Source organism: Gopherus evgoodei, chromosome 2, assembly GCF_007399415.2.
Source record: "Gopherus evgoodei ecotype Sinaloan lineage chromosome 2, rGopEvg1_v1.p, whole genome shotgun sequence".
Classification (NCBI taxonomy): domain Eukaryota; kingdom Metazoa; phylum Chordata; order Testudines; family Testudinidae; genus Gopherus; species Gopherus evgoodei.
Genome location: NC_044323.1, coordinates 125,985,852 through 126,245,667, shown reverse-complemented (window position 1 = coordinate 126,245,667; position 259,816 = coordinate 125,985,852). Strand labels below are relative to the sequence as shown.

General features: G+C 43.6%; 1 protein-coding gene across 1 annotated transcript; it reads left to right on the top strand.

Moving 5' to 3' along the window:
* The first annotated feature begins 17,958 nt into the window (after positions 1-17,958).
* Positions 17,959-203,575, top strand: NFX1 (nuclear transcription factor, X-box binding 1). The gene is made up of 24 exons (XM_030551651.1): positions 17,959-17,982; positions 28,158-29,201; positions 36,236-36,397; positions 49,316-49,393; positions 50,332-50,437; positions 59,244-59,315; positions 65,994-66,133; positions 70,127-70,226; positions 70,329-70,546; positions 79,710-79,807; positions 110,035-110,065; positions 113,983-114,065; positions 117,112-117,220; positions 135,209-135,328; positions 135,700-135,779; positions 136,255-136,485; positions 143,584-143,657; positions 161,943-162,044; positions 167,380-167,421; positions 168,655-168,753; positions 173,939-174,005; positions 187,866-188,011; positions 197,602-197,703; positions 200,207-203,575. The coding sequence occupies exons 2-24, from the start codon at positions 28,523-28,525 to the stop codon at positions 200,280-200,282; spliced, it is 3,015 nt and encodes a 1,004-aa protein (XP_030407511.1). The 5' UTR covers positions 17,959-17,982; positions 28,158-28,522; the 3' UTR covers positions 200,283-203,575.
* Positions 203,576-259,816: the final 56,241 nt, after the last annotated feature.

Here is a 259,816-nt window from a genome sequence, read left to right as displayed (position 1 = left end):
TGGTAACCACTGAGCCAGGGCATTAGGACTGTGCTTCATTGACAAACCTGGCCAAGTGCTTTCTTTCCTGAAATGGTTCTGTGGTCTTTTGGGCAATTTTATCAAGGTCTGCTGTGTCAGCTATCTCCATCCTTAGAGGTTTTTAAGGCCTGGCTTGACAAAGCCCTGGTTGGGATGATTTATTTGGGGTTGGTCCTGCTTTGAGCAGGGTGTTGGACTAGATGACCTCTTGAGGTCTGTTCCAACCCTAATCTTCTATGATTCTACTGTAATGTTGCTCTTAGTAGACTTCCCAGAGACATCTAATGTAAGACAAGGTCCAACAAGTGGACTGCATTTCCCTCATTCTCCCTAGGAGTTGCTAGTGAAAAAACAAACTTTTTTTCAACATACGTATGGGGAATATGATCTTCCTTTCTTTTTTCTATTTTTTTCCCAGTTGCTGCTGCTGTTATAGGATGGCTAGGCTAAAGTAGTGAGTCTTATATTTTATTCTGAAGGTGGAGGGGTCTTGTGATCATTCTCACTTTCAGAATATGGTTTCTTGGTCTTGGATCAGTTGCTGAGAAAACTCTAGCCCCTGCTTTCATGAGTCTTAGCCTTAATGTTGGCAGATTTATTGTTCCTGTGTAACTCATTTGTTGAAGAAGGTCTTGGGGAAAGATACTTTCTTTACTTGGTCCAGTTCCTTGGAGGACTTTAAAAGTGAAGAGGCTGGTTCTGTTATGTGCTAGTGAATGAGCAGGGGGTGATGTGCTGCTGGCAGCTGGTGCTGCTCCGGAGATGGCCTGCTGAGTTTTAGACTGGATAGAGTTTTCTTTAAGGTCAGACATTTACAGTTTAGAACTCACTGTATCACTGTCATGAGGTCATCATACAACAGTAGGTGCACCATCTTCTTGCTAACTGCAGGTGAAAGAAGGTGATTTTGGAAGTTGTGGATGTGAGTGGCCAGAATTAATGAGATATTCAGAAGAAGCCCCAGTTTATGGCCTGACTTCATTATTGAGTGTAGACTCCCTCAGAGATGTGATGGTGGCAGCTAGGTCTTCCTACCTTCAGTTTTTGTCCCCATGCTAATCTGTCAGATATTGAGGTAACTGAAGGATAGCATTATTAGCATCAGAAGTGAGGAACATGTTGTTCATTACCTGTATGCTATTGACATTGTAGACCATGCGTTGTGATTTTTCTAAGTGGCTCCATATAGTTGTCAAATGGAATGAGCAATAGTGGCATCCACAGAAGAGTGCTCTGGTAGAAGAGGAGCAATTGCCCATCACTGCTTTGCATGCTGTGGTCAGCTGTTCGGCTGTGCATAGGGGTTCTTTCTGCCCAGATAGACCATGCAGCAGGCTCCGATCGAACTGCCCAATAAGACCACAAGACTTAGTTTATTAGTGAAGGCACCCGACCAGGTACACTAACACATGTATGCCCATGACAATGGACCGGCTGAGGGTATGGCTACACTTGCAGCTGTACAGCGCTGCTGCGGGAGTGCTCCCATGGCAGTGCTTTGAAATGCGAGTGTGGTCACGGTGCCAGCGCTGGGGGAGAGAGCTCTCCTAACGCTGCAGGTACTCCACCTCCCCATGGGGATTAGTTTACAGTGCTGGGAGCTGTGCTCCCAGCACTGGGGCACTATTTACACTGGTGCTTTACAGCGCTGTAACTTGCTGCCTCAGTGGGTGTTTTTTCACACCCCTGAGCGAGAAAGTTGCAGCGCTGTAAAGCGCCAGTGTAGTCAAGGCCTCAGTCACTGATGGGACTTTCCACTGCACTCTAGGCCAGATGAAGGGTTAAAGTGAGGTATCCCAGCACTTGTAGACTGAGGCAATCAATCTGGGATAAACAACTTGTGTATCACCTTACGTGTTTCATGACATGTTTGTTACCCCCCTTGTACTTTTTCTCCTGATGTTTCAGACAAAACATCCCTATTCACCACCTGTCTTTGTATTTTTACTCCTGATGTTTCAGATAAAATATCACAATTCATCTGTTTTATCAAATGATTTTATCATATGCTAGGTTGGAGTGTTCTTGAGCTGGCCCGCTTGAATGTGTTTACATATTCAGTGTTGTGACCAGGGTCCTTGGGAGCCGCACTGAAGTTACTCAGGGTAAACTGCAAAGAATGGGGCAGACAATTCTCATAGCCTGTGGGTATTCCAATACTTAGATTTTACTAAGCCAGCACAAAACAGCTTCTGTAATATCCTTCTGGTAGCCAAGAAGCTAACAACACAGTTCCTTTAAAGCAGGATTGGAGAACCTTTTTTCTATTAGGGCCCACTGACCCATGAAAAAGTCAGTTGTAGATGACAACACAGAGCTCCCCCCGCCATCTAAAATGATAGTACCCTAGTAACAAGTATATTTTTTGCTCAAACATGAGAATTCAAGAATAGTCCAGAAGGAAGACAGGCAGTCCTTAAGAAAGAAGTATGAAATAAAAAAGTTTACCAATCTGAAGATTCTGCATGTTCAGACATGTTCCTTTCATCATCTTCAACACAGCTTCCTCCTGAGAAGGAACACTTCTCATGATGTTGTTTCATTCGGACAACCAGGCCTTGCATTTCTTTGTTGCACTGTTTGCATTTTGCATGCATGCCTATCTTTCCTACAGGTAGAGGAACTTCATTAAAATATTCCCAAACTGGGTCTCTTTATGGCCTGCTGCCATTATAGCTTTTCCCTTCTAGTGAGAGAATGGTATGGTAGATCTCAAATCAATGAAAGCTACACTCAGAAAGACCTCAAGACTTCTGGAATATGCTGTTCAAACAGTTTCACTTTTGTTTCTACTGCCTGTCCCTCCCTTCTCACATTTATCTCCAGACTTCTCCTTGTTCAGATCTATTCCGCCCCAACAATCTTCTATTCATTGAACTTTTTTTAAACTTTGCACTTTTAGAGAGAGGTAAGGGATTGACTCTGTGTACACAAATTTGCAGAGGGACAATAGGGTTGAGGTCTGTAGAGCTCAGTGGTTTGAGCATGCTAAACCCAGGGTTGTGACTTCAATCCTTGGGGGGGCCATTTAGGGAACTGGGGTAAAAATCTGTCTGGGGATTGGTCCTGGTTTGAGCAGGAGGTTGGACTAGATGACTTCCTGAAGTCCCTTCCGACCTTGATATTCTATGGTTTCTCTCCTCTATATATTATTTATTTATTTAAAAACATTTTTGCTGTTAACAAGCATGTTATCTCTGGAGACACAAATCCACAGTTTGAGACCTGCAAAACTAAGCATCTCTGATAGTATCTTTGAGCACTGAGTCCTATTGGGTAGATAGAAAGATTAACCTAAATAATCTATATAGAAGCCCCGGAACCCCATAAGATTGAGTCCCTAATCCATAAACCATTGGAACTCATTTACAAAACTTTTCTTAAACATTACATGAATATATTGTTTCATATTATAGAATTAGAATTTATAATCCCTATTCCATATTGAGACATCTTTGAGCTATAATGTATCATGATTAAGACTATCTTTAGATAGGGTTTTTCCTCAAAAATCCGATTTAAATTACTGCCCCCCCCTTTTTTTTTACCATTGATCTTTATCCATCCACCCTGGTGAATGTTTGTTTGTGTTTTTGTGTATTTATCTCCCCACATGTCTTCTGAGGGTTATTTATTTTGCAGGATGTTTAACCCTTTCCAGCCATGTGTCACATTAGTCTGTAGAACCAGTTCCCACGCACACACAGGGAAGGACTTCCATGCCAAGTACTTCTTGATACCAAAAAGAACAGTGTTTGGAGATCTATTGTGGATCTAAGATCACTCAAGAGATCTGTAATGACACAAAGCTTCAAGATGGTTACTCTTGCAGCAATAATCCCATCTCTGGACCAAGGGAACTGGTTCTTGGCCCTCGACATACAAGATACTTATGCATATCGCGATCCGTCCAACCCATAGAAGGTTACTACAGCTTGATCTGGTGCAGGACCACTTTCAATACGGATGCTCCCATTTGGTCTATCATCCACACCAAGAGTGTTCTCAAAGGTCCTTTCTGTGGCAGTGGCGCACCTTCACACAAAAGGAATTATGATATTCCCATATGTAGACAATTGGCTTCTCAAAGCACACTCCTTCAATGATTTGAGGGCCACACAAAAGATGATGGACTTATTCCTTCAGCTGGGACTATAGGTAAATATCCACAAGCCCGCAGTAGTGCCAGTACAACATCTGGAATTCATAGGAGCCTACCTGGAAGTGGTAGCGGCCAAAGCATGCCTTTCGTCACAAAGGTTCAACATCTTAACCATCTTAATCTCAATAATCCGGGCCAGCCCTAAGACCTCTGCCAGAAACTGTCTTCATCTCCTGGGACATATGGCAGCAGGCACCTTTGTAATAAATCATGCAAGACTTCACATGAGGTGCTTTCAAGGATGGCTCAGAATGGTAAATGTACCGAGCAAATACAGCTGAAACAAATTTCTGTTGATGCCTTCAGCTGTTAAAAACTCCCTTGACTGGTGGAAAGACCCTCACAATATCTGTTTAGAGGTTCCCTTCATTCAACCACCCCCAACATTAATACTGACAACAAATGCATTCCTATTTGGATGGGAGGCCAGCATGGACATCCACACTATTCAAGGCAAATGCTCTCCTCTCAAATTCACACTACATGTCAACTTTCTAGAACTCTGAGCAGTTAGAAATGTCTGCTCATATTTCTTGCCACTCATCAGGGGCAAGCATATAGAGATCAACAGACAAAAATCTCATGCATGTTTTACATAAACCATGAGGGAGGAGCAAGGTCACCTTCCCTGTGTGGTGGGGCAGTGAAACTCTGGAACTGGTGCATGTGCCACCACATCAACATCTCAGCAGCTTACCTCCCAGGCATATAAAACACTGCAGTGGACACTCTCCGAGGGAATTTTTCTCAGGCTTACAAATGGGAAATAGACCCTCCATTCTCCACAGCATATTTCTACATTGAGGAGTCCCAAAGATAAGTTGATTCACCACAACCAAGAAAAAGGAGTGCTTCCTGTTCTGCTCCAGGGCCAGCCTGGGTCATCACTCTCTCAGAGATGCCTTTCTTCTACATTGGAACACAAGTCTCTTCTATGACTTTCTGCCAGTTCCTCTAATATCCAAGGTCCTGCTCAAGATAAGAAGAGAGAGCACTTGAGTTATATTTATAGCTCTCATCTGGGCAAGACAAACATGATTTCATACCTTACTCAACTGGTGATTTGTCCACCAATCACTTTCCAGCCTGTTCCTCATCTCCTGTTTCAGGATGCTGGCCAGATCCATCCAATATACAGGTTCTTTGACGCAAGGCATGGCTCCAGTGGTTTCAAATCTTGGAAATGACCTGCTCTGAGGATTGTGCCGTTACATAGCGGGAAACTACTCATAACACACAGATTCCAAAGAGAGAGAGATTCCAGCTCTGGTGTGACTTGAGGCACATTACTCCTATATCCTCTCTACTACCACTTGTGCTACATTACATTCTACAACTAAAAATATCAGAATTATCTCTAAGCTCCTTAAAAGTGTATCTCGCAACCATCACTGCCTTTCATCATAAGATAGATGGTTATTCTGTATTTGCTTATCCGACAATAAGATTTCTGAAGGGTATGCGTAACCTCTTTCCACAAATCAGATGTCCTACAGTGGCATAGGATCTCAGACTTGTGCTTAGGTACCTTACAAGGCCTCCCTTTGAACCCATGGCTGCAGGCTTTCTTGTACATCTCTCTATGAAAACTGCATTCCGAGTGACCATTACGTCTGCTTGGAGAGCAGGAGGGAGAGGAGCTCTAGTGGCGTACCCCTGTTTGCAATTTTTTTCAAATATAAGATTACATTACAGCCACGCCCCAAGTTCCTACTGAAAATATCTTTAGACTTCCATATAAACCAGTCTATCCACCTCCCAGCTTTCTTTCCAACACTGCACCAGAACAAAAGGGAAGTGACACTGGATGTCAGGAGAGCCACAGCTTTCTATTTGGATAGAACTAAGAGTTTTCCTGAAGGGCTTAGACTATTTCTCTCCATTCCAGACAGATCTAAGGGATCCTCAGTCTCTAAACAAAGATTCTCTAGGTGGATATCAGATTGCATTACCTATTGCTACCTCGCTCACAACCTTCATTCTCCTTCTGGAGTTCAGATTCACTCCACAAGATCTCTTCACTTCCATAGCCTTCATCAAGAACATTCTGGTCACAGAAATATGCAGAGCGGTGACTTGGACATCTGCTCATACATTTGCTGAACATTATGCTATCACCCATGACTCAGCATCCAGTGTCATATTTGGCTTTACTTTCTTATCCTCAATATTAGACTCGACTGAAGCTCCACCACAGAGTCACCTAGAGTGGAGCGACCATAGGGACTTTACTTGAAGAGAGGGTTACTTACCTTGTCAGTAACTCTGGTTCTTAGATATGTGCCCCTATGTGTGCTCCACTACCCGCCCTCCTCCCCTCTGCTTTGTAGTTCTTACAATGAGCTCTGCAGTAAAGAAGGAACTGAGGATGGTTAACCTATATGGTGTTACATAGCCCTGTTGCAGGGTACAAGACTGGGAGAGTGCATCTGCAGATCGAACAAACATTGCTACCTAAAATCTTTGATCTGAGGTGTAGGGCATGAATATACCTAGAGTGGCGCACTCTAAGACACACACATGTAGAAGAACCACAGTTACTACACACGATGAGTAACGCTCTCTTTTGTGAACTGTAGGTACTGCAATGCAGTGACCTACAAAATGATTCTAATAATAAAATATACTTTGCAGATAAAGGAATATGTGTGTGTGTTCTATTTGAATAACACTTTTTTTTTCCTACTTAAAAATTAAGAAAATTCAGAAACAAAACATTGTTTGAGTTGTGGTTTATCACCATCAAACTTTTAAGATTCAGGAAACACAAAATTAGGGATTGAACTTCAACTACAATTTTTTTCTTGTATTATATTGTCACAAAGATCACACCATAGCCTTAATGTCAACCAGAATATGGAATAACTTTTGTCTTCTGTATAATATGTATATATTGAACAAATCCTTACTACGCTTGTGTTTTAACTTACAAAATGAAGTAGTAGTCTTCTCTCCAAACAGTATCAAAAGAAGTATCAGCAAAAAATAAAAATCCCAAAACAACATAATTCTATGGGGAGAATGTACTTTCTGCAAGGAAGTTGATGCAAATAGAGAAAGTATAACACATAACTGAATGTTTCTTCATACTTGGGATACTTGGCAGGCAGTACAGACATCCATGAAATCAGGGAAGATAAACCTTTTCTAGGGACGCTTATATACAAAAATATTTATCTAATCATTTAAAATCTACAAGCTGAAAACAATTTCCCATTAGGAATTTTGCATAATGAACAACTAAGATAAAGCATAACGCTGTGCTGTGGGGAAGGAGCTCTTCATTTTCATACCTGACCTGATGACTTTGTCTCAATTACTTTGATTAGTATCACAATTAAATTAAAAATGGCACTTTTTATTTTCCTTTTAATTATATGTAACTTTTTTATTATAAAAGGTTCTTTAACTTTTAATAATATAAGCAATTAAGAATAGAGTATGATATGTTGTAAACATTACATATTAAAATTTTAAATTAAACCTTGAAGTTAATTCAAAATTTTCAATTTGTAGTTTGTAATTGGGGATAGGGTTTGATTTTTTTTTGTAAAGATACAAAATGAGATTTTTCTTGTTTTATGAATTGTAGTTGAAGGTTAATTCTCACCTTTGTCCCTTAAGTTTTTTTACGGTTTGATGGGGAGAAACTGCAGCTCGCATTAAAAAATGTTTGTTTCTGATTACCTTATGAAAAAGCCAGCTGCTGAAAACTTTTATTTTTATGTCCTAGAATAATAGATTCAAGGTCAAAAGGGACTATTATCATCATCTAATCTGAAAAATCAGTAAAAAGCATACTGGTTTGGAAGCTTTTTGTACTAGTTTCTAAACCTGTGAAGTCATGAGCTATTGAACATTAAAACATGGTTGTTGGTGTATTAAGTTTGGTCATGTTGATTATAAAAATTGGGAGTTGTTTCACATCTCAAAAAAAGTTACTGTCTGATGTTTCTTCTGCAGAGCTTGAAAGTTCTATTGTCCATTGCAAATAGTAAGCTATGTAAGAAGTATTCATTTTAAAATAAATTGAATTTCCATCCCTTAAAGTTGGAAAGATAACATTACAAATGTAATTCAAGTGTGAACTAATCTACTGCTATATTCCTAAATTTGCATGCAAACAGCTCCAGACCCTTTGGTGCTTTGCTTAGTTTTCTGAAGTTTCCACACTGGTGGTAACTGACCGTTGTGTTGTCTGATCTCACTGCCTGCTATTCAGAAACCTGTGCCTATCAGTGAAACTGACAATTCGGATAGCTTTTCCCCTGCTGCTGCTGAGGTAAACTTTGAACAGCACAAGCACTTAAGCTATTCACTGGAGAGTAGGACTTGAAAACGGAGGCTGGGCTGAATGCATTCTTTTGCAGTACTGGAAATCTGAGAGGTGAAACAGCAGAGCACTCCCAATCCAACTATGTAGCAGCCAGTAGGCTCTGGGATGGGAGAGAATATTCCTTTTACTTTCTAGAAGCCAAAACTTGTGACGAGAGGCGAAGGGAGGCTTCAGATTTAGTCATCTTCTAGCCAGAGTCTGATGGAAAGATGGAGCCTGGTGAGGGTCCAGGGACATTACCCTGGCAGAAGTCCCAGTAGTTTAATTTTTTCCCGGCAGCTTGGGAGTAGGGTGTCTGGCTTATCTCCTGTGCATTGCCTGTAAATCTTTCCTTCCATCTTTTGTGTCATATGTTGAGTAGTAGGTTTAATGATGCATCTATATTAGTATCTAAACTTGTCACTGTGGAATCGTTACAGAACTTTTGCATTCACTGTTGGTGAATTAAGTCTGAATATTGCTAGTGCACACGTAGATCTAGGTGACGGCTTGAAAATCTCACCAGTCTAGGAATGGATGTTCATGAAGTGGGAAAATGAGTGATTTGCAGGATGAGATGTTCATAAGAATGGTGGAAAGAGATTCTGGAAAGGAAGGAAGAATGGCAGGATATATAAGGGAGGAGGTAGAGGACACAATGTAGGGAAAGATGAGGGTGGGAAGAGAAGAAAAATGATAGTGGAAACTGCTCAGGAAAAGAAAAATCATGATCTAAAATAGGAAAAAGTGGAGTGAAGCCAGGAAGGGAAGTTGTAAAAGAAGCAGAAAAGATGTAGTAAGTTACATTTAAAAATAAATAAAATATATAAAGTTATTTGACAATATTCTATTTAACTGTGGTACTCAAACATGCACAACTGTTTTGCTTGGAGTTGTGATACAGCATGGCCAGAGGGCAGCAGGAGAGTGTTAGCAGGGAGCCTTATTCCCTGCAAGGGGAGGAAGGTTTTTTATAGATTAATTAGAGCACCTGAAGCCAGTTAGAGCACCAGCAGTCAGTCATGTGATAAAAATCCCTGCTTCAGTCAGACAGTGTGGGAGTTGGAGCAGGAAAGTTTGGTTGGAGCAGAGAGCAGTTTAAAGGAGTTGGAGAAGAGAACAGTACTGAAGAGAGACAAAAGGAAAGTTTGGAGGAGTGCTGCGGTGGGCTGAGAAATCCTTAAGAAACCCTAGGTAAGGGGCACCTGGCTTGTGTAAAAGGAGGGCAAGAAGCCCCTTCCCAAGCTGAGGGCAGGAGAGGGAAGTAGCCCAGGGGAAGGAACCGCTAGTTCAAGTGGTTCACCACAAACCTCAGGGCCCAGGTCCCTCCCTCTCCACTCCCCTCCTCAAGTACACTAGTGGGGTAATTAAAATACCGGTTCAGAGGAAGCAATGGCACCCTGAACCTTCCCCAAAGAAGAGAGAGCGCGAGACCCAGCATAACAGTACCGGCAATTTGCCACACGTGGTGTTAGAAGTGGGATTTGTGCGCTGGGGACTTAGACCAGGGTTAGGCAAAACCCTCCCATCCTTAAGATGGATGATGTGGTCAAGGCCCTTCTACAAGCCGCTGCAGCCCAGCAAGAGGCTACCCGGGGCCAAGCAACTGCCCAACAGGAGGCGACTAGAATGCAGCGGGAGACCAATCATCTGTTGATGAGTCAGGCTGCTCAGGACCGAGCCCTGCTGAAAGACCTGGTGAACCAGATGAAGGCCCTTATGGAGCAGAATCGCAACTGTGAAGGGACCCGGACCATACGGGCTAGCCATTGCCTACAGAAAATGACACGGGAGGATGATGTGGAGGCATACCTCCTGGCTTTTGAAAGAGCAGCCCTGCGGGAGGCCTGGCCCCGAGATCAGTGGTCTAGTATCCTTGCCCCATTCCTGTGTGGGGAAGCCCAGAAGGTCTGTTACAATATGGCTGCAGAGGCTGCAGCAGATTATTCCCAGCTAAAGGCAGAGATCCTGGCCAGGTTCAGAGTAACGACGGCACTGTGAGCCCAGAGGTTCCATGAGTGGAAATATACGGAGGGCAAGACACCCCGATCGTAATTGTTTGACCTGATCCACCTGACCTGGAAATGATTGCGCCCTGAGGCCCTTAGCTCTGAGAAGATGATGGAGGTACTGATATTGGACCGGTATATGAGGGAGCTGCCACCAGGTCTCAGGTCTTGGGTTGGCCAGAATGATCCCTCTACTTATGATGAGTTGGTCTCCCTCGTGGAAAGACAGCTGGCAGCCTGCGAACTGTTCCAGACCCCAGCCGGGGAGACACGGCAATCCAGGAAGCCAACCCCAAACCCAAGGCCCCAGGCTGTCGAGAACTATAGGAGAACTGTAACCGGGAGGAAAGACACTGAGGAAAGGCTCGAGGCCAGGAAGGGACCTGGGGGTTTGGGAAGAGAGGTGGGGGGCTGGCCAAATAGCCCCAGGCAGAGGGTGACAACCGGAATAAGGGGGCGGTGTTATGAGTGTGGGGAATTGGGGCATATAGCAGCCCAATGCCCCAACAAGGAAGAACCTATGCAGTGTAATCTGGGGGATTACGGGGAGCAATGTGGCCTAGTCGGCCTAGTAGGGGTCACAATGACCTGACATGGATATACCAGACCAGTAAAAATGAATAAGTAAAAATATAAGACCATAGCATTAATAGATTCCAGGAGTGCTGTCACGCTGGTCTCGGGGAAGTTGGTAGGAACAGACCAACTAACCTGGGCCAAAAACACAGGGGTAGCGTGCGTACGTGGCACCGTGAATTTTTACCCTACAGTTCCAGTACGGATTGAGATCCAGGGAAATACTACCAGGGTTTCTGCAGGGGTGGTCTCCAAGCTCCCCTACCCTGTTTTGATTGGGAGAGACTTCCCCGGGTTTGAAGGCTTACTTACCCCAGTAGAGCCAGGGGAGGGTAGCAACCCCCAGGCTGAGATGGAGGCAACTACATTTAGCCTCACCCCAGTGTTTGCCGAATTTGCTCCAGAGTTATTCTCATCCCCTGGAAAACCCCGAAGATCTAGGCGAGAACGAAGGGCAGATAAAAGGTTAGGGACCAGGATTCTAGCAGCTAATCAAAAAAACTTCCCTTGTGGGTAAGCGATCCCGCTCAGGAGACCAGGAGATAATTCAGGCCAAGGAAGACTTGGAGGCGGTCCCTAGCCCAAGTGGGAGCACCCCAAGGGGAAGAGTAGAAATAGGCCTCCTAGAATTAGGTCAGTTCGGTACTGCACGTGAAACTTTTGAGCAGGACCAGGCCGAAGATCCATTATATGCGAACATGAGGGAGGAGGTAGTGGAAGTAAATGGTGTGCCTGTGGAAGGAAAAATCAAAGGCCCAAGCTCATATTATGTGCTCAAACGCGATCTTTTGTACAGGATAGAGCAAATACGAGGGGAAGAAGTAGAGCAACTCTTAGTCCCACGGAAACACATAAGGGCAGTACTAGAATTAGCTCACAGTCATCTATTTGGGGGACATCTAGGGGTAGACAAGTCACTGGATAGAATCCTAAGAAGGTTTTATTGGCCAGGGATACGCGCAGAAGTCCAGCGTTATTGTGCCTCCTGCCCTGAATGCCAGTTGCATGGCCCCCGACCTCACTTGCCGGCCCCATTAGTACCTTTGCCAATTATTATTGATGTCCCTTTCGAGAGGATAGCCATGGACATAGTGGGCCCATTAGAAAAATCAGCACGAGGCCACTGAAACATACTTGTCATCCTTGACTATGCCACGCGGTATCCAGAGGCCATTCCTTTAAGAAACCCCACATCCAAGGCAATAGCAAAAGAACTACTACAGGTTTTCGCCAGAGTGGGCATCCCTAAGGAGATCCTGACAGACCAGGGAACCTCGTTCATGTCAAAACTAATGAAAGACTTTTATGTGCCTTGCTCTGCATCCAGGCTATACGGACCTCAGTCTACCATCCACAAACGGATGGACTGGTCGAGCGATTTAATTGTACCCTTAAAAGTATGATCTGGAAGGTGGTAACACAGGATGGAAAAGACTGGGATATCCTTCTGCCATATCTAATGTTTGCTATACGGGAAGTCCCCCAGGTGTCCACGGGTTTTTCTCCCTTTAAATTATTATATGGACGCCACCCACGCGGGATATTAGATATCACCAAGGAAGGTTGGGAGGAACAATTCAACCCAGGAAAGAATGTCATTGAGCACGTGACACAGATGAGAGAGTGAATAACTCGAGTAACTCCGATAGTACGGGAACATTTGGAAAAAGCACAAGAGGCCCAGCAGACATATTACAACTGTCGGGCGAAAGTACGGAGATTTCAGCCGGGGGAACGGGTGATGGTGTTAATACCGACAGCAGAAAGCAAACTTCTAGCCAGCTGACACGGACCATATGAGATAGTGGAAGCCATTGGGGAAGTGAACTATAAGGTTAGACAACCAGACCGCCGAAAGCCAGAGCAAATCTACCACATCAACTTACTGAAGCCCTGGCATGACAGAGAGACGTGTCTGGTCATTCGAGGACACCTCAGACAGATGACCCACAGGGACAGGTAAAGATATCTCCTGAATTAACCCCAGAACAACGAACAGAGGTCATTGAAATGATCCACCGGAACCAGGACGTATTCTATACACAACCGGGCTGAACAACACTAGTCCAACATCATATTGTCACCAGCCCCGGAGTAAGGGTGATGATAAAACCATACCGGAAGCTAAAAGGGAAGAAATTAGGATGGAAGTGAAGAAGATGCTGGAACCCAGGGTCATTGAAGAATCCCACAGCCAGTGGTCCAGTCCGATCCTCCTAGTCCCCAAGCCTGATGGCACCCTGAGGTTTAGTAATGACTTCCAGAAATTGAATGAAGTGTCCCACTTTGATGCCTACCCGATACCACGCATTGACGAGCTAGTTGATCAGTTAGGCAAGGCCCGATACTGAACCACTCTGGATTTAACCAAAGGATATTGGCAAATTCCCCTGGCCAAGGATGCCAAAGAAAAAACTGCCTTCTCTACACCCGATGGCCTGTTTCAATACACTGTCCTCCCTTTCGGACTCCATGGGGCCCCTGCAACATTCCAAAGACTTATGGATAAGTTATTACGACACCATGCCACGTATGCCGCCACCTATTTAGACAACATAGTCATACATAGCCCTGACTGGGAAACGCACCTAGAAAAAGTAGAAGCAGTGTTGGACGCCCTGCGAAAGGCCAGTCTCACTGCCAACCCTCTCAAGTGCGCGATAGGACTAGCTGAGGCCAGATGCCTTGGGCATGTAGTAGGGAGAGGTTTGGTAAAACCCCAGTGGAACAAAGTGGAGGCAATACAAGGTTGGCCTCGACCAATCCGCAAAAAGCAGGTCAGAGCATTTTTAGGAATAGTAGGATACTATCGGAGATTCATCCCTCATTTCGCCACAAGAACAGGGCCATTGACGGATCTGATAAAAGCTCGGGGCCCCAAGATAGTGAAGTGGACTGCTGCGACAGAAGAAGCATTTGCAGATTTACGGACAGTCCTATGCTGCCATCCAGTACTCATAGCCCCAGACTTTGAGAAGGAATTCATCCTACAAATGGACGCCTCGGAGGTGGGGCTCGGTGCCATCCTTTCCCAGATGGTAGGGGAGGAGGAGCACCCCATCTTGTACCTCAGCCAGAAGCTCCTCCCCAGGGAACAAAAGTACGCGATTGTTGAAAAGGAATGTCTGGCGATAAAATGGGCTATGGAGACTCTCTGCTACTATCTCCTAGGGCGGCGGTTTACCCTCATGACAGACCACGCCCCGCTCCAGTGGATGCACAGGAACAAGGAGAAGAACGCCAGAGTGACGAGGTGGTTCCTCTCTCTGCAGCCTTTCCATTTTCGGGTCCAACATAGAGCAGGAAGCCAACATGGCAACGCTGATGGCCTATCCCGATGGCACTGCCTCTCGTCCCAAGTAGCCCAACCCCTTGGTGTTGAGCGGGACGGGGGGATATGTGATACAGCATGGCCAGAGGGCAGCAGGAGAGTGTTAGCAGGGAGCCTTATTCCCTGCAAGGGGAGGAGCGTTTGTTATAGATTAACTAGAGCACCTGCAGCCAATTAGAGCACCAGCAGTCAGTCGTGATAAAAACCCCTGCTTCAGTCAGACAGTGTGGGAGTTGGAGCAGGGACGTTTGGTTGGAGCAGAGAGCAGTTTGAAGGAGTTGGAGAAGAGAACAGTATTGAAGAGAGACAAAAGGAAAGTTTGGAGGAGTGCTGTGGTGGGCTGAGAAATCCTTAAGAAACCCTAGGTAAGGGGAACTTGGCTTGTGTTAAAAGGAGGGCAAGAAGCCCCTTCCCAAGCTAAAGGGGGGCAGGAGAGGAAAGTAGCCCAGGGGAAGGAACTGCTAGTCCAAGAGGTTCACCACAAACCTCAGGGCCCCTGGGTTGGGACCTGGAGAAGAAGGCGGGCCCAGGTCCCTCCCTCTCCACTCCCCTCCTCAAGTACACTAGTGGGGTAATTAAAATACCGGTTCAGAGGCAAGCAATGGCGCCCTGAACCTTCCCTAAAGAAGAGAGAGCGCGAGACCCAACATAACAGTACCGGTAATTTGCCACAGAGTGTTGGGCCATGTGATGTGGCAGTACATTTCCTTTTCACATAGGTAACTAGAATTTGTCCTTGAACTGAAACATATTGTTTTTCCTCCCTTCCTCCATTCCCCCCCTCCTCCCAAAAAAATTCTGTATTACAGTTTCCTCTTACAGCTATACTAGAGGTTTTGTCTACACTAGACATACTTGATGATGTAACTAGAATTTGGACTCCCAGTACATCTATAACACATTTTGCTTCCAACACTGCCTAGGTGTTATACCACTGCTTTCTGAACTCCTCTGCACAAGGATTTAGTAGGCCAGAAGACATGTACCTTTCTCTTCAACTTTATTCTCCTACTATCTGTAGTACTACTCAGAGGAAACCATCATACTAGTGTATGGCCAGCTAGCCCAAAGTCAATGTTAGGTTGTTGGTGGCCATCTGAAGAGATAGGGAGGATCAGGACCAGATGAATTGTCACTCACAAGACTTTAGTATATAAAAATGATTAGCTGAGAGGGGTATAACTTTGAGCAGTGCAGAGAAACGCTTAAGGGACTTAAGGTCTATGACAATGGCAGCTCTGGCTTGAGGCTGAAAATCTATCTATTCTGTGGTGATCTGTACGGAATCCTTAGTTCTTGCTCTTCCAAACTGCCCTAAATGCTAATAGATAAGACAGACAACTTATGCGGTCTGATGAAATAGAAACATAACTGCTCTGTTAAATTGGTGGATCAGAGGGATGAAGAGCTGCACTGCAGTGTGTCAGTGGTGTTGAGATCTTCATGGGATCCCAGCATCCAGACATGGCAGTGGAGATGGCAGCTGAGACTTTATCTGGAAGAAGAAGAATACTGGCAAAGAACTTTCTATACTAGATATGCAGTTTTGGTAATACTATATACAATTGGAGCTGTTTTTTCAAGATTTGAGGCTAGAGAGAGTTTTCTGAGTTTTTACGAATATTGCCATTTAGTGTTTTGGTAAATGAGCGGAGTGGAAGTATCGTCTTTTGTCCTTGCTTTGCCACTTCCCACCCTGCTCTGCCTTCAGAGTTTTCCCTACCTCCCTGACATTATCAACAGCTGCCATGCTCAGCACTTCTAATCTGGTTCCTCTGTAATTTCCAAACTTTCATAGTTTCTAAGACGAGGAGGGACCACTGTGATCATCTAATCTGACCTCCTGTATGAGGCAGGCCATAGAAGTTCCCCAAAATAATTCCTAAAGCATATCTTTTTTTAAATCCATCTTGGCTTCCAAATCTTGACTCTTCCCTTTACTCTTTTCTCCCTTTTGATGCATGAGCTGCTGTTCCTAGGTAAGATGCAAGTTCCTGGGTCAGTCTACATGTTATTTGGCTGAGCCATATGTCATGCACAGACTCAAAATGGTGGATAAACAGGGAAGGTCATTGTAATAATACAGTAACCACAATTTACATTCTTCCAGTTTAATGTCTGAAAAACAGTTCTAGGCATATAATGGTAACAAAGGAATGACACATGAAAGTAAGGGAGAGGTAACTACGTTGCCTATCCTGATAGTTGCCAAACCCAAAGTAAAGTTTTGGAAATCTAGCAGAGATACCAATTTTAAGACATACTTTCCCCAATCCTCAGTTGGTATGTCTGAAACGTTTCAGAAAGCATTGTTTCAAACCTTGCAATCACATTATGGGGGAAATACATGATTTCTCTCCACAGAAACATAGGGGTTCACACTGCCTTGCCGTTCATGGAACTGGTCCTCATATCCATGTGAATAACTCTAGTGCTGATTTATCAGTCTTTGCCCTCACTTTCAAATTGCCTTTTTTTCTTGCTGTGCTTTGCCCTTCACAAAGAAGTTTGTGTCCTCCTATCTGTGTATAGTAAGTGACCGTTAGTCCAGTTACAGTGACTACCCTTTTCCTCTCCACCTTTTACCCACAATAGGATTATTGAAGGGGATGTCTTTTTTAAACTTGGATATGATTTTCTACAGAGCCTCATGGTTGACAGAGCTGAAGCCTTTGGTCAGATGGATTAAAGGCCATAATACAGCTCCTTGTGGTGTTGACATTTTTCCTGGATCTGCCCTTGCTGCTAAAATCATATTGGTGGTTCCTTGTGATGGTCTGAAGCCACACTGGGACTCTGGGAGTACTTCCTCTGCAAGAGGGTGCAGGTGATTCAATAAGATTCTAACAAGAATCCTTCCCAGCAGTGGAGAGGAGAGCAATGCCTCAATAGTAGCCACAGACAGCCCTATCTCTCATTTTGAAAATGATTACTATGTTAGCATTACATAAGTCAGTGGGGATTTCTTCGGTGCACCAGATTTTGAGCAGCAGCAAATTAAGCTTGTTAGTCAGTGTTTCTCCCCTCACTTTCAGTACTTCAGCTGGTATGCCATCAGGACCTGATGCTTTATTGTTCTTCATTTGCTTAACTGCTTTGCAGACCTCCTCAGGTGTTGGTGGATTGGCAAGAGTTTCCCAGATTGGGTGCTGAATGATGGAGTTGATGGTGTTATCAGTCACAGTCTATTCTCGATTTTAGAGGCTTTTGATAGTGTTCCTTCTAGTGCTTTTTGATGAGTTCATTACTTTAAGAAGGATACTGCTACCTTCGGATCTTGGTGGTGCGAGGCCATATGAGCTTGGTCTGTAAAGGTCTTTGTCTCACAAAAAAAGCTCTGCATATCATGTCTATCAACGAATGCTTGGATTTCTTTTGCTTTGTCCTTCCAGCAGTTGTTTCTGGTTTCTCAGATCCTCCTTTGAACTTCATCTTTGAGCTGATGGAAAGAGCTTTACTTCTGACTGGATGATGGATGGTTTTGCCAGACCCAGAAACTTTTCTCTTCCTGCCCAAAAGGGCTGTGATCTCAATGTTGTTGCCTCCATCAGGACTATTTTGAAGACAGGTAACAAGGCCGATGGATTCCTCATAAGCCTCATGGATGGTCTGTTTTAGAGCTTCCCAATCTTCTTTGACACTTGTGTTGTCATTTCCAGGGGTGCATATGATCCGTTTTTCATCGAGGAGTGCTTGGAAGTTCTCTTGGTGCACTGTGGATTGAAGTGTTTGGATGTTGTATTGCCGTCTGTGTGGTTTGGATTGCTTTCTATGTTTTGATGCAGTCTTATTGAACAAGACTGACCTCACCAGGTGGTGGTCAGTCCAGCAGTTGGTGGCTCCTCTCATAGTGTGGGTTATTTGGACATCTGTTAGATCCTGTGTTCTTACAATGACATAGTCTAAAAGGTGCCATTTTTTGAGCGGGGGTGTTGCCAAGTTGTTTTGTACTTGTTGCTTTGTCTGAAGATTGTGATCACAAGGTTGTGCTCTGTGCATTTGCTGAGTAGAAGGATGTCATTGGAATTGGTCTTGCCCACTCCTTTCTCATAGAGCTATTCCATACATTAGAATCTCAGCCAACTCTTGTGTTAAAGTCCCCTAAGAGGATTGTCTTATCTGTTTTTGGAATAGATGACAGAAATTTATCAAGGTCAGCGTAGGAGGATTCTTTCCGTTCTTCAGTGTCAAATGTTAGTGCATATGCACTGATGATGGTGGCAAATGACTTATTGACCAGTCGGATACAGAGGGTCCTAAGGTGCTCGTTGATGCCAAAGGGGAACTCAATCAGGCAGTTGACTAGAAGGTTCTTGATTGCAAAGCCGACACTGTATTTGCCTGTTGCTTGCTGGTTTTCCTTTCCAGAAGAAAGTGTAACCACTAACCTCTTCCCTCAAGTGGCCTTCATCTGCACATCTTGTCTCACTGAGAGCAGCAGTGTCGATGTTGTACCTTGAGAGTTCCTGGGCGAAGATTGCTGTTTTTGTCTTTCACTTTTTGAGCCATCTAGTTAGGATACAGACATTTCAAGTTGCAAGAAACATTTTTGTTTTTCGACCGCATTGGGAGTGATCTTTCTGAATGCGGTTATCCAGTCGGGTATGGTAGGATAGTTTGTTTGGGGCACCTTTTCTAGCCCCTTCCCCATATTACATGAGCAGAGGGTTTCCTAAAAAAGCTGCTCAGTCGTGACTGCTGTGCCTAGTCCGGAGGCACACAATGACCATCTTGCTGTCACTGCCTGCATGTGGGTCTGTGACTAGGGACTCCTTGTGATCACTTCATCTGTCCCCATCGCCACTCACCCATCGCTGCAGGACTTTTATGCGTGGTATAGGGAGAAAGTTCTTCCTGTGAAAGAAGCTTGTGTGTGAGTACTGTAATGTGAGGGAGCTGTTGCACACCAGCAGCCACACAAATCTTGGCAGAAGAGATACCTGTGTCTGGTGGCAAGGAGGTCCACAACAACCATGGGTTTCTTCTCCATTGCAGCCTTCATGTGCCTTTGCAGCCATTGAGAGGTAATCCTGCCATTGAGGTCTTATACTCGGTTGTGTTGGGCTGTGCTTTGTCTGGTACCTTGCCTTTGACCTTATCGCCTTGGGTGACCCTACCAGGAGTGCAGGACTCCTGATGGCATTGTTCCTAGGGTCTTAAGTATGCTCAAGCTTCTTCACCATGTCAGGGTGGCAGCCCAAGAAGACACTGCAGTGTGTACATAGCCACAATAAAAAAAAGTTCTAAGATAAAAGGGTACAGACAATCCATAAAATCACACTGAATTCATAAACTGTACATAGACAGATTCCCCAAATCATTGCAATAACCTTGACACTAAATTTGGTAGTACTTACTAACCAGGAGGAGATGAGACATTGTATTTATACATGTTTATTTAAGCAATTGAATAGCATAACGTTTTTATTCAGCTTCTTAATTTTTACAGTTGTTAGAAAATAGCGTGACACAACTTTTATTTATTAGATAACTTCTTACCTGGAATTTGTGTCATGCTGCATTTGGATCAAAATTGGAATTCAATTACATGTACAAAACAAGCATTTTAAAATAGATTATTAGTTAAATAAAAGTACCTGAAATGTTTTGTCATGCTTTCAGGCAGCTGCACCTATATTCCCAGTCTGTGGTCCAACAAGGGTACCCAGTTTAGGGTGCTAGCTCCCAGGTGTCAACTCTCCTGGGTGAAGACCCACATCTCACTCCTTCTTGACCAGGGACTTTAAGACTGCACAGCTTCCTGTTGTATCCTGTGATATCCATAGCAAGCCAGACTGCCTAAACAGGCCAGCCCCCATGCTTTGCTTTCTTTTCAATGTATTGCCCATAGTTATGAGTTATCATACAGCTTCTTCTAAGCAAACACATTCAAGCTGAGTCTACACCTTAAAACTTAGGTCAACCAAGCTACATTGCTCAAGGCTCTGGAAAAAATTCATGCCCTGTGCAATGTATTGAGGTCAACCTAACCCCCACAGTGTACACTGCTACCACCTCTCAAAGAAGTGTATTTACTACAGCGATGTGGGGGGAACACAACCCTTTCCATCACATAAGTCTACACTGTAGCACTACAGCTTATTCTTAAAGTACAAGAATTACACTGAAAACATATTAAAGAATAAAAGAACCTACATGCATGCCAAAAATCTTACCAGAGATAATCCCAACTCCAACCTAGGACTCTGGTAGATTTTAGTCCTTCAAAACCCATCATAGGTTTTCTCCATGGTTACGAGTTCATCTCTATTATAGATGCAGAAGCAGAACCCAGACTGGGTACGTGAGCTGTTTCTCCTTGTAGAGCTCAGGCCTTTGCTGATTACCTGTTAAAGAAAGGCCAAGATCAGACAATGAATGACCCTGGGGTAGCATCTAAATGCTGGGTTTTTGGATAAGCAGAGTTAGAGAATTTGCATTAAGCTGTCCCCAGGGATTTCCCAGGAAATCCACTTAACAGGTATTGTCCCAAAAGTCCATAGTTGTTTGGCAGAGTTTCAGTATAGTTTTTTGAACTCTTGGGTCTCACATCACCACCCCCACCACCTCACGTGGTTATGTACAATCCCGTCTCATAAAATGCATAAACTTAATACGATAAAGTCCTTTAAGAATATTGCAGGAAATAGCCCTATCTGTCACATGCTGAGTACGTTTAAAAAAAGCAAACACAAAATATGTTTTATATTTTAAGCTGATAGGAACTCTAATTAGTGAATTAACAGATTGTTTGTGGTCATCACGGGCCAGATTTTTCAAAGGTGTTTAGGCACCTAAATATGCAGATTAGATGCCATGTGGGATTTTCAGAAGTGCCTAAAAGCAGGTTAACTTGCCCTATGTGCTTCACATTTTTAGAGTTAATAGATCCCATCCTCTAGTACCTGGGTTTTGTTCATAGATTGGAAGGGGAAAACAAGCTTTCTTGGTTTTTCAATTCCAAACTGGTTTCTTAACTTTTTCTTCTTGGACTGGTTGATTCATTCTCTCTGCACCCGCTAGCTAATATGAAATCAAAAATAATTTAAGATAAAAGCTTTTCTGCACAACAAAATTGAAAGTAGTTATATTTGGAAAATGTAAATACCAGCACTTGCTCCACTGTAAAGAGTGAAAATAATATAGTTAATGTGGTACATAATACTGACATTTATGAAATTGGGTTGTCCTTAAAGTTTGATGTTTTCTCCTGATTCTGAATATAATTAAACAGCAGCACCCTGTATTTCCTTTAAATTGTGAGGAGGACTCGGTGGTGCAGCACATATTTCGTTTATGTGCATTATTTTAATAGATTATAATAAATTTAAGCTTTAATTTAAATTGTCATAATTTCAGATGTAAAGAAAAGGAAAACATCTAATTTAAATAACAAATTTTATTAATTTTTTAAATCCGTCCTGGCTTAAGGAACTGCATGCTGTTACTGTTGGCAGGCTCCTAAAAGAAAACTCTTGCAGGTGCCAAACCTGTTGGACTTGCTAAATGTCATGGTTGGCAACCAGAGATCAAGTCAGAGAGTGGTTGGATCACATTGTCCTGCCTCAGAAGTGAAGGCACAGGCTTGTCACCTTTAAGGGGTGTTACATGGGGGACTGGAAAAGGGTCTCAGGAGGGGCAGCCTACAGAAAGGTTAACTTTTTCGCAATCTGACTGTTGTGAGTGCTTATGCAGGACTTTATCTCATCAGCTTAAGTTTGCAGGAATAGTGCTGGGCTGAGGTTTTGTTCTGTTGTTGTGAGATGTCTTTTGTAATAGCTGCCAATGTTACAATCTGCTGCAGTTGAAGTTTTCACTTTGGATTGCTGCAGCTTTCAGAGAAGCTTCTCTCCCTTTGACTAATTTGACGGTTATAGGATTTGCCCAAATAACAAATTTTAAGCATGGACCACCCCTGCTACCATTGGTTGATTTGTTTTAAATTTTTTTTTTTTAATTTAAGCTTCAAAGGGTTTTAATCCAATCTTAGAGAGTTTCATTTTAAGTGTACACTTTGTAGAAATTTAGCTGAATTCATATATTGGGTCAATGGGATGGTTTTAGTGCTTTTAGCTAATGTGTCTATATAATCAGTTCATGCAGTAGAATCATGAATTTTGTTGGATTTCGTGGCTCGACTCTTGCTGCTTACAAGGATGTGTCTACATCAGCAGTTCTCAATCAATGGTTGGGAGCTCCCTGGGAGGCCATGAGCAGATATTAGGGTCTCCCCCAAAATAAACCAGAGAGCAGGGCTGGCACTAGACTCGCTGAGACCCAGGGCAGAGAGCTGAAGCTGAAGCCCAAGCCCTGCTGCCCCGGGGCTGGGGCTGAAGCCAAAGCCCAAGCAACTTCTTGGGGACCTGGGCAACTGCCCTGCTTGCTGTCCCCTACCACCAGCCCTGTCTTTTAATCTACTGGATATGCAGAAAAACAGTTGTGGCACAGGTGGGCTGTGGAATTTTTATAGCATGTTGCAGTAGCCTCAGAAAGAAAAAGGTTGAGAACCCCTGTTCTAGGTCACTATAAAAAGTATTACTTTTTAATGATCTTTTTGTTTTTCTGAGCATGCCATTTATGTAATATATCTGGTTTGAATAAGCACCAAGGAGTCCTGTGGCATCTTATAGACTAACAGACATACAAGAGCATGAGTTTTCATGGGTTAATACCCACTTAGTCGGATACATCCTTCGAAGTGGGTATTCACCCACGAAAGCTCATGCTCCCATATGTCTGTTAGTCTATAAGGTGCCACAGGACTCTGCTGCTTTTACAGATCCAGACTAACATGGCTACCTCTCTGATATTGGTTGGAATAGCTGATTACTGCTTAAAAAATGAGCATGTTTAAAAATTATCTTTCTATTTATGCATACAAAGTGTATTATCGTTTACATAAACATATTAAGAATATAAGAATGGCCATACTAGGTCAGACCTAAGGTCTGTCCAGCCCAGCAGCCTGTCCTCCGACAGTGGCCAATGCCAGGTGCACCAGAGGGAATGAACAGAATAGGCAATAGTCAAGTGATCTGTTCCCTGTCGCTCATTCCAAGCCTCTGGCTAAAAGGAATGAAAGTAAGGAATGCTTTTTAAAAATGAAAGGCTTGCAGTTTGTTTAGTTTAAAAATATACAAGCTTATTTCATCCTAAATCATAAGAAGCTGATGTTTTCATTTTTGAGTAAAGCATGACTTAGCAACTCTAACAACTCTAACAACTCCTACAAATGTTACCTAATGTTAAATATTCTTAAACTTGTGTGTTTAAAAACAAACCGGTAGATTTACCTCTTTCACAAGGCAGGTGCAGAAGTAAGTTAGTGTACTTCATTAGCTGAAAACTATAGTAAGGAACTTTTGTGCCCTCTTTTCTTTCAGGTCTTTCATAAAATAAAGTAGATTAGGCAGAGTTTGTGTATCTGAAATGTTTAAACTGTAAATTTCTGGGACACTGGCCTTTTTGATCACATGCCTCTGTGTCATAGTATGTATGTGTTTGTTTTTTTTTTGCGCTGGAGGGTGGGTTAAAGGAAATTTAAAAATCATCCTTACATGACCCTTGCTTCAACCTCAGCTGTGTAGAGGTTATCTTTCTATAACAAAATGCACACACCTGCAGACATGGAATTAGAAGACAGGACCCACAGCTTTAGAATACACCCTTTTTCTGCCACTTGTCTTTACTACTTATCTGTTTAGCAATGGAAGGACTTTTTTAACGTTCTAATCTGCAGTGTGCTTGTGCTTATATTTTACACACTCTTGCTCCAGTGAATTCAATGACAAAAAATTCCATGGATTGGAAATCAGTATTTTGCCTATTACACCCCAAACCACTCACAACAAAAATATTTAATAACCTTATTTAATCACAACCCAATTTCTTCAATGAATAAAGCAGCTGCATGAGTTTTCAAGGAGATACATATATGTAAATCTGGAGGGGTAAAAAAGTCAAATGACACCCAGATTTGAATTTTTTTACTTTAGGCTAAGTTCTTAATGACCTGTAACATTATCAAACAATTTGAGTTTTCTTTGTACTTCTTAAAAACATTCCCTTTTGCCTTCAGAATAAATTTAGCAATTTTCTGACTAAACTAGTCTTCTAAGCAAGAGTTAGTGTGACTGAAATATGTCTCTGATTGGGGCAGTCAGTTAGTCACAGTCAACTCACGCAATTAACTCAGAAAAATTAATTGCACTGTTTAATTTCAATTGGTACTCTATTTAATATTTTGGATGTTTTCTACATTTTCAAATATATTGATTTCAATTATAGCGCAGAATACAAAGTGTATAGTACTCACTTTATATTATTTTTATTACAGATATTTGCACTGTAAAAATGATAAACAAAAGAAATAGTATTTTTCAGTTCACCTCATACAAGTACCGTAATGCAGTCTCTTTATCATGAAAGCGCAATTTACAAATGTGGATTTTTTTTTGTTACATAACTGCACTCAAAAACAAAACCATGTAAAACTTCAGAGCCTACAGGTTCACTTAGTCCTACTTCTTGTTCAGCCAGTCACTAAGAGAAACAAGTTTGTTTGCGTTTACAGGAGATAATGCAGCTCGCTTCTTGTTTATAGTGTCACCTGAAAGTGAGAACTGAGGTTTGCATGGCACTTTTGTAGCCAGCTTTGCAAGGTATTTATGTCCCAGTTATGTTGAACATTCATGTGCCCCTTCATGCTTTGGCCACCATTCCAGAAGACGTGCTTCCATGCTGATGACGCTCGTTAATTAAATTTGTGACCGAAATCCTTGGGGGGAGAATTGTATGTCTCCTGCTCTATTTTACACCTGCCATATATTTCATGGTCTAACAGTCTTGGATGATGACCCAGCATTCTGTTTGTTTTAAGAACACTTTCACCACAGGTTGGACAAAACACAAAGAAAGTACCAATGTGAGATTTCTAAAGATAGCTACAGCAGTCAACCCAAGATTTAAGAATCTGAAGTCCTTTCCAAAAGCTGATCAGGATGGGGTGTGAAGCATGCTTTCAGAAGTCTTAAAAGAGCAGCACTCCAATGCGGAAAATACAGAACCCAAACACCAAAAAAGAAAATCAACCTTCCGCTGGTGGCATCAGACTGAAATGATGAAAATGAACATGCATTAGTCTGCACTGCTTTGGGTCGTTATCGAGCAGAACCCGTCATCAGTATGGACACGTCCTCTGGGATGGTGGGTGAAGCATGAAGGGACATACGAATCTTTAGCACATCTGGCACGTAAATATTTTCCAGCGCTGGCTACAACAGTGCCATGCGAATGCCTGTTCTCACTTTCAGGTGACATTGTAAACAAGAAGCGGACAGCATTATTTCCTGCAAATGTAAACAAACTTGTTTGAGCGATTGGCTAAACAAGAAGTAGGACTGAGTGCATTTGTAGGCTCTAAAGTTTTACATTATTTTGTTTGAGTGCATTTATATAACGAAAACAATTACATTTGGAAGTTGCGCTTTCACGGTAAAGAGATTGTATTTCGGTATTTGTTTGAGGTGAATTGAAAAATACTATTTTTTATCATTTTTACAGTGCAAATATTTTTAATGAAAATAATAGAAAGTGAGTGGTATGCACTTAGTATTCTGTGTTGTAACTGAAATCAATATATTTGAAAATGTTAAAAACATCCAAAAATATTTTATATAAATGGTATTCTATTATTGTTTCACTGCACGATTAATCATGATTAATTTTTTTATTGCAATTTTTTAATCACTTGGCAGCCCTATCTCTGATAGAAAATGGATGCAACTTTAACTGTAGAGAAGCTACTATCTCTTCATCATATAAGACAGGAGTGGCAAACATATTGCCTGCCCAAAGGACCCACAGCTCCTGCGGAAATTAACAAAGGAATCTGCCTTTAGCTCTGCCACAGTATAAAAGGGTTGGGAGGTAGCTAAAGTAAAAGTGGGTGGAGTGGAAGAGGGAGTGTCAGGGTCTCTTTCCCACTTTGAACTTTAGCATCCAGAAAGTGGGACCTGCATGTATTCCTCTAAACTTAATTCCTAGCTTAGATCTGATTAATGCTGCCACCACCAGAGATTTCAGTGTCTGGTGCGCTCCTCGTCCCCCCCAAACCTTCCCTGGGGAGACCAAGACCCAAACCCCTTGGGTCTTAAAACAAGGGGAAATAAACCATTCCCCTACCTTTCCCGTCCCAGACTTTCCCCTCCCTGGGTTACTCCTTGAATCTTAAAACAGAGAGAAATTCACCTTCCCCCCCTTCTCTTTTTCCCCACCAATCCCTGGTGAGTTCAGACACAGTCCCCTTAGGTCTTACACAATGACAAAATCAATCAGGTTCTTAAAAAGAAAAGCTTTTAATTAAAGAAAGAAAAAGTAAAAATTATCTCTGTAAAATCAAGATGGAAAAATGTTTACAGGGTATCAGCTTTACATAGACCAGAGAGACTCCCTCCCTCCTAGCCTAAGTATAAGTTACAGCAAACAGAGGTAAAATATCCTTCCAGCAAAATACACATTTGCAAATAAAGAAAACAAACATAAATTTAATCCACCTTTTTTCTAGCTAATACTTACTATTTTGAACATGGAAGACTGTTTCAGAAAGATTGGAGGAACCTGGTTGCATGTCTGACCTCTCTTAGCCCCAAGAGAGAACAAAGAACAACCCAAAAAGCACAAAACAAAGGCTTCCCTCCACCAAGATTTGAAAGTATCTTGTCCCCCGATTGGTACTTTGGTCAGGTGTCAGCCAGGTTCACTGAGCTTGTTAACCCTTTACAGGTAAAAGAGACATTAACCCTTAACTATCTGTTTCTAACAGGGAGATAATGTCTTAGCCCCTACCCTACCTCCTTTAGCAATAGTGCCACAAATGCTCCTCAGCTTTGGCTTAGGAGAAGGTCCTTCCCAGTGCTCCCCGCCCACATGAGTCACCTTTTGTCTCTTTCTTCACCCCACTCCATTCCTGCCGCCACCAGTCTCCCAGCACTGGGATCAGAAGAACCTTCTTTCCAGATTTCTCCCTCATTGCCACTGCTGTTGTGCCTCATACTACTAAGGAAAAGGACATTTTTTATTACTACGCTCCCACCTTAGTCCAGGAACCAGGACCTGGCAGGCAGGAAGAGTAGGGAGAAGAATCAGCAAATGGGGTAGAGAGGAGGAACAAGAGAGGGTAGGAAAAAGGGGTATGGGGGGAAGGAAGTTGATGAGAAGAGGAGGACGTGGGGGGGGGAATGCCAAAGTGAGATTGGGTGGGAGTGGAGAGGGTATGTGTGAGGAGGTGTTGTGTCTAAAATGAACAATGGATAGAGAAAAGAGGGGACAGTCACATAAAGAATGGAGGTTATGGGGGTGAAGGAAGGAGATTTCAGGAATGCAAAGGCTTTCTTGTGATAAGTCTTTAAATGTGATATTTTACTTAGCTAGCTAAAGGACACTACACTCAAAAGACCGCAGAATTTTCTTCCTAGTGAAATTTTTACTCTCAGTACATAACCAAGAAGGTACAGAACAAATTTATCATGCTTGATATAAGGCAAATAAAAAATAACTATTTTCATATTCCCTGAAAAAATTGAACTCCTGGATGTTGGTCCTTATTCTGCAATTTAATGTCTGGAGCAGCTGCACTATTCGGCCCATTGTGTATGCAGTAGATTTTGCTGTGGTACATCATTAGAGGAATTTTAAAACTTATGCAGTTCTGAACTTCAGCAACTTTTCTGTTTTACTTTTTAGGTGTATTAAACTTCAATCCGGATGCAGCTGATTTCATTCCCAGAGAGAGAGAGACTCCTGATGTAAATTGGAGAAGTCTGGGTAGATTAGAATCCAATAGGAATCAGAACAGAAATGATACTCTACCACTTCCTAGTCAGTCGACTGATAAAGGCACAGACTATGAAAATTCTTCCACAAAGCAACACAGCTTTTATAGTCCAGAAAGCCAGTACTGTAGCCAGCAAGATTTTCTCCAGCTTGGTGGTACCAGTAAATCTCATAAGAATCCTAGTTTTCAAAGTCAGCGATGGCAGAGATCTAGAAGTGATAGGACATATACTCGAAACCGGATAAGGCAATCATCTACTGATGGTACAAAAGACATGACAATTTTAGATACCACATTAGTACCAAGGTGGAGAGTCAATGACTTTTGCTCTTCAGAGAGTGACAAGGAGGTATCTAGTGCAGATAATAGAGGGGCAAAGCCAAAGAAAACACACTTGATGCCTGCACCTGGAAGAGGCCTCAAAGAGAAGGGGAAGCAGTTACATGAGCGGGATAAGAGAGTGACATCTAAACAGAAGGATGATATGTTTAAAAACATACAATCTCTGGATCTGACTCAATCTGACTCTTCAGAAGCATCTGTTGCCAAAGCATTGTTTGATGGATATGCTGGCAACAGTGATGAACAAAAAAGACATTCATTTGCGAACAAAAAATACCCCAGGAAGTCCATGTGGAGTAAACCCCAATTTGGTAAAGAAATCCAGAAAAAACAAGATACTCACCGCAGTAAAAATACAAAAGAAGTTAAAAAGCCTCCTCTTATTTACGCTCCAAAAGATAAAATTAGAGAGAGGAGTAAAGAATCAGGCATTCACAACAATGATCAAAACTTGACCAGCATAACACAAGCTCACCAATTAAGGGAATCAGTCAAATATGGGGGAAGACAGCTTCACCTACAGGTGGGACACACAACCTCCCTTCGCTTCAATTGGACTCAGTATTGGAAAAAGCAGAGTGATGTACCAAGGAACAAGGAAACTCATACAGGTAAGTTTCCTGGACTGGTTTAGACCTCCAAATTAAAGGTCTGGTCCTGTGAGATGAACAATTTCAACTGCTGTTTAAGTTAGTTGAAGATGGTTGGCATTTCACAGGAGTTGCTCAACACCTCACAGGGTCTGTTTCAAAGGATGCAAAGGATACTTAACATACTTGGATTATAGTTAAATGCATCTGTTTGCTATGTCTGGTGATTTTCCATAATTCCCACTTCATTATAGAAAGGTGGCAGCCTTTCCACATGTGTTGTTTAAAGCTGAATTTTGCATCTTTTGTAAATCAAAATGGAAGTCATATCAGGGACAAGAGTAGAATTGTGAGGAAAATGTAAAGTGATTTGAACATGTATTCTAAAGCTGGAGTATCCTTAAATGAAATTGTTGTCAAAGTTGCAAAAGTTTTCTAATGTTTTGTTGCACACAGAGAGGAGCTAATTAAGGGATGGGTAAAATGAAACTCCTATTGCTGGACCCCCCTTGCTGAGATCAAGCATATGGTAGCAAAAATATGTAATATTGGAAATACAAAAAAGGCTGTTAGGCCTTAGTTTTGGAACAGTGGAGTGGAAAGGTGTGGCACTGACCATCAGTGAGAAGATCACCAGCAGTGTGCAGGCTCTGTAGTGGAGCTTGTGAAAAGTCTTCGGTTCCAGGCTTTAGAACTCAATCAGATGTGGAGGGAACAAACCACTCTCCAAAACCACAGCACTGATTTCTATTTTTCATCTAAAGAAATAGCTCCTTCACTCAGGCCTGGCCTACACTACAAAGATAGGTTGGGTGTTACCTTGCATCGACTTACATGTGTGTATGTCTACACTCATATTTGATTGCTGCCTCTGTAAGCGCCCCTGTTAGGGCGACATGGTAACACCCCTGCCCAAATGGCATTGAGCCGTGTTTGACATACTGTGGTTGATGCAGAGAGAGTGTAAATGCTGTGTGACCTATCTCGACCCTAACAGTCCTTCAGTAGCGGTCCCACAATGATCACTCTGGTCACAACTGTGAACTCCATTGCCCAGGGGTCACAGAGACCAGAAGCCATGTCTCCCCACCTTTTAAACCCTAATCAGTTTTTTACAATGCCTTTTTTTTCCTGATTTCCCATTTGGCAGCTTTCCCTCATTGTGTACAGCTGCTTAACCAACTATGCCGGCTCCATGTGTGTCTGCTTGTAGTAGACATGAGGTATTGAATCTTCTAGATGTATGGGGAGAAGAGGCTGTGTAGGCAGAACTATGGACTAGTCATAGAAACATGAATGAAAATATTGCATAGGGGATGCAGGTAGCAGCAGCAGTGTCGCATGAAAGCAAAGATGCTGCAGCAGGTATTCTACAAGGCCATGGAGGCCGACAATTGAGCTGATGCCAAGCTGCACACCTATCGCTTTTACCACGCTTTGCATGCAATACTTGGCAGAGAACCCACCAGCATCTGCAGACCACTGTGGATATCTTGGAGGAGCCTGAGACAGAGACCCATGTGATCAACAGTGAGGTGGAGGTGGGCGATGTTATAGGGAAATCCAGCTATGCTGCGAGCCATATACTTTCAATACTTTACTGTGGACTAGCAAGTTCTGCCAGCTGAGCACAGAGGAACCTGATGAAGTTAACCAGACACAGGTATTGCCTTTAATTGTTTTACTTGTATGAGACAAGGTAGCAATATAACAACCAGATAGATGTCTGCTTCTTAATTCCCTGTATGGTTAGATGGGCGGGGGGGGCGGAGCATGCAGAGCAGTTCGTAGGAGTGTTCTTAGGAAGATACAAAGAAATCTTCATAGATGTACTCTGCAATCCTCTCCTGAAGGTTTCTAGGCGTGGCTGCCTTATTTACTCCTCAATGTAGGTCACTTTCCCATGCCACTCTGTGATGACTTCGCCTGGCACCATTGCAGTTCACAGGCTAGTGGCATATGGGTCTGGACAGCTTTGGGACATCAGTAGCAGCTATGCTTTCTGTGCCTTTCTTACCCTCAGGAGTGAGACATCAACTAAAATAACTACTGCCTGTGGAAAATTAGTGCCATGGTATTATTGCCCTATGTTCATACCCATGGACATAAAGGCTGATATTTCATATAATGGAAAAATTCCTTCCTCGTTTCTCCCCACCCCTTTCCCCAGCTTCTGTGCGCTTGGTGAGCTATATTCCTGATGCCTGGGACTGGAGAGCTAGACTGTGCAGAGGCACTTCAAAGCTGACGTGTCAACAAGCATGATTTTATTAGAAATATTTATGGGATTAAGAGAATGGAGTTCTGAAATTTATCTTTCACTTTCCATTGTGACTGTAAATCCAATGATACATTGTCTGTTTTATCTGTAGTTACTGCTGTTGAGGCCCTGTGGGGTACCCCTTCCACACCCATGGAATGCCTGACCCAGATGAGAACGAGAAAGAAGAGGGCTGTGGAGGATATGTTCATTGAGGTCCTCCAAGCTAGTGCTGCATTGGACTGTGAATGGGGAGCCTGCTACGTGAATGTGGCAGAAAAGCCCAGAGGTCCCAGTGGGAAAAAAGAGATCGAGATGCACTGGGATATGTCTTTTTAGTCAAGAAACACAAATGCTGCAGATTCTTGTTGACCTATAGGTCCAACAATCGTGATCTCACTTCCCTTTGCAGTCAGTGGAGATCTCCATTTTAGCACCTCCCTGTAGTGAGGTGGAGTGGCCTCCCACTGAGCCAGAGGCCACTCCACCTCACTCTCTGAGCCCAGGTGGGTGGAGCCAAGCTGTGCCCAATGCTCCCACCGGAAGTCAGGAGGAAAGACAGGAAGTATAAAGGGCAGGTCCTGGAGCTCAGTTGTGCTGCAGCTACCGGAGGATATGGACACCACCTACCCCACCCTTTCCTGATGCTGGAAATCATACAGGAGCCTCACTGAGCTGAGGACTGGCCAGAGCTGCTAGCTGACCGAGGCACTGAGGAGTCAGCTAGTGGCAATCCCAGCATCTACCCTGAAGAAATGGAGTACCCCCACGAATCCAGATACGCCCCAAGGGGAGGAAGTTGCCCAAGAACAGCTGACCCAGTCTGTCTGCATTGCTGCCAGAAACTTGGTCAGCGTGTTGTGGCTGGATTCCCCGCTTACCTACTGATGGAACACTCTGTAGGGCCCTGGGCTGGGACCCGGTGGAGTTGGCTGAGCCCGGATCCTCCTGCCCCCCCTATCACGGGGTGGCAGCCTCCCCACCTTAGGCCACGAGGCGTGCATTTGTCTGCCATCTACCTGAGCCAAGATGTCAGGCAGTAGACTGCTTACTGCTCTGCCCTATCTCAGAGGTCAGAGAAACTCCTCTTGAGGCCCGAGACTGTTTTGGTACCCCGTCCTGAGACTAATTGCGGCTCTGCCCCTGCCTAAGTGCCAGAGATCACACACTGCTCATTGCCCTGCCTTGCTTGAGGGCTGGAAGCATCACCAGTGAAATATGCTGGTTGGAAAAGCATGACCCTGCCTGCAGCTTCCTGTGAACAGTCCTGTTGTTGTGCGCATCCCATACCTTCCTTGACCAGCCCATGTTGATAGCCGTGAAGTATTCCCCATGATCCACCAACATTTGCAGAACCACAGAAAAGGAGCCATTTCTGTTGATGTACTCTGTCAAGGTGGACTGGTGTCAAATTAGGGATGTGTACACAATCTATCCCCCCAACACAGTTTTGGAACTCCATTGCTGCAAATCCATCCATGATGCCCTGCATATTGTGTAGAATTGCTGTCCTGTGTAACAGGCTATGCTATCTCACGGTATACACTGGTGTGATAACAGCCTCTGCTGTGGATTTTCCAACTCCAAAAGATTTCTCATTGACCAGTAGCAATCCAGCTTTGCAAGATTCCACTGCGTGATTGCCACTTACTTCTTAACTGTCAATGCAGCTCTTATTCTTGTGTTCATCCACTGGAGGGAGAGGACCAGAAAAAAGTGCTGTGTGGCTGTGGCACACTTTACCTCCAAGCAGCACCCTGGAACCCCCATATTCACACATTGTATAATTATGATCTATTTCATACAAAGCATGTCATGTAAGATACCTTATGAAAGGTCATGATCTGCTGAAACCCATTCTGTCAAAATACGTATATTGTTAGTGTGCATCAAGTTATAAGACCTTGCTGTATCGTTGTTTCTGAAATGTGCTGTAAATTTGCTAGTGGCATACAAAGGATGTGATCCCTGCCCAGGAAGGTGTTCAATGACCATTAATTAGCAGGGGAGTTGTAATAGTTTTTACAATTAATGACAGTTGCACAAGACCACACCAGGGGAAGCTAGTATTTTCCAGGCAGGTGGACTGAGGGTATAAAATAAGGGACAGCAGCATCATGCCTTTGCCTTTCTCCTCCCCGACCTATGCTGCAAACAAGAATGTTGAGAAGACAAAGACTTCAACTGAGGAGACTGGTCCCAGGTTTGAGAGCCAGAAGTCTGTGTGTTAAGAACTGTAACATCCAGTGGGGTGAGAAAAATGCTTGATCTAAATACCGCCTTATGTAATAAGGTTTGAGATATACATTGTGTGCTTACCTTTTTTTTTTTTTTTGGTAACTTTTTCTGATCAGTTATACCTACCACTTATTATCACTTACAATCTTTCTGTAGTTAATAAATCTGTTTTATATTTTACCTAAAACTGTATTTTGGTTGAGGTGCTTGGGGAAATCTCAGCTCAGGTTACAAAGGCTGGTGTATGTCCTCCCCATTGAGGGAGGGGCAGACTGGGTAATAAACTTACACTGACCAGGGCAAGACGGTACAGCTCTGGGGTGCAAGGCTAGGGTGATGGGGGAAATTGGCTGGTGCCTCTTTCTGTGTGGTTCGTGAATGGCTTTGGGAGCGTTCACGAAGTCTAGCTGAATGTGATGCTCGACATGCTGTTGTGCTGAGTGATGGCAGCACCTGGAGGGGTTGGCTGCTTGTCACTAGCAAAGCATTGTGAGAGACAGCCCAGGCTGGAGAGTTAAGGGGGCACAGTGGTACCCCAGTTCCTGATTGTGCCCCAGGGATCCTGTCACAGTGGGTTTGTGGTATTTTTAAAAAGCTTACAAACAATGGAATAGGGATGGTATTATGGAATGGAGAAAGTTACATGATGTCAACTTGACTCTTGCCCTCAGCCACCCCAACCCCTGTGCAGCTTGTGTGTACCCCACAACATGTTGCAACAATTTATCAAAAGGTATTTCACTGGAGGGTGATGCAGTACACTGAGGTTTGTGTTTGGACAGGCACTGCTGGTGAGGATGTGTAGAACCAACCCAAGCAGCCATACTCTAATTGCAGCTGACATAACTTAAGTTGACCAAAGTTTGTAGTGTAAATATGGCCTTGCAGCAGCAGGCTGTCCTCCTCTAAAGCAGACCAACTATTAGACGGTACCCCAACATACACGAGCTAGTGTTCTATACAACCACATAAAAATAATTAAGAAGGAAGGAAATCTTAATAAGATTGAAGCCATTGTGGTGTTTGATGGCCCTTTTGAAAGGGATATCTCTTTCACTGTTCCCAGTGCAACTTAGCATCTTGATTCCACCATCATCCCCAAGGGCAGGGAATGGATAGCTCAGTGGTTTGAGCATTGGCTTGCTAAACCCAGGGTTATGAGTTCAGTCCTTGGGGGGGCATTTAGGGATCTGGGGCAAAAATCTGTCTGGGGATTGGTCCTACTTTGAGCAGGGGGTTGGACTAGATGACCTCCTGAGGTTCCTTCCAACCCTGATATTCTGTGATTCTATGTGGCATCAGTCCCTTTGAAGACTGTGGGAAATGGTCATTTTGGAAGGGAAATTTTTTTTGTGCCAGGTAACTTGACAAATAAAAGTAAAAAATGGCCATTAATCCTAAATGTCTTCAAAAACCACCTTTGCACTGGATCCCGTCATGAGGCCAGAGGGGAACGTGAAAGTAGCATGTATGTGCTAGGGAACCCAAATTACACTAATGATTGCCCTGTCACCAACTTTTCAAACTTTCCATATTAAAATTCTGTGCATTGGCAGTATTGTAATATTTCTTTTAGGCTTAATGGTCATTTTTTCATAACTTAAAAATATTAAATTTTCGTTCAGGAGAAACCTTAAATGCACCCGGTAGCGACACAGTGCAAAAGCAGTCAACCATGATTAAGGTATTTTAGGTTTTGTGGACTTGGATTAGATTAAACTGACATAAAGATGCACTTGATTTTTTTTTTTCTTCTCTTCTCCTCCCCTACTCTGATAGTATAGCTGTAGGGCAGAGTTAAGTTTGTTTGGCTGCCCTAACTATATTTGCACACCTTAATGTATTTTCAGACTTTTTCCACCATCTGTTTTTAGTTTCTTCCGCCTTGTGTTTAAGGTGCACTTCCCTCTTTGTTTTCAGAATAAACTTTGATGCAACTTTGCATACTAAAAGGGTCCTATGTTATGGCAACCATCCCTTTGGCCTAGAGTAGTTGAGTGTGGTTCTGTCTGGAGCCCACAACTCTGCTCCTAAAACAGCCAGTTAGAAAGTGCTTCCTCTTATGGGTGGAGTGTGAAGTCTTCTGCATGTTCACAGTACTTCATTATTTAACTAGTCTGTAAATAATGCACAGGTACAAGATTTTAACTTTGTTTAGTTTGAGATTTGTATAGTGATGTACATTTTGCGGTATTCTTTGTAAAAAGCAGAAAAAAGCTAAATTCTCCCACTTAAGGTAGCTGGAACAAAAGACTAATAAAATTTTCTCTTCTGTCAGATAAGAATCACTAATAGGTTTAAAGGAAACACCTGAACAATTTATTATTGCTTTTGCCCAAATTTAAGAGGCTGACACACAAGAAAGCAGAACATTTGTACCAAATTTTTGGATTGGAATCTTTCAGCTTTTCTAACAGAAGAAAAAGCTTTGCATTACATTTATATGAAGAAATACATTCTAAAATTGCATTTAAAGTGTATCATATTTTGGTGCTATTTTTAGTATGTATATTGTCTTGATTAATTTAGGTGTGTACATATTGAATTTTCTTTTCAGGTTCTCTGATAGAGCAGCTGACCACAGAGAAATATGAGTGTATGGTGTGCTGTGAGGTGATCCGAACAATAGCCCCGGTATGGAGCTGTCAGAATTGTTATCATGTGTTTCATCTGAACTGCATTAAGAAGTGGGCAAGATCACCAGCATCACAAGCCGAAGGTAAGTATTTTCTTATCAGATGTACAGAGAAGTTCAAATTTTTCATGGTATGTGGAAGAAGAGAAATTCTAGTCCTAAATTACCTATTCATTTAAGTTAAGTACAACTGCCTCCGAGTAAAGCAAGCTGTAAATCAGAAATGGGCAAATGTTATGGTTCTTCACATTACAACTCTCATGTTATTTTCTATACTTTTGGCTGAATGAACGTCCAGGATCTAGAGGGGGAGAGTGTGTGTGTGAATGATAGTGGCATGCCAGTACTGCTATAGTTACAGTTGCATTAAGACATCTCTTTGACGGTTGCCTTATTCTAAGTTCTCTAGAATTGATGTGCTTAGTTGAATTTATTTGAAATTTGATGTGTGCCGGGGGGTGCAGGGTAGAGTTAGTCACACATATTGGAGTCATGTGTATGTACTGGTCTGGCATTATGAGCACTGAAAAAAATAGCCATTTTTAAATAAACTTATGGATGGGATTTTTTTCTGCTTAGCAGTTGAGATCAAACTGTTGTTTGACTCCATTTTCATCCACTAATAATCTGCCAAGATTTACCCAACATAGTGATGGCAGCCTGAGAAAAATTAAAATGTGCATTTTCTGCACAGCACACACACCAGTACAGAAAAATAGCTAGACGGTTTCTATTTTTATCATTTTATATGATTTAAAGCTCCAAGCTTATAAGCTGTCTAAAATCTGAATGTTTAATTGGATTGCTTTAATATTTGGGGTGCCTCACGGGGTGCAGGGTAGTGTTTTTGTTAGTGATCCAAATTTGAGGTCATTTGATTCTGGGATTCCTGAGTTATGGAGCTTCCCCCCAAACCCCACTTCCCACCTTCCTTCTGCTTTCTTGTGCTGTTAAATGAAGAAGTACTAATCACTGATAAAATCACATGCCTTGTTGAATTTGATGATTGAAATCACCATTGATGGCTTTGAATTCAATTAACTAAACTAAGATAAAATTAATCACAAGCCCTCACCTAAGAGAAAAGGAGTTTTGAACTGCGTGGCTGCACATTACTACGATTTGTGCGTCATGGGTGGCAGTTTTATTTGGGGGAATGTAATCATACTATTTTATTGGGGGGTTGGGGGCGAATTAGACACGTGAATGCTTCCTGGGAGGGAAGGAGTACTAGAGGGTGGAGGAGTGAGGGAATGGTAGGAGAGTTTAGGGAGGAGGATAAATGTGAATGGATGTTAGGGGGAGGTGAGAGATGTTTGGAGCTTAGGTGAGGGAGGCATCGCACCCCGCAACTCTGCCAGTGCACTTCAACCCCCCTGTATCTCCCAGGTATGCCAGTGGACTACAAACATCCTGCACGCACAGCTGTGCCAGCTACCATGTACCCCAACTCCCTGCATCCCCCAACTCTGCCAGTACACCTCAACAATTGTGCACCCCAACTCTGCCAGTGCACCCCCACTACCCCAGTTGTGCCAAACATCATGCACTCTAACCCCACCCCCCTGCATCTTCCAGCCCTGCCTGTGGACCCCAACCACCCTGCATCCACAGAAGTCTTTGGAGAGAAGAAATTAGACATGTGAATTCTTTCTTGAAGAGGGAGGTGTTATGGAGTTTGGGGTGCAATCCACACCAGTGACTGTAACCTGGGGTGCCTCTCAATGCTTTGCTGCTGTATTTCCCAGCCTGTGATGCTCACAACCAACCTGTTAGCATCCAGGTAACAGCCTAAGCGTCTGTGGGCTGAACAGCTTTGGTTTAGCAGCTCTTGCACCAGCAGCAAACCAAATATGCTCTCCCTGGTCTCCACCAGCCTTGGGTACTACTTGCAGGGTGACCCCAACACACTCCCAATCATGAATTTTTCCAAAAACCTCGTGCTTTGTAATGTCCATCCCTCTCTTGGACAGTTCAGAGAAATAATAGGGTTTGTTTAAAGGCACACAACCTGGCAGCTTTCCACATTCACTTTAATTCAAATACTGTACTGGTGGTTTAGATTAAAAGTAAAACAAATTTATTAACAAAAGATAGGATTTTAAATGAGTTCAGGTATAAGAGAGAAAGTTAGAAAGGGTAACAAGCAAATAAAAGTGAAAATACACATCTGAGTCTAAAACTTAATTTAGCAGGGTTCAGGGTTTGTTCAAGACGATTTCTTTCACCAATCATCATTGCTCTACCATGACAGACTTTCCCTCAGTTAGAACTGTGATCAATCATTGACTGTGTGTGTGTGTGATCTTTCTGTGTGCTGTCTCAACACAGCAGACCTTGATAAAATTGCCCAAAAGACCATAGACCTATTTCAGGAGAGGAAGCACTTGGCCAGGTTTGTCAACAAAGCACAATCCTAATGCCCTGGCTCACTGGTTACCGGTACACTAACATATGTATGCCCATTGCAACAGTCTCAGCTGAAGTGAATGGCGGAACTTTCCATTCCCCACCTTGGTTAGCCAAAAAACTCCCTCTGAAACCCCTCTTTATACACTGATACAAACAAGTTATGTATCATAGACAATTGGGGTTGGTAGAGACCTCAGGAGATGATCTAGTCCAGCCTCCTGCTCAAAGCAAGACCAACCCCAACTAAATCATCCCAGCCAGGGCTTTGTCAAGCCAGTCCTTAAAAACCTCTAAGGATGGAGATTCAGGTAACCCATTCCAGTGCTTCACCACCATCCTAGTGAAATAGCTTTTCCTAATATCCAAGCTAAACCTCCCCCACTGCAACTTGAGACCATTGCTCCCAGTTCTGTCATCTGCCACCACTGAGAACAGCCTAGCATCATTCTCTTTGGAACCCCCCCTTCAGGTACTTGAAGACTGCTATCAAATCCTTCCTCACTCTTCTCTTCTTTAAACTAAATAAGCTCAGTTCTCTCATCCTCTCATAAGTCATGTGCCCCAGACCCCTGATAATTTTTGTTGCCCTCCGTTGGACACTCTCTAATTTGTCCACATCCTTTCTGTAGCGCGAGGCCCAAAAGTGGGTGTAATACTCCAGATGTGGCCTCACCAGTGCCGAATAATCACTTCCCTCAATCTGCTGGCAAGGCTCCTGCTAATGAAGCCCAATATGCCGTTTGCCTTCCTGGCAACAAGGACACACTATTGACTCCTATCCAGCTTCTAGTCCACTGTAGTCCCCAGGTCCTGCGCAATTGCTGCTTAGCCAGTTGATCTCCAGCATGTAGCAGTGTATGGGATTCTTCTGTCCTAAGTGTCCTTGTTGAACCTCATCAGATTTCTTTTGGTCCAATCCGTCAATTTGTGTAGGTTACTTTGGACCCTGTCTCTATTCTCCAGTGTATCTACCTCTCCCCCTAGCTTAGTGTCATCTGCGAACTTGCTGAGGGTACAATCCATCCTGTCATCCAGATGATACTTTTTGATACTGGTTGCCAAATAGACATCGAGCCGTTGATCACTACCCATTGAGCCTGGCGATGTAGCCAGCTTTCTATCCACCTTATAGTCCATTCATCCAAGCCATACTTCTTTAACTTGCTGGCAAGAATACCGTGGGACACTGTATCAAAAGCTTTGCTAAAGTCAAGGTATATCACGTGCACAGCTTTCCCCATAGCCACAGAGCCAGTTATCTCATCATAGAAGGCAATCATGTTGGTCAGGCATGACTTGCCCTTGGAGAATCCATATCGACTGTTCCTGATCACCTTCCTTTCCTCTAAGTGCTTCAAAGTGGATTCCTTGAAGATCTGCTCTATGATTTTTCCAGGAACTGAGATGAGGCTGTAGTTCCCTGGATTCTCCTTCTTCCCTTTTTTTAAAAAAGGGCACTATGTTTGCCTTTTTCCAATCGTCTGGGACCCCTCCCAGTCACCACAAGTTTTCAGAGATAATGGCCAATGGCTCTGCAATCACATCAGCCAATTCCCTGAGCACCCTCGGATGCATTGCATCTGACCCCATGGACTTGTGGATGTCCAGCTTTTCTCAATAGTCCTTCACCTGTTCTTTCACCACTGAGAGCTCACCTCCTCTCCATACTGTATGTCCCAGTGCAGCAGTCTAGGTGCTAAGTTCGTCTGTCAAGACTGAGGCAGAAAAAAGCATTGAATATTTAGCTTTTTTCACATCATCTGTCACTGGGTTGCCTCCCCCATTCAGTAAGGGTCCCACACTTTCCCTGACCACCTTCTTGTTGCTAACATACCTATAGAAACCCTTCTTGTTACCCTTCATATGCCTTGCTAGCTGGAACTCCAGTTGTGCTTTGGCCTTCCTAATTACACCCCTGCATGCTTGAGCAATATTTTTATACTCCTCCCTAGTCATCTGTCCAATTTCTCACTTCTGATAAGCCTCCTTTCTGTGTTTAAGCTCACCGAAGATTTATCTGTTAAGCCAAGCTGATCTCCTGCAATATTTGCTATTCTTTCTGCATATTGGGATGGTTTCTTCCTGTGCCCTCAATAAGGCTTCTTTAAAACACAGCCAGCTCTCCTGGACTCCTTTCCCCCTCATATTAGCCTCCCAGGGGATCTTGCCCATCAGTTCCCTGAGGGAGTCAGAGTCTGTTTTTCAGAAGTCCAGGGTCTGTATTCTGCTGCTCTCCTTTCTTTCTTTTGTCAGGATCCTGAATTCGGCAATCTTATGGTCACTGCTACCCAGGTTGCCACCCACTTGTATTTCCCCTACGAATTCTGCCCTGTTTGTGAGCAGCAGGTCAAGAGGAGCACGGCCTCTAACAAAGCAGCCTTTGGCAGGATATTACTGAACGTATCAGTTCAGAGCAAATTGCTTAGAGCAGGGCAGTCACAACCCAAAGCTGGGGATTCTTCACTTCCAAGGCACACCAAACCAGCCAAGCAGAGAGGACTTCGGTTTTACCCCACTGGCTAACTAGAAGTCATACAAGCAATTCCCTCAGACACTCCAGTTTCCCAGTATCACCACCAACGCCACTCCTTATTGGGATGAACGGTTATGAAAACCAACACCCCAGCAAAAGAGAAGGTTCTCCCAATCCCAAAGGACCAAGACCGAGACCCACGTCAATAAACCAGTCAGATCTTACCCACAAATCACGCTTTTGCCAGTTCTTTAGAATCTAAAATCTAAAGGTTTATTCATAAAAAGAAAGAAATATAGATGAGTTAAAACTGTTAAATGAATCAAATACATAACACAATTGCAAAGTTCTTAGTTCAGGCTTCTTTCAGGCTTGACGGGATTACTGCTAATTTAAACCAATCAAGTCTCTAGAGTACAAACATCCCGGTGTATATGTCATTCAGTCCTTTGTTCAGAGCTTCAGTTTCAAGCACAGTTCCTCCAGAGATGCGAAGCAGGATTGAAGAGAAAATGGAGGAGTTTCCACAGCCTTTTATATTCTCTGCACTGTGGAAGGACACCCCTTTGTTCTTACTGTGGAAAATCACAGCAGCAAGATGGAGTTTGGAATCACATGGGCAAGTCACATGTCCATGCATGACTCAGTTTGCAAGTGGCAGCCATTGCTCACATACTACTGTGAATGTCTCCAGGAAGGCTCCTCAGATGTGGATTGGGGTCTCCCAAGGTCCATTGTCAGTTAAGTGTTTCTTGATTGGGCACTTAATGTGAAGAATTATTTCTCAAGAAGCTGACCAAATGCTTCATTAATGCTACTTAGAATCAAACACATTGAGATACAGGTACATAGGCCATATTCATAACTTCACATACAAAAATGATACATACTTACAGATAGCATAATCCTAACCAGCAAATTACAACCTTTTCATAGACACCTTACTTGACCTCCTTGGTACAAGATTTGGTGCAACTATATGACCTTGGTTGCAACAATGATTTATATGGTCACAGTTCATGTCATTAACATCACACGATCCCTAATTGGTTCCTCCAGCATTTGCACCAGGAAGTTGTCGCCAACACTTTCCAAAAATTTCCTGGATTGTCTGGGCACTGCTGTATTGCTCTCCCAGCAGATATCAGGGTGATTTGAAGTTCCCCATGAGAACCAGGGCCTGTGATCTGGAAACTTCTGTTACTTGTCCAAAGAAAGCTTCGTCTACCTCATCCTCCTGGTTTGGTGATCTATAGCAGACACCCACCATGACGTAACACTTGTTGCTCTCACCTCTAAGATTAATACAAAGACTGTCAACAGGCTTTTCTCTGGAGCTCTGCAATCATACTGTTCTCTTATATACAGTGCGACTTTTCCACCTTTCTCCCCCACTTGTCCTTCCTGAACAGTTTATGCCCAACCATAACAGTGCTCCAGTCTGCCCGTCTGACATAGTTAGTTACCATCTGTTACGTTATACATGTTGAGTCGATCAAAACATCTCTATTCATCACACTGTCATCACAACATTATCTTTGGGAGGGGCCAGTGTGCTCCTGTTATCTTTGGGAAGTGTGTTTGTACCACACTTGGTATTGGGATGATCTGTTGCCACTCTTATGGAATGTGTTTGCGTAAGTGTCCTGCGCCTATCGCTTCTTAGGACTGTGTGTGTTTTTGCAATACCAGCCCTGTTTTTGCCAAGTTCTGTGAACTTGAAAGCAGGCATATTTTATAACAGGGCCTGACTTCTGCTTACAACCTGACTTTTGATAACTTTGCTTCATAAGAGCTGGGCCAAACTGCTACTTTAATTCAGGCCTCATGTTTCACGCTCTCTCTTTCTAGTACAAGGACCTTCCCCAGAAGCACAGGGGTTGGCTTCCCTTGTCTTGGGTGAAAGATCTTAGTCTAAGATGGTTTCTCATCCTTATTCAATTTCTAGATATTTCAATCCCCCCTTTAACTGAAGGGCCCATCTTTTGCCGTTGTTCCTCTCTATCTAAGCAGTAAAGAGTCCTGTGGCACCTTATAGACTAACAGAAGTATTGGAGCATGAGCTTTTGTGAGTGAATACCCACTTCGTCGGATGCATCCGACAAAGTGGGTATTCACTCACGAAAGCTCATGCTCCAATACTTCTGTTAGTCTATAAGGTGCTACAGGACTCTTTACTGCTTTTACAGATCCAGACTAACACAGCTATCCCTCTGATTCCTTTCTGTCTAGTTAGGGATGCGAAAAATGGCTTCTCTCCTTGCTTCAGTCTTCCAAAGTTTTTAATGAGTTTGTTTCAAGAGGCAAGATAGCCGCCGCTTGTTTTTCCCTTCCCGTGGACTCCCAATCCCCTTGCTGATATCTGTGTAAATGGGGCTTCTATTGTTTTTGTTCACACTTTGCTTATTAGTACTGGAGCCAAGTAAATAGGTTCCTTCTTTCCTGTTTTAACGGCAGCCTGTTTCTCCCTGTTTGGCCACAGACTTTAAAGCCTAATATCATTAAGTTTCTGTGTCTCCTCAGATAGTGCTAATATATAAGTTTCAGAAGGACATAAATCACCAGTGTGTCATTAGCTTTCAGAAAAGATCTCACTCCTTACACTTTTATAATATATTGTATACAATCAGCTGATTCAATTGCTGATCACTTATGGTTCAGCCCCGCATATTTATAGACCAGTATGATTTTTTTAACTGAATTGGGCCCACTGTGGATGCCAGCCTACTCAAGGAGCAAGCTGGTTTTTGACCAATAAGAAGTTGCTGTGATCAAGTTCTGGCTCTTGCTACAAACATTGAGGCTGGATTCCGATGAAAACTCAAGATCAGTACTGCTTTGCGTCTTAGGCTGCTGACAGATTGATAAGTTTGGAACAATGGTCTCAGGCTGCAGAATGCCATGCTTAGCAGCCAAAGTTTGTGCATGTACTTGGAAGTCAAACCATCAGGCCACGCACTTTAAATAATGGGCTACCGCAAGGCTCTGTATTTGCTCTGACGAAGTGGTATACTCTTCAATGAGTACACCAGTAATACGCTTGAAGTGATAATGCAGAAGTTTGTGTATGCTGATGATTTGGCACTTGCAACTCAGGCCCATAGCTTTAAAAAACTTGAAGTGAACCTTACATCTGACCGTAAGATCATGGAGAAGTACTTCCAGAAATGGAAGCAGAGACCAAATCTGAGCAAATCAGTAGTCGCTACTTTCCACCTTGAGAATGGAATTGCACAAATGTTCTAACTGTGGAATTGTGTGGCAAAACTGTGCGTTATGACCCAAAGCTAACATATCTTGGTGTCATCTTTGACCGTAAACTGACCTTTCATGATCACCTCAAGAAAGTAGCCTCTAACACGAAGACTTGCTTCAACGTTATTCAAAAGTTAGTGGGACCAAGCTGTGGATCAACTGACTCGGTGTTACAAACATCAGTCTTGGCCCGAGTGTACTATTTGCAGAGTACCCAACTTGTGGCTGGGCAGCTGTATCAGAACATGCGAGTCATCACGGGAACTTTTAAAATCAACGTCTCTACCATGACTTTCTGTATTAACTTGAGGTTTGATGTTTGCTATCTGCTGAGATATAGCCACAGGACAAGAACTTAAATGTGCCAAAGAGTAGCCAGAACTTCCCATCCAGTAGCTTATGAATAACATACCCCAATGATACCTGAAATTGCAAAATTTAATGACCATATGTGACCACCTCATGTCTTTGGATCCGGCCAGGGAATGGCAAAGTTTTGGACTTTGTCTACCTTCCAAACAAGTACATCCTTACTGACCCAAGAAGCTGCCCTCTTGGTTTTAACATGCCACACAGACTTTGTGCTACATTGACCTACATCTGAACAAACCATAGAAGATGCAGCTACTTGATGCACAAGTGGAAAATCAGACTCTTCTTTGTATGACTGAGGTGACAACATTCAGATCATCAAACATCCCACATCTTTACTTTGCCAACCCCACAGTTTACATCCTTTTACAGCCCTTTCACACTCACCCACAGGATTTCCTTTGTTAAATGAGAAAAAGAGGGAAGGGATAGCTCAGTGGTTTGAGCATTGGCCTGCTAAACCCAGAGTTGTGAGTTCAATTCTTGAGGGGGCCATTTAGGGATCTGGGGCAAAAATCTATCTGGGAATTGGTCCTACTTTAAGCAGGGGGTTGGACTTGGTGACCACCTAAGGTCCCTTCCAACCCTGATTATTCTTATGATTCTATGTAAAGGTTGTTTTTGCCATTTTCTGTTCCCCTGGAGGTGGCAACAGCCAGTAGTAACTCATTTATGTACATTCCAGGTGTAGTCAGTATGTCAGGTGTACCTATCTGCAATGGTGGAGGCAGTAGTAGTAGGCTCTGCTTGGTAAAGTTGTGTTGGTGATATGAGGACCTGTGGTTAACTTTGAGTTGTGTGACTGATTTGTGGTTATATGTGTTGCAACTTCTGTGTGTGAGTAAGGGGAAGAGCTGCATGTGAGTCTTCAGGATCTACTGTTCATCAATTTAATGTATAGTTGTGTATATTATGTAATTAGCAGGGCACAGATCTTTTAATAGAAAGAGTGCTTTCATATCCAGCTTGCTACTGACAGTTATCTATGCATCTATTATCTGCATATATTCCAGGTAAAGTGAGTGTGGTCGATGTCAGGTGTAGCTTATTGGTAAATTGTATAGTAAACTGCTTAACCACATTTTGGTTCCTTATGAAATGTATTCGAGAGATGAAATAACCAATGTTAGTCAGGTTTACTGGTATAAGCCAATAATCATAGAATATCAGGGTTGGAAGGGACCTCGGGAGGTCATCTAGTCCAACCCCTGCTCAAAGCAGGACCAGTTCCCAACTAAATCATCCCAGCCAGGGCTTTGTCAAGCCTGACCTTAAAAACCTCTAAGCAAGGAGATTCCACCACCTCCCTAGGTAACCCATTCCACTGCTTCACCACCCTCCTAGTGAAAAAGTTTTTCCTAATATCCAAGCTAAACCTCCCCCACTGCCACTTGAGACCATTACTCCTTGTTCTGTAATCAGGTGCCACTGAGAACATTCTAGGTCCATCTTCTTTGGAACCCCCTTCCAGGTTGTTGAAAGCAACTATCAAATCCCCCCTCATTCTTCTCTTCTGAAGACTAAACAATCCCAGTTCCCTCAGCCTCTCCTCATAAGTCATGTGATATAGTACAGGAAAAGGGTTCTTTACAATATCAGATTCCAGGAAGTCGTCTCAGGTAGTATTGATGCATTCACTTTATGCAGAAGATGTATGTGATGGGACCCCTGAGTACAACCTGGAACTGTGGGACTGCTATGCATCCATAACTCTCCAGCCTGAGTTTTCTCACAGTGCTTTGCTAGTGACAAGCAGCAAACCCCTCCAGATGCTGTTATTACTCAGCCATCACCATGCAGAGGCACACACAGCTAAGTTGCATGAATGTTGTCCAAGCCACTCATAAACTATGCACAGGGAAGCATCAGCAAATCTCCCCAGCCACTAACCTTGCACCCAGGGGTGCTGGAACAATTTGCATAGTGGGGTTACTGAGATCCATTGAACCAAACTGTAAACCCTGTGGTGTCCAGCGTTAGACCGATTCCCTCTGAATCGAGCTCTGCGCCCGTGCCTAAGAAGGCCCTGTGCCCTAAAGAAGAGTGCCTAACTTAGGCGCCTTTTTAATTTTTACTCACCTGGTGGCGGTCTGGGTCTTTGGTGGCACTTCGGTGGCGGGTCCTTCACTCATTCCAGGTCTTCAGCGGCGGGTCCTTCGGTGCCACGGAAGACCTGGAGCAAATGAAGGTCGCCGAAGTTCCACTGAAGACCCGGATGGCCGCTGGGTTATCGAATCAGGCCCTGCACTTCCTAAAGCTAGCCCTGAAACCCTATATATGATGGAAACCACTTCAAGTCGGGATTCAGCCAGCGCACCTAGTTCCAGCACCTATGAAATTTACCATCTTACGCTGCTCAATACCTTTTCTTTAACAGTGCAAGCTCATTGATTAGTTCGCCACTTCGTTAAAGGAAAGTGGATGTTCACTAGCCTTTGTAAACTGAGCAGATTCCCCAAGCACTTTATACAAACTCACTGGTAAGGATAAAATATTAAAATAAGTTTATTAACTACAGAAAGATAGATTTCAAGTGATTATGAAGTGGTAGGCATAAAGGTCAGAGATGGTTACCTTTTAGAAAAGAAAAAGTAAACATGCATTCTAAATCCTAAACTTTTAGACTAAGCGAGAGTTGAATCAAACAGTTTTCCTCATCCCACTGAATGTAGCAGGTAGGTTATATGTTTATACACAGTGTGAATTTCCTTCTCAGTCTGGGACCGGTCTTCTCAGTTCAGTCTTTGTCTTCACAGTGTTCTTGTTGTCTTCAGCGTAAATGGAGGGAGGTGGTCTCATGATGCCACTATCTCTTATTTTATACGCTCAGTCCATGTACCTGGAAAAATACTGGCTCAGACATGTACTGGTGGGCCTTGCTGAGTCACAGAGTTGAGCAATCCTCCTTGTGTGCTGCTTGCACAACTGAGTCATAGAGTTTAGGATTATATGGGGAATATAAGAAAGGGCACTAAGCACCCATATCCACTATTTCTAGGCAGATATCGTCAAGAATCTTTACAGGACTACAAAGTGTCCATAAAAGATCCCCCTTCTGTGAGGTCTCACTCAGACAAACCTTTGGCTAGTTGCTGGCTAGAACAGCACAGAGCTTAATTCAAGGAATTTTCTGTGTGTCTTTCTGCCTTTCAGTGCTCATCTTTATCAAGCACTATAAAACAGATGTGGTGTTTGTCCAATGTGGCTTTTGGGTGAAAGGTTTTGAAGTCTTTCTCTTGGTTTTCCTTTATTCACACCCGTCATGTTATCATGGAAGCACTCAGTCTCATACAGGGACTGAATCCTTGGGGTATTTCTTCTGCTCTGTGACCTACTACAATTGGGCCCTATGTTCTGTGATATTGCTTACCACTCAGGGAGTTGCCCATATTACAGTCACATGACAGTCAGTCATACACCGAGCTATTGGAGATGACTGAGTTCAGAAGACCATATTGCTGCTTGTTTCCCCACAAAAGTATCATTGTTCATGCATCTTTCTCAGACCAGCTGAATCTAGTTACGCTTTAGCTGCTAAGGAGCCCTTTACAATTAAGCGGTTTATCTCTGTAGGTGCTTATAAAATGTTTCCAAGTAATCTGCTAACCTTTACTTCAATAAACTGATGTATTGAACTCCATTGGTAATTATAATGTATTTTTTCACGCCACATATCCATACTTATGGCTCTTTTCTGAACCCTCTCCAGTTTTTCAACATCTTTTTTTGAAGTGTGGACACCAGAACTGGATGCAGTTTTTTCCATAATAGTCTCACCAGTACCAGGTACTGGGATTACTACCTTCCTTATATACTATCCTATTTATGTGTCCAGTGATCATGTTAGCTTATTTTGACACATTGCTGTATTAGGAATTCATGTTCAATTGATTACTCTGACCTCAAGTCGTCTTCAGTACTGCTTTCCAGAATACAGGCTCTCATCCTGCAAGCATGGCCTGTAATCTGTGTCCCTAAATGTATGACTTTGATTGTATTTAAAATATAGTTTGATTGCATCCATCATAATGGTGATCCAAATCACTTGGTAGTATGTTGTCCCCATTGGTATTTTCCAACCCACCAATCTTTGTTTTATCTGCAAGCTTTACTGGCAATGAGTTTATATTTTCTTCCAGGGTAATTGATAAAAATAGAGTAACATTGGGCTGAGGACCAATCCCTGTGGGACCCCCGTAAGAACACTGCCACTCATTCATGATCTTCAATTAGCGATTCTGTTCATTTTTATTTTATTTTATTTTATTTTATTTAAAATGAGTCACTGATTTTTCTATAGCACTAATTATTAAACTGAATGTGACACATTACAAAATCAGATTTCTATAAGGTGGTATAGTATAATATTACTTGAAATGGTGAAATTAGTAAAATGTGAAAGAAGTTTGCTGTCTTGTGCCACTATTCTAAATTTGTTTTTCATCTGTCTTAAACATATTTTAAGTTCTTGTATATTAATTTCTTTACAGATAGCAATAGTGGCTGGAGATGTCCTGCTTGTCAAAATGCTTCAACACAAGTTCCTACTACTTACACCTGTTTTTGTGGTGAGTGTATTTCATATTTACAGTTGGTATTCCTTAATTAATAAGTTCTAATACTGTTGAAGAATCTTTCCTTACATCTCCAAAAGCTCTCTTTCGTGGCTACTTTGTTAATGATATTGAAAGATAACCGCCTGACTTGTGTGATGTTTGGTTCCTATATAAAGATTATATATAACAAATATTTAGATAAATGTTAAAATAAAACCTTTATTAGGAATGTTTTGAAATCAGTATTGATATGAATGCATTTAGTAGGAAAAAAAAATCTAGAAATACCTTGTTCTAAGGTACAGGTAATTACAACTATTATAGGCCTTTCCCTACATATGTTATGTTAGTGCACTTTTCTAACGTGAATTTAACCAATGTAGTTAAACCAATTCAGACTCCTGTTTGGACACACTTATTTGGTATAAGAGTGGCTTTATTGTCTTAGATTAAGTTGATTGGAAATGGGATTAAATTAAACTAAAATAACTGTTCACACAGGAACTTGCACTAGTTTTAATTAAATCAGTTTAAGAAAAGATTCAAGTTTAACAGGTGCAACTTTCCTGTGTAGATCCAGAGCCTAGATCTCTACTTTACCATATGTAGTCTGATGCACAAAACATTGAAGAATCATGAGATAAATGAATTAACTGCATACCTTTAGATATCTCACCAGTATTCTGACCACTGATTCATATTTTTGAAACTTGCACTAAATTTCCAAAATTCTGAGCAGCTTCAGTCAGCTTCCACTTCTTAAAATCAGCCTGTCTTGGAAAAGTTGCCTCCTATTTTCTAAAAAACTTGGAATATCACCTCACTGAAGGTGACATCTCAGAATCCAAGATGGTCCCTCCCTCATCATCCCAGTATGTTTACTTTAAAGTTCATTATTGTATTGAAGCTGTTCCTGCATCTAATTTTTTGTTTTTGTTTTACCTTTTTAGGTAAGGTAAACAACCCTGAATGGAATAGAAATGAAATTCCACATAGCTGTGGAGAGCTTTGTAGAAAAAGAAGACCAGGTCAGGACTGTCCCCACTCTTGTAATATGTAAGTGTGTTTCAGACTGTTTTGTAGTCATCTACAAGCATTTGTGAAAGCCGTGGAAACAGATATTAGTATTTTTCTTTCAATTTGTTGGTTACTTAATTCTTAAAACCCCTGTTTTGATGGCTGTTTCGTGGATGAACAAAAGATTTGTATGAAATTGATTATTATGGAATGTGGTTTTCTTTACCAGTATGAAAAAGTTTCAGGCTTTCAGTGACTAATGCCAAGTACTATTTGTTAGACATTTTTCAGGTTCCTTTAGGAAAGTGTAAAAATCTAAACTTTTTTTCAGTGTCTTTAATTCTGAGCATAAAATATATTACTTCACTGGATCAAGTATATTTTTCAGCAGAAGCGTGGAAATTAGTACAATGGCACTTCTTCCTCTTCACTCTGTTTTATAGAGAGGGGAAATAATAAATGCATTTTCAGTTTTGATCTCATTGTAAAAGAAATAAAATTACAGTGTAACCAGATAGAACAAATGTAGAATTTTTTAGGAATTTTAATCTTTGTTTAAAGGCTTGTGCTTATGGCTGAAAATTTTGGATTTTAAGTATAACAGCCCATCTTTCTTAGAACTGATATGTTTTTTGTATTGGGAATGAAAAATAAAATCAATTTTTTAGGATTGGTTGGTTTTTGGGCCAGTCTGCTGAAATAATATCTTTTAAATTTGGGTATTGCCACCAAGATCAGATTGTGCACCCTATTTTATTTAAAAAAAAAACAAAACACTTAAAAATGTTGACCATTGTGTATCCCTTTACTGTTGTACAGATAAATGTAGTGGATGAATCTATAATTTCCCCACTTTCTAAATCTGCTTCGAAAAAGGCATTTTCTAGCTTAGTAATACAATGATCAGTAGTAGCTGCAGGTTTGTTTCCCCTTAAAGAGAGGAAAGATGGTCAGTGGGTCAGATGCTGGACTGGACATCCAGAGACCTAGGTTCAAGTCTCACCTTGGCCACTGATTTGCTGTGTGGCTTCTCAAACAGAAGTTTTGGGCTTCATGCAGAATTTACTGGGTGGAGTTCTATGGCCTTTTGTTCAGGAGGTCAAACTAGATCATAATGCTTCGTTCTTGCCTTAAAAAGGTATGAAAGTAACTGTCTCTTGCAAGTTAGTGTGCTATAGGGATATTGTCAAGTTGAATTGAATCTTTTTTTATATTGACTGACTTCAAAATGTCCTCCCAGAACAACCTTTAAATAGTATTTCCTAAAACTTTTTTTAAAAGGTAAGGATATTTAAAAGAATCATTTGGGCAGGCGCAGAATGCCTGCTGCTTTTTTAGTTTCAGCTTTGCTGCTGCTGCTACTAGCTGAGTAGTAGCTGCTACTTTGCTGCTGCTCTGGCTGAGCCCAAGGAAAGGCATGTGCCATGATCAAAACAGTTATATTGATGTTCCATTTAGCAGTACCTTAATACGTTGATTAAATACATTTTTCTTTAGTCTGTCTCGGGTGTGATAATCTTAAGGTTACTTATAACAATAGTTAGTGCAAAACATCATATGGAAATGTGATTTTCCAAATGCATGATATCCCTTTAAGTGATCTTGCAAGTAAAACTAAAATAAATCTCAAATAACATCAAGAACTAAAAATACATTAAATATTTCTGTTATATATAACATTGTTATGTTCATAGTTTGCTTGTATTTCTTTGAGAACACATGGCTAAAACTCCTCCCCACCCTCCAATATCCATATATGTCAATACAGATGTAATATGAGTTTTTTTTCTCAGAAGATGGAAAGGAAACCTGTTAAAAGCATTGTGGTATTTCTGTATAATGAAAACTGATCCAGCCTGAACACATTAGTTTAAAAAACTTTCAGAGAAACACGTAATGGAGAAGAAGAAAATAAAACCAAATGTTCACCCAGTGTCACCTCAAATATTTGAAACTTGTTAGTGGTTGTCTGTCTAATATTGTTTGTTTATCTTGCCTTTTTAGATTGTAAATTCCTGGGTCAAGGATTTTTCTTTCTACGTATTTGTATGGCACCTGACATAATGGATCCCTAATCCTTATTCAGGCATTTAAAGTAGAAGTAATAAAGAATAATAATAAAAACAAGGAAAATTAATATATAGAAATGCAAACTAAGTAGCTTTGTTTAGTTTTCCATTATTAAATCAAATATCTTCCCCACCTTTTTAGCAGTGTATACATAGTTTTGTACAAATTCATACATTTGTAAGATCAGAAGGGACAATTATGATCACCTAGCCTGACTTCCTGCATAGTACAGGTCATATGAATTACTGGGTGGAATTCTGCATCAAAGCTCATATCTTGTAGTTGAGCTAGAACATGTTTTTTGGGAAGATGGTCTTAATTTAAAGATTTCAAGTGATGGAGAATCCACCAAGTCCCTAGGTAAATTGTTTCAGTAGTTAATTATCCTTGTTGTTAAAATGTTGTTACCTTGTTCCTAACCTGAAAGTAGATAAATTCTGCTTCCACACATCAGCACTTATTATGTCTTTGTCTGCTGTATTAAAGAGCCTGCTGCTATACTTATGGAGGTACTTATGACACATGATCAAGTAATCTTTTAACCTTGTCTTTGATATACTAAATAGATACAGTAGAAGACATAAAAAGCTCTAAGGCAGGATTTGCAGACCTCAGATCATTCTTGTAGCTCTCTTATAACCCTTTCCAAATTTTCAATGTTTATGTAGTGTGGACACCAGGACTGGACATACCATTCCAGTAATGGTCTCACCACAGTTGTGTGTACAGAGGTAGTATCCTCGCCCTACTTCTTGATATTTCCCCTTCTTTCAATTCAATTTCTGCAGTTTCAGGGACTGTATTTAACTTTCTTTAGCATTGCAGTGGGGAGTGCATGTTCAGTGGGTTATTTACCATGACCCTTAAATCACTTTTGAGTCCCTGCTTTCCAGGATACAGGTTCCAATCTAATAAGTGTGACTTGCACTCTTTGTTCTTAGTTGTACAGGGGCTTGTATTTTGGTGTATTAAAATACATGTTGCTTAAATGAACCTAATTTACCAAATAATTCAGGCTGCTTTAAGCCTTTTCTGCATATTTTTTGACAACTTTTTTTTGAACTATCTCACCTAGTACTGAACTTCTGTCATCTCTAGGATTTCTTTTATGCTTGATTTTTATATACAGTAACACCTCACTTAATGTCATCCCAGTTAACGTTGTTTCTTTGTTATGTCGCTGATCTGTTAGAGAACATGCTCATTTAAAGTTGCTCAGTGCTCCCTTATAACATTGTTTGACAGCTGCCTGCTTTGTCCACTGCTTGCAGGAAGAGCAGCCCGTTGGCGCCAGCTGTGGGAGGGTAGAACCAGCGTGGACTGGCAGCCCCCCATCAGCTCCCCTAAGTTCTCTGTGCAGCAGCCACCCAGCAGGCTATCAATAGCTGGGCAGTTCAGATGTCCCTCCCTCCACTGCCATGTGCTGCTCCTGCCTTCTGCCTTGGAGCTGCTCCCAGGAGCCTCCTGCTTGCTGTACAGCGGGTGGAGGGGTACTGATGTCAGAGTGTCCCCCTCCCCTCCCATACCCCAACGCCACAGAGCGGGTGGGAGGAGGACATGACAGGGCTCAGGATGGAGGGAGCTTGTGGACAGCCGCTGCTGTCTCAGTTGCTGATCTGCTTAAAAAGGCAATGTACTTAGACTGGTGTCAGCATGCTTAAAGGGGCAATGCGCGTGTGTGTGTCTTTCACTCTCTCACACACACACGTGTGTGTGTGTGTCTCTCTCTCTCTCACACACGTGTACTCCCTGGCATTGGGCCTGGTGACATATTGCTTTTTAAATTATCTGTTTGTTTGAGCATCTTTTCTTCTAATGTCGTCTCTGATAGCACCTTTTCTTTATGACCAGAAAAGAGCGTGTCTGAGATATGTATCTGCCCAACCTGCTCTCCAGTGAAGAATGGTGCAAAAAAAATCATTTAGGTTCTCAGCAATGACCTTCTCTTTACCTGAGAATCTCAGCTTTCATTTTTAAAAGTAAATTTCTAACCCTAATATTTGTAGAGAAGAGCTCCTCCCAATGGAGCTATCTTGCAGGAACTAGGTTCCCCAGGGCTGGGTTCTTCCAACCCTAGAATCAGACAGACACACGCACACACATATATTAACAGAACATGTCTGCGAGGACCTGATTAATCAGCGCTCCCAAGCTGACACCTTTTATGTCCCTGGACTCAATAGGCTGGGTTGAGCAGCACTTCCAAGCTGTCATTCTCATAGGCCTTGGGACTCACCAGTCTGGGTCAAACGGCACGTCAAAGCTATCACCCTCATATGCCATGGGCCCCGCACCAGAATAGAGCATGCCTGAACAGGCTGGGTCGAGCAGCACCTTCAGTCTGCCACCCTCATATGTCCCTGGACTCAGCAGACTGGGTTGAGCAGCACTTCTAAAATGCCACCCTCATATGTCCCAGGTTCAGCACGTCTCTAGCCCCACTTTCATGTTACCACTGTTCTGGTAGTAACCCATTTGATGAAGAAACCCCACAGGATTTTGGGGGGCTGCAGGGATCTTTTAGCTTAGGTACGAGGAGAGTTGGTGCAGAGCAAATGAGGAAACCAAAAAATACCCACGAAGGGGGGAGAGTGAGAGAAGCAACCAGCTTAATCATGAAAGTTATTTATTGCCAGATAATAACCATATGGGAGCCAAACAAACAAAACAGTTATCAAATTTAAGTTAGATTTAATATTATTATAAAAGTCAGGTATACAAAACTGTAACTGATCACACAAGTCAGGGTCAGAAGGCTATACCGAGAGAGAGAGAGAGCTGGGTTCTTACCACTCTGTGAAGCTTGAATCGATGAGGGGTCCCAGGTGGTGGTGGTAGCTGAGGGTCCGGAGTGTGGAGTCAGGCAGAGCCCGCAGCACAATCAGTCAGGAGAAGATGAAGTCCCAATGGAACTGATGTAGATTTTGGATCCAGGCGTCAGAACACTTATTTGAGCTTAGGTAGAGGTTTTTGTAGAGAAACAACAATGGTTCAAAGGAGAATACTAGATTTGTTTATGTGTAAACAAGGGAGTATACCAAAAGTTGTTTTGTTCAGGCTATACCGTGGGAGCTGATCCTTCCTGGTTTTGAGCAGTGTTCCTTGGAGGGAGCTCACAATGTGTTTAGGGAGCTTCACTGTTTTGGATACCAATGAAGGATTTATTACTAGATTTGGTCTGATAACTACTGAGCTGTGTATGTGTCGGCATGGATTGATTAACATCTGGAGCGGAGATTCCCCATCATGAAGTGCTTCCCTGCTTTTCTGGTCCCAGAGTTCCATGCGGTTCTTGCCTTGGAATCTCTGTTCTCCATGCTATATGCTAATGGAGATGCCTCCTTGTCCTATCTTTGATGCAAATGAGGTTCTGGGAGTTTCCTTAATCCTGTCATCCTTATCCCAGGGGGTTAGGTGCGTCTCCCACTGTCTTTTCTTTGCCTTTTGTAAGTCTTTCTTCTGATGCAGATTTGATTCAAGCAGAGGCGGGGTAGGGGGTGTCTTCAATGAGTCAGACATGCTGGATACTGTCTAGGGAATCCTTTAGATATTGCTCCCTCATCTACTTGGCCTACTCTGTCTCTTACTGTGTTGCAACCAGGTATTACGGTATCCCACTGATTTGTTCATTCCAGTGTATTTCCACAATGCCAGCTATCATTTGCCAGTAAGATAGTCTTGTTCTTTTAATTTTTGCTTTAGAGTCTCATGTTTGTGAACAGAAATTTGTCTGTCGTTGTTTTATTTTTTACCAAGCACCTGTTTTAACTGCCTAATCTGACAGCTTGATTTTTTTTTCTGGAATTTCATGGGTTCTGGTCTTGTTCTTATCCTTTAGTTCAATTGTAATTTTGCTTCCTATTCTCTACTGGTTATACAGATGCAGTTGTCCATCGATGTGCTCCTTAACTCCCGTCAGCTTTCCCCCACCTCTTAATTTAAACAGTCCTCCAATATCTTATTTTATGTGCTCGCAGTCTGGTTTCATTTTAATTAAAGTGGAGGCCCCGTCCCTTCTGTACAGGCTTCCCCTTCCACAAAATATTCTCAAGTTCCTAGTAAACTTAAACTTGTCCTCTTTACACTGTCTTGTCAACCATGCATTGAGACACTAAAGTTCTCTGTGCCTAGTTAGAACCAGGCATGGACTTGAAAGCATTTCAGAGAAGGTTTCTACAGAGGCTTTGGATGTAAACCTTCTTCCTAGTAGTCTAAATTTAACTTCCAGGATCTCTCTCCTGCATGGTTGGTACTAGTGTGTAACATGACCATAGACTTCTGATGATTGCTGTGGAGAAGTCTATGTAGGTTTCTTGTGATGTCCACAGCCATCTCACAGACAGGCAAGTTTTCAGACTGTTTTCTCGGTCACCTTATACCCAATATGTTCCTATATCCCCTATTACCGTGGCCTTTCTTAGTCTCCCAAGAGTTTCTCTTCCTCTGGCGAGCAGTGATCTTGGTGCATGAGGTCAGTCTAAGTGGGTTCCAGTTAAGGATGAGTGTTTGAATCTAATTGCTAATCAAAAACATATATGTGCATTGGAGATCAGTTAATATCACTGAGATGTCGAGCTTTTGCATTTCCTTACCTTTGTGATTTTAATTTCTAGTTCTAACATTGCAATGTTATAAAACAAACAAAAAGGTTAGTTATGACTGTTTTTAAAATATACCGTGTGACTGAATTTTTCTTACTATCTACTGTTTTAAGTTGTTACGCTTTCCTCTGAATACATTAGAAAAATGCCTGCTAAAGATTGCAACGTGTTTTTAAACTTTAAATGTAAAAGTTATCTTGCATGTTGATATTGACATAGTGTTACTATTCAAGGTTGTCATTGTTACTGATGACATACAATGGTTAGCATGGGAGTTAATGTTGACACAGTGTTGCTGAGGGGACAAGCTATAATTATAGCATTAGCATTATCTCTAAGATGGCAGAGGGATTAGGAGGACATGGTGCACCAGATATACTAGAGAACTTTAGAAGACCATGTGGTAACCCACCCTAACAGAGTATAGTTTTTAGTGAGTTTTAGGGATTAGACCACAATTAGTAGCTTGAGTCGGCACATGGTTCTGTAACTCAAGCACTAGAGAGTCATGCTTTTAGATTCAGAGATCCCTGCTTCAGTCCCCACAGATACAGGTAGGCTTGGCTGAATTTGATGATTTATTTTTATTGACTTTAAATTGTTATGGTTGTGCAGAATTATGAGTTTTGAAGAATTCTATTTTGTATTTTTAATTTATTTAAATTTTCACCATTGCAGGAAATTATGGGAGGGTCAGACAATGGGGCGGGGGGTGGATCAGCAATAATTATTTAATGACAGTAGGTGTTGAAATTCAAACACAAATGGTCACAATCACATGTCAACATATATACAATAAATATTAAACCAAAGTTCTCAAGCAGCATTTTTTACTGTAAATGTCAGTAAATTTCAATTATTATAATGGAAATATTTTTTCAGCACTTTGTGTGAGTTCAGTGAAGTCAATATTTACTGAAATTTACAGATAAAAATCTAATTCTTTCAAGCCTGCTTATAGGATTTAAAGTTCTATGGACATCTGGAGTTCAGAACGAGAGAGGTTTCCTGTCAAAGCGAATGTACAATCTGCAATGACAGCATGGCTTCTTCTCCTCCTCTAGGAACTTGGTATTGTGTAATGATGCCCCTAGTCAGGACATCTGTTCAAAAAGAATCCTGGTATTCTGGATTTAAAAGAATCAGCTACTACTCTTTGAGCTAAATGATAGAGTCTTTAAGTTAAAGACAGATTTCGCAGAGGGTATGCCTACACTCCAGTCAAGGATGTGGTTGCAGCTTGTGTAGGCATACCCACACAAGCTTTAATCTAGCTAGCACTGCTAAAACTAGAAATGATGCCATGATGGCAAGAGCTTAATTGCATGCTAGGAACGTGAGAATATACGCAGGGTCCCAGGTGGGCTTGTACAGCCTGTGCTGAAGCTTGTGCTGCCATGGTTTCACTGCTATTTTTATCCATGCTATGAGTGAGTTAGATTAAAGATAGACTAGGTATTTTACACAGTCTGACATCACCTCTCCCCTTCAATTCCAGCGTACGCGTTATCCATGCCTGCTTGGGTGTGGCACTCTGTCCCTTCTGGTGGCACCTAGCCCAGCTAGAGATTGTTGAGTCAGCTACAGCCTTAGCTAATAGCCATGTGGCTTTTAGCTCATGCAGTAGAGACTCATACACTAAGCTTCAGAGATTCCAGGTTCAATCCTGCCTGCCGACGGTCTGTTGGCATTATACACATACCCAAAGCTAAATGTTAGTGAAAGTTAAAAACTGTGGCGTTTGAAAGAAAATGTTATTAATATGTATGCCAAATGCCTAAAAAGTGTCACAGAAGAGCAGATTTGAAAGGTAGGCACATCTTTTGCTAGAGTCCAGGAGTGTATCATCATCAACGTTCTAATTGATGTGAAGGTGGCAAAGAATACTGGAAACCTTGCCCTTAACTTATTTCCATGCTGTCAAGGATTTGCGTGAGTGGTGTAGATCCTGAATTGTCACTAAGTTTTTGTTAGTGTAAATATAACTTTGTAAAACACTTCAGGAAAAAATATTAATATACAAATGTTGTGATAATGAACTGTTGTATTTTAAATTTACAAGCCTTTTATATTGCTTCAGGCTATAGAAACTTTCACTCTGACTTGTTAAACAAGTTTAAAAATAAAGATACCATATTTTTTTTGTGACTTATTAAAATGTTTTCATTTTTAAGCCTCTGCCATCCAGGTCCTTGCCCGTCGTGCCCTGCCTTTATGACAAAAACATGTGAATGTGGGCGAACAAGGTGAGATTATTTTGATTTTTTTTTTTTTTTACAAACAAAAATAGGAAATTTTATAAATATAGGTTGTAATAAATTTCCATTCTTTTGAGGTATACTTCCAGTCTGTGTATTGGGATTGTCCAAAGCTATTTCTGCCAACTTTGCTGAAAACTAGACACAATATATTTGAAATCTACTCTGTTCTTAAAAAAATCTAAATACGGACAGATGTAATATCTGAAATAGTGTCATCCTGGTAACTTGTCATTTTTACAATTACATTTTTATATATTTTTAAATTCTCTTTGCTTTTTTTGTGTGAGAGATCCACAGAAACGGAATGGAAACTGAAACTGATAAAATTCTAATTGTTATAGTACTCTTAAATGTTGTTTGTAATAGGTAAATTATTGAGATAACTTTTAGTTGATGTAAACATGTTGCTCTATATCAGGCGTTGTCAAACTTCATTGCAGCGCGACTCCCTTCTGACAACAAAAATTACTACATGACCCCTAGGAGGGGGGACTGAAGCCTGAGCCCACCTGAGTCCTGCTGCACCGAATGGGTTGGGCGGGGAGCCAAAGCCTGAGCCCCACTACCCTCAGGCTTTGGCCCCAGGTGGTGGGGTTTGAACTTGGGCTTCTGCCCTGGTCCCTGACCCTAAGCCAGCCCAGGCAACCCCATTCAAACGGGGTTGCAACCCACTTTGGGGTTCTGACCCACAGTTTGAGAACCACTGCTCTAAACACTGTAAACAAGTCTTTAAAATTCCAGTAAAGCAAAAAATGTATTGCTAATTTTAAAAAATTCAATTAGTGCCGTATTTTAACAAAATTGCATTACTAAGATCTTGTCTCTGGGTGAGAAACAAAATTTATACAGGTTTTTAGGATTTTTTTGAAAGTTTGTGTTTGCGAAATAATAATTAGACAGATGTTAATATATACTCTGGCATTTCAGTAGTAGTTTAAAAATAATAATGAAGCCCAAATCTTGGTTCTGTAGTTAGACCATGACTGAAAGTCCTGTAGCTTTAGAATTCCAGTGGGCACTATATATCTTCAGAGCAAGTACAACAACCTTCTATTGTGTGTAACATTTTTCACCACTAATGTTAGGTGAATGCCCTTTCACAGCTGCTGCCACTGTGGAAAAGTGGATCTGTTGGTTCAGCCATACCTCTTCTAACCTTGATTTTTACTGTTGACTTTTCAAAGACTCTAGTTCTGACAGTGTTTACTAATATAGACCTCTGAATGTCAGCCTCAGCTTCATCTCATGCAATCTGGTGACTATCACCTCACAACTTTGTCTGTATTGGTGACACAGACACTCCATCTCTAGCTGGTCAAATCACTGTCCTGGCACAAAGCCTGTCTCCTATGCTTCAAATATGTGTGGTACCTCATGCTCCAAAGCTGTCAGGAGCTGGTGCTGACAATTTCAGTGCAACCAAATGGACATCTATTCAAATTCTGTCACACATCTGCTATCAGTCTCAATTTAATCTACTACATGAAATTATACAGGTGTTTCAACAGGGTGTTTTGTTAATTTGATGACCCAGATCAGCTGGAGGATTATTGTGACACAACTCATACCTCCATACAGACTAAAGAGAACAAAGCCCTGTCCTCAGTGAGGTTGCTCAACAAAGAGAACGTTAAGTGTTGACTTGATAATACAATCTGTAAGTACCTACTTGGGGAACAAATATGTAATAATGGACCTTTCAGTCTAACAGGGAAGGGTATAACGTGATCCAATTGAAGTTAGACAAATTCGGACTGAAAATGGGGCATACGTTTTTAACAGTGAAGATAGTTAATCACTGGAGCAATTTAGCAAGGGTTGTGGTAGATTCTAAATCACTGACCATTTTAAAATCTGTTTCAGTTGCTTTTCTAAAAGATATGCCCTGGGAGTTATTTTGGAGAATCTATAGCCTGATTATCACAGTGGTCCCTTTTGGCCTTGGAATCTATGAACATGATTTTTTTTCCCATTGTGAATGGACTAGATATGCTAGGATAATCCTATTTACATTTGAAGCCACTAAGGACTCAAGGTAAAAATTATGGAATATCTTGACCTATCTTTTTGTGGCTGGGGTGATAGTATTCATCTCATTCCACCATACCATCAACTGGATGAAGGATGTGTAAAAACATCCTCATTACTATTCTGACAGTACCTAAAGTAACTTATACCCAAAGAAACATCTCCTCACATCTTCCACATGGACGTTTAGTAGATGTCAGAGACAGAAAGGACCACTGTGACCATTTACTTCCTGAAGCATTTAAAAATGCTTCCTATGCTTCCTTATTGTTAACCACGAAACTCTAACCGAAATGGCCATAAGTACTTCACTGGTAGCATTTAAAATCCCCTTATTAATTGCCTAAATTTCTTAAATTCAAACATGTTATTGCCATGAGCCTCCCCCTTTGTATTAGCATTTTTCCATGGCAGATTTATGGCTTTGGGACATTTAATAAGGTGTTCTGAAAGAATTCCAAACTTTTATTCATATGTCTGTTAATATTTTTGTGTTCCCAATTAATTTTGTTCATAATTATTATTTAGCTTTTAGCTTTCAAACCCTTTGAAGCACTCTCCTTGTTTGTAGGTATAATATCATTATTATTCTGTGGGACTGCATTGTGTTTTCACAAAGCAGATGTAATAAGGTCCTGATCACTTGTGTCACCCTGCCTGGAGGGGCTCATGACTGTGAGTGCCTGCCTCAGTGCAGACTGTTAAAAAAGGGCCAAACTGATGGTGTTCTAGAATTAGATTTCACCAAACCAGTAACATATGTGAACTGGATCATTATAACAGTCTTAACATGGAGTCACAGATAGTCCTCTTAAATTCTCCAGTCTATCTTGCCACTCAGACAAACTGGACTTAGTGATAAATGGTCACTTACAACAAAAATCACACCACATTCAGGTTGCTTCCCATCCTAAGAGACTTATTCCAGATCAACTGGTACCCTAAATCTTGCACCAAAGACAACACCTGTAGCCAATCCAGTAATAAACTATCTAAAGGTTTATTAACTAGGAAAAAAGAAATAAGAATTATTTACAAGTTAAAGCAAGCCAACATACACACAGACAAATGAGTTATTATCCAGCTCCTCAGAGTGACAGAGTTGTAGTGATCTGTTAATTCAAAGTGTCTTTCAGAGCAGACCCAGGAGGCTCTTGGGGATCTCTGGCTTCAGTTAAGAGTCCGTCGTCCTCTTTCTCCCTCCCTCCCCTCCCCCCAAGTTCAAATAGACAAAAAGATGCAGTTTCTTCTTGTCAGGGATTTTTATTCCCTTCACCCAGAGTTCAAGATGATGCGACCAGTTCACATGCATGTCTCCTCTTTATGGGTGTAGGGGGAGTAATCGAAAAAGTATTTGTCCTCTCATGTTCCACAATGGTTTGTCTAGGGTCTATGGGCCTCTTTTGTGGGGCAATAGATAACACCTCTTGTGGCAAACTAGTATTTCACACTTGATAATGTTTCTCACCTGACTGGTGGGGGGAGGAGGTGGGGTTTACAGTTACAGCGCAAACATTTCAATATTACCGTATAACATGGGATATAGATATTATAAGATTTCTATATGTAGCAACATACAAGCATTTCATAGAGTCTAAACACTAAATACATTCTTAGAAGACTAATACCTATTTTGAACAAAATTAACATATAAGGTGACCTGATCTGCTCTCCAGCTACGAGGTCGTCAGTTCTTAGCTAATGTGTGCAGCCTGGGCAAGAGCTGTTATCTGGCCTGAAAGCATCACAACTTGCACTAGACAGCCACCAAATTTTAGTTCAGTGACCATTTCTCTCCGTCAGAATGAGGTCTGGTATTGAATTACCCCCTGTTGAGAAGAATATTTTTTTCTTGAATTATCTATGATTTGTAGAAACTCCAGGTTGAAGTCCCCACGTTTTTCTTTGTCTGGTGGTGGTGGTGCCATGTCAAAGGGCACCATCCGTAGACTGTTCTTCCAAGTCCTGAGTGGGTAGGTAGATACATAAGTCCTTGAAGCAAACTACCTGTAATAGAAATGAATGAGTTCTGTATAATAAAATACCTGTTCATGTGCTTTATATAAAACAAAAAAACCTTTCCCATCCTAGAAGAAACATGCAGATTTTTGAAAAACCCATCTGTGAAAGTTTGGAGCTAGTTCAGCACTAAGTGCAAATACACTTTTTAAAGAACGTGATGCTCCAGCAAACACAATTGTCTCCATGGTAGATGCTGCAGATAAGACAGTGCCTGATCTTTGGAAAAAGCATGAGAACCTAATATATAAAGATGGGAAGCTTTTGGGGGAGATGGTACCTGATCTTATTAAGGAAAACAATGTCACATTTCAATCGTTTCTTGACCTTTTTCTCTCATAGAGGGAAGACGAAGACAACAGGCAACAAACCAGCTAGTATTTATAGACATAAGTTCTTGAGTGCTCAGTATCTCCCCATTGGCCTATAATAATCTTGGTTCGACATTGTTGAGCAAATAAGAATTCCTGTTATAAGTTGGGGGGCTCATCAGTTGGAAACAACAGATTAAGAGACAGACCTGGGTATATTAGTTTGATTGCAGAATGGCTGAGCCGTCAGCATGATGCAGCCATAAAAATGGAAAATGCAATCCTAGGGTGTATCAGATGAGGTATTTCTAAAGAATTATTACCTCATCTGGAATCTGTGTGTAATTCTGGCTCCCCAAGTTCAAGAAAGATGAGTTCAAACTGCAACAGGTACAAAGAAGGGGAATGGAGAGCCTATCTTATTAGAGGAGGCTAAAAGAGCTTGGCTTGTTTAGCCTAGCAAAATATGTGTGTGGTGGGGGGAAGCGCATGATTACACCCTGATGTATTTATAGACCATAAACACCAAGGCGGGAGAAGAGCTGTTTAAGCCAGTGGCCAATTTGGTACAAGAAATAATGGGTATATGCTGGTCATGAGTAAATTTAGGCTGAAATTAGGAATTTCTGAATTTCTAACCATCAGAGGAGTGTGATTCTGGAACAGCCTTTCAAAAGGAGTAGTGGGGGGCAAAGCACTTAATTAGTTTTAAGGAGGAGCTTGATAATCCCATTCATAAATTTACATGAAGGGGTTACCTCTGATCGTGGGGTACTGGACTAGTCCTACATTACTGTGTCCAAAGCTACAAAATTCATTTTGAAAGTCTTATCAAATTGTCCGGTGAAGTTGTCCCGCTTGAGACAGCTCTTGAATACTGTAGAATTTGGAGGTCGGGGGGAACTGCAGGAACTCTACTTCCTTCTCACAAAATGCTATTGAACCTATTCCACAGGGTGAAATATGGAAGGAATTTTATTCCAGTTTGGTACTAAAGGTTAGGAAGGATATGCTCAGTCCTGGATTTCATGATACCAGATCACTGTTTTTTGCACTGTTTGTGTCAGCATATATAGTCACGTAAAGTTAAGCATTCTCAGACTATCATCTCAGCATCCAGAACAGGGGGTGCATATGCTAACATGATTTAAAAGTGGTTATTTTTGAGATGTAAAAAAAAGATTAAAAACAGCTGCCATTCCATGGATACAGTTATAGTCATGGTTTGAAACCAGCTTGTTAGCAGGCTGACCTGGAAGAGGATGTGTAATTCACTCACATTTCCTATAGTGACATTAATTTCACTCAGAATTCCAGATCCATTTTGGTTTTCAAGTTGTCCAGCCTGCAACTTGTTCCTGTGGTACTATACCTAGCCATTTAAAAAAAAAAATTTATACACATGACCATTCATCTGGACATAGGATATGGATTCAAGATGAGTGAAAGAGTAAAGCCAGTTACCAAATTGTGCAAAAGCAGTGCATCTAGAATTCTGTAATCAGTGGATTTTACAACTAGGACACTATAATATTAGCATTACTAACCTTTGTATATATCCCAGACAAAAAGTTAAATCTTAGAGAATGTATCTAATTTAAGAGTAAAATAAAATTACAGATGTTGCCTGATAGATTGTGTATTATATTGATTACTTAAGAATTTCTAGTTAATGCTCTGAAGTTTGATAGGTTCTTATCCCAAAATCAGGCCTAGTATTAAAATTACACACCTTTCCCAGTTCCCTCAAAACTCAGAGTAACTGTCTGGTAACTTGCTCTTGCCTAGGCCATGCCTCAAAGCCTTATACTAACTGCTCAAGCTAATGTCTTACAGGATGTAGACATGAAGGCTCATTGTTTTACTGCCTTAACTTATGCCTGTTCTTTACCTAACAAATACTTAGTTACAACATCCCTGTGTAGCCTATCCCAAAACCAAGCATTATAAACTCAGCAAATTCAGAGTAAGACTACACTTAAAAAGAAATTCAAATATCTTAAGACACTGTTTCCCCCCAGAATATCAAATCAAGTGCAAAATCATATTCTGCATTTTAAATACTACACTACACCCAGTTAGTGTGACGTCAAACACTTTTCTTTATGCTGCGATGTAAGAAGGGTCTAAAGCCACAGCATTATTTCTGAACAGAATTATGTATCTGTCATTAACAAATAGAACTTGTTTACTTTGAATGTTGCAGCATATATTGGAAAGGGGTTATTTGTATATGTAAATATGTGAAATACTTAAATCCAGCTAAAAGATATTATACTAATTACAGTATCATATTTATCTACAGTCATTCAGTTCGCTGCAGCCAATCCACCACAATTCATTGTTCTAATGTATGTGGGAATACTTTAAATTGTGGTAGGCATAACTGTGCTCAGGTGTGCCATGTGGGAAAATGTCATCCTTGCCAGCTTACAGTACAGCAAGGTAGGTATCAGACATGTGGAAATGTACTTAGATTTGTATGTTCAGTAGAGCTGTTTTTCAATTTCTATGTTAGCTAGCTGCTAGTAAACAAATAAATTAGAGTACAATAGTGAACAAAATAATAGGTAATCTTTAATGCCAAGATTTAAAAAAAAATGACTGCTGAAGTTGCATTTAATTTACAATGGGTCACTAGCCCTTATTCTTAATATATGCAAGTACATATACATGCAACGTTTTTATTTAGTGATTATTTCCTGAACACTGAAACAACTTAAAATTCATTGTAATATTTTCCAGGAACATGTCTCAGGTTTGTCCTTTTGCTGATGCAGCTATATAAGGAACTTATTCGTGCCAGTAAAACCCAGAATTACGGACTTCACCTGCAGGGTTTTAATCTAAAATTTAAATAATGCATAAAATCTCTTCCAGTATAATGGGAGTGGTGACTGCCATAGCTTTGTAACTGCTTTCAGTTGCTTTTAACATCTTGAATTTCACCTTGTGGGATTAAATTTTTCAAGCTCAATCTTTGCCTGAAGGTAAATATTTTATGGAAAGTTTAAGCAAAAAATGATTCAGCCAATTTGAGAGTGGAAAAACAAAACAAAAACACTGGAATAATATTTTGATTACTTTCAACAGTAAAAATGATAGGAAGTTGAATTGTAGTATGGAAATAGCTCACATTAAAGAGAAACGCAGTTGTTACACTGAAATTTGGTTTTGTGTTAATTAAGTTACAAGCCTTTTAAAAATCAGTCTTGAAGATATGCAGCACATTTTAAAGACTGGTTTTCCACTAAATTTGTAAAAAATGCATAGCTAAGGAAAGCAATTAGCACATGCACAGACTAGTTTTCTGTACAGCGAAAAGTGTATTGATGATGTCAAAAGGTGGAAACAACAGCTGTTTTCATCCTCTTTAATACTGGCAGTAGAGAACTTTGCTTCAGTGCATCTTCAGAACTCTACAGCTGGGGAAGTTCAGCCAGCCTGCCTTCTCCTTTCGTGGATCTCCAAAAGTATATGGACAAGAGTGGAGCAGGTAGAGCAGCCAGTGAGTGGCCAACAGCCAGTCTCCATTCAGCTCCTGCTTACATCATGGCAACTCCTGTTCCTTCTTAATATTGAGTGAAGACGAAGGTGTGATGATGAGTTTGGCCAGTTTTTCTTGCTGGCCCAAAATTTAGGGATGAGCACAAATAAACAAGGGGAAGGAGACAAAAGAAGGCAGCTTCCCCTGAAGATGTGGAAGGTATAGAATTTCAGGGTTGGAAAAGACCTCAGGAGGTCATCTAGTCCAACCCCCTGCTCAAAGCAGAATCCTCAACTAAATCATCCCAGCCACGGCTTTGTCAAGCCTGATCTTAAAAACCTCTAAGGAAAGAGATTCCACCACCTCCCTAGGTAACCCATTCCACTGCTTCACCACCCTCCTAGTGAAAAAGTTTTTCCCAATATCCAACCTAAACCTCCCCAACTGCAACTTGAGACCATTACTCCTTGTTCTGTCATCTGGTATCACTAAGAACAGTCTAGATCCATCCTCTTTGGGAACCCCCTTTCAGGTAGTTGAAAGCAGCTATCAAATCCCCCCTCATTCTTCTCTTCTGCAGACTAAACAGTCCCAGTTCCTTCAGCCTTTCCTCATAAATTATGTGCTCCAGGCCCCTAATCATTTTTGTTGCCCTCTGCTGGACTCTTTCCAATTTTCCCACATCCTTCTTGTAGTGTGGGGCCCAAAACTGGACACAGTACTCCAGATGAGGTCTCACCAATGCTGAATAGAGGGGAATGATCTTGTACCTTGATCTGTTGGCAGTGCCCGAACTTATACAGCCCAAAATGCCGTTAGCCTTCTTGGCAACAAGGGCACATTGTCGTCTCATATCCAGCTTCTCATCCACTGTAACCCCTAGGTCCTTTTCTCCAGAACTGCTTCCTAGCCATTCGGTCCCTAGTCTGTAGCAGTGCATGGGATTCTTCCATCCTAAGTGTAGGACTCTGTACTTGTCAAACCTCATCAGATTGCTTTTGGTCCAATCCTCTAATTTGTCTCGGTCCCTCTGTATGCTATTCCTACCCTCCAGGGTATCTACTACACCTCCCAGTTTAGTGTAATCTGCAAAGTTGCTGAGGGTGCAATTCATGCCATCCTCCAGATCATTAATGAAGATATTGAACAAAACCGGCCCCAAGACTGACCTTTGGGGCACTCTCCTTGATACCAGCTGCCAACTAGACATGGAGCCATTGATCACTATCCATTGAGCCTGACGATCTAGCCAGCTTTCTATCCACCTTATTGTCCATTCCCAGCCCTTACTTGTTTAACTTGCCAGCAAGAATACTGTGGGAGACCATATCTAAAGCTTTACTGAAGTCAAGGAATAATATGTCCACTGCTTTCCCCTCATCCACAGAGCCAGTTATCTCATCATAGAAGGCAATTAAGTTAGTAAGACATGACTTGCCCTTGGTGAATCCATGCTGACGGTTCCTGGTCACTTTCTTCTCCCCTAAGTGCATCAGAATTGATTCCTTGAGGACCTGCTCCATGATTTTTCCAGGGACTGAGGTGAGACTGACTGGCCTGTAGTTCCCTGGATCCTCCTCCTTCCCTTTTTTAAAGAGGAGCACTACATTAGCCTTTTTCAAGTCATCCGATGAAAAGGTTTTTAAATGATACTGTATAATAAAACATGCATCCAACTTTTTAGGGAAAATTATGTATTTGCTTAAAAGAGAGATCTTCTTTTTCCCAAGAGTATACTAATCCTCCACTGACAAGCATTTTAACTCATGAGACAGGAGTTTTCTTTTTATAAATCTCAGCTCCAGTCAACTGTTCTCTAACCCATTTTGTTGTTACCTGATTAGCTTTGTCATTTAAGTTTTCTTTACTGTAGTTGCTCAAGTGTCCTTACTTTATTACATTGGAACCTAAAAGACTTTAATAAAAGTCAGGCACAGCCTGCCTAAAGACTATCCCCTTGCCAAATTTTAATGCCCTATGGGAGATTGAGCGGTTACAAAAAAGGCAGAAGAATTTTAATTATAGGGGTTGGTGCTTTGCTTCTTTTAATTAATATTGCAATGGATTTGCTATCATGGCAAGTTATATAAATTAATAATTCTATAAATTTTATGTATGATGAGTACCGCTAACAGCTTTCCATCTAAAGGCTGAATACGTGCTTATCTTTTATCAGAGAGTTTACTTCAAATTTGACAGAAGTCTTGCTTTAGACAGGCACTTAATTTTAATTTTTTTACTTTTAAAAAATGCATCTGCAAGGGTTCTATAAATCAAAACAGGTGATATACCATTGTTACAGGATATTTTAAATACTAATTTACTCTTGACTTTAAAAATCTTACTTATGTGTGACCCCTATGACTTTTTAAATCAGTAGTTTGAAAAGTAACAGAAAAGCTGTATAAAAGTACATTTGAAGAAGTATACTTCAACACCCGCACTTTTCAAATGGCTAAAACTATTTTACCTCTGGTCTGATATCCCATGTGGCTTCTATGACGTCCAGATGTCTAGTACAATATAATAATATTGGTACATTTCTTTGTGATATTTACAAAGAAAATGCTTGCATTTATTTTTTATGTAAATTTTTTGAAGTTTAGTTTAAGATAAAAGTTCCCATTCAAGATGAATTTGCATTATTTTTTGAATGTCAAGTATTGCTGTGCTGATTAAACCCTCTTTTGCAAGTAGTTTGTCCTTTTTATTGTTCCTCTCTTTTATTAGTATCTTTTGCTAATAAAAGTAATATAGAAACTCAGTCTGTATACAACTAAGTCAAGTCTAAATAGAGCAACTAAGGTACACTTTTTTTAAAGGTTGTTTTTAATACATTTTGAATTTTTGTGTTCAATTTTTCAAATTTAGTATTGTCCTGCATATACAGAGTTTAGTGTTCCTTGTTTGTGGTAATACTGTTTTTTTTCTTGTTGTTTGTTCTCCCTTAGTCTGCTACTGTGGGAGTACCTTTCGAGATGTATTGTGTGGAACAAATGAAGAGTTTTCTGATGGATTTGGAAAGTTCTCCTGCCAGAAGACATGTGACAAGTAAGGGCCTCTTTCTCCCCAAAAAACCTAAAGCAAAAATTACATTTTATTCAACACTCAGTGACTGATACCCTTGTAATTCCTTACATATTTCTTTTTTAGAAAATTAAATTGTGGAAGGCACAGCTGTATGCAGATATGTCATCCTGAGCCCTGCCAACTTTGTCCACGGCTTCCCCAAGTAGTGCACTGCTGTCCTTGTGGGCAGACTCTTCTTAGCAGATTACTAAAACTAGGATGTATTGAGCGTAAACTGTGCACGGATCCCATCCCATCGTGTGGAAAAACATGTGGCAAACCTCTACCTTGTGGTAGCCGTGGTAACTAGAACTTTCTACTTGAAACACTTACAAACACATTCCATTACTAAAGAGGCAGATAGTCTAGATTCATATTTTATTTTTAAATAGATTCAGAAAGAACAGAAATCCAGTATGCGTAGAAAGTGTTCATGATTGGGTGGTTGTAGTCAAGTTGAATTTATAAAAGCCTCCGTAGAATTTGCAACCCAAATCTTGAATAATTGTTATTGGACTTGAGAATCAGAAAGTGCAGCTGTCTAGAAACAAATGAAACTGACCAGCTTTTTTAGCATTGCCTGTATGGATCCCCCACTGTAGGTGGTACACATGTTGTGGGAGGCAAGTGCAAAAATTTCTAGAAAACAAGTGTCCAGTGGGACTGCATATGAACCCTGCCTGTGTCTCCATGTCTTTAGTTTCTCCAGATCTTTCTGGCCAGCCAGCTGAGTTCTATAGCATGTCATTTCCCTGTCAGTTCCCTTTATCCCTTACAGAAAAGTTAATTTCTGTAAAGGCACCAGAGCAAATGAAACTTTTAAATGGCATTTGCTCTGGTGCTCTTGTGGGCCTGCCCATGAGGGCCTTGCACTTTTTGCTTCACTGCTCCCAGGGATAGGATCCAAGGTCCACTCTGAGATCACTTACTGAGACTCCTTCTGTTCACCATGGATCAAGTGAGGCAGCTTCTACTACTTGAATGACTCCTTGGCCGGGGGGGCTCTGGCTCTTTTGCCGCCCCAAGCACGGCAGTCAGGCAACCAGCCTTCGGCGGCTTGCCTGCGAGAGGTCCCCGGTCCTGTAGATTCAGCATGCCCGCCGCCGAATTGCCACCGGAGGACCTCCTGCAGGCAAGCCGCCGAAGGCTACCTAACTGCCGCCCTTGCAGGGACCGGCAGGGCGCCCCTCGTGGCTTGCTGCCTCAGGCACGCGCTTTGAGTGCTGGTGCCTGGAGCCCCCGCTGCTCCTTGCTGATGGGTCCCTGCAGAGAAAAGTCCACCATATCCATATGGAATAAAGATATGTTAAACCTGTTGAGCTACATGGGTGCAGGTGCCCATATCGCAGAAGACCGAAGGACGATTGTGTAGAAGAGGAGAGTGAAAAAAAGGCTTATATTAGCAGGATCTCCTTTGCCTAAGAGCCTTCTTACCAGCAATTCTCTCCTCCAGCCCTCTTTATCATCAGTGTAATGGGAAGGTGAAGATGCTACTGACAACAGTACTTACTTTTTTGCCAAACAGTTGTCAGCGTTGGCACGCTCTTCCTCCCTGTTCTGTTCAAGGGTTTTTAAGAGTGTCTCCATTAGTCTCCCAATAAACCTTGAACTTTTGAAGGCCAACTTAAAATGACATACTCTCCACAGATCTGTTATACTAAGTCATCAGCCTATTTGTCATTTTGAAGGCAGAACCAGTCCTGCCAGTCTCTGTCAGGAAGGTGTATGGCCTGGCCCAGCCCATGAGTAGCCAACCAATTTTTTTTCATTCTTCCTGTACCTCTGCAGGCAGTTCCAGACACACACTGCTGCTGAGGAGAAAATGAAAGGAAGAAAAATCTTTAAATTTCGCTGCAGAATCATTAGAACTGTACTGTCGGTTTGCCCTCTGACAGAGGGAAAGCCCTCCTTTGTGTTTGCCTGAGACGTCAGCAGCTTGACCCCCTGCTTATCTTTATGGAACAGTATCTGATGGACAAACCCAGGAAGAAGACAGAATATACATTACAAACCCTTTGCAAGCAGCCAGTCTGAGCAGGAGACGCTTTGGCCCCCTTACCACACTAAATCTCAGATGTCCTTACATGGGCAAAAAGCATGGTAGATAAACTGCAGTGTCTGGTATTCCTGCTCATCCTCATGGTGGGTAACACAAAGAAGATTGAACTATGAGCTGCATCAGTTTCTCTGTATCCTTCAGTGGATTGACGGAGATTTTTTTTTCTTTTGAAGGCACAAGTCCCTCTGGGGCATGTTGCCTTAGACCTGCTCCTTGGTACATTGTACAGTACAGTACAGTCTCCTCCTTTAATCCTCTCTATCTTGCCACGTGGATGGGGCAAAAGGCCTAAACTACCTAAGAAGAGCCAGAGCAATTTCAGCTTTGTGCAGTATTGGCTTGGGAGAAGAGAGGTAGCATGCATCGTAGGAGTGGTGATAGCATGCATTGTAGGAGCGGTCATCAGGTCATTCTCTTACCTATTTAAAGTTCAAATTGAATGTCTAGTCCTTAGCTGACCCTTGGGGTGGAAGAGGTGCTTCAGTCTGTAATAGGTTAATAGGAGGCATCGGACTCCTCGCTAAGCTTGGATGACCAGGTAGCATCAGTTTCCAAAAATGACTTTACACCTCCAACTTCTTAGGAAGCTATGTCCTTTCCTCTGGGATGAGTGGTCACAGTGATCCCTGCATTTGTCACCTCCAAGGTAGAACCATTAAAGATTAGGGTTGGAAGAGACCTTAGGAGGTCTTCTAGTCCAACCCCCTGCTCAAAGCAGGACCAACCCCAACTAAATCTTCCCAGCCAGGGTTTTGTCAAGATACAAAAGCAGCACTTAAAGACGATAAAGTCATTGCAGAGAAACTAAATGAATTCTTTGCTTCAGTGTTCGCGGCTGAGGCTGTTAGGGAGATTCCCAAACCTGAGCTGGCTTTTGTAGGTGACAAATCTGAGGAATTGTCACTGATTGAGGTGTCACTAGAAGAGGTTTTGGAATTAATTGATAAACTTAACAGTAACAAGTCACCAGGACCGGATGGCATTCACCCAAGCGTTCTGAAAGAACTCAAATGTGAAATTGCAGAGCTACTAACTATGGTTTGTAACCTGTCCTTTAAATCCGCTTCTGTACTCAATGACTGAAAGATAGCTAATGTAACGCCAATCTTTAAAAACGGCTCTAGAGGTGATCCTGGCAATTAGAGACCAGTAAGTCTAACATCAGTAATGGGCAAATTAGTTGAAATAATCATAAAGAATAAAATTGTCAGACACATAGAAGAACATAAATTGTTGGGCAAAAGTCAGCATGGTTTCTGTAAAGAGAATTTTTTTTTTTTTAAATAAAAAAAGAGAAATCATGTCTTACTAATCTATTCTAGTTCTTTGAAGGGGTCAACAGACATGTGGACAAGGGGGATCCTGTGCACATAGTGCACAGGCGAGTCTCATCTTACGCGTATTTAACATGCTCAAATTCAACTTTGCGCGGTCGGCAAAAACAAAATGAAAAAAGGAGGAAAAATAACAATTTAAATACTGTACCTGTAGTGCGGGCAATTTCGCCCGCCATTGCACTCAGTATAATTTGACTATATGCAATTTTCACTTTACATGCTGACAGCGGAATGTAACCCCAGCGTAAGATGAGACTCGCTTGTACTTCGATTTCCAGAAAACCTTTGACAAGGTCCCTCACCAAAGGCTGTTACCTAAATTAAGTTGTCATGGTATAAAAGGGAAGATCCTTCCATGGATTGAGAACTGGTTAAAAGACAGGGAACAGAGGGTAGGAATAAATGGTAAATTTTCAGAATGGACAAGGGTAAACTAGTGGTGTTCCCCAAGAGTCAGTCCTAGGACCAATCCTACCAGTTTATTCATAAATGATCTGGAGAAAGGGGTAAACAGTGAGGTGGCAATGTTTGCAGATGATAGTAAACTGCTCAAGGGAGTTAAGACCAAAGCAGACTGTGAAGAACTTCAAAAAGATCTCACAAAACTAAGTGATTGGGCAACAAAATGGCAAATGAAATTTCATGTGGATAAATGTAAAGTAATGCATATTGGGAGAAAAAACTCCAGCTATACATACAATATAATTGGGGCTAATTTAGCTACAACTAACCAGGAAAAAGATTTTGGAGTCACGTCCATGCAGTGTGCGGCGGCAGTCAAAAAAGCAAACAGTGTGTTTTGGAATCATTAAAAAGGGGATAGAGAATAAGATGGAGAATATATTATTGCCCTTATATAAATCCGTGGAACGCCCACATCTTGAATACTGCGTACAGATGTGGTCTCCTCATCTCAGAAAAGATATAGTGGCATTAGAAAAGGTTCAGAGAAGGGCAACTAAAATGCTTAGGTGTTTGGAACGGGTCCCATATGAGGAGAGATTAAAGAGGCTAGGACTTTTCAGCTTGGAAAAGAGGAGACTAAGCGGGGATATAAACTCATGAGTGGTGTGGAGAAAGTGAATAAAGAAAAGTTATTTATTTGTTCCCATAATATAAGAACTAGGGGCCACCAAATGAAATTAATGGGCAGCAGGTTTAAAACAAATAAAAGGAAGTTCTTCACACAGTGCACAGTCAGCTTGTGGAACTCCTTACCTGAGGAGGTTGTGAAGGCTAGGACTATAACAGGGTTTAAAAGAGAACTGGATAAATTCATGAAGGTTAAGTTAATTAATGGCTGTTAGCCAGGATGGCTAAGGAATGTGTCTAGCCAGCCTCTGTTTGTCAGAGGGTGGTGATGGATGGCAGGAGAGAGATCGCTTGATCATTACCTGTTAGGTTCTCTCCCTCTGGGGCACCTGGCATTGGCCACTGTTGGTAAACAGGATACTGGGCTGGATGGACCTTTGGTCTGACCCAGTACGGCCATTCTTATGTCAAGCCGGACCATAAAATCCTCTAAGGATGGAGATTCTATCACCTTTCTACGTAACCCATTCCAGTGCTTCACCACCCTACTAGTGAAATAGTTTTTCGTAATATCCAACCTAGATCTCCCGCACTGCAACTTGAGACCATTGCTCCTTGTTCTGTCATCTGTCAACTCTCCTTCAGGTAACTGAAGGCTGCCATCAAATCCCCTCTCACTCTTCTGCAGACTACATAAACCCAATTCCCTCAGCTTCTCCTCATAAATCATGTGCCCCACCCCCCTAATCATTTTCGTTGTCCTCCGCTGGACTCTCTCCAGTTTGTCCACATCCTTTCTGTAGTTGAGGGCCCAAAATTGGACGCATTAGTTCAGATGTGGCCTCATCAGTGCCAAATAGAGGGGAATAATCACTTCCCTCTATCTGCTGGCAACGCTCCTACTAATGCAGCCCAATATGCTGTTAGCCTTCTTGGCAACAAAGGCACAAGGTTAACTCTCATCCAGCTTCTCGTCCACTGTAATCCCCAAGTTGTTTTCTGAAGAACTGCTGCTTAGCCAGTTAGTCCTCATTCTGTAGCAGTGCATGGGATTCTTCTGTCCTAAGTGCAGGACTCTGCACTTGTCCTTGTTGAACCTCATCAGATTTTTTTTTGGCCCAATCCTCCAATTTTTCTAGGTCATTCTGGACCCTATTCCTACCTTCCAGCATATCTACCTCTTCCCCAGGCTTAATGTGATCCACAGACTTGCTGAGGGTGCAGAGCACTGTAGTTAACTGTGTGTGAAGCTGAATGTGAAGATGATGCATAGGTTCCAGCTGGGACAGAAGGGTCTACCTGCTTATTCCATGGCCAAGGCTGTTGTGAGGAACCAAGTCCATCCCCTGGCTCCCGGTCAGCTTTCAATGCCAATTTAAGGCATTGGTCCTAATATTCAAAGTAATTAATGGATTGAGCCTCAGCTATGTCAAAGACTTAAATTCCATCTGTGAACTACTCGGTGCTGATGTTCTGTTGCAGACTGGGATTCACTATATCTTTTAAAAAGAACAGGAGTAGCTGTGGCACCTTAGAGACTAACAAATTTATTTGAGCATAAGCTTTCATGCGCTACAGCCACTTCATCGGATGCATAGACTAGAACATGCAGCAAGAAGATATTTATACACACAGAGAACATGAAAAGGTGGAAGTAGCCATACCAAGTGTAAGAGACCAATCAACTGAGATGAGCTGTTATCAGCAGGAGAAAAACAACTTTTGAAGTGATAATCGAGATGACCAGTCCACACAAGCCGTCCATTTCCTAGACACTACTGTGCTAATAAGCGAAGGTCACAAATACCACTCTATACCGGAAACCTACTGACCGCTATACTTACCTACATGCCTCCAGCTTCCATCCAGGACACACCACATGATCCATTGTCTACAACCAAGCTCTAAGATACAACCGCATTTGCTCCAATCCCTCAGACAGAGACAAACACATACAAGAACTCTATCAAGCATTCTTAAAACTACAATACTCACCTGTCATAACCTAGTCCCAGATTTGGACCTTAGCATCCAAAATATGGTGGTTAGCATGAAAACCTCCAAGCTTAGTTACCAGCTTGGACCTGGTAAAGCTGCCACCACCCAAAAAATTAGAGTGTTTTGGGGCACTCTGGTCCCCCCAGCAACCTTCCCTGGGGACCCCAAGACCCAAATTCCTTGAGTCTTATAACAAAGGGAAATAAACCTTTTCCCTTCCCCCCTCCAGGTGTTCCTGGAGAGATACACAGAAGCAAGCTCCGTGAATCTAAACAGAGGGACTCCACCCTCCCCGTTCCCAGTCCTGGAAAACAGAATTACTTCCCTCTTCACCCAGAGTGTATGCAAAGTCAGGCTAGTAAATCTAAAACACACAGATTTCCCCCTGACTTCTTCCTCCCACCAATTCCCTGGTGAGCACAGACTCAATTCCCTGGAGTTCCCCACTAAAGAAAAACTCCAACAGGTCTTAAAGAGAAAGCTTTATGTAAAAAGAAAAGAAAATACATAAAAATGGTCTCTCTGTATTAAGGTGACAAATACAGGGTCAATTGCTTAAAAGAAATATGAATAAACAGACTTATTCAAAAAGAATACAATTCAAAACACTCCAGCAACTACACACATGTAAAATACAAAAAAACATATAAATCACTATCTGATCTTTTGTACTTACAACTGGGAAACAGAAGATTAGAAAGCAAGAGACAGAAATCCTCCCATAGCCGAGAGAGAGAGAGGCAGAAGACAAAGAACTCGGACACAAACTTCCCTCCACCCAGACCTGAAAAAGTCTGGTTTCCTGATTAGTCCTCTGGTCAAGTGCTTCAGGATACCTCTTTCCAGGTGTAAGAGACATTAACCCTTAGCTATCTGTTTATGACACCACCTTCTGAAGTGAAAAAACAGATTGACAGAGGCAGAAGAGTACCAGGAGTCACCTACTACAGGACAGGTCCAACAAAGAAAATAAGAGTACGCCACTAGCCGTCACCTTCAGCCCCCAACTAAAACCTCTCCAGCGCATCATCAAAGATCTACAACCTATCCTGAAAGATGATCCCTTACTCTCACAGATCTTGGGAGACAGACCAGTCCTCGCTTACAGACCCTAACCTGAAGCAAATACTCACCAGCAACCGCGTACCATACAACATAAACACTAACCCAGGAACCTATCCTTGCAACAAAGCCCGATGCCAACTCTGTCCACATATTTATTCAAGTAACACCATCACAGGACCTAATCACATCAGTCACGCCATCAGGGGCTCGTTCACCTGCATATTTAGCAACGTGATATATGCCATCATGTGCCAGCAATGCCCCTCTGCCATATACATTGGCCAAACCAGACAGTCTCTATGCAAAAAAAAAAAAAAAAAAAAAAGAATGAACACAAATCTGACATCAGGAATCATAACATTCAAAAACCAGTGAGAGAACACTTCAGCCTCTCTAGCCACTCAGCAACAGACTTGAAGATGGCAATTTTACAACAAAAAACTTCAAAAACAGACTCCAGAGAGAGACTGCTGAACTTGAATTAATATGCAAATTAGATACAATTAACTTAGGTTTGAACAGAGGCTGGGAATGGTTGGGCCATTACACTAATTGAATCTATTTCCCCATGTTAAGTATCCTCACGCCTTCTATGGGTTGTCTCGATTATCACTTCAAAAGTTGTTTTTCTCATGCTGATAACAGCTCATCTCAGTTGATTGGTCTCTTACAGTTGGTATGGCTACTTCCACTTTTTCATGTTCTCTGTATGTATAAATATCTTCTTGCTGTATGTTCCAGTCTATGCATCCGATGAAGTGGGCTGTAGCCCACGAAAGCTTATGCTCAAATAAATTTGTTAGTCTCTAAGGTGCTACAAGTACTCCTGTTCTTTTTGCGGATACAGACTTGCACGACTGCTACTCTGAAAACTATATCTTTTGATTCAGATGAGAAATTTTGAAGTTTTTGCTTAAGCTGCATAAGGTGCATAAATAGTTATTCTTGAAATGAATTCCGTATTAGTCAGTGGATCTTATCTCAAACTGGCATGCTATTTAGGGGTGGGATCATTTCCTTCCAGGAACTGACAGGTCTGGTTTGGTCTTCAAACTGAAAATTAGGCTGGAGTCCCACTGTAATGGATCTGTGGACCTTATTATTTGGAGAGAAGAAATTTTCAGATACATTTTTGCTCTTTAGAGCTGGGCAAACTTTTTCTCCAATTGCTGTTTCTGTCTAAAGAATGCCAAGTTCACGCACACAAGGCACTATAAAAGCAGCAAAGAGTCCTGTGGCGCCTTATAGACTAACAGACGTATTGGAGCATGAGCTTTCGTGGGTGAATACAGTTCGTCGGATACTTGACAAGTCACTATTCCTCTCACACAATTTGGATCCATGAAGGCAATCATTTTGAAGAACCATAGATGATATAGGAAGTGGGTAATTTTTATTTTCCTTTTCCAAGCTACAGAAGGTCAGTATAGATAGTGAAAAATTAATGTTTAATTTTTCAACATTTAAAAAAAAAAATCAGATTATACATATAGGGAAATTTTGTGTTCAGAATGGTTTTTAACATAGTGCTCCTCTGTTCATCTGGTTATACAGCACCACATTAAATCACAAGTTTATTGATGCTATATATTTATATGAAAAGTGTTTAGCAAAGTGTTTATTTTTAATACTACTAGTATAAAAATTGTGGAACTGAAACTCTAGAGGCCATAGCCTTACTAAAATGAACAAGTACAATTTTGAGCTTTTAAAAAAATATTTCCAAGCAATACACAACTTTAAGTTGCAAATCTTATAATGCACCAAATTCTTACACTTTTTTTGACATAAAATCTGTAACATATACATGAGAAATACTAAGGGATTTGAAGGCGGTGTCTTGTGCCTGCAGCTCCCAACTCATGCAGAAGCCTCAATGTGACCACGGATGTTCATATGACATAGATATAAAGTACTAATGTTAAATTAAAAGGTTTAATTTACAAATCATTCTTGCATTTTAATTTTTGGTAGATTTCATTCATACATGTGAAAATCTTTGCCATGAAGGAGAATGTGGACCGTGCTCTCGTACATCAAATATTTACTGTAGGTGTGCCTTCAAATCAAAGGTAAAAGTTTAAACACTAATCTCTAGTAACAAGCTCTTGAGCACTCTTAAAAATTATCCGGGGGAAGGGAGCACTATACACTGTAATAGCAAGTAGTACTGCCAGGTTGTAAAACCAGTAGAAAAATAGCTAGCTCAACATGTGGGCCATTTACTTATATGTTTCATCAAGTTCAGGAGTGTGCTTTTCAGTTTATATGTACATGATTTTATTCATTAATTTAGCTGTGGAAAACCCATCTTCTACCACAAAACTACTAAAATTCAGTGAATGTTAATTCCACCAAAAGCATTGTTAGAAGGATGTCAAGTGCATAGTGATTTTATGTGGAGTTTTGGAGAGTGGTGTTCATGCTGTGGAATGTTGCTAGTGCTGCCGTATTAATGCTGCTAGGGCTGCTATTCTTGGAGCTTTGGTGTTAGCTGCACTAGAAGAAAATGCAACGTATTGATTCATTAGACCTCAGTCTTATTCCTAAAGAAAGACCGCATGCTCAGTTTGGTGGCAAAGGCACTCAGCCAGGTTTACTGTCAACAAAGCGCTGTCCTAGTGCCCCATGGGAGCTCAGGTACACTAACATGTATACCCTTGACTAGGTACCAGTTCAGTCAACAGACCAGGATGTTATCCCCTAAACTATTACAAAGATGCCCTGCATGATTTTCTTTTCATATATTGATACAAACAAGTTACATATTACATTCCATATGCTTTTTGTTATAATCCTGTATCTTGAATGGGCTAGTTTGAACAAAATAACTTCATCCATTATCCTATCCTTCCCTCTTTCTTATGAGGGATCTGTGGGTCCATGAGTGTGGCATTTCCTAGAAATGTTTTTATGCAGTTACTTGAGAACTCTGGGCATTTCTATACCATCCTCTCCTGTCAGGAATGTGCTTTCTAATACCGAATGTGTTGTCATTCTGCCAAGGCCTGGTGTATGCTGGTTCACAGCCTTTGATTCACACTGTTAGTTATGCCTAAGGCTCCCACAAGGCTTACGGGGGAGTCATTTGTTTACCAGTCTCCTTTTCTTCCTCACTCTATACATTTGTACAGTGATCCAGCAGATTGTCAGTTTGTACATTGTCAGTAACAGGCCAATTGTTTTCTTATTATTGTGCGGAACCAGATCTTTGAAGCAATATGATAGTTGTTGGAGCCTTAATAAATGTGACATTCATGTGTTCAACAGTATCTTCAGACATGTATGTCTAATGTTTCTGTGACTTTGCCACCAAGGTCCAATATGGTCCCTGCAAACTTGCTTTCCTCATAAAAGTTTGGGCAAAAGGCCTAGGATTATCTCTTATTGCTGTGAGTTCCACCATAGCATTTTTTAGCTTTTGTAGTTTCTCAGAGAACTCGAGATCCTGTCTTTGAAAAGTAAGAGTGAAGTCCATCAGGAAATACCACGTGTCCTGAAAATGGCATTTCTCAAGAACGTCCCAGTCATGGCGTTAACCTTGGCCATAGCGGCAGCTGATTGGTCAAACATCTTGGCATCTGGATTGCTTCCCTTATATGAATTTACAAAACGCATTACAGGTCCAGTCTTGCTGCCTCTTTGTCACAGGAACTTGCTCTTCTGTGAGTAGAGTCCCTATGGGTGTTCCTCTTCAGGTGTACATGTGCCCATGAGTCTTCAGTTGAAGATCTTCATTAACAGTGTCTGTTTGGTCCACATGTTTTGTACATCCTCATGCCATGCTGTGAGGCTAAATAGGTCTGCTTGGGCAGACCACCCTCAGTTGCTTTTCAACCACCTCGGCTTGAGATGGAGTTTTAGCAGGTCCACCTCAAGTGTGCCTTGGTGAAAAGAATTTTTTCCTAGCTGCTAGTTTAGTTCAGTCTAGTTTGTTAGATTAGTTTAGTAGTTGGGAGGATTATTTTTTCTTCTCCCCTCCTGAGGAGGCTTGTCTTCCTCAGGAGGGCATGCCTGGCTTGCCAGGGCTTAAACCAGAAGTGGGCAAACTACAGCCCAGCCCCTGAGCTCCTGGCCCAGAAGGCTAGCCCCCAGTCCCTCCCCTGTTGTCCTCCCTCTCCCGCAGCCTCAGCTCGCTCACTCAACCGCCGTTGCAATGCTCTGGGCAGTGGGGCTGTGAGATCCTGGGGTAGTGCAGCTACAGAGCCTTGCCTGACCCGATGCTCTGTGCTGCGTGGTGGCAGTGGCAGCATTGCCTAGCTCCAGCGCCACCAGACACTGGTGCTCCAGGCAGCACAGTAAAGGGGGCAGGGAGCAGGGGGAGGTTGGATAGAGGGCAAGGGATAGAGTAAAGGGGGCAGGGGGAGGTTGAGGTGGTGGTCAGGGGTGGGAGTGTGGATAGGGGTCAGGGTGGTCGGGTGGGGGAATGGATTAAAAGGGGGCAGAAGTTCCAAGGGGTGCAGTCAGGAAGGAGGGGAGTTGAATGGGGTCCAGGAGAGTCCATCAGGGGCAGGGGTTCCGGGGGCAGTCAGAGGAAAGGGAGAAGGGGTGGTTGGATGGGGCAGGGGTCATCAGGAATGAGAGGAGGGGTTGGATCGGATGGCGGGGGTCCAGGGGTAGTCAAGGGACAAGCAGCAGGAGGGTTGGATGGGGTAGGGATCCCCGGGGGGAGGGTTTCACGGGGCAAGAAGCGGGGGGGTTGGATGGGGCAGGGGTCCCAAGGGGAGATAGGAGGTCGGGGCCAGGCCATGACCCCATCCCCTAACCTGCCCTCCATACAATTTACGAAACCTGATGCGGCCCTTAGGCCAAACAGTTTGCCCACCCCTGGTTTAAATGTTGCCTTGCTTTCCAGGAGCCCAACCTGGTTAGCAGCAGCACTACAAATGTGTTCGCTGCCTAGAAGAGTCACACATCCCACATAAGTGTGGCTTTTGTCTGGTCCTTAATTCCAGGGTGAAGAAGAACCTGGAGATCAAGTTGAGGCTGCTTATGATGAAACATTCCCTTTGTCCTGCTTCAGAGCCAGGTCAGCAATCTCCAGGCAGATCCAGTGTCCCTTCAAACTTGGCTCAGCACTCCTCCAGAAAGGGAAAGACTCCATAGTGCTCCTCAAAAGGTCTCTGGAAGAAGAGCTCTGACTCTCCTTGTAAAGAGTCTGCTCTGAAAAGACTTTGGTCTCCCAGTAGGTCAACCATCTCAGAAAATTCAACCCTTTGAACTGGTACTGTAGAGACAAAGGGCTCCTCCAGTTCCAGTGGGACTGGAAAACCCTGAAGCTCTTCTAAGAGCAAACACTGTTCCGAGCAAGCTTTGTTTTCATCTGGACATGGTAGAGATAGCAAAGAGGGTTGTTCTTCCAGACTGATACAGTTGGACATAGCTCTACCTCTGGTACCTCCCCTGATGGGTTCCTTGCTATGGTATAAGGCTAAACCTCCATCGGCGCCTACCTCAGGGTGCTCTAAATCTTCAGTATTGTGCATTTCTAGAGATAGGTGGACAGTTATATTGGTTCACAGCTCCCTGACAGACAGGTTAAGCAGCTGCTTATGTGCAGACCAGAAATGGGAGATCCACAACACATTTCTAACCAATATATTTGCACAATGGGGTACTCCGCTGAGACCACTTTGTATCTCAGATGAACAAAAAGCTTCCCATGTATTGCTCCAGGGGAGCCATAAGCTGTGATTCCCAGGGCAATGCTCTCCTGCTTTCCTGGCTGGATGACCTCAGATACCCCTTTTCTTCCTTCCCCCTACTACCTCAAGATGTACAGAAGATCTGTCACAACAGAGCCACCATTATCTTCCTAGCACCCTACTGGCCCAGACAGTTCTGGTTCACAGAACTCCTAATGATGTCAGCACACCCACCTATCAGGATTTGACTATTTTAGGATCACCTAGTTCAGGACAGGGATAGGGGGGAGATCAAGCACCTTAACTTGGGCTCACTCCTTCTTATGGCCTGGTACTTGGATGGGTGTCAGAAATAAAACATTCATGCTCCATCCTTGTTCAAGAAATCCTTACCCAAACTAGAAAAGATTCTGCGAGAGCCTGCTACCTGGCTAAATGGCTGTACTTTTCAGCCTGGGTACGTCACCACCACCATATGCATTCCAGTTATCCTCTGCTTAAAGACTTTAGGTCTGGCTCTAGTTTGCTGCGAGTATACCTAGCATTGATTAGTGCCTTTCTCCTTCTGGCAAAGGGACGTTCTGTCTTCATGCACCTGGCTACTGTGTGATTTATGAAGGGCTTGATCAGAAGCTTCCCACTGGTCATTAAACCTACCTCTCAATGGGACTTTAACCTTGTCCTGTCAACATTCTCTTTTGAACCTACAGCAAAACTTCCCCCTCCTGGGGGTATTACAGCTCACTCCATGTGAGGACAAGTTGCTTCCATGGCATCCTTATTGGACATTCTGCTGCAGAGCAGCAATTTGGAGGTCTGTCCACATGTTCATGACACACCTATGCTCTAACTCAAGCTGCAACTGCATACCAGCTGCTTCCTTGCACTCTCCTCAAGTCTGAACATTGCTTGCCTGTCAACCACATGTAGAATACACACAGGGATAATCACTCAGAAAAGAAATAGAGGGTACTTATTGTAACTGGAGATTCTTCAGGAAGTGTGTTCCCTATCTCTATTCCCCTACTTGCCCTCCATCCATCAGGGCAGAGGGGGTAGGGGAGGGGGTTCAGGGGAGAAGGCTGGGGTAGGGGGGATCAGGGATCCGGGTAGAGGGCAGTGGGGGTGTAGGGCAGAAATCTGGGTGTAAGGGGGGTCAAGGCAGAGGGCTGGAGGTGCGGGGAGGTTTAGGGCAGAAGGCTGTGTGGGAGGGGGAGTTCAAGGGTCAGGGCAGAGGGCTGGGTGTGTGGGCAGGGTGCAGGGCAGAAGGCTGTGGGTGGTGTCAGAGCAGAGAGATGGGGCTGTGGGGGTGCAGGGCAGAGGGCTGTGTGTGTGTTGGGGTTGGGGGGTTCAGGGCTGAGTGTATGTGGGGGGTCAGGGCAGAGGGATGGGTGTGGGGGGTGCAGGGCAGAGGGATGGGGCTGTGGGGATGCAGGGTAGAAGGCTGGGTGTGTGGGGAGGGTTCAAGGGTCAGGGCAGAGGGCTGGGGAGTATGGGGGTGCAGAGCAGAATGCTGAGTGTGTGGAGGGGGTCAGGGCAGAGGGCTGGAGGGCATGGGGGGGTGCAGGGTAGAGAGATGGGGCTGTGGGGGTACAGGGCAGAAGGCTGGGTGTGTGGGGGATTCAAGGGTCAGAGCAGAGGGATGGGTGCGTGGGGGGTGTAGGGCAGAAGGCTGTGTGTGTTGGGGGTCAGGGCAGAGGGCTGGGGTGCTCGGCTCGTGGGGGTGCTCCCAGCCCCCTGTCCTGAGCGGCTCATGGCAGGGGGCTGGAAGGGATATACCCTGTTCCACCCCCTTCCCCAAGGCTCCGTCTCTATCTCTCTCTGCATCCTCTACGGAGCTGTGTGCATGCTGCTGCTTTTCCTCCTCCCACTCGCAAGGGCCATCAGCTGATTGGCGCAGGGAAGGAGAGGGGGCAGGGCAGGAAAGCACCATGCTAGGGGAAGGAGAGGGGGCGGGGGAAGCTTGGCTGCCGCAGAACCAAGTTTCTGCCTCCTGCCCCGGCAGGGGAGAGCGGTGGGCTGGGGGGCTGAGTTAGGCTGGGGGCCGGGACCACGGCAGGCAGCTGTGTGCCGCTAAAGATCGGCTTGCGTGCAGTGTTTGGCACGCGTGCTGTAAGTTGCCAGCCCCTGATCTAGACTGTTCTCAGTGGTACCAGATGACAGAATAAGGAATAATGGTCTCAAGTTGCAGTGGGGGATGTTGGATATTAGGAAAAACTTTTTCACTAGGAGGGTGGTGAAGCAGTGGAATGGGTTACCTAGGGAGGTGGTGGAATCTCCTTCCTTAGAGGTTTTTAAGGTCAGGCTTGAGGAAGCCCTGGCTGGGATGGTTTAGTTGGGAATTGGTCCTGCTTTGAGCAGGGGGTGGGACTAGATGACCTCCTGAGGTCCCTTCCAACCCTGATATTGTGTGATGATTTACTCACCCTTTGCAGTAACTGTGGTTCTTCGAGCTGTGTCCCCCTCTTGGTGATCATTACCCACCCTCCTTCCCCTCTGCTTCAGAGTTTCCTGTATAGAACATTGCGGTAGAGAAGGAGTTGAGGTGGTTTGCCTGCACAGACCTCTGTATCCTCTGTGTAGGGCACAGGAATATATGGGATGGATGCACAAACCGAGTGGAGGCTAATGAAAACGTCCAATTGAAGTTGCATGGGGCACACACACCTGAAGTGGAGTCCCTATAGCGGGGCACATCTCAGAAAAACAGTTTTTACTGCACAGGGTGAGTAACCTGTCCTTATGGTTGTCATCACTTATTGGCTGTGTGTGTGTTCTCTGTGTGCTGCTCTTGCTCTGGCCAGATAGCCTGTCCAGCAGGCTCCAGTCGACTTGTCCAAGAAGACCACAGGCTCCGTTCAGTAGCAAAGGAACTTGGCTAGGTTTATTGTCCATGAAGCACCGTCCTAATGCCCTGGCTCAATGGTTACAAGTACCCTAACACATGTATGCCCATCACAATGGACTCAGCTCAGTGAACAGCGGGACTTTCCATTCTCCCCTTAGCTAAACAACACCCTCTCTGTGACCTCTCTTTTATACATTGATACAAACAAATTCCCTATTGCCCCTCTGATGTGGTTAGTTACCACCCTTTACATTGTACTTCTTGGTTTAATCAAAACATCTCTATCCATCATCCTATGATCCTGACCTTCTCTTTAAGAGGGCTCAGTATGTCCCAGTATCATCTTCAGGGAGTGTGTTTACACCATAACCTTGTAGTGGGGTTTTCTGGCACTACTCTTCTAGACTGTGCTTACATGACTTAGTGCCTAAGCATATTTGTGTTTTTGCAACACCAGCCCTGTTCTTGCCAGGTTCATGTATTGGACGGTGAACTTGCAAGCAGGCATCTGCTTTGTAAGAGGGCAGGGCTTGACTTTAGTTTGAGCCTTAGGTCTTACACCAGGCTCTTATATCAGGCCTCATGTCTCAGGGTACGTCTACACTACAGGATAAATTCGAATGAGCTTAAACCGATTTTATAAAACATATTATAAAGTCGATTGTGCGCGTCCACACTAGGCACATTAATTCGGTGGTGTGCGTCCGTGGTCCGAGGCTAGCGTCGATTTCTGGAGTGGTGCACTGTGGGTAGCTACTATAAAAGAATGAGGCCAATAACATCGATTTGCGTCTACACTAACCCTAAATCGATATAGTAATATCGATTTTAGCGTTACTCCTCTCGTTTTGTAGGAGCCCTTTAAATCGATATAAAGAGCAGTGTAGTGTGGACGGGTGCAGTGTTAAATCGATTTAACGCTGTTAAAATCAGTTTAACAGCGTAGTGTGGACCAGGCCTCAGGCTCTCTCTTTCTACTACATTCCCCCACTTTTTGTCTTTTTATGCGGAGGATGTTTTAACCATCGTCCTGGAAAAGCATAATGCATGGACTGAAGATGTCCCAGCAGGCTAAACACTGTTTTATGGCCACCTTATTTTACCTTCTACATATTCATGCCCCATCTGTTCCTTGGTCTGCACCTTCCCTCGTATGACTGGTGAACAGATTTTATGTTCCAATTATGTCTTAGTCCCTTTTGGTGGGAATGTTAACTCAGGGACTTTGAGGAATGGAATTTTATGTTTGAGCTTTGTGCACACTCCTATATAATATGACACTGCCTCATATTTGAGCATCACAATCCTTTTCTAATCTGTTGTTGTAGTCTGGCCCTTTTACTTTGGTACTGCAGATAGCAACACACTCATATTAGGGCAATTACAGTTAGTACTGTATTAGTAGTAGGATGAGTGTTTTGCTGTGTATATAAGTAGTAAAACAGAAGTTTGGAGTAGAGACATCACAAATGAGGCCTTGTATATAATTTTTTGTAATTAGTTACTACACAGTACTGTCCTCCCATGTTATCATAGAATATCAGGATTAGAAGGGACCTCAGGAGGTCATCTAGTCCAACCCGCTGCTCAAAGCAGGACCAATCCCCAGACAGATATAAGTTACCCTTATTGCTAGTTGTCACTCTCTACTGAGGGAATTCTGCACCAAAAAGTTAAAAAATTCTGTCAACAATATTTTAAAATTCTCCATATTTTATTTGTCAAAATAATACGATATTGTCACACCAGATTCAATATTTTGGTAATTTATTTCAAAATACTTGTCAGCAAGTATGTCTGTAACAATACAGACAAAAGATTCAGGAAATGTGTGTTTGACAAATAGATTCCTTACTAGGCATGTGTAGAGGTGTGGACTCACCCCTCTGGCGCCTCCTGCTGGTGACTTCTGGGAATTAGCTCGGTTCCAGCTGTGGAGTGCCCTCTGCAGGCCCGTGATCTGCCTGTCCTCTGACCCCCGTGCCCCTCCCTGGATCCGATGCCTTTTTACCTGGGATGCTGTCCCCCGGCAGTAACCCCTCAGTCTTAGGGTCTCCCCTCTGCAGGGGAACTCCCTCCTACTGTTCCCACCTTGCCTCAATATCAGGCTACGGCCAGTCATTGTCTAGCCCCTGCGCCCTGGGGCAGATAGCAGTATCAGCCTACTTATCACTGGCAAGGAGGGTTTAGGCCTGCTGCCTTGGGCTGCCCTCTGCAACCCCCAGTACCTTTTAGCCCAATGCTAGGCCTTAGCCTGGGGCTTTTCAGGCTGGAGCTCCCCAGCCCCTCAGCCTTTCCCCAGCCCTGCTTTACTCAGGTACTTTGTCTCTCGCTCCCTGCAGCCAGGCCCTTCTCCCTCTACAGGCAGAGAGAGACTCCTGTCCCCCAGGCTTCCCTGGCTTTATAGGGCCAGCTGAGTCTGTTTGGGGCGTGGCCACAGCTGCAGCCACTTCCCCCAATTAGCCCAGCCTAAAAGCTGCTTTCTCCAGCCACAGCCCCCTCCCAGGGCAGTTTTTACCCCTTTAAGGCAGGAACGGGGGTCCACCCTGCTACAGCATGTTAATATAGAACTTTGAGTAATTCATTTAAACTACAATATAGAAACATATTTCCTGCACCCCTCAGAAGCAGTACAAAGGCTTGGGAAAGTATGAGGTAATAGAGGAACTGAGGGAGAAGGAAGGAGCCTGGCAGTGAACTTGGAGAGTTGTTGGGTAGGAAGGAGCCTGGCAGTGAACTTGGAGAGTTGTTGGGTATGGAATGGTTTCTTTTTGGGTGGGGGAGGAGGGATTGCTAGGTAGTTGGGAAGGCTCCCTTATGCAGACCCTAGCTGACCCCAAGCCCCTCCCATTCAGTCAGGCACATCTGTCCCTGTCCCCATGTGTCCTTGCACCCCCTGTTTCCATGTGGCCCTCCATTCAGCCCCTGGTTCAGTACTGTCACCCCACTAGCCCTTCTGAATCCCAGTCTGTGATCCTCCAGCAGCCCCGTGGGCCCTACTCTGCTTCCTACTTGGCTCCACAGGCACACTGCTGTGATGAGCTCAGTGACAAGCTGTTACTGCCAGTCAGCTGGCTGTTCTGGTGCCACAGTGGCCTCTGGTGCATGAAAGGTGGAACTGCAGTATTTCTTCAGCAGAATGTATTTTTGGGGTGGGGTGGGGGGCAATACTGTAGTAGACATGAATTCTGCATGTTTGCAGTGGCATAGAATTCCCCCAGGAGTAATCCTCTGATGACCTTCATTGGGCAGGAAACAGGATCAGCTAGCTTCTGTGTTCCACATAACCTACATGATTGCATACCTCTGATACACCAGTAGTTGACGTAGATCCAGTTATTTCTTACAGATGCTGTGTTCCACATAACCTACTGAATGGACAGTAACCAATTTACCAAACATTGCTTTATGATTTAATATTGTTAACCAGACACCGAACAAGATTGTTTTGAATAACCTGTTTCAATTAGGATGCAGTGTTATTGACTCCAAATTATCATAGACTATTAGGGTTGGCAGGGACCTCAGGAGGTCATCTAGTCCAACCCCCTGCTCAAAGCAGGACCAATCCCCAGATTTTTACCCCAGTTCCCCAAATGGCCCCCTCAAGTATTGAACTCACAAACCACTGAGCTATCCCTCTCCCCCAGTATGACTGGTACTAACAGGGAATTGTTTACACAATTTGACGTATTGCCAACTCATCACTGTTTTTGTTATACACCAACAATGCCAGTGCCAGCTAGCTGTTTATTACTGATAAGATTAGGTGATTAAAAAAAGAAAATGTTTCCTAATGAGTTGGTTATGGTAGTTACTATGTAACTTCCATAAACAGTAAAAATAACTTCTTTACTGGTTTGTTGTTTGTTTGCTGTCATTAATTAGTTAATTTTTACCTATGTGTTGGTTAAACAGTTTAGCAATGTTATTCTAAATGGTTTACAGCAATAGAATAATAATACAGTTGCTTTTACACAGTAGCTAAATTCATTCGTATTTTGTTGGTAAAGATTTAAAACCAGCGGCACACGAACTCACTTTACTTAATAATATACAGATTAAATGACAGTTAGACGTGGTCCAGCTAGTGGTATTTAGCTGATTGCCTACCTAGTTGTCCGTATATGGTAGACTGAGGTGTAGTTGGCAAGTCTGTTGTTTATAAAGCACTTCATTTTTCTTTTCTTGATGCCTGAGGGTTTCTTCACTATGTCCTGATACCTTCTGGAGTCTTCAGTCTGTGGGATGCAGCTATAAACAGCTTAAGTTGATTAATTGAATAAAGTTTTACATTTCCCTTGTTTTCAGTAACCCAAATTTAGTACACAGATTAATTTAGTGTGCATTATTAACTTTTTATATACTAAATATAGTGCTTAACTGCTGAAATAGATGTTCACGATGTTCTGTGAGAAGGGGTACTGCTCTCCCCTGTTGAGCACTCTGTTTTAGCAAAAGTGTTTAGTAACAGAATTGTTACCAAATTTTCTGGAATTAATTTGCTTGATATCAATTCCACTTCTGCTAATTGTTTAGAAGCACAGACTTTAACCACCACTACTTCCCTTTAACATAACATTAAAGAAAAAGAGTATAAACATTAAACCAAACTGAATTTTAAATGCTGGCCTATGAAAACACTTTGAGGGTATTAAACGTTTATAACACTTAAGCCTGGTCTACACTACGACTTTAGGTTGAATTTAGCAGCATTACCTCAATTTAAGCCTGGACCCATCCACACGACGAAGCCTTTTCTTTCAACTTAAAGGGCTCTTAAATCAATTTCTTTACTCCACCTCTGACGAGGGGATTAGCGCTGAAATCGGCCTTGCCGGGTCGAATTTGGGATAGTGTGGACACAATTCGACTGTATTGACCTCCGGGAGCTATCCCAGAGTGCTCCATTGTGACCGCTCTGGACAGCGCTCTCAACTTAGATGCACTGGCCAGGTAGACAGGAAAAGGCCTGTGAACTTTTGAATTTCATTTCCTGTTTGGCCAGCGTGTTTGCAGAGCTCATGCAGCATGATGTGCACATTGCTGAGGCACATTGCCTGGCCCGTGCTTTGTGAAAAGTCTATGACCGTGTTCCTCTCATCACCACACTGCTGTTGCCTCCTCGCCTGGTTTTGGGTGAAACAATTGTCTGCCGTTTCTCTGATGGAGGGAGGGGCAACTGACGACATGGCTTACAGGGAATTAAAATCAACAAAAGGGATGGCTTTGCATCAAGGAGAAACACAAACAGCTGTCACACAGAATGGCCCCCTCAAGGACTGAACTCAAAACCCTGGTTTTAGCAGACCGTTGATTTCACAAAACAAATCGAGTCAATTTCTTGTTTTGATCCATCTATGTTTTACATCTTAGGCTGGCAGCAGATGGTGCAGTACGACTGCAAGCCATCGTTATCTCCTGGGTGCTCAGCAGAAGATGGGCATGACCTGGCTGAGTCACTCCCATGTCTGCCCAGGCACCCCTGACCGATCTCATGAAGGTCAGCTAAAAGAGCACCCAGGAATATGGCGATGGCTACCAATCGTAATGCACCGTCTGCTGCCAAAAGGCAATGAGCTGCTGCTGGGTAGCAATGCAGTCCCATGTCTGCCAGCACCCAGGAGACGTACAGTGATGGTGACCTGAGCGGGCTCCATGCTTGCTATGGTATGGCGTCTGCTCAGGTAACCCAGGAAAAAAGGCCCGAAACAATTGTCTGCCGTTGCTTTCACGGAGGGAGGGAGAGGGAGGCCTGACGACATGTACCCAGAACCACTCATGACTCTGTTTTTGCTCTATCAGACACTGGGATCTCAACCCAGAATCCCAATGGGCAGCGGAGACTGTGGGAACTGTGGGATAGCTACTCACAGCTACCCATAGTGCAATGCTCCGGAAGTTGACACTAGCCTTGGTACTGTGGACGCAGTCCGCCAACTTAATGCACTTAGAGCATTTTGTGTGGGACACACACAATCGACTATATAAAAACGATTTCTAAAAAAAGTCTATAAATTTGACCTAATTTCATAGTGTAGACATATCCTTAGTTGTATTTGGGAGAAAAAGGTGTTAACGTGTTGAAATTATTTGGTTAGCTTTAACATTTTGGAACATAACCAGACAGTTTATATTGATATATTTTTTACTATTTGTTGCTATAACATTCCTATAGCTATAATTTAATACTTAATAAAGGTGCAAAAAAGTTTATAAAAATCCAAACAGGAAAGTGACATTTTGTTAATTGAATTACTGGTCTTGTTTCCCTTTGCATTTTTTCCTTTGAATAAAAAAACCCCACTGTGATTAATAAAATATAATTATTTTTGTTTGCAGAAATATAATTATTTTTGTTGAGGCAGAAATATATGTATATATTTATAACTGAGGCCTTTTTGAGCTTTTGCAAAAAAAATTAATTGGTTAATAATGTTATGATGGTTATACTCCAACCATAATATTAAAATGGTGTGGTACTATTTGTATTTTTAAAAAGTATAAAATTGACTTTTGTTGCAACAAAATAAAAAAGTGGTCCCGTGACACACACAACACAGGACGACATACAGGACAAAATTACAATTGAAAATGAATGGCACTAGAATTATATTTATAACTATACAAGATAAGGTATTAAGAACCTTAGGTATTAAAGCAACACGTTATAGAAAATAAACAGGTAAACGAAAGTTAAAGATCTAAATAAGCAAGTTATTATCTTTTTATTTTAAACTTTTAATAAGAATTGATAAAAAAAACATATTGTTATTTTCCCTCTTTGTTGTATTAGGTTAATATGTTAAGGCATTTTTAATTTCTTTATATTACTTTAAAAACTCTGCTATATGGAAATGTTTCAAATATTAGTCAGTGGTTAGAATTAGAAGCAGAGTCTGCATTTCTGTTGCCTGGCAACCATATCTTCAAGAAAGTTTAGGTGAAATTACAGCTGTTGATTCCTGAAGAGTAAAAATAATAATTTACTGGATTTATTTAAAGTAAAACTTTTATCTTATTTTCTCTTTATTTTGTTCTATTTTCAGTTGCTTTGTCTTTTTTAGCCATGGTGGTTTCTGGAATAACTATAACTTTTAAAGCAAAGAGAGAGAGCAGAATTGAGGAGAGGCAGGGAGTGCAGGGGAAGGGAAGAGGGAAGCACCACCTAGGAAAGGAGGGATACCTGAGCCAGGAAAGATTAACTCAATCAAATTATCTTAAAGTACAGGCAGCAGCTGTCAGTTTAGCAAACAGAGGATATAAGGGAAAATTTAACTACATGTAAAAATATTTGAGAAAGAAGGTTATATTATTGGCTCTGTGAATTAAACTAGTTGGGAACCTGCACCTCTGTTTTTTATCCTAGCTCCAAGATAAGAGTAGGGGTCATTAACTGCTCTTGCAAAATCTGAATTTGTTCCCCTAGTGTCTGTTGTTTTTGTCTGCATGCCAGATAGATTGCAAGAGTGCCCTTGCCTGCTACGTTTAACTGTTTTTGGGCAACTCCATGTATTAATGCATCAATTTTTGGTATTAAACTGCTCAGTCTCAGTATTTCACTTTGAAATTCTTTTTTATCCACTCCCTTGTGATCAAATCGCCGCGCTTGTCTCCTAGCATGCCCTGTGAACTGTTCCATTTTTTTCCTTCGTCTCATTTACCAATCCAGTGAAAGTATTGTTTGCTACTTCTCCCTCCTGTGCATTTACTCTTCTTGTTCTGACAGGCACCAGTCTAGGTCTCAGTTTAGGTTTTAGTGGAACCTGGCTTTTATCATACAGATAGTTGCAATGCAGTGGCCCCTGTGCCTGGTTTGTTAGGTGGCCAGTTTGGCTCATTCCCAGTGTCCCCATTGCAGCACCTATTTCAATCATTTCATGTTACATCATCTAATTTTTCTCAGGCCGTCTTTTTCCGTTTCTGTTTCCATTCTTCAAGCACTATATAGGTATCCGAAGCCTGTTGCTGACCAATATTTATACTAGGGTATGGCACTTCCATTTTTGACAGATTCTTTACAGCTATTTCCAACATTTTATTCTGTTCCTGTGCTTTCTGTAACGTCTAATGTCTCTGAACTGCTTGCCACCCTGCTAGGAGAGCAGAAGCATTTCAGAGCTTTGTTGCTTCTCTTGCTGCTTTTAACTTTTTCTTTGTTTCAGTTAGCTGCCCTACCAATTTTGTGGCCTGTTGTGTACATTTCTTACTCTTACTATTTTCTAGGACTACAATCTATGCTGAACCTTACAGATTCCATTCCTTGTTTCTTCCCCCATCTCTTTTTTAAATTTATATGCACCACCTTTACTGGCAATCCAGCATGTCCATACCTCATCAAATTCTGGGGGGATTTTCAGGGAGAAGATAAGGGGATTCCCTCGCTCAGAGTGTTCTGCCATGTTAGATTGTGATTCCTACACAGGACAGCTCGCCTACTTACTAGATCAGCGGTTGGGGTCACCATTGTTGTCAGTTGTTGGATGTTGTGTTCTCTCTGTGTGTAGCACCAGTTCTGCACAAAGAGCAGACCCAGCGGACCTCGACTGAACTGCCCAAGAAGATCACAGATTGGTTCAGTAGCGAAGGTGCTCTGCCAGGTTTATTGCCAACAAAGTAAGATACTAGCTCCCTAAATCTACGTCTACAGTTAGACTAGCACATATACGGCCATGACAATGGACTAGCTAAGTTAACAGCAGGACTTTCCATTCTCCCCTCGGCCAGACAAAGACATTACCTCTGTGACCTTTCTTACACATTGATACAAACAAGTTACCTATTGCCCTCTGACATGGTTAGTTATCCCCCCCCTTTACCTTATACCTATTGGTTTGACCATAACATCTCTATCCATCACCGTGTCATCCTGATGTTATCTTTAGGAGGGGTCCTTGTATCATCTTTGGGGTGGGGTGTTTATACCATAACTTTGTATTGGGGTATTCTGGTACTACCCTTCTGGAATGTGTTTACATGAATACTTAGTGCCTAGAAGTGCTTGTATTTTTGGAGTGTCAGCCCTGCTCTTGTCAAGTTCATGTATCAGACAGTGAACCTGAAAGCAGGCATCTGCTTGTAACAAGGCAACTAATTCTGCTTTATATTAGCAGGGCTTGACTCTGTTTGGGCATTAGACATTACGCTAGGCCTTTTATATCAGGCCTCATGTCTCAAACTCTCTCTTTCTACTACAACATTCACAGACATCATGCAAAGCACAGCACTCTGTGTGACAAAGTTCCTCCTCTGCCTTGGTGGGTCCTGCGCTTATTGGTGGATTTGCTCGTCTCAGAGATTCACGGCAGCCCTTAGTTTGACCACTGTTGCTAGTGGCTCAAACCTGCCATTTGCTCAGCTAACCTCATGACTGGCCAGCATGGGGAAAAGGAAGAAGAACAATACCGTCAGTCTCTGCTGGTCCACCTAGTGGATCGAGGGCAGGCCAGGGACCTTCCTCTCTGGTGGGACCCACAGTCCAGGTCAGCTCCTCCTGTATCCAATAGGGAGTTGGGGAATGGGGGGAACCTGGGCCTGCCCTCTGCTCCAGGTTCCAGCCCAGGGCCCTGTGGATCACAGCTGTTTACAGTGTTTCGTGTAACACCTGTGTGACAGCTACAACTCACTGGACTACTTCCCCATGGCCTCCTCCCAACAGCTTCTGTATCCTCATCACAGGTCCTTCTTAATTGGCTCCAAGTGTCCTAATTAGCCTGTCTGCCTTAATTGGTTCCAGTAAGTTCCTGATTGTTCTGGAACTGCCCCTGTTATCTTACCCAGGGAAAAGGGACCTACTTAACCTGAGGCTTTCCCTTCGATCACTCTCCTGTAGCCATCTGGCCCAACCCTGTCACAGCTGCTACAATCCAAACCACACTGGCCACATTGGCATCCAGCTGATACTGGAAACATCACCAATGTGCTTTCAGACACCCAAAGGCACAGTTCACCACCATTCTGCATCTACTCAGTTGGCAGTTGAATTCCCTTTTCCTTGGGTGAAGTATGCCTTCATTAGCCATGGTAGTAACGAATATGCGAGGCTGACGAAAATAAATGTTGACACAGAAACACTATACATAACATTTCTGGAGACTAAAGATCTCCCTTGCCCAAACTGTACAGTCCCAACATACTTAGCACCCTTGTGTCGTGAATCTTTCTTGTGTGGCTGACTGTGTTCATGAACCAATCCTATGGTCCACTAAGCCGTGGTGAACCCATGAATAGTAACCTTTTCAATTAACATATTCACGGGCCCTTTTTCATGGACAAAAAATAGGAATGTGTGTTCCATCAGTGGCGTCATACAGTTCAGAAACCCCATTCTCTGAAATCCCACTATAATTTCAGGGTCCTTGGTAGTGCCACCCACCAGTTGGTAGATCACAATAGTGATAGCCTTGCACACTTGAGCCATCACTGCCCCAACAGTTGACTTTCCCACCCCCAACTAGTTTGCAGCTGCCTGGTTATTGTCAGAGGTTGCCAACTTCCAAACAGTGATGACCTCCCATATTTGTACGAGTATCGGTTTTCAAAATCAAGTGGTCTGGCACTGGATCATTGATGCAAATTCAGTGTAACTCACAGAGGGTATGCTTTTTCATCCTGAGGTACTTCAGCTACTGGTCTAAGATTTCCAAGATGATGTGGTCCCACCCCTCAAAGCTGGTTTCCTGGGACCAGAAGTGGCAATCCACCCATGGCCATACCATTGCATTCTCAGCATTCAAGACATCTGTTCCATGGACTTTCATTCTCTCTCCAGGTTGGCCATCTTTGACATCTCAGAATTCTCTGGAGTGAAAGTCTAGTACTGGACCTCATGAACATTTGTCCTATGAGCAGGAGCAGAAGCAAATCCTCATGGACTTGCTCCATGTCTCCAAAGTAGTTTGGAAGAAGGGTGAGATGAGCGGGATCTGTCATTGCCAAAATGTGTGAAAGCAGCTTACAGTGCCAGCAACAACTAGAAAGGTGGTTCTTCTTAAGTGCTTGCTCATGTAGATTCCAACTAATAGTGTGCATGCCACAGGCACAGTTGTCGGAAGGTTTTTCCCCTAGCAGCACCTGTTGGGTCAGCTGTGGAGCCCCCAGAGTCACCCCCTCATGGAGGTTGTGACAAAGTGGGGGTTTATTCATCTTATTATGTTTCATATGAGTCTTACTGTCCTATACTAATACTAAGTGTACCTCAGTTTCCCAGTGTACTGCACCAGTACTTCAGTGGTGGGAATTGAGTGTGTGATTTTTGCGGAGGCTCTTGGGGCAGGAGAGGCTGCCCAGCTGTCTGCACCTGTGTTACCTGAGACCCAGGATGAGGGTGTGACCAGGTAACACCTTTTGCCTGGGAAGTGAGACAGAGACGGAGGAGGAGCAACGGGAGGGCTGTCAGAGGTTAGGTCTCTCTAAGCAGGCAGTTTGCGTGGGGTGGACTGGAAGAGGGGGAGTCCAGGGCATCTGGCCCAACACTCCCAAGAGGGACTTGCCTGAAAAGTGATTTCTGTGATAGCAAGCTCTGTTCTACGTTGTATTCCTGTTTACTAATAAACCTTCTGTTTTACCGGCTGGCTGAGAGTCACTTCTGACTGTGGAGTTGGGTTGCAGGGCTCTCTGGCTTCCCCAGGAGCCCCACCAAGGCGGACTTGCTACAGGAAGCGCACGGTGTGGAAGGGGATGCTGGACCCAGGAAAGTTGAAGCTCTGTAAGCTTCTTGCCATGGAGACAGTATGCTCAGAGAGAGGAGGCTTGCTCCCCTAGAGTCCTGACTGGCTTTATACTGGACCTTCTTCTTCCTGGCTTCATACAGCGTAGTTCCAGAAAATTGACTAGGTGACTATGTGACAGTGGTGAATATAGGTCCTTGCCAACCCACCGCCTATTCAGTTCTTTATTACCACCAGTGACAGTCGTTGGAGCTGAGTGTCTTGCTTGCCTCATCAAGTGATTCCCCGAGTAACTGAACTTTGAGTGTTTCTGTAAATAGTTTTATTTTTTTACTAGTAGTTAGCTAGTTGGCTAGAAGTTGGAGGTCTCTTCCTCCCCCCCCCCCACTCCAATTTGTCACCCTGACAGATCCCAGAAGGTATGCTACCTGCCAGGGGTCCATATCTGAGGTGTTACGGAGGGATTGTTGAGGATCACCAAGTGCTCTGACTTCTACCCCATGCTCCTCGTGCCATGTGGGCACTAATGATACTGCAAGGTATGATCCTCAGCAGATCAAAAGTGATATAAGACTCTGGGAGTAAGGGTGAAGAAGTTGGGAGTACAGGTAGTATTCTCTTTAATCTTTCTGGTCAAGAGTAGGGGCCCAGGCAGAGACGGATGCATCCTGGAGGTGAATGCCTGGCTGCGAAGATGGTGTTGCCAGGAGGGCTTCAGCTTCCTTGACCATGGGATGCTGTTCCAGGAAGAAGGACCGCTAAGCGGAGATGGGGTCCACCTATCAAGGAAGGGGAAGAGTATATTTGGACACAGACTGGCTAACCTAGTAAGGAGGGCTTTCAACTAGAGAAGGGTCATAATTTTTGGGGGTGGAAGCATGAGCTGTTATAGCAGGAATAAAGGAGAGATAAGACAGACCGAGGGAACAGGGCAGGGAGCAAATCGGTATCGTAGATGTCTGTATACTAATGCGAGAAGTATGGGGAATAAGCAGGAAGAATTCAAAATGCTAGTAAATAAACAGAACTGTGACATAGTTGGCATCACAGACACTTGGTGGAATAATATGCTTTACTGTAATATTGATATAGAAGGGTACAGCTTGCTCAGGAAGGACAGGCAGGGAAAAAAGGGAGTTGGTGTTGCCTTATATATTAAAAATGTATATATACTTGGACTGAGGTTGAGATGGAAATAGGAGACAAACTTGTTGAAAGTCTCTGGATAAGGATAAAAGGGGTAAAGAACAAGGGTAATGTCATGGGAGGGGTCTACTACAGACCACCTAACCAGGAAGAAGAGCTGGATGAGGCTTTTTTAAAATAACTAAAAAAAGCACCCAAAGCACAAGACTTGGCAGTGATGGGGAATTTCAGCTACTCAGACATCTGTTAGGAAAATAACGCAGCAGGGCACAGACTATCCAACAAGCTCTTGGAATGTATTGGAGACCTTTTTTTATTTCAGAAGGTGGAGAAAGTTACTAGGGGAGAGGCTGTCCTAGATTTGATTTTGACAAATAGGGAGGAACTGGTTGAGAATTTGAAAGTGGAAGGCAACTTGGATGAAAGTGATCATGAAATAATAGCGCTCATGATTCTGACAAATGGTAGGAGGGAGAAGAGCAAAATAAAGGTAATGAGTTTCAAGAAGACAGACTTTAGCAAACTCAGGGAGTTGGTAGGTAAGATCGCATGGGAAGCAAGTCTAAAGGAAAAAACAATTGAAGACTGTTGACAGTTTTTCAAGGAGACATTATTAAGGGCACAAGAGCAAACTATCCCACTGCGTAGGAAAGATAGGAAGTATGGCAAGAGACCACCCTGACTTAACCAGGAGATCTTCAGTGATCTAAAAATCAAAAGAATCCTACAAAAAGTGGAAATTAGGTCAGATTACAAAGGTTGAATATAAACAAATAGCACAAGTATGTAGAGATAAAATTAGAAAGGCCAAGGCACAAAACAAGATCAAACTTGCTAGAGACATAAAGGGTAACAAGAAAACATTCTACAAATATATTGGAAACAAGAGGAAGACCAAGAACAGGATGGGCAGTGGTGGGGTAGTGGGGAACAATAACAGAAAATGTGGAAATAGCAGAGGTGCTAAATGACTTCTTTGTTTCGATTTTCGCTAAGAAGGTTGGTGGTGATTGGACGTTTAACATGGTGAATACCAGTGAAAATGAGATAGGATCAGAGGCTAAAATAAGGAAAGAACAAGTTAAAAATTACTTACACAAATTAGATGTCTTCAAGTCACCAGGGTCTGATGAAATGCATCCTATAATACTCAAGGAGTAGACTGAGGAGATATCTGAGCCATTAACGATTACCTTTGAAAAGTCATAGAAGATGAGAAATTCCAGAAGACTGGAAAAGGACAAATATAGTGTCAATCTATAAAAAGGGAAATAAGGACAACCCCGGGAATTACAGACCAGTCAGCTTAAGTTCTGTACTCAGAAAGATAATGGAGCAAATAATTAAGCAACCAATTTGCAAACGTCTAGAAGATAATAAGGTGATAAGTAACAGCATGGATTTTTCAAGAACAAATCATGTTATACCAACCTGATAGTTTTTGACAGGGTAACAAAGCTTGTGGATGGGGGTGGGGGTAGCAGTAGACATGATATATCTTGACTTTAGTAAAGCTTTTGATACCGTCTCACATGACCATCTCATAAACAAACTGGGGAAATGCAACGAGATGAAGTTACTGGTTGAAAAACTGTTTACAGAGAGTAATCATCAGTGGTTCACAGTCATGTTGGAAGGGCATAATGAGTGGGGTCCCGCAGGGATCAGTTTGTGGTCGGGTTCACCAAGCTGGGAGAGAGTGCAAGTGCTTTGGAGGATAGGATTAAAATTCAAAATGATCTGGACAAACTGGATAATGGTTTGAAGTAAATAGGATGAAATTCAATAAGGACAAATGCAAAGTGCTCCACTTAGGAAGGAACAGTCAGTTGCACACATACAAAATGGGAAATGACTGCCTAAGAAGGAGTACTGCGGAAAGGGATCTGGGGTCATAGTGGACCACAAGCTAAATATGAGTCAACAGTGTAACGTGGTCCTCAGACTCCACCACCTCCTCAGTCTGAAGCCCCATGTTACTGGCCACCCTGCGCAACAGCTCCTGGTGCACTCTGCTGTGGATGGGGGGTAGCCCCAAGGATGAAAACCCTGTCACCGCTTCGTCCAGCAAGGATGACAATGAAGCCATAGGCTGCACTGGACCCTCCTGTTCCTCCAGATCACTGGACATGTCGTGCTCAGTGCTGTGCTGCTCACTGCCCACAGCAGCATCACTCAGTGATGGATCTGGGACCTGAACATAGCTCAGTGCTGTGGACCAAAGCCATCCCCGAGGCGTGAGACAGCCCCTGGGTGGTGGTGGGATACCACCTTCTGATACCATGGACTGGTAGCCTAGAGTGTGTGCCCTGAGCTTGGTGATACGCCCACAGAGTCCTGAATGGCCACTGCCTCCTGCCTATATCAGCGCTGCTCCAGTTGTGCCGATGGCACCTAGAATAGTAGTACTCTGCTTCTGAGTCTGATGACTGAAACCTAGAGCACGTTGATCACAGCGGTGATGAGCGGGTCAGTGCCGGAGAGCAGTGCCATGGAGAGGGCGAACAATGCTTTATCATCGTGGGCTTGCCCTTCGACGGTGCCACACCTCACGGTGCCAGAGTTCTGTCTCGAGGTGGGGCACTGCAGAGCTGTTATGGCATCAAGTCTCTGGCCACTTGAATGTGTCTGGGGTGAAAGGAAGCTCAAGTTCCTCCACCTGGCACTCTATAGCAGGAGAATCCAAAGGCACCAGACTCGCTGGATCCGTTTGTGGGCCTGAAGTCAACAGTGCAGGCTCCCGCGAGACCAGCACCAGGTGTTCTTGTGTAGACTCCTGGTGCCACTGTCAAATTTGGCCGTTCTAGTTGTGGGCAAGCGCACTCTGTCTGCCTTCTTGTGCTGCTTATGCTGCACCGGAGAGTGCGAGTGGCCCCATGTTGTCTCCATGGGCTTCAGCATCTGGGAGCGTCAGGGTCTCTGTGCCCAGAGTCCTTCCTACGTGCCGTTTCTCGAACAGACGCTGGAGCACTCCACACGGAGCCAGCTGGGGGTGGAGAGCCACTTCATAAGCAGTTGCTTCAGCCTGAAGTCCTTTTCCTTTTTTGTCCTCGGGTGGAACCTTTTGCCGATCTTGCAGCAATCTGTTTGATGTGCCTCCCCCAGCCACTTCAGGCAGGAGTTGTGGGGGTTGCCCATTGGCATGAGCTTGTGGCAGATTCTGCACGGTTTAAACACTTGGGCTCTGTCCCCCTCAGAAGAGAGTCACTGACCACCACTACCCTTTGTTTTCTCCTGTTAGTGGTGGCTCATTGCCAGGGCAGCATACCCGTTTTCCATCACCATGGTGGGTTTGGGAGTAGGGGTGGAGCATTTCCTGCTGCCAGAAGTAACCAGCAGCCAGTGTCCTCTCTGTGACAGAGCCATATCCTCCTGCCCTGGCGGTGTGACAGCAGTTCTCTATAGCTGGATACCTTCCTCAGCATTGGATGTCTCCATATGAATATTCTCGAGGAATTCCTCATGGGCACGGATGCTCCTCAGCCTAGCCACCTCCTCCTGTAGCTCTCTCGCCTGCTTCCTGAGAGATTTGACCAGCAGGGACCTTTCATACTGGTTGGTCCCCCCAGTCTGGCTTTCTGTGAATGGGAAATGCAGGCCACAGTCTCTGAAAATCCACATCAGGATCTGGGTAGAGGCATCCGTGGTTAGGTTGTCTGTCTGGATACAGGCATAGGTGGAGGAGACAGCAGCGTTGGCACTGGCAATGTGGCCATTCCTAATCGTAGTGGTTATATTACATATCCCTCCCACAGACTCCCTCTCAAATTCCCCAGTTTGCAGTCCCTGTTCTCTAGCTCCCTTTGGTCGCTTAGCCTGTGATTTTTAAGGCCTTCTCTCCTAGGCCACCCCTACCCACTTGTTAATCACACAGGGGGAGGGTGATCACAAGGCTGACTGAGGTTGATCAGGGATGATCCATGGAACAAGGCTCAAACAACAAAGGCTACACTCGTTGGACATTCGACAAACACTAGCTTTTTATATTGAACGCACAAAGTTGTTCCAGAAGTCGAATCAGTTCGTTGCAATTGTGGACAGGATGAAGGGCCTCCAGGTGTCATCACAGAAAATTTCATCATGGATCACGTCCTGTATCCGGGCATGCTATGATCTGGCAAAAATACCTGCCCCGAAGCTAACGGCACATTCCACAAGAGCGCAGATCTCCTTGGCAGCATTCTTGGCCCAGGTCCTGATCCAGGAGATCTGCCAGGCAGCGACGTGGTCTTCGGTCCAAGCTTTCACTTCTCACTGTGTCAATACCCAGCACTCCAGGGACAATGTGGTATTTGGCAAAGCAGTTCTTCAATCTGCAATTCCATGAACTCTAACCCCATGTTCTAGGTAAGGCTTGAGAGTCACCCACTTGGAATTGACATGAGTATTCAAAGAAGAAAAAACAGTTACTTACCTTCTCGTAACTATTGTTCAAGATAGGTTGCTCATGTCCATTCCAAGACCCACCCGCCTTCCCCTCTGTCAGAGTATCCATCAAGAAGGAACTGAATAGGCGGTGGGTCGGAGGGACCTATATTCACCGCCATGAAGGTGCGACTCCAGGGGGCTTCACAGCTGACTCAACAGGTGCTGGTAGGGGAAAAACCTTCTGACAACTGTGCATGTGGCACACATACACCTACTTGGAATGGACATGAGCAAGGGGAGAGATAGCTCAGTGGTTTGAGTGTTGGTCTGCTAAACCCCAGGTTGTGAGTTCAATCTTTGAGGGGGCCATTTAGGGACCTGGGGCAAAAATCTGTCTGGGGATTGGTCCTGCTTTGAGCCGGGTGTTGGACTAGATAACCTCCTGAGGTCCCTTTCAACCCTGATATTCTATATTCTAACACATCTCAAGAACAACAGTTACACAAAGGTAAGTAACCATTTTTTCCCAGTGTTACCTCTGATGCAAAGGACTTCGGGATAATATGCCTGAATTAGCAATGCAATGTTGCATGCCATAAAGGACCAGTGTGGACACGGGTAGATACCTGTGAACACCATATACCCATGCCAGTAATGGCATATGTGGATAGGCAAGTACGGGGTGCCCACACACTAGCAGTGCGTGCATATGTATCTGTGTCTGCTCGCAAGTGTAGACATACCCTAATAGAGAGAGTAAATGTACAGTAGGAGCAAGAGCTTTAGTTACTTGGGTAAACAGTACCTTTTTATTACCTTTGTTTTTGCATGCAACAAATCATTTCTTTCAGCGTCCCTGGAGTTGCAAAGGAAGATGAGCTTTGTTTCCCTAACTTCTAGTGACCAACTAAAGGTTGCTTGGGCTAGTGTACCTCTTTAAGTTTGAGGCAGTCACTGGGGGAACTGAGGGACTATCCCAGGCACTGGTCTCTTTTGCTGTCCTTGGGGAAGTTTGAAAGTTTTATGCTTTTTTCCTCCTGGTCTCGGTAGGCAAATTCATACAATTCAGGACTTTTCTAACTAGGTACCTGTTTGCCCTCATTACCTGCAAGTATGGATACCATACATGTATTGAAGAATTTGTTCTTATGGCACCCCTGGAGGTAGTTTTGTGATATGTATCTATTTTGCAGATGGAGATCTGGAGCTTGCCAGAGATCTCACAGAAAATCTGTGCTTGGAGCTGGGAGTTGGGCCCAGAAGTCCTGGGTTCCACTCCCAGTGCCTTGACTTTGAAACCAACCCAGCTGTTACTGGCTGAGCAAAGTGAGACCCAACAATCTCCTTAGTGGCATTTCTCCTGCATTCGATCAATTCTGAATTTCAGGAAGCATTCTAGACATCTATGGGAAGAAGTCTGTGGATTCTTGGTGACAATTAGAACATCAGAAAAGCCTCATTTCCATAGGGTGCCCATTTGATGCTTTAGGTACGGGAGTATTTTGACATCAATGTTAATTCAGTCCCTCCCTCCAGTTCACTTGCATCATTCAGTTCCCTTGTTTGAAATGAATGGAAATGAAACTGAATGGAAATGGAGTTACAGGTCAAGACTGAAGTGCTTTGACTGTTTTTGCGGGAGAGGAGGATTGAAGCCTGGAATGGCAGGGGCTGCTTCACATGGGGAGCTATGTTTGCTGAGTAGGGGTGAGGCTGGAGATTTGCAGTGTGGCTTCCTCCACACTATGACTGACTCAGACGAGATCACTGACTTTGCCTAGTCAACACTTCAACTAAACCGTACCCATTTGGTGCTGTGGGCCGAGAGATCCCACCACCTGCAGCACCAAACAGTCACTGTCAATAGGAAGCCAGGTAACAGGATTAGGGTTGCTGGAGAGGGAGTGAGCAACTGGCTTAGTTACCTCTGATGTAACTGCTCAGGTTCCCCTGCTTACAGCGGCAAATAGTCATTGTCATGAGATAATTGTTCATATGAATCTGATAAAGCAACAAAGAGAAGAGGAGGATCAGCTTAGACAATTTAATAATAACATATATAGGTTTAGTGGTAGTATCCTGTAAAATTACTGCAAGTTCAGGGATAGAGACTGTGTTCCCAACCGCCTCCCCTCCTTCAACCCCCAACACCTGCCAGTTTAGCTTGCATACGCAACGCAGTATACAATCCTCTACTTCAGTCACTGTTCTCTAACTGTAGTGGGTTGAAGATTTGTTTTTCCTCAGGGCAGGCCTGTAATATCTTAGGACCAAATGGTTTTATCCCTTCAATAGCAGGGATGCTGATCAAGTTGCTACTTTTCTCCCATTTAAGTCTCTATTTTCTCTCATTCCAAACATCTGTTTCTTGGGATAGCAAGAATTAGAGCATCTTCTGAGAAGAGATTCCCTCCCTCATAGACAACCCATGCCTGCTAACAGAGTGGGGACACTATCCTGGAACAGTTTGTCACCCGCTCCCCACCCTCTTGGCCACCTTCCCCCCTCCAGGAAAGCAGCAGCCCATCCAGGCAGCTCCCATTTGTTCCTCTGTTCCTGCCTCTGCCTCAACCTGCCTGGTGAAGCTCACCAGCTCAGCTTCTCTGCAGTAAGGGTCCCTGCTGCACCATCTTGGGGGAGGGGTATGTGACCCAGCATGCCTCCTCCCCACTCATTGCCTCTGCTTCCCCTCTATTCTTTTCTTGGTAGACTGCTTGGTATTGCATCTGGCATGGCTTTCTGACTTAAAGTATTTTATGTATATGAGAACAGACAATTTAAAGGTTATCACAACTTCTTTGAACATTTCTTGACTGGACTATGATGCTTTTGCTGAGTGCCTATTGGGGGTAGTTCAAGCACCAAAACTATGACAGTATTTATAGCCACTGTGGGCATATGGGTGTGGTTAACCCTTCAGTCATGAATTTCAGACTTGAGGATTTCTTGTTACGAGAAGGCATATTTCTGGTAAGATTTAAATTGACTATTAATGGAAACTTTTGTTCTGGGATACGTAATAGGATTTCCAACAGTACAGCAAAATGGTACTGAAGCAAAATAACCCCAAGAGATTACAGTAGAGTTTTTAAAAATTTGTGCATTATTATTATTAATAGATCTCAAGTGAAAGTGCAAAATATCTAGTGGCCAGTTAAAAGAATAATATAAAAAATCCTCAATTTTCTGCACCATTAATTTAAAAAAAATGGATTTGGATTTATCACATGAATCTTCGAAAATAATAGAAGGCAAAACCAGTCAGATGTGCTGTGGCTTTTTTTTAGAAGCAGGAAAATAAATAGGGATGCTCTGCTAGTGCTTGATTTGCAGTGTGTCTGTTCCCTTCAGAGAAGTTGTCACCATTTATATGGCTAACATTTCTTTGGGAATGAGGTGAGGAGGTAAAAAAAAAAAACAAAAAAAACTGCACTACTGTTCATGTTGAAGAACCTCTAAGAAAAAGAGCAGTTAAAAATTGGTGTGATATGTAAATATAAAATGGGTATTTTGAGGTTCTTCTTTGACTGCTATGTTCTATGTGTATTCCACACATGGGTATACATGCACTCTGCATGCCTGAAATTGGAGGTTTCTAGCAAGTAGTGTCCACTGGCTCACACCTGTGCAATTGTTCTCCCCATGCTCTGAACCAAGTGCATAAGGGCTGGGGCAGACTGACACCTCTCTAGGTCCTTCTTACTGCTGCATGGCTTGAGGCAGAATCTGCTGTGTCCACAGATTTCTCAGTGCTTCTTTTGTCTTCAAACCTGTAAATGTATTGTACATAGTTTTTTTCTTAATATTTTAGTGTTTGAGATTTTTAATCTTAGTATATCTTAGTGTCTCCCTACCAGTTCAGAGTACTTCTATTTGGGCTAGCAACAACACTTTCACAAAGGCCTTCTGAGTGGTGTAGCCCAAATGAGACATCACAGTTTACACAGTCTTCCATATCTGAATGACTGGCTCCTAATGGGTCGCTTCAGTCAGCAGATCCAGTCAGTAGCTCTGTTCTTGCTCCAACATCTAGCAGACTTGAGAATCTGTGTTAACTAAGAAAAGTCCACTTTGATTCCAATAAGGACAATAGACTTTATAGGAGCAACCCTAGATTTGATCTCAGCAAGAGCCTATTTCCCTTTGGAAAGATTCCAGACCATGAACAATTTGATAAGAACAAGATGAACAACACTTTCAGACCATAAACTACTCTTAAGGTCTGCCTTTCCTAATTAGGCACATGGCATCATGTACCTATGTAACACCATTTGTCAGGCTTCACCTGCATTGCCTACAAGCCTGGCTCCATTCTATTTACTCACCAGGCAGAGACCACACAAACATCAGAGTAACAATTTCCACCAAGGTTACAGCTTTTCTTGCTTGGTGCATAAACCCAGAACAAGTATTTGTGGGAGTTTCTTTAATTACATCCACACCTGATGCAACCATTGTCAAAGCTGCTACCCTGATTGGATGGGGAGCCCACCTGGACAACCACGCCGCATAAAGCACTTGGTCTACTCAGGAGCCAGTATCCATATCAGTCTACTAGAGCAGAGAGCAGTCTATCTCGCCTGCAATGTGTTCTTCCCACTTATTCAGTCTCACCATGTCCAAATACTGTCAGACATCATAATGACTGTCTTTTACATAAACAACCAGATGGAGCAAAAATCCCTTCCTTTCTGTCAACTATCAGAGGGGTAGCCGTGTTAGTCTGGATCTGTAAAAGCAGCGAAGAGTCCTGTGGCACCTTATAGACTAACAGACATATTGGAGCATGAGCTTTCGTGGGTGAATGCCCAATTCGTTGCATACGTGCATCCGACGAAGTGAGTATTCACTCACGGAAGCTCATGCTCCAGTAAGTCTGTTAGTCTATAAGGTGCCACAGGACTCTCTGCTGCTTCCTCTCTATGTGCACCAAAAATTACATAATTCTTTCTGCTATGTACCTACCAGGCACACAGAATTTTCTAGCAGTCAGTCTCAGCAAGCACTTTGCTCACAGACCATGAGGGGGAGATACCCAATTCCGTCCTGAACAAGATCTTTGCATAGTGGGGAACACTATCCTGGGATCTTTTCGCATCCCAAACAATCAAAAAGTTCACTCTTTACTGCTCCAGGACACCTCTGGGCCATGGTTCCAGGGGAGATATACTATTCCGTTATTCTGGACAATCCATCTCAGGGCTTTCTATTCGTTCCCTGTGGGTCCAGCAAGCAGCAATCATGCCTTCTGCCCTCCAGTAGAAGGATAGTCCATTCTTACTGACCCAACAACAATTAGATTCGTGAAAGGTCTCGGTAGGACCTTCTCATTAGTGGTGAAAACTGCACCATAATGGGACCTCAGCCTTGTACAATCAATACTTATCAAATCATCATTTGCGTCACTAGCAACATGTTTTATGTCCCACATTCCCACAAAGGTCACCTTTTTAATTGCTGTCACATTGGCCAGAAGCCAGAGCCAATTGGGAGCACTTGTGATTATGCTATTTTTCGTCAGAAGATTATTTCCCTTTGCCTGAAATCCATCCGTAAAGAAATTTCTGAGCTTTGCATCAATTGACCTACCTGCTTAATGGCAGTCTTCCCAAAATCTCATACTTCCAAAGAGACTTCACTCTTTGAACATCAGACAAGTTGTAATGTTCTACCTGCAAAGGACAAAATCAATTAATAAATCACTAAGACTGTTTGGCACTATAGTGGAACGGTTGTGAGGACAGGTATCTGCTCAAAGAATCTCTAACTGGATCTCTGGCTACATCATTCTGTGTGTCCAGTTGACACACACTTCTCCTCTGAATGGAGTAAGAGCCCATTCCACTAGAGCGCAAGCAATCTCAACAGCATCTCTTCGAGAGGTACCTATACTGGATATCTGTGGAGCGGCTACCTGGAGCTCTGTCCATACATTCACAAAATATTAGGCCTTAGTTCAAGCCTCCTCTATGGATGCAGCTACAGATGTAGCTTTCTAGAACATTAAGCTATTTGTTCTTTGTATTACAAGTATCTATACCAACTGCATCCTCACACCCCCTCCTGTTAAATATTGCTTATCGATCACCCACAGGTAGAATACACATAGGGTCTCATGTTCCAAGAAGAGATGCAAGTTACTGAAGGTTCTTCAAAATATCTAGTCCTTATCTGTATTCCACTACGCAGCCTCCTTCCTCTCTGGTTCAGATCCTTCTTGCTTTAGTGGTAAAAGAGGAACTGGACAGAGACATTGGTTTACACTGCCCCTTATACCATCAGTTTGGAGGATAAGGAGAAAAACTTTCCGGGACCAATGGATGCTACTTGCTAGAAATCTCTGAGCACAAGCACATGGAATGCACACCTACACTTGTGTGGAATACGGATAGAGACCAGAACATTCTGATATAGGTCAGTAACCTCCATTTCTTCCCCTCCATTTAAGATCAGATCTTTTTTCCCCACTTACTATGTATGCAAATATTTGTAGTAGCTAAAAACCAATTGCTTGCCTTTTTTTTTCATTTGATATACTGTATGTAGTTGTTAGCTTTCTAGAACAGTAAGCTATTGCTACATATAATTTGCTGTGATTTAATCTTTTCCTATCTGTTTCTTAGGAAGTCCCATGTGCCCTCCTCAAAAATAAAGGTAAATAGTTGTAATATACTAACAGTGTATTAGCACCTTTATGAAATAGAAGCTTTAAAAACTTTCTACTCAAACTGATGTATTTTTTGTGTTTGTTACTGCATATATTGAATGAAAGTATGTGGATGAAAAGATCAGATACCAGTGGAGGTTGTATGAAGTATAGTGTCAATTTCATCCAGTACACAATACTCTGATTTCATGTGCAAAGTTGGTGGTCTTGGATTTTATGTATTTTTGCTACTTTTGTGTACTATATTATTTGCTTTGATTGCTTTTTTTAAAGATTTATTTTAGATATTTAACACTCTTGTTCACTTAAATATGGTCTAAACCTTTGAATTCTTTGGAATCAAAGCATGGATGTGCATATATTTATATGCTTCTTCAAATCTGTAGCAGGATTCAAATAATAGTAAATACATCAGTATACCATTCTATGTGCTTTCAGTGTTAGAAATTTCCAATGCAAATAGTTGGTTTATTCTCCTTCTGACTAGATCTTTTATTAAATCTATACTTGTAACCTCATGGAGAGGAAGACCTTTAGAACTTTTCAGACAAAAAGTCTCCACCAATTATTTAACCTTATTTTCTAAAGTTTTTTTCCCCTTTTTCTAGTATTTTCACTGTTGTGTCAAATACACTTGTGCAATCTTAACCCTAAGTTTAGTGTTTTATATCAGAATAGTTGTTTAAAAAAGTTAACCAGAAAGTGTGCAGCATAAAATGTATCTAAGAATTTCAGGAGGAGAAAAACTCAATGTTTCAAGTTTTCATAAGCAAAATTTTCTAATTGGATTGTAATTCCAATCCGTATTAAGCCCAAAGACTTTATACAGTCCAAAACATTTCAGTCCCTCAGCAGCCTATACTGTGTGCCATAGGCATAGAACTGGAGAGCAACGGCAGAGGCCCTGCAATGGCAGGGAATCGATTAGGTGAGATAATCCCAGCAGGTGAACCCCATGCTGTAGGGGAAGGTGGAAAAATATAAACCAATCTGACCTGGAGAAAAATTTCCTTCCCAGCTCCAAATCTCATGATAAGTATAACACGGAGCATTATGAGCAAAACATACTAGTCAAGTTTCTAGAATAGATTCTATGTACCACCTCAGCCCACTGGTCCACCTCATCCCTAATGCTTCAGAGGAAGGCAAAAATAAACAAAAAACCCACAGAATACATCTAGCCAATTGCTCATTGGTAGTGGGTCTACCCTTTTATTTCTACTGAATAGTCGATTTTAGACAAATATAGCAATCTTTAACTTTTTAATCTTCTTCTCTTTGTTTTATTAGAGGAAATTTCCTGTGTTGGGGATGGTTTTAGTCACTGGTGTTTAACCATTAGGAATAGTGAAAGCTGTTCATCTTGTGGCTCAACATTTCACATTTCAGGCACTTGTAGTCAATGCTTGATATGCTTGGCATTTGCCAATTTAGTGCGGCTTTTTCTTGATATTCGCTGGTCAGAAGCATTGCATGTGCCAACTAGGATCCATGTGATAGAAGAAGCCACGAGAGTTTTGAGGACAGGTTCAGAATAAGAACTGATTCCAGGCCCTTCTGTACACTTTCAACCTTACGTGACCACAAAGTCCAGTGCTGAAAAATTCTTGGTTTTCAGGGAGTCTGGATTGTCCTGTAGGCCAGAGTTCTGCAATGTTCTTACTTAGTACCAAGGGATCATAAGAAGAAAAAAGAACAGCAGTACCACTGTTCTTCGCATGCGCACAAGACTGAAATCTTTTGACCTGCACTATCTTTTGGGGCTGTGCCTGTGCCCTGTATGTCTTTGTGTCCCTCAATTGAGAGGTAGAGTAGGGAACTGTAGTGCTGCTTTCCTTGCTGCTCAGGCTGATGAACTGGATTTGTGATTCTATTTCACAACCACTCTTCTATTGCTGGTTTTGATTTGATGATCCTATTAGTGATTAGTGCTTCCCAGTATCTATTTTTTCCAGGTCCTGTTTTACAATTGCCTTCATTTCAGTTTGGCTTCATTCAGCTTGAAGGGAGCCATTTCTCAGAGAGGCTTCTCCACTGTCTGGAGAGCAGCAGAATGTATGCTCTCTTGCTGTCAGAGCTAGAAATTCTTTGTGGCCTGATGTGGTACCAAGATATTTTGGATTTCCCTCTGTTGGTATTCAAGAAATGGTCTCAAAGACCAGTAATTCATCCTGTGATCCCTCAGTGGAACTTAATCCTCATCCATGTAGATTTTGATGCAACCAACTCTCATGAAAGGCCTTAGGACAAACTTCTTTCCTTTTAAGATGTTTTTTCTTTCCAGAGTGATTTCAGGTGAGTGAATGAGTTGAACTCTCATCTTTTCTCGTCCTTACTTCCCTTGTTTTCCAGAAAGATATTTTTTTGGTTTCATTCAGAATTTGTTCACATGATGAATACCACGTTCTATCTATTGTTCTTCTCCTCTCAGTCCTAATCTAGTATTCCCCACCCACGACTAGAAGCTGCATTTATTGGATGTTAAGCATGTTGTCGACTTTAATCCTATTCTAAATTTAGAAAGTCAAAGCAGGGTTACAAAGGTAATGCTATATCTACCATAGCTTTTGGTAGGTGGGTCTTATGCTATATTCTTAAAGCATATGACCAGACTGTCAGATAAACTTGTCAGATTCCATGTAGCTAGAGAAATCTTCATGAGCAGTGAACATGCTGAAGCTTTCGTGAACAAGGTAAGACAGCAGCATGGTCATCTCCTCACTCCTTTATAAATTGTCATCAGTTAGGTATCTCCACTTCTCAGGATACCTCCTTTTGGCTGCAAGGACCTGATAGTGGCATGTTAAGGTAGTCCCACCTCCTTGGTTACTGCTTGCTACATCTTCTTTTTGTGCCTTAATCCAGTGTTGTAGGATGGAAGAGAAAGACATACAACAAAGGGGGAAATTACCAGTAATTCTGTCTTTTCCTCTTCTGTACTATATCTCATCCACCTCCCCTTTGGGTGTTGTTTTGCTGCTTGTTTTATTTCTTTCTGTCTTTCATACTTTTTCCTTCTCTGTAGATCTGGAAGTTCTCTTCCTGATGGGATGCAGTTGTAACTGAGACTTACGGAATCAGGGGCAAGGTTTTAGAATTCTTTGCCTCCCTGCTTCCAGTAGGTGTCACCATAACACTGTCTTTGAATTCAGTGTTGTAGGATGGGAGTTGAGGAGACTACAGCAGTGTCACCGGTAACTAATATTCCCTACTTTATGTAGCAACATAAAGATGGTCAAATTTTCAGATTTTTAAAATCCATTAGCTGTTTCATGAACCACTTTCTTAATGTGTTTAAGTAGTTCTAAGTATGTTGTTATAAACTTCCAAATTATGCTTTTATCAGTACTTGTCACTATTCTGCAGGCATGCTTAGGTACTGCTGTAGGTATTTGAATGTAAACTGAAATGCAACAGCGTCAGCCCACATTGGAAGTACCTCACAAGTGACTCCACTTCTCTTGTAACCTGCCATTTACAGGGACTTTTTGCTCAGAGCATTTAATCAGTATATTGTCAGTTTACAATCTGTCACCAATTTGAATGGTCTAAAAATCAAATGTTGGTGGTATTTTCTTACCAGGATCATTCCCCTTAGTTAAAGACTAGTGGTGGTCATTTTAATATTGAGGCTATTAAGCAAGAAGCCAAAATACAACCACCAGGCTTATGCTTCAAAAGAATTATAAAAGACAGTTTGGTCCGGTGTCACATTATAAATCCTCATTATAATAGCCTCTCTATACAGTGATTTGTGCTGCACCTGTAAGAATGTACCCTATTTTCTTCATTTCATATGAATTTTAATGTGGTCTTGCTACACACATTTACTTATCGCAATCATATAATATGTAGTCAAAAGCTGAATATTTAAATAATAAACACATTTTTTCTATTTGAACAGCTGATATTACATTTATGTGTGACAAGCGATGTAACAAGAAACGGTCATGTGGACGACACAAGTGTAATGAAATTTGCTGTGTGGTAAGTTCATTTATACAGTGTAAGGTATGTCTGCACTATGAAATTAGGTCGATAGTATAGAAGTTGATTTTTAGAAATCGATTTTATACAGTCGATTGCGTATGTCCACACTAAGCGCATTAAGTCACCGAAGTTCATCCTCACTACCTTGGCAAGCATCGACCTACAGAGCAGTGCACTGTGGGTAGCTATACCACAATTCCCGCAGTCTCCGCTGCCCATTGGAATTCTGAGTTAAGCTCCCAATACCTGATGGGGCAAAAACATTGTCACAGGTTCGATAGTGGTGGGCCCCCACCTAGAATGCCATTCAGCTATTCATAGAAGTTGCACGTGTGGGGCTCTGACCTGGAGCGACCTTTTGCCTCCTTTGTCTTTTGGCAGGCATGCCTGAGCTCCTTAACGTTAACACGGCGCTGCTGTGTGTCCCTGGTGTAGCCTCTGTCCAACATGCCCTGTGAGATTTTGGCAAATATATTTGCATTTCTTCTTTTGGATCAGAGTTCTGCCTGCACAGATTCTTCTCCCCATACAGCAATCAGATCCAGTGTGTCCCTTTCGGTCCATGCTGGAGCTCGTTTGCGATTCTGGGATTGCATGGTCACCTGTGCTGCTGAGTGCAGCTGAGCTCGCCACACTGACCAAACAGGAAATGAAATTCAAAAGTTCCCAAGGCTTTTCCTGTGTACCTAGCTAGTGCATCAGAATTCAAAGCGCTGTCCAGAGCGGCCACAATGGAGCACTCTGGGATAGCTCCCAGAGGCTAATACTGTCAATTTGCATCAGCACTACCCCAGATCTGACCCAGCAAGGTCGATTTTAGCACTACTCCCCTCGCCAGGCAGGAGTTACAGAAGTCAATTTTAAGAGCCCTTTAAGTCAACGAAATGGGGTTGGTTGTGTGGATGCGGTCATTTTAAAATTGCGGCTAAATTCGACCTAACACCGTAGTGTAGACCAGGGCTAAGAAATGGTTCAGTATAAAATGCTACATCTGTACTTATTTTTTTTTTAAAAATAGTATGTGAAAATGCTCCCAAGATGTAGATTCTCTGTTTTGTAATGTAAAATATTCATCCTTACACTTTGTTCAAAAAGTCTTTAGGATTAATGCTGTGCACCCAAGTGTGATTGTGTAACTAAGACAGTTGTTTTCAACCCGTGGCACGCAGGTCACATGCAGCCCAATTAGCACACAGCTGTGGCCCAGCTGTGTGCTAAAGCCCCTAGGGCTGGGGTCCTAGCTGCCATGCTGCCCGGCCCCTGCAGGCCTGGCTGCACTGCTGCCTGACCACCACGGGGCCGGCTCCGGGGGCTCGGCTGCCTGGCCCTGCTTTCTGGAGGGTCTCTGAGTGGGGTTGCTGGGCATAAGGGTCTGTGAGGGAGTTTGGGGAGGTGCGCTGTGGTTCTCAACCTGCAGCCCAGATAACACATTGTGGACCACATATATGAAAATAGGTTGAGAACCACTGAACTAAGAGCTATCAACACACAAGCTGTACCACTTTAACTATACTAGTATACTTAAAGCAGTACAACCATTTAGTATGGATACAATTATACCAGTATAAATGTGCTTTATACCAGTATAGCGGAGTAAACTATAGTAGTATAACGCATCTGTATATCAATTTAACTGTGACCATGCTAGGGGCTGTATAAAATAACTTTGGTTAAAAAAAAAAATCACACCCCTTACCAAATACAAATCCTATACCAGCACACAACTTGGTGTATACTAGTCCTAAGTTGATAAAATTCCAGTTGAAGAATGAGATACTGTCATAGATCTACAGGATTGGTGCTGTGACCCCCAGCTTTGGAGTAGTCTCAGGAAGGATCCTTTCAGTGTGCCAGACCCCCTTGGGGTCTCACTCTTCCTCCAGGGTAAGCCATGTGGTTTTCTGCCTCCTTAGACTGGACCTCTGGGCTTTCACACCAAGAGCTCCTTTCATTGAGTCCCACTGAGACAGACCCCTAAGGGAGACTTGTACAATCTTAGAGAGCAATGCACCTCCACCAGCATCTGCAGTGACACTCAGCAAGTGTTGTCAAACTGTAGGGGTTTATTTGTCGACTAGAATGCAGCATAGGAAGACCTTGGTTAGCAGAGAAAAATGAATAAGGCCCTACCAAATTCATGGTCCATTCTGGTCAGTTTCACGTTTTCACATTTTTATATCTGAAATTTCACGGTGTTGTAACCATGAGGGTCCAGACCCAAAAGAGGGTTCTAGAGAGATTGCAAAGCTGTTGTAGGGGGGTCACGGAATTGCCATCCTCATTTCTGCACTGCATTCAGAGCTAGGCTCTGAAGGCAGCACCCATGGAGCTTCCTACAGCTGCAGGAGGTTCGTGGAGGTGGGTGGGTCTGATCTCCCCTGAGTGCTGCTCCCCTGTGCTGCTGATCTCCCCTGTGCTGCTGGGAGTGTCCAGCCACGCTAGGGAGGGACCGGACTTGCTCTTCCCCCTGCATGGCTGCATTTGCGGGGAGATCTTCGCCCTCTAGCCCTTAACTTCCATCTCACACTGCCACCATCCTTTGTTCCTGAACGGGGGAAATGCTTCTTGTCTTCCTGCAGAGAAGAGGGACAATCTGTGGTCATTGGTTGCCAGGTTTCAATATCCCAGTGATTTGCTTCGTGGTTTCTCCACTGACATGGGGGGGATTAAGGCCCAATTAGTCCCAGACAGCTATGCTGCTGACCAGCAGCCTAAAGCCAAAGGTGCTTCTCACACCTTTGTCTTTAGCCTGCCCTGAGAGTATACAGACCTTCCCATCACCACCACCACCCAAACTAGGTAATGCTACAGTATATGGGGAGACTGAGGTATACATAGTCTTCATAAAAATATTGCAGAAAATGCCAACTTTATCACAGATGCTCAGCATGTGATGTGAAAAGAATCTTAACGACTGTTAATTTGTTCTATCCTTGGGCCATGGCCAGTAGTGGATTTTAATCATGTTTTGCCATTTTTGGGGGCATTTTAGAGGGGGAAAAGCATTGATAATGTAGTAATTTTTCATAAATATTTTTTCCAGGACAAAGAACATAAGTGTCCCTTGGTTTGTGGACGCAAACTCAATTGTAGCCTTCATAGATGTGAAGAACCTTGTCACCGCGGCAACTGTCAAACATGCTGGCAGACAAGTGAGTATACTACAGTACATATATTCATCTTTAGAAGATTAGTGCACTGTAGACATTTTAAATGCTGATCCTTTAATAGGTTTATTCTCTGATTAGGTGTGTTATTGAAAGTGCGTTATTTTTCTATAATAAAAATTCAGATGCTCAATTATGAAGATGATCGTGATTGCCATATTTTGCCATGAGTAACGAAATTGTATAATTGAATTAGATGGACTTACTTTATTTGTTAGATTTAATAATTTCACTACAGGATTTATATTTAAAAAAAAATAATTTCAGTAAAATTTACATACAGTTTAAGGCCCTGATCCTGCAGTCACTTAGGAACAAGATTAACTTCACAGACACAAGCAGTTCTTCATAAGAATTAAGGTCCCAGTTGTGTTTCATCAGTTTTTTTTCACAAGCACTAAATTTATTTTAAAAGGTCTCAAATTGAAAATGTTGCAGACTGGCTTCGTTTAGCCGCGGAACCAGACTCTATATAAATTTTTCCATACTGGCCCAATTGTATTCTTTTAAGTCCAGCCTAGTGGGACCACCTACAGGAATGGAACTTATGTCATCTCCATGCCTTGGAGATTTTTGGGCTCTCTGCTCAGATGTTGAATTATGGAAACGTCTGTGGAGTCAACACCTGTCCACTGATGCTGCACTGAGACCAACACTCAGCCATCAAATAGTAACAATTTTTGGTGATTACTAAAATATACAGATTCAGACATGTTTTGTATGTGTTGCGGTTTGATGATTAGATCAACATAAATAAGTGTCAGTTGGGGGTGTGAAAAAACCCCACACCCATGACTGACATAGTTATGCTGACCTAACCCCCAGTGTAGATGCAGCTTCTTCCATCCATGTAGCTACTAACATCCAAGGAGGTGATGTTCCACATAGACAGAAGAACCTTTTCTGTCATTGTAGGCTGTCTCTGTTGCAAAGTAATGTATGAATAGCTATGCCAACATAGCTATCCTGGTGTAATCTCCATAGTGTAGCCATACACAGAGTTTTCATTTTATTCCTTGTCCCCGATTAACCCAGTCTCCATCTTTCTGTGTTTAAATGCATTTTGCTGCAGAAATGAATCTTTGGTTAGTTAGTTAGTACCCATTACGCCTCTGGCATTTAGGGCAAGGATGAAGCTCGTCTATTTCTGGCAAGTCTTTCAGTGGTTCTCAGCCGTGCCCCAGGTTTTTCAGCTCTGCTTCCACATTTCTTCGTCATGTTGTTTTTGGGGGACCACGTTTTCGTTTGCCTTCAAGGTTCCATCTTATTGCTGTTCTGGTGATGGAATCAGTTTCCATCCGAAGCACATGGCCAATTCATCTCCAACGCCTCCTGGTAATGGTGGTGCTCGTCTTCTCTTGGCTGCATTGTGTGAAATTGTTCTGGACCAAAAGATCTTTAACTTATCATTATTGCTTACAAATTGAAATTATAGACGTTAGGGTGGGAGGGGAAAGATCATGCGGGTCACATCCTTCAATTTGGCCATGTATCCTCTTAACTGTTCATCGGAGTATAATGTAATCTCTTTTAATCCTATGTCTTCATTGACGGTGCTTTAACTACTTACTGGCAGCTATTTTCTTTCTCACTTCATTTAAGTTTATCCTTAGATCTAAAAACAAAGGACAAATTTGAGATAAGCGCATTGCTTCTTTGTAAAGTGTGAATATGTTTTTCCTTTGCTAATAGTTTCCTCACAAATATTTGTTTAGCGCACAATCCTTCCTTTTCTTTCTTTTTGTTAAGGTTAAGAGTCTGTCACAGGTATTTTTAATAAGTCAGGACTGGTCACAGGCAATAAACAAAAATTGATGGAAGACCACAACCTGTGCTTGACTTTTACTAAAAATACTCTGGTGAGGGGAGGCAGGGGTGGGAGGAAAAAGACAAATAGTCAGAGCAGGGCTGGGAGCTTGCAGTTGCTCCAGCCCTTCTGTTGCTCCTGTGGCAGGGGCTGACCTAACCCCGGCCACTGCTTTGGCGGTCCCAGGGTGCTGACCCAGCCACTGCTTCAGCCCTGGGGCTGCTGCTCCACTAGACCCCGGGGCTCACCCCTGCTCCAGCCCTGTCCTAGAAGAAGTCATGGAGGTCCCAGAAACATGAAATCCATGACATCCATGACAGAATCGTATCCTTACTTATAATAGTCCTCCTCTTGTTTCCTTAAACTGTAATCTTTCCTGATGCATGATACCTTCCCACATTTGCCGCTGAGTGTCCTTTATATGACAGATTTGTGTGGTGTCCTCTTTGATGAAGCTTCCAAAGTATTGTGCACAAAGGAATTAATTTTAACTTTGCCTGTTTATATATAACGTTACGTATATGAAAAAAAACCCTACATTTAAAGAATATTAGGGTTGCAAAGTAAGGCACTCAAAGGTTAGGAAATTCCTGAGTAAAGGTTGCCCATGCAACCTTAATTTGGTCTCTTTATACATATCCATTATGATATATGGTTGGTCATTACCTGATAACCTACTATTTAGTCCACAGGATCCCTGCCTCATTCACTTTACAGAATGAATAGTGCTCACTGAATGGGTACTTACTCAGTATTTCTTTTTATATTACTCATTCATGTGGAAAAAATAAATTGTCATTTAAATAATGAGACGGGGATAGAATCCAAATCTCCAGGGCAGCATTATCATTTGTCTAAAACACAAGACCATTATTTCTCTTCCAGCAGTTCCCTCCCTTGTTCATATACACCTTTCAACTTCTGCAACAAATGATGCAGGTCAACAGCTTTATTCACTGAATAACCCCGATTCATTCCCTGAGCACTGTAAATCCTGTGCACTATGAGTAGGGATCCTGGGGAAAAAATAGCACCTGATCATGTAATTAAAAACTGTGTCATAATACATGCACATCAGTGGGACAAATTAATGTTGTGCAGGCAGTGTTAATTCTGGCATATCCTAACTTCTGAGTGCTTGACTTTGCAACCTTTATAATGTTCTTTTAGCGTAGGGCTTTTTTGTGTGTAACCTTCTTGATTTTTAAAAAAGAGTTTATTGATGTGGAGCCATACAACATGGGTTATCAGCAGAATCAGACCCTATACACCACAGGATAGACCTCTGTTACTGAGGCTATGTCTACACTAAAAACTTTGGTTGACCCAAGTCATGTTGGCATACAGCAGCAGAAGTTTTGCATATCCCTTGGGCACATGCATACTTGGTTGCTTGCATTGTCACTAGATGTACTTACCAGGAGTGCTTGTGTCGATGCAAAGTGCAGTGCAGCACAGGTAGGTATGCATTGTCTTCTTGCCTAATGCCTTTTGCAAAATTTTCGCAATGTGTTGTGGAGTAGAAATGAGTCGTGCCAGGATGTCTGGGACTTAGGGGTCAGGTTCCCAAAATGTAGCTTTCTCCATCCCATAATGCCATCCATGGCCCATAATTTTCATGCCTTTTTATTAAAATCCACAAACCTACGTGACATTTTTCAGTGTTCATCCTCTGACACACAGCTCTGCAGTATTCTTATGAACAGTGTTCTTATGAATGTTGCAAATACAAGACACACATTTCTGTATTTGAAGACCCTCAGGAAGTACCACAGCAATGGGGTATATGACGATTTGTTTGAGGACAGTTTAAGGGACATAGCAAAAAACAATTCAAATTGATGGTTGCTATTCATGGAGCAGCTGCACGTGGTGAAGTGCTGCTTCTGGGCCCGAGAAACAAATACTGACTGGTAGGGTCACATCATAATGCAGATTCACAATGACTAGCAGTAGCTGCAGAGCTTTTGGATGCGAAAGGCCAAATTCCTGGATCCGTATGTCAATCTTGCCCCAGCCCTCCACCATAGGGACACAAGAGTGAGAACCGCATTGACAGTGAGGAAGCTAATGAGGGGCAGATTACAACATTAGATCGCTAGTGGCCAGTGGTAAATCATTTTGGGGTTGGAAAATACACATAGGGGACATTGTCATGCAAGTGCTATGCAGGACTGTGACTCTCAGCAACATGCCTCCAAACCCAGTGGAGTGTCTACCCACCTTGCTCCAGATCTCAGCCCAAGGACCAACGGCCAATGTATATAAGGGTGCCACCACCATGCTAACTGTCTCTTCTGGAGTCCATAAGGCTTCCCCACATGCTCTACAACATCCCTACTCCCTTTCTGTCCTGCCACATTGAGTAGGCACCAGAAGCATCTACAGCATGGTCCCCATTTCCCCTTTGCTGGGACCTGTACCATGCAAGGGGAATTGCTTACTTAGGATTCTCCTATCCAATTCTTTTTAGATAAGGATCTTCTTCAACATCCATTGGTCTCTTTCTCTTCATCACCAGATGAGGCAGTACTTGAGGAGTCTACCTCGCCCCCTTCAGATGATTTCTGGGCTGACCAGGACTTAATAAAAAGGATGGTTGTGGCTCTGCATATCCAACCAGAGGAGGTGTAAGAAAAGTTGCACAGATTAGTGGACATTTTGACCTTTGTGGGGCCCTCTAAGGTAGTTCTCCCTATAAATGAAGCTCTCATAGAGTCCATCAAAATCTTATGGCATACCCCATTTTCCCTTCCTCTCACTGTTAAAAGGGCAGAAAGGAGATATGTCCCTTCTTAGAGATATGAATATTTTTACAACCACCTGGTTCCCTGATAGTGTCTGCTGCAAACAGGGAAAGAACCAGGAAAGCTGGACCTCTTTGGTTGGAATATTTTTCACAGGAGAGTTACAACTGAGACTCATGAACCAGTCAACCACCTATCCCACTTCCTAAGTGTTTGGTCCCATGTCACCAGTGGGTCCTAAGCACAGTGATACAGGGATACATCCTTTACATCTGTCTCCACTTCACACTCCTCTTCCCTGTTCCTCTTCAGAATCACACTCACAAGAGTGTGATATTCAGTCTTTCCTCCTTGTTGGGGTCGTAGAGGAAGTTCCCCTGCCTTTCCAAGGAAGAAGATTGTATTCCTGATGCTTCCAAATCCTGACAGCAAAGGAGGGTCTCAGACTTATTTTAGATCTAAAATAGCTGTTTTCAAACTATGGGGTGGACTCCCAGGGGAGGCGCAGGAATGTGTCAGGGCATGCATGACCTGTGTGCTTTTTTTTTTTTTCCCCTTTTCTTTCTCTCTTTCTTCCCCTGACATCAGCCCCAAGCTGGCAGCAACAGCGCAGAAGTAAGGGTGACAATGGAGCACTAAGTCTGCTATGAAAAGTGATGACAAATATCACTTTTCACATTCTCTCCTTTACTTCTAAGTCTGCTGTGAAAAGCGATATTGGCGCATATCCTTTTTCACATTGCCACCCTTCTGTACTGCTGCTGGCCAGTACTGCCTTCAGAACTGAGTGGTGCGGTATATGTACTTGGGGGAAGGGAGAGATGTTAACAACTACAGACACAAAGAAGAGAGGCCCAATCAATTAAGTTTGAGGACCACTGATCTAAAGCAACTAAACAAGTTTCTGAAGAAAAAATTCTTGATGATTACTCTTACTTCTGAAATCCTTTCCTTACAGACTGGGGACTGGTTCGCTGCTCTTGATATAGGGGGAGGGATAGCTCAGTGGTTTGAGCATTGGCCTGCTAAGCCCAGGGTTGTGAGTTCAGTCCTTGAGGGGGCCATTTAGGGATCCAGGGCAAAAATCTGTCTAGGGATTGGTCCTGCTTTGAGCAGGGGGTTGGACTAGATGACCTCTTGAGGTTCCTTCCAACCTTGATATTCTATGATCTCTTGACTTAAGGGACGCTTACTTTCATGGGGCAATTCATCACAGCAAAGAAATTTCCTCAGATTCATGGTCAATGAATCCTACCACCAGCTCACAGTTCTCCCATTTATCCTTGCTCAAGTAAGGAATCCATGTGTTGTCTTACTTGGATGACTAGCTATTGAGAGGCCAGTACAGGTCCCAAGTACTCTCCAGCAAGGCTGCTATCCAGTCAGCCTTCCCCACACTAGGACTCCTGATTAGCACAGAAAAGTCTATACTGACTCTACTCTCAACAAGAATTCATTGGGACAGTCCTGGACACCACACTGGTGAGTGCATTCCTGCCACAAAAGAGGTCCAAGTGTGACAAAGTGGTGATTTTTCTTTGTTATGTTGTATGTGAGTCTTACTCTTTTGCATCAATGCTGTGTGTTCCTCAGTTTCCCTGTGTATTGCATCAATGTTTAGGTGGTGGGAATAAGGGTGTGTGACTTTCGCGGGGGCTGCTCCAGCTGCCTGCACAGATGCTATGGCCACCCCTTTTAACCTGAGACCCAGGACGGGGATGCAACCAGGTGAGTCTTGGCCCGGGAAGCAAGACAAAGGCTGGAGGAGGAGCAGTGAGCCAGGCAATTGGCAGGGAGTCAGTCTCGGCTGGCTTGGGTGCAGGGGGAGGACTGGAGCCCTGGCCTTGGGGTCCCTCCCCTCAAATATGGACTTGGATGAAAATCACTGATTTCTGTGCCAACAAGTTTTGTTCTGCACTGTGTTCCTGTCAACTAATAAACCTTCTGTTTTACTGGATTGGCTGAGAGACATGTCTGTCATGGAGTTGGGGTGCAGGGCCACCTAGCTTCTCCAGGAGCTCCGCCCAGGTGGACTTGCTGCGGGAAGCGCACAGTGTGGAATGGGATACTGAATGCTCCAAGGTCAGACCCAGGAAAGTCTAAGCTGTGTAAGCTTCTTGCCCTGGAGACAGTAAGCTTAGAGAGAGGAGGCATGCTCCCCCAGAGTTCTGACTGACTTTGGAGTAGTTCCAGAGCATCACCCCTGTGACTCCGTGACACCAAGCAATGCAGCCAGGGCCAGCTCTAGGTTTTTTGCTGCCCCAAGCAAAAAAAGAAAAAAAAGAAAAAAATGGCCAGAATGCCACCCCCGGAATTGTGCTGCCCCAAGCATGTGCTTGCTTTGCTGGTGCCTAGAGCCGGTCCTGAATGCAGCTCATTGTACTAGTTCTAAATTGCTCATTCTCTCACTACAGTTTGAAAGTGCTCAAACTTCTAGGGCTCATGGTTCGGCACGCAGGACTGCACTTCAGGGAATTATGGGGTTAGCTCTCCTCAGTATACTCTCCAGCCCACCATCATATGGATAGGGTGGTTGAGATACCTGCTTGAGTCTTGTCCTCCATGGACTGAACGATAGACCCATCAAATGCTAGCACAGGAGTTCCCTTTGCTCCTCCTCAGCAGACACTCATTGGCTCTAGGTTGGGGATCTCACTTAGGTCCCTGTCTAACTCTGGAGCTTTTGTCTTCCTAAGTCTCCATATAAATATTAGAGAACTCAGGGTCAGTTGTTTGGCTTGCATGGCATTCTTCCCACATATCACAGAGCAGAGCTTTAATACCTACTGACAACACAGCAGCCATGTTTCATGTAAATGGACGAGGATCCTGGTCAATGAAGTTATGCTAAGAGGCAGTCTTGTTTGGAACTTTTGCATCAGCCTCAAAGTGGCTTATCATCCAGGGATTCAAAACACTCTGACAGACCATGCAAGCAGATTGTTTGTTTGCAGGCCACCAAATGGTCCCTTCATCCAGATGTGTCCAAGGCCATTTTCCAATAGTGGAGTACTCCCCTACTGGACCTGTTTGCAACAAATGAAAACAAAAAATATCTTGTTTTGTTTCTGGGTGGGATAATTTCCTCCTAAACTGGTCCAAAGCCCTGCTGTATCCCTCCCCTGCAGTTCAGCTACAAGGTCATGTCCAAGGTCAAGCAAGATGGTACTCACATCATACCAACAGCCCCAGCGTAGTCTTGCCAATATTGGTTTTCATCTCTACTAGCCCAATTGGTCAGACCCCCTCCGTCACTCCTGAGAGATGCATATGTCATCTCCCAGGACAACGGCTGCCTCCTCAGTCCCAATCTATAGGCCTGTTAGCGTGGATGCTTCATGCCTGATTTCCTCTGAGTGGTGTTGCTCTAAAAGAGTAGAAGAAATTCTCCTGAATGCTAGGAAGCCTTCAACCAGGTCTAGTTACCTTGCAAAATGGAAGAAATTGTCCATTTGGTCTATGCAAAGAGATGTCCACCCTGCCCAAGTTTCAATTCCACATATCCTGGAATATGTTCTGTTCCTGAAGCAACAAGGGCTGGCCTTTAATTCCGTCAGAGTCTACCTGGTGACTATCTCAGCTTTCCACCTTCAACCCTTTTCTCTTCAAACCCTATGTCTGTTGGATTTCTAAAGGGATTGGATGGACTATACCTGCAGACCTGTAGCCCAATTCTGCAGTTTAGTTCTGACAAAGTTTGATGGCTCCCCCCCTTTGAGCCACTAGCAACTTGCTCCCTGTTACACCTATCTATGAAAGTGGCTTTCTTGGTCATGATTACCTTGGCTTGGAGAGTAGGAGAGCTGTGTTGCCTGGTGTCAGAAACACGCTACACAGTATTCTTCAAAGATAAGGTTTTCCTTCAACCTTATCCAAAGTTCCTGACTAAAGTGGTTTCAAGAAATTTACTTACTACCCTTCTTTCCAAAGCCTCATTCAAGTAGGTGGGAAGAGAAACTCCATTCTCTAGATATTAGAAGTATTAGTCGGATCCAGGCTTTTTATCTGGATAGGACTAGCCCATTCAGATCATCCTCACAGCTATTTGTAGTAATTTCAGAAAGAGTAATGGGCCATCCAGTGTCCACCTAGATAATCTCCTCCGGGATTTCTGACTGTATATGTCTGTGCTACGATTCTGTGGATACAGAACCTCTATCTAAAGTGGTGACTCTCTCAACTAGATCAGAGGCAGCTTCCACGGCCTTTCTCGCTCAGGTGCCCATCCTGGACATTTGCAAGGTGGCATCCTGGTCTTCAATCCACACAGTTACCTCCCACTATGCCGTCACTCATTATTCTAGAGACAATACCAAATTTGAATGCCTGGTCCTGCAATCCCTGTTCAAATAGATTCTGAACCCATCTCCAGCTTGAACTGCTTGAGAGTCCCCCACGGTGGAATGGACATGTTGCAATCACTCAAAGAAAAAAATGGTTACCTACATTTCCGTAACTGTTGTTGTTCAAGATGTGTTGCATATGTCCATTCCACAACCCACCATCCTTAAGAACATAAGAAAGGCCAAATTCCCGGATCAGTGCTCCATCTAGCTCAGTATTCTCTCTTCCAACAGTGGCCAATGCCAGATGCTTCATTGGGAATGAACAGAACAGGGCAATTATCAAGTGATCCATCCCTGTCATCCAGTCACAGCATCTGGTAGTTAGAGGTTTAGGGACACCCAAAGCAATAGGTTGCATCACTGACCATCTTGGCTAATAGCCATTGATGGACTTATCCTCCATGAACTTATCTAATTATTTTTTGAAGCCAGTTATAGCTTTGAGCTTAACATCCCCTGGCAATGAGTTACACAGGTTGACTGTGCAGTGTGTGAAGAAGTACTTCCTTTTGTTTGTTTTAAACCTACCACATATTAATTTCATTAGATGAGCCCTGGTTCTTGTATTATGTGAAGGAGTAAATAACATTCCCTTATTCACTTTCCCCACACCGTTCATGATTTTATAGACCTCTATCATATCTCTCCTTAGTTGCTTTTTTTCCAAGATGAAAAATTCCTGTCTCTATAATCTCTCCTCATATGAAATCTGTTCCATACCTCCACATTTTTTTTTGCCCTTCTCTGTACTTTTTCCATTTCTAATGTATCTTTTTTGAGATGGAGCGACCAGAACTGCATGCAGTATTCAAGGTATATTCATACCATGGATTTATATAGTGCCATTATGATATTTACTGTCTTATTACCTATCCCTTTCCTAATGGTTCCTAACATTGTTAGCTTTTTTGGCTGCCATTGCACATTGAGCAGATGATTTCAGAGAACTATCCGTAATGACTCCCAAGACCTCTTTCTTGAGTGGTAACAGCTAATTTAGAACCTGTCATTTTGTGTGTATAATTGGGATTATGTTTTCCAATATGCATTACTTTGCATTTACCAACATTGAATTTCATCTGCCGTTTTGTTGCCCAGTCACCCAGTTTTGTGAGACCCCTTTTTTAACTCTTTGCAGTCTGCCTTGGACTTAACTATCTTGAGTAGTCTTGTGTCATCTGCAAACTTTGCACCTCACTGTTTACTCCTTTTTCCAGAACATGTGAATATGTAGAATAGCACTAGTCCCAGTACAGATCCCTGGGATACCCTGTTATTTACCTCTCTCCATTGTGAAATGACCATTTATTCCTACCCTTTGTTTCCTGTCATAGGTTCAATTATATGTACATAATTAAACACCTGTAATGCTTTCCCTGTTAACTTAGAGAGCAGGACAGCTATTCTCTGGCCCTCAGTGATGTTCTGTAGCCTAGTGATCCTTTCAAAGATGGTCAAATATTCCTCAGTGCAAACAGTTTCCTTATAACTAGGGCAGAATTTGTCCCAGTCATTTGATCCTTGAAGAGGAGTGCTTGCTGCCTGAGGGTTTTGTATCCATGCCTCCAGCATCCCATGTTCATGATTTCTTCTCCCATTTCCACTCCTCTAGTTCTGTGGCTCACTAATGTGCAGCTGTTTCTGCTGCCTGTTTCTGCTTCTCAGCTTCCAGGACTCTTTGGTGTGCTGCTTTCTCTGACTTCCACTTTTGCTTTTCTGCCTCCAGGGTTCTCTGGTGAGTTTCCTCTTGTGCTGGCTATTTCTCTTTGGATGCTTACATCTGGAATTCTCGTTCCTTTGCCATCTCTGACCTGGCCAACTGTAACTTCATGGCTGTTTCACTGAGGGCTGCCTTAAGCTGATTTTCTAAGCCATTGCACTCAGGCCATTTTATTAGATCAGTCTGATCTTTTAACCATTTATCTGTTGGCTCATTTTATACTTTTAGTTCTCTTTCCTTTACCTGAAATAAAAAACATGGAAAATAACGAACTTCAAACTTTTATTTGTTCCCCAACCATCTCGTTTGTGAACCTCTTAGAATCTAAATTACAAGTGCTTGGGGCCTGATACTTAGCTAACCAATAAACTGTGCTTAAATCCTGGCAACTACATCATTATGAAGGTTATTAGGATACCCAGGCCTCTAAGTCACCTTGTTAATCCCCTCTTTCCAGCATGCTTATCTGGATGCTACCTCTCTGATATCACCAGCTTGTTAGCAACCCAAACTCTCTCCTCTGAGCAATGTTAGCCCTTACTTTGCTTTGCAGGTTAACAATAGATGCACTTCAGTTACCCCTTATCCACTGAAAGTTCCCAGAAATACTAGGTCTGCCGTCTCTAAGGGATCAGTGTACATAGCAGCTTGCATGATTCATGCAAGCTTGGGGACATCCTCGCCCACCTTCAGTCCCTCTTACTGGCCCTAGTGCAGCCCATGGGACCCATAAGCATGATTCCACAGATCAGAGAAATCTAACGGAGTCACTCTCTTACCGCAAGAGAGTAATTAGAGCTTTGACTTGATCCCCATGAGCTGGATCCACTAGTTCTACCAGTACTGGCAGCGTTATCCTCCTCATCTCCCAATGAGGCAGTCATCCCAGCTTCACCATTCCCTCTGGGTTACAGTAAGCAATTTTGAGAGCTGCTATGGTAGGGTGTCAGAGGAGCTCCAGATGTTCCTGGAGAGGGACACACAACTCAAGCTCCTGGACATCCTGCGTCACACAGGGTCCAGCCAAATAGTACTGGTGAATGAAGCCAGATATGTCCAGCATATATTTGCAATGTGCACCTCTACCCCCAAGAGGCCTAAGAAGCACTACTTTGTCCCAGCTAAGGGAGCAGAGATTCCATCTGCCCACCTTGCACCAAACTCCCTGCTTGTTCAGATTGTCACAGAAAGATCTAGACACTCACTCTGAAATTAGGAGGCCAAGTGACTGGACCTGCTGGGAAGGAAGGTTTTTACATCATCTAGTTCAATATTCTGAATTGGAGGCTAAGTATGATTTTCTGAATTACTGAAAGTTCTTGGATTTTAAGGACAAATTTCCCCATCAAGACATGGTCAGTTTCAGGCCTTTATTGATGAAGGCAAGTTGGTGCCCAGAACTGCATTTGCGGAGAGACTATATCACAATCAAGCACTTGCCCTTTAAGACCAACCTTTTCAACAAAAAGACTGAGGAGTCTTTGCACGCACTATAGGACTTCAAGGCAGCCCTTCATTTTCTGTGTATATATACACCTGCCCTAAAGATCCACAAACATCCTGGCAAAACAAGAACTGTGCCTCAACCATTTTACCATCAGTGATTCTGTGAACCTCTTTGTGAAAGGCAGAGTGTGCAAAATCCACGATACCTACATCCTACACATCCTTCACATCAATCCAACCTTATTCCCCAGACATAAGATACTGTTGATACCATCTCCACTCAATCCTCACATATGCTTTGGTGGCTTGTTTTTCACAACTGGAGTGCAATAACGATGGACAAGCTTGGTGCTGAATATCATACATTCCGGCTATACCAATATGTTTTTTTCTTCCTGCCCCCTCCAAAACTCCCTTCCCATCCTTCTTTGAGACCATTCTCATGAGGAGATCCTTTGCCCAGAAGTAGAATCCCTCCTTAGAAATATTTCCTAGTTCCCAAGAAGAAGGGAGGGTGGAGACTCACTCTCCATCTGCACCAACTCAGGGTCTCTTTTTTTTATTTGCAAATTAAAATTCCATATGGTTACACTGGCATCCCTCAAAAGGAACACAGTTTTCAATATGAAAGGTGCATAATTTCATGTGAACATTGACCCCTTCCACACAAGATTTCTGTCAGGTTTGTGATTGATCCTGACCAGTACCAATACAGGGTAAGCCCATTTGGCCTAGCAGCCACACCCAGCATCTTCATCGAAGTGTTTCTAGTAGTAGCAGCATAGTTCAGATACAGCAGCTTCACCATTTTCCTATATTTAGACTATTGGCATCTTATTGAAAGGACACATGAGAAAGCCCTCACATCAACATCATCTCTGCTTCACCTTCTCTCATCCCTAGGAATCTGTGTGAACATGGAAAATCTACCCTTTTTCCAACTAAGACCAGGTAATGTGCACCTCTTGAACATAATTTCAGACTTTCCTTTCTCTCCCAGGATGCATCATGGACTTAATGTCACGCTGTTTACTAGACTCCACTTCTATTTCCTGAAGACGTAGTTCCAAACAGTATATAAACCAATCAGTCATAGCATGAACACCATAGTGACACTTTCTACCAGGGTGAGGACCTCACTAACTTGGTGGAAAAATCCTGAACAAGTGTGTGTACGTATTCCTTTCCTAGCCCCACACCTGACAAGATGTCATTACGGATGCCTCCATGATAAGCTGGGGAGCTCCTGTGTACAGTCAGATGGTGCAGGGACTTGGATGCCTTGAGAGCCCAGAATGCTCATCAGTCTTGTGGACTTCTGGGCAATCCAGGAAGTTTTTGAAGCCTTTCTACCAGTTAGCCAGTTTCACCAGGTACTCATAATGTTGAACAGCATAACTGTATTCTACATGAACAGGGGTGAGTGAGATCCATCCCCCTGGGTGTAGAAGCTGTTACCTTATGGAACTGGTAGATCAAAAATCATATTACCCTATTGGCAGTGTACTCTCCAGAAATGCAGAATTATTTGGCAGACAGCCTTAGTCAGTAGTGAATAGCATTTTCTCTCAGTGGGGAACTCCCATTTGGGGCAGGCAAACAGGAAATGCAACATGTGCTTCTCCAGGGGAGCTCAAGAAATGCACTCCAGAGGCAATATTCTCCTTCCGACCTGGTCAGATTACTTGAGCTATGCCTACCCCTCCCATCAAGATACCACCTCAAGTTCTATAGAAGATTTATCAAGACAAAGCATAAGTCATTGCTCCCAAACAGCCCAGACTGTTCTGGTTTCTAAGCCTCCTACAGATGTCATCCCATCCAGCGATCAGCGTGCAATCCTTTCCATATCTTCTGACTCAGGAGAATGATAGGGTCTACCATCCCAACCCCAAAGCACTTCATCTCATGGATTAGCATTTGGATGGCTGTCAAGCCTAGAAAGTACCTGCTGTGAAACCATGCAGCCATTCTTAATAACAGCAGAAAGGACTCCACCAGAAAATGCTACCTAGCTAAGTGGAAGCACGTCCCTATTTGGACCCAACAAAAGCATATATCTTCAGAGACAGCAGATAGTCTCGCTGTTTTAGACTTACTGTGAAGGCATCAGTTCTTTCCCTTAATTCACTGCAAGTTTCCCTTAATTCACTGGCAATCAGCATGTGTCATCTGTCATCAGAAAGTCACTTGATCTTTACCCAGCCAGTAACCAAATTCTTGAAAGGCCTGACGAGAACCTTTCCACCAATAAACAAACAAAACCTTCAGTGTGACCTTAACTTAGTACTTTTAGCACTCACTAAGTCACCCTTTGAACAACTAGCTATGTGTTCCGTATTTTAGCTCTTGATGAAGGTAGCATTCCTCATTGCTACACCTTGGCCAGAAGGGTAAGTGAACTCATAGCACTGACAACTGATCCTCTGTATGCAATGTTTCATAAGGACAAAGGTTTGCTATGACTACACTCAAAATTCAGTTTTGGAATTTCACCTAAATTGGCTAGTTCACCTACCTATGTGTTTTGGGGGTAGGGGAGTGATTTATTTGTTTTTTGTTTTCCTGAAGCCCTATGCCTCTGGCGAGGAGAGGATTCTTCATTTCCTTGATGTGCGATTTTTACCTGCTGAAAACAGAACCGATCAGAAAGCCTCCTAGGGTATGTCTATGCTGCAATTAAACACTTGTGGTTGGCTATTGTCAACTGACTCGGCTATAGGGTTGTTTAATTTGTGGTGTAGATGTTTGGGCTTGGGCTGGAGCCCTGGCTCTGGGACCCTGTGAAGCAGCAGAGTTCCAGGACTCAAGCTCAAGCCCAAACGTCTACACTGCAATTAGACAGTCCCATGGCCTGAGCCCAGTGAGCCGAAGTCAGTTGACGGGGCCAGCTGTCAGTGTTTAATTGCAATATAGGCCCTACTCCTAGACTGTTGGTTACCATAGTGGAACGAGTTCAAGGTCAAAATACATCCTCCCAGACAATCTCTAAGTGGGTCTCTATCACTGTATCGTACTCTATAGTTGACACAACTCTCTCCACCATATGGGCTTATTCTACAAGGGTGCATAAGGGGCATCAGTGGCATCACTTCAGGAGGTATCCCTGCTTGATATTTGCAGTTCAGTTACATGGAGTTCCATCTAGACATTCATGGGACATTATGCCTTGGTCCAAGACTGCTCCACTGACCCATGCTTTGTGGCAGTGGTTCTACATACATCCTTGCACCCTCCTCCTCTCTAGGTACTATTTTATCAGTCACCTACAGTAGAATATGCACTCGAAGAAGAAAGGGAAGTAACTGGAGTTATTCAAGGTATGTGGTCCCTATCTGTATTCCACTACCCACTCTCCTTCTCTACTTCAAATCATAACTGGCTTTGCCATAGACAATGGAACGGAAGAGTCAGTTGGTTTGGCCTGCCTCATTCTTTATGCCCTCAGTACAGAGCACAAGGATAGCAGGGGTTTGGGCATGGACCAACAGAGACTGCTTGCAAGAATTCTCTGGTCTCAGGCACATAGAGCACATTTATACCTACAGTGGAATACAGATAGGGACCATGCATCTCAAAGAACTCCAGTTATAAAGGTAAGTAACTTCCCTTTGTGCATTTCTCTGGATTCCCCTCAGTCTCTCTCCTGCATCCCCTTCATTCCCTTCTGGTCACAGCCACAATCCGTATATTGAATGTACTTGATGACCTTGCATCAACCAGAATTGTAGTCTTGTTTAAGATCTTGTCAAAGTAATTTGATATCAGTTTTCTAAGCAAGAGGAAAACCAGCAAGAGACTTTCTACAGAGTCAGAAGCAGGAGAGAATGTCTTTTAGCTTCTGTCTGTATAAAATCTTTCTTGCTTCTTTCTTTGCTTAACATCTTGCTGATGGTGTGGTTGATGTGGTTAGGTCCTATGATGGTGTCCCTTGAATAGATATGCGGACAGAGTTGTTGCAGGGGTTTTGTTTCAGGGTTTGGTTCCTTGGTTAGTATTTTTTCTTGTGTGGTGTGTAGTTGCTGGTGAGTATTTGCTTCAGATTGGTGGGCTGTCTGTAACCGGACACTGGTGTCTCCCAAGGTCTGACAGAGTGAGGGATCGTCCTTCAGGATAGGTTGTAGATCCTTGATGATGCGCTGGAGAGGTTTTAGTTGAGGGTTGTAGGTGATGGCTAGTGGCGTTCTGTTACTTTCTTTGTTGGGCCTGTCTTGTAGTAGGTGACTTCTACTTCTTCAACTCTGTCAGCATATCTATTCAAGGGACACCATCATAGGACCTAACCACATCAGCCACACCATCAGGGGCTCATTTACCTGCACATCTACCAGTGTGATATATGCCATCATGTGCTAGCATGCCATGTACATTGGCCACCCGGATAGTCTCTACACACAAGAATAAATGGACACAAATCTGACATCAGGAATTATAACATTCAAAAACCAGTAGGAGAGCACTTCAGTGTCCCTGGTCATTCAATAACAGACATAAAAGTGGCAAGTTTTCAACCAAAAAACTTCAAAAACAGACTCCAATGTGAAAGTGCAGAACTGGAATTAATTTGGAAACTGGACACCATCAAATTAGGCCTGAATAAACAGGGATTTGGAGCAATCAGATTTTTTAATTGCTCCACTCCAGCTCTGGGTAAAAACCTACTGCTCCACGCTCCAGCTCGGGGCTCTGCTACAAAGCCCTGTGAATAAAGACTGGGAGTGGATGGGTCATTACAAAACCTAATTTCCCCCTACTGTTACTCACATCTTCTTGTCAACTGTTCGAAATGGGCCACTCTCGTTACCACTATAACAGTGATTTTTTTTCCTCCCATGGTATTCTACTGTTAATTAAATTGTCTCATTAGACTGACCTCACACTTGGTAAGGCAACTCTCATAGTACACCGGGTTATTAGCTGCACACCAAGATGACAAATCTTTTTCTGTAATGCAGCCATCAACTTGAACTTTATGCACAGAGAGCCTCTTCTGTCGACAGGCAGGAAACAAAATGTGACCTGTAAGGGACGTGTCATAATAACTATTCCATCATTGGTCAGCATCGTTGCTTATGTAGAACTGTACTTGGAGAAAAAGCTCTTACACTCACTCAGACTCCCATTAGCATGTGTTGTTTCCTCACTCAGGAGTTTATTTTGCAACTAGTTTATATACCTAGTGTAGCAAGTCAGTGTGGCTCCTTGTTAACAGGGAAAGATTAACAGCTCAGACTTCAGTAACCTAGCCTGAACAAAAGGCCCAGATCCCCAGTTACATGGCACTGAGAGAGACAAACAGATCAAACATGCAGCTCACTAAGTCAAATCAAATTGGAGGTTCTGCAACTGCTACTCAAACTCCCCTTAGCCTCTCCTGTTTGCCTTAAATCTTAACATGAGTACGGTACTTAAAGTTCTGCTAATTTAAAGGACCTACCATTTTAAAAATCTTTAACTTTAGTAGCTGCTGTATTAACATGCTCTTTAGTTACTATTGGATTAAAAAGGATTTCATCATTATATAATATAAATACATTATCCAGTTTGACTCCAAATACAGAACAGAAATATTTATTGAACACGTTTGTATTGTGTACCTCCTTATTCAGTTTTATCTTCATCTAGTAATGAATCTATATCCTTTCTGAAATGTGTTTTGTTCCTGATTTTTTTTTGAAAACCTTTCTTACTGATTTTAATCATATTGGCCATACATCCCTTTAACTTCTAATGTCGGTTGCCTATATTTTTAAGTGATTTGTATTAATTACTATTTTTCTCTCTTTTTTTCCCATTTGTTAAATAATTTTATTGCTCCTTTAACTTTCTTAAGCTGGATTTTTTTAAACGAAAGTAATATTTTTTCAACTCTATTTATTAGTTGTTTGGTTTGTTTTGCTTTGTCAGGTTTTGATGAACTAACTTGTTACTGTGGTGAATCGGTAATTTATCCTCCTGTTCCTTGTGGTACTCAGCCACCAGAATGTAAAAACTCATGTACCAGACCACATGAATGTGATCATCCAGGTAAGTCATAGGTATGCCCCCATAACTTTTTTAAATTGTCTAGGGTCTAAATTTTTCTGTGTTCTAAGATTTATTGTTTGCTGTTCAAAAGATAAACCAGATTAGGTACATTTAAATCTTTCCTTTCCATGAATATAATGGTACTTTTTTCCCAGGAAAATTGTTGAGGTTTCATACACCATCCAAAGTTTTTGAAGAATTTTTTAGCCATATCTGTAGAAAATGCTATTGATACAATTCATAGTACAGAACAAATTGATCAAATCACTGACAAATTAGAATATAAAAGACTCTGTAATATACCTAAAATGTCTGAGTGAACAAAAGTATTTAAGAATTGTTTCCTGATTTTTGTATTCCTATACCTGCAGTGTACCATACCTGCCATAGTGAAGAGAAGTGCCCACCCTGTACATACCTCACTCAAAAATGGTGTATGGGCAAGCATGAAGTAAGTGTGGCTGCTATTGAGCGAATTACAAATGACATTTTTAATTACAAATGAGAGAGAGCTTTATGTGAGCTGTTCTTGCTAAACTACATGTTACTTTGTAACTTAGAGTAAGCACTTAATATTTGCTTTTCTAAGACTACTCCCCAAGTAGCACAAAATTGATACCCACAGAGACTATGCTGATAGTGTTTGTAAGTACACTGTTTCATGCAGTTTAAAATTATCAGATGCAGTTTTGCTTTCTTTAGACAACATGTATACAGACTTGATGCAGTATTTTCAAGTGTGACATGACATATATACTCAGGTTTGGGCTTAAAATAGATTGCAAAGTGCTTAGTGCAAAACCACAGATAATTTTCTTCTAAAAATCCATGCTATATTAAAATATAAACATGATTAAAAGTATCTGAAAGTACTCAGTTTACAATAACACATTCACTGTTAGTTATAACGTCTTTTTCCTTTTCAGCTGCGGAACAATATTCCCTGTCATCTCACTGACATCTCTTGTGGTCTTCGCTGCAATCAAATGTTAAAATGTGGAATGCACAAATGTAAAAGAATTTGTCACAAAGGGGTGTGTCTCATAGATGAAGAATGCAAACAACCATGTACTCGTCTGAGACTATACTGTAATCATCCCTGTATGGCTCCATGCCATCCATCTTTACCCTGTCCTACAACTTCTTGCAACACGAAGGTGATGGCTCTGGAACACAGAACATAGTGTACAATTTGTCTGTCTGTGAATTAAGAGGTTTCAGTCAATGAACGATTATAAAAAAAGTTAAAATACTGACATAGAAACTTTCAAGATAATGCATACTATCAGTATACAAGTTTTGATATATTAATATGTGATAAAGCATTATGTATTTAATGGTTTTGTTTTTCAAAATTTCATCTAGTAGAATGGCTAGTAGTTTGAGCAAAAGTACCTACCAGATTTCTGTCTGTTAAAATATTTGTCCCAGATCCTCAGATGTGATCCGTTCACTTTTTGCTCCTGCATAAGCTAGCTCTCTGTTGCTTGTGGGGATTTGGCATGGGTAAGGAGATGTGGCAGAGGAGAGTTGAATTTGTCCTCGATTGATACAAAATCATAGTGAACTTACACTAATGACATAACATAGAGCAGCCTGCTGGGGGCAACCACATAGAATAGACTGCACACACACACACACACACCCCTGATCTTTGCTCAGAAGCAGGGAAAATCAAAATATATATATTTCACTATAGTAGGTGTGAACAAAATAACCACCCAAATCTCCAAATGAAAATGGTGGTTCTTCGAGTGCTATTCCTTATGTGTATTCCACTGTGAGTACATGTGTTTGATGAGCCTGAGATTGGAAGATCTTGCCACTAGTGTCCATTGGTCCATAGCTGCACTCTTGTTCTCCTCATGCTCTGAACCTAGGTTAGAATCATAGAATATCAAGGTTGGAAGTGACCTCAGGAGGTCACCTAGTTCAATCCCCTGCTCAAAGCAGGACCAATCCCCAGCTAAATCATCCCAGCCAGGGCTTTGTCAAGCCTGATCTCAAAAACCTTCTAAGGAAGGAGATTCCACCACCTCCCTAGGTAACCCATTCCAGTGCTTCACCATCCTCCTAGTGAAAAAGTTTTTCCTAATATCTAACCCAAACCTCCCCCACTGCAACTTGAGACCATTACTCCTTGTTCTGTCATCTGGTACCACTGAGAACAGTCTGGATCCATCCTCTTTGGAACCCCCTTTCAAGTAGTTGAAAGCAGCTATCAAATCCCCCATCGTTCTTCTCTTCTGCAGACTAAGTAATCCCAGTTCCCTCAGCCTTTCCTCATAAGTCATGTGCTCCAGCCCCCTAATCATTTTTATTGCCCTCCTCTGGACTCTCCAATTTTTCTACATCCTTCTTTTACTGTGGGTTGTAAGAGACAATACAGCCAACCACCGTCTTCTTACAGCTGCGTGGTCTGAGATGGAACACTGTAGTGTCCTCAATGTTCTTCCTTCAACTTTATCTGTAAATAGTTTTAAAATATTTTTTCTTAGTGTATTATATTAGTATAATTAGCTAGGGACTGGGGAGGGTTTTTTCCCTTTTCGAGGCTTTTCCCCAACCCTGTCTCTCCACCATCTTCCCAGCATGAACGCTGAGCTATGTCAGGAGTACTGGGATTCAGAAACTGTCTCTCCTGCCCATGAGCCTTGCCACTCAGTAACAATCATCAGAGATGTCTGTGCTGCCTGGGAGAAGTACATCTCTTTACCAGGTGCAGTATCTGCTTCTCCTTTCCTAGCTGGACCTGCCAGGTGCAGGACTTTAGGCTTAGAATACATTTTATGGAGCAGGCAATGAAACCTCAGTCTGATGCAGGCCAGGCAGCCCTCCCATATATTGGTCAAAGGACTGAGACGCATGTCCCCAGTTACCATCATTTTTAATACCTGGGTGAATAGGAATACAGTTAAGGACTCCTCCACTCAAGAGAAGCAATCTCTGTGCTCGAGAGAAAACTCTTCTAAGTCCCCTCCCCAACTGTCATTTGAATCATCACACTCTGGTTCCAAATCCCCAAAGACCCATGGTACTTATTCTGAGGCTCAGAAGACTAACACTTCTCCAGCCACTACCACTTTGCCATCAGTGCTGAGCAAAGATAAATGCCATGAGTCTTGACCTCCACTACCAAATAAGTCTAAGAGCCACATGCACTGATGGTACTGTCATGTTTGCATTTGGAATCTAAGACTTCCAAAAGACTTCCTACATGAGCTCAAGTATGAGAAGACAAATACCATCATCTTCCATCTGGAGAGAAGATACCAAGGATATCACTATCTAGTCCAGTCCACATTCTCCCATCATTTCAGCACTGGTTCTCAACAGGGAGATGTTGACAACCCATGGTGGACCCATATCACTGTCCATAGTGGGGACCATGGAACCCATATACCCATTATTCAGAGTGAGTGCAGTCACACAGAGAATCACATCACCCCCTCTTTCACAAGATACCATCCCGAGCTCCTTCTGGAACTCATGGAAGGAGGGGGAGAAGAACTGGATCTTGTGGTACCACCCATCCCATCGGGTATATCATCTTTTCCCCCTAACAAAGTGTTGCTGTGTCATTGTCGTCTCCATCAGATGACCACAGACGGTTCCAGGAGTCTATTAAGGGTGGTTGAGATGATTCCCTCAGGAAGAGGTCCAGGAGTTATCCCACAAACTGCTGGATATTCTCCAAAGTGTTGGATGGAGCAAGGTGGTGCACCCAGTGAACAAGTCTATCCTAGAGACAGCCAGGGTGGTGAGGCATACTCCAACTATACGTGCACCTACATGTAAGAGGTCAGAGAAAAGATATTTGTCCCATCTTAGGGAGCAGAGGTTTTTTTTTTTTTTTTTCCCTACTCCATCATGCCTCGAACTACTTGTGGTGCAAGCTGCCACACAAAGGAGTAGACAACAGTAAAGCAGATCTGCCCTTCAGAAAAGGAGGTGAAATGTCTGGACCTTCTGTGAAGGAGGGAATTTATATCAACAAGCTTGCAGTTCCACAAAGCCAGTATCCAAGTGCTTCTGGAAAAGTGTCATTTTGCCGACTATTCCAAGTTTTAGTAGTTTAGAGACAAGTGCTCTGCCTTCCTTGGGGAGGGAATTCCAGGCACTTTATTGAATAAGGTAGATTGATGGCTCTATCATCCCTCCTGGCAGCGGTAGACAGACATGGCTGATACAGCTTCTATATCAATGGCTACCAACATTGTGGTGTGAGGAAAAAACTGGTTTCATGCCTTAGGATTCCCCAGAGAAGTCCTGGTCACTGTGGAGTACTTACAGTTGAAGGAGACAGCGTATTCAGCCAAAAGACTGATGAGTCATTACCCTCATTAAAAGACTTGAAGGTGACCCTCTGCTCCCTGGGTTTATATAGACCAGTTCTTAGAAGAAAATATAGCAAATAATCCTACAAACCTAGACCATCATCTCAGCCCTTCTACACTGGAAAGGGTACAAACTGCCACAAAAGAGGCAGTGTGTGCGAAGACCCAAGCAGATGCTGCTCCTTCCATACTCTTTCCATCCTCAACTATCAGCAAGAAATACTTTTGACAGGACCTCCAAGAGCAGCCAACTCACCCAGAGGCCATGTTCTCCCACCCCTGAAATTCGATTTGGTGGCTAGCTGGTCCAGTTTTTCCATATATACCAATCATAGCAGATGGAAGGGTCTTCTATGTCATCTGCTTTGATTGCACAATGGTTCCTTTCCCCTCCACCTCCAAAATCCCCTTCCTCGCCCTTTTCATTGACCACTCTTATGAAGGAGCACTCTTACAGGAAGTACACTCTTTACTTCATCAAGGGTCCATAGAGCAGGTGCCAGCTCAGCACCAGGGAAACAGTTTTTATTCCAAATATTTAATGATCCCCAAGAAAACAGGAGGATGGAGACCCACATTAAACCTCCATCACCTGTTTCTTTGTCTGAAAATTAAGATTCAGAATAGTCACTCTGGCATCAATAATCCTGTCTGAACAGAAAGAAATGATTCACAACTCTTGACATCAAGGTGCCTATTTCCACATAGATATCTTTCTGTCCCACAGGAAGTTCCTGAGTGGTAGGTACAAACCACTCTCAATACAAGATGCTTCCCTTTGAATTAGCAGCAACACCCTGAGTATTCATAAAAGTGCTTCCAGAAGTAGCAGCACACTTCCGTCTATATCCATGTTCAGTAGTAGCAGAACTCAATAGCCCATATCCGTATCTTTCTTATGGGAAAGTCTTGTCGGAAGGCACCCTCATCAACTTCATCCTTACTCACTATCTGAACATCTCTAAGAATCTGCATAAATGTAGAAAAGTCCACGTTAACTCCGACACAGACCATAGATTTCATCAGAGGAACTCTAGACTCACGCAGAGTCAGAATTTATCTCCCCATGGACAGGTTAATGAACATTCTGATTAATCAGCTCAGAAAGAATCCATTGACATCGGTTCAGATGTTCCTCATCCTCCTGGTTCACTTGGCATCTTGCACTTAGGACCCCATTTGTAAGATTGCAACTCTGCCGCCTGCAAGCCTGGCTTCAGATAGTTTACGTGTCAAGTAAGCACTGCCTGGACAAGTTTTGTTATGATCCCTCACAGTGTACATGACCTCTGTAGCTTGGTGGCAGGACAAAGAACAGCTGTGTTCCCTCACTCTCTGCTCCTCTGAAGACACTGGTGGCAGATGCCTATTTCAAAGGCTGGGGTACTCATCTGAACAAACACACAGTACAAGGAACATTGACCCATCCTGAGTCGAGGATGCATATAAATCTGTTTAATCTTTAATGTGTCACCGGACTCCTTGTTTTTGTGGATACAGACTAAGGCTACATCTACACTACCCACCGGATTGGTGGCCAGTGAGCAATCCAGCGGGGATCGATTTATCGTGTCTAGTCTAAACACGATAAATGGACCCCCAAGCCCTCTCCCATTCCGCAAGAGATGCAGGCAAAGTCGATGGGGGAGCTGCAGCAGTTCACCACGGTAAGTTGATCTAAGTACGTCGACTTCAGCTATGTAGCTGAAGTTGCATAACTTAGATCAATCTTCCCCACCTCCCTCCCCAGTGTAGATCAGGGCTAGCACAGCTTCTCCTCTGATATAAATCTTCTGGAACTAAAAGCAGTTCAGGAGGCCTGCATATGGTTCTTACCATTTATCCACTCCCAACATGTTCAGGTAATGTTGGGCAACATAACTGTATTCTGTATGAACAAGCAGAGGGTGGGGGAAGCAAGATCTGCACCCCTTTTATATAGAGATGGTCCACCAATAATTGGTGTATTCATCATCAAATTATGCTATCAGCAGTATACTTCTTTGTATTACACAGTACTCTAGTAGAAAGCCTTAGCTGTCACTTTTCGACAGAATGCAATTGGGAGATTCATGACTCAGTGGTAGGAGACATATTCCAACAATGGGGATCCCTGTTTCTAGACCTATTTGTGTTGCAGGACAACAAACAAAGTGCTGTGCAAGGGGGCAGAGGAACAGAATTCCAGAGATCATGCCCTTCTAATCCCATGGTCAGGCAGTCTGCTGTACGCATTTCCCTCCATCCCACTTCTACTTCAAATTCTCAGGAAGATCTGGGAGGATGTGGCAGTCATCCCCATCACTACCAGGTGGCCAAGCCAATTTTGGTTTCCCATTCTTCGGCTGTCATCCCATCCGCCAGTCAGAATTCAACACTTCCAAGATATCCTGATACAGGGCAAGAGCAGACTCCGACATCCAAATCCAGGACTGGCTTCACCTCACAGCGCAGTATTTGGATAGGCATCAAACCTAGAGGAGAAATGTTTGGCAGCTGTTAGTCATTCTTAACAACTGCTGGAAAGAGTCCACCAGCAAGTGTTTCTTCGCTGAGTGGAAAAGATTCTATGGTTGGATCCTACACCACCGTATGTCTGAGGGGAAGTTAATATTCCTACTATTTTGGACTGTCTACCAACCTTGAAATCCTCCAGCTTTCCATTAGCTTTCTGTGGATTTATTTGGCAGTGATCAGTGCCTGCCATCCTCTGATCAACAACTGTTCGATCTTCATGCATCCAGTTACTGGTTGCTTTTTTAAAGATTTACTCAAACTTTTCTGGTGGCCATCACTTCAGCTAGAAAGGTAAGCGAATTGGGGGCCCTAATAGCCAATCCACCTTAGACCATATTCCATAAAGATCAGGTTTCCATAAATTTGTCCCCAGAGTAGTCTCCAATTTTTACATGCATCAGTCCATACACTTACCCTAAGCCTCATACCACCAATGCGGAACAGAGACTCCATTCCCTGGATGTGTCTCAGGCATTGGTATTCTATCTTCAAACAACAAAATCCTTTTGGATGTCACCCAGACTCTTTGTTAGCATTGCAGAACACATGAGAAGGCAAGCAATCTCATTGTAAAGATGAAGTGGCTATTGAGGTTTACCTTCTCTGTTACCAGTTGTTGAAAACTCCTCCACTGCACAGAGTGAGGACCCTCTCCACCAGAGCAAATGCTGCTTCAGTAGCTTCACTGTTGACTTATGTAAAGCAGCCACGTGGAATTCTGTTCATACCATCAAAGGAGTCTGCTCCCTGGTGCACACCTCTTCAGCGGATGCATCCTCTGGGACCATGGTCCTTCAGTCCTCAGTACGATCTCACACACTCCTTGAATACTATTTGTCAGTCACCCCCAGGGAAATACACATAGCGACCAGCATTCAAAGAAGGAGGAATGGTTACCTATCGTCTATAACCAGAGTTCTTTGTGATATGTGTTCCCTCTCTGTGTTCCATTACCTATCCTCCTTCCCCTCTTCTTCAAGGCTATATGTAGTAGAGAAGGAAGTGGAGAGGCAGTTGGTCTGTACCACCTCTTCTGCCCTCGGGTCAGAGCATGAGGCAAGCAAGAGCGCAGGCACAGGCCAACATATGCCACTAGCAAGAATTTTCAGTCTTGGTCACATGGAGCACATGTGTACCCACAGTGAAATACACATAGGGACCAAACATCTTGAAGAAAAACTCAAGTTACAGAAGGTAAGTAATCTTTCTTTTCTTTCTTTAGCTCATGTCTACCCTAGAAACTATATACAAAAATCAATTGAATTTTTAGTAAAAAAAAAAAAAGATTTTTCAAGATCAGTGTTTTTTTTAGTCAGTATAATGTTTTGGAAGACTAGGTTTCTGATATATTTGTTACAAATAAAGAGGAAAAAATGATTTACTGCTTTCATGGCATAACAGGTTGATCTTCAGTGTGAATGTGGAAGAAGAAAGGAGAGTATGATTTGTTCAGAAGCATCTAGTACATATCAGAGGTTTGTACTGGTTATTTTATTCCTTGTCCTTTTCTCGACTTTCTTTCTTCTACAGTTTCTCAAAGTTAGGGTTTCTGCATTTGACTTTTATATGGTAACCTACTGGGTTCACCTGCCCTGTTATATACACTTTTCCCAAATTAAATGAGCTACCCTATAGTTCTTTTTTCCTCTCCCTATTCTTCTGAACTTATTTTCTCACCAATATGCACTGAAAGATATTCCTTCTCTCATTGCTGATTGGAGGTAGAGCACAACTTTGGTTGCATATCAGGGCTAGGATCTCCCGTCCCTGGAACGCTGCAGAGTTCTAGCCATCCAGAGCTATTTAGATGCAGACTATAACAGTGGCTCTAAACTACTTCTAAATTTCTTCATTCTGTTTATTTACATTTGGATTATATTGGAAACACCAGGAGGAGATTGGGGACTTTTTTAAATCCTAAAATACAGTTACTGCTTGGCAGCACTTTTGTCTCTTCCTTTCAAGACCATGACAAAGGCCTGAAAAGTAAAGGGGGTGCAAATGCTGTCTGTGTGGCTTCTTCCCTCACTGCCAGGTCTCAGAGTACAAAATACCTGAAATGCATGGGCAAGAGATCCCTAAAGTGTGTGGAAAAGCTAGATGCCTGTGCAGTCTTTAGAAAGAGGAGCATGTAGTTCCCAATCATCATGTAGGTCAATTATCAAGCTGTTGGAACAGGCTGCAGGGCCCTTCCCTGTACTTCATAATACAGTAGGTGTCACACAGACCACTAGAATGGTGCAAGTGTGTGCCAAACATTGTTTAGTCCCATTTAACTTCAGTGAAACTACTTATATGTTAACGATTATGTGTTGAATCAGGGCCCCAGTTTTTTATAATGGATCACTGTCCAGAATGGTGTCACATATGCCAGGGTCATCTGTGCTAGTGATCGCAGTTGCTTCCTTGAAGGATCATCTCCTGCACATTTTTAGTGGTGGCATTGGAATGGTAGTTGGAGAGAATATAATATACAAGGAATAGATTACACATTCCCTTTTCACACTGCAAAAACTGTCAACAACTGTTACCTTTGTCACCAATGCTTTATCAGACAAAATAACCCATACCAAAGCCAGAACTGTGACATCATAGCATGCATCACTTTAACATTAACTGATTATTAGGAGCAACGAGGAGAGGCTGAGAGAACTGGGGTTATTTAGTCTGCAGAACAGAGGAGTGAGGGGGGGATTTGATAGCCTTCAACTACCTGAAGGGGGGTTCCATGGAGGATGGAGCTAGGCTGTACTTCGAGTGATTGTTTATGTCTATTCCAAGCAGATGTGTGCGCGCCGCGTACACTAGCTGGAAGATTTTCCCTTAGCAGTGTCCATAGGGGCGGCCTTGGCGCCCCCTGGAGGGGTGTCTCCATGGCGCCCTATGTAGGGGCCCGCCAACCCTACACCCCCTCAGTTCCTTCTTACCGCCGGTGACAGCTAGCTGGAACTTTTGCTCGCTCTTACAGCAAGCATAGCAGTGTCCCGTTTAAGTGTATATAGTTGTTTCCTCTCTCATACTTTAGAGTTAGTGTTAGATAGTTTGGGGTTTTTTCCTCCAACTTACTCGTCGCCCTGCTAGGGCATGCCCAGGTCCCCAGGGTTTAAACTCCACAAGTACTGCAGGAAGTTTATGCCGAAGCGTGACCTGCACTCTTCCTGCTTAAGGTGCCTTGGAAAGAGCCACCAAAGAGATCAGTGCAGTATCTGCAGGGGATTCTGTCCCAGGACTCTTAAGGACAGAGAGCAGAGACTCAAAGTGCTCCTGATGGAGGCAGCCTTATGGCCACACTCAGACCCCGAGCTGCCCTGACCCGGTGCACAGCACTTCTTCCTTGGTGTGCAGCACCCCCGGCACCGCTAATAAGTCAGGAGGCCCAGTCTATGACTTCTAAGTCCTGGCACCGGGGAGAATTGGGACATAGAAAATCTGCCTCCTTGCAGCACTGATCACCATTTCCGGTTCCCACAAAGAAAAAGAGGCCGGTGAGGGACCAATCACCCCACCAGGATCTTAAAAGGCTGGCAGCATCCATGAGTGTGATGGGACAAGCTGTGCCACAACCGCATCTTTCGACGGTTCTGTCAACTCCCGCCCCACTGGGGGTGCGGTCAAGTCCGGACCAGTCGAGATCCCCGGACCTCAACGAGGATGTATGTCTTCCATCGACTCTGGAGGCGTTCAAGGCAGCCTCTGACTTATTAAGCCCCCTGGTGCCGGCCTCCCCGCACCAGTGGAAGGAGCTGCAGAAAATGGCCCTACCCCCCGGCCCAATCAAGGGGCAAGCCAGCCATGATGTTGCCCCGGTCCCCACCCTGCGACACCGGTGCAGAGAGAGCATCCCACGGCACCGCCCTCCCGCAGCAGTGGGTACTGCTCCCCCTCGATCCTCTTATTCAGAGACCTCGGACTCAGAGGCGGAATCCTACCAATCCAGTAGATCGAGGAGCAGGAAGTCGGCTTCGCAGGCGAGCCAACAACCTTACCCGGTACAATGGCAGAAGCAGTGGCAACAACCGCAGCAGTGGCAACAGCCCTCCCAGTGGCCATTCTAGACTCCCTGGACTTACCATCAGACAATGGGGCAGGTGCACGGCCGCGTTGGTCTCGAAGTTGGTGGCCCCGGCTCAACCACCAGCACCGCCGTCAGACAAGAGTGTGCCACTTCAAAGCCCGGTACCCCCCTAGCCAGAAACCGGCACCGACTGGAACCATGGTCCCGACACCGCAGGCCCTGCACAGTGCGCCTCATCGTTTGGTGTTGACCCTAGTACCGGCCACAGTGCTGCATCTCGCATCCACACCGGCCACGCAACCGAAGCACCATGTGCCACAGGCCCCTGCAGAGACTGAGGGTACAGACGAAGGCCCTTTGCAGGTGATCTCCTCCTCTTCCTCTCCGGATGAGGCGGTTGCGGGAATTTCAGCGGCGCCGGCCTTAGAGGACAACCGGGTGCTTCAGCAGCTCCTTAAGCGTGCAGCTCAGAGCCTGGCGATTCAAGCGGAGGAGATCAAGATGAAGTGGATCTGGTAGTGGACATCCTGGTCCCCTCGGGCCCATCTAGGGTTGCCCTACCGTTGATAAAAATGATAGCTGATATGTCCTACACCTTGTGCAGACGCCAGCTTCATTGGCCCCCCTGGCCAAAAAGGCAGAGAGGCATTACTGTGTGCCCTCCAAGGGCCATGGCACCTGTATGCCCGTCCTCCCCCGGACTCTCTGGTGGTGGATGTAGCCAACCAAAGGGAGTGTCAGGGGTTCCAAGGGTCTACACCGAAAAACAGGAAGGCCAAAAAGTTGGACTTATTTGGCAGAAAGGTGTACTCAGGGGGTCTGCAATCACTATAGCCAACCAACAGGCTATAGTGAGCCAGTATGGACACAACACATGCTCAGCATTGTCCAAGTTCACTGAACTCCTTTCCCAGGAATCGCAAACAGAGTTTTCGGCTATAGTGGAGGAGAGGAAGTTAATTTCCCGGGCATCCCTCCAAGCAGCCCTGGATGCGGTGGACGCAGCCTCCCGCACACTGGCAACTGGGCTGGTTATGTGACGGGGAGCCTGGCTTCAGGTCTCAGGCCTTCCACATGAGGTCCAGCAGACCATCCAGGACCTCCCTTTCGAGGGACCCATGCTCTTCTCCAAAAAGATGGACAAGAGGCTCCATAGCCTAAAGGACTCAAGGGCTAACCTACACTCACTGGGCTTACACACTCCAGCCACCCAACGCAGGTAATCCAGGCTGCAGCCGGCCCCGCAACCTTACCAGCCCCAAAACTGCATAGACTGCTCGCGGAGGAAGAGCAAAAACAGCAGAAGGAGGCAACAGCAGCCCTCCGGCCAGCAGCAGCCCCCGTCAGGGCCTAGACCCCAAATTTGATGGTGCGGTCGGGGACGACCTACCAGTCAGGACTCTGGATCCTACCAACCCTACCTTTTCGTCATGTCTGTCCCGCTTCTATCGCGCCTGGTCCCGAATCACATCGGACAGTTGAGTGCTCCACACGGTAGAGAGGGAATATTCTATCCAGTTCTCCCTCCCTCCCACTCCATCAGCCCCCCTCCCCATCCCTCTTCAAGGACCCCTCTCATGAGCAACTTCTAATTCAGGAAGTTCAGTTCCTCCTCGTAGTAGGGGCAGTGGAGGAAGTTCCGCAGGAAGTCAGGGGCAGAGGTTTCTACTCCCGATATTTCCTAATACCCAAGGTGAAAGGGGGCCTCAGACCCATTCTGGACTTGTGGCATCTGAATAAGTTTTTGTAAAGAAGCTCGAGTTCCGTATGGTCTCCCTGTCCTCCATCTTTCCCTCCATGGATGCAGGGGACTGGTATGCCGCCCTCAACTTGAAGGACTCATATTTTCATATCGCAATAGTTCCCCAGCATAGGCATTACCTCAGATTCGTCGTGGGCAACGCCTAACTCCATTTCACACCTGCCTTTCAGCCTGTCAATGGCTCCGAGGGTCTTCACAAAACGCATGGCAGTCGTGGCAGCTTACCTGCGCAAGCACGGGATTCAGGTGTTCCCATATCTGGATGATTGGCTCAACAAGGGTCACGCCAAGGCACAAGTGGAGGCTCAGGTGGTCTTCCTCGAGCTTAGCCTCCTGCTGAACGAGGCCAAGTCCACCCTGTCTCCCATCCAGAGAATAGAATTTATAGGGGCAATTCTGGACTTGATGCAAGCAAGAGCGTATCTACCAGAGGCCAGGTTCTGGGCCATGTGCGACATCATTCTTGGTCTCCAACGTTGCCCAATCACCACAGCATGAAACTGCCTCAAGTTGATGGGTCATATGACTGTGTGCACCTATGTGGTGAACCACGCCAGGCTCAGGCTGTGCCCTCTCCAGTCCTGGTTAGTGACTGTGTACCGCCCAGCCAGGAACGTGCTGGACTCGGTGGTGACACTTCCCAGAACGGTGCTTGATTCCCTCCAGTGGTGGCTCGACCCGCGGGAGCTCTGCATGGAAGTACCCTTTATCAGCCCCCAGCCATCCCTATCCTTGCTAAGAGATGCATTGGATTTGGGGTGGGAGGCGCATCTGGGAAACCTCAGGACTCAAGGCCTTTGGTCCCCAATGGACCTCTCCCAGCACATCAACGTCAGGGAGTTATGGGCGATGCATCTAGCCTGTCTGACCTTCCAATCTCACCTGGTGGGCAGGAGTGTTGCAGTCCTCATGGACAATACCTTGGCAATGTTCTATATCAACAGACGGGGGTGCACGCTCCTTTCCCCTGTGCCGGGAAGCCCTCGCGTTATGTGATTTCTGCATACAGAACACAGTTCACCTGACGGCATCCTACCTCCCAGGGGTGCAAAACGGACTGGTGGACACCCTCAGCCGCTCGTTCCATGGTCACGAGTGGTCCCTTCGCCGAGATGTAGCACGCTCAATCTTCCATCTCTGGGGCTATCCCTAGATAGACCTGTTTGCCTCGATGGACAACAGAAAGTATCGATGCTTCTGCTCCCTCATGGGGCATAGTCCAGGGTCTCTGATTGACACCTTCCTCATCTTGTGGGTAAGCGGCCTGCTCTACACCTTCCTTTCGATTCCCATAGTTCACATGGTACTCCTCAAGATCCGCAGGGATCACGCTCGTGTCATCCTGATAGCGCCAACGTGACCGCATCAACACTGATGCACGTCACTGCTGCAGATGTCACACAGGTGCCTCTCTCATTGTCCCTGCTCCCAGACTTGATCACACAGGATTGGGGCCATCACCACCCAAACCTGGAGTCACTCCACCTCACAGGCTGGATGCTCCATGGCTAAAACCCGTGGGGATGCAATGCTCTCAGCCGGTCAGGAAAGTCCTCCTTGGCAGAAGAAAACCCTCCACTAAGACCAAGTGGAAACTCTTCTCCATCTGGGCTGAACAGCAGGGTCAGGCTCCATTGCTCACCTCGATCCCTCTCATACTGGATTACCTGTTGCATTTGAGACAGCTAGGACTTTCCATCTCTTCGGTACAGGTCCACTTTGCGGCCATCTCAGCGTTCCACCCAGGAAGGTGGTTCAGTTTTCGCGAACCCATCGGTTTGTTGCTTCTTCAAGGACCCGGACAGACTGTTCTCGCATACTTGACAACCAGCTCCGGCTTGGGACCTCAATTTGGTCCTTTCCACCCTCACATGGCCTCCCTTCGAGCCCCTGGCTCCGTGCTCTCTGTTATATCTCTCATATAAGGTCACATTCCTAGTGGCTGTTATCTCGGCCAGGAGGGTGTCAGAACTGAGAGCAGTGACATCCGAGCCTCCATACACTGTCTTCCACAAGAACAAAGTCCAACTTAGGCCACAGCCGGCGTTCCTTCCGAAGGTGGTCTCCCAATTCCACAGGGATCAAGACATTTTTCTCCCTGTATTCTATCCTAAGCCACACTCCTCTGGCATGGAGCATAGGCTGCATTCCCTGGACGTTAGCAGGGCCCTGGCATTCTATATTGAAAGAACCAAACCGTTCAGGAAGTCAACCCAACTCGCTGTTGCTGTGGCTGACAGGATGAAGGGACTCCCCATCTCATCACAGCGTATCTGCTCATGGATCACGGCCTGCATCTGTGAATGCTACTGTCAGGCTAAGGTGCCTGCCTGCCTTTCACGACCCACTCCACAAGGGCACAGGCCTCCTCCGTGGCCTTCCTGGCTCAGGTGCCGACACAGGAAATATGCAGAGCGGCCACGTGGTCCTCAGTCCACACATTTACGTCAAACCTATGCCATCATGCACCAGCCCAGAGACGATGCAGCCTTTGGCCGTGCAGTGCTCCAGTCTATGGTGAACTCCAACCCCACCGCCTAAACTCAGGCTTGTGAGACACCTGTTTGGAATGGACATGAACAATCACTCAAAGAAAAAACGGTTACTTGCCTTTTTGTAACTGTTCTTTGAGATGTGGTGTTCATGTCCATTCCATTACGCACCCTCCTACCCCTCTGTCGGAGTGCCGGCAAGAAGGAACTGAGGGGGTGGAGAGTCAGTGGGCCCCTATATAGGGTGCCATGGAGGCACCACTCCAGGGGGCGCCAAGGCCGACCCTACAGACGCTGCTAAGGGAAAATCTCCTGGCTGGCGTGCATGCGGCATGCACACACCTGCTTGGAATGGACATGACCAACACATCTCGAAGAACAACAGTTACAAAAAGGTAAGTAACTGTTTTTCTCTCAGTGGTGGCAGATGACAGAACAAGAAGCAATGATTTCAAGTTGTAGTAGGGCAGATCTAAGTTGGATATTAGGAAACACTATTTCACTGGATGGGTGGTGAAGCACTGGAAAGGATACCTAGGGAGGTGGTGGAATCTCCATCCTTAGAGGTTTTTAAGGCCCGGCTTGATAAAGCTTTGGCTGGGGTGATTTAGTTGGTGTTGGTCCTGCTTTGAGCAGGGAATAGGATTAGATGACCTCCTGAGGTCTCTTCCAACCCTAATATTCTATGACAAGTAGATACTGCAGCTATTTGACTATCTAATGGTTTGTTACTGAGTGACTCCTACTCTATGAAACTGTTGAAGGAATACTTTGATAATATTCCACACACGCCTTTAACAGATAAGGAGACGTAATAATAATGCATTCTTCTCATCTGGAAAGAATATTAAAGAAAATTTATTGGTCCAAAGAGATTTATAGAACAATTTATATAAATTGGAAAGACGTTTTTTAGCATCCTGACAGGGTATGAAGGGACATGCCCTCACTCTAATAGAGAGGAGACTAACGAGCTGTTCTGGGCCTGTTAAGCGTTAATGAGACACACCTGTAAGGCTTGTTCTGCTTGGAAAGGAGGGAAGCTTAAAAACAGAAATCTGCCACAGGAAGAGGCAGTGAATAGGAGGGCTACTGCACCTCAGATGCTGCTGACAACATAGACAGGTCAGCCAAGCAGGAGACAGGCCTTACCTCTCCCAAAGCTACACAGACTAGCTACAAAGCAAGATGCCCCAAGAGGAGGGGCTAGAGGTAGACCACTCTACAAGACAACAGACTCGCTGATAGACCAAGTCCAAAGAGATGGATCCAGAAAGACTGCCTCAGACACAGGCCACTTTTGCCTTGCTATGTTTCCCTTTCCTTCGAGAGAGGACCATTCTTTTGTCTGTTTGTTATATTCAGAGAACCCGTCATATGCTATGAAAAATATTCTGTCAGGCTGTCTAAAATTCTTGTGGCCTGATTTTTAAGAACTAAGGATTTATAGCACTTTTTGTTCAGAGCACAGTTCTCATTGACTTAATTTTTCAGCGATGAGCCCTCTCAGCACTTCCGCTGAACTGGTCCTAGGATATTAAGTGGAGCACCAGAACATGAGGAGCACACAATTGGCCACCTGTAAACAGTCTGGTTTAAGTGACTTGCCCAGCTATTGAGTTCTTAACTTTGCGACATCAACAGACATTTAACATAGTTTTTTGTGTGTAATTTTACTAAGTTTTTATACAACCAAAGTGTATAAAAATGTAAATTCCATTATGTAGGGGAAATGTAAATTCCATTATGAAGAACCGTATTAACTCCCAGATGGTTCATCAGTAAAGTTAAAAGTGTTAGCTCCACAACACCAGACTTCTACCTCTTGAGCTAGAAAAATAACTAATAGTAGTAGTAGGTTGTCTTTCTCTGTGTGGACCAACAACTAGAGGGGTGAGACATACTTTGTCAGTAGATTTGACAGCTATTTGCTGACAGGAGAGGATTGTTGAGACTCAGGAATCTAGGAATTCCAGGTTTTGAGAGAAGTGTGCTCGAGTGCTTTGAGATCCTTCTGCCCCTGGTCACTCCAGCCTGTCCTCATCTGAATCCCAGTTTCCCCTTGGCTCCTCATCCCAGTCTCTCCCAATCCCCTGGCTTCTCATTCTGGTATGAGTCTTCCGTCATCCCCTTGCTCTCCCCAGGCCCAGCTCCTCACCTCTCTGCAATCCAGAAGGCTGCTTCTTCGGGTGCTTGCACATATCGATTCCATTCTAGATGTGTGCATGCCCATGTGCACCATTGTCAGAATTTTTTGTCTTAGCGGTATCCATAGGACCAGCTCTGGCACCCTCTGGAGTCCTGCGCTCATGCCCCAATATATGAGGTACCACCAGCCCTACACAGTCTCAGTTCCTTCTTACCAGCTGTGACGGTTGATTGGAGTGCCTTCCTATTGTATTTGCAAGTGTGATTGTGTTTTTTTTCATAATTTAATTAGTGTTAGTCTTTTGTATAGCGTTCTATGATTACAATCCCCATTAGGGATCTCGTCCCGGGAACGGGGCATGCCCTGGTTCCCGAGCTTCAAGCCGTGCTCAGTCTGCAACAAGCCTATGCCATTTAGCACCCCCACAGCAGCTGCCTAAAGTGCTTGGGGAGTCGCATGTGAAGAAGAGGTGCAGGATTTGTAAAAACTTTGGGCCAGGGACCTAAAAGGAATCAGATATTTGATTTAAAGCTCTCTTCAGGGAGGCTGCACTTTGCCCAGCATCAGAGCCATCTTGCTCTAGTACAGCGTTAGTGCAGAGTGCCCCGCCGGCACAGAATTCCTCTCGGCACTGCTCCCCCTCACAGGTGCCTAAGAAGCACCAGAAAAAGCAGCATGGTTCCCTAGCACCAAGTAAAGAGGGAAATGGGGTGTTGAGCAAAGAACCTGTTTGGGCTACCTGCCTACCCCGGAGCTCCAAGGGGGTACCTCTCCATCTGGACCCCTCAGCCCTCCCAGGGTTCCACCTCCGACTCCAAGTGGTAGGGGACCACAGCACTTATTAGTGCCTTTGGTGGCCAAGGTCTTCTAGGTGTCTAGGAACCTTATGACCCTCCTGGCACCGCCTATGCCATGTCCAGCAGTAGATACTGCTAAGGCTCCGCAGTCCAAGGGCAAGCCAGCCATGGGTCTGCCTCAAAGGGTAGTGGACCATTGCCGGTCTCTGGAACAGAGGCGTCATTCCCTGGCTCTGCGACCACAATCCCCAGGTCCGCAACCGCAGTCCCCAGCCAAATGACCCAGGTCACCAGCCCCGCACTCACAGTCCCCATCGATGCAGTGTAGCTCGCCTGCATCGAGACACTAGGTTCTGCATTCCCAGTTCCAACCCTCCCAGCAACTGATGCCCCAGTGCAGGTCTCTGTCCCCAGATAGCCTTTAGTGCATTGCTCTCCACCCTCGCAGCACTGATCCCCATCATCTCAGCACCGTTCCCCAGAGAGGTGTCAATCATCGCCCATTAGGCACTGGTCCCCTGCTTCTGGAGTCAACTGCCAAAAACAAGCCTCCACGGCCCACCCTTGGTTCCAAAGGGGAGCATCATCTGAGTTGGAGCTTGAGTTTAGCCCTTTGCCTCATAAGTAGTGATCTCCTTGGGTTCAGGAGACCAGCAGAGCACCTGCGGTGTCTGTGTGGCAGCAGAGCCACTGGCCAGCTCAGTAGCCCTACTGGAACCTGTGAGATCTGCCAATGATGATGGTGCCTTATTCGCACCAATCCTCTCTGGCCACCTTGGAAAAACGCCCTTCTGCACCACCAGCACTGAGCTCGGAACATGGCACAGACTCTGGGGCAGGGATGGAGGAAGAGGTGCAATCACCATAGGAGCCCTCCATACTGGGGGAGAGTGCCTCAACCCCCTATAGTGGTGCCATTGTCATCTTTGTCACTGGATGTGTGGTGATGGGGCCCTTAAACTAAGCTGGCACAGCAGACCTCAAGTGAACAACCCAATGACCACAAGATCTGTTAAGGGACGAAGGCAGCAAGCCAGGTTTATTGTTGATGAAGCACAATACTAGTATCCTGAAGACTGTACTGGATCACTAATATATGTATGCCTGTAACAATGGACCAGCTCAGTGGACAGCGGGACTTTCCGTTCCTCCCTGGGCTAGACAAAGATACTGCCTCTTTATACCGCAGTACAAACATGAGAGTACTGTCCCTCTGACATAGTTACAGTAGTTACTGCCTCCTGACTAGTTATCACTCATCATCTTGTACATGTTGGTTTGATCAGAACATCTCTATTATGTACGGTCATCCTTGACCTTATCTTTTAGGAGGGGTCAGTGTGTTCCTGTTATCCTTGGGGAAGGTTTTTATACCATCCTTGATATCAGGATGTTCTGGTACCACTTAATATCTGGAAGTGTTTGCATGAGTTCTCTGTGACTAGCACTTCTTAGGAATGTGTATTCCTGCAATATCAGCCCTGTTCTTCCCAGATTCTGTGAGCGGGTCCTGCCTCACACCAGGCCTCTGATACAAGGACTTACATCTTAGGCTCTCTTCCTGCTATAAGTCCGATCACTCTACCGCTGCTCCCAGACCTGAAAACCCAGGACCACAGCCGTCTTCGACATCCCAACCTCAAATCTCTCCACCTCGCAGCTTGGAAGCTCCATAGCTTGCTTGCTCTGATCCAATTAGGGAAGTCCTCCTTGGCAATAGGAAACTGTCTACTAGGGCCACCTACCTAACCAAATGGAAGAGATTCACAATTTGGTCATCACAGAGACACACATCTCCTATGCCCTCATCAGTACCTTGTATCTTGGATTACCTTCTGCACCTGAAGCAATAGGAGCTCTCTATGTCATAAATAAAAGTCCACTTGGCTGCCATTTCTGCCTTTCGCTCAGGCGTTTCTGGCCAATAGGCTTTCACCAACCTGATAGTTGGACACTTTCTTAAAGGACTTGACAGGTTGTACCCTCAAGTACGACAACCAATCCCAGCCTGGGACCTTAACCTTGTTCTTTCCAGACTAATGGGGCCCCCCTTTGAACCACTAGCGATGTGCTCATTGCTCTCTCTCTCTCTGTCTCATGGAAGGTAGCAATTCTGCTGGCAATAACCTATGCCAGCAAGGTTGCCGAGCTTAAGGTCCTAACATCTGAACCTACTTACACTGTCTTCTATAAGGACATGGGTCAGCTTTGGCCGCATCCAACGTTCCTCCTGAAGGTCATCTCCCAGTTTCACGTTAATCAGGACATTTTTCTTCCAGTTTTTATCCTAAGCCACACGCAAATAGCCAGGAGCAAAACTTCCACTCTTTGGATGTTCGGTGTGCATCAGCTTTCTATATCGAGCAGTTGAAGCTGTTTTGAAAATCTAAGCAACTACTTGTCACAGTAGAAGACAGAATGAAGGGGCTCCCAGTCTCATTCCAAAGAATTTCATCATGGATCACATCCTGTGTCTGGACATGCTATGATCTGGCTAAAGTACCTGCCCCAGTGTTGACTGCACTCCATGAGGGTGCAGGCATCTTCTGCAGTGTTCCTGGCACAAGTTCTGACCCAAGAAATTTTCAGGGCTGCAACATGGTCATCAATCCACACTTTTACCTCTCACTACGCCACTACCCAGCAGGCTAGGAACGATGCAGCTTTCAGCAGAGCGGTGCTTCAGTTAGCGAATCCATGAGCTCCAACCCCTCCTCCAAATTCCTGCTTGGGTCCTGATTGGAATCAACATGAGCAAGCACTCAAAAAAGAAAAAATGGTCACTTACCTTTCATAACTATTGTTCTTTGAGATGCATTGTTCATATCCGTTCCAAGACCCACCCCCCTACCCCTCTGTTGGAGCAATGCCGGCAAGAAGGAACTGAAGGACCCCACGACTCCAGGGAGCACCTGAACTGACCCAATAGGTACCACTAGGGGAAAAACCTTCTGGCTACTGTGCACATGGCACACACACACCTAATTGGAGTGAACATGAGCAACACCTCTTGAAGAACAATAGTTACGAAAGGTAGGTGACCATTTTTTACGAAAGGTAGGTAACTGTTTTTCTTCTTTGCTTCTAATTTGCCTGGAGTATTGAGAATACAGGAGTGACAGTCTCCCTGCTCTCAGTTCCTATGTCTAGAGGCACAGCAACACCTGGCATCTGGGAGGAGCAAGTTCATGGAAAGTCCTGCTCAGCTTTGTAGACTTGGGCTGGAGCATGCTCATGATAGATGTAATCTTTAGAAAATATAGCTGTCAAACTCTGAGAAGTCTCTACTGAGCATATGCAAAGTGCCATTTTCAAATGACTATAACTTGGTGAAATATGGGTGGATTTTCATGGTGAAAGCAAAAGGCACATCTTGGGCACCAAGGCAAAACTTTCTGCCAGATTTCAATTCCATGCTCCAATAGATGGAGGCATTATAATTGCTCAGCTAAACAGTTGTATGAGTTCTTGAACCTGAACAAAACATTTTTCCCTAACCTGATTCTGAGAAATAATTTAACAGTTTTTGCTGAAATTTAAAAAAAAAAATATGCAATGTGGAAAATTGCAGCCCAAACAATTAAAGTTTGACAAAGTTTATAAGCAATTGAATCCAAAGTCTTATAATGATAAGTGATAGGTAAGCCTTAACTATAGGTGTCAGTACCAGCTCACCGTAATAAATGTATGACCTCTTAAATTAATATTGTTATACTACTTTAACTTAACACTGTATATCTAGGTCTCTCAAATCTGGTATCCATTCTAATGACTAGCTTTTCCGGAGCTACCTGATGGTGGGTTCCAGAATAATAATAAGCAGGAATTCGCCAAGGGATACTACCATTGACTCTGGACTGGAGTCTTTATATACTGATTTGCTGCAGTTGCAGGCTGGAAGTGAAGCAAGATTTATGCAAAGTATCCATGCATGACATAACTAGCCCAGGAGTAAAAAATTTACCGTAGGAGAGGTGACAACTATATTCACTACTCTCCCTTCTGAATTAAAGATTTTGTCTTGGACAATGACCAGCGCATACTGTAGGTAATGGAGCTTTGTGAGGGCAGTACATTTGCTTGCTCTTTCTAGTTTGCTTAAGGTCATGTTCCTGAAATATTTAGCAGAGTTGCTAGACCATGCATAGTACTGACATGTGAATAGGACCTTAGAAGAAGGCCATCCAGACAAGGGTAATCACGTGTTCCTTTAAGTGAAAGGGAGGGATAACATATTTGTGAAATACTTGTACAAGAAGCTGAGTCTTTGATTGAAAAAGTTTCCTGCTGTAGCAGAAGCTGAAGACTCTCCTTGATCACATCTTCAGTAGATCTCCAGGAGGTTTATCTTCACATTCTGAAGTCCTGAGAAAGCAATGCAGTAATGATGGATTTCACTATTTCCATCTGGAATATTAATCCCTTTATATACTGCATGAGTTTTAGAATGGCCAGCATGTGATCTTTTCTCTTTGTTCCAGAAAGAATCTTATGCACTTTTCAGAATCTCACTCTCTACAGAACTGGCGCTTTTGTTGTGATGTGTAGGCGATAGACTATTTCATCCTTCATCTTCTGATGTGTCAAAGAATTTTGGTGCTTTGTTTTAGTTTTTTCTTTACCTAAAGTTAAAATAAACTTGTTCTGGGTTCAGTGAGTGAATTCTATAGAATATCCATATTCTGATCTTCTCAAATACCCATTTTCTTGAGGTGGCTGATTATCAAGGGAGGGCCCACTCTAAAACACTCATTAGAGAGAGTGGTGGTCGGGAAAATCTCCTCTGATTTGGGAAATGAAAACTCAAAGTCAAGAGAAGCTTTGGGAGTTGGATGGTTTTTCCAGAGAAACCCAGCCTTAATTTTCCAACTTTCAGAAATGGTTGCATGAGCCTCTTCCTAATGTGTAATTGCTACACTAGCTTCTGGAGGAGCAGCAGCAGCTTCAGAAGGAAAAACCTACTGAAGCAAGGTTGTCTGAAGATTCTCTGACTGGAAGGAGAAAGATTGTGAACAAGGGAAAAATTCCCTCAGTGACTGTTTTGTTTATATATTACCCAAAGATTTTACTCATAGAATATGTGGAAGGGTGTCAGCCTGCAAGTCCAGTTTCTGCAGGTGGAGCTGCAGTAGTCCCTGGACAACTACATTCAAATTTTGAACATGCAGTAAATCTTAAGAGTCAGGTGAAGCATAAATCCCAAAAGCAGCATCTAGAGAAATCCAGTTTCATGTAAGTATTATTTAAATTCTCTTTTTTTTTTCTGTATGCTCAATTGAGAATCATTCTACAAAAGAAGAAGTCACAACCAACACTCCCAGGGGTAAGGCCCCTGTATCCAACTTTTGTCTGGTTAATTCTTTTTTATGTGAGTTTAACAGGATGGTATGATTGTTTTCCTTTACAAAGGAGGTTGCATATTAGGCTCAACCGTAGGCTGGGTGATTAAGTCCTTTTGGTCCTTTGGGTGCAAGCAGGATTTCTGAATACTGCTCACATCCTCATAAAACCAGACAAGGAAGAAAGAATTAGACAGCTCTTCTGCAACTTAGCAAGTTTTGTGTTTTACAACACCCACAAAGTTAAGATTCCCATGTGCACTAAATTCTAGTAAGTTTAGTTGAGAGCCTGAAGTATCTTTCTCATTTAAACGTTTCTTCCTTTCTTTAGAAGATCTTTCAGGGAAGAACATCTTGTAAAAGGTTTTGAGACTTCAAGGAGAGTCCTACAGGCAAGAGGATAGCCTGATGGTATAGACATTTTGCGGTACCTTTAAGAACTACCTTCCTTGGCCAGGGGGATTTTTAAAGCTTGCCATGCTCTCATATTTGTCAAATATGATAGTTCTGTTACCTGGGGTTCTTTCAACCCAAAGCTCTTGATAACCTTTACTCTGTGCGAGGTGGTGTCAGGAAGTAAATCAGGGGAGACATGGCCATCCAACCGATAGATGGCTGGCACAAACAGGACAACACAAGAGTGCTTTCACATAAAGCTAAACTTTGCTTAGTCTCAAGCACTTACACACATCCACAGCAGTTTAGTAAAACACCCCCAACCCTTGATAATTACCAAAGCTGAGTGTGGCTCTCGAGTTGCACAGTGTCAGGCTTCCAGTGGCCAAATCTTCCATCTGCTGGTGGGGACTCCAAGATGGACTGTTTTGGACTCTTCCTCTGGATACAACTACCTCAGACTCTTTCCCCTTATTTATACATTAGTAATAGAATGACATGTCCCTTAAAGAAAACTTGTCAAGCAAGCAGTTTCAATGGTCAAGCAAGGGGTTCCTTCTGATTATTGATTAACCAGGTGTGGGTTTTTCCAGAATTTGGAGCCTTGAGGCCCTAATAGACATTCCTGGGGACACGTTCTGCTCTTCTAAAATGCATGTATCAGAAACTTCCACACAATTCTTTTCAGGAAGGATGTGGGGTTAAGCTGCCCTTTCTGTGGCACCCAAACCCCCCTCCCCTGCTGCCTTGGTCAAGTTGAGGCTGCAGCATGGCCAATTTACAGCCTGCTGACTTGGCTGCTTTTAGCAATAAGCCATATTGGTTTTAGGCACTTAACTGGTTTGCTGACATCTCCCCGTACTGTTCTTTGAACTGACCAAGATTTCGTTTCCAAGATCACCATCGTCTTCTTCCTATAATAGAAAGTAGTGTCACTCTGGTTTAATTAAAACATTCTAAGGCAAGGGTAGTCAATAGGTGAACTGCAGGCCAAATTCAGACCACCAGACACTTTTGAACAGACCCCAAAATCTTTTCATTACTTATCATTGTTCGGGGGAGTGGGTTGAGGAGGTAATTATTTTCTGTGGAGTCTGGACCTTGACCAAAAAATTTGGACATGGACAAAAAATAATTGACTACATCTGTTCTAAGGTAATGGAAGAGCATAAGTTGGATGGGAAAATACTGTCAGTGGAATAAAGGTGTTTGTGTATACACATGGCATTCAAAGCTCCTTTCAGTACTGCTTGTTCTGTGGAAGGAGCAACAATTTCATGGGTGAGAAGGTCTGTAAGGGCCATTATATGGTCTTCCATCCACACTTTCTCAAAATAGTATAATCAACATCCTTTCCTCTGCTGATGCATTTAGTAGAAGTCTGTTATGGAACATGGTGCCTCCCAGTGTCTTAATTGTTTACATAGTTGAGTTGTATCCTCCTCTCCGTCCCTAAGGATGATCAACTGCTTTCTGCATGCCTCTGTGAAGACTGACATATGAAGGAAATGAAGAAGGGAAAATTCTCTTGCCTGAGTATTTTCTTTCTAGGACCCTCTATCTTAGACAGTCTGACAGTGGTGCTCCACTGTGGGGACTGTCTGATGTGAAGAGGGGCAAGAGAGAAAATTCTCAAGTAAGACAGAATTCTTCCTTTTCAGATTTATTTCAAAATTGGCATGCCATATTAACTTCAAATTTTCTTCAGTAATTCACCTTTTATGATTCACTATAAACATGAGAAATTTCTGGAAGAAAATCAGCGTTGTTTTTTTTCTTCACAGAAAGTTAAATATGGGTGGTTGGGGTGATCAAGAGAAGGACTGGAATGTCTTCAAACTTTTTCCTATAGAGTTGCTACTGTTTCATTACAGTTTGTGTAATGCTTTTCTTCCTAAAATGTTTCCAAAGTGTGCTATAAACAGTATTTTCAGAGTTCGTTATCCACAATTAAAATACAGTTATGTGAGAGTTGAAATGTGACATTTGTTTTACTTTTTTTTTTTATTAACAGGGATATAAAGAATTTTTTTCACAAATGAAACTGTAGGGGTATTAGTTAGGCAGATACTGACATTTGCCCAGAAAAGTGGGTTAACTTCCTTACTCTTCTGAAAAGTGACATGAGTATTTTAGTGACTCTGGTAAGAGTCTTAGTTTTACATCACATTTTGAAGTTGACACCTCAAGTAGCATGTATTCAATAGCATGCCATCTGCACCATCCCACACCATTTTCTGAACACCTGGGTTTCCTTTGGTATCTTCATTCAGAGCATAAGCCAGGCTTCATCCAGCTTAGCTTTAGAATGTAATCATGCAATCTTGCGAATTGACACATTACATTTTTACCAAGATGCAACATCAATGTGTGTTGTGTAAAATCTACAAAAATGATAATTTCCCTGACATCTTTCATTCCTCAGCTTTTCTGCATGCGGCTTTGCATTCCTTCTTTCATCTGTCTCCCTTTGTAGAGAAAACACCAAGAGTAGTTAGGAGTGGAGTCCTGTTCTTGTGTAGCGTAGAGTCTTGCATGTCAACCAATACTTCCCGCTCCCACAAATGCCTCTAACTCTTATGCTGCTGTATGTCCCCTACTACCCCATCTGGCCACACAGTTTAAAAAGTCTTCCCTTTTCCACGCTCCATAACCTTAAAGTAGTGGTATGGAATGTAATGGCAAGCTCCTTGAACTTATTTATTTCTCTGGTGTCTCAAGTGGACTACTAGTCTGTAGTTCCATGCTGTTTGCCAAGTGATCTTTTTGCATATGAATTAAGTAAAATCTAATGGGTTTTTTCCTTCCAGAATAGCTGCTATATCCATAGCCACTAAACTAACAGACCTGCAACTTGGTGACTCAGTGGAAATCAGTAGGCTGATTACCAAAAAAGAAATGAAGCAAACAAGGTAATCATGAAGAATCAAGCATGGAAGAGGTTCTAGCAACTACAAATGTTGAACTGAAATGTGTATGTTGCTGAAAAAATGTGTGGCATTGTGGGTTAAGTCCAAAATAAAATCAGGAAAACTTTTAACAGCTTATCTGTATTTAACAATACTGATATTTTAGGATTCTCATTCAGTTTCCATAAGAATCTTTAAATCTTTGTTTGTGGGGTGGTTTTTATTATTATTATTATTTATTATTATATAGAATGATTTTCCTACTGTATTGAATGCAGGCATGCTGCTGTCCGAATTGTATTTCAGATATGGGACACGGATGTGTGCTTCTGCAGCCATGGCTTCAGAGAGCTCCTGAAAATTCCATATTTAACATTTCCTGTGGGTTGTTTTTTTTTTAACCCAGTCAGATAACTTCGTGGTCATCTCAAAATTGGGTTTGTCACTAACAGTCATTCAAAAACAAGCCTAAGGGGGGGGGGAGCATTTTTTTTGCAGCTTAGGGCTACTAAATGTCAGGCAATTTACACTTCTCACGTGCCCCCTCACCACAGCTTATTTATATTCTCACATATCTGGCCAGCATGCATAAATTGTTTCTCAGCTGTGGTGCCTGCTGAGTGGCAGGGAGGCAGCCTGTCTGCTGTTTCTGTGCACAGAGAGCAGATTTTTACTGCAGCTTTGTCTGGATTTTGACAGTCTCACTTCTGAGGCTCTCCTCTTCTGAGGAAGTCAGAGAGATAATAAAGGCTCCTTGTTATGATTCCAGGAAGGCTGGAACTGTAAATATCTTGGAAACACAAGGGGCCCCAGTGCAATAGAGCAAGTTGCTATTGCTGGCACGAAGACGCAAGCTGGTGCTCACATTGTTGCCTCTGGTTTTGCAACGAAAGGCCTTCCCCAGTATGGAAGTGTACTTTGGTGCATTTATTGAACTCTCTTGTGTTACAGGGTTTGCCTCAATCTCTTCCACAGCATACGTTCTCAGATCAGTTCCTTATCTGGAACCACCAGTCTTAGTTGATTAGTGATGATCCAAATGAGTCCTTCATTTCACAGGAGGAAATTTCAGTTCACTCAAGTCAAAGGCTTTCTGTCACTTCAAAACCAAAGCCTATAGTTTCATTCGTTCTGAAAATTCACACACAACACCGAATGTGCAGGTTCTACACACCCCTGACTCCTATTCCAAAACATCTCAACTTGGTTCCTCCCTCTGATTCCAGGTATTTGATATGATTTTCATCTCCTTACCCTTACTCACTTTAAGAGCTTTTCTCCCTGCCTTACCCTTATGGAGTTGGGCCTCTATGGGGTGCCTTGCCAGCATGGAGCCTCCTTCAGAGGAACCCCCAGACTAACAACCCTGTTATGGAGCCTCAACCAATGGCACTTCTGTGAACCCAAAATTTCTGAACAACAATCACTGAAAGAACCCTAGAGCAATTATACCCCCAGCACCTGCAGTTCATAAATAAACCATAGTAGGTTCAGCTCCTATGGTATCAAGAATAACATCAGTCATGGTTTCATCAGCACCTCAGGTAGAGGACACAGAATCTTCCTGTTTGGATAACATGCTGGGGCTGTGCCTGTAGGCCAGAATCCTTAGAATTCCTTCTCTTTTCCCAAGGACATCATGATAGAGTACTCCAGTTTCTCCCTTAGAAGATTTCAAATGGTTTCAAGATATTCTGACTCTAATAGCAGAAGCATAAGGTATCAAGTAATCTATAGTCCAAGAAAAACTCCTCATCAGGACCACATTCTCTCATGTTTTATCCTAAACTTTTTCATCTTCAAGAGATCAGATTGCAATATTTGAATGTTTAAAGAGCAATCAAATTGTACCTGGACAGGACTAAATCTTTTAGAAAATCAGATGTTTTATTTGTCTTCTCTCCTGGAAAGAACACACTCAAAGTACTGGGACATACTTTGTATAAACAAAGTACTTGTTTATACAAAAGGTAGAAAGTGTTTATTCTAAGAATATTTTACAAGATCTCTCTGCTTTTTGGACACAAACCAGCTGGTAATCTCTACATGCAAATCAATACAAAGTATATGTAATGGCTTCTTCAGATGCTGCACTTGGTCACAGCGTCCTCCAGTCTGCTATTCTCCCCTGAAATCTCATTTTCTTCTTTCTTTTCCCTCCCAACTTTTTTTCCTGCTTTTCTTGGAGGGACTGCTTGCTAATTCTCATCAGTCTCCAAAATAGAATTTTTTTCCGTATATGAGAACGAACAACTTGATCTTACTGCAGATATGTCCTCTCAGAACTGAAGAAACCTCTGGTTTGGGTTATTCCAACATTTGCATATAGATAACTTTTGTCTAGTTTATTGGAGCAGTGATTCTCAACCCGTAATCTGCAGACTATTGATGGTCTACGAATGAGCTTTGGGGAATGCCCTAATTGACTTTTTGGAAATTAACCATAGAAATCTTTGAAGCATAATGGCCTTTACTGAAAAAAATCTAGAAGTTAACCACCTCTTTCTTCTTTTATGTGGAAGAAAAGAAACGTTAGATATTGTAACAAGTCTTTTGCATGATAAGCCACTGAGCCTCTTTCTCCTGCTGAGAGGATTGAGGGAGTCTGCTTATTATAGAGATAGTGCCTTCTTTGGGCCAGACACTGCTCCTGAGGAAGCTTGCAGCACTGCTGCTTGTCTGTCAGAGAGCCATTGCGTGTTTTGATTCACTGCTGTTTTCTCCTGTTGCTGTTATCAGCATTGTTGGATACTGTAATCAGAAGACAGGTTTCATAGTAGCAGCCGTGTTAGTCTGTATCCGCAAAAAGAACAGGAGTACTTGTGGCACCTTAGAGACTAACAAATTTATTTGAGCATATTTTGATATATGCCATCATGTGCCAGCAATGCCCCTCTGCCATGTACATTGACCAAACCGAACAGTCTCTACGTAAAAGAATAAATGGACACAAATCAGACGTTAAGAATTATAACATTCAAAAACCAGTTGGAGAACACTTCTATCTCCCTGGCCACTCGATTACAGACCTAAAAGTCGCAATATTACAACAACAAATCTTCAAAAACAGGCTCCAATTAGAGACTGCTGAATTGGAATTAATTTGCAAACTGGGCGACACTAAATTAGGCTTGAATAAAGACTGGGAATGGATGGGCCATTACACAAAGTAAAACTATTTCCCCATGCTTATTTCTCCCCCTCCTCCACCCCAGTTCCTCACATCATCTTGTCAGTTGCTGGAAATGGGCCATTTTCATTACCACTACAAACAGTTCTTTTTCTCTCCTGCTGATAATAGCTCACCTTAACTGATCACTCTCCTTATAGTATGTATGGTAACATTCATTGTTTCATGTTCTCTGTGTATGTATATATCTTCCTACTGTATTTTCCACTGCATGCATCCGATGAAGTGAGCTGTAGCCCACAAAAGCTTATGCTCAAATAAATGTGTTAGTCTCTGAGGTGCCACAGGAACTCCTGTTCTATTTTTTTGTAATCAAAAGAGTAATTATCAGGAAGCTGCTGCTAAAGTTGGTATCTCTCAGATACTGCCAAGTAAACTGTTTGTGAAAAGGCAATGTATTGAAACATGGAACTGCAAATGTGTATGTGACTCAAAAACAAAATGGATAGAAAGAGTGAGGATGTCAAAGAAAGGTGCCTTCCATTGGTTTGTGCAAGTAAGACATGATGTGACGTTGTCAGTACCTTGAAGAACTCTGGAACTACATGGCTGCACAAGTAATAATCGTCAGTTAAATAATCAATTACCTCTCTCAACAAATTGATCACACTGAGCAGTGACCACTATTGTAAACCCCAATATATCAGGGTTGGTTTGGTTGGGAGTGATAAATAATGAAGAGGAAATGTCACTGATTCAGAGCAATCTGGATTTGTTTGATAAACTGAGTACAAGCAAACAATATGGATTTTCATATGAAGAGTGAATGGCATACTTACAGGATGGGGAACTCTATCCTGGGAAGCAGTGACTCTTGAAAAAGATTTGGGGGTTATGGTGGATAATCAGCTGAATGTGAACTCCCAGTGTGATGCTATGGCTAAAAAAATTAACGCAATCCTGGAATGAATAAACTGGGGAATCTTGAGTAGGAGTAGAGAGGTTATTTTACCTCTATATTTGACATTGGTGTGATTGCTGCTGGAGTACTGTGTCCAGTTCTGATGTCTACAGTTCAAGAACGATGATAAATTGAAGAGGGTTCAGAGACAAGCCAAGACATCTGCAACCAGGATTTATCTTCCTCTTACTGCTTCATCAGTCAAAGATCTTCTGTAAACCTTCAATGTGACCTATGAGGAAGAAGCCATTGATAGTGTGGTTTGGATCCATCAGTTTCAGAGGATGGATCATCAAAACAAAGTACCAGGCCTAAACCTTCGGAGGTAGTGATACAGGAATAGAATAGCTAATTTCCTTACCCATAGTACCAACCCAAATACTAGATTAAGGGCAACAACCATTTAAACCAGTAACCACCTGCCAGAGGCCATTGGTGGCTATCAAATCGTGAGCTGATTCATGAAGCTCATTTTCTTTGTGAATGTTGAAGCCACAAAACCTTGACAACTTCAGCAGAGCACTGAGAAACTTCGTCACCTCACATCTGGACTCTGCAGCTCATCAGGGCCATCTTTTCACCTATATTAGTCCTATTCTCACTTTATGTCTGCTCTTACATATGAGATTGACCAGTTTAGTTTTGCAGAGAGATACATACCGTTCTTTAGTCTGATCTCCTATATGTCATAGGCCGTAGAATTTCACAGTTACCCCTGAACTGAATCCAAGGGAATCTTTAGGTTGAATGTAGATAGCACAGACTGAGATGCACAATAGCTACACTTTATTCCTAGCTTGGTCACAGACTTCCTATGTGGTATTGGATAGGACTCTGTCGTAGGATTTGCAGAAGCATGTCCTTAATAAATACACACAAGGAGGCTGAATGAAGATTCCATAGTCAACTTTAATTCTAGCATTTCTTAGATTTTGAGCCCGCTAACTTTGCAACCTTAATCTTTTTAGCACAGAGGGAGAGAGTTTAAATGTAAAAGTTTGTTTAGATTAGAAGCCAGGAGCTAATTGTTTAGGACCTGATTCAATACACATTGAAGTCAAGGAAAACTTTTCCGTTGCTCTTAGTGGATATTGACTCAGACCCTTTGACAATTTGTAATTGTGTGAATGTAACCAAATAATCTTGCCATAAAAACATGATAGATTGTATTGGGTCATTATATTTGAAAGTTTGCGTAAAAGCATGCAGAGGTGTTTTAGTGTTGTTTTTTTTCTTTGATAATCCAGGTTGCAGTGTAATGAAGAGTGTTTCGCCTTTGAAAGGAACAGGTGGGTTGGTGTACTTTTTCACAAAAGTATTAACTTGATGTATCTAAGCTGTATGGAAAAGATCATTTTTCCATGTGAAGGAGAGAACTGATAAAATGTCAAGATCATCTCCTTAGCATTCTGTACTAGATGATCAATAAACTATTAATTTTAGAAACATGTTCAAAATCTTATGCCTTTCCCAACAAAAGTCTTCTCAGATTATTTCTAATGTACTGAAATAGCTCCAAATACAGTAACTCCTCACTTAGTCATCCCGGTTAACATTGTTTTGTTGTTACGTTGCTGATCAATTAGGGAACATGCTTGTTTAAAGTTGTGTAATGCTCCCTTTTAATGTTATTTGGCAGCCACCTGCTTTGTCTACTGCTTGCAGGAAGAGCAGCCCATTACAGCTAGCTGGTGGGGGCTTGGAACCGGGGTGGACGAGCAGGCCTCTATCAGCTCCCCACTCCTCTAAGTTCCCTGTGCAGCAGCTGCCTGCAGTTCAGCTGTGTCCCTCCCCGCACTGCCATGTGCTGCTCCTGCCCTCTCGCCTTGAAGCTGCTTCCAGAGACTCCTGCTTGCTCTGCCACAGGGAGGGAAGGAAGAGGGGGCTAATGTCAGGGTGTTCCCCTCCCCCCGTTCCTGCACCCCGCTTATCCCATCTTCCATAGAGCAGGACTCAGGACAGAGGGAGCTTGCAGTAGCTGCAGTCTCAACAAGCTGATCTAATTAACAAGGAAGTGTACTTAAGGGAAATACACATATCTCCCTCCATTCCTGCTGCCTTGCAGACTGAGTGTGTTAACCCTTGAGGGCTCAGCCAATTGCTAGTTCATCATTTAGCAGTAAGGGAAATATCCCACCCCCTGACTCCTCCACCTCAACCAAGCTTCAGAGTCATCATCACTGTGTACCAGTATTAAATTGTTTGTTTAAAACTTATAATGTGTGTGTAGATATATAGATATATAAAATAGTCTTTTGTCTGGTGAAAAAAATTTCTCTGGAACCTAACCCCCTCATTTACATTAATTCTTATGGGGAAATTGGATTCGCTTAACATTGTTTTGCTGAAAGTTGCATTTTTCAGGAACATAACTACAACGTTAAGTGAAGAGTTACTGTATATCAGCCAGGGAGTTTTCTGCAAAAAGCTGTTTATCTGTAGCACTGGTCCCTCTCTGTAGTGGATCAGTTTGTCGTTGAAAAGCCATCTTTAAATTAAAAATTTTGTTTTCTAAATTGCAGGCGCTTTGCTGAAGCTCTCCATATCCGTGATAATTCTGACCCTTTTAATATCCGTTCTTCAGGATCAAAGTACAGTGATAATTTAAAAGAAGATGCAAGGTATATGTTGGAATACATGGTTACAACATTGTTACTTTTGCACCCCATAGCTGTCACTGTGTCTTAAGGTTTTATTAAATAGTCTAACATGACTATGTATATTTATTAAGTTAACCCTGGTAATTTGTTATGGGGTGACCCTTGTCATACCACAGTTAACATGAGAGCTTTGCTCAAACTTAAGAGACAATGCTTGAAAGTGCTTTAAAATCCATGATTCAGATATGCAAACAGGCACCTCGTAGAATTATCAAAAGCACATGAATAAGTTAGCTTGCCTCCCTTTGAGGTCACCGCTATGGGGTGGGAGCTGACAGTGGACATGCTCCATACATGCCACAAGTGCCTTTGCTGTTACTGGGGCAGGGAACTTAAACTGGGCATCCCTCACTACCTGCCACAGCCACAGTGCTGAGAGTGGGGGAGGAGTGAGATCAATCACTGAAATCATAGAAGCAGAGAAGATTAGGAGGTCATCTAGTCCAACCCCCTGCTCAAAGCAGGACCAATCTCAACTAAATCAAGATAAATGGGGCAGTTCTCACCTCTCAGAGCTATTGTTTCAAGCTGAATTAATCCAGATGGAGTGTTCTGATTCATCTGAGATGAATGTGCTGCTTCTCTCCAAAAAGAGCCCCAGATTCTAGATCGAGATTTGAGTAGGAACTGTGGAGCTCCAGATCTCCTTCCCCTTCTTGCCTCTAGTTCACTCCTCATAGCCTCTCTACTGTTCCATTCCTAGTAGGAGCATGGAGGGGCCAGGAAGAGAGCAGAGCTAATAGCTGAGTGGAGCAGAGGTGTTCCCAGGGTGCCCCATTCTGTGCCACCCTTCCTTTCCCCGCAGCTGCCCCTTGATTGTGTCTCTCACTATCACTATTTTTTTAAAAAATGGGGAAATCACTTGCAAAAAACTTTGTGAATGCAGTTTAAGGTTACCTAGCACTGCCTTGTACCCTTCCAGCATGTAAAGGGTTGCTAAACTTCTGAAAACCAGGAATTAGAGTTAAGGTAATATCTCCTACACTACACCCACACAGAACTTTAACATTGCCCTATTTCAATGACTATGTGGATTCAAGTGATATTATACGAAAAACTTTTTTAAATGATTTTTTTACATTTTAATTTACTTTTAAAAAATCAAACATTTACATTAGTAGTTCGTTTTACCCATTTCATAGTCTTAAATTGTTTTATACATGTTTCTTTAATTTTCTAATTGTTCATAGAATTCCAGATGTTACATAAGAATTTTTTCTGCTAAAAACTTTCATAGTTAAAATGCTCATCTGTGCTAAAAAAGACACGTCCATGGCCTCATTAACACCCTTATTGTGAGAACAATACAAAAGAGGCACAAAACTGATAAGCAATAGCACCTGCCATATTTCCAAGCAATATTCCTTCCAATATATTGAACTTTCACAAGAATGCTTCAACTAGGCTACAGCCATTCATCAGGGTTTGCACCTTTTCAGAACATTTGGACTTGCGTTCATAAATCACATAAATGCTTTTGAAAATCTCTCTTAGATACCTCAAATATGGGATTAGGAGCCTAAATTTAGGCCCCTCTTTTTAAAAATTTTGGACTGTGTGTATAGAAAACTTACATATTAACAAAGTGTGAAAATCTGTTTAGCTTTTCATTGTTAACACTGATGAATTAATGAAGTTTTTCAGCAGTTAATTAACCTAAGCATGCAGAAAAAAATGTAAGTTTACAAAAGCAGCTTTGTTTCTTAATCTCCATTTGAAATAATAAGTTGCAACTAAAACGTCCTCATCTTACTTACAAAATTGTTTTTCAAGACAATTCCCCCTACCAAACGGACAGAAGATAGGAGAAGGGAAAAGGAAAAAAGACTAAATTGTCTTTTTGGTTCAGAGGAAGGTGAATATGATTGTTGAGAGTTCCCAGATGGACCTGTGGACCTCTCTTTGTATAGGCAAGATCTCTTGATCTATTTGAGGTCAGTTTGGAAAAGCTGGATTGGGTGTCCAGAACCATTGTTGGACAAGGTGCACCCTCACATGGCAGATGCCAGTGTCTGATCAAACAAAATCAAATCTAGGACTGGTTATGGTATATTGGTAAAATCTCAAAAACATCATTCCCTGTGATTCCTTACACTTAAAGTGTAAGTAAGAAAGAGAGAAAACAGCCATCCTCTGAGTTTTCCAGTAGCTCTTTCCCCCAAACAGTCGTAAGGCAAAATTAAAGTAACTTTGAGCAGTTTTGACACAATCTGAAATATAGCAAAAGTTCAGTTCTTAAACAAAATTCAAACAAGTTTCCAACATTCATCAAGTTCCCCCTGACATAATACTGTTTAAATGATTTTCAGTCTTGTCCCATAGTTCCAAGACAGTAGCCAATAACATGTAGACCTTTAAATATGTTGGTCTTGGAGGTAGGCCAAGTCAGTCCTATTGTGACTTTTTCCACTTTTTTTAAATAAAAGATAAAATATCTCTTTCAGAAGCAAAGATGCACATTCTTGTTGAGATCCTGATTTATTGAATTTAACCTTCTCTGATTTTAAATGGTGATTTTTTTTGTAGACATTAAATATAAATGATGTACATGTGAATAAAATGTATAATCTTGCTCCTCTGGGTGCAATTCTCTTCAGCAGCCTAACTATTAAGTTATTAGGATAGATAGGTTAGTGCTGCCCTTGTTTCCTTGCCTATTTTGTCTTTAATTTTGTGAATTACCTCGCATGCCCACAATGTGCCATTTCTGAAAATTAGTTCTTGAAGTGATATAATGTGTGTGGGTTTTTTAGTTCCAAGAGCGCTTTTTTTTCTTATTACATTAGTTCAATCCTTTAACATTCAAAGATATAAAAAACTGGTAGTAATTTGACATATCCAAAATGTAAATATGTGGGGGGAAGAGAGATCACTGAAATCATCAGACCAACTAACTTTTTTCCCTGACCTGTTGAGATGAGTGGAAGTCTTTCCATGCACTTGAGTGAGCTTTGGATCAAACTTTTAATGCCCAAGGATTCTCTATGAAGAGGTTATCTGATTGTATAAAGCCTTTATGGCAAATGTCCTATTATTGAGTGTATTGTTTTCATAACTGTATATGTGCATATGATGCAAACATCTGCTTGTATATTTTCATTAAAAAAAAATCAATCCCCCACTGCCTCCCTAATTCCCTCCTGTCTCCTATAATCTCCTTTTGTATTCATTTCATTTGTATTCCCAGTTTTAAACCCTCAAACCAAATACCAAATAACTGATCTGCTTTATTGAATCTCCCCTTGAATACTAGGTATACCTTTTGCAGATCAAGAAGTACTTACTCTGCCAACTGGACCCCGCATATCAATTCCTTTTTGTGAGATTAGCATGGAACTTGCATTGTTTTCTGTTATGCTTTTAAGGAACTATAGCTTGTCATATCAAGAATCCAAGTTTGGCCTATCAGTGGTATTTTAGTGTCCCAAACCCCTTCTTATATTATGAATATTCCCATTCTCTAGCCTTTTATGTACATAATGTTGGGTGGAGAGAACATTTTTGTAGTTTCGTGTCTGACTATTACTTGCTATTTGATGTTACGCTATTTGAGATTTGTAAGCACCATTGCTGGTCTTCCTACTTAAAATAATAATTCCACAGACACCCTGGAGTTTCCTTGGAAAAAAGAAAATGACTTATTACAATTCTTGTTCTTAGAAGATATATTGGTTACAGAGCTCAAGCCTGCAAGATGCCCTTGACTCTCACTGGGAGAGCACTTGAGACTTCACAGGATACAGTTCTAGGATTCCCATCCACTTATTCACCTTTCCCTCAGATTTGGGGATGTAATTTGTCTGTCTTGTTTTGCATAACAAAGGGATGACTGAGGCAGATAACTTCTCTTATGCCTCATTAGTATGCAAGTACACATCAGCTGCTATTAAAGTAGTTTAATAGCTTGAATTTTGAGCTCTGAAACATTCCACACTCAATCACATAAGTAAGGCATGACCCAAGGAGTGGAGGTCTAATATAACTTTTAAATTCATATATTGTATTTCACTTAAGTAACATTATTTGAACCATGCCATTTAGATTTTTTTTTTCAAGAAGGGAAAGAATATAATTTAATATTTTGGTAAATGTGATGGATAGTCAATGTGTGTGTATACAGATTTTAAAATAATATTCAAACAATTAAGATTTCAAGTAAAACACTGAAAAAATAAGTGCCAAATTAGGGATGGTTGTGAGAACTTAATTTTGACCACTTGTGCATATGCCTCGTCACTGCTGTACTGCCCAAAGGTTGTCCTTTTTTAGCAGAAGCAGATCCATCCTTTCTCTTTGGCTGAAAACCCAGTGGCTTCAGTCCCTGCTCTGTTTCACAGAGTTCAGCTTGATGGACAAAGATAGGATGCAGCCTCGTTATAGGCAGGGTTTACCTCAGCCTCTACTTTCCTGAGCACAAAGAGTCCCAGGTAGCATGAGAGCAGGAAAAAAAAACTGAATCGCTTGTTACCCCACCTATGCTCATAGAGTGCACGATAAATCCAAAAAGAACAAGCCATAAGTTTGCACTGATTCCTCTACACTCAGAGATTTTTGTATCTTGTGCTAGAAAACTGGGTCCCTCATAATAGATCTCTCTGGAGCAGTATTCACTTTAGCTCCTCTTCCTGTCAGAGGGAAGGAGAGACACCGACAGCCTAAAATAAGGAGACATCCTTCAGCAGGCCTCTCTCTGGTTTCTCAGGCAGTGTGGAGTGTGTCTAAAGAGAGCCAGAATACATCCAGTATTATGTCACCTGGACCCAGAACTGTGCAAGGGAAGCACACCACACCACACTCTCCTCTCTCTCTCTCTCTCTCTCTCTCTCCCTTCCTCCCTCCTGCCCTCCCTCCCTCCCTCTATGGGGGAATAGGACTCAAGTGGTGCCCCTCTGAAGAGAAGAGCCATCCATCCATTTCAGCCTGTAAGAGCAGAAGCAACCAAATCAGATACCTCTGAACACAGAGAACTTCCTACAGTTCTGGCTGAATATTCTCTGCCCTGTGCTGATTGGCTGCTCACTCTAACCCTCTCCCTCCTAATTTATTCAGTGGTATTGCATTTGTCAATGTACATATGTGGTAGGTAAATGCTGCATTTATCTCTTACCTTGTATACTAGGTGAATTATAATTCTTTATTATTTCAGGAAAGATTTAAAGTTTGTCAGTGATATTGAGAAGGAAATGAGAACACTCGTGGAAGCTGTAAATAAGGTTGGTGGCCAAAGAATTTGCTTTATACAGCATGTTCATTTCAAAGAAATAGTGCGTTTATTGGAGTCGATGTTAATGACACCATTGCTTCAACTTCCAACCATTGAATTTTAGACACATTCAAGCTAGAAATAAAGTGCAGATTTTTAACAGTGAGGGTAATTAACCTATGGAATAAATTACCAAGGTATGTGGTGGATTCTCAATCATTTGAAGTCTTTTAAATAAAGATTGGATATGTTTTTTAAAGATACTGTAGTGCAACTAGAAGTTATGAGCTTGATGCAGGGATCACTGGGTGAGATTCTTTGGCTTGTGTTATGCAGGAGGCCAGACTACATCAGTGGTCCCCAATCTTTTCATCTGGCACGTGCTAGACGAAGGACCGTGGCAGCGGTCAAGTATCTGCCGAAATGCCCCCAAATTTTGGCGGCATTTCAGCAGATGCTTGATCACCAGCCAGGATGCAGGCGCATTTAGATGCCCCCACGGGCGCCATGGCACCTGCGAGCACCGGGTTGAAGACCCCTGGACTACATTATCATAATGATTGCTTCTGGATTTAAAAATCCATGATTTTTAATATAATTTTTGTGAGAGGGAGAGAGAGAAATAATCAGGTAATAATAATTGTATATCTTCATTTCAATAAATATGAGTATTAGACTCTTTAACTTTGTTTTTCGTGGTTACAACTGAATTTTGCTTTCAGCAATTTTTTATCAAAATTCAAATATATTTCATGTTGCTTATTTGCAATATTGAACTGTATGTTATTTCCTAATGCTAAATTTAATGAAAGTAATCTAATAGTTTATTTGTTTCAGTATGTAAAGCCTTTTTTCTGAATTCTGAAACATTTTGATGATATTTTTCTCATCTTTACTTGACATTTGGAAAATAATATTATTTAACAGGATGTTTATTGTTTGTATACCAAAAGAAGATGAATAGTGTAGCGGAGACAAACGAGTATCTTTAGTTCAGTCTCTCTGAAAATGCCCTATCTGCTGTTACTGAAATTCTCTGAGCGATTGCGCCCGAGGAACAAATATTTAATAATGGGCTCTTCAGTCTATCAGAGAAAGATATAACATGATAAAATGGTTGGAGCTAGACAAATTCAGACTAAAAATATGGCCTGATCTACACTGAGGGGGAGGGGGAAGGGGTTCGATCTAAGTTATGCAACTTCATAATTTAGATCTACTTCTAAGTCGACATACTTAGATCTACTTACCATGGTGTCTTCACTGTGATAAGTCGACTGCTGACGCTCCCCCATTGACTCCACCTGCGCCTCTCGCTCCGGTGGAGCACCGGAGTCGACGGGAGAGCGCTCAGCGGCCAATTCATCATGTCTTCATTAGTTGTGATAAATCGACCCTGCTGGATCGATTGCTGCAGAGGTAAGTGTAGATATGCCCTAAGGCGTGAATTCTTAACAGTGAGAGTGAGTAACCATTGGAACAATTTACCAAGCTTTGTGATGGATTCCCCATCACTGATAATTTTTAAATCAAGACTGGATGTGTTTCTGAAAGCTAGGAATTATTTTCTAAAAGCTAGAGATCATTTTGGGGAGGTTCTATGGCCTGTGTTATAAAGAAGATCAGACTAGATGATTACAATGGTCCCTTCTGGCCTTGGAATCATAGAAGATTATGGTTGGAAGAGACCTCAAGAGGTCATCTAGTCCGACCTCCTGCTCAAAGCAGGACGAACCCCAACTAAATCATCCCAGCCAGGGCTTTGTCATACTGGGTCTTAAAAACCTCTAAGGATGGAGATTCCACAACCTCCCAAGTAACCCATTCTAATGCTTCACCACCCTCCTAGTGAAATATTTTTTCCTAATATCCAATCTAGTTCTCCCCCTTTGCAACTTGAGACCATTCCGGCTTGTTTTTTCATCACGCCAAACAGCCTAGCTCCATCCTCTTTGGAACCCTCCTTCAAGTATTTGAAGTATTTGCTATCAAATCCCCCCTCACTCTTCTCTTCTGCAGACTAAATAAGCCCAGTTCCCTCAGCCTCTCCTCATAAGTCATGTGCTCCAGTCCCCTAATCATTTTCGTTGCCCTCCACTGGACTCTCTCCAATTTGTCCACATCCTTTCTGTAGTGGGGGGCCCAAAACTGGACGCAGTACTCCAGATATGGCCTCACCAGTGTCAAACAGATGGGAATAATAACTTCTCTCGATCTGCTGGCAATGCTTCTACTAATGCAGCCCAATATGCCGTTAGCCTTGTTGGCAACAAGGAAGCAGTGTTGACTCTCATCCCGTTTTCAGTTTCTCCTGATGGAAAGTCATATGGTTGCAAACCCAGGGTCCATCTCCTACATGTTACTTTTTCCTTAGGAGAAGAACCTGCTTTATGACCTTCAGATCATCACCAAGCTGAAGTAAGACAGAGGCGAAGTGATACTTATTGCACTAGACTAGGCCAAAGAGTCATGGTATTTGGACCTTCACATATGCGATCAGCAAATGAGCCTCTCCTGCTGCTGCTCAGGAACCTGATATCACAAGATCCTGGCAGGGTGTTGCTCCTGAACCTCAGGTCCTGGTTTCTCAGTGCTTGACCCAGAGAAGACACACTGTCGGAAGCAGTCCAGGATGTACCACTTAATAGTCGGAAAATCTCCACAAGGGTTACTTACTTGAGCAAGTGGAAGTCTCTATCTGGGAACTAGCTATGATGTGCCCTGTACATAGGCCACAATTCAAAATACCTTGGACTATTTCTTACATCTAGTCTGGTTTGATGGTCAGCTCTGTGAAGGTGCACTTGGCCACAATCTCAGGTTTCTTACCCTTGTGTTTCTGTTTTCTCTCATTCATTCATTCATTGGCAGATTCTTAAAAGGCCTAGCTAGACAGTTCCCACCTGTGAGAGACCCAGTCCCATAATGGGATTTGAATTTAGTGTTATCAGCTCTTATCGATCCTCTGTCAAACTGTTAGCTTCCTGCTTGTGATTACACTCTTCAGCAAAGATGGCCTGTTTAGTAGCCATCGGGTCTGTGACTAGAGTAGGACTGCTGCATGCTCTAGTTATGCACACTGTTTTCTTCAAGGACAAGCACATTGATAAGGACAAACAAAAGGTATACACTCTGGATGTTTGAGCCCTGGCCTTTTATGCAGATAGAACAAAACACTTACAGGTCTCCTCCCAACTGTTTTGTTTCCTATGCAGAACGAATGAAGGACAATCCTGTAATGGCACAACTGTATAAGTGGATCACCAGCTGCATCGTCATGTGTTACAACGCTGAGGATATTAACCCTCAGAAACAGTTGTCTGTGTGTTCAACCAGAGCTCACTCAGCATCACAGCATTTGTTAGTAATGTCCAAATTGTGGACATTTGCAGGGTAGCAACATGGTTCACAGTCCCACACTTTTGTTAGATATTATGCAGTTACATCAAAGGAAGATGCTAGTGTAGGGAAAGCAGCTCTTCACTCTGTCTTCTGATGAGACTTCTAGTCCCTCATACATTGGAATCCTCTTCACAGTCACCAAGTATAATGTACATATGCAGTCACTTGACGAAAAAGTGGATACTCAACTTTTTGTAACCCATCTCCTTTGAGATGTGTTGCGTTTGTTCATGACACAATCTCCCCACCCTCTTACCCAAGGCATCAGAGTCTTTCATATAATGTTCCAGTGCGAAGGAACAGAAGAGTGGGCGAGGCAGCTTTATATCCTTTATATCCTCAGCTTGGAGCAGGAGGAGCACGGGGTGCTGGCATGGCCATCCCTATGAGCACCACTAGGGAAAACTCTTCAGCATCAGTGCACAGGACACATGCACACCTAGTGTAATGGACATATGCAACACACCTCCAATGAACAGTTATGAAAAGTATGAGTAACTGTTCTTTATGGGGTAGTGCCAGCCTTTGGTGGGCTCTATAAGAATATGAATCTCATTTTCCGGATTAGTAAGTGTAGTTTTTAACTTTAAAAAGAATACTTTCATTTTTAGTGGAAAAAGTTGTAGATATTTCCACCAAAGTTGAATGTGTCATATATGACCACTAAATCAGAGCCAGCAGGTATTAGTAAGGATTCTAATGTGACTGTTGGCCCTTCTGACAGCAAAACAGTTTCAAAGTAACTGTGGCATTTCTCCACATGAGTTATTCTTAAAGGGCGTTGAAGCCTTTCTGGTTAAACTTCATTCAGGCTCTTCCTCCAGAAAGTCCTGAGGAGAAATACAAGATGTGTTTATGTACTGGTAACATGAAACTTCCTTTACCCCTCCTGTTACACCCTCTGTCCCTCCCCTCTGCCCTTGGGCCCTTTGAAACCTCTACATGGCCTTCTGGCCTTGTTTTCCACCCCAATAATACCTAGTCTCTGTGGGGTTTTCCATGTGCAGCTGGGGGAGTTTCTACAGTCCTGGGCTCTGTTTAGCATTCAACCTTCCTCACCCCCATTTTGGGGCCAGTGCCTTATTGGAGGATGAGCCCAACATTGAGATTTACAGTTGGAGGAGGATTTAGAGCTCGTTTATCAAAATAATCAGCCCAGGGTACACACATGCTTAAGCATTCTCACAGCAAAGAGAACCTACCCAGAGGACAGGTGCAAAGTTACAAAGCCTCAGCTGTTAGAAATTATTGAGAATCCCTCTTCCTTTTAAAACCAAAGGATCTTTGCCTCTCCACTCTACTATGCTAAACATTGTGTCGAAGGAATGTGATCCAATGAAAGAGCATTTGTCAACTCCTACCTGATAGCGTGGGAGTGCCTTGTGATACCCTACAGATACCAGTTGCATTTTCCCCATCCCCATGGTGGATGCTTAAATTACTTCATTCTGTCCTGTCCCTCCAATCTGTCCAGAGATTTTGTGGCCCTGGCCTTGGACTGCATAGGTAGCAGAGAATGTGTGTTTCCCTCCCCTTCCCAGCATTGCCTTCCATGCTGCCATCCATGCAGTTCTCATTTCCAGGACACTTCAGGTAGACCTGAAGCGGTTTTCAGCTTTTATCCAATTTCCTTAAGATCTAATTATGAAGGTCTAGCATCTTGTTTGATTACCACCTAGAGCACTTCCTATTTGTATGTTACTGTTTTTGATGGCACCCATACAGTCTTTGTGAAGTGGGTTGTAGACATATAAGACTGAGAAGCTGTGGAGGACTCAAAGTCTAAACTGATTTGGCTCTTACTGTAGCCAATATAATGCTGGCCAAAGAAGGGTGTTTTTGTAGTTTTTCCTTCTTAGCTGGCATGGGGATTTTATTCCTGATACTTCATGGAAGAATTCTATATTTGTGCCTTCTCAATCTCAGAGTCTGGAAAGAGGCTTCATGTGGAAACCCTCAGGTCCATCCTTCAGGCCCTGCACAAGGTGGTTTCTTTTGCTCAGAAGGATACATACCTTTATATTCCTATTTGTCCAGATCCTGGTGTTATCTGTTCTACCCATTAATACATTTTATTTATAGTTTTTGCTTCATCTCACCTGGACAAAGGATCAGTAAAAAGGACCTTTCCTCTTCCAACCCCCCTTCGGTTGTTGAGGAACTGTAGCACCAATGTGCTTGAGCTATAGGTAAGGTTGAAATTTTTGTCATGGTTATTTTTATTAAAAATAAAATAAAATTTTTTACTAAAAATAACCAACAGTTTGCAGGCAATAAACAAAAATTCACAGAAGCTTGTGACTTTTACTGAAGAAAATTCAGGGGCGGGGAGGCTGACGGGCTGGCTGAAGCCTGAGGGGGTGATGAGAGCCCAAACTCTGCTGCGGGGCAGGAGCTTGGAGCTCCCAGGGTTCCCCCACCACCCGCAGTGGCTCACAGCTCCAAGGTTCTGCATCACCCATGGAGGCTCACAGCTCGGTGGTCCCTGCCTCCTGCAGTGGCTTTCAGCTCTGGGGCCAGCAGCTAAGAGCTGTGGGGGGTCACCTGCTGTCTGTGTATGCTGAGAGCTGTCCCCACCAGCTGACAGCTCTGGCTCTGCCGCCCTGGGGCTGAAGCAGAAAATGTCACAGAGGTGTCTGTAAATCACGGAATCCGTAATTTCTGTGCCATAATCTTATCCTTAGCTACAGCTAATCTATCTGACTCTGCTTGTCTGGGAGCCTCTGTCAGCCCACCACCATGTCCTAATCCATTGCGGCAATTGTTCAGCAATGGTGTGTGTAAACAGACAAAGAGGCATTGGCATCTCCTTACAGAAGCCCTTTGCGTATGGACAGAAACTCACCTCGCTTTTCTGAGCCTTATATGTCAAGCCATTCACTTTCTCAAAAGGAAACAACTTCTTCAAGTGATTTCTCCTGTGTATTCCACAGTAGGTGTGCGTGCTCGCCACATGCACCGGTGCTGGAAGTTTTTCCTTAGCAGTACCCATACTGGGGGAGCACCACGGCGACCCCTGGAGTAGCACCTTTATATCACACTATAAGGGGAGCTGCAGGCTTCCCCCACCCTCAGTTCCTTCTTGCCACCAGTGAAGGTAGTCGGAACTTTTGTGCTCCAGCTCTGCTGCAGCCTTTTCTTCTCGACCTTAGTGGTACCGTTGTAGTTTGTTCTTCAGTAATTAGTGCGGGCTTGAGGCATGCCCCAGGCTTCAAGTCATGTGACTCCTGTCGGTGTTCTATGCCCAGAAGCAATCCTCATGCAGAGTGCCTTCACTGCCTGGGTGAGTCTCATATTAGCGACCATTGCAAGATCTGTCGGTCGTTCAAGCCAAGGACCAAGAAGGAGAGGGACTTCAGGCTTCGAGCTCTCCTGATGGAGTCGGTGTTGACCCCGATGCCGGTGCGCAGATCGGATTCAGCACCAGCCGCCGCATCATTGGTATATAGCAAGGCTCCATTGACCAGTCAGCGCCGCTCTCCTGCCAAAAAGCGAGGGAAGAGCGCGTCCTCACAACGATGCCGTGATAAGGACAAGGGAGAGGCTGGTCCCGCACTGAGCAGCCCTCGATCCCCCCCAGACTCTAAGGCTCTGACTCATGTACAGCGGAGCAGCCCAGTGCCATTGACCCAGGCATCCCCACCAGTATGGTTGCCATTGACGCCAGAGGCGATGCAGTCTGCAATGGACATTATGTCCCTGGCCGTCCCAAGTACTCAGTCAGACATGGGCCCTAGGTCACGGGGTAAGCCCCCACAGGGTGCCCACCAGATGTCTCCAAACAGCCACAGTTCCCACTCCAAAGACCCCTCCCCGCACCACTCGGCGCGTAGCAGCCGTTCTTCTGTCAGCTTCTGGCCTCTGTCAACACCCATCAGACTGTCCGGGCTGTTGCCGGGACGGGAGTTGCGGGGACCCTCCACACCACCTGCTTAGCGAGTGGAGGCATAGAGAGGGGCACCAAGTTCGCTATCCTTCCACACATGGGTACCAGAGTTGTTCTCAACATGACAGGTGTCGTTGTTCCCATTCCAGCTCCCGCTCGTCTGGGTGCCGCACAAGAGGATCCCCTTGGGGTACCTCGTGGTCTTGGTGCCGAGCAGGGCATCAGCGCCACACATACCGAAGCAGTTCGTCGCATGGGTACCATTCATCGTCGTCAAGATCCCGATCCCAAGGGAGACGACAACACAGATGCCGCTCCTACCGATCCCGTAACACTGAGCATTCCTCAGAGACCTCGGCCTCGAGGCACGCCCACCCACCCTCGGCATGCGCCATTCCACTGGGACAAGTATTGCTGTCCCATGTTCAGCCGAACCAGTGGCAAGGGACACTGGTGCCAGTGGGCACTGTACCCATCGGTGCCAGTCCAGGTGGAGGCCCGAGCTCTGTCGGTCTCCTCCAGCCTCCCACGAGACAAGTCAGCAGGTCACAGGTTGGCGGATCTGCACCAGACGACACCATAGTGGCTGAGGAGATGGGGGGACCGTCCGATTCCCTTATGTGACAGACCCAGACCAGTGGGGTACAGGAGTCTGGTAGAGGGCAAATATACTGGTCACTGGATGAGTAGTTTTCTGTTCCCTGACTGACCAGAGCAGGGGCTGCACTAGAGTAATCAGGAATCTGCTAGAACCAATTAAGGCAGACAGGCTGATTAGATCACCTGCAATCAATCAAAGCAAGCTAATCAGGGCACCTGGGTTTAAAAAGGAGCTCACTCCAGTCAGGTGAGGGGGAGCCAGAGGAGAGGAAGTGCGTTTGAGGAGCTGGGAGCAAGAGGCACAAGGAGCTGAGAGTGAGAGGGTGTGCTGCTGGAGGACTAAGGAGTACAAGCGTTATCAGACACCAGGATGAAGGTGAGGATAAAGAAGATGTTTGGAGGAGGCCATGGGGAAGTAGCCCAGGGAGTTGTAGCTGTCATGCAGCTGTTACAAGAGGCACTATAGACAGCTGCAATCCACAGGGCTGGGCTGGAACCCGCAGTAGAGGGTGGGCCCGGGTTCCCCCCAAACCTCCTAACTCCTGATCAGACACAGGCCAAGAGGAAATACTTTGTGCTGGCGAAGGACCGTGAATACTTGTATTCACACCTGGCCCCCAGCTCACTCATTGTGGAATTGGTAAACCACAGGGAGCGCCAGGGTCAGCCCGCCCCCACACCAAAAAATGACACCAGGAGGCTGGATTCTTCTGGTAGAAAAATTTATTCGTTGACCAGCTTCTGGTTTCGTGTAGCCAACCACCAGACACTACTCAACAGGTATAATTTCAATCTGTGGGAGTCCCTGCCTAGATTTGAGCCCCTCCTTCTGGACCAGGACAGGAAGGACTTCAAGGCTTTGGTAGAAGAGGGGTCAGTGGCGGCAAAGCAGTGTCCGATACGGCGGACACGGCGGCTCACTCAGTGGCTTCGGCCATCTCCATGCGTAGTGCGTCGTGGTTCCTGCTATCTGGTCTGTCTGTGGAGGCGCAATTGGTGATGCAGAACCTCCCATTTGATGGCAAGGCGGTTTTCGCAAATCAGAGACTGCATGGGATGAAGGATTCCTGGACCACCCTGCAGACTCTGGGTCTCTATGTCCCTCCGGCTAAGGACAAAGCGAAATTGCTCTCGGTGGTTCAACCTGCGAGGAGCAGATATGAGCCCCTGTGTAAAAGGCCCAGAGACCAGAAGCATCTGTCTCAGCACTAGTCCCTCTCTGCCCCACAGCCTAGGCACTCTAATGGAAAGAGGCAGGAGAAGAGGTGGTTTTGACTGTTGGCAGGGGGCACCCGGCCTGTTACCAGGGAGACCCCCCAGTTAATAAAGTTTGTGTTTTACAACTGATTGTCTGCCTTCCTCAGGGCATGGTCCCGCATAACTTCAGACCAATGGGTTCTCAGTACCATCTCCAAGGGTTACGTGTTACATGCCTCACCCCCGCCAAACCACCCACCATCCATGATTGCTCCAGGGGACCCAGAACACGTCTGTCTCCTTTGTCAGGAGGTGGACCAGTTGCTTCACCTAGGAGCAATAGAAAGGGTCCAGGTGTCGTTCCGGGGCAAAGGGTTCTACTCTCGGTACCTCCTCATTCTGAAGGCAAAAGGGGGTCTCAGGCCTATTCTGGACCTACGCTACCTGAACAGATTTCTAGCCTCTATTATCCCCTCCCTGGACCCAGGGGACTGGTACGCGGCCCTGGATCTCCAGGACGCGTACTTTCATGTCCATATTTTCGAAAGGTACAGATGCTTCCTCCAATTCATGGTGGGAGCGGACCTCTACCAGTTCATGGTCCTTCCCTTTGGCCTTTCCACGGCTCCCAGGGTTTTCACAAAGTGCGTGTCCATGGTAGCGGCCTACCTCAGGAGGGAGGGCATGCAAATCTTCCCCTACCTGGACGATTGGCTCCTCAAGGGGGAGTCCCGCCGCGAGGTGGAATCCCACATGGAGCCGCAAGGTGGAGTCCTCTCGACGTGTGCAGAGCTGGGTCTGGTCGTGAACGAGACCAAATCGACGTTAGTACCAGTTCAGCCCCTAGAGTTCATTGGGGCCCTGCTGGACTCCTCCAAGGCCACAGCCTCTCTTCCCCGGGACAGATTCAAGACCCTAAGGGATCTCATTGCCTCCGTCACGGCTTTCCCGGTGACCATGGTGAGGATGTGTCTGCAGATTCTGGGTCACATGGCGGCATGCACGTACGTGGTCTGCCATGCCAGGCTCTGTGTGAGGCCCCTCCAATTATGGCTGGCCTCCCAGTTCTCCCAAGCGCTGGACGGGCTGGGCAAGCTTCTCACAGTCCCACCCCTGATTCTGGCTTCCCTTCAATGGTGGTCCCACCCGAGCATCCCTTCCGTAAACCTGATGTCCGATGCTTTGGACTGGGGCTGGGGAGCCCAGATAGGGAAGGTACAAACCCAGGGAACCTGGCTGGCCCCAGACTTGCACCTTAACATAAACATCAAGGAGCTCAGGGCTGTTCGGTTGGCATGTGTGGCGTTCCTCACGCACCTCTGTAGCAAGGTGGTCAGAGTCCTCACAGACAACACCGCCGCAATGTACTAGGACTCGTTCCTAGCCCTCTGCCAGGAAGCCCTGATCCTGTGGGAGTTTTGCATAGCCCACGATATCTCCCTGAGGACGGCTCACCTCTCGGGCATCTGCAATTCACAAGCAAACTGCCTCAGCAGGGTCTTCTCCCCCCAGTACAAGTGGGTACTCCACTTGGAGGTCGCTCATCAGCTCTTCCAAGAGTGGGGAGTTCCCCAAATCGACCTCTTTGTGACCCGTCAGAACCGGCACTGTCCTGGGTTCTGCGCCAGAAAGGGGCAGGTGCGGTTTCTGATGCATTCCTCCTGAGCTGGTTGGGCCCGCTCCTCTATGCCTTTCCCCTGCTCCCACTCATCGCCAAGGTCCTTCAAAAGGTGAAAGCAGACAAGGCGAGGGTCATTCTCATAGCCCCTTCATGGGCCCGCCAGCACTGGTACGGGGCCCTCATACGCCTCTTGGCAGCCCCCCCCCAAGACGATTGCCGCTCCGCCCAGACCTCCTCTCCCAGGGGCACCTCCTCCATCTCAGTCTAGCCACTCTCCACCAGACAGCATGGCTGTTCCGTGACTCAATGAGGAGGAGAGTAGGTGTTCAGAGCGGGTAAGGCAAGTACTCCTGGAAAGCAAGAAGCCTTCCATGCGTCGGATGTACGTGGCAAAATGGTCCAGGTTTGCCAGGTGGGTGGCTGAGTGGGGAATGTCCCCCTGTGCAGCGCCCCTACAGTTTATCCTGGATTACCTCTTATCCCTTAGAGCCCAAGGGCTGGCACCTGCCTCTGTCAGAGTGCACCTGGCGGCCATATCGGCTTTTCACCCGCCGGTGTAGGGCCACTCAGTCTTCTCCCACTTTGACCTCCCGATTCCTGAAGGGCCTTGACCACTCGTTCCCATATGCCAGGCCCCCAATTCCACAATGGGACCTCAACCTGGTCTTATTCCACCTCATGGGACCCCCTCTTCAAATCCCTGGCCACGTGTTCCTGGTCACATCTCTCCTGGAAGGCGGCCTTCCTGGTGGCGATCACATTGGCCAGATGTGTCTCAGAGATCAGGGCCTTAACCTCGGAACCCCACTATACAGTTTTCCATAAGGACAAAGTCCAGCTCCGCCTACACCCTGCGTTCCTCCCTTCCATATGGAGCAGAGCATCTTTCTTCCCGTGCTCTGTCCCAGGCCCCATTCCTCTACTGAGGAACACCACCTCCACACCCTCTATGTGCGTAGGGCATTGGCTTTTTACTAGACTAAGCCATTTCAGAAATCCTCTCAACTCTTCATTGCCTCAGCCGAGCAGGCTAGGGGGCAACCCATCTCCACTCAGAGGCTTTCCTGCTGGATCACCTCTTGCATAGGCACGTGTTATGATTTGGCAGAGATTGTGCCGCCACCTATCATTAGGGCACACTCTACGAGGGCTCAGGCCTCATCAGCTGCCTGATGTCCAGGGCATTTGTAGGGCAGCTATGTGAGCCTCAGTTCGCACATTTACTTCGCATTACATGATCGTCACCCAACCAGCGATGACGCTGGGTTTCATAGGGCGGTCCTTCGTCCCGAACCACTGTGAACTCCTACTCACCTCAAACAGATATCGCTTGGAATCACCTACTGTGGAATATACAGGAGCAATCACTCAAAGAAGAAAGGATAGTTACCTGTTCCGTAACTGGCGTTCTTCAAGATGTGTTGCTCCATACCCCGCCCTCCTTCCCCTCTGTCAGAGTTGTCCAGCAAGAAGGAACCGAGGGTGGGGGAAGCCCGCGGCGCCCCTCATAGCGCGATATACAGGCGTTACTCCAGGGGTTGCTGCTGTGCTCCCACAGTACAGGTGCTGCTAAGGGAAAAACTTCCAACACCGGTGCATGTGGCGAGCACACACACCTACTGTGGAATAGATAGGAGCAACACATCTCAAAGAATACCAGTTACAGAACAGGTAACTGTCCTTTTATTCCCTTAAAGTAAAATGGATACAAAAGTTCTATAGGTCTGTCATTCAGACATTTCTGGTTTTCGCTTCAAGGACTGTAACTAAGGCAAGCTTAGTAAAAGACTGCTTCCTGACAGAGTATGATCCAGCTGGAAAACCTTGGCTTCTGGAAGACCTTGACCACAGTTTATCAGATTCTTCCTAACTTATTTACCTTGTGGGCTTGAGGGCCAAGGTATCTCTCCTTTTACAAAGCAGCCATATAGTCACTTCTGTGTCACATACCTTATCTGCTATTGTCAGCTGAATTTGTCTGTGGCAGACTCTGAATTTGGCAGAGTAGTACTCCAAGCGCTCCCTCATCTCTGGATTCCACTAGTTGCTACATCTACTGATCATCATATCTGTTGCTGGGTAGGATGGGAGAAGACAAAACTATGATAAATAAGATTGCTATTGAGAAATCTTTTCCATTAATTAAATATCAGAAGCAAAATCCAAAGTGCACAGATTTAAGAACTTACCTGTTAATATTTACAACATAATTGTCTAAACATCTCTTCCAAGGATTTGATTCTCGTTAGCTATGAAATTGCTCTACCTCATCTTATATAGAAATGGAAATTTGTGGATTGAACAATTTGATTTGAATGCTTCCTAGATTATTAGGAATTGAAGGTTGTGCAATACTGTGTTAATTTTGTTAATTTTTAGTTAATTAAATTATTTTTGCCTGGATTTGCAATAGTGTTTTGGCTGTGTATTCAAATTTATCATATTACTTTGCCCATTATTTGAAAAACAGGTATCTCTGCTAGTATTTAATGATTTAGACCAGAATTTTTACATCACTGTTTAGCACACCACTTTTCAATGTGTAATCTATATGCTAATTAGGCACTTGCACTTGTAAATTTACAGCTACTATAATACATTTCAGAAGATGTCTTTTCAACTGGGTAATTTTTTGTTTACCTTAAACTAAAAGATAATTCATTTGTCTATTTCCCATTGTCACAATATTGTTTTAGCAGATACCAGCATTGCTATATTTTGTGAAAGGGATATAACCAACAGTGATATGGCAAATCCTCTTTATATACAGCATATAAATTGAAAAGCCAAAATAAAAATTAAAAAAAATTGTCAAATATAATGCCAACTTTACAGTTATCTTCCAGTTTGTTGTTCTAGCCCTGCAGGGATATGGAATATGTTTAAAAAAAAAAAAAAAAAGATTTTGTCAAACCATGGTCTCCTCATGCATTTTCAAAATCTAAAAACTGTAGCTGTGCAAACCAGTGTAGAGTGAGTGTGTGTAATGTGAATTAATAGAAATTTAGTATGCACATGGTTTTCATTAACAGTATCTAGTTCTCACTGTATACTTGCAAACTGACTTTGTCGCTGTTGGGGAAGTCTAGATGATAAATCTTATATTGTAATCTTGTCTACGAAAATAATCATAAACATACTATTTATTTTTCTCTTAAATTCAGGGCAAGCATTCAAAAAAGAGTCACTGTTATCCACCCATGAACAGAGATCACCGCAGAATCATCCATGAGTTAGCTCAAATTTATGGCATTGAGAGTGTGAGCTATGACAATGAACCAAAGCGTAATGTTGTTATCACTGCAGTGAAGTATGTTGTGTTTAATCTTTTTTTATTTTAGTTTTCAAAGTAATTAACATCCATTCAGTAGATTTGAATATTGTTTTCTATATTTTGTTCTGAGTTTACTTTATTTACAACTTGCAAAATACATCCTTTATACTTTTCAGGTTCCACAGAAGCAGCTTTTAAATGGCTTGGATGGAGGGGATGCATAATCTCACACAATTGTATTTCCATCAGTTTAGGGAGTATTTCTTTTGATTTCACCTCAGTCTCCTATTTTTAAATATGACAGGACTGTCCAATTATAGTTCCTTTGACTCCAAGCTGTATTTTTTCTGGTAACAAGAGGTTGCTGCTCTCAGTGCTGCTGAGTAACCCACAAGCATGAACTCCTGCACCTGATGATTGCTTCCTCTCTTGCCAGCTTCCCCACAGTCTGTTTTCCCTTTTCAAGAGAAGGGGAAGAGGCATCAGCTAGATGCAGGGAGGAATAAGAGGAACTTTTAATGGAGGCAAAAAGAAGGAAAGTCTTAAGGTGAAAAGTGAGGGGGAAGTAACACCCATGAGGGACTAGGACAGGGGTCGGCAGCCTTTCAGAAGTGGTGTGCCAAGTCTTCATTTATTCATTCTGATTTAAGGTTTTGCATGCCAGTAATACATTTTATTGTTTTTAGAAGGTCTCTTTCTATAAGTCTGTTGTTGTATGTAAAATAAATAAGGTTTTTAAAACGTTAAGAAGCTTCATTTAAAATTAAATTAAAATGCAGAGCCTCCTGGACTGGTAGCCAGGACCCAGGCTGTGTAAGTGCCACTGAAAATCAGCTCGCATGCTGCTTTTGGGACACATGCCATAGGTTGCCTACTCCTGGACTAGCATCAGAGAAAGGGAGAGAAATTGATTGAAAAAGAAAAGGGAGTTGCCTCATAAAGATGCCAGAAAAGGGATCAGGCCAACTGATCGTTACCAATCACTCTGGAAGTGAATAGCCAGGTCATTAAAGTTTCTAGTGCAGGGGAAATGTTCCCTGTTCATGGGAGATGTTTGGTTGGTTTGGGGTTTGGTTTGGTTTGGTTTGGTTTTTTGTGAATGAGGTACTTCCATAGGTTTAGGGAAGCATCTGTATTTTAGGATATTTATCAAACGCTCAACCTTTAGGGTTTGCTCATCACTGGCTTTACAAGGATTTTTGCTGCTCATATGCTTTTGCACTGTTACAACATTTGAACAAATCATCAGTTTTTTTTATTCAAAATCATAATGCTATATATGGGGTAGAGACTGTATATTGTAGTAGGCTTTTGGTCTTCAGTGCCTGAAAATTTATATTTTAAAAAAAGAAAACTAAAATTCACAAGAATTCACAATCTTATTTTGAGAACTGATTGAAAATATGAATGTTGATTTTTTAAATTAAAGCAGAGATTTAGTGATAAGATGCATTTTCTTGCTTGTTTGGCAGTGTGAAATTTCAGAACTTTAGAATTCTCAAGGCATTTGCAAAAACAAAAACAAAAGTAAGAGAATGTGAAGTAGGTGACTCTGAGTTCAGAACTCCTGTGATTGATAACCAGTGCGCGCACACACACAAACACACTTAACAGTAAGAAAATTTTTCCTTATCCCTATTGTCAACAGATTTCTGAACCATTTCCAATTTTTCTGCTGTGCCAGATGTACCATTTTGAAATGAATCTGAAGTCACATTTAAAAGAAAGCTATGATGTGATTGATAAGAATATTTTGATATTTTTTCATGCACAACAAATCCACATGTCTGGAGGATTGATTCTGCTCTCTCTGTATGAGCATGGGAAAGTATGTCTCAGGCTCAATTTCCTGTCTCTGTCTCTCCAAAAGCAGTTCTCTGTATGTTTCTCCTGTGAGCTCCAAAGGAAGGCCACAGACCTTTATGGTTTTGTGACAGTTGAAGTTTTTCCTCACCTCCTCCCCTAGAATCTCCAGACCTCAGAGAGGAGAAGTTGATTGTAGTCAGCATTGCTGACTGCTGCAAGCCTGTGACTGTTTCCTGACAGCATGGCTCTACAGCCATTCTTCACCCCAACCTGGAGTCAACAGTGACCAGTGGAGAAAGAGGCAGTTCTTAAATCATAAGTGAACAGGCTATTAAAGGCTCAATTCTTGAGGGTATTCACATAGTAACAGAGTTGAGTTTCGCAGCTTGACAATGGTTGCTTGAGACTATGGATCAACAGTCAGTGGAGCTGAGCTACGTTAGGGGCTGTGGGGCATTTGGCCAGACACTGGCCAAAGAGGGTCCATGCTGCCGCTGTGAACCTACTGTGCCTTTGGATGTGCAAACTATGCCTACCATAATGGTCACCCCAATCCAAGTTTCTCCTCTGTAACCCTAGTCACTTTATCTTACAAAATGCAGTCTAGAACTACTTGTCCATATCTCTTTCTCTGTTTGAGTAGCTAAATATATTTAGCTGCAGCCTGTTTTCTCTCCTCTGCTCCAACATAGTTAGGAGACTCCTCTGGGATGCAGACATTATTTTCAGGTTTGGCGTACTTCAAGCAACATTTGAGTGGGCTTTTGGGACAGGTCTTTTTGGACATAGTTGACAATGAAGCTGCAGATCAGAGAGAGTTGCACATGCTTCAGGAAAAGATGATAAAATGCTTCTACATTAGACATGAGAGAGAGACAAGGTCATTCTCATAGTTCCTTATTGGCCTTGCAGACCCCGGCTCTAGGAGATGTCTGTGTGTCCTCCCTGGCAACTACCCACAAATAAGCTCTGCTGATACAAAGTCAGGATCCAGGCAGGCTTCAGACTATCTTTTAGAATTTGAGTGGATGAAATTCTATGACTTAAACCAACTAGTAGATGTTAAATTTCAATCCAGGAAGGATTCTATATCTACATTTTTATAGCAACAACTGGAAAATCTTCAGACACCACCGTTCTCAATTTAATGTTAAGTCAATTTCGGCCTAAGCCTGCTTGTTCTTCTTGATTCATGACTTAAATAAAGGGCTCAGCCATACCACTTCATAGATTCAGTTAGAGCTTTTTGAGTACCCACAGGTACTCAGCAGCACCTCATATTTCATGATTCATCAAGACAGTAAGGACGTTTCTTTGTTCTGTTGAATTTTCTGTTGTTAGCAGGATGCCTAACTTAGCTCTGGAATAATTGATGGAGCAGACCTTTTGAATCTGGCCTCTACATCTTTGTATTTCCTTTCTCTTGTAGTTGCCTTTCTAATCACAACCATTTCTATTAGGATGATTAGTGAATTAAAGGCATTGTCTATTGAAAATTCCTTTTTTCTCCAGAGCTGATACTCTGCACCACCCCAGACTTCCTAATTAAGGAACTTCTTTTGTCTTACCACCTCAATCAATACCTCACTTTTTACATTTTGTTTTTTATTAAATTTACCCATCCTCATGATATTAGATGCCATCATCTGGCTATTTGCATATCAATCAAATCCTAATTAAACATGATTAATTATTGCTTTATAATTTCAAAAAATCACAGGTCTGAACTCTTTAAAAAACAAAATTGTCAATGGATTCTGGCAGCTATATCAGAAGCGTATAAGTAAGCCAAAAAAACTCCTGAAAGCCTCGGCACATTCAGTGAAGTCTGCATCCACAGTTTAGGCAAAAAGAAAGTTTCTTATAAGGAAGTCTGCAGAGGGACCACTTGGAAATCTCAGTTCCTTTACCAGACATGACTACAAAGTGGATGTTGCATTTTTATCAGCTACTGCTTTTGGTCTATAGGTACCATCCACTATTTTTCTTTTCTACTGTTTCAGCTCTGCTGTCCCTCCCTTTTTTCTGGTCATATTGCTTGCTGCTTTCCAATCGTCCTCCAGTGTACGATATATGAGAATAGACAGCTTACTCATGCTTCTCATAACAGGAAATTCACTAGTCTGTTTTTTTCCCACCCCTGTATAAACATGTGTGACCGAACCGGTCACAGAGACCCCCTTGAGATTGTCACCTAACGTGCTGGAATTATCTCTGAGCCTGTTTCCCTGCCAGCTTCAGACTTCAGAACCCTGCCTTGTTGAGCCAGACATGCAAGCCTGCTGCAACATAGACCAGGTCTGCTCCACACCCCCAAAGCTGCAGACTTTAACCAAAAATTGCTCAGCAGGTCACCTATCTCCAGCACCCAGACAGGGTCAACTGTTAAATTGTCCAGCTGCTATAACACTGATAGAGAGAGATGCACCTATGGAGTGCAACATCACACCCTTCTCTAGAACTTACTGCTGGAGTCTTGGACGCTGTACATGGCAGAGGCAGTACATGTAAAATCTCTGTTCGTCTCTTGTCACACCCCCTTCCAGTGCGTTTAAACCATATGATGTCATGCATAGGTGTCCTAGCAAGGTTTGGGGTTCGTGTTTCCTGGTTGTCTGAAAACATATTGGAATGAAGTATTGCTAACAGAATGCAGATAGCAATATCTGTTAAAGTGTAGGTGTCTTGGCATTTAGCCACCAATGCCATGAGGTGGTGTGCCTCAGTTTTCCCTCCCATACAGCAGTGTAGGCCTGTTATGCTTTTGCTGCTGTGCCAAGCTTCCAGCCTGTTTACAGGCATAAGCTGAAAAGCAACAATAAATAAAAGCTGTATAAACTGTCTTGTCACCATCCCTAGCATGTACAAAAGCTTTTTCCACAGACCAGGTATGTTACACATCTTCAAAGGTTTGTTATTAGCATCAACTCCTTTGTCCTGACCCATAGATGAAGTAGCCAAAGACACAAGATAACCAGGAAATCTATGGCAGACAGGCTCTGTTCACACAGTTCAGCTTGTTTAGCATCTGTTGCATTTCCCAACCCCTTTGTGTACCATGGTAGGGGTTTAGACAGAGATTCTCCTGTCTCTTTGGAGAAGACTTTCAATTCAGTCGTGTGTTTGAGGATTTGGCAAGGAAAAGGTAAACTGCAACCATGCCTGCCCTCAGCTTCTCCCTCTGGAATCTCTTTGTGTTAGACCTCACCCGATTGTGAAGTTTCCCAAATGCAAAGTTTTTCTTCCTCCTGCCTTGAAGAGACAGTTTTATCTCTTACAAGCGTAGCAGGAACAGCATCTTTCAGTAGAGTGCTTTGTATTGGTAAGATCCTCTCAGTCACCCCCATTCTCTGTTCCCAAAAGGTCAGTTGGGTAGACTTTCCCCTCCAGGAGATTTGATCCCCAGTCTTCCCTTAAAATCTGATCTGCGGGTGAGGAGTCTGGCATTTCAGATGCAGATCCTTCACCCTCCTCCTGGGGAAATGCCTTCCTACAAAAGGTGGGCAGACCCGCCTGTCCCGCCTCACCTTCCATCTGGACTTCCCTTTCTGGGTTCCCCTCTGAGGCAGACACTCCTGTGTCCCCCAAAAGGGAAGGTGACCCTGATCCAGCTGTGAGATCACAGCTACCAGCTATTACAGACCCTTCACTGACCAGCAGAATCCCTCCTTTTTCACTCAGGTTGGGCTTGCTTGCAGCTGCAGAGCCTTTGGGGTCTGTTCCCACTGCAGCGGTCATCAGGACCCCAAGTTCCATCTCCAGGATACATGTCTCTGCACACCCTAGGTCCAGGCCTGTCCTCTGCTGAACTACATCTTCCTGGCAGTCAGCATCTGGGAAGGCCTCTCTGTTATAAGGTGGAACATCCCCTCCCCCAGGGAGATGATCACAGGACAGGAGATGGCTTTATCCAGCCCTTCCTGCAGGGACCTACCTTGAGCCCCGAGGTTACAGGAAGTGGCCTCGACCCTCCCTGCCCCCAACGGCTCATTTTCCACTGCTACAGAGTAATAAGAGACACACTCCTATTTCCCCAGCAGCACATATGACTTCACCCTCCCTTCTGGGGCTTTCAGCACAAGATTCCTTCTTGCTGCTAACAAACCCTGGGACAGATTCTGCCACATCAAAAAAGTCATTCCCCAGTAGAAACGGTGCAAAATTGTGTGCCACTGCTGCAACGGTCAGTTCAGCCTGCAAATCACCAGTTTCTATGTGTACCTTGGCTAAAGATGCTAGGACCTTATAACCTCCCACCAATTCTAATTCTGCCATTCTTCCTGGTAACAAATCCTCCTGGATCAGGGTTCCTCTTGACTACAGAAATTTCTGCACCAGTATCTCTCCAACCTTGGAGCACTTTGCCATTAAGCTTAATAGCATGCATATGCTCCCTGCTTGATTGTATAGAAACAACCTTTACAAATCTTGTGTGGTCAGAGACAGTAGCCTGGGATACACTGTGTTCTGAGATGCAGCAGACTCGTGTTACCTGGTGCCTGTTCCCACTCAGCCAAGGACATTTATTCCTTAGATGCTCAGTGGATTTCCAGTGATAGCACTTTCTGGGCTCCTCTGTTTATACAGGAGACTTGGGATGAGTAACAGGGAAATGGGGAGGTGAATGCCCAGTCTCCTTTTTCCCAGAGGTAAAAAGGTGATTCTGCTTTCCACCAATCCCGTACTTCTCTGCCAGTGGTTTATGTTTAATTGCAGCTTCTGATTGCTCATAAGAGTCTGCGAACCCACTAATTCACCCACTGCATCCACCTTTTTGTCCCACAAATACTGTTTTACATCATCACTGCACATATTCAGGAACTGTTCATGAGTGTGGCAAACCCAGGACAAATAGCTACCAAAGGAGGGCTAGTAATTAGTCCCAGAGGAGCTAAAAGGCCTCTCCCTATTCACTGGGGGGAGATAGCCATGGAGAAATAAGGTTCAGCTGGAACAGGGGTTGCCAGGGAACTAATTAGGTTCAGCCGGCCCAAATTGCTGGAGACCTTTTTAAACCCTCCCTGGCAGGGAAGCAAGGGGAGAGTGAAAGTAGGTGCAGCAAGACTCTGAACTCTTCCAGCCAGGAAGACTTGCACTCTTCCCAGAAGGGGAGAAAAACAGAGCAAGGGACTGCCTGAGAAAAGTATCAGCCAGACCCTGTGCAACTGGGAAGGACTTTACTTTGCCCAAGCCTGTGTCTCCAAGAAAAAAGGAGACTGAGCCAGCAGAGGAGAAACAGGTACTTTGCCACAGTGAGTAACCAAATCACACATTTCTTCAAAGCTTGTAATGTGTTTTCCCCTCACCCACTTGTCTAACAAATCTCTCATTTCATTTACATAGGCCACATTACTTAATTCAGAGCCCCTCTTATGACTCCTGAATTTAACCCTATAGGTTTCAGCTGTAATCTGGAACTGTTTCAAAACCAGTTCCATAAATTTACCATAGTTTGAAGCATCAGCAATAGACATCTTACTGAATATGTCCAGAGCTCTCCCAGTCAATTTTGCAACCATTCTTTGATCCTCGGGAATCACATGGAGAGTGCACAGTCTTTCAAAGGTGATGAAATACTCGGCAATATCACTGGATTCATCATATGGTGGACATAACTGTTCCCATTTGTGGATTTTTGGGGAAGTGGAGCCAGCTGCTGAAGGATTTTGTCTCTTCCACTCCGTTACAGCCAGTTCATGCTTCTGGTTCACAATCTGGGCCTCAGTTTCTTTGTCTTTTAACTCCAGGGCTAGCTGCCTCTCTTTCCTTCTCCTCCTGAACAGCTTGCTTGCTAACTTCTGAGCTTCAAGCTCTTTGTCTTTTAAGTCCAGGGCTTGCTGGTATGCAGCCCTTTGGCTTCTTCTGCCTCCTTCATTTCCTTGGCCACAGCTGCTTCTTTCAGCCTCATTTGTTCCTGCCACATTTGAAACTCATGGTCCTTTGCCTTCTCTTCCACTTCCAGTCTGACCAAGTCTAGTTTTGTAGCTGCCTCACTGGAAGTCATTTTCCTGCATTCTTGTGCTTATTTCCCTCACCCGAAATAAACAGAAAATAACAAACCAATAACCACTTTGTTCTACAACCACCATACTCAAAACTCACTTAAAATCACTACCAGTGTCTCAAAGCAGTCAGCTGTGCACAGATCCTGCTTGACTATGCTACTGTGACGGGTTCGGTCAGAGAGACTCACTTGGAGCTGTCACCTGACGTGCTGGAATTATCTGAGCCCGTTTTCCCTGCCAGTTTGGGATTCCAGAAGCCTGCCTTGTTGAGCCAGATATGCTAGCCTACTGCAACACAGACCCAGGTCTGGTCCATGCGCCCAAAGCTGCAGAAGTTAGGTGACCTGCTGAGCAGTTTTTGTTTATCTCCAGCACCCAGTTCCCAATGGGATCCAAGCCCCAAATAAATCTGTTTTACTCTTTTATAAAGCTTATACAGGGTAAACTCATAAATTATCTGCCCTCTATAACATGGATAGAGAGATGCACAGCTGTTTGCTCCCCCAGGTATTAATCACTTGCTCTGGGTTTACTAATAAACAAATGTGACTTTATTAAATAATAAAAGTAGGATTTAAGTGGTTTCAAGTAATAACACAGAACAAAGTAAGTCACCAAGCAAAATAAAGTAAAACCACTCAAGTCTAAGCCTAATACTGTGAGAAATTGATTAATCTCACCCTCAGAGATGTTCCAATAAGCTTCTTTCACAGACTAGACTCCTTCCTAGTCTGGGCCCAATCCTTTCTCCGGTACAGTTCTTGTTAGTTCCATGAAACATCTCAGGTGGAAAGCAGAGGTTTTCTCATGATTGGCAGCCCCTTTGTTCTGTTCCACCCACTTTTTATAGCTTTGTCACAAGGCGGGAATCTTTTGTCTCTATGGGTCCCCCTTCCTCCCCCGTTCTAAATGGAAAAGCACCAGGTTTAAGATGTATTCAAGTATCAGGTGACATGTTCACGTCCTGTGAGAACCCAGCCTCCTTTCTTCCTGGGCTGGTGTTCTCAAACATAGGAAGGCTTGCAAGTAAACAGAGTCATTTACAACCGATTGTCCTAGTCAATGGGAGCCATCAAGATTCTAAACCACCATCAATGGCCCACACTTTGTATAATGACAGTAGAACCTCAGAGTTGTACTTTATATTTCTAGCTTCAGATACAAGAATGATACATGCATACAAATAGGATGAACATACTCAGTAGATTATAAGCTTTGTAAGGATACCTTACAAGAGACCTTTTGCCTAAAGAATTTTCCAGTTACATCATATTCATACTCATAAGCATGTTTCCATAAAACATCTGGAGTGCAATGTCATAACATTTTCGTAGTTTCAGGGTTGTAAGTTTGGACTTCGATGTACTTTACAGGCTCACACAAAGGGAGCAATTCAAGCACCAAGAAAGTTATGCAGGGAACCGCCTAAGTGCTTCTATTACCCTAGTCAACCCCAAAAACTTCCAGAATAGTGGATATCCTCTTACGTTAAAACATATTTATAATAAGAAAAATAGTCAATTTCCTCTATTTACTGTCTCCATTGTTCAGTTTAAATGGGGAGGAGAGTAGATTGTTTTAGGCAAAGAAGAAATGCTGGGCTCCTTTGAGTCAATGTGTCAGAAGTTCTTCTAACACCTCAATATTGGATTTGCTGTGAGATAACACGTTGGATCTTCAAGTCTCAAACTGTCATTTACACCACATTTAATACTTCCTTTTTATCTTGATTTTTTTTAATATAGTGTATGATTTTTCTATTTAAACGTGTAGACAATAACATCACAAATAATATTTACCATTCTCATCCTCTAGAGGTAAATCCATTTGTCCAAGCAATACCCTAACATCTGTCCTAGAGAGGGAAATGCAGACAAGGCCTCCACCACCTATTCCTCACTACAGACAAACAGATAAGTAAGAACTATTTAATTATTTAAGTGTTTTTGTTAAGTTAATGTTTAATAAAGTGACAGTGTGGGCCAGAGCCCTCACACCTTTGTCAGGGCATCTCAGTTTTGAATTGCCATATCCATGCTATTTTAATCTCTTAAACAGATTGCTAAATGTGACAATTTATGATGAAATGTGTTATAATTCTAGGACATTCATTAGAGACTACCTATGCCACTCTGGTTTTTAATCAAGAGCAGTAGTGAACATTACATTCATGTTTTTGTTGTGTGTGTTTACACTATGTGGCATATCATTTATTACCTTGGTGCAATAAACAATTTTTGAAAGATTTTGTATACATTGGTGCATTCTGAACATCAAAGAGCCTCTGAGGGGAGAAAAGCTAGAAATCAAGGGGATTTACTCACTAAACATGTCTGCCCACATCATTGCAGCAGTTTTTTTTTAAATAGACAAATAGAATGTATGGGAGCAGTAGAAAGGGATAGAAGATCTCTTTTATATAAAAATGCAATTTATATGAATCTTGTCCAAATTTGTTTACCTCATCAAAAGAAACATATAGAGTAAATTGGGGGGAGGGAGGAATGCATCAAAGCAGTGAAAAATCTTAGCTCTTTACCTATTTACAGTTCACAAAATTGCAGACTATTTAGCGTGGAAAGGAGTTATTCAGAATTAACATTTAACTGAACAGACCTTTCTCTCTGCCTTTCTCATAATGAGCACAGGGGGTCATTCACTGAAATAAAATTGGAATACATTTAGTGCCAGCAAAAATAAATATTGCTCTTATGCTTTATAGTCAATCTGGGTAATTTTATTATTGCAAGAGGTAGACACGCATACTGTAGCTAGACTTTTAAAAGACTGAATAATTTTATAACCATTTCTAACTATTCTTTGCAAACTAAGATATTGGTAATTAGTTCATGGCATATAATGGTTGTCTGTGGGGGGTCACTAAGTATTGTTTCCTCTATAGTGTACAAAGAGTGCAAAAATGGAGACTTCACATTCCTTGGGTACTGACCGCTGCTGGGGCAAGATACCAGACTCCTTGGCTGTATGGTCTTATCTAACATATCAGGTCCTGTGTTTGTAAGGCACGGTGGCCTTGAGTGTGCATAGGCTTTTAACATTCTGGACTTCACAACCAGGAGTTATTTGTTCAGTTTTGGCTCTCAAAATGTTTTGCTGAATCTGGATTTAAGATGATCCAACCCTTAAAAGGATATTGGAAACCACAGGCTTTTGATCCAGGAAATGTCTTCTGTTCTAGTTTTTGACAGTATCTAGCAGAATATGGGCCTAATTCTGGTTGATGGTTTCAGAGACTACCAGAATACAAATGAATAACAGTAATAGGCTGTTCATTCCTTGAGAAGATCCAGTTTATCAGAGTGTAAACTAACAGATTCAAGATTAAAATCCAGCCTAAACCACCTGCAGGCATGCCTAAAACAAGGCTCTTAAATCAATGCTTAGGAGCATATATAAAAGTAACTTGATTTTCAGTGGTGCTTAGCTCCTGCATCTCCCATTTACTTCAGTGGAATTCATTGGAAATTAGCACTTCTTGAAAAACCAGCCCGCTTATTTTTAATTTTAGGTGGCCAGGTTTGAAAATCTTCGCCTGTGGATTAGAATGATTTGTAAATAAAACATTAATTTAATATTGAAACACTGAAATTTTTTGGAAACAGACGTTTTTGAAAAGCCTCATGTCACTGTCTTCAGATGTATGCAGTGGTGTTGTAGCGATATTGGTCCCAGGATATTAGCAAGACAAGGTGGGTGAGAAAATATCTTTTGTTGGACCATCTTCTGTGGGTGACGAGCTCAAAAACTTGTCTCTCTCTCCAACAGAAGTTGGTCTAATAAAAGATATTTCCTCACCCACCTTGACTGTCTTCTGATGACAGTTAAATAGCATATTTGAATAATTATATATACTAACGATCAATCGTTTTATTCATTTTTATCCTTTGTTTTAATATGTTTTAATAAGCTGAAACTTGACCTGCAACTATCCCTCACTTCAGAGATAGTCTTTTGCTTTTGTTGCATATATTTTTGAAAAGGACAATATTCAGAACATTGGCTCATCTGTAACAAAGTTTTCACTTGCAAAATAAACTACCTAAATATCAGTGTGTTGTAGATAAATTGCGTGTGGTATTCTACCTTAATATTTGAATGACTGAATTGCTAATAATATTTATGAAAACCAGTTAATAAAAAGTAGCTATTTGTTCAGTGGGCACTGAAATGTACATTAGAGTGAATAATTAAGATATGATTTTTGTAAAACTTTGTAACAGCTTTCTAATGCCTGGTGTTTATTGATCTTGCTATTCAGTGGCATAGTATGCCATCAGATGTTATGGTGTTTTTATATCAGTTTGGTAGTTTGGGAAAATGTGCTATCCTTGCTTATGTAACTGCATCTTTCATTTAACTGAGAATTGTGTTCTGTAATATTTTATGGTTTTAATTTCAGGAATAATGGAAACAATGGCTTGCCGAAAACATTAAAAGTGGAGCCAGTGATTGACTACTTTGATGTCCAAGACTGAAATGGTTAACCTTAAATTATTATTTAGAAAAATGGAGGTGAAGATACATATCTATCACGCAAGATGCTTTGTGGCTAATTAAATGATTAACTATTCGATATATTCAAAGTTTAAAATAGTAAAAAAGCACTAGTGAGTTAAGTGTATGAGAAAGTGTATGAGAAACATAGCATTGTCTAGAAATTAACTAAAAATGAAACTGATATTTTAAATTTGACTGCAACTTTTCAGCTGCTCTGCCTATTTTTACGTAAGTTGCAGGTGCAGGTATTTTTCACCTCGGGCTGGTACATTTTTCTTCTCTGTTTGTTTGGAATCAGAGTATCTTTAATGAAGTGAATCTGCCTGTCCATTAATTTGTAGCTGAAAAAACTGGTAATTAAACTAATTCTATTGGGGTAGTGATATTAGTGGCAAACATTCCAAAGATTTATACTGAGGGATCCAACTGTACTGTTAAAAATTAACAAATCACAAGTTGCTATAATATAATCCTAATGGATATATTTTCAAAGAATTTTCATGTGATTTTAATCATTCCATTTCTACTGTAAACATATCAAATTTGGGAGTGAAGTGTCTGAGTTATTCCCACATGGAATAAAACTAAAAATTTAGCTCAACTCTACAATACGTTACATATTCCCAGTGCTTAGGCACACTGACACCTGCTAAAGAGGAGTACATCTCATGTTCACTAGCATTTGAGGATTTGAGTACTTTCCAGTTCTTGTTCTTAAGGTGGAGGAGGGAAAATGCCATTTGTTTGTTTGTGGGTTTTTAGTAAGCAAAAGAATAATGGTTTTAGTTTTCTTTGTGTCTTATTTAGTTTGTATATTTAAACCAAATAGAAGTATTAAATTAAAAATGAAAAACATATTTAATTCAAATGTTTGAACTGTAAGAACTCCATGTATGGCTTTGATGTTCTGTAGAGATTGAATTATATGTCTAGGATTGTCAAACTGATGACTTCAATAGTTAAACTTTTCCTCTGTACAAGCTTAGAGCAGTAGGTATGTGCTTGGCTTATGTTGGAATATGGGTTGAGATTGCAGCAATTCTTGAAAACTTCATAAGAAAGTCTGGTATGGTAAATCCCACTCAATTAAGACAACCCTTTAATGATCTCATGACATTTTAAATATATTATACTTTACACAACTGAGTAGCCGACCCAGTCTCCTAGATTTCAAATTGTTTCACATTAATGGTTGTCCTCATGAGGAAGGAGAGACCCAGATCTTTAGCTGGTGTAAATTGTCTTAGCTCCATTGACTTCACTTGAGTTACAACAATTTACCCAAGTTGAGGATCTGGCCCCTTATGCTAATAAGCTCCTTACTCCTTACACTAAGCTGTCTGTCTCGCCCCTCCTGACTGCACACAGCCCTAGATGTTATTCCTTTGTGCTGCTCTTTGCGCTCAGGAGCAGCTTCTTTCTGGATGTCCCAGAGAGTTTATGGAACGTTTGAGGGTCATTAGCCACAGAGGTTCATTTTGGGGTAGATATGTATCATAACATGTTGACTTAAGATAATTGTAATGTTCTACATTGTCAAGATGTTATGGGGTTTATGGTTTTCTGTTGATGCATGTGTATAAAACTTACTTTCATTTAGGAAATGACAACGCAATGTAATATGTTTCTAATTAAATGTTTGAGATACATTTTCTCCACTTAAAAGAACACTGTCAAGGAATGTTGATCTCTTTCATGTGTTTGAGTCTTCATACAATGAGTTTCACATACAATGAAAATAATTTTCTTTTACCTTTTTCCTTTCATTTGGTGAACAGAAATGAACTTTTTTTTTTATGAATGAATCTTAAATAAACTAGCTGTTATGATTTGGCATGACAGTGCATAAAATCCTTAAGCAAGTTGAGCTCTTGCAAGGTGCTTAACATTTTCAATTTCTGTTGACTTCAGTGGGTGTATAGGTTGCTAAGCACCTTTCTAGAAGTGTGATCTTGCAGACACACAATTAAGTAGACCTAACATGTGAGAGAGAGTCTCATTTATTTCAGTGTCACTGCATGACTGAATGAGGGTTTGCAAGATGGGCCCATAGTTTGTGACCCTGCATTTAATATATTTTAACGCAGGACTTCATTTAAAATAGCTAAAACATCACCTACATATTTGTTTGCAATTTGTATGAGGCTTTCATAGCAGTATGTCTAGTTCATGCACTTTAATTGGTATATTTAACAAATTGTGATTTTGCAACTTAAATGTGAGGCTGATGAGAAACAGTCTAGAAGATGTTCAGGTTCTGAATAAATCTTCCAGCTTTTGATCAGAAGAACCAGAGAATTTTCAGTTTGCAAAATAAGGCTAGTAAATATTTTGAATTCATATCTACTGATTAATCAAAATGCCCCTTATGAAATATCTAATAACAGTTTTGCTCGGTTGTGAACACTGACATATCTCTATGCCTATTTTAATACAAAGAAGGTCAAAGCTTTTAAAAAATCACTGACACAGAAATGTTTATTCAAAATTTCTTATTGTAATAGTTCCGTTAAAAAGATCATTCATGCACTTCCCTGGGAAAGCAATATCAAAACAAGTTTTTTCCAAAGTATAATTTTCCAGCTTTAAAAATCAATTCAGCTAGGTTTAACAGTGGTGTTCTCCCTTCTCTTCTGGTTTGCTTTGGATCATTTTACTGCATATGTGTGCCTAATGGGAATGCTTTTCTGATATACCATTTTGTATTTCTTCTTATTCTGAGTTGGCTCTTAGTCTTTTTATCTAAAAGAAAAAAGAGTGAAATCAGTGGCATTGACTTCAGTGGAGCTAGTATTCCACCCTTGGTCTGTCAATTACATTGCATAGGTCTCAGAACAATACTGTATTTTGTAAATTGTTCTGTATTGAATATATTACAATTAAGAGATTGTCTTTGAAGTGAACTGAGGAAGGGCAAATTAGTTACAATACATATAACTTTACCAAGTGCTTTTAAACTATTGTATATAAAATACAGGTTGAATTTTGGCATTGGGACAGTGTAACTGTTCAGTGGTTTAATGTGTTAAGAAGTGCTCTGATTATTCAGTGCTTGATGTACATTAATCTGTGCATAATCTAAAATCTTAGCTGTACAAGTTAGCTATGGAGACCACTGTTTTGTGGCAATTTTACAGTATGTACTTCATGAACACTCTCTTTTCATAAGTTATTTGGTGACAAGATTATATTTCACTTGATTCCTTTCAAGTTTAGTGGTGTAACAGGTGACTTGCTGTATAAAGCTGTAATAAAATTAAGTTCAAATTGCTATGTGTTGTAGTTGTTTGTGAGCTTTTAGGTAGGTGTACATATGTTGAGAGGTTCTTAAAATGTTGTAGGAAGGCAAATATTTGAATGGAATATCGCAGGGGATCCTTCACCTCAAATTCTAAAATATCAGGTACAGTTTTCCTGCATTTCAACATTTTTAAACAAACATCTTTTTATTTTTTTTGTGGGGGTGTGTCTCCATACCAAAGGGGGAGGAGAGAGAGTGGGGGGGACTATCTGCTATCTATGTGGAATTTAAGAAGAATTTTTTGCTAACTCAGGATTTTATCACAAATCTCACAATATATGATCCTTTTTTGAGGGATAACCCCCTATTGTATTCCACTGTGGGTTTGCACATGCACACCATGTGCCCAGAGTCGGAGGATTTGAATGTAGAGACATTGGTCCTCACATGCGCCCTGGTTCATCTCATGCCTCCAACCCAGGGGATATGGGGAGGCCGACCAGCTCTCTCTCTCTCTCTCTCTCTCTCTCCAGTTCCTTCTCACCGCCACATAGTCTGGGTTGGAACCTCCAGTGTCCATAGCTTCAGCTTCATCCTATAAAATACAATTGTTTGAGTGTTTGCTCATGTTGATTCCATTCTAGGTGTGCACACACCCATGGGCACAGTCGTCAGAGATTTTTGCCTTAGCGCTATCCGAAGGGCTGACTGTGGGTACTCCCTTGAGTGCTGCACCCAAGTGCTGGTATATCAGGCGCCGTCGATCCTACTCCCTCTCAGTTCTTTCTTACCGTCTGTGGTAGTTAGTCAGAGCGTCTTTCCTTGCTTAGCAAGGGCTAGTGTTTTTTTCTCCTTTGGACTTCATGCCTTAAGGCTTTGTATATAGTTGATTCTTCAGTAGTTAGTGTTTGTTTAGTAATTAGAGTCCCAGCGGGGACTCTGCCTGAGGGGCATGCCTCAGTCTCCAAGGTTAAAGCCCTGCACAGACTGTGAAAGGCCTAAGCAGCTGTCTCAAGTGCTTGGGGGAGGCACACATAAAAGACAAGTGCAGTATCTGCAAAAACGTTCAGCCGCGCAAGCTGAAAGAGCTGGACATTTGACTGGGCTCTTCTGATAGTCTGCCGTCCATCTGGCCTCCAAGCCCTCTCGGCACGATTCGCCAAGTACCTCGGCATTGGTGTGAAGTGCACCCCCAGCACCAAGCTCTGTTCGGTGCCATTCCCTGTTGCTGGTACTGAAAAAAAAGGCCAAGAAACAAGGATCCCCAGTGACAGGAAAGAAGACCCATGTGGCAGCAGGCAAAAGACCTGCCTCGGGGCATCAGTATAGCCCAGAACCCTGCAGTTTCCCTTCTTCCGTTGGGGATCTTAGCCCCATGAAAGGTCCTCCTCCGACTCCTGTGAGCAGTAGTGGACCAACTCCCCTGCCAGCACTGATGCCTTCATGTACTCCCCTGGCATAAAGGGAGCAAAGACCACCAATGCAGCAGAGGCCGAAGGCTGCAGCAGAGGCCGAAGGCTTCAGCAAAGGCCCCCAAAGAGGGCACGTCAGCCGATAATACTTCTCAGGCATCAGTTGAGTGCCATTGATCCTCCTAGACAATGACGCGCTCTCCACCTCCTCAGGGCCAGTCACCAGAGCCACCACCAAGATCATCTGGGGCTCGCCAGGATCATCAGCACCATGATCATGGTCCTCGTTATCTCAACATCTATCTTCCAGAGGGAGGCGTAGATCCCCTTACTACCGGTACCGATCGCCTCTCCATCAGTTACATGTCGTCACCAATCTAAGTCACCTATGCTGCGGGAGCGTTTTCTGTCCCGCCTCCAGTCTCCCCAGCATCAACACTAGTCTCCACTGTTATCTGTGATCTCTAAGCAGACCCAAGCATCCATAGCCCCTCCATGGTCTCCAGAAGATGGTTCTTCCAGTACTGAGGGACAGTTTAGACCCTTGTCTAGAACCCGACAGCATGACTGGGCAACTGAGACAACAGCAACAACACAGTGGCAGCCGGGTCAGTGGTCCGTGCAGTGACCTTTTTGGAACACACGGGGAGTTCTGGTCATGGCTATGCAGCCATTGCTCCACTCGTTGGCTGCCACCTCGGAACAACAGCTGCCGGCACCAGGCTCAGTGCGGGAGGCACGCCCAGAGGCCAAGGCTGAGGAGGTTGTGGCCACTCCTAAGCCGCCCTCCCCCGAGGAGGAGTAGGACCAGGGCCCTCTGCCTATGGTACAGTCCTACCCTTCATCCCCAGATGAGGCAGTCATAGGCCCCTCCAGGGCCAGTCTGGCAGATGACTTTAAGGACCACCAGGCGGTGCTTCACCAGGTGGCAGAGAACTTGGGCCTGGAAGTGGAGGAGATGGCTGAGCGACGGACACCCTATTCAACATCCTTTCAGCCTCTGTCTTGGCCTGTGTCACACTACTGGTGCATGATGGGGTCCTCAAAATTGCCACATTCATCTGGCAAACCCCTTCCTCTATTCCTCCCACATCAAAATGGGCTGAAAAGAAATACTTTGTCCCAGTCAAAAGTTTTGAATATTTGTATACCCACCTCACTAGTGATCTTGGCGGCCAATGAGAAAGAAAAGCAGACACAATCCAGCTCAACCCCAAAAAACAGAGAGGCCAAATGATTGGATTTGTTTGGGAGGATACTTTATTCCACCACCAGTTTGCAGTTTCAGGTGGCGAACCATCAGGCACTCTTGGGCCATTACAACTTTAATTTATGGGACTCCTGCCGAAAGATTGAGTCCCTCCTGCAGGATATGGCCCTACAGTTTGATACTCTGGTGCAGGAAGGCCCTATGGCGGCCTGATGCTCCCTGCAGATGGCATGGGATGCGGCGGACTTGGCAGCCAGAGTAGTAGTGTTTGTGGTGGTAATGAGGCACAGCTCCTGGTTTCAAACCACCAAACTCTCCCAGGAGATGCAGACTGTCATCCAAGACCTCCCATTTGATGGGAACAGTCTGCATGGGCTGAAAGACACCAGAGCCACCCTTCGTTCGCTGGGCATGCACACGCCACAGTCAGTGCATAAGCAGTTCCAGATGCCTCTGCTGCCAAAGCTGTAGCAGCCTCGTCCGGGATCTGCAAGAAGAAGGGACAAAGACACTCTGTTTAGTCATCTTCTCCTTTCTACCTTCTGCTCACCTGTGCAGCTTGGCCTGGTGAAAGAGTCTGGAGACCAGAAGCACTCATTTTGATGGTGCGCTCGAGAGCAATGCCCCAGCCAATTCCCTTGATCAACCATTCCTTTTCCTCAACCACCTTCACCCCTACTGTTCGGCCTGATCGCGGATCACCTCGGACCACTGGGTACTGGACATAATATATCAAGACTATAGCCTGAAATTGGCCACATCTCCCTCCATGTCTGACTGCGGGATGATCTCGCCCTCCATATCAACATCAGGGAGCTCAGGATGGTTTGCCTGGCTTACCAGGCTTTCTTGCCCCACCTGAAAGGCAAGGTGGTACAGGTCCTGACAGACAGTACCGCCTCAATGTATTACATCAACAAGCAGGGCGATGCCAGGTCCTCAGCCCTTTGTCAAGAGGCGCTCAGCCTTTGGGACTTTTATCTTGGCAGATCACCTCAGCAGTATCTTCTCGTCTTGCCACGAATAGTCGCTCCATCCAGAGGCGGTCAGCATAATCCTCCGGCAATGGGGGAACTCCCCAGGTGGATGTGTTCATGTCCAGACAGAACAGAAAGTGTCATGTGTTCTGTTTGATTTGGAGTCTGGACAGAGGTTCCCTATCAGATGCCTTCCTCATTCCGTAGTCGGGCCAGTGCCATTAATTCACAGGGTCCTCGTGAAGGTCAAGCAGCATAGAGTGATGTTTATCCTAGTAGCCCCCACATGGCCCTGTCAGCACTGGTTCAGCACATTGCTGAGCCTTTCAGCAGCCACCTCTCTTCCACTGTGTCTTCGGCCGGATATGCTGTCCCACAGCCACGGCACTCTGTTGCACCCAAACCTGGCAGTGCTGCACTTGACAGTTTGGCTACTGCATGGCTCAGTGCAGATGAGCGGGCGTGCTCGACCTGTGTCCAACAGGTCTTGCTGGGTAGCAGGAAGCCCTCCACCAGGAAACCTAGCTGCAGGACATACTGGATTATCTGCTGCACCTCAAACTCCAAGGGTTGTCCCGCTCTTCAATCAAGGTCCACCTGGCCACCATTTTGGCATTGCTTCCTCTGTTCCAAGGCAGGGGTCTCTTCCTATGATGATATGGTTTTTGGAGAGTCTAGAGTGCCTCTGTCCACACGTGCAGGACCCAGTTCCCCTGGGACCTGAATCTTATGCTGTCAAGGCTCATGAGACCTCCTGTTGAGCCTCTGGCTTCCTGCTCCCTCCTGCTTCTCTCCTGGAAGATTTCGTTCCTGGTTGCCATAATGTCAGCTGGCAGAGTGTCCAAGATCACTCACCTCAGAGCCACTCTGTACGATCTTCTACAAGGAGAAGGTCCACCTGTGCCCACATCCAGCATTTCTGCCCAAGGTCAATTCTCAGTTTCATACTGGCCAGGACATATACTTACCAGTCTTCTGTGTGAAGCCCCATGCGTCTGGCGAAGAACTCAGTCTTTCACACCCTGGACGTCAGGAGGGCATTGGCATTCTACGTAAATAGAATGAATAGGAGTTGTTCATTTGTGGAAGCAGACAGGATGAAAAGTCATCCAGTGTCTGCCCAGGGAATCTCAGCCTGGATTACGGCCTGCATCTGCTACTGCTATGAGCTGGCAAAGGCGCCCCCACCAGCAATCATGATGGTGCACGCAGTGAGGGCACAGGCATTATTGGCAGCCTTCCTGGAACAGGTGTCAATCCAAGAGCTCTGTCTGGCCACTACCTGGTCATCCGTCCACACGCTTGCATCGCGTTATGCATGACCCAGCAAGCTTGGGACAATGCTGGCTTTGGCAGAGCTGTGCTGCGAACCACAAGACTGTGAACTCTGAGCCCACCTCCGCTGATGTTGCTTGTGAGTCACTTAGAATGGAATCAACATGAGCAATCACTCTAAGAAGAAAAATGCCCACCTTTTGTAACTGTTGTTCTTCCAGATGTGTTGCTCATACCCATTCCATTACCGGCCCTCCTATCCCTGTCAGAGTTGAAGAAACCCAGAGGGTGTAGGACCACTGGCACCTGATATACCCTACTGATACCATTGAGGTAAAAATCTCCAGGGATGGCACACGTGAGCACGCACACACCTAGAATGGAATGGACATGAGCAACACATCTCAAAGAACAACAGTTACAAAAGTTGAGTAACCATTTTTTTAGATTTAACTCTGTAAATAGTGGTAACAGTTTGCAGGTTTTGTAGTTTATAGTGTAGTGTTTTTTAGATTTTAGTGTTTAGATTTACTTTCTTGGGGGGAAATCCACTCCCCTGTTCCTCACTCAGATACTGGACTATGCCCAGAAGTCTGGGCTTCAAACTCAGCACTTCCTGTCCATGATCCTTCATAGTCAGCAGCAACCACCAGCATTGGTTCTACTGTCTTGGGGAAGCCCACATTATGGCAAGGCTTAGATGCCAGTAATTCCCCAGCCATACCAGAGAAGGCCAGGAACTTCATCTCCAGAAATACCTTCTGGAGAATGTTAGAGGGCTTTCCCTTCACCCTCTCCCCTGGTTCTTGTCACACAGACAGAAAGCAGAAGACCAGAAGTCCAAAGTGCAGGCAGTGCGATGTTTGTTGGGGTTAATTTCCAGCAAACATGTATACCATAACTCTGATGCCTCAGAGCCTTGTTTCCCAGCGTCTCATTCCCAGCTCTGATGCTGCAGAGTGTTTACTTAATAATAGGCCAACAAGCATAATGATCCACAGTAGTATTGTGAGCCCTGAGCATTATAATATAGTCCAACATCCAGGCCACCACCAGAAACACTACTGCTCCTCCTTTGACAGAGTTAAGACCTTGTAACACTACTCTAGAGTGTATATTTTAAATTTGTCCAGTTGTTGACAGTTGTAGTGAGCTGCCTCTGCAGTGTTCAAATGCTCTTGTCCATATCATAGGTCCACTGGATATACACAAAAAAATGGTGTATTGTCCAAACCAGCTTAACCACTTGGCATGGAATCAGGTAATATTGCACTGGTTCGATTATTCACAGCAATGAGTTCCACAGTTCCATTTGTGCACCAAAGTCCCAGTGGCTAGGTGTAGATGTGTGTAACTTGGTCATGTGCTGGTGTCATTTTGCCCCCTAGTATTGTATGCATTCCCAGTAAAACACCCCTAATGGCCCCCATTTGCAACAGGCCATTAATTCTGCCCCCCCCCCCCATGGCCATTGGGAGGGACACCTTAAAATATTTTCTCTGGACAAACAATTTACTGAATTATTGTCCTCCTTTTACACTATTCCATCCTCCCCATCTATCCCCCAGTGGTTCCCAGCTAGCTCCTCCCTGTCTCATTATTTCCATAGGACTCATGGGATGGCCATAGTTGCCATCCCCTTCCAAGGTACCAGAGTAACTATTACACAGGTGCTAGCCCCCTAGTTGAGCATTTTGTATTCCCACATACACCTTCCCCTCCCAAGTTAGCCTTTTGAAGCCATCCTCCACCCATGTCATGAGGTTTCCTGTCCATTGAGTTAGCTGCAGGTTCACCTCTGCTGCCCTCTACCATCTTGTTGCGATTACAGACAGTTGCTGTGCCAGCAGCTCATTGATTTACTGCTGAAGTTTTACATTTTGGCTTATCAGTTGCTTGGTTACCGAACTGTTCCCCAGATTCCATATACCCAACCCTGTGTTTCCTGCTGCCCACAAATCCCTTTTCCAGTGATAATTCCATGTGTATCCACTCACCCACCAATTTTATGTTACTTCAACCCTTCTATGTATGTACTGCAATTGAAGTGTACCTGGCCCACCCACCATTCTTTGGAGTGTACCAGCCATGTAATGGCCTGGAAAGACGCATTGAAAAGCACTGGTTGCACCCTCTCCTACAGTGGCTTCCACATGTTCATCCATTGGGGTATTTCCAGCTCCAGAACCTTTCTATGGGTAGATCCTTAAAGTCCTTATCTGCATTATTACCACAACATGAGGGTGCGACAGTCCAGGTGTTTCCTTCCTTTGCCATCTCACATTGCAGGATCTGGGTAGGGCTTACAATAGCAACAACTGTGATTAGCAGCAACGATTGTTCCATTCCAGGCCAGGAAGTCCTTGTTTTTCTTTTGTGGGTCCACATGTAAAATGCATGCAACATAATTTATCCATCCTCCTCTTAATCCCCATTCTGTGCCTTTTTATTTGCGTGCAACGAACCCATTCCCGTCCTTCATTCTCCATTTCCAATAGCAGCAGGCTGGGCCCCAATTGGTCAAGGAGTAGGTAAGGCCCCTCCATTTAGTAGCTGGGAATAGATGGTGTTCCCCTGGAATGTGGTACATCACTTAATGTCTCCCCCTTGGGTAGATCATGCTCTCCAAGCAGGTCATACCACGTATTGACCTTTGCTGGTATATGTGTTAACCTTCCTTATATAATATCCACCAAAATAACAGTAAGAACAAAGCAAACAACACAAAATACAACACAATCTTCATCATGACAGTAGACCCCTGATGTTCTAGGTTGTTCTTCCACTGGCACCAGCTTGCCTGTATAGTGTCTGAAAAACAAAAAAAAACATTTCCCAACCCCTGGTGGAGACAGATTATTGATGAAAAATACTCCTTTTATTAATTTCTTTGCTGATTGCAGGAAAAACAGAACAATTACCTTCATGCTTTCCTTGTTTTGTTCTGTAGGCAGGCTAGTGAATTATCCCATGGTTCATTTATGAAATTCATGAGGTGGTGTACCTGTTTCCCCTCTTGTACAACAAACAAGATTTGTAATGGTTTCTCTGCTGTGTCAAGCTCCAAGTTTATTCACAGGTAGTAGCTGAGAGACAGTATTACCATGAGACCTTTGAACGTGAGATTTTATTTCAATTATCCTTTTTAACATTCTTAAACATTTCTCCCAAAATCATACACATTATACATTGTTACAGGATTACTCAATCACATTTATCCCAAGATTTAACATTGTGGCAGTTTGATTATTTATAGAATCATAGAATATCAGGGTTGGAAGGGACCTCAGGAGGTCATCTAATCCAACCCCCTGCACACAGCAGGACCAATCCCCAACTAAATCATCCCAGCCAGGGTATTGTCAAGCCTGACCTTAAAAACCTCTAAGGAAGGAGATTCCACCACCTTCCTAGGTAACCCATTCCACTGCTTCGCCACTCTCCTAGTGAAAAAGTTTTTCCTAATATCCAACCTAAACCTCCCCCACTGCAACTTGAGACCATTACTCCTTGTTCTGTCATCTGGTATCACTGAGAACGGTCTAGGTCCATCCTCTTTCAGGTAGCTGAAAGCAGCTATCAAATCCCTCCTCATTCTTCTCTTCTGCAGACTTAACAATCCCAGTTCTCTCAGCCTCTCCTCATAAATCATGTGCTCCAGCCCCCTAATCATTTTTGTTGCCCTCTGCTGGACTCTTTCCAATTTTTCCACATCCTTCTTGTAGTGTGGGGCCCAAAACTGGACCCAGTACTCCAGATGAGGCCTCATCAGTGCCAAATAGGGGGGAATGATCACATCCCTCGATCTGTTGGCAGTGCCCCTACTTATACAGCCCAAAATGCTGTTAGCCTGCTTGGCAACAAGGGCACACTGTCGACTCATCCAGCTTCTCATCCACTGTAACCCCTACGTTCTTTTCTGCAGAACTGCCTAGCCATTCGGTTCCTAGTCTGTAGCAGTGCATGGGATTCTTCCATCCTAAGTGCAGGGTTTTGCACTTGTTGAACCTCATCAGATTTCTTTTGGCTCAATCCTCTAATTTGTCTAGGTCCCTCTGTATCCTATCCCTATCCTCCAGGCTATCTACCATTCTTCCCAGTTTAGTGTCATCTGCAGACTTGCTGAAGGTGCAGTCCATGCCATCCTCCAGATCATTAATGAAGATATTGAACAAAACCAGCCCCAGGACCAACCCTTGGGGCTGCCAACTAGACATGGAGCCACTGATCACTACCCATTGCCTCCCTCATTCAGTAAGGGGCCCACATTTTCCTTGACTTTCTTCTTGTTGCTAACATACCTGAAGTAAACCTTCTTGTTACTCTTAACATCCGTTGCCAGCTGCAACTGCAAGTGTGATTTGGCCTTCCTCATTTCACTGCTGCATGCCTGAGCAATATTTTTGTACTCCTCCCTGGTCATTTGTCCAATCTTCCGTTTCTTGTAAGCTTCTTTTTTTGTGTTTAAGATCAGCAAGGATTTCACTGTTAAGCCAAGCTAGTCGCCTGCCATATTTACTATTCTTTTTACACATCGGGATGGTTTGTTCCTGCAACCTCAATAAGGATTCTTTAAAATACAGCCAGCTCCCCTTTACTCCTTTCCCCCTCATGTTATTCTCCCAAGGGATCCTGCCCATCATTTTCCTGAGGGAGTCAAAGACTTTTTCTGAAGTCCAGGATCCGTATTCTGCTGCTCTCCTTTCTTCCTTGTGTCAGGATCCTGAACTCAACCATCTCATGGTCACTACCTCCCAGGTTCTCATCCACTTTTGCATCTCCTACTAATTCTTCCTGGTTTGTAAGCAGCAGGTCAAAAAGAGCTCTGCCCCCAGTTGGTTCCTCCAGCACTTTCACCAAGAAATTGTCCCCTACACTTTCCAAAAACTTCCCAGCAGATATCAGGGTGATTTGAAGTCTCCTATGAGAACCAGGGCCTGTGATCTAGTAACTTCTGTTAGTTGCTAGAAGAAAGCCTCGTCCACCTCATCCCCCTGGTCTGGTGGTCTATAGCAGACTCCAATCATGACATCACTGTTGTTGCTCACATGTCTAAACTTAATCCAGAGACTCTCAGGTTTTTCTGCAGTTTCATACCGGAGCTCTGAGCAGTCATACTTCTCTCTTACATACAGTGGAACTCCCCCACCTTTTCTGCCCTATCTGTCCTTCCTGAACAGTTTATATCCATCCATGACAGTTATCCCACCAAGGCCTGGTCTACACTGGGGGGGAGGGAGAGGTGTCGATGTAAGATACGCAACTGCAGCTACAGGAATAGCATAGCTGAAGTCGATGTATCTTATTTCGACTTGCCTCCCATCCTCACAGCGCGGAATCAACAGCCACAGCTCCCCCATCAACTGCGCTACTGCCGCTCGCCCTGGTCGAGTTCGAGTCGACAGGAGTGCGTTCGGGGAGCAATCGCTACCTGCTGATCTGGCGGGTAGTCTGGACATACCCCAAGTCTCTGTTGTTCTAATCACGTCACAGTTCCTTGCTTGTTTCCCAGGCTTCTTGCATTTGTGTATAGGCACTAAAAATAACTTGCTGATCATCCTGCTTTCTGAGGCACTTTAAGGCTCAGTGGTTCTGGCATTGCTGCTTTTGTACATTTCACCCCTGCCTTTGCTTCAGAGGTGCACTCTCTTTTAACTTCCCCTCCTGCAGTTTTTAGCTGCCATTTATTAACAAAAAAGGATCCAGAATCTCACCCCATTCTCTTGGTTCTGGCTATACCAGCCAGGGCCACATTCTTTGATCCTTATTTAAAGAGATATTAAACTTTATAAAAACATGGACCTATCCAGAGGGTTAAATGCTAAATCCAAAGCCACATCACATTAGTTGCCTGTGTGTGGCACAAGGATCTGTCAGATTCAAATGGAGTTTTAGTGGTATTTTTTTAAATTATTTAAAAAAAACAACAACAATTTATGTTAAACCTACAAACAGGATTTTACACACCATGAGTGTTGCTTTAGGTCCTTAAAACCTTACATAATTACACAAAGATTCACACACACAAAAATTCTCTTTTGCCCAACACCTCATTTTTACACAACTGTACCCAGATAATTCCCATCTTGTATAATTGGAGACAGTCAAGTTAAATTCCAATAGAAATTATATTCCTTTATATTCCTTTAGTAATTTTGATTAAATCACATTTACAAATCATTCCTGTGAGAAAAGGGGCAATTTTCCTTCAGAATAGTTGTAAAGGCTTTTGGGGACAAAAATGTAGTGGTGTAAGTAGTCATTCTACCGGCTCTCCTTGTATAATTTGTTTAACTACTAAGCTTCCACCCAGTGTAGCTGTACCAAATTGCACTTGCTTGGGGCATGCCTACCTCCTCCAAAAACCCATTTACAGAACTAGGTTTTGTTATCAAACCAAAACTTCCTTCTTATAACACCATAACTGTTACTCTTTAACATCTTCACACCTGTTACCTTTTAACATTTCCACAACTCCCAACTGTTTACTTCAATCCAAACTCCCTCCAGACTCTATAGTATTAATTTCTGCAAAAGCTACTTGTAACTCTTCACTCACTTTAAATCACTTACTTCTGCATTTAGTTCTTTAGGATGGTGCATTTTGCCTGTAATGACTTAGCCACCAAGTACAATCCCTGCAACACAGCTGCCTAACCCTGTGCTGTTTTGACATTGGGATTGTTTTAGAAAGCACTAAAACATTTGTCTCCGTGGTCGCCCATGGGTCTTTTAGTCCCAAAATTTCAATGGAATCCAGCAGACTTCTGTCATGCTTTATCCAAACAAATTTCTACCAAGTACCCGCCATTAAAATTTCAGAAAGCCAAAAGTGTGAGAGAAGGGACCTCCTTCCCCTACCCGTTTACTGAGGGGAGAGTGGGCTCCTCAGCCAGCCCCTTCCCTCTGGGTCCCCATTTCCTTTTTAATTTCATCCCAGGTTGACCCACAGAGCGAGAATGGTTCCAGATTCTTCCGTAGCACTTATCCAAAAAGACAGTTACCCCAGCTTGCAAGGACCCACAACTACCATCATAAGAGCCCAACTTACCCCTCTCCAAACAGCTGGGCAGACAGATGGCAAGAGGGACTTGCTTGGGGCATGCCTACCTCCTCCAGAAACCCTGTCTCCAACCCCTTTCAGGGGGTACACTCACAGGAGTATTCTCAACCAAGAGGAGAACTCCCTATTGAAATGAGGAGCACTAGAACACATTCCTCCTCAATGCTAAGGGAGTGGGTGTTGTTCAACTTACTTTCTGTAACCCAAAAAGAAGAGTGGTTGGAGAGCAATCCTCGACCTCCACTGGTCATTTCAACCACTTCATTCAGACTCAGATTGCATATGGTCATATTGGCATCTATAATCCTATTTTTAAAAATGGACATGTTTTTATGCTATTTACATGTAGACCTACTTGTGTGTAGACATTCAGCCTGCTCACAGACACTTCCTCAGATTGATGGTTCACCATTTTTTGCACGGAGTGCTCCCTTTTAGAATACCGACCACCCTCAGAATCTTCACCAACGTATTCTTGGTAGTAGCAGCTCTTGACATCACGGTCTCATTGTCTTCCCTTGCCTCGATGACTGGCATCTGGCAGGGACGGCTTCAGGCCCCAGTATGCCAAGCACGTGCTTGGGGCGGCATGCCACGGGGGGCAGTCTGCCGGTCACCGGGAAGGCGGCAGGCAAGCAGCCTTCGGCAGCATGCCTGCGGAGGGTCCACTGGTCCCGCGGCTCCGGTGGACCTTCCGCAGGCACGCCGGCGACCGGCAGAGCACCCCCCGCATGCCGCTGTGCTTGGGGCGGCAAAATGTCTAGAGCCACCCCTGGCACCTGGTCATCAAGTCCTGCCAGGAAGCCCAAGCATCAACTTCTGTGATGCTGCACCCGCTCTTCTCACTGCGAGTTGGCATGAACACTGAAAAAGCCGTTCTCACCCACACACAATCTCTGAACTTCATCACGGCCACCTTGAATTCTGTCACAAGAGCATACTTGCCCAAGGACAGGTTCCAGACCTTAGATCACAGACAACCCTCAAGTATTGGGCAGACATATGTGGAAGTAGAGAAAGAACTGACAGGGGTTTGTAGGGGATCTTAATTCATGACAATCTCTGTGAGCAAGAGTTAGGCTAGCTGTAACCCTAATAACGTGAGATTTGTAGAAGCGAGGATTGTGTGAAGTGAGTGGGAAAGAACTGTGTGAGAAGTTGTTGCGACCTTGTGTCGATAATGAGGAACATAGATTGGTGCCTAAATAGAAGTGAGAAAAATAAAATATCAAGATGGCCTATGTATAAACAAAATGCAGCTGTTGCTTATTATTGTCTGTAACAAAAAGTGTAAATGCTTGCTGTAATTGTTTACCTGTGGAGAGACCTGCCTGGGACTGGGGCAACCTGTGTCCTAGGGCACTCCCTCCCTCTATACAATTGTAAAGAGAAAATAAAGTATCTGACTCTGCTGCACCCAACCGAAAAAGTGAGAACTAAGTTTTTCTCCGACAATTTGGGGGCTCGTCTGGAATGGCAATACCTACTGAGACATAGGCAGCTGCTATGGATTGTGCCCCTTCGAACCCCATGGCACCACAAGAGAGGTATGAGACCTTTTGAAATCTCTATTGGGGTATCGGAGGAGGGCTGTCAATGGGGCCGTCTGTCCCTGTTGGGCTTTCACCATCTGAACTTATTGACTGTGCAGCAAGATCAGATGCAGAGCGGTGCTGGGGAACTGTTTTACCGCTCCCAATAAGGTATTTGTATGCGGTGTTGGGGAACTGTTAGTTTGGCCACCCCCAATAAGGTTAATGCATAAAGGAAATGCATTGGGTACGCACCGGTGCTGAGAGGTTTTACCACCTCAGGAGGGTTGTTACCGCCTAATGTGTATTGAGTCCAGCCATAAGGTATAGATGCACCATGGTATTCAGAAATAGAGTCCTTGGGGTCAGGGTGTGTGTGTACACCAGTGTGAATGAAAGTTACCGGAAGACACCCAGAGTATTCTGTGAAGTCATTTGACTAGTGACCAGAACTGCTCAAACGCAAGCCCAGTAACTAGAGTATCTGTAGAAGATCCGACCCACGGTGGCTGACTCAGGCTGGCATCATCCGGCAAGGAAGCTACCTGGGTCTAGGAGTGTGTGTACCCATCTCCCATCCCTCTTTTCCTCTCTGTGTGAACCACTGACAGTTTGATCATCTCATTGGAGGCAACAAGAGGGAGCGGTGCCGTCTCCCTGAGACTCGCTGATACTCTTCGCTGAAGGGAGATGTAAGAGGGTCGTGACCATCCTCGTTAGCCTCTCCTGTGTGAGTACCTTGTAGGGAGAGACCCTTAGTTTATGTGCTGCTAGCACGGACAGGGCATCCCCCTGTGTGTGTGATTGCAAAATGGGTGGGGGACAGTCCTAAACATTCCCTCTCACCCCCTAAGGGTACCCCATCTTATTTCATGTACGTACATTATGACCCTAAAACTTGCAGGTATTTAGAAAATTGGAGTAATTACACACGTGCAAATCCATTTAAACAATGCCCACTGGAAGGTACCTTCAATTTAGATAAACTTACATATCTCAGAGAAACCCTTGCATCATTAGATAAGATTATACATCTAAGAGGGGCTTTTAATCACTAAAAAAGCCTCTGACACAATGTGAGCAATGTGTCTATTGAGGAAATGAAAGGGTTAATTTGAAATTCAGCTTGGCCCAGAGATAAAGAGAAAGTTGCTCTGCATTTGAGGTCAAGAATCAACACAGACCATGCTAAGTACAAAGAAAAACTGCCTTTGGACCCAGCTGGCTGTGAAAAAATATAGACAGAGGCAAACCAAAGGCAATACAAGTTACAGAACTGAGATTACATTTGCAAGCTTAACTATCCAGTGAGATCCAACAGTGTGCCTTTGCGACCCTGGAGGCGATGTGGCTTGGTGACACTGAAGAAGCCACAGGCAGCCGACCTGGACTGGAATCTCTGAAAGAGTCACCGCACGAGATCCCAGGGTGGAAAAGAACAGCCCTCCCAAGAGCGAAAGCATGTTGGAAATTCTGGACAAGCTGTATACAGGATAATCTCCCATCCACCTTTCTCCGTTCTTTGAACATTATACACGGACTTGGCCAGTCTGGACGTACGTGTGTGAGTATGAAAGTGGCTTCGGGCTTGGGGCATTAATGTTTTTCCTGAGTGATGTCGGTCATATAGTGTGTTTTCTTTATCTTCCTGCAATGATCCTACAGTGTCAGCCTGATCACCTGACACGAGGGATAAATTGGTAACAGAAATTTGTCACAGTTTGGTGGGCAGTTGAGAAAGGGGGAAGCCCTGCAGAATTTACACCATCTATTTGTTTTACCTTTGTTATTTTTATGTTTGCTTTGCTTGGTATTGTTGGTATTATATGTTGAGGATTGTATGATTAAAGGTGTGCCCACTCAAACACAGTAAGTCTGAAAACTGGAGAGGGGTTTAGCATTCCTCTCTCCACCCCGGTTGACCGGGAAGGGTGGCAGGACTGGGCAATAGAGAAGTTGGAGAAAAGGGAAGAGATGTGTACTTAATAACTAGAACTGAGCAATTAAGAGCATAGATCATGAACCAGGCAGCAACTCAAACCTACGCCCAGGGCAAGTTGCAAGACTTGAGACAGGACTTCCAGGTAGAAAAGGAAGCCCTGGCTAAGCAAGTACTGGTCCTTCAGGGACTTGTCAAAATTTAACCATTTGTGCTCAGCATATGCCGTAACAGCAGTGTGTTTGCCACAAGAGGAAATTGAATAGTAAAACAGTAATGGGCCATGCTTTTTTTGCCCAAGTGGCAAGCCTCACGGGGGAGGACATGGGTAGCCTTGTGAATAAGAATGTTTAAGGGAAGAGACCAGGAATGGTGGGGGCTAGTTGAAAAGCCCACCCTCCTAGCTAAACTGGTAGTGGAACAAAGCTGGTGCCCATGGAAGGGACGGTTTAGTGAGGAAAGCAGGATCGGGCCCAAGCGGGCAGGCGACAGAGCGACTGGAAAACAGGTTGGAAAATTTTGAGGGCATAGTGGAAGGAAGGAGTAAGTAAGTATAAGCACGGGGATTTCAAATACCCAGGACAATACTTGAAATTGTGATTTGAGTTGATAAAAGTGGCTGTTGGGAGACAAGCAAGTGATTTAAGGAAGAAGTGAGAAGTTAACTCTGTAGTTGCTGGAGGGAACAGCAGTTGAACTTTGTAAAACTGCTAAGGAGAAAAGTTCTTGCTGTCTTTGAAGTGTTTGTAAATAAATTCAGGCAAGAAATTATTTGATTGCAATTATTTGGCTATGAACAATTTAGTCGAATTAGCTAAAGAATTATATACAGTGCTATGTAATTGAAACCCTATTAGGCTGTAAGGGGCTACAATAAGTAGTGTTTTCTTTCAGATGATTATGTGTTTGAAAGCAGGAGTTAGAAATAAAAAGGCAATAAAAATTCTGATAAAGTTAATTGTGTCCCTTTTTAAGTAAGAATCTTTAAGCTGTGGATAGCTTTGGATCCAGAAGCAAGCCAGAAAACATCTCTATTAATGCAAATTATCTAACTGATAAGGTAGAAGCCACTGAAACCTGGACTGTCTGTGAAACAAATACAAGAAAATATGAGGTAATTCCTCTGTTTTGCCTGAAATCAACAAGATATTTGTATATTTTAAGCAATGATTGACTGCCCAAAAGGGGTAGACCTCTGTTTTTTGTCTTTCAGATAATCAGAGAAAACTGATGCCAGCTGAACAGCATTCAACGTACCATGCATTTAGTGGCACAATAAGAATTATGTTTTGTGTTCTATGTCCTGTCTGGTGGTGGTTGTCTCATGGCCAGAATTGTTGTGTTTAATATTTTCATAGGATAGTCCAGTTTAAAATCAAACAGAAGGGTTAAATTAAAAAAAAAAAAGCAGATACGTGTTTTATTCAACTTGGAATACAAAGTGTTTGGATAAATCAGGAGAATGTGATATACTAAAGTCTAATACATTTCCTTAAGTAAGAAAAAGAAACTTCATTGACCAGATCTTTTAATTGAAAAATTGTTAAAATTTGCATACCAACAGTCTTTGGAAGCAAGGACATGAAAAGTTAACCCACTCCCCATATTGCACATGGGATCCTTCTGGCTACCTCAGATTTCTAGCCAGAGGGCTGGGGAGGGTGGGAAGCTATTGGACACCAGAGGTTGTACTGAGTGGACTCCTCAAAGTGGGTGTGCTTTTCGTGGCTTGTTGCGCCAAAGCTCTGTAACAAAGTTATTTTAGTGGAAGGGTATATGTGGCATACATTGAATAATAAGACTAATGTACTGTATAATGGCAATGTTTATGTGTTCATTGTTGGGAAAAGGTGCATGAGTGAAGAGTGGAAGTTTCCTTTGTAGGTTAAAAGAAGCCAAGAAGGGGAGAAGGAAAAAGAACAGAATGAATTAACTGGGAAAAAAATAGCTAGCATGCTCAGTCTAAAGATAAGACACTGGCCCCATTCAAAGACACTGCTCACAGCTAAGACTTGGCTGACAACCAAGAAGGGGGCGGGGGGGCTTGAATGTGCCCAAGCAGCTACGAGATCTGCAAAACACTGCCAGGCATTAATGAAATGTTAGGTTTCTTTTCTCACAGGTAAAGAAGCGCTACCCAAAGACCCTAGCAGCCCTGCCACTCCTTGGAACTAGGAGACTGGATCTATGGAAAGGTCCACCAGTGAAAGATTGCTTTGGCTCCATGCTGAAAAGGCCCTTATTAAGTCCTGCTGACTACCAACACCGCTGTGAAGTGCCAAAGACTGACTGCTTGGACCCATGATTCTCACTGCAAAAAGACCCCTCCACCTCGGGAGGATTCTCCTACTGATGATTAGCCTATTTCTCCTTCTAGCTCTACTGAGCCTTCTGGACAGCAGGGAAAAAGGACAAGGTGAAGTGCTAGTAACCTCTCCCTTGTCTACTGACAGACCTACTGTGCCTTTGAATTTTTCTAGAAGAAGCAAAACCATTACAGGGTGATGTGCTGGTAACCTCTCCCCGTAGGCTGCTGAACCACGACTGTTTCGGGAAAGAAGAAAGAACACTCACTCCACTGAAATTGCCAAAATCCAGGAATTCCTACTAGAAAGGACATTAAGAACTGATCCTGGTGAAGAAACAAAGAATTATACACTGGCAGGAAGAAATTTGTGGGACCCATGCCTGGGAATGTGGTATTGATTGGATTTTGGGGTTTATTCTGCAGGCTGCGCCCTATGTTTTGGATAAATGCTTCAGCACGTATTGCCCTCCCTAATTGTATTTTAAATGACAAGTACCAAAGGCACCTTGTTGCCATTGCCCCGCCATGTCCTCCATTACACTATTACCCCTATAATACATCCAAATACAGACAATGCCATATATTTGATAAAACCAATGGCCAAGGCCTTCACACTTTAGTGATTTATTTAAAGATTGTTTGGGAAAAAAAATATTTTTAAAGTTCAGCATATCCCATATAAGCGAACAATTGAGAGGAGAATAAATGGATCAGTGGAAATAGAAATCTATGATATCACTACAAATTAACTCAAAGAATCTGTAATTGAAATTGATGGGTTCCATAGTGAAGTATCTATGATGGCTGTTCCTGGAGTTCGCAATGTGTTATATGAAAGAGGCCCTTATTGTTGTTTGGTTACTCAATTAGTGAATAATTAAAAGAATACCCAAAAAGTTTGTTCTGCCACTGGAAATTTTACCTGTATTGAAACCATTCCGGTGACTAATAATGTAACCTGTATCTTATTGCAATACACCCCCTCCTACGCTATTAATGTCAATGCCTCTTGGAAGTACCTGAGAATAGTTAAATAAAAGATGTGATATAGTACTACACCAAAGAGAGATGTATTAGGATATCAGTGGACTGTGATTAAGGACTGTTAAGGTTACATTGCCCTTATCCAGTTTCCAGATCATCTCTACATACTCAAATTGCTCACAGGGGGCTGCTATTCAATATGCACAACAGAAAGTTTGGGTTATTTCCTCTAGAAAGAAGATGGATCTGACCAGATCCCTGGGGGATGGGGCCAATAGTGCAGCAGCAGTTTGGAATATTTTTAACAACCAAGAACATGATGAGAAATTGGGCCAACTAGAGAAGGCCACTGGCCTTATTACTGAGGTTCAGCTAACCCAAGTACAGGCTGGAGTTGGTGAGTTACATGTCATTTCCGCCCTTAGTTCTGTGACCCAGAAGTTGCTGACAGAAATGGTATTGAATATCACTGAGGCTAGGAAGGCATTGCAGTGGGATCTAGCATGTTCAGAAATTCAAGATTTCCTGAATGACCAGCTGATGGCCATTCAGAGTGATCTTGAGCACCAGGCTTGGCCCACTGCCCTTACAGACACATCAGGAGTACCATCTGATCTGTGGCCATGGAGACATACTTGGAGACTTTCTGGGTGGAAGTGTGGACATTCACAGTGCTCCTTCCAAGCATATGGACCAGTTAGGGGGGTGTGAGCTCCCACGTACCGAATCCTGCCGGCTCCACGGGGAGGTTGTGTGTGGGACTGGATTATTCACCGTGACGTCTGGGAGATTAGACCATCTAGTATACCTAACTGAATTATAGTCAGTGCCCCTAGAATAACACCTGACATTTTGGATAGGAATAGGGAGTCAATGGACATTTTGGCTGTTAGAACCCCTACAGCTTCAGTGTATCCGTAAACAGAAGCCAGGAGAAGTTGTCACTGTTCATGATAACGTATTGCTGGGAGGGTAAGGGACAAGGAACTATACTGACAGGACATTTACTTTTTCAAGCTAATGCTAGCTGTGTGTATGGTAAAACCACCACATTGCACGATACACATTTTAATCTCATTACTACTGCAGGCAATCATATTGTTTACTGGCCTGCAGATAGAATTTTGCAAGTAACTCTAGGTTCCAGATATCCTTTAATTGGACCAGCTTAGTACCTGATTGATTTCAAAATTTGCTTTGTGTTACCAGAGGTTCAAAGAATCTCTGAAATACAAGGGAAAATTCATATGCTTCAAAATATATATCGAGTTGAAAAGAATGCTTTCCATACAGCTTATAGAGTGTCTACTTTATGTATTAAGTATAATATATTGTGCTTTGTGACTAAAACTGTATAACAATCCCATCATATCTATTACTGTGGGAAAGTTACTGCTTTTATTGTTATTTGGTTTAGGGTTATGTTATTGTTGTTGTAAAGGACGTAATAATAGTAATACCTTTCATGCCCATGCTAATCATGCATTGTCATTGCATCCAATTAAAACCCCTAAGATTGAAACATCTGATGTAGAATCTGAAAACCATGGCTTAATGCAAATAGAGGTTTGAAAATATTTGTTGTGCTAGAAGTACAAAAGGGGGGAGTGTGGAAGTAGAGAAAGAACGGACAGGGATTTGTAGGGGATCTTAATGCATGACAGTCTCTGTTAGCAAGAGTTAGGCTAGCTGTAACCCTACTAATGCAAGATTTGTAGAAGTGAGGATTTGTGTGAGGCAAGTGGGAAAGAACTGTGTGAAAAGTTGTTGCGACCCTGTGTCAATAATAGCAGCAAAGAATCCTGTGGCACCTTATAGACTAACAGACGTTTTGGAGCATGAGCTTTCGTGGGTGAATACCCACTTCCTCAGATGCATGCATCCTCTGATTCTTTGCTGCTTTTACAGATCCAGACTAACACGGCTACCCTCTGATACTTGTGTCAATAATGAGGAACGTAGACTGGCATCTAAATAGAAATGAGAAAAATAAGATATCAAGATGGCCTATGTATAAACAAAATGCAGCTGTTGCTTATTATTGTCTGTAACAAAAAGTATAAATGCTTGCTGTAATTGTTAACCTGTGGAGACACTTGCCTGGGATTGGGGTAACTCTGTGTCCTAGGGCACTCCCTCCCTCTATACAATTGTAAAGAGAAAATAAAGTATCTGACTCTGCTGCACCCAACCAAAAAAGTGAGAACTAAGTTTTTCTCCAACACGTCTGCCTCTCCTAGGTCATATGGCCTCATGCACTTAGTCACAAGACTCCACTTTCGTTGCTTTCTAAAGTGGCTGCAGTTAGTATAGTTTCCAAACCACCAGCCCATGAAGCTCATGGTAATGGCTCCCACCAAGATCGTGTCTTTCCTACTATGATGGACAAATCCTTGCCAGCTACGCAAGGACGTCCCCTTTCTGCCTTCCTCATCAGACACATCCTCATTCAGCTGAGGAGCCCACATGGACTTTGTGCTGTGTGGCTGATACTGGACATCTCGAGAGTCCAGGAGTCACATTTTTTCTAGCCGTCTAGATGAAGTAAACCGCCAGAGAGATGAGGGGACTAATTGTCACCTTACTTGACTTCTGTCATTCACTTATCACTGAGCTTTCAAAACAGCTTTTCTGTAGTGTCTCCTTCCACCTGAAGCCTGTTTGCTGCTCCTTGAGCTAGATTCACCAGGGCCGGCGCTTCCATGTAGGCGACCTAGGCGGTCGCCTAGGGCACCAGGATTTGGGAGGGCGGCAGACTGCTCCGGTGGACCTCCCGCAGGCGTTCCTGCGGAGGATCTGCTGGTCCCGCGGCTCCAGTGGAGCATCCGCAGGCACGCCTGCGGCAGGTCCACTGGAGCCGTGGGACCAGCAGACCGTCCGCAGGGACGCCTGCGGGAGGTCCACCGGAGCCACGGGACCGGCGAGCTAGCCCTGCGCCTAGGGCGCCAAAAATCCTGGCGCCGCTCCTGAGATTCACTACCACTTTAGGCACTTAAAATACTAGAATACTAGCCACACTTAGACTCATGAAACCCCTATTCAGGTGCTGCCTACCCCTGTAGGTGCCAAAACTCGCTTGGCACCTACATTTTTGCAGTAATATTTCCCTAGATGCTTGTGGTTCTGCCTGTGCTGTGCACTGCAGCCCCACCCCAGGATTTGATACTAAGCCCCAGAAAGATGCACAAACTGAGGGAAATAAGGCATCTCTCAACCTAATTTGCTTGTGGGTCCCAAGCCAGTAAGGGGCTCAGATTTCACCTACTAGATTGAGTCCCAAAAGACTAGCTCACACAAACGGACAAAGAGGAAGAGCCGCTTCTCATAAGTTTGCTTTGGTCCAAATAATAAGTAATTTTTAAGCGCTTTGTAGGTCCATGAAGAAATTTGGATAGAAAACTGTGGGTGAAAAAGCAAGAGGGTTTTTTTTGTATGTATTCGATCAAAAACAGATAATTTTGTTAGCTTTTTGCAAACGAGAAGGGATCTCTAAAACTATATTTGCCTGGAAAATCAATTTTTAGGAGAAAATGAGTAAGTCTCTTTTTTGTAGAGACTTATTATCAAAACATAGTCCTTTTATTTAAAAATGCTTTTCCAATGAGAAATAATACTACTGAAAATGTTTTACTAGGGGAAAAAACAATGTTTAGCAGGAAAAACATTTTTTGTATGAAAAGCTGATTTTCTGTACCAAAAAAGTGTTTTGACGTTTCTGATAACACAAGCTAAAGTTTTGGATGAAATCTATATTCCTTCCAGTGAATACTCTTTTCCCCAAGCTTTCTATCTGCACAGTAATTTCTTGTAAGAAAAAACATCAATTCTGTTGAAAAAGAAAAAGGAATTTGTTAAAGGATATTTATATGGAAAATGAATTTTTAAGAGAAAATGAGTAAGTCACTTTTTTAGAGGCTTAATATCAAAACATAGTCCTTTTATTTAAAAACACTTCTCCAATGAGAAATACATTTTCAACAGTATTATTTCTCATTAGAAAAGCGTTTTTAATGGAAGAAAAAGTATGTTTTGATAATAAGCTTCATCAAAACAGTGATTGAAGCCTTTTCTCCCAAAAATGTTTTTTTCAGGAAAAATATAATTTTACAAATTCCTTTTTGTTTGGAAATACACAAAATTATCAATATTTGATCGAATATTGCAAAATATTGCTTGAGTAACCACTTCTTTCAACTTTGTTAAAAAAGAAATTTGTTAAACTATATTTACTTGGAAAATCCATTTTTGGGAGAAAAAAAGAATGTTTTGATAATAAGCTTAGTCAAACCAGTGATTGAAGCCTTTTCTCCTTTGCTCTTTTACTAGGAGAAAATGAGTAAGTCGCTTTTTTGTAGAGACTTATTATCAAAACATAGTTCTTTTATTTAAAAACACTTTTCCAATGAGAAATAATACTGTTGAAAATCTTTTCCTACAAAAAAAACTTGTAGGAAAAATATCTGTTTTCTCTGAAAAGCTGATTTTATGTACCAGAAGAGTTTGTTGACATTTCTAATAAAGCTGAAGTTTTGGATGAAATCTATATTCCTTCTAGTGAAAACTCTTTTCTCCAAGCTTTCTATCTGCACAATAATTTCTTGTTTAAAAAAAAATCAATTTTGGTGAAAATAATTTTCTTTCAAAAAGTTTGATGAAAAATTGTTCTTGACAACTTAATTTCTTGACAACTTATTTTCTAATAGGATATTTGGGTGAACATTTGCTTTGATTCCATATAATTTAAAAAAGTCATTTTAAAGCATTTTTATGTGTAAGAAGAAATTCAGGAAGAGAACAGTTGGTGAAAAAAGGAAGTGGTTTCTCAAGCAATTTTATGCCACTATATCCTCAAAAACTCATAATTTTCATGTTTTTCAAAGAAAATGATATTTGTAAAATGATATTTTCTTGGAAAATTAATTAGGTTTATTATAAAAACATTGTACTTTTAGTTTAAAAAGCTTTTCCCATGAGAAATACCACTGTGGAAAGTGTTTAACTAGGAAAGGATCAACTTTTGCAGGCAAAATATCTTTTTTGCCTGAAAAGAAAATTAATTTCTCATCAAAAAATTTTTCTTAAGCAAGTTATTGTGCTGATAGAAAGCTTGAAGGACAGAGATTTCATTCAAAGGAAAACAGATTTCAGGAAAATCTCTAGTTTTTTTCATCAAAAACATCAAGAAATTCTTTGGGGAGAGAAAATGAACTTTCCAGACAAAAAAGATATTTTTCTGCCAAAAGTTGCCCCTTTCCCACTAATACAGCCACTTATTTTTTCACTAACAGCTCTTTTCGCGAGCTTAATCATAGACCTAAAAATTGCTTATCAATGACTTTTGCATTATATGGAACCAAACCAAATTTTCATCTAAAATTCCTATCGCTTAAAAGAAAATACAAAGCAGATATCGTCAAGAAGAATTTTTCATCAAACTTTTTGAGGGAAATTAATTTTTCATTAAAACTAATATTTGTTCTTAATTATTGTGCAGCTAGCGAGCTTGGGGAGAAAGTTGCATTTGAAGGAAAACATTTCAGTGAAACCTACATTTTTTTTAATCAAAAAATCATTAATTCTTTAGGGACTGAAAAACAGCTTTTGAAACAAAGATATATTTTCTGCCAAAGTTGGTTCTTTCCTAGTAAAACATTTTCAACAGTATTATTTCTCATTGGAACAGCATTTTTAACCAAAGAAAAAGTATGCTTTGAGAATAAGATTTGTCAAAACGTGTGTGAATAATTTTCTCCCAAAAATGGATTTTCCAATAAAATATCGTTTTACAAATTGCTTTTTCTTTGGAAAAACACAAAATTATCAATTTTGGATCAAATATTGGCAAAATATTGCTTGAGAAAGCACTTCATTTTTTTACCCACAGTTTTCAGCGCAAATTTGTTTATGCATTTAAAAATTGCTCGACAGCTTATTATTTATATTTTCTTTTAAGCAACAGAATTTTGGGGTGGATTTTGTTTGGATAGCTGATTATCTTTCCCCAAATAATTTGCTGACGTTTTAGAGCATGTTTTAGCTGAAATCAGTTTTCCTTCAAATGAAAACTTTTTCCCCAGACTTTCAAACTGCATAATAATTTCTTGAAAGAAAACAATTATCAATTTTGATTAAAAATTATTCTTTTCTTTAAAAACTTGATGAAAAATTATTCTTGGCAACTTTTTATTCTTATTTTTTTTTTAGCAATAGAATTTAAGCAATAGGGATGGGGTCCTATGGATAAGGCTCCCCGCCCTAGGATTCCAATGGGTAGGCCACTTGAAGTTAGGGTTAGGATTCCTATGAGTAGGTTTCCCTGCCCTAGTATTAGGGTTCCTGTGAGTAGGCAATTTGGGTTTAGGGTTAGGGTTCCTAAGGGTAGGGCTCCCAGCCCTAGGGTTAGCATTCATATGGGTAGGGCTCCCTGCTTTGGTTTGGATTCCTATGGGTTGGCCACTTGGAGTTAGGGTTAGGGTTCCTATAGGCAGGGCTCCCTGCCCTGGGGTCAGAGTTCCTATGGGTAGGCCATTTGGTAGAAGGATTTCGGTTCCTACGGGTAGGAAACTTGGAATTCTAGTTATGGTTCCTCTTGATAGCGCTCCCCACCCTAGTGTTAGGGTTCCTATGGGTAGGGCTCCCTATCTCAGAGTTAGGGTTCCTATGGAAAGGCCACTTGGAGATAAGATTAGAGTTCCTACAGGTAGGCCTCTTAGAGTTAGGACTGTGTTTCTATGGTTAGGGCTTCCTAGCTTCGGGTTAGGAATCTTATTGGTTGGCCACTTGGAGTTAAGATTGGGAAAAGTATGGTTTGGCCTTTTGGAGTTAGGTGTTAGGGTTCCTATGAGAAGTTCTCTTGGAGTTAAGGTTCCCATGGAAAGGACTCCCCACACTATGGTTAGGATTCTTCTGGGTAGAGTGCCACGACCTTTAGTTAGGGTCTATGATAGGCCACTTGGAATTAGATTTAGTGTACCAATGGGTAGAGCTCTCATGATATTATGAGATGATGGCTACCCCAGTGCTCATATAATATGAACTCACAAGGCCGGAAGCCAGCCCCACTGTTGCAACACCGTCACATACGCCTGCAGGGTCTAGTTTCATCCTGCAGAGGGGGAGGGGGAGGGACGGAGGTAGGTCAACAAACACACATACATTGTGTGATGTTCTGTAGCTCAGTGGAACACTGAGCACCCACTGAGCTCTGTGACATAGCCGCACGTATGATTTAAACCCATGAGGCCAGCATCCTGACCTCACTGCTGCAACCCCTTCATCTGTGCTTGGGCTGCAGGGCATAGTTTTATCTGGCAGAGGGTGGAGGGAGGGTAGGAGGCTGCACACACATTATAAGGAAGGAAGTGGAGCTACTCGTGATTATATTTTCAGATGATGGCTATTACAATGCGCACACAGTATGAACTCATGAGGCCGGAAGCCAGGCCCCACTGTTGCAACACCATCACCTATGCCTGCAGGATCTAGTTTCACCCTACAGAGGGGGCAGGGAAGTCAACAAACACACATACACCTTGTGACATTCTGTAGTTCAGGGGGAACACTGAGCACCCACATGGTCATGTTTATAATATGGTATCTAATGCAAATTGGTGTGGTAGATAATGGTAAGTTTGTTATGTTGGGTGTCTTCGGAAGGCTCATCATGCATTGAGTATTGTTGTTATAATAATGGTCACACCACATCAGGGCATGTAGAGAACAAACCCTGCCCAGCCTCACAGGAACAAAGGACACTGGCCTTGGATTAATGTCTGTCATTAACTTATCACTGAGCTTTCAAAACAGCTTTTCTGTAGTGTATTTTTTCCATTTTTAGAAGAAAACGAGTCACACTCATAGGAGCAAAACATAGTACTTTTACTTAAAAACTCCTTGGCAATGAGAGAGAATAATGTCAAAAAGATTTTCCAGAGGTGTGGGGGGAAATCAACTGTTGCGGGAAAAAGCTCTGTTTTCTTTAAAAAGCTGATTTCCTGTACCAAAAGATGTTCTTGATAACGAAAGCTAAAGTTTTGGCTGAAATGTATATTCCACCCAGTGAATGCACTTTTCCCAAGCTTTCTATCCGCGCAGTAATGTCTTCTCATAAAAATGGAACTCGTTAATCGCTATTTACTTTAAAAAATAAATTTGCAGGAGAAAATGAATAAGTGGCTTTTTTTGAAACAGCTTTGTGTCAAAACAGAATTCTATTATTTTAAAACGTTTTTCCAAAGAAAAATAATACTGTTGACTGGGTTCTCCTAGGGGGAAAAAACAACTTTTTCAGGAAAAATATCTCTTTTCTCTGAAAAGATGGTGTTCTGTAGCAATAAAGTTTCCTGACGCTCTTGATACCAAAAGCTTATGTTTCGGATGAAATCTGTATTCCTTCCAGTGAATAAGTTTTCCGCTATGCTTTCGCTCTCCGAAGTAGTTTCTTGTACTAAAAAAAGGACCTCGGTAACCATATTTACTTGAAAAATCAAGTTTGAGGAGAAACTGGGTCTCATTGTTGGAACACTCATCTAAGCAAAACATAGTGCTATTACTTATAAATGCTTTCCATTAAACACTAACACTGTTGACTTGGTTCTTCTAGGGAAAAACAACTTGTTCAGGAAAAATATCTCATTTCTCTGAAAAAACAGTGTTCTGTAGCAATAAAGTTTCCTGCTGCTTTTGATACCAAACGCTTATGTTTCGGAAGAAATCTGTATTCTTTCCAGTAAATACGTTTTCCCCTAGGCTTTCTCTCTGCATAGTAGTTTCTTGCACTAAAAAATGACCTCGGTAATCCATAGTTACTTGAAAAAATCAAGTTTGGGGAGAAGATGGGTCTCATTGTTGGAACACTCATTGAAGCAAAACATAGTGCTATTAGTTAGAAATGCTTTTCCAATTAAAACTAATAGTGTTGACTTGGGTCTTCTAGAGAAAAAAACAACTTTTTCAAGAAAAAATATCCCTTTTCTCTGAAAAGACGGTGTTCTGTAGCAATAAAGTTTCCTGCCACTCTTGATACCAAAAGCTTATGTTTTGGATGAAATCTGTATGCCTTCCAGTGAATACATTTTCCTCTACGCTTTCTCTCTGCACAGTAATTTCTTGTTCTGTTGAAAAAGAAAAAGGAACTTGTTAACCGCTATTTACATGGAAAATCATTTTTGGGGAGAAAAAGGATCAACTTTGGCAGTTAAAAAATCTTTTTTCCCTGAAAAGAAATTGACTTCTCATAAAAAGAAAGTCTTAAAAGAAATTCTTGTGCCGCTAGAAAGCTGAAGGAAAAGAGGTTTTATTCGAAGGAAAACAGATTTCACTGAAATCGACTCAGTTTTTGAGCAAAATAATGACTACTTTAGAGACTGAAAAACAGCTTTTGAAACAAAAAAGAACTATTTTCTTCCAAAGTTGGTGCTCTCTTAGTAAAACATTTTCAACTGTATTATTCTATGATTTCTCATTGGAAAAACCTTTTTAATGGAAAAATAGAGTGATGGAAACCTTTTCTCCGAAATAGGGATTTGCCAAGAAAAATAGTTTTTACAAATTCCTTTTTCTTTGAAAAACCCAAAATTATCAATTTTTGCTCCAATTGAGGCAAAATATTGCTTGAGAAACCCTTTTTTTAATCCCAGTTTTCAGCGCGAAGTTGTCTAGGCACCTAAAAATCTCTCTCATTTGGCGTTAGGGTTAGGGTTCTTATGATTACGGTTTCCCTTTGGCTTAGGATTGGTGTGGGTATGCCACTTAAAGGACTGGCTTTAGGAAGTGCGAGCCCAATTCGAACATTTTTAGGTGGAGCCCTGGCAGGGATGACAAAAAAAAATGTAAAAAATAGCCTTACATTTCTTCCATATATTATTTACTTTCCATAACTATATAAATAATAAAATTATATATGTACATTGTGTCATATATCCTGTTGATTGGTTATTAATGACCTCTGTTTCAAATGCATGAGTCCCCGCACTCCCTGGGGATGTGCACGTGTGGGTCCCAGCTACTCCTTGTCCCCCTCATTGAAGCAGGTGTGCAGGGTTCCTGCCCTGGGAATTGCAGGGCACCAGTGGACATGAGGCTGGGTGGAGGCAGGGCAGAGGCTGATTGGAGGTAGGGTCTGGCTGCAGGCAAGGCAAGGGTTGCGGGACTGTCTGGAGACAGGGGTGTGTGGGGTGGGCTGGCTTCAGGCAAGGCCACGGGGAGGTGTGGCAGGGGTTAGCTGGGCTGGAGACAGGGCCAGCTCTAGCTTTTTTGCCCCCCCCCAAGCAAAATAATATTTGGCTGCCCCCCACCCGAGCCCTGGGCTCCCTCCCACACCCCTCTGCTGCCCCGCCTTGGGCTCTCCCCCCCACCTGCACCTCCTTCTGCCCCACCTCTGGGCCACCCTCTTCCCACACCCCCTGCCTCCTCATCCCTGGGCTCTCCCCCCCCCGCACCCCTTGGCACCCCAGGCCTGGGCTCTCACACACCCCATGCTGCACCAGCTCTGGGCACCCCCACTTCTCCCCCACCAGTGCTCCCCCACCCCCTGCCACCCCAGCCCTGGGCTCTGCCCCCTCCACCTGCACCCCCTGCAGCCCCAGCCCTGGGCTCTTTCCCCCCTCCCCCACCCCTTGGCACCCCAGGCCTGGGCTCTCACACACCCCATGCTGCACCAGCTCTGGGCACCCCCACTATGTTGTCCCACAAACTTACACAGGATCGTTTTAGGGGTTAAGACAAAGATGCCACATTTATTATTAATTCGTAACTATTAGCAAATACCCTAATGCTTATACACATACACTCACACACACACACACCCCAAAATGTTCTGCAGCTGCTGGATAGTTACCAGTCCTGATTGCAGTTTGAGTTCGCAGCTTGGGATCGGAGCTCGTGGCAGCTAACTGGCCAGGACAGCTGAGCACGAGGAGGAGCCGGGTCTCTGTCGGGCGCGCACCGATGCTCCTTGACGTTGGTAGCAGAACGTTACCCAAAGTCTCTCATCTCACCCTTCCCTTTTAATAGGAGTTTAGTTTGGATTCAAAGTTCCTAGGTCTCGCTGTGTCAGGCCGCCTCTGGGTTTGCTTGATCACCCGTCAATTGCAGGTGTGACTGTCAGCCTGGGACCTGGCTTTGATCTTCCTTCTGTTGTTTTTTTTTAGCGTGGATGCTTCTTGCTTGAGTTAGGGCTGTTGTCTAGTTCTTCAGCCGTTGGTATTTGAACTTTATCTCATCAGGACGGGCTGGTGCTGGAGGTTGATTCTATCACTCATGCATACCTCATTCACACATCTCAACTAGACTAATAAAATTACAGTATGGCTTGCAAAAATGGGGGCTGCAGCACAAGCCTTCTACAAAATGGAGTCAGCATTTTAAAATGGGTTTTGAGTTACAATATTGCACAGAAGTTACAATGTTACAATGTAGGCAAAATGGCAAGTGTAATGAAATGGTGAACAGAAGTTACAATGGTACAGTGACTAACTAAAAACAATTTCATTCACATTGGTTCTACAACTTCTCCCCCACCAGTGCCCCCCCACCCCCTGCCACCCCAGCCCTGGGCTCTGCCCCTCCACCTGCACCCCCTGCAGCCCCAGCCCTGGGCTCTTCCCCCCTCCCCCACCTGCACCTTCCTTCTGCCCCAGCCCTAGGTCAACAGTGACTTGCTCCTAGGCCGTGTCATTCAGCAGGAATTGTGGATGTGCACAGAACACAGACAGGACTGGTTCCCATATGGTTACAGAACTGCAGTAAAGTGGAACAATTTTCAGCTTGTGTGATTGGAGGATATCTGGATGCATATTATAAGACTGTCCTCCACAAATTAGGAAAAGTTGAGGTGCCTTTATTATTCTTTTGTTCCACTCTTGTTTCTATGGGGAATTTGTCAATGCAATATCACCGTCTTCCTTTTAAGCAACTTAAAAAAAAAAAAAAAAAAAAAAAAAAGCAATGGCTGTTGAAAATAGCAATTCCAGTCCTAAAAACCACTGTGAAGCATTTCTTGCTCAATTTTATCTACTTTTTCTACAGCAAATTACAGTGGATCAGTATATTGGATTTGGGAGAAATGAAGTAACAGCTGCCCAAATTGAGCTTGAGCACTCCTGAATTTTGAGGTGTTCAAATCTGGAAGGCAGGTGCTAGATTCTCTTTCTGAATATTAGCTGAATCTGGAAAGGAAAAGTCAAGTTCTGCTTCCATGGCTCAGAAGTGGAAATCCTCCTACGTGCCTGGTACTGTACCTAAAGCTGCCCGGGTCCAGCAGAGCCTCCCCTCCCTTACTTTTCATTTTTAATTCTAGTGGGATCCACGTACCTCCCTTGCTAGGCTTCAGATAGAGAGGGGCACTGTCCATTTAGTCCACCCAATTCCTTCTTTGGGGACTGCAAGGTGAGGTCACACCAATATCCCTAAGCCAGTCTGGGGATGTCTTCTGAAGGGGATATCTGGGCTAAAGCCTTCTACTCCTTGGGCACACGTGTTCCCCATCCACAGTGGCATCCCACTCTAGCAGAGAGCTTAAGCTGCAGCATGAGGTTTCAGCTACTATACTCCCTCCACCCCTTTCCTGTTGGTAGTGGCCAAGGGAATGCTGGGAAATGTAGTTCTTTCCCTGCTCCAGGGCTGGTTCTATAGGCAGGGAGCTAACCAAGGAACTGCAGCTCCCAGGGTGCCCTGTTGGTTCTCAGCTCCCCAGCTCCATCCCTGCTAGATGCTGCCCATGCAAATGGGCTGCCTCATGCAGCTGCTTGCTTTGCTGGTGCCTTAGAGCCGCCCCTGGCTGGAGACAGAGGAGTGTGGGACTGGCTGGCTTCAGGCAGGGGGGTGCGGCAGGGGTTGGCTGGAGACAGGGCAGGGGGTGCAGGACTGGTTGCAGGCAGGGCAGGGGGTGCAGGGCTGGTGCGGGCAGGGGTGTGTGGCCGGCGTTGGCTGGAAACAGGGCAGGGGGGTGTGGCAGGGGCTGGCTGTGAGCAGTGGGTGCAGGGTTGGCTGCAAGCAGGGGGACGGGGCTGGTGCAGGCAGGGCAGGGGATGCAGCAGAGGCAGCTACAGCCCAGGCCCTTTAAATAGCCCCCAAGCTCCCTGCTATTCCAGGGCTCTGAGGGCTGTTTAAAGGGCCTGGGGTGCCCCTGCTTCTACCCAGCCCCAGACCATTTAAATGGCCATGGGAGCCCTGGGAAAGAGGTGGGGCTCCGGTGGTTATTTAAAGGACCGAGGTGACAGGCAGCTGGAGCCCCAGCCCTTTAAATAGCCCCCGGAGCGCCTCGCTACCCCAAGGCTCTGAGTGCTATTTAAAGGGCCCAGAGCTCCAGCCCAGAGAGCGGGGCTGCAGGGCAGGGCTTGCCGCACTTTGTCTGGGGCTGCGGGGCTTGCTGCGCTTTGACCAGAGCTCTGGCTGGGGCCGCGGGAACTGCCGCGCTCCGGCCGGATCTCCAGTCGGGGTCATGGGGCCACGCTCCGGCTGACGCTCTGGCCAGGGAAGCGGCCATGGATGACCCCCGAGCAGACTGCAGCCAGAGTATTAAAAAAAATTTAAAAGGCACCTAAGGCGTGGGGTCCTTTTAGGCGTGGAGCCCCATTCCGGCGAATCAGCCAAAAGCCGGCCCTGGCCACTTAGAGTTAGGCTTTCGGTTTCTATGGGGAGACCTCCCCGTGCTAGTGTTAGGGCTCATATATCAAGGGCACCACACTGTAAGGTTAGTGTTCCTAAGCGTAGGCCACTTGGAGTTGGTGATGGTTTCTATGGGACTGGCTCCACACCTTAGAGTTTTGGTTCCTAGGGGTAGGCACCTTGATCTTCTAGTTACAGTTCCTTTTGATAGCGCTCCCCGCCCTAGGGTTAGGGTTCCTATGGGTATAGCTCACCATCTCAGAGTTAGGGTTCCTATGGAAAGGCCACTTGGTGATAAGATTCAGTTTCCTAGTGGTAGGCTTCTTGGCATTAGTATTGTGTTTCTATGCTTAGGGCTTCGTGCCCTAGAGATAGGGTTCCTATGAGTGGGCCATTTATAGATAGGCTTAGGATTCCTCTGGGTAGGGTTCCCCACTGTAGGGATTGGTTTTCTGGGGCTAGGGCTCCCCACGCTCGGGTTACACATACTAAAACGTGTGAACCGGGCGCTATGGTTAAGGTTCCTAGAGGTAGTGCACCCCGCTCCAGGCTTAGGGTTACTATGGGTAGGTCACTTGGTGTTAGAATTATGGGTCCTATGAGTAGGGCTCCCCGGCCCGCCCTCGGTTTAGCATGCCTAGGGATATGGATCCCCACCCTAAGGGTTGGGTTCCTATAGGTAAGCCACTTGGCCTTAGGGTATGGGCAGGACATGTTGCATTCCCATTAGGATTCCTATAGTTAGGGCTCCCAGCCCTAGGGTTAGGTTTGCTATGGGAGGGCTCCCTGTGTTAGGATTTGGGTTTCGAGGGGTAAGCTACATGGAAATGAGGTTAGGGTTCCTAAGGAATGGCCACTTGGAAATAGAGTGGGTAGGGCTCCTGGCACTAGGATTAATGTTCCTATGTGTAGGGATCCCCACCTTACAGTTAGGGTTCCTATTGGAAGGCCACTTGGAGAAAACGTTAGGATTCTTATGTGGAGGCCGCTTGGAATTAATGTTAGGATTCCTATAGTTGGGGGCTCCCCATCCCAGGGTGAGTGTTCCTAGGGGTTGTCTCCTTGGAGGTAGGGTTTGTGTTTGCATTGGTTGACCTGTTGGAGTTGGGCTTAGGGTTCCAATGGGTAGGCCAGTTAGCATTAGAGTTCCTGTTCCAAGGGATAGGCCACTGGGAGTTAGTTACAATTTCGATGGGTAGAGCTCCCCGACATTGGATTAGGGTCCCTATTTAAAGGCCTGCCCACCCTATGGTTAGCATTTAACTGGGTAGCATGCCCCAACCTTTCATAAGGGTTTCTAGCGTAGGCCTCTTGGAATTAGATTTATAGAGCTTTCCGCCTTCAGATTAAGATTATTATGACTAGTACTCTCTGACATAGCCGCACATATGATTTAAACCCATGAGACCAGCACTCTGACCCCCCCTGCAATGCTGCAACACCTTCATCTATGCCTGGACTTCAGGGCATAGTTTTACCAGGCAGAGGGTGGGAGAATGCATACACACTCCAAGGAAGGGCGCGGAGCTACTCGTGATGCTATTTTCAGATGATGGCTATCACGGTGCGCACAAAAGGCCAGAAGCCAGGCCCCACTGTTGTAACACCATCACCTATGCCTGCAGGGTCTAGTTTCACTCCTGCAAAGGGGGCTGGGAGGGAGGGAGGTCAACAATGTTCTGTAGCTCAGGGGAACACTGAGCACCTACACAGTCATCCTTAGAATATGATCTCTAATGCAAAGTCGTGTGGTAGTTAACGCAAAGTTTGTCATGTTGGGTATCTTCGGAAGGCTCATCATGCACTGAGCATTGGTGTTCTAATGATGGTCACACCGCATCAGGGCATGTAGAGAACAAACCCTGCCCAGCCTCACAGGAACAAAGGACTCTGGCCTAGACAGCAGGAAAAGGATCTTTTGGACGCTCAAGTGAGTCACCTCCTTCCTTTGGTCAGTTTGGGACTGCGAGGAGGTAATGCTCAGCTGACTCTGAAAGGTGGGAAGTAAGAACATGATAAGTGGGAGAGACATTTGCCATGCTCTTCCTCGCTCTTCCACCTCCATTTACAGACATCACCACCAAGCGACTGAAGCGCTGATCAAAGGGCAGGGAGCCTGGTTGAAGGCCAACCAGCCAACCTCTGATGAGAAACAGCGAAGTTTGGTAAGGCAATGACAGTTTAGCATGTGTTTTGCTTTTATTTCAGTTGACCAAGTTTGCCTTACGCTTTGACTTACAATCACTTAAATTTTATCTTTGTAGTTAATAAAGCTGTTTGTTTAGTCTACCTGAAGCAGTTTGTTTGGTCTGAGGAATGTCAGAGGCTCTCCTGGGGGTAACAAGTCTGGTACATATCAATGTCTTTGTTAACAGCAAACTCATATAAGCTTGCAGCGTCCAGCGGACGCTGCACGAAGAAGGTTCCTAGGGATGTCCCTGGGGCCGGAGGTAGTAATAGCTCTTGATATCACGGTCTCATTATTGTCCCTTGCCTCGACAACTGGCACCTTGTCATCAAGTCCTGCCAGGAAGCTCATGCATCAACTTCTCCGATGCTGCACCTGCTGTTCTCGCTGCGAGTTGGCATGAACACTGAGAAAGCCGTTCTCACCCACACACAATCTCTGAACTTCATCGCGGTCACCTTGACCAAGAACAGCTTACAGCCCTTCGCTCACAGCAAACCCTCAAGTATCGAGCAGACATGTCTGCCTCTCCTAGGTCATGTGGCCTCATGCACTTAGTCACGAGACTCCACTTTTGTTGCTTCAAAAGTGGCTGCAGTTAGCATAGGCTCCAAACCACCAGCCCATGAAGCTCATGGTAATAGCTCCCACCAAGATCATGTCTTTCCTACTATGGTGGACAAATGCATGCCAGCTATGCAAGGACTTCACCTCGCTGCCTTTCTCACCACACAGGCCTATTAGTACAGATGCAGCCTCACTCAGCTGGGGAGCCCACATGGACTTTGTGCTGTGTGGCTGAAACTGGACATCGCGAGAATCCAGGAGGCATATTTTTTCTAACTGTCTAGATGAATAAACTGCCAGAGAGAGGAGAAGACTAATCGTCACCTTACTTGACGTCTGTCATTAACATATCAGTGAGCTTTCAAAACAGCTTGTCTGTAGCGTCTTCTTCTGTTATTAAGGTCGAGCCTGACGCCGGTTTGTTGCTCCTTGAGCAAGAGTCACTGCCACTTTGGGCACTTAAATACCAGCATCAGCCACCGGTAGACTCATGAAACCTCTGTTCAGCTGCTGCCTATCTGCGTAGGTGCTAAAACTCACTTGGCACCTACATTTTTGAAGTAAATTTCCTAGAGGCCTGGGATTCTGCCTGTGCTGTGCACTGCAGCCCCCAGTACTTGATGTTTAAGCCCCAGAATCATGCACAAACCCGGGGAAAGGAGGCATATCTCACCCTAATTTGCTTGTTGGTCCCGAGCTACTAAGGGGCTCAGATTTCACCTATCAGATTGGGTCCCAAAAGACTAGCTCACACAAACGGACAAGGGTAGGGGGCTCTTCCTCATCAGTTTGCTTTGGTCAAAATCATAAAAAGTAATTTTTAAGCGCTTTATAGATCCATAAAGAAATTTGGATTGAAAACTGGAGGAGGTGAAAAAAAATGAGAGGTTTCACAAGCATGTTTTTCAAATGTCTTCGCTCAAAAAGAGAACATGGTGTTAGCTTTTTGCAAACAAGAATGACTCTCTGAAACCATAGTTAACTAGAAAATCATTTTTTAGAAGAAAACGAGTCACACTCATAGGAGCAAAACATAGTACATTTACTTTAAAATGCCTTGGTAATGAGAAAGCATTCCCCACCCTACTGCCCACCCTAGGGTTAGGGTTCATATGGGTAGAGTGCCCCGACATTTGGCTACGCAAAAGAATTAATGGACACAAGTCTGACATCAGGAATCATAACACTCAAAAACCTGTAGAAGAACACTTTAATCTTTCTGGTCATTCAGTGACAGACCTGCGGGTGGCAATTTTGCAACAGAAAAGCTTCAAAAACAGACTCCAACAAGAAACTGCTGAGCTGGAATTGATATGCAAACTAGATACAATCATAGAGTCATAGACTTTAAGGTAAGAGGGGACCATTTTGATCATCTAGTCTGACCTCCTGCACAATGCAAGCCACACAATCTCACCCATCCACTCCTGTAGCATACCCTTAGCCTATGTCTGAGTTATTGAAGTCCTCAATTGTAGTTTGAAGACCTCAAGCTGCAGAGAATCCTCCAGCAAGTGACCCGTGCCCCATGCTGCAGAGGAAGGTGAAAAGCCTCCAGGGCCTCTGCCAATCTGCCCTTGCAGAAAATTCCTTCCCTACCCCAAATATGGCGATCAGTTAAACCCTGAGCATGTGGGCAAGACTCACCAGCCAGCACCCAGGAAAGAATTCTCTGTAGTAACTCAGATCCCACCCCATCTAACATCCCATCACAGACCACTGGGCATGCTTACCTGCTGATAATCAAATATCAATTGCCAAATGAATTGCCAAAATTAGGCTATCCCATCATACCATCCCCTCCATAAACTTAGTCTTGAAGCCAGATATGTCTTTTGCCCCCACTACTCCCCTTGGAAGGCTGTTCCAGAACTTCACTCCTCTAATGGTTAGAAACCTGCATCTAATTTCAAGTCTAAACTTCCTAGTGTCCAGTTTATATCCATTTGTTCTTGTCTCCACATTGGTACTAAGCTTAAATAATTCCTCTCCCTCCCTAATATTTATCCCTCTGATATATTTATAAAGAGCAATCATATCCCCCCTCAGCCTTCTTTTGGTTAGGCTAAACAAGCCAAGCTCTTTGAGTCTCCTTTCATAAGATGGGTTTTCCATTCCTCGGATCATCCTAGTAGCCCTTCTCTGTACCTATTCCAGTTTGAATTCATCCTTCTTAAACATGGGAGACCAGAACTGCACACAGTATTTCAGATGAGCCCTCACCAATGCCTTGTATAACAGTACTAACATCTCCTTATCTTTGCTGGAAAAACCTCGCCTGATGCATCCTAAAACTGCATTAGCTTTTTTCACGGCCATATCACATTGGCGGCTCATAGTCATCCTATGATCCACCAATATTCCAAGGTCCTTCTCCTCCTCTGTTACTTCCAATTGATGTGTCTCCAATTTATAACTAAAATTCTTGTTGTTAATCTGTAGCTTTTCCAGGGCATACACATTCTTTTTCACTGATTGACCAGTGGCTTTCTCTCTCAGACAGTTTCTTGCTGACAAACATGACAGGATGGAATTCTTGATCCGGTCCTTCCTGCATTAAAACTGCTCCTACACCACGTTCAGATGCATCTGTGGTTACTAGGAATGGTTTGTCAAAGTCTGGGGCCCTTAGCACAGGATCAGACATGAGTGTCGCCTTAAGCTGGTTAAAGGCCTTCTGACACTCATCAGTCCACTTAACTGCATTTGGCTGTGTCTTTTTGGTCAGGTCTGTTAGTGGGGCAGTGATTTGGCTGTAGTGTGGTACAAATCGCCTGTAATATCTGGCCAAGCCTAAGAAGGATTGGACCTGTTTCTTTGACCTTGGGACAGGTCACTTTTGGATAGCATCCACCTTGACCTATAGGGGATTTATCGTTCCTTGTCCCACCTGGTGTCCAAGGTAAGTCATTCTGTTTTGGCCTATTTGACACTTTTTAGCCTTAACAGTTTGTTCTGCCTGCCAGATGTGCTCAAAGACTTTTTTCAGGTGCTCCAGGTGTTCTGCCCATGAATCAGAAAAAATGGCCACATCATCGAGGTAGGCAACTGCATATTCTTCCAATCCTGCTAGGAGAGCATCTACAAGTCTTTGGAAGGTGGCGGGTGCATTTCGCAGCCCGAAAGGAAGCACATTAAATTCATACACCCCTGCATGGGTGATGAAGGCTGACCTTTCCTTGGCAAGTTCATCTAGTGGTACTTGCCAGTACTCCTTGGTTAAATCTAATGTAGAGATGAACTGGGCAAGTCCCAATTTCTCCAATAATTCATCGGTGTGTGGCATTGGATAGTTGTCGGGACAAGTTACAGTATTTGGCTTATGGCAGTCCATGCAAAAGGGTATTTCCCCATCTGGTTTGGGAACTAGAACCACTGAAGATGCCCATACACACTGTTAGAGGGGCAGATTATATCCATCTGTAGCATGTTTTGGATCTCCCGTTCTATAGCAACTTCAGCATGAGGAGACATCTGGTAGGGTGGGGCTCTAATTGGGTGAGCATTACCTGTGTCAGTGGAGTGTTATGCCCGTTCAGTCTGTCCTGGGGTGGCTGAGAACATTGATGCGAAGCTAGTGCACAGCTCCTTGATCTGTTGCCACTGCAGACATCCCAGGGTTGTGGAGAGGTTCACCTCTTCCACGCCACCGTCACTTTTTCCTTCGTAGTAGACACTTTCAGGCCACTCAGCGTCATCTCCTCCCTGGGCTGTAAACTGACAAATCTTTTATTCACTGGAATAAAAGGGCTTTAGAGAATTAACATGGTACACTTTAGGGTTGAGGTGGGGAATGCTATGAGATAGTTAACAGCTCCCAGGTGCTCTTGGACCATAAATGGCCCTTCCCATGATGCTTCCATCTTATGGGCCTGTAGCGCCTTTAAGACCATAACCTACTTTGAAGGAACGCTCTCTGGTATGTTTATCATACCAGGCCTTTTGCTCTTCCTGAGCATCCTTTAGGTTTTCTTTGGCAAGGGCTAAAGAGTGTCGGAGGGTGCTTTGTAGGTTGCTTACAAAGTCTAGAATGTTAGTTCCTGGAGAAGGTGTAAACCCCTCCCATTGCTGCTTCACCAACTATAACGGCCCCTTAACTTGTTGCCATACACAAGTTCCAATGGTGAAAATCCTAAACTGGGATGTAGTACATCCCTGTAGGCAAAAAGCAACTGCAGCAACACTAGGTCTCAATCATTGAAGTGTTCATTTACGAATTTACGTATCATGACCCCCATTAAACCTCTCCACCAGGCCATTGGTTTGATGGTGGTAAGGAGTTGCAACCAAGTGATTCACCCCATGAGCTTCCCACAGGTTTTTCATGGTCCCTGCCAGGAAATTAGTTCCCGAATCTGTAAGGATGTTGGAGGGCCAACCTACCCTGGCAAAAATGTCTGCTAAGGCCTGGCACACACTTTTAGCCCTGGTGTTGCTTAGAGCTACTGCTTCTGGCCATCGGGTAGCAAAATCTATGAAAGACAGTATGTACTGCTTTCCTCTGGGGGTCTTTTTTGCGAAAAGACCCAGAATATCCACAGCTACTCACTGAAATGGGACCTCAATTATGGGGAGTGGCTGGAGAGGGGCTTTGACCTGGTCTTGGGGCTTTCCCACTCTTTGGCACACCTCACAAGACCGGAAATAACTAGCAACATCCTTGCCCATTCCCTCCCAGTGGAAGGACTTCCCCAACCGGTCTATGGTTCTGTTCACCCCAGAATGGCCACTGGGATGATTATGGGCTAAGCTTAAGAGCTTTACCTGGTACTTAGTTGGAACTACCAACTGTCTTTGAGGATGCCAGTCTTCCTGGTGTCCACCAGAAAGAGTCTCCTTGTATAAAAGTTGTTCTGCAACAAACCAGGATCGGTTAGAAGAGCTGAGAGGTGGTGGGGTGCTCCGTGCCATCACCCAAGCTTTCTGAAGTCTGTCATCTGCTTCCTGCTCAGCCTGGAACTGTTCCCTTGATGCTGGAGACATCAGTTCCTCCTTAGACTGTGGATTTGAGCTTGGTTCCTCTGGAAGCGATGTAGGTGATGGGGTTGTTTTTGTTGATTGTGAACCGCTCTCCGCTGGTGCACTATGTGATATTTCAGGCTCTAGCTGAGCCTCTTGGGTACGGTTGTCTGCTGCTTCTGCCAGTTCAGGCCCACTGGTGCCCTCTGGTGTTGGAGTTGTAGATGGGTTTGCAAGCGCTGGAGTCAGTGCTGGCAACGGTTCTGGCACTGGTTGCTTTGCCAGTTTTGGTTCTGGGACTGGATTCACTATGGCTGTAGCATTCATGGGTAGAAGATCTGGTTCCACCACCTCTGTCTGGGTCTCTGGTAACACAGACAGGGCCCTGGTGGACGGCTCAGGAACAGGATGGGGAGTGTAAGCTTGCTTGGTCTGGCTGCAGGTGACCATTCCCACTCTCTTGGCCAGCTTCACAAGGTTGGCCAAGTCTTCCCCCAGCAGAATGGGGATGGGATAATTGTCATAGACTGCAAAAGTCCACAGTCCAGACCAGCCCTTGTACTGGACAGGCAATTCAGCTGTAAGCAAGTTTAACGATTTTGACATGAATGGGTGAATTGTCACTTGGGCCTCTGGGTTGATGAATTGGGGATCCACTAAGGATTAGTGGATAGCTGACACTCGTGACCCAGTGTTCCTCCATGCGATAACCTTCTTTCCATCCACTCTCAAGGTTTCCCTTCACTCTGAGGGTATTTCAGAGGCATCTAGGCCTGGGGATCTTTGGTGTGTTTGTGGTGTAATGAACTGTAATCGGTTGGGGCTCTTGGGGCAGTGGGCCTTTATATGTCCCAGTTCATTACATTTAAAATGTCGCCCAGCTGACTAGTCACTGGGTCGAGGTGGGTTGCTGGAGACTGGTGAGATGGGACAATAAGGTGTCTGGGGCTTTCCTTGGGTTGTAGGTGGGGTCCTGGGTTGCCCCCAGTGATAGGGTTTGATTTCGGTTTGCCTCCTCTGATATTCGCTCCAATTGCTAGTATTTTTTTTCTTTTCTGCCACTTCCACCCATTTGGCTCCAATCTCCCCCAGCTCTGTTACAGTTTTGGGCTTCCCATCTAGGATGTACCTTTCTATTTCCTCAGGAACACTCTCTAAGAACTGTCCCATTTGCATTAGAAAGGACAGAGCTTCCAGAGATTCAGCACCTGTGCCTGATATCCAGGCATCCCAATTCTTTCCAATGTGGTAGGTGTGTCGGGTAAATGACACATCTGGTTTCCACCTTAGGGCTCAGAACCTCCCACTGGCATGCTCAGGTGTTAGCCCCATTCTGATTCTGGCCTTGGTTTGAAAAAGTTTATAATCGTTCATGCGTTCCTTAGGCATTTCAGCCACCACCTCTGCTAATGGTCCACTGAGCTGTGGCCTCAGCTCCATCATGTACTGGTCTGTAGAGATGCTGTACCCAAGGAAGGCCCTTTCGAAATTTTCTAAGAACTCAGTATCATCACCTGCCTTGTAGGTGGGGAATTTTCTGGGATGGGAAGCAGTACCTGGAGAAGGGTTGTTAGGGTTGGCTGGTACATCCTATTTAGCCCTTGCTAACTCCAGTGCATACTTCTTGGCCTCCTTCTGGATCTCCAAAGCCCTCTGGTGGTCAGCCTCTTTGGCTTTTTCTTTTTCCCTCTCCTCCATAGCTCTTCTGTGTGCAGCCTCAGCCCTGGCCATCTCTCTGTCATGTTCCTTTTGGCTCTCCTCAGCCTGGAGTTTGGCTAATTCTAGCTGCTGTTGTATGTTTTATTTTCTTTGTCTGACATTTCCCCCCTGGTCTACCTTAGCTATCTGAGTGGGTGGCGGAACAGCTTGGGATCTTTGGTTACTGTAATATCTGACTCTTTAGGAAAAAAACCAAGTAAAACAGGTTTTTGTGACTTGCCTTGGCAACATGTTAATGACCCTCCAGTGATCACAGCTGGAGCTTCCCTTCTAACAAAAAGCCCTTTGTTAGAATCTCTTATCTGTTTGCCTTCAGGGTATCTCTCTTTCACTGCTTCCCCAGCATCTCAAAGGAGGAAAAAAAAATCTGGTTTTTGGTTCCTAAAAAATCCCTCACCGCTGCTCGCCATGTCAAGGTTCCTTCCCCACTCTGAACTTTAGGGTACAGATGTGGGGTACCTGCATGAGAAGCTCTAAGCTCAATTACCAGCTTAGATCTGGTCTGGCTGCCACCATTCACAAGCACTTCCTTGGGTAACCTTGAGAAACTTCACCAATTTCCTGGTGAACACAGATCCAAACCCCTTGGATCTTAAAACAAGAAGTAATTAACCATCCCCCCTCCTTTCTCCCACCAACTCATGGTGGATCCAGATCCAACCCCCTTGGATCTAAAACAAGGAAAAATCAATCAGATATTAAGAAAAAGGCTTTTAATTAAAGAAAAGAAAGGTAAAAGAAAATCCTCTGGAACAGATTTGCATACCAGCTACTCTCACAGGTAACAGATTCCCAACACAGAGGATGTTCCCCTGGGCAAAAATCTACTACACACAAGAATACCCAATTTGATAATTCCCTTAATTTGCACCAAGACAAGTACAAAAGAAAATAAACATAAACCTATTTATTCCTGTCTAAAACTTACTACTCTGATAAGAGGCTGGTTCCTTGATCTTTTTCACTCCGGCTGAAACTGAAAACTAACAAAGGAAAAAACCCTCCTTCCTTTTGAAACATCTTGTTCCTCCATTGGTTCCTCTGGTCAGGTGTCAGCTAGGCTAGGTGAACTTCTTAACTCTTTACAGGTAAAAGAGGCATTAACCCTTAACTATCTGTTTATGACAATCCCTAAATGGATAACCTTGCACTTTTCACTATTAAATTTCATCCTATTACTATTACTCCAGTTTACAAGGTCATCCAGATCTTCCTGTATGATATCTCAGTCCTTCTCTGTGTTAGCAATACCTCCCAGCTTTGTGTCATCTGCAAACTTTATTAGCACATTCCCACTTTTTGTGCCAAGGTCAGTAATAAAGAGATTAAATAAGATTGGTCCCAAAACTGATCCCTGAGGAACTCCACTAGTAACCTCCTTCCAGCCTGACAGTTCACTTTTCAGTACGAACCGTTGTAGTCTCCCCTTTAACCAGATCCTTATCCGCCTTTCAATTTTCATATTGATCCCGATCTTTTCCAATTTAACTAATAATTCTCCATGTGGAACCGTATCAAATGCCTTACTGAAATCTAGGTAAATTAGATCCACTGCATTTCCTTTGTCTAAAAAATCTGTTACTTCTCAAAGAAGGAGATCAGGTTGGTTTGGCACAATCTACCTTTTGTAAAACCATGTTGTATTTTGTCTCAATTACCATTGACTTCAATGTCCTTAACTACTTTCTCCTTCAAAAATTTTTCCAAGACCTTACATACTACAGATGTCAAACTAACAGGCCTATAGTTACTCGGATCATGTTTTTTTCCTATCTTAAATATAGGAACTATGTTAGCAATTCTCCAGTCATACGGTACAATCCCTGAGTTTACTGATTCCTTAAAAATTCTTGCTAATGGGCTTGCAATTTCATGTGCCAGTTCCTTTAATATTCTTGGATGAAGATTATCTGGGCCCTCCGATTTTGTCCCATTAAGCTGTTCCAGTTTGGCTTCTACCTCGGATGTGGTAATATCTACCTCCATATCCTCATTCCCATTTGTCATCCTACCATTATCCCTGAGTGCCTCATTAGCCTTATTAGAGACTGAGGCAAGGTATTTGTTTAAATATTGGGCCATGCCTAGATTATCCTTAACCTCCATTCCATCCTCAGTGTTTAGCGGTCCCACTCCTTCTTTCTTTGTTTTCTTCTTATTTATATGGCTTTAGAACCTTTTACTATTGGTTTTAATTCCCTTTGCAAGGTCCAACTCTACATGGCTTTTGGCCTTTCTCACTTTATCCCTACATATTCTGACCTCAATAAGGTAGCTTTCCTTGCTAATCCCTCCTATCTTCCACTCTTTGTAGGCTTTCTGCTTTTTCTTAATCACTTCTCTGAGATGCTTGTTCATCCAGCTTGGACTACAACTCCTGCCTATGAGGTTTTTTCCCTTTCTTGGGATGTAGGCTTCTGATAGTTTCTACAACCTTGACTTGAAGTAAATCTAGGGCTCCTCTGCCTTTAGATCGACAAGTTCTTCAGTCCAATCCACTTCCCTAACTAATTTCCTTAATTCTTTAAAGTTAGCCCTTTTGAAATCAAAAACCCTAGTACCAGATCTATTTTTGTTTATCCTTCCATCTAGTTTGAACTAAATTAGCTCATGATCACTTGGACTAAGGTTGTCCCCTACAATGATTTTTTCTAGGAGGTCCTCACTACTCACCAAAACCAAATCTAAAATGGCATCCCCTCTTGTTGGTTCTTCAACTACTTGGTGAAGAAATCCATCAGCTATCACATCCAGAAAAATCTGAACCCTATTATTACTACTAGCACTTGTCCTCCAGTCTATATCTGAGAAGTTAAAAAGTCTCCCATAATCACACAATTCCCATTAGTGTTTACTTCATTAAAAACATTAAAGAGGTCTCTATCCATATCCAAATCAGATCCCGGTGGTCTGTAGCACACCCCAATTACTATCTCAGGGGAATCTCTTGTAGCTCTCTTTTCCAATGTGATTTTTGCCCAGACAGACTCTGTCTTATCTATTCCATCACTTCTTATTTCTTTACAGTTAACCTCATCATTGATATACAATGCTACTTCACCACGTTTGCCTTTATTTCTGTCTTTCCTAAACAGCACATAGCCTTCAATACCTGTACCCCAGTCATGACTACTATTCCACCATGTTTCCATTATCTTTATAATATCCGGTTTCACTTTCTGCACCAGTAGCTCTAGTTCCTCCATTTTGTTACCTAGGCTCCTTGCATTAGTGTACAGACTTAATTTTTGCCGTTTGGCTTCATTAACATTCTTTACCCGGTTAGGCACAGAAATTCTACCACCAGTATCACCAATTAGGCTGGTATCTACACTACTCTTCCTCCTTATGTCCATTCTTCTGCCCATGATTGTATTCTCTCTTACTTTGTTTTCTTTCCTCTCAATGTTAAATTCCAATGTGGAGATTACCTGGACATCTCCGAACCATCTCCCCCAAATTCCTAGTTTAAAGCTCTCTTAATCAGTTGTGCCAGCCTCCATCCTAGAAGTCTATTTCCCTCCTTACTCAGGTGAAGTCCATCCCGAGAGAACAGTCCTCTGTCCATGAATACTTCCCAGTGGCAGTACATCCCAAAGCCCTCCTTATAGCACCACTGCCTGAGCCATCCATTGATGGCCATAATCTTGTCACACCTTTGTTGACCTTCTCTAGAAACAGGCAGAATCCCACTGAAGATTACCTGAGCCTCAATTTTCTTAAGCGTCTTCCCCAGTCTGGCATAGTCTCCCTTGATACGTTCCAGCGAGAATCTAGCCATATCGTTTTTTCCCACATGAAGGACAATCAGCGGATTCTTTCCTGCTCCCGTTAGGATCCTTTTCAGCCTCAGGTCCACATCTCATATCTTAGCACCCGGCAGACAGCACACCCTTCTGTTCTCCGGATCAGCTCTAGTTACACGTCTGTCTATTCTTCTCAGTAAGGAGTCCCCAATCATGTAGACCTGCCTTTTCCTGGTGATAGTGTGATTCTCCGGTCTATCTCTTGCTCCCACTGGCAGCAAGTCCTCTCGATTTCTATTGTCCCTTGCAATCCTCCGCAACTCATCCCGTATCCTCCTGGGGTTCATACTTGGTGTTGTCTCCATTGACTCTTCGCCTCTTCTTATAGGACTAGCTGCTCTTCTCTTCTTCCTTGCCCTCTCACCTTAAGCAACCACCTGCTGTGCCCCTTCTTCATTTTCCAACTCTGCAAACCTGTTCCTGAGCTCTATTTCTCCTTCACTGGCCTTTCTTTTCCTCTGTCTGCTTCTCTTAGTCACATGCTTCCACCATCCACTTTCCTCATCCAGCAGTCTCCCCTCAGAATTCTTTGGTCTTGCTTTCATCTGCAAGTCTGAGCTTATCCCTTCAGCCTCCTCATATCTTTGCTCCATCATCTGCTCGGACCCCCTTCTAAACTCTACCAGAGTTTCCACCTGCATCTCCAGTCCTCAGATCTTTTTCTTCCATCAGCTCTATCAGGCGGCACTTCATGCAGACAAATCTCTTTTCTGGTATCCCCTTCAGGATCATATACATGCCGAAGCTTCCACATCCAGTCATCCTCATTGTGTCTTTCACTGCTGCCTCTGTATCAGTCATAGCTTTCCCACCTAAAACCTGTTAGTCCAGAAAACACAAACCAAAACAAACCCCCAACAGGCACCAGAACACCGGCAGTCTACAACCCACTCCCTTCGCTAGCCTGTCAGTTCCTCTTCCTAGGTCTCTAAGTCTCCCCTGCAAACTCCCCCTATAAACTCCCACCGAAACTCCCCTGTTTACAGCTCTGTTTGCTGGCTGCTGTACTGCTGCCTGACTGGCTGGCTACTTTTATAGGACCCCTAAGCAGAGAAGCCCCGCCCTGTAAGCAGGGCTCAGCTTTTCTCCCAGCACACTGCCCCTAGCAGCCTCCACACTTACAAACTACAAAATACAATACACAAAATACAAAAACCTGCTCCTCCAACAGAACTCCCACTGAGGGCTTGTCTACATTAGAAAGTTGCAGCGCTGGTGAGGGAGTTACAGCGCTGCAACTTAGGAGGTGTACACATCTGCAGGGCACCACCAGCGCTGAGTTGCAGCGCTGGCCGTACTCCCGTTTTGTCTCCGGTGTAGAGGATCCAGCGCTGGTGATCCAGCGCTGGTAATCAAGTATAGACACTTACCAGCGCTTTTCTTGACCTCCGTGGAATAAGCAGGTATCCCAGCATACCTGAGGAACCCTCTGGTAATCAAGCTGGTCTCCTTCCCCGGCTTGCTCTCGCGTTCCCCGAACCCCGAGCAAGCAGGTCTCCTTCCCTGCGGTTTGCAGGGTGGTTCGGGGAACGCGAGAGCAAACCGCGGTGAAGCTGGTCTCCTTTCCCGGTTTGCTCTCTCGTTCCCCGAACCCCCGAGCAAGCAGGTCTCCTTCCCTGTGGTTTGCTGGGTGGCTCCGGGAACGCGAGAGCAAACCGCGGCGAAGCTGGTCTCCTTTCCCGGTTTGCTCTCTCGTTCCCGGAACCCCGAGCAAGCAGGTCTCCTTCCCTGCGGTTTGCAGGGGGGTTCGGGGAACGCGAGAGCAAATCGCGGCGAAGCTGATCTCCTTCCCCGGTTTGCTCTCGCGTTCCCCGAACCCCGAGCAAGCAGGTCTCCTTCCCTGCGGTTTGCAGGGTGGTTCGGGGAACGCGAGAGCAAACCGGGAAAGGAGACCAGCTTCGCCGCGGTTTGCTCTTGCGTTCCCCGAACAAGCAGGTCTCCTTCCCTGCGGTTTGCAGGGTGGTTCGGGGAACGCGAGAGCAAACCGCAGCGAAGATGGTCTCCTTTCCCGGTTTGCTCTCTCGTTCCCCGAACCCCCGATCAAGCAGGTCTCCTTCCCTGCGGTTTGCAGGGTGGTTCGGGGAACGCGAGAGCAAACCGCGGCGAAGCTGGTCTCCTTCCCCGGTTTGCTCTCGCGTTCCCCGCCCTTGAAGCCGCCCAACAGCGCTGCAGTGTGGCCACATCTAACACCACTTGCAGCGCTGGTTGCTGTAAGTGTGGCCACTCTGCAGCGCTGGCCCTATACAGCTGTACTAATACAGCTGTAACAACCAGCGCTGCAAAATTTTAGATGTAGACATGGCCTGAAACTCCCCTGTTTACAGCTCTGTTTGCTAGCTGCTGCGCTGCTTCAGCTGTCTAAATAGGGACTGGGAATGGCCGAGCCATTACAAACATTGAATCTATCTCTCCTTGTAAGTATTCTCACACTTCTTATCAAACTGTCTGTACTGGGCTGTCTTGATTATCCCTTCTAAAGGTTTTTTTTCCTTACTTAATTGGCCTCTCAGAGTTGGTAAGACAACTCCCACCTTTTCATGCTCTCTCTATGTGTATATATATCTCCTCAATATATGTTCCATTCAATGCATCCAAAGAAGTGGGCTGTAGCCCACGAAAGCTTATGCTCAAATAAATTTGTTAATCTCTAAGGTGCCACAAGTACTCCTGTTCTTTCCTCGGATTAGGGTTATTATGGCTTGTTCTCTCTGACATAACCACATATATAATTGGTACCTGTGAGGCCAGCACCCTGACCCCACTGCTGTGACCCCTGCAGGGCCTAGTTCTACCTTGGGGATGGGGGGAGGGAGGGAGGAAGTAGGGGGTCAAGAAACACATACACACACACACATATACTGAGGAAGGGAGAGGAGCCACCCGTGAGGAGATTCTGAGCAGATGAATACTCTGGCACACATGATTTTGTCAGGGACTCTATCCCAGACGGCAAAGTTCGTTGTCTGACCACGAGAGAGACAGGCAACACCAGCAAGGTCCGATCAAAAACTCTTTATTGACAAGTGCATGCATCAATAGAGAGCAGCTCGTCTCCAGAGAGAACCAGCCTCCTTTTTACATCTTAGTATAAGCCTATATAGACAATTCCATTGCGTCATAAATTATTCACTGGAGCAACCCACCCCCTTCTTCTAATAACTAGAAACTAGACACCTTTAGTATACATGCATGCCTAAAGTTAGAAATGTAGGGGAGTTAACAAACAAACAAAGAACAAAACCAGGGAGTGAAAACAAGGAGGCTGGGAAGCTAGGGCTCTTATCAGTCCTTCGAAGGAGCTGCCCTAACACAGCACATCTGGTACTATGCCAGGAATGCAGCTTCTCTCTTATCTCACTTTTTCCCAGCGCTTTGTGAGACATGCTGCTTTTTCAGCATTTTTCACTCAGGGATTACCCAAACCCTCTGTTAGCCTGACTTTGGTCAGGTTGGCATACCTGGTTTTGTCTGCTATATCTTTATTCAGGCCTAACAATTTGAACACGTGAGGCCTGCAGTCTGACCCCTCTGCTCTTACCCCTTGACCTAGGCCTGCAAGGTCTAATTCTAAGTGGCTGAGCAGCAGGGCCGGATTAACTTTTTGTGGGCCTGGTGCCAAACATATTTGTGGGCTCCACTGGGGAATGATGCTAAAAGGGGCAGGGAGTAAAAGCACAGTGGGGCAGGAGCTAGGATTGGTCCCCGGAACAAGGGAGGGGTCCAAGTAAACTGCAAGTGCAGCAGGGCTGGGGAGGGGGTAAACAGGATCTCTCCTGTACCTACCTGGTTCTAGCTCATTCTTTTTGTCTTTCTCTGTACTGAGCTGCCCATCCTCCCACAGCAGCAGGACAGGTTCTCTTCCAGCCCCCTGGGGTAGGAGTTAGGAGTGGGAGAAGCGGAGGCTAATATGGTTATGCCTATAACCAGACATTTAGTTTCCAGTCAGCACAGGGCTGGTGCGTAAGAGGAAAATTATGCATAGTGAAAATTACCATAAACTACAGTATACACAGTATACAGTAGAACAGGGGTCCTCAACCCATGGCACATGTGGCAAAGGTGGCACACAAGCTGATTTTTTTTTTAAATGGCAGGCTGCGGGTTTCAGCCACTGCTGAGCCTGCTGACGGCCTGGGGTTCCATTCACTCAGATTGGCAGTGGGCTGAGCAGGGCTGGCGGCTGGGACCCTGGCTGGCAGGAGCTGGCCCACTGCTGGCCCTGGTCAGCCCACTGCCAATCTGGGGTTCCAGCTGCCAGCCCCTTGCCAGCCAGGGTCTCAGACACCAGCCCCGCTCAGCCTTCTGCTGGCCTGCGCGAACAGCAGTAGGCTGAGCGGAGCTGCCAGCTGGGACCCCATCTGGCATCTGAGTGAACGGAACCTGAGGTTGGCAGCAGGCTCAGCGGCAGCCAGGACCCACAGCCTGCCAATCAAAACAAATTGACTTGCATGCCACTTTTGGGTTGAGGACCCTTATTCTAGTGTGTACTGTACTTTATGGTAATTTTCACTATCTGCGATTTTTCTCTCTTGCAGTGACTTTAGAACCTAACCCCCGTGTAAGTTGTGACTCCACTGTAGTGTAAAAAAAAATTTGGGGCATTGTTTTTTGGCATCCCCAAATCTAGGCACCCTAGGTGGTCACCTAGTTTGCCTAGTGGTTATACTGGCCCTGACAGTATCCCCAGCCCTGGTGATGTGACAGCCAGTGGTGGATTTACAGTAAGTAGGGCCCCCCAGCCCTGTGCTCAGCTTCATTTTTGGGGCTCTTACTTGGGACCCAGCCAAGAAAATGAACATTCGCTCTTATCTCCCGCTGCCTCCATTTTTCATTCTTTTTTTCTTCATCCTCCTCCTATAAGTAATAGCAAGTAAATGAAAATAAAGTGAGGTACCTTGATTGTTCTTGTAGTCTAACTTATTTTTCTACAGTCCACTTGAAAATCACGGAGGGTATCGATGGACCACTTAATGATCTTTCCAAATATTGTAAAAAAATGTTCTGGTGTGGGGTCTGGCCAGGAGCTAGGGCGAGGGAGGGGGCCCAGAGTTGGGGCAGAAGGTTGGGATGTGAAGCACTTACATGAGGCAGCTCCTGTTTGATTCTCAGGATGGGGGTGGGGATGTGAGGGGGTTCAGGAGTCAGGGCAGGGGGCTGGGTGTGTGTGAGTGGGGTGCAGGTTTCAGGGCAGGGACGAGGGGGATGAAGGAGTCAGGGCTGGAGGCTGAGGAGGAGTGAGGGGTACAGTGGTCAGCACTGGGGAGGTGTGAGGGGAGTGCAGGGGTAAGGACAGGGGGCTGGATGTGTGTGTTGGGGTGCAGGGGACCGTGTGGGGGGGATGAAGGAGTCAGGGCAGGGGGATCGGGGTATGTGAGGGGGCGCAGGGGGCTGGGTTTGTGTGAGGGAGTGCAGGGAGCTGGGTGTGTGTGTGGGGGGGTGTAGGAGTCAGGTCTGGGGGCTCAGGGTGTGTGGGGGGGTGCAGGAGGTTGGGGGTGTGTGAGGAGGTGCAGTGGTCAGGGTGGGCAGAGGGCTGGAGGTGTGGGCTGAGGTAGTAGGAGTGCTCACGCAGGGGACTGGCAGGGGTATGTCCCAATTTCAGCCCCTTCCCCAAGCCTCAACCCTGTCTCTTGTCCTCCTCAGAGAGATGTGCTGCGGCTCGCTCCTCCTCCCTCATCTCTGCCGCCGGTCTTCTGGATCAGCTGATGGGCAGCAGGGAGTAGGGGAGAGAACTTAGCATGCTGGGGAAAGAAGCGGGGCAGGAGCCAGGCTGCCACACAGTAGCAGCATCAAGCTTCTCTGACCCCACAGGAGTGAGCAGGGGGCGGAGAAGAGCGGGCGGGGGACCCTTTCAACCGTGGGCCCGGTGCCATGGTGCCAGCGGCACCATTGTAAATCTGGTATTGTTGGAGGGGGGAGAGGTAGGTCAAACACACACACATGTGCATACATACGTTCCGTACCTTGGGGGAACAACGAGCAACTACATGTTCATACGTGTAATATGATTGTGTGGTATCTAATGCAAAGTTTGACATGTCGGGTGTCTTCGGAAGACTCATCATGCACTGAGCATCATTTTTATAATGATGTTATAGTAATTGTTGTTACAGTAATGTCATAGGTTATAATTTTATATATATAGTTATGAGGCTCAAAATGTAGCCCCATGGCTTAAAGCAAGCCCAGGCAAAAACTCTGAAAAACCAGAATGGCAGTTCACACCTTATGAGGGCATGTATAAAACAAACTGGGCCCAGCCTCACAGGGATAAAGGCCACTTACCTAGGCAGCAGCAAAAGAATCTGTTGGACACTCGAGTGAGTCACCCCCCTGCCTTTGGTCAGTTTGGCACTGTGATGAGGTCATGCTCATCTGACTCTGAAAGGTGGGAAGAAAGAACATGATAAAAGGGAGAGATGTTTGCCATGCTTTCCTCTCTCTTCCACCTCCATCTACAGACATCACCACCAAGTGACTGAAGGGGAGAGCCTGGGATAAAAGGACTATTGGTATGAGTAATGGGGAATATATAAAGAAAATGAAAGATTTGTTTTCAAAAAATAGGTGAGGGATAAAGAGGTGGCAAGTTTTGAGGGACTCTTGTTGCATTTTCTAAGCATATGTAAAACAGTGTCTATGGGATAAGGATGTCAAGACTGCGGATGAGATGGCTTTTTTAGCTGATGCCTTCAAACAGAATCAGGCATCGATTGAGGCCAGGCCACAGAAAGAGTGGTTTAAAACTGATGAGAAGGGAGGATCCCATTTTGCCCCTGGGACAAGAGAAGAGGGTTGGGAGCCTAAATATTCTCTTACCCAGAAACATTCTGCTAATCCTCAACCCAAATCTCCTGTAAAAGAGCCGAAAAGTGCTATCAGTATAATTCCACTGCTCACCTGAGGAATAAATGCCCTGGGCTAGGAGAAGGCAGGCAGCCAATAGCTCATGTTAGTTCTGCTGTCTTCAACACAGAAACCCCCAAGTAATTGAAACCTAGCATACTGGTTTTGTGAGATTAGCCTTTGCAGAACCAGATATGGAGCACGTTAAGGCTGTCCAAATTGGTAGAGGGATACAGGGACCCAGATCTCTTTAATTAAGCAGAGCGTGGGCCAAAAGGCCAGTATGCTCCCTGACCAAATGGCAGAGATTGTGGGGGTAGGTGAAAGCAGATTCTGCATACCACTAGCTAAAATCCATGTGGTGTGGGAAGGTTGGGAAAGTGTTTTGACTGTGGGAAATAGAACACCTCCTCGCTGATCTGCTTCTTAGTAATGATTTTTTCTGTGTAGCTCAAGTTAAAGTATTTGCCTGCAGCTGGAATAAATTTTATGTTGGGACCTTTGAGGGAAAGGGTAAGGTCTCAGGAACTGCTGAGAGAATGGGAGAGAGAATCTCCTTTATTCTTCTAGAATAGGGGAAAGCCACATTCTTCCAGGTGGGAGGATGAATGAGACCAGTTCTTGCACTGCAGCTGGAGGCAATATCACATAAGGAAGGGATGTGGTTGTAATGCCTGCCCTACACTTTTTCGCTGCACAATAGTTTCTTATACCAAAAAAATACCTCAGTAATCCATAGTCACTTCAAAAAAATCAAGTTTGGGGAGAAACTGGGTCTCATTGGAACTCTCATCTAAACAAAACACATTGTTATTTCTTAGAAATACTTTTCCACTGAACACTAATAATGTTGACTTGGTTCTCCTAGGGGAAAAATGACTTGTAAATATCCCTTTTCTCTGAAAAGACGGTGTTCTGTAGCAGTAAAATTTGCTGACGCTCTGGATACCAAAAGGTTATATTTCGGAAGAAATCTGTATTCCTTCCAGTGAATACGTTTTCCCCTACACTTTCTCTCAGCACAGTAGTTTCTTGTGCTAAAAGAAGGACCTCAGTAATCCCTAGTTTCTTAAAAAATCAAGTTTGGGGAGAAACTGGGTTTGATTGTTGGAACACTCTTCTAAGCAAAACTTAATGCTATTACTTAGAAATGCTTTTCTATTGAACAGTAATACTGTTGACTTGGTTCTCATAGCGGAAAAACAGCTTGTTTAGGGAAAATATCTCTTTTCTCTGAAAAGATGGTGTTCTGTAGCAATAAACTTTCCGGCTGCTCTTGATACCAAACGCTTATGTTTCGGAAGAAATCTGTATTCCTTCCAGTGAATAGGTTTTCCCCTAGGCTTTCTCAGCACATTGTTTTCTGGTACTAAGTTTGGGGAGAAACTAGGTCTCATTGTTGGAACACTCCTCTAAGCAAAACATCGTGCTATTACTTAGAAATGCTTTCCATTGAACACAAATACTGTTCACTTGGTTCTCTTAGGGGAAAAAACACTTTGTTCAGGAAAAATATCTCTTTTCTCAGAAAAGGTGATATTCTATAGCAATATAGTTTCCTGACTCTCATGATACCAAAAGATTAAATTTCGGATGAAATCTGTATTCTTTCCAGTGAAAAAGTTTTCCCCTAGGCTTTCTCTGCACATTAGTTTCTTGCACCAAAAAAATACCTCGGTAATCCATAGTCACTTCAAAAAAATCAAGTTTGGGGAGAAACTGGGTCTCATTGTTGGAACTCTCATCTAAACAAAACATAATGTTATTTCTTTGAAATGTTTTTCCAGTTAAAACTAATAGTGTTGACTTGGGTCTCCTAGAGAAAAAAACAACTTTTTCAGGAAAAATATCTCTTGTCCATGAAAAGACGGTGGTTTATACCAATAAAGTTTCCTGCTGCTCTTGATACCAAAAGCTTATGTTTTGGATGAAATCTGTATTCCTTCCAGTGAATATGTTTTCTCCTACACTTTCTCTCAGCACAGTAGTTTCTTGTGCTAAAAAGAGGAACTCGGTTATCCTTAGTTACTTGAAAAATCAAGTTTGAGGTTAAACGGGGTCTCATTTTTGGAGCACTCATCTAAGCAACACATAACGTTATTACTTAGAAATGCTTTTCCATTGAACACTAATATTGCTGACTTGGTTCTCCTAGGGAAAAACAACTTGTTCATGAAAAATATCTCTTTTCTCTGAAAAAACGATGTTCCGTAGCAATAAAGTTTCCTGCTGCTCTTGATAACAAACGATTATGTGTCGGATGAAATCTGTATTCTTTCCAGTAAATACGATTTCCCCTACGCTGTCTCTCTGCACAGTAGTTTCTTGTACTAAAAAAAGGACCTCGGTAATCCATAGTTACTTGAAAAAAATCAAGTTTGGGGAGAAACAGGGGCTCATTGTTGGAACATTCATCAAAGCAAACTATAGTCCTATTACTTCCAAATGCTTTTCCATTGAACACTAATAATGTTCACTTGGTTCTCTTAGGGAAAAACAACTCGTAAATATCTCTTTTCTCTGAAAAGGAGGTGTTCTGTAGCAATAAAGTTTCCTGCTCCTCTTGACAGCTAACACTTATGTTTCAGATGAAATCTGTATTCTTTCCAGTGAAAGGTTTCCCCTAGGTTTTCTCTCTCTGCACATTAGTATCTTGTGCTAAAAAAAGGACCTCGGTTATCCTTAGTTACTTGAAAAATCAAGTTTGAGAATAAACGGGGTCTCATTGTTTGAACACTCATCTAAGCAAAACATAGTGCTATTACTTAGAAATGCTTTCCACTGAACACCAACCCTGTTGTCTTAGTTCTCCTAGGGGGAAAAAACAACACATTCAGGAAAAATAGCTCTTTTCCCAGAAAAGCTGATATTCTGTAACAATGAAGTTTCCTGCTCCTCTTGATAGCAAACGCTAATGTTTCTGAAGAAATCTGTATTCTTTCCAGTGAATTCGTTTCCCTCCATGCTTTATCTCTGCACAGTAAGTTCTTGGGCTAAAAAAAGGACCTCGGTAATCCATAGTTATTGAAAAATCAAGTTTGAGGAGAAACTGGGTCTCATTGGAACACTCATCGAAGCAAAACATAGTGCTATTACTTAGAAATGCTATTCCAATTAAGTGTTGACTTGGGTCTCCTAGAGAAAAAAACAACTTGTTCAGGAAAAAATATCTCTTTTCTCTGAAAAGATGGTGTTCTGTAGCAATAAAGTTTCCTGATGCTCATGATACCAAACGTTTATGTTTCGGAAGAAATCTGTATTCTTTCCAGTGAATACGTTTACCACTAAACTTTCTCTCTGCACAGTAGTTTCTTGTACTTAAAATAAAGGACCTCTGTAATCCATGGTTATTGAAAAATCAGTGGCTGGAACCCGCAGACTGCCATTAAAGAAAAAAAATCAGCTCGTGTGCCACCTTTGGTTGAGGACCCCTGTTCTAGTGTATACTGTGTATGCTGTAGTTTATGGTAATTTTCACTAGACATAATTTTCCTCTTACGCGCTGACCTTAGAACCTAACCCCCATGTAAGATGTGATTCCACTGTATTCATTCAGGCTTTTCTGGCAGCCCTGTTGCCTGGTATCCAGCTTTAGACTGGAAATTCCAGTAGAAAACAGAACCTGAGTGTCCACTTAGCAGTGCTGACTGGAAACTAAATGTCTGGTTATAGGAATAATCACATTAGCCTCCGCTTCTCCCACTCCTAACACCCACCCCAGGGGGCTGGAAGAGAACCTGTCCTGCTGCTGTGGGAGGAGGGGCAGCTCAGTGCAGAGAGAGACAAAAAGAATGGGCTAGAACCAGGTAGATACCTGCTCTGTATGTGGGCAGGGGCAGTTACAGGAGAGATCCTGTTTACTCCCTCCCCAGCCCTGCTGC

Bases quoted from the DNA above. Each gene is read 5' to 3' on its own strand.
- NFX1 (XM_030551651.1), top strand. From the start codon at position 28,523: ATGACAATTTTAGATACCACATTAGTACCAAGGTGGAGAGTCAATGAC. The intron at 136,486-143,583 runs GTGATGGCTCTG...ATGGCATAACAG, and splicing joins CAACTTCTTGCAACACGAAG to GTTGATCTTCAGTGTGAATG. The intron at 188,012-197,601 runs GTATGTTGTGTT...CTCATCCTCTAG, and splicing joins GTTGTTATCACTGCAGTGAA to AGGTAAATCCATTTGTCCAA.